We start from the raw sequence: 288,358 nt of genomic DNA on the forward strand, positions 1-288,358 counted from the left end.
TGAATAGTAGGTATTATTTCTGCTACAGTAAACACTTATAACTTCCAGAATACATAAAAGTTCACTTAAAAATAATGTTTCTGTGATTGTATTTTGGACATCTTTGGAATATCTATTTGTATTAACCTGTTCTCGCACCAATATAATTTGGTGCCGTAAATGTTCATATAATTTCGCAATTTATACTTCATCCCTCTGCTCTTGATAAATCTCTATCTCTGTGGAATTTTAGGAAGCACACACCTGACATGGGCTGTTGCTCAGTTGGAATGCATATGTGGCATGGTGGCACAGTGGTTAGCACTGCTGTCTCAGCCCCAGGGACCCAGGTTCGATTCCTGGCTTGGGTCATTCTCTGCTCAGAGTCTGCACGTTCTCCCCATAACTGTGTGGGTTTCCTCCGGGTGCTCTGGTTTCCTCCCACCATGTGAAAGACGTGCTGCTTCGGTGCATTGGTCATGCTAAATTCTTCCTCAGTGTACCTGAACAGGTGCCAGAGTGTGACGATTAGGGGATTTTCACAGTAACTTCATTGCAGTGTTAATGTAAGCCTACTTGTGACGCTATTAACTTTAAATGAGTGCACTGCTCACAATTTTCCAGGATAGTAAGCTGTTGGGAATCTGTTCCTGCTACTGGAGGAGGCAATGGCCTAGTGGTATTATCACTAGACGATTAATCCACAAATTCAACGAATGTTCTGGGGACTGGTGTTTGAATCCTGCCACGGCAGATGCCCCTTTGCCGATCCATGCAAATAATCCAATGTAATTATTCTGTCAGGAATCTTCTGTATTTCATAGGTAAGCAAGCAGCCAGCTCAATATTAGAATGAATGTGTGCTTTTTCAACCTTTTTGATTAGTTAAATGCGTTTACCTCTTTAAGGGTGAAATTAAGCCATTTGGTGTTACCTATGTTAACTATTTGGATTCTTGGACCATTATATTTTGCTTTGTGCAGACCTGTATTTTAATATAACCAAATCATTTAGCATCCATACTTTTTCTCTACTAATACATGATGTCTTTAACCTGTATTGGGTGTAACATTCACTTTATAACTTTGGTACTATTTACAAACTTGAGTATCTTTTTATTTTCTGATTCTGGATTCTCTCTGACAAATTTCTTGTCACATGTGCTCAAGAGCAGCTGAATATAGCATTTGGGGGTGAATGGGATCAAAGATTATGAGGAAAAAGCAGGATTAGGCTGCTGAGTTGGATGATCAACCATGATCATGATGAATAGTAGGGCAGGCTTGAAGGTCCACTTGGCCGCCTCCTATCTTCAATGTTTCTAAGCTTTGCCTTTTTGCATTTTCACTATAGTGCTGGAGATGTCCTGCTAATTCTTATTTGTCAATATAGTATGGAGACAAATGTTTGCTTTCTGCTTATTTCTTTTGTAAACTTTTCCTTCTGGATTCTTCCCAAGATTTTTGGGAAGGCTGGTTTTGGCACTGAGTATTTGAAATTATGAAAGCAGGACAGAAAGCCTTCCTGACAAAATGGACATTGCTGTAATGATAAAGATTCAGGATGGCTATGCTGCACAAAAGGACCACTTTCAACTAAATGTCTGCAAAGTGGCAGTTCATTAAGTTGTCCCTTGTTCAATAAATTAGTCCAATACTTACTGCTTCCGAGTGTTATTTCTAAATGCTGAAAGGATAGGGGGCTGAATTTCATTGGGCAATGGAGGTGGATTTTGGTTTGCAGAATGCCAAACTTAGATGTTTCTTCAGAGGAAATGCAATTTCCCCAGAAAAGAAGGGGACAAAATTACATTAATCCCTACTATTTTCATTGGGGACCAGTGTGTTTAGCAAACTGAATGAATATACCTGTCCTCTGTCAAGTCATGAAGAATTTTGGCTGACTAGGAAGAGGTTGTGGGTAAAATGCAGCAACTTACCTTGATGGTTTTTTTTTGCTACTTCTAAGCCACAAACACCTGTGAGCAAGTTGAGAGTCTGGCAGGGATGGGAAAGTGGAAGGAAGATTTCCTCAGCCATAACTCAGCACATCTGAGCATCAGCGACGCAGAGGCCTGTGCTTCATAATCATCTTCCAGAGCATTGAGAAATCCGGAATCTAGAATGGGAATAGCCCCATCCCGTCTGTGGTATGTAGAAGCACAGGTGAAGCTACTTGAAATGCCTTGCTCACAACGTGCATGGATTCAAGACAGAGGGGCACCACAAAAAGCTGAGTGCTTGTGAGAAGGAGGCAAAGAGTGCTGAGGGAATTAGTCACTTGAGAGCTATAGAGGGACATGGTAATATACCTTGATATGACAGAGGCAATGTTGAAGGCGGATACATCAGTTCTGGTGGTTAGTGGCTGAGCTTTGCAAATTACAAGAAGATCTCAAGCATGGTGAAAGCAGAGATATCATTCCCAGTGGCCTTGAAGGTGACTGTAACCTTTAATTTCATTGCAACCAACTCCAAATCTCTGCATCTGAACTGTGTGGCATCTTGCCCTTTGCCACATAGGTACATCCAGCGGTAACCAATGCCCTTCTCTCTATGGTGGTACACTTCATTCCCTTTGATATAGATGCTGCAGTGGGACAGGATTTGTCTCGGTTTTAGAATTATTCCAAGTGCAGGGTGTAGTCAACCGAACACGTGATAGAGGCACCCATGTGAAAGACACATCAACGGGAAGACTACCACTCCCTGATGTGCAATGCCTCTTCAACCCACAAACGGTGTCTGTGCCTGCTATCTTTTGTGGTTGCAATGATTCATTTGTCCTATGAGTCTGAACTGCCATGAATATTTAGACCCACCCCAGCATGACTGGATACTCTGGGATAAGGGCTATTTTGTAAAAATGTGGCTTCTCACACTCCTGTAAAATCCCCAGACCCAACTGCAGAGAAGGTACAGTGAGATCCATCTTCACCTCAGAACATTCACTGAATGGGCCATCATTCTTCTAAGGATGAGGGTTAGGTGTCTGGACCACTCAGGGCTAGCTACAGTATGCATCTCACAGAGTCTCCAGCATGATTATGGTCTGCTGCATACTCCTCAATATGACGCTGAAAAGAGGAAGCATAGTGCACCTATGAGGTCAAAGGCCAGCAAGAGATGTGAGAAAGGCTGTCCATATACAGGATGCCTTCATCCCCAGAGACCTTCTCATACAACGGTTCTTCATGTGATGGGATCCTGCCATCCAGTTGCAAGATGACCACGAGGTGCTTGACAACCCACGCGAAAGCCTTTGGTAGGATCCTGTGATCTAACCTGATACAAGATTGATGAAGCACGTGGATGTCACTCAGATTGGCTGAAACATATCCAAAAATCTGTAAATATATTTTACATATTTTCCACAAATAAAAGTATTTGTTCTATTTACAGGTCTCTGGTTCCTTACTTAATACAACTATCTAAACAGCACAGTGATCTGATTAATGATCTAATCAACGCAATGTCCTCTGCTTTCCAATACTCCCACGTTGTGCTCTCCTTGTTGCTATATGGCTGTGAACGTCATAGGGATGGACCTCTTTGCTTGGGGACCCATTGGGACTTTACCTCAGGACTGCATAAACTGCGTCTCTGCTGTGATAGGTGCCCTTGAAGCCAGTTAGCAGCTGGATGAGGGACCAAGGAATCAGAGGATGGTGAAATTCTTTCCAAAAGCATGGAAGTCTCGTCATCGTGCTCTGAGACTTTGGTGAGCCGTCGGGCAAGTCTCCTGATGGCTGAATGGGCTGTGGTTCTGGGGCTTCGCTATTTCCTCTAGTAACTACTCTGCCACCCTTGAGGTGGCCCTATTCAGTAACCATGTCTCCTTTCCTCCAATACTGCAATGGAGCAGTTGCCAGTTCAGAGGAGATTTGGCATCCCTCACAGAAGTTCTCGTAGCTCCTATCTATAGTGCACAAGTTAATGCATTTGATTCACCACAAAGTTGGCAGATGCTCTTGTGCATGCTCAACCCCTACCTAGGACATTGTCATATTACACATTTCTCCATTCAGAGTACATGATTTTGCAATGCCTTGGCCACATCAGCGAAATGAGTACTTATCAGCTGCTGCAGGTTCAAGTGGCTCTATCTTACTTGTCTCTGGAGCAACCTTGCCACTGCCCTCCCCACTGCATGAGCTGTGCACAGTTACCCCTGCTTCAGACTCCCCCTCCAGCGCACCAGTTCACTATCTCCCTCCTCTTGAAAGGCAATGATGGAAAGGGTGAGGTGCAATCTGAATAAAGACAGAGTATTTGAAAATGCCTCTGAGGTGTTTACCTGTCTCTCTACCAATTTCCTCTGATCACATGAATATCAGTTGTTTCCCCTGGGTCATGGATATCTGCTGCTGCACTGTGAACCATTATGTGCACTGTGTACACAAGGTCAACGAGGCTGCATGCATTGGAGAAGAATCTTGCCTTATTGTAGCACATAAGGTCACTGTCTCAAGGCACTGACCACCCTGGTGATCTTGACTTAGGCTGTCTTGGTGGAACTGGGAAGCTGCCTGCTCCCTTGGGTGAACCTTCACATGATGCAGAAAGATCTCCAGGTCATGCTCAGGGAACAGTGGAGCAGTTCTTGCTTCAGACTTCTGACTGCTCTGAAAGTCAACCATCCTGGGATAAGAGAAGGCACTTGTCAGTATGTGAGATGCCCTTGTCATGGGCTGTCAAACAGTGCTGCCCTGTGGCTGGTGTGTGAGGAAAAGGTGTGGCTGGCAGAGCTTTGATGTGACAGTTTATTCTCATGAAGCTCATCTCCAAACTCTCTGGCCTGGGCCTCGGCACTTCTCTATGTGACTGGATTCAGACTGCAATCAGTAAGGTTGGGCATTAACACCTCCTCCAAAATCCTCCTCAACACTCGTGCCCCACAAAGCTTCCTATTACACTCCTTATATACCTATGACTGTGTGGCTAAATTTCCCTCTAATTTGATTTTAATGTTTGCTGACGACACCACTGTAGTGGATTGGATCTCATAATGATAAGACAGTGAACTGGTGTGGCAACAATAATCTGTCCCTCAATGTCAACAAAATGAAGGAGATTGTCATTGACTCCAGGAAGCATAAAGGAGAACTTGCCCCTGTGTACATCAACAGGAATGAAGTAGAAAGGGTTGAGAGCTTCAAGATTTTAGGTGTCCAGATCAACAACCTGTCCTGGTCCCCCCATGCTGACACTATAGTTAAGAAAGCCCACGCATGTCTCTACTTTCTCAGAAGACTAAGGAAATTTGGCACATCAGCTACAACTCTCACCAACTTTTACAGATGCACAATAGAAAGCATTTTTTCTGGTTGTATCACAGCTTGGTATGGCTCCAGCTCTGCCCAAGACCACACAGAACTACAAAAGGGTGTGAAAGTAGCCAAATCCAGCCTCCCATCCATTGACTCTGTTTACGCCCTGCTGCCTCGACAAAGCAGCCACGCACCCCAGACATTCTCTCTTCCACCTTTTCCCATCGGGGGAAAAAAATACAAAAGTCTTGAGGTCACATACCAACCAACTCAAGAACAGCTTCTGCCTTGCTGCTGTCAGACTTCTGAATGCATTACATTGATCTTTCTATACACTCAAGCTATGACTGTAACACTACATTCTGCACTCTCATTTCCTTCTCTATGAATGGTATGCTTTGTATAGCATGCAAGAAACAATATTTTTCACTTTATATTAGTACATGTGACAAATCAAATCAAAAAAAGTGAGCAGGGGATAAACTATGTTCCAGGTCACCAATATTGGAAAGGCATGGGGATAGGGAGAGAATTTGGTGGTTTCTGTATGGTGTTTTTTTTAATGGTAGGCTGGGACTGATCAGTTTTCTGCATCCTCCGAGGGTGGAATGTTTTGAGATGGTTTCTATGCGTGTGAGAGGATCAGAATTGGACCCTGAAGGTCATGTGTGCTGCTGTGGCTGCTTGCAGAGCTTTGTGAGCTGCTGCATGTTGCTTGCTCAAAAGCCAGTCACTAATGGATAAGCATTGCAGGGTGCAGCAGGGAAGTGATAAGATAGGGCAGCGAGGCAATATTGGCACAAAATACTGAACACATGAATAACGAGGGGAATTCTGTTAACTGGCCAGAGCAACGAGCCAGCAAGTAAATTCCTAGTACTCACATTCCTGTGGTCACAGATCAGTTTCATCTATGTGCCAGGGCTATAGTTGGGCTTTTCTGTGGTTGCTATGCCATTTCATTCCCTTCTGTGGTCAGAGGATAGGAGGAACCCACATCAGCCTTGCCCCAGCTGACCCTGAACCCAATCATGGCTCATGGTGGCACAGTGTTGCCTCACAGCACCAGGAGCATTCTCCGGAGCATTGAACCTGGTGGCTGTGGCTGTGGTGAGTGACTGATTTAAAGTGAAAACCGCTTTTTTCCTGTACTTCCGGTTCTCGGGGCTTGTTAGAGTGTAGTTTACTTCCGTACCGGAAGTTAGGCCAGGGGATAGTCGTTAAAGGGGAGCGGGGGGTATAAAAAAGGGGTAGCAGTATAGAGCGGGCAGCGTCGGGAGCGGGCAACTGAGTGAGAAGGGCTTTGGCTTGCTGGGCTTAGGCGAGTGCAGGCTTAGAGAAGGCGAGTGACAGATTCCTACCTTGGGCGCCTACAGGAGGTTGGGACATGGCAGGGAATATAGGGAGGAATGTAAGTTGCGTCCGGTGCCACATGTGGGAGTTCCTGGTGGTGTCACGGGTCCCCAAGGTACACATCTGCAGTAAATGTTTAGAACTGCAGCGACTGAGGGCCCAGGTCAGGCAACTCGAGGGGCGACTGGAAGATGCGTTTCTAGTTAGGGAGAATGAGGAGATAATGGCTGGGAAACATGAGCAGGAGGAGGTCTCAAGGGCTGAAGAGAAGGGAGGATGGACGACTGTTAGGAGGGGAAAGAGGAAGAAGAAGAGTAGTCAGGGTCCCCCGGCCTCCCCGGAGGCCCCCCAAGGTTCGTCGGCAGGGGCACAGAAAAATAGGAAGGAAGGGGAGACTGATTTAGAGGGACGGAAAGGGTCTGGTAAGGTGATAGTGGTAGGGGATGGGAGGGTCCGAGGGATTGATAGGAGGTTCTGTGGGCAAGGGCGCGACTCCAGGATGGTGGTCTGCCTCCCTGGAGCAGGGGTAAAAGATATAATGGAAAGGGTAGAGGGAATTTTGAAAGGGGAGGGGACCCAGGCAGAGGTCATAGTACACGTAGGGGAGGGGGATATAGGAAGGAGGAGTAAGGGAGAGGTCCGTAGGCAATTTAGGGAGTTGGGGGCAAAACTAAAGGGCAGGACCTCTAGGGTGGCACTGTCTGGGTTGCTGCCCAGTATGAGCAGGGCTAAGAATGACGAGATCATGCAGTTGAATGCATGGTTGAGGGACTGGTGTAGGGTAGAGGGGTTTACTTATGTAGATCATTGGGAGGTGTTTAGGAGAGAAAGGCAACTGTACAGGAGGGGTGGGGAGGATTTGAACGGGAGGGGGACTAGTGTCTTAGCAGGGAGGTTAGCTGGGGTGTTCAGGAATGATTTAAACTAATAGGGAGGGGGGGTGGGGAGGTGGCTGGGAGAGAGACGGGAGAAAAGAAAATTATAAGGGAGAAGGTGGTTCCGAGGGACAATTGTGGGTTGAACTGTGTCTGTTTCAATGCTAGGAGTGTGGCAGGGAAAACGGATGAGCTTAGGGCCTTGATGTTTGTGAGGCAGTTGGATGTGGTGGCTGTAACGGAGACGTGGTTACGGGAAGGGCAGGACTGGCAGCTGAATGTTCCTGGGTACAGGTGTTTTAGGTGTGACAGAGGAGGGTTGAAGAGAGGTGGAGGGGTGGCACTGTTAGTCAAGGAAAACATCACAGTAGTGCAGAGGGAGGGCGATATGGAAGAGATAAGGATTGAGTCGCTGTGGGTGGAGTTGAGGAATAAAAAGGGAGAGATCACACTGCTAGGGGTGTACTATAGGCCACCCAACAGCCCAAAGTCAGTGGAGGAGGGAATTTGCAGGGGCATTTTGGACAGGTGCAGAAAGAATAGAGTGGTTGTAGTGGGTGATTTTAATTTTCCCGGAGTGAATTGGAGGGGGCCTAGAGCTGGGGGTACGGAGGGAGAGGAGTTTGTGAAATGTGTTATGGAAGGGTCGCTAGAACAGTATGTAACTTGCCCGACTAGGGGAGGGGCTATACTGGATTTAGTGTTGGGAAACGAGCCAGGGCAGGTGGGTGAGGTAGAGGTAGGCGAACATGTGGCGAACAGTGACCACAAGTCCGTCTACTTTAGGATAAAAATGGAAAGGGACGAGTGCCATCCAAGCGGGAGTGTGCTGAACTGGGGAAAGGCGAGCTATGGCAGGATTAGGAGGGAGCTGCAGCAAACTGACTGGGAGGGACTGTTAGCTGGCAAGTCCACGGTTGGCAAGTGGGAGGCTTTTAGGGACAAAATGAAATGGTTGCAGGGGAGGTTTGTTCCGGTTAAGCGAAAGGATGGGAAAGGTAGGATTAGAGAGCCGTGGATTACGGGGGATATTGAAGACTTGGTTAGGAAGAAGAGGGAGGCGTATGATAGGTCAAAACAAATGGGTACGGAGTGTGCGCTGGAGGAATATAGAGAGAGTAGGAGGGAGCTAAAAAGGGGAATTAGAAGGGCGAAGAGAGGGCATGAGATGGCTTTGGCCGGTAGGATTAAGGATAATCCTAAGGCATTTTATTCCTATATTAGAGGCAAGAGAGTAGTTAGAGGGAAAATTGGTCCTCTTAGGGACAAGAGTGGAGAGTTGTGTATTGAGTCGGAGGGAATGGGGGAGCTCCTGAATGAATACTTTGCGTCGGTATTCACAAAGGAGAGGGGTTCGGAATCGTGCGGTCTCTTGGAGGGAGCGGAGGTTCAGTTGCAGGATATAGTTATTACGAGAGAGGAAGTGCTAGGGCTTTTAGGTAGCGTAAGGACGGATAAAGCTCCGGGGCCTGATGGTATTTATCCCAGGCTGCTTAGGGAGGCGAAAGATGAAATTGCTGGGCCTCTGGCGCACATCTTTGTCTCTTCTTTGGACACAGGTGAGGTCCCAGAAGACTGGAGGGTAGCAAATGTGGTCCCGTTGTTCAAAAAAGGTAGTAGGGATAACCCTGGGAATTATAGGCCGGTGAGTTTGACGTCGGTGGTAGGGAAGTTAATGGAAAAAATACTTAGGGGTAGGATGTATGAGCATTTGGAGCGTTGCGATCTGATTAGGGATACGCAACATGGCTTTGTTAGAGGGAGGTCTTGCCTTACGAATCTGGTGGAATTCTTTGAGGAGGTGACAAAAACGGTTGACGATGGGAGAGCCGTTGATGTCATCTATATGGATTTCAGTAAGGCGTTTGACAAAGTCCCTCACGGTAGGCTGGTAGAAAAGGTTAAGGCGCATGGGATACGAGGCCAGGTAGTTAGGTGGATTGAGAACTGGTTGGGAAATAGGAGACAGAGGGTAGTTGTGGAGGGTACCTTGTCGGGCTGGAGGCCAGTGACCAGTGGTGTGCCGCAGGGCTCGGTACTGGGACCTCTCCTCTTTGTAGTCTACATAAATGACTTAGAAGAGGGAGTAGGTGGTGTGATCAGCAAGTTTGCTGATGACACCAAGATGGCAGGGTTGGCGGGTACAGAACTGGATTGTCAGGTGATACAACAGGATATAGATAGGTTGGTGCAGTGGGCAGATAGGTGGCAGATGGCATTTAATCCTGACAAATGCGAGGTGATGCATTTTGGAAGGAATAATGCAGAGAGGAGCTATGTGATAAAAGGTAGGCCGATTAGGAGTATAGACGTACAGAGAGACCTGGGAGTGCAGGTCCACAAATCCATGAAGGTTGTGTCACAAGTGGAGAACGTTGTTAGGAAGGCTTATGGGATGTTAGCCTTTATAGGAAGGGGCTTAGAGTATAAAAGCTGCCGTCTAATGCTTCAGTTATACAGAACGTTGGTTAGACCGCATTTGGAGTACTGCGTCCAGTTCTGGTCACCTTATTACCGGAAGGACGTGGAGTCTCTGGAAAGGGTGCAGAGGAGGTTTACCAGGATGTTGCCTGGCATGGGGGGACTGGGTTACGAGGAGAGACTGAGGAGACTGGGGCTATTCTCCTTGGAAAGAAGGAGATTGAGAGGGGACATGATAGAGGTATATAAGATACTGAAGGGAATAGAGTTAATAGTGAGAGACTGCTCCCTAGACTGGGTACGAACACAAGAGGTCATCACTTAAGGGTGAGGGGGGGGAGGTATAATTTGGAGGTAAGAGGAAGGTTCTTTACACAGAGAATTGTGGGGGTCTGGAATGCGCTACCGAGTAGGGTGGTGGAGGCAGGCACGTTGGACTCGTTTAAGATGCAGTTAGATAGGCACATGAGTGAAACGGGAATGGAGGGATATGGTAGGGGCTATTAAATAGGGTTAAACCTCGGGAGACACCGGAAGGGCAGGCTGTATAACTAATATGTTTTGTCTTTATTCCACAGGTGGAGGTCCACCTCGTGTCAAGCGAGGGGCATGCACACGGCGGGTTGTGCATGGGCTGCTCTTGGAAGTCCAGGAGTGGCCTAGTACTTCGTGTCGGTGTGTGTGCTTGATCCTGGACCGATAGACGGGCTCCACAACAGCTCAGTGACTAGCACTGCTAGCTGTGCAGATACATGGATTTGGGCCTGTGTCTGTGGGAGTTTGCACATTCTCCCTGTGGTTGCGTGGGTTTCCTCCGGGCGCTCCGGTTTCCTCCCACACCCCAAAGATGTGCTCTTAGGCTAATTGGTTTCCACCAAATTGACACTATTTCTTCCCTGAATCTGACTGAGTAGGGTCCCATTCGTAGACATGCAGGGTAGAATAGGTGTAGGGCGATGTGGCGGCGCGGGCTCGTTGGGCCGAAGGGCCTGTTTCCCGTGCTGGGTTGTTCTTTCTTTGTTTGAACCTGGGTTTGCTTCCAGGCTTGGGTCAGTATCTGCGCAGAGTCTGCAAGTTCACCATGTGTCTGTGTGGATTTCCTCCGGCTGCTCTGGTTTCCTTCCATGATCCAAAAGACGTGCTGGTTAGGTGCATTGGCCATGCTAACCCTCCCTCATGCTAAATTCTCCCTCAGTGTACCTGAACAGTTGCCAGAGTGTGGCAACTAAGGGATTTTCACAGTAACTTCAGTGCAGTGTTAACATAAGCCTACTTGTGACAAATAAATAAACAAAAATGTTGGATAAAGTCACAAGGTTGCAAAAATACACAAATTTCTTGACCCAAATTTGAAAATTTAGCTCAGGATATATGTTTTAATGAGGAAAATATATTTGAATGTGGAAAATTCACCCCCAAATGTCACAAAAGTTGTAGTATCGAATAAAAGTCTTCCCAGACTTTGTATAGAAAGCACTCGAATAGAGAATTGTCCATGAGGGAATTAGCTAAATTTGTAACTGCAGAGGGAGAACAAGATTGATGAAATGATCACATTGGAAATATAGTATAGATAAATAAACTGGCCACAAATTGAGAGTAATGATTAAAAATAGTTAGGCGACGGTGCAGAGGGACCTCGGGGTCCTTGTGCATGAGTCGCAAAAACCCAGCTTGCAGGTGCAGCAGGTGGTCAGGAAGGCGAATGGGATGCTGGCCTTCATAGCGAGGGGGATTGAATATAAAAGTAGGGAGGTCTTGCTGCAGCTGTATAGGGCACTGGTGAGGCCGCAGCTGGAGTACTGTGTGCAGTTTTGGGCGCCGCACCTGCGCAAGGATATTTTGGCCCTGGAGGGAGTGCAGAGGAGGTTTACTAGGCTGATACCGGAGTTGAGGGGATTGAGCTATGAGGAGAGGCTGAATAAACTAGGCTTGTACTGGTTAGAGTTTAGAAGAATGAGGGGAGATCTCATTGAGACGTATAAGATGATGAATGGGATGGATAGGATAGAGGTGGAGAGACTCTTCCCGCTCAAAAAAGACAGTAGGACTAGGGGGCACAGCCTCAAGATAAAGGGGAGGCGGTTTAGAACGGAGTTGAGGAGGAACTTCTTCACTCAAAGGGTGGTGAATCTCTGGAATTCTCTGCCCGTTGAAGTGGTGGAGGCTGCCTCGCTAAATATTTTTAAGAAGCGGGTTGATGGGTTCTTGATAAGAGAGGGGATTAAGGGTTATGGGGAGAGGGCGGGAAAGTGGAACTGAGCCACAACAGATCAGCCATGATCTTATTGAATGGCGGGGCAGGCTCGAAGGGCTAGATGGCCTACTCCTGCTCCTATTTCTTATGTTCTTATGTTCAAAGGATATGGTATCGTGTTCCATAATGGTTGCTCCAGATTTCTCTATTGCTTGCTATTTCCATGAACAATTTGGATTTGGGTGCAGACCCAAAATTTGTGGACAACACCAGCTTGTGGGGAGTTAGTAAATACAGAGGAGGGCTGTGACAAAATACAGGAAGATCTTATTCAACAACAACCAACTGTAGAGCACCTTTTTAATTTAGTAAAATACCCCCAAGGTGCTTCACAGGACTATTACAGCTTGGTGTCAAACATTGCTTTATATGTTGGGGCAGATTATCAAAAGCCTGGATAAAGATATAGGTTCTAAGGAGAAAAGCAAAATGAAGAGGTTTAGGAAAGGAATTCTAGAGCTCAGGAATGTGGCAGCTTTAGGTTCAGGAATGAAGGGTAGAGTAATTAAGACTAGGGACGTCTGGCGGAGCACAGATATCATGGAAGCTTGTGTAACTGGGGCAGATTATAGAAATAGGGAGGGGAGAGGTGGGGCCATGGAGGAATTTGAGAACAAGGATGAGAATTTTAAAATTGGGACATTGCTTAGGTTGGGAACCAGTGTAGATCAGTGAACCTGAGGTGATGGGTGAAGGAGAGCTTGGTGAGAGTTGTAACACAGGTGCAGGTTGTTGATTACCTCCCATTTAGTGAATAGAATGTGGGGGACGTACTGGTGAGTTGGAGCAGTGAAATCTCAGGGTAACAAATGTGTGGATAAGAGTTGCAGCTGCAGCAGATGAACTGGGAGCAGGGATGGGGGGGTGCAGATGGAGAATGGTGAGGGGGGGATAGTTGGAAGAGGATGGGGGTAAGGAGTGGAGGTTGGAGGACAGTGGGGGTGGGAGGGAGGAGGGGATTGATGGATGGTGGTGGTGAGGAGGGGAGAGTCAGCTGTGCAGACTAATTGAGGAGCAATAGTTCCCCTTTATCACAGATATTGATATGAGCCATTTCCATGATGTAATTTATTATTGTCACATGTATTATGGTTTCTTGTGCGCTATACAGACAAAACATACCATTCATAGAGAAGGAAGGGAGAGGGTGCAGAATGTAGTGTTATAGTCATAGATAGGATGTAGAGAAATATTAATACAAAGTAGGTTCATTCAAGTCTATCAGTCGTCTGCAGCTCCTGGCTGTAGTGCTGGTAGATGGGCTTGTAGATGTACAGGCCGCCCATCACCCCCAGCACCGTGGCCAGCTGAGGGAAAGTGACCCTGTCAAGGCAGCAGGGAAGAAGCTGTTCTTGCATTGGTTGGTACATGGCCTCAGATTTCTGTATCTTGTTCTTGATGAAAGAAGGCGGAGGAGAGAACGTCCAGGGTGTGTGGGGTCCTTAAGTATGCTGGCTGCTTTGCCAAGGCAGAGTGAATTGTAGTCAGAGTTAATGGATGGGAGGCTGGTTTGCGTGATGGATTGGGCTTCGTTCACAATCCTTTGTAGTTCCTGGTGGTCTTTGGTCAGAGCAGGAGCTATACTAAGCTGTGATACATTCAGGAAGGATGCTTCCTATGTTGATGCTATGGAGATGCCGGTGTTGGACTGGGGTAAACATGGTAAGAAGTCTCACAAAAAAACAGGTTAAAGTCCAACAGGTTTATTTGGTAGCAAACGCCACTAGCTTTCAGGGCTCTGCTCCTTCGTCAGGTGAGTGGGGAGTTCTGATCACAAACAGGGCATATAAAGGCACACACTCAGTTTACAGAATACTGATTAGAATGCGAGTCTTTACAAATCTTAAAGGTGCAGACAAACCCCATGACTTGCCTGGGCTTGCAACACCTCACTTACTTTCCTGTTTGGAGACAATACACATTTCTTTAACCTGTGCTGAAGGCTCTCTCCACTCAGTGTCTGCACCTTTAAGACTTGATTATCTGTAAAGACTCACATTCCAATCAGTATTCCGTAAAGTGAGTGTATGCCTTTATAGGCCCTGTTTGTGATCAGAACTTCCCATTCACCTGACGATGGGGCAAAGCCCCAAAAGCTAGTGGCGTTTGCTACCAAATAAACTTGCAGTTGTGAGACTCTTCACTGTGTTGATGCACCAGGGGAGCTGCTCAGAGTGAACCCGCTTCAGCTGAAGGCTTCCGGATTGGTGGGCGCGCCGGGCCCTGTGATTGGTGGGAGCACCGGGCTCTGTGATTGGTGGGAGGGCCGGCCGGTGCTCTGTGATTGGTGGGAGCGCCGGGCTCTGTGATTGGTGGGAGGGCCGGCCGGTGCTCTGTGATTGGTGGAAGCGCCGGACTCTGTGATTGGCACATATCCACGTAGTGCGGCGGTTGGTGCGCATGCGCTGCTCAGTCAGGCGCCGACTGCCGGCGCGGAGCCGCCTGTTTCTCACAGACAGGGAGCTGATGGCGCTCCGCGGTCTCCCTTTCCCTCAGCTGATGCTGGCCGCGGTGCTGGGGGTGGCGGGCGGCTTGTACGTTTACAAGCCCATCTACCAGCGCTACAGCCAGGAGCTGCGCAAGGCCCGGGAGGCGGCAGCGGGCAGCCCGGCCCCCGAGGCTCGTCGGCCTGAGAGTCCAGCCGAGAGCTGAGGCTGGAGCCCGGGCCGGACAGCAAGAGGAGAGCGGGCAGTGAGTGAGGGTCAAGTGAGTGCCTGTGCAGCCCGCAAAATACTGTTCGGAATTTATATTGAAATCTTTAATGCAGTAACATGCTGTCCTGTCTCTAAATCATTATCGCCTGAGACAGACAGCAGCGGGTTCAAATCCCACTGCAGAGACTTACCGATAGAATCCAGGCTGACAACGCAGTGCAGGGCTGAGGGAGTGCTGCACTGCCGGCTGGGCCGCACTGTCAGGTGTTGCACTGCCAGAGATGCTCTATTTAAGATACAACGTTAAGTTGCAGCGGGACGCCAATCTTGCCCGAAGAAGAGCAGGGGAGTCGTTATTTTGTCTTGGCCAACATTTATCCCTCAACCAACAGCGAAAGCAGATTAAGGCAAAATACTTCAGTTGTTGGAGTTTGAAACCAAACAGGTCTGACAGCATCTGTGGAGAAAGGATAGAGCCAATAAGCCTGGCTGACGTTTGGTCAGATTGTCTGGTCGTTACCATGTTGTGAGCACTGGATCACTCTTCAAAAGTACTTCATTGTCTGTAAAGCACTTTGGGGATCCCGAGGTGGTGAAAAAGCACTAAATGAATTCAGTTCTTTAAAAGGTAGCAACACTGGAAATTGCTAAGTATGGTGCGGGGTTTATCAGAATTGGATATTTTTATAACTGAATCATAAAAGTTATGAGACTTCATTAGGCCTCAGAATTGGTAATGAATGGTTCCATTGAGAACAGTCATGTTGAATTTCAGTCAAGGCGAGGTCTGAATGGACATTGGTTCTCCCTCCCTCAACATCTTGAAAGCCAACTTAAGAAAAAATTCTAGATGGGAAGATGGTGGAGGTGGCATTGGAACAGGTGCCTTCAAAATGATGGACTTGCTATAATTTAACTTCTTCAGTGATGGGTGAACCCTTCAGAAGAAAGTTTAAGGTTCTGCAGAAATTATTAGAGAATTTTGTAACTATTAGGTTTAAAGCTTCTAGTCTCTCAAAGTGTCTGTGGAAAGGGAAATGCAATGCTTACATTATTAAATCACAGCAAGTTGATGTAAAATTACTCAATTGTATTCATTTGATTTCCTGGATGTAATGTAAAGTAAAAGTAAAGTTTATTTATTAGTGTCACAAGTAAGGCTTACATTAACACTGCAATGAAGTTACTGTAAAATTCCCTCAAATACAACTTGCTCTGAAATAAACTATCAATAGTGGTGAATATCTGATTAAATCTATTTGCGGCATTGAGAAATCTGCTTTTAGATAAAATTTGACAAAAAAGCTGCTTAACTGAAAGCAGCTTGGTTAATATTTTGTGTTGTTGGCAATGAAATGCAGAAATTTTCAGTTCCTTGGACTGAGATGAATTGTTTTTTGTGGAATGAGGTCCTAATGTAATTTTTGGTGGTGATTTACTTGTTTCTTTTTGTTGAAAACCTGCTTTGGTTATAAAGAACCCTGGTTAGATCACACACCTGTGTGCAGTTTTGGTCCTTTTACCTTAGGAAATATATTATTACCATAGAGGGAGTGCAATGAAGCTTCACCAGACTTGTTCCCAGGATGGTGAACAGAATACTGAGAGATCTAGATAGACCGAACACAGAGAGGATGTTTCCTCCAGTGAGAGAGACTAGAGGTCAAGGGCACAACCTCAGAGTGAAGGGACGATCCTTTAAAACTGAGTTGAGGAGGAATGTCTTCAGCCAGAGAGTGGTGAATCTGTGGAACTCACGGAGGCCAGGTCATCGAGTGTCTTTAAGTCAGAGATGGATAGATTTTTGATCAATAAGGGGATCAAGTGTTGTGTGGAGAAGGCAGTAGAATTGGGATGAGAATCATATCAGCCATGATTGAATGGTGGAGTAGGCTCTGAGACGAATGGCCTAATTCTGCTCTATATCTTATGGTGAGACTGTCTATGAAGAAATATTGGGGAAACTGCCCCCATATTCTCTAGAATATCAAATGAGAAATAATCCAATTGAAACCTATAAAATACTTGAATAGACAGGGTAGAGGTGGGTAAGATGTCTCCCCTTGTTGGGAAGTCTAGATCCATGGGATACAATTTCAAGATAAGGGTGCAGCCACTTAGGACTGAGATGAGGAGATCTTTTTTCACTGAAGATTGTGAATCTTTGGAATGATTTACCCTCAGGCTGTGAAAGCTCAGTCATTGAGTATGTTTCAAGCAGAGATTGACAGATTTATACATGTGTCCTATGGGGAAATAGGGACAGTATGGGGAAAAAGGCATTGAAGTGGATGATCATACTAATTGAAGGAGCAGGTTCGATGGGCTGAATGCCCTGCCCCTATGTTCCCATGTTAGAAAAGAAATCACTCTGTGGTAGCTTGGAGGAAAATCTGCTGTGTGTTTATGATACTAAACATCCCAAGTTTGATTTGGGCTATGTGTTAATGGTACTAAACATCCCAAGTTTAATTTGGGACATGATAGTTTATTTCAGAGCAAGTTGTATTTGAGGGAATTTCGCAGTAACTTCACTGCAGTGTTAATATAAGCCTTACTTATGGTACTAAACATCCCAAGTTTGATTTGAGGCATGTTAACTTACCTGATTCTACATAGGGAAGAAAACAGCCAGCATTCCATCTCCTAATGGCTATCCAATGAGTCATGTTCCAAAATCCAACTTTTCATTCCTGTTCTTAGCTTTCTAATTGCAGTAAAGAGAAGATATTTTGAGGAGGGGATACTAATGTAACACCCTGCTGAAAAATGCCACTGGTAATGGCTGTAAAATGTGCGTAGGGATTTTCCTTCAACTCTCCATGAGTCATTTAGTTATATTTTCACATGTTGCAGAGCGAACATGAAGTTGATCATGCTAATGGCTCCAAGCTGCGAGGCTGTGGGTTCGAGTTCCACACTAGACCTTTGAGCTCAGAATCTGGGCTGACTCTTTAATACTGAGGGAGTGTTGCACTGTAGGAGGTGCTGTCTTTTAACCAAGGTGTGTGCCCTCTCAGCTGGACACAGTGGATTCCATGGATCCTTGCTGTATGAAAATCAGCTTTTGTGATTCCTGCATTATAACAACATTTTTAAAAATACTCAATTGGTTGTAAAAAGCTAGGGGATATCCTGGGGTTGTAGATGGTGCTATACAATTGCAAGTTCCTCTAACTGTGTATCATTTTAATTTGAGAGAATGTGCAGATAGTAGTAGGTTGGCTGCAAAGATTCATCACTTTTTTTGCTCAGTTCTGCAACTTAATTATACTCAGAGCACTGCTTACCAATTTTTTATTGGTAGCCTTAAAATATATAATTCTTACAGGTATCAATAAAACCATCTCTGGAGAGCAATATTTTCCGAATATTGCATTCTTCAAGCTATGCTTACGGGTTTTACAGTACAATCTTATGCCTAGTGTACAATTAAGAGAACAATGCATAGTTCATCAATTCATTATGCTTTTGAAAATGAAAACAAAACTGGATTGATAGATACTCATAGGGATGCTGTACTTGAGAGAGATCATTTTAAATCTGAAATTGATAGATTTTAGGTAAAGGATATCGAGTCAAAGCAAATATGGGGTGTTGAGATATGAATTGAGAGAAGAATTGGCGAATGTGGACTGGGGGAGCGCGTTGGAGGGAGGGTCTGCTGAGGAGCAGTGGAGGATCTTTAAGGAGATCTTTCTTGGTGCTCAGCGGAAATTTATTCCGATGGTCAAAAAGGACCGTAGGAGGAGAGATAATAAGCCGTGGATAACGAAGGAGGTGAAGGAAAGTGTTAAATTAAAAGCGGAGGAATTTAGAGTAGCTAAGAGTAGTGGGTGAGAAGAGGATTGGGAGAGGTTTAAATGTCAACAAAGATTGACAAAGAAGTTGATAAAGAAGCGTAGGAGAAACTATGAAGCTGGGCTAGCGCTTAATATAAAAATGGATAGCAAGAGTTTTCATAAATATATAAAAAGGAAGAGGCTGGCTAGGGTGAATGTTGGTCCTTTAGAGGATGAGAAAGGGGACCTAGTGGTAGGGGATGGGGATATGGCTAAGGTATTGAATAACTTTTTTGTTTCTGTCTTCACGAAGGAGGACGTGAATAATTTACCGGGTGTTAGTGATGGAAAGGTGGTAGGACTGGAGGGTCTTAATGACATTACTGTTACTAGAGAGGCGGTGCTCAACAGACTGGAGGGGCTGATTGTGGACAAGTCCCCAGGACCGGATGGAATGCATCCGAGGGTTCTGAAAGAAATGGCGGAGGTGATAGTGGATGCCTTGGTGGTTATTTTCCAGACGTCGCTGGATTCCGGGGAAGTGCTGGGAGATTGGAAAACGGCTAATGTTACGCCGTTGTTTAAGAAGGGTGCCAGGCAAAAGGCGGGGAATTATAGGCCGGTTAGTCTAACGTCTGTGGTAGGTAAAATGTTAGAATCCGTAATTAAGGAGGAAATTGTGAGGCATCTTGAAGGGAATTGCTTGATAGAGCAGACGCAGCACGGTTTCATTAAAGGGAAGTCGTGTCTGACAAATTTACTGGAGTTCTATGAGGATGTGTCTAGGGCGGTGGATAGAGGAGAGCCGGTGGATGTGGTCTTTCTGGATTTTCAGAAGGTTTGACAAAGTACCTCACAAGAGGTTATTGCAGAAGGTCGAGGGACATGGAGTTGGGGGTAGGGTGTTAGCGTGGATAGAGGATTGGTTGTCAAATAGGAGACAGAGAGTGGGGGTCAACGGGTGCTATTCGGATGGTGACTAGTAGAGTGCCCCAGGGGTCGGTGCTGGGGCCTCAGCTTTTTACCATTTATATAGATGATCTGGAGGAGGGAACCGAGTGTATGGTGTCGAAATTTGCTGATGACACCAAGATTGGGGGAACGGCAAATTGTGCGGAGGGTGTGGAGAGTCTGCAGAAGGATCTAGATAGGCTGGGCGAATGGGCCAGGAAATGGCAAATGGAATTTAATGTTGGCAAGTGTGAGGTGGTCCACTTTGGTAGGAATAATGGTGGGAAGGACTATTACTTACGTGGCGAAAAACTGCAGCAGGCGACGGTGCAGAGGGACCTCGGGGTCCTTGTGTATGAGTCGCAAAAACCCAGCTTGCAGGTGCAGCAGGTGGCCAGGAAGGCGAATGGGATGTTGGCCTTCATAGCGAGGGCGATTGAATATAAAAGTAGGGAGGTCTTGCTGCAGCTGTATAGGGCATTGGTGAGGCCGCAGCTGGAGTACTGTGTGCAGTGTTGGGCGCCGCACCTGCGCAAAGATATTTTGGCCTTGGAGGGAGTGCAGAGGAGGTTTACTAGGCTGATACCAGAATTGAGGGGGTTGAGCTATGAGGAGAGGCTGAATAAACTAGGCTTGTACTGGTTAGAGTTTAGAAGAATGAGGGGAGATCTCATTGAGACGTATAAAATGATGAATGGGATGGATAGGATAGAGGTGGAGAGACTCTTCCCGCTCAAAAAAAAGACAGTAGGACTAGGGGGCACAGCCTCAAGATAAAAGAGGGGGGAGGTTTAGAACGGAGTTGAGGAGGAACTTCTTCACTCAAAGGGTGGTGAATCTCTGGAATTCTCTGCCCGTTGAAGTGGTGGAGGCTGCCTCGCTAAATATTTTTAAGAAGCGGGTTGATGGGTTCTTGATAAGAGAGGGGATTAAGGGTTATGGGGAGAGGGCGGGAAAGTGGAACTGAGCCACGACAGATCAGCCATGATCTTATTGAATGGCGGGGCAGGCTCGAAGGGCTAGATGGCCTACTCCTGCTCCTATTTCTTATGTTCTTATGTATTAACCTTGAAAAGCAAGAACAGGTCCAAGGGTCTGTGCTCGATGCTATGATCGGGGCATTCAATCAGCATGATTCAAGTGGGAATAATATTTTCTGTTGTTGGAAATCAGTCTGTTCAATTTGCCATGTTTTTAAATGTTTGCTAACTACTTCAGGTTTCTACTGGGTGCTTTCTTCCCCTCTATAGGTTTTTTTTTTGAGCCTTTTTGAAAGAACCTGAAAGATCAGGATCTGCTTGCTTGAATATTGATTTTGTCCCTCAAGTGGCTTTCAACAACTTAAGTAGGAAAGTGATGGCCAAGGATGCTAAATTGCCTCTGGAGAGCAACAAACAAGAGAATTTGTACACAGATTTACAGATTCATAGACTATTTAATCAAGTATTGCGGACGGTGGGAAGTGGCGTGGGGAACACATTCTAAGTTTTGAAAGCTGAAAGTGTAAATGGTAAATTCTTAAAACGACACGTGCTGGTGTAGTTTGCTCTGGAAAATATAACCAGAACAAGACAAATTAAATTGTGTTTTATGTGCCTAATTGTTCACTTAAGCATTCAGATCTTAAGATTTAATTTTTCTTGCAACTGAGCAATCTGTTAATTTCTAACAGTTTAACAGCTCAACTGTTTGAAATATCTCTTGAACTCAATACTATGCAGCTGGCTGAAAGTGCAGGAGGAGAATGCTTGTTTCCAGCAATGGTAGTTTGGATGGAAGCTGATACTACATTATTATAAAGAATCATAGAATCTCTACAATGCAGAAGGAGACCATTTGGCCCATCGAGTCTGCACCGACCATGATCCCACCCAGGCCCTGTTCCCGTAGCCCCAACATGTTTACCCTGCTAATCCACTGACATAAGGGACAATTTATCATGGCCAATCCACCTAACCCGCACTTCTTTCAGACTGTGGGACGAAACTGGAGGAAACCCATGCAGACACGGCGAGAGTGCAAATTCCACAATATTAATTCAAGATAATTCCAAATAAGGATGATCATTCAGCCCTTCTTAATTCACATGACCTGGGAGACTGCAGCATCCAATTGTTTGCTCAGAAATTCCAGCATATCCCACAGATTCCTTCTGAAATTGAATCCCACAAGTTGCTTGAATTTCCTGACCTCGTGTCATTTTGATTTCCCGACGCGTAAACTGACATGCCTGTTATAAAACTAGCTAACAAGGAACAGCAACCCTTTTTCATTATTTGAACCAGTTTCACTCTGCTTTTTGGATTAAATCAAAAAGTTAAAAATATGGTTTTGGCTTATTTTCTGGCTGTTCCTTACAATATCCCTCTGCCAGACATTTATTTTCAAAAATAATCTACTTATCTAAAATTAGAAAGCAGATAAAGGTTGTCAGCTGAATTATGCCTACTGAATACAAGAGATATTTAATCTTTGATTATAACTCGACTTGGTTAGAATTTGTGAGGTAAGCAGTCAGTGGGCAGCACAGTGGCTAGCACTCACAGGGCTAGAGACCTAGGTTCAATTCCAGCCTTAGGTCACTGCCTGTATGGAGTTTGTACGTTATCCCCGTGTCTGCATGGGTTTCCTCCGGGTGCTCCAGTTTCCCCCCTCAGTCCAAAGATGTGCAGGTTAGGTTGATTGACCATGCTAAATTGTCCCTTAGTGTCCCAAGATGTGTCGAGGGGTTTAGAGGGTAAATAGGTGGGATTTTGCAGATAGGACATAGGTAGAATGATCTGCCAGAGAGTTGGTGCAGACTCGATGGGCCTAATGGCTTTTTGCACTGTAGGAATTATATGATTCTAACATAAGGCTTTATTCGGACTTTGCCACAGCCGCTGATCTCATGGGGCTTTTCTGGCAAATCTTCTTCAATATTGGGAGGAATGAAGCAACTCTCTTTAGTCAACACCACAAACTCTGTTCCCTATCTGCCAACTATACCTGTCTCCCTGGCTGCTGCCTGAGGCTGAGCCAGACTCTCTATAACCTTGGTGTCAGATTTGACCTTAAAACAGATTTCAGCTGTAACCTTTCTGTCACAAGACTGCATTCACCTCTTTCAAATCATCCATCTCGACTGCTGCCTCAGTGCATCTGCTGAAGCACTTAGCCATGCCTTTTTATCTGTGGCCTGGACAATTCTGATGCCTTTCTCTCACTTTGCACTCTGTAAACTTGACCTCATTCCGAAATTCTATTGCCGGTATCCTAACTCGCATAGAATCCTGTTTACCCATCGCATTGTGCTCATTGGCACTGGTTCCCAGTTTTGCAAACGCCTCAGACTTAAAATTCCCATCCTTGTGTTTAACCTTCTCCATGGCCTTGCTGCTCCATAGCTCTGTAGCTGCCTCCAGCTCTGCATCCCTCCATATCTCTGTCCTCAAAATCCGATTGTTATTGTTTCACCATTGGTGGCTGTGCCTTTTGCTGCTTCAATCCCTCCCTGAGCCTCTGCCTGTCCACCTTTTTCTTTGCTTTAAGGTAATCCTTTTAATTTTCCTCTTTGACTAAACTTGTGGTCGTCTTTCTAATATCTTAAGCGGCTTGGTGTTAAATTCCTTTTGGTACTGGGATACACAGTGGTTAGCACTGCTGCCTCACAGCGCCAGCGACCAGTGTTCGATTCGTGGCTTAGGTCACTGTGTGGAGTTTGCACCTTCTCCCTGTGTCTGCGTGGATTTCCTCTAGTGCTCCGGTTTCCTCCCACAGTCTAAAGACAGGCTGGTTAGATGCATGGGCCTGCTAAATTCTCACTCAGTATACCCGAACAAATGCTGGAGTGTGGTGACTGGGGGATTTTGACACAGTCCCCCAGTGTGAAACTTACTTGTGACACTAATAAATAAACTTTTCCTGCAAAGAATCTTGGGACACTTACTATGTTTAATGAGATTGTGCTTTTGTTGCATGGCTATCATAATGAGAAACTAATGGCACAAATTGATAGTCATGTCTTTATAATCTGATTTTTAATTTGAAGAGTTACCAAGCTCTCTGCGCTTATTGCGACATTAAGCAGTTTGATCTCCTGTATTCCAACAGGGGCTGAAGAAAATGTGAAATAAGAATGGTTATTGTTGGAGGAAGTGTTGCAGCCCCAGGCTCTTGCTGTAGAAGTTCCTCTGCACACAAGAAGTACAATGGTTCAAGGAGACAGATGACCACTACCACCTTAGCTAGCAATGGAAAATAAATGTCGGTATGACCCACACCACCAGAACAAATAATAAAACTTTCCATTAAAGCGATATCAGGTTTGTATCATTCTTGGTTTCCCAACCTGCATTGTTCAATATTATGACTGGTCATAAAGCTAAGCGTTGTGTTATAGGCTGGGTCGGAAGATTACAAAAACCCTTCTCTCCTTTCCTTTACTGTCCACAATTAGTGTGGTTTATGGAGGGGAAAATGTGTGGATCAACAGCAGCAAGCTTTTGTAGGTTTAAGTCAAGACGATTATTTATTCATGCATTCACTCAACATCTAAATGCTATGTCAGTTATTCAACACAACCAAACACTTGAGAAAAGATACATTTAAAGAAAGTAGTATCATTTTATAAATTGCAAATGAAAAGAATATTTCATATTTCATTGCCCCGCAATTCTCCCAGCCCAACCTGCTAATTTTTTGGTGGGCTGGGCCGGGAGAATTGCACATTCACTGATACATGGGATTCACTCGTGTTTCCGACGTGCATCTCCCAGCAACGGATATCTGGAGTGGTCGGGACTACACTGGAAATGGGCAGGAATGGCACGTAAGCAATTTTAATCTTATTTGAATGTAATTTAAATATGATTATTGGATCTAGAACTGAAATCTCTGGCCTGATAGCATCTCCCCCCCTCTCCGCCAGTACAAATTCACTCCGGTGGGGTTTAGAGTAACTCCATGCTTTTGGGGAGCTAGCGGGAGATCCTTTTGGAGAGAAGTGGGGCAATTGGGACCCTTAGGGGCTGGGCAGTTGGTGCTGCCTGGGCATGGGCACCCTGAAAGGGCCAGCCTATGGCCCTGCCACTGCCAAAGGGACAAAGTGCTCATGCCTGGGGACAGCCCACTGGGCATCGGACAGTGCCAAGGGGGTGGGGCTTGAGGGCGATCAGTGGGGGTGGCAGGTCCCACTGCCACTGTGTATGGAGATTGGTCAGGACTGGAGGGAGATCAATGAATTGGGGGGCTTGCCGAGGATGTGCCTCCTGTGGAGATGGGGCTGTCTGCCTCCTGTGGGGGTGATTGTTACTGCTGGGGAAGGTTGCTGGAAGTCAGGGTTTTCCTGGAAAGGGAGGGGGGGTATCTGAGTTGGCCCAGGAATGCTTGTGGGGGCTGCAATCAGGCCATGGAGGGCTGGAGGGGCAGCCCTGAAGGGGCCCTGGGCTGGCCAGTGATTGAGTTGGGCACAAATGAGAGGCTGACAGATCGGGGCCACTGCGCATGTGCAGAGTTCCAGAACTGTCAGACTCTGACGTAAATAGGCCATGCTCCCCCAAGCTTTTAATGATATTCATGATTGCAACCTCTGCATTGCAGAGTGTGGGAGATTCAAGTCTGATCTTTCACCAAAAAAATCGTGCTTTACACCAGTTTTCCTGCAAATTCAGCACTAGGAACTTTTTTTGGCAGAATCGCCCCCCACATGATTGACTCACTGTAGAAGGACAGTCGTTGTGGATAAAGAGTGGAGTCTTGAATTGTGGTTTTGATGAGTCCCGATAGCTGGAGTTAGACATCAGAGTTATTGCAGAATTCCCTCAAAATTAATGTTGAGTAGGTCCCAGGTTTCCCTACCATGAGTCAATTTCTTCACAGGTGAATTGAGTTTAGGATTCAGACTGGGAGGTTTCCTAATTTTTTGCAGCCTTCTGCTCTGAAAGACAAAGATGACCCTGACCTTAGTACAGCTACTGTGGTTTGAGGTATTTGCTGCAGATTGCCCAGAGCTTCAGAAGATAAAACTCATTATCACAAGCTGGTTTTTGGTCACCTGCCCAATATTGTGCACCTGGGATGGCTTGAGGCTGAAAGCCATCGCTGTACAGAGATAGTGGATGAATGCTTCATGTTTACCCAGGATGACTTGGTTTCTGCACATCTCTCTAACTTGGTTCTAACTTGGAGACATGTGGTGGTGATTCTCCCAGCCTGCTGCACTACTCAAGCAGGAGGCTGGGAGACATCAGTGGAAGCCATTTTGTGGGCTTCCCACTGGGCATCATGGCTTCCGTGGGTCTCCAGGCAACGATTCCAAGGGTAATCAGTTCTGATGCTGGAAATTGGCACTGAGCCAATTACCATATGGAAATGAGGATTTACATTTCATTAGCAGGCTCGGGACTGAAGTCTCCAGTCTGGTTAGCATCTCCCCCTTCCTCCACTGTGTCAGGAGTGGTTCACTCCAGTGGGGTTTACTCCTGCTCCCTACTAACGGGGAACAGGTGGCCAACCCTGCTGGTGGGAACAGAGGCCATTGAGGACCTCCAGGAGATCAGGACTAGGGGGAGATGCCCCTTGGGCAGTGCCAGGCAGACTTCCTGACACTGCCCAAGGGGCAAAGTGGCAAGGTCCACCAGGCACCTTGGCACTGCCCACTGGGCATTGGGTGGTGCCAGAGGGGGATGGGGCCTGTTGCTGTTCAGTGGGTGGAAGGGGCAGTGGGCGGAACTGCTGCCATACTGCACTGGATCGCAGCAGGCATGGGGGGGGGGGGGGGGAGTGTGGGGGGTGGGGTGGTGCAGGGCGAGGAGATTGCGCATGTACTGATCTCAGTGGCTCCCTCAGTATTATGTTGCTGGCCTCTCAGGTGCGAATAGGCCCCACCCCCTGATTTCCAGAGGGAATGCCACTTAGGGCACTTAGTGATTCAGAAAATGTGAGACTTTCATTCTGGAAGTCACGCTTTAAAAATCCAGCAGGATTTACTCCCATTTTCCCACAAATTGGGGACTTGTTTTGGGAGAATCCTGGCCATGGAATCTTGACTTGTGTTTTGGGTAAATCCCTAAACAAAAGCTGGTGTAAATTCCACAATTCGTACACATCTTGGTATGCTCACACGCGGGGGAAGTTGCCACTCCATGGTGATTCAGTCAGGTAAGGATGAGGTCAAGTATTTTTTGCCTCTGGTTGTTTCCTTTGCTACCTGTCGCAGACCCAGTCCAGCAGCAATGTACTTGAGATGTCTGGCCAGGATACTACCGAGCCACCCTTGCTGATGAATGTTGAAGTCCCCCACCCAGAATGCATTCATTATCCTTGCCACCCTGAGCACTTTGAAGTAGAGTTTAACATGGAGGAGTACAGATTCATCAGCTGAGGGGAGACGTGGTAACCAACATCAGGTTTCCTTGACCATGTTTGACCTGGTGCTATGAGACTTCATGGGGTCCAGAGTCGATATTCAGGATTCCCAGGGCAACTCCCTCCCAACTGTGTCCCTACTGTGACATAAACTCTGCTGGGTCTGTCTGGAATGGTGTTGGTGGTGTCTGGGATATTATCTGTTGATATAATTCTGAGTTTAACAATGTCAGGCTTCTGCTCGACTAACTTGTGAGACAGCTTTGCTGATCTTAGCACAGCCCTCAGATGTTGTAGCTTCACCTGATTTTTAGCTATGCCTGATGTTGCCCCAGGCAGGTCCTCCTGCATTCTTCATTGATCCAGGACTGATCCCCTGGCTTGGTTCTTGCAAGGGGAATTTTTCCGGGTAACCCCTTGGCGAGTCTTGTATCCAGCCAGCTGAACACAGCAAACACAGACTTGTGAAAGACAATGTGCAGTAAAAGGCATTTTATTTAAGGATTCTAGCCCCTCTCTGATGTTACATCACATGAGCACAACAGTTACACGTTTCTGGAGATTTGATCTTCCCGCCACACCTGGCATCCAAACTGGATGATTCAGTTGTATTAATACATTTCATTTAGTTTAGCCAATAGCACTCTATCCTTTAGCAGAATTAGGAATTAATTGATCAATTGAACCCATCGATTCTTTCCCCCCGTTGCCTGCTAACTTCACCTATGCAAATCCAGTAGGTCCCAGGGTCGCTCCTAGCACCTGCAATCCTGAGAACAATATTGGAGTCATTGTCCCTGTCTGATCCACTGCCCCGTTATCAGTAAAGACTACATTGCAGCTATTCATTACAGATAGAAGCAGAATCCTTCCATTCATTTCAAAAGCCTTGGTAGTACAGCTGCCTAGCCTCTGATGATAGGATATATACTCTATACTTCTTTATTCCAAAAGAATGTGGTCTGTCTGCTTAAACCTATTTCCCATTATGCCTTGGGATAAGCTGCTTGTTAGCCAAAGCTTACAATAAAATACAAAAATACAGTTTAAATTGATAATACTTGTTCATAAATGATATGTGCTTATACAGACAATATCTTTGCATTATATAAATGAGGCACATTTTGATACCTTCACTATACAGGGCACACTTTGGTCCCTTATTTATTTTGTTTTAATAGCCTTATAAAACAGGGGGTTCCCATTCCCCTGCCACAACCCTCAAAAAGGACGGGTCTGGTTGTGCCTAGGTTGATGCCGGGTGGTCTGTTCAGTTTCACTCCTTTTCATTTTCTTTGTGTGGCTTGCTAGGCCATTCCAGAGGGCATTTAGGAGTTCACCATATTTCTGTGTCTGGAGTCACATGTAGGCCAGACCAGTTGTCTGCAGCATGGTGGAATTGTGGTTAGCATTGCTGCTTCACAATGCCAGAGACTTGGGTTCAAATCTGGCCACGGGTCACTATCTGTGTGGAGTTTGCATGTTCTCCCTGTGTCTGTGTGGGTTTCCTCTGGATGCTCCAGTTTCCTCCCACACTCCAAAGATGTGCTGGTTAGGTTGATTGGCCATGTTAAATTGACTCTAATGTCAGCGGGATTGGCAGGGTATATATGTGGGGTTACAGGTGTAGGGCCTGGGTGGGATTGTGGTTAGTGCAGACTCAATGGACCAAATCATAGAAACCCTACAGTGCAGAAAGAGGCCATTTGGCCCATCGAGTCTGCACTGACCACAATCCTGCCCAGGCCCTACCCCCATATCCCTACATATTTACCCACTAATCCATCTAACCTACGCATTGCAGGACGCTAAGGGGCAATTTTAGCATGGCCAATCAATCTAACCCACACACTTTTGGACTATGGGAGGAAACTGGAGCATCCAGAGGAAGCCCACGCAGACACAAGGAGAATGTTCAGACTCCACACAGACAGTGACCCAAGCCAGGAATGGAACCCAGGTCCATGGAGCTGTGAAGCAGCAGTGCTAACCACTGTTCTGCTCATTTCTGTGCACCTGGAGTCACATGTAGGGTTCTTCTGCACTGTAGGGTTTCTATAATTCAGGTAAGGACAGCAGATCTCCTCAAAAGGGGAAGAAACACCAGATGGGTTTTTACAACAACAGTTTCATGGTTATCATTAGACTTAATTCCAGATATTTTATTGAATGTAAATTCCACCATCTGCTGTGGTGGGATTTGACCCCAGGTGCTCTGAGGTTTTTGGTCCATAAGAACATAAGAAATAGGAGCAGGAGTAGGCCATCTAGCCCTTCAAGCCTGCCCCAGCTAGGTCCAGCAACAATACCACTATGCCACTGCCTCCAAGGTCACACCTAACAGTAGACATTTTGTTTTGAGTTTAGCAAGTGCCGCCTGTACTCTGCATATTGCAAGTAACCAAAGGAACATGATATAGAGCAGCTATAAACTGCAATCTGTGTGGCCTGGTTTGCTTGCTGACATACCTGAGTGGTTTTGATTGGTTATTGTTTTAACAATTTCTGTGCTGCAATCAACCCTTCCCTAAATGCAACTTTTAACAAGGCAGGAGATGAAAACAGAAGATGACTGTACTTCAAATGCATTTAATTGGCTGTAAGCACTTGAGACAGAGATCAAGAAAGGATTTTAACAATGGCAATGAGGAAGCAGATCTGTTTGCAATTCTCAATTTATTTTTAATAAATATATTCCATAAAGAAAAATGGGATAATTTAGTTTCCTCAAAGAGAAAGGGTTGAAATCTAGTGAGGGGTATCTGCAATTGAGAATGTAAAATACTGTTACCCATGATCAAAACTCCCGAATCACAATATTTAAAAGGGTTTCGTAGAATCATAGAATCTCTACAATGCAGAAGGAGGCCACTCAGCCCATTGGAGCACCTGGAGGAAACCCATGCAGACATGGGGAGAACGTGTCCAATTTGCACACAGCAAGTATTGTCTTTTTTTTCAAAATGATAAGTAATAATGCCTGAATTAACTCAAATATAGGCAGGAAAGGAAACAACTTAGTGATGATTTTTAACACCCTGGACCTACATCACAGATCTTCATTGCCAGTTAGATATATATGACGTGTAGTCATTGTTATTAAATAGACATAGAAACATAGAAGATAGGAGCAGAAGGAGGCCATTTGACCCTTTGAACCTGCTCCATCACTCATTATGATCATGGCTGATCATCCAACTCAATAGCCTGATCCTGCTTTCTTACCAAAGCTTTTGATCCCATTTGCTCCAAGTGCTATATCCAGCCACCTCTTGAATACATTCAATGTTTTGGCATCAACTACTTCCTGTGGTAATGAATTCCACAGGCTCACCACTTTTTGGCTGAAGAAATGTCTCCTCACCTCCATCCTAAATGGCCTACCTTGAATCCTCAGACCGTGAGAACATGGCATGTTACAGTCAATCTGTGCACATTGCTAACAGATAAACAAGTAAATGGGATAAATGAGCAGATAATCTTTTCTGATTGTGTTGATTTGATGAATGAAGGAGCCCCAGAAAGCACTGTGGTACCTTTCATGTGTGGGGGCCTCAGTCTAATCCGCATCCAAGAGATGACATTTCTGAAAATGTTCTAATATCTGATCTGACACTGCTGCACGCCCCAGGGTTCACAGGGAGAATGATTCAAGCTCATAACTGAATGATGCAGATGGGAGAACTGCCCCTCAGCTGAAAAACCCATCTGGGTTTGAGGAGGGAGTGTATTTTATGCCTTTTAGTCTTTAAAAAATATTTAGCCCCTTGTCTTTAGCCCCTTATCTTTGAGCTGTGACTCCATACTTTGTAAGAATGACAAAATTCAACACCAGTAACATTTGCATGGAAATCACTGTCATAGCCACATCACCATGATTTGATTTGATTTATTATATATACAGTGAAAAGTATTGTTTCTTGTGCACTATACAGACAAACATACCCTTCACAAAGTACATAGGGGAGAAGGAAAGGAGAGGGTACAGAATGTAGTGTTAAAGTCATAGCTAAGATATAGAGAAAGATCAGCTAGGTCCATTCAAAAGTCTGACAGCAGCAGGAAAGAAGCTGCTCTTAACTCAGTTGGTACGTGACCTCAGACTTTTGTATCTTTTTTCCCAATGGAAGAAGGAAGAGAGAATGTCGGTGGTGTGTGGGGACCTTGATTATGCTGGCTGATTTTCCGAGGCAGTGGGAAATGTAGACAGTCAGGGGATGAGAGGCTGGTTTGTGTAAGGGACTGGGCTACGTTCATGACCCTTTGTGGTTTCTTGCAATCTTGCACAGAGCAGGAGCCATACCAAGCTGTGATACATCCGGATAGGATGCTTTCTGCGGCGCATCTGTAAAAGTTGCATCAAAACTCATGCAAAAAAAATCAATAATGTATTAAAGATGATTAATTGATGACTTGATTATCCATTTGCCTTAGGAGATATAATTATAGGAAACACAGATTAGAAATAGTTTCAGCGTTTGCTTCTATTTTTAGGTTTCATGTCTTTGCACGTTTTGTTTTTCATATGTACTGGTCTGGCTGTGGGTGGAATTTTAGCCTCTGATCATATACTTTGCCATGATGCAGTTTTTGCCACTGTGTGACTTTGTGACAGTAAGAAGTCTCACAACACCAGGTTAGAGTCCAACCAGCTTATTTGATAGTAATTTGAGATTACTATCAAATAAACTGGTTGGACTCTGACCTGGTGTTGTGAGACTTGTTACTGTGTATACCCCAGTCCAACGCCGGCATCTGTACATCATGACTTTGTGACTCCAGTACTGTAATTCAGTGGCTGATTGCTGCCACCATCTGGCACCTTGCAGAACTGGCCCCATTTTCTGCTTCTGCACAGCACATAAGGTGGAAGGGAGGACTTGGAGCCACCCGGTGGAGGGATTGAGCAGTGCACCCATTGCTGCAGGCGAGATTTATTTTCAAGAAAAGGGGAAGTTCACAAGCAGAATGGAAATCAAATATGGCCAAATAAAGGAAACACTGAAGAGCTCTGATAACCACAGGAATTGTTGCCTTTGAGTCTGCACCAACCACAATCCCACCCAGGCCCGATCCCTATAACCCCATGTATTTACCCTCGCTAGTCCCCCTGACACTAAGGGGCGATTTAGCTCGGCCAATCTACCTAACTTGCACATCTTTAAATTTAAAATTAAATGTCCCAAGGCAAATGGATAATCTTCGATTAGTCATCTTTGATACATTATTGATTTCTTTTGCAGTAGTTTTGATGCAATTTTTACAGATGTACCACAGAAAGCATCCTATCCGGATGTATCACAGCGTGGTATGACTCCTGCTCTGACCAAAACCACGAGAAACTACAAAGGGTCATGAACATAGCCCAGTTCCTCTCACAAACCAGCCTCCCATCCATTGAGTCTGTCAACACTTCCTTGGAAAAATAGCCAGCATGGTCGAAGTCCCCACGCACCCCAGACATACTTTCTTCCACCTTCTCCTGTTGGGGATAAAAGATACAAAAGTCTGAGAGTGCGTACCAACCGCCTCTAGAACATGTAAGGATCTGGATGCTATCTTTGAATATCTCTGAACCCACAAAAGTAAACAAGAGTCTGGGCAAGTGACTCATTTTCTGACTATCTGATTGCTTTTGAACTAGTGATAAGAAGCTGTGGAAGATCATTGGCCAATTTCCCCCCCAAGATTTCTGCCCCGCACTCCCTATGAGATCAACTTCTCCAGACAGTGATAATGTAAATCACCTTTATTCCGTTGTCCAAATACTGTCCACGTTCTCTCACATGTTACCTGGTGTCGCCACATTGCAGTATTCCACACTTCTCCATTTTCATTCACATCAACCATTGTTTCATTTTTGTTTTGGGAGGGATTTCTTTCTTCAGATGCCACCAACCCTCCCCATCAAAGCAGGCTGGGGGCTGGCACCGATAAACACTGGCTTGTCCACACCAGCGGCTGGGTTCCTCCCTGGTCAACAAGTCCGGGAATGAAATAATGTGCCCACACTTTGGCCAGGTTATATCACTGGAGGGTATTGTCAAGGGGAGCGGGGACTATCTAGCCTGCCATTTCCCCCTCATTAACCTCATTGCCTCCCTTTTGTTCTAGTTAAGAACCATTGCTCCAGCACCATAATTCTGACACCTTGTCCATTGCTGGTCCCTTTCCTCTACATCTGTACAGTGTTATAGACCACAAGCAACGCTGGTTTGATTTTTACAGTTACGCAGCAACACCTTTACTGTGATTGCTACCCTCCGTTCGTTCATTTTTTCCCCATCTTCTTTCGCAGCAGGATGTGGGTGTCGCTGGCTAGATCAGCATTTATTGTCTATCCCTAATCACCCTTGAGAAAGTGGTGATGAGCTTGCCTTCTTGAACAGCTGCAGCCCATGTGGTGTAGTATACACCCAACATGCTGCTTTGAACTTACTTGATCATATTAGGCAGACCACACAAATAACCTAATCTCGTTCACCTTCAGTATTATTCACAATAAGGTCAATTAATTGTTGATCCATTTTCATTGCGATTTCTTTTACCTATTTCTGCTTTTATTTTTACTCCCCCTTTCAAACTTAACCTGATTTTCCTTCTCCAGTGTTAGCTCAATTCTACCTATTTATTCTATCTATCCACCGATAGAATAAATAAATAGGTAGAATTCTTTGATTGATAAGGGGATGAGGGGCTATGGGGAAAAGGCTGGAGAACGGGGATGAGAAAAATATCCGCCATGATTGAATGGCGGAGCAGACTTGATAGGCCTACTTCTGCTCCTATGTCTAATGGTCTTAGTTACTTGGCATCACTCTCACTCCTGAGACACCAGGTTCTGGGTTCAAGTCTCCCTTCCAGGGCTTGAGCACAAAAATCTAGGCTGACATTCCAGTGCAGTGCTGAGGGAGTGCCGCAGTGCCATTCGGTTAAGCCCTTCAACTAAGGCCCTGCCTGCCTACCCATATAGATGGCACTCTCCTGGAGAAGAAAGGGGAATTTGCGCTGGTTTCCTTGGGCTGATCCTTATCCCTCAATAAGCAATGGTAAAAACAGACCCTCCAGTTTCCTCCTACACTTGGGTTAGGTTGATTAGCCATGCTGAATTGCCCCTTAGTGTCAGGCGGATTAGCAGGGTAAATACATGGGGTTATGGGGATAGGGCCTGGGTGTGATTGTTGTTGGTGCTGGCTAGATAGGCAAAATGGCCTTCTTATCCACCATAGTGTTTTTATGATTCTGAGTGGAGAAAGAGGCCATCCAACCCATCGAGCCTGCACTGATTCTCTGAAAGAACATCCCACCCAAGGCCCTCCACACAGCCCTCTCCCCATAATCCTGTGCATTTACCCTGACTTATCCACCTAACCTACACATTTTTGGACAGTAGGGGGTAATTTAGCACGGCCAATTCACCTAACCTGCACATCTTCATTCTGTACAGGCTTGGTGCCTTAGTAATGAATATTCTTCATTGTGGATCACAAGCAAGATCTCACAGATTGTTTTATTCCTGTGTCAGTGTTGCCTGCAGGGTGACTTTCACTGGGAACTTTAAGCTCCTGCCCTCTTTAGGGGTTTGTGGACGGTGTCGGCTGTTGGGTTTACCAGCCGTGGTCTTTTGTCTAAAGGATTGTTGAGCTGTCTCTGGTGTCTAATTTAAAATGTGGGAATGCCGGCGTTGGACTGGCGTAAACACAGTAAAAAGTCTGACAACACCAGGTTTTAGTCCAACCGATTTATTTGATAATACTCACAAGCTTTCAAGGGGACTGCCTCACCTGACGAAGAGGCAGTCCCCTCGAAAGCTTGTGAGTATTATCAAATAAATCGGTTGGACTAAAACCTGGTGTTGTCAGACTTTTTACTGTGTCTAAGTTAAAACTCAGAGACTGAAATGTCCACATTCCAAATGCAGAACCGAGATCTTTGATCTTGTCCAAGAAGCATGGCTTTGTGTTTTCGGGTTGGCAGCTTTGTCCTTGTGCACGAACTTTGGGACTTCTATGAATTTCTGAGATTTTGTCTTGCATAGTTTGAGATCGTATCCAATTCTGTTGCATTTGATACATTGGACTGAAATTGTAGGGCATTGATCTCAGGCTGTGGGGGGGCTTTACTCTGTAGCTTTAACATGGTTGGTCGGTTTGGGTATCGCTTTCTCTGGTCTTGAGTGCACCTGTATCTTTGTGTTTAACTTATTGAACGGTGGGTTGGCGAGGTTTATTTTCCTCCTTAAAATGGTTGTGTGGAGTTCTGACTGCTTTTTGGATTGCCTATTCCAGGGTTATGATGTGGAGATGCCGGCGTTGGACTGGGGTGGGCACAGCAAAAAGTCTCACAACACCAGGTTAAAGTCCAATAAGTTTACTTGGAGTCATGAGCTTTTGGAACGCTGCTCCAGCTGAAGGGGATGTGACTTAAACTTAAACTTGTGACTTAAAGACAAATGCTGGGGGGAGAAAACTCAGCAGGCAGCCAGTGTCACGCCATTGTAACAGGATTTTCCCATCCCGCTGCAGTGAATGGAGATTGGGCTGATTGCCAAATTCTCCGACTGGCTGTGGTGGGATTGTGGTGTGAACGGCCGGTAAGGTTACGCCCCAAGGGATTTGCAGTTTTGTTGGGCTCCGATACAATGGCTGCCTACAGAGTTCTTTTTCCCCAGCGTTTATGTTTCAAGTCACAAATTTGTTGAATCTTTGCTTCTGTTCCCCTTCAGCTGGATGTAAAAGTGACAGTTGTCCCAGAGCATTCCATTAATTATTTATACGTTTGTTCAAAGTGATCTCGAACACCACGTACACAGGTGCTGACCTGGGGATCATTTCCTTTGGCAACCGATTTTATCAAATTGCATTTTCTGATTTTGAGATGTTTTAATATTGATCAAGACTTGCTACAGTGGAGAATTTTAAAAGATGTAGCTCATCCTTGCTCAGTCTGCTGACTCTGTATTCCGGGATCTGAAGCTGGACTTCCAAAGGTGATACAATGGAGTCTTTATCTGCAATAAGGAATTTTTAGTCTCTGCCTTCAGCTTCCAAGCCTTTCTTTAGAGCTTTATCTTGGTAATTTTTCCCCTGTGGCTTCTGGAACTTATGCTTTGCTGAATTATTTTCTCAGACTTCCAGCGTTTTAGTTTTCTCTACATTTTCTCTGAGCTCTTGGATTTTTCTGCATGTTGCGCAGTGTTGGTTACAATTTGGTAGGTCTGAAGAAGTCTTTGTAATCATGTGTATGTTAACTGTGAGTATTTATCGATTCTGAGAACTATTTACATATACAGTAAAGGGTGCAAGCTAGGGGCTGACTCTGTGCTGGCTAGTACACATGGCTCTGTCCAACATTCGACTGACCCTGGGTGCAAGTCATCTGCTCTCTTACATCAACATGTGGATGTTACTGTACTCAGTCCCCCCTTAACCCTATATATGCCAGGCCCTTACAATAAGGGCAGAATTTTCCTGTCCCACCTGCCTTGGCAATTGTAGCAAGCGGGACACAGACCATGCAAAGGTCCATTGGCCTCGGTCGTGTTTTTCCGATCTTGGGGCAAACGCCCTAAATGTAACAGTAAAATCAGCAGGATTTGTGAAACCTATGAGTGAAATTGCAATATTACATCAAATGGCAAGTGCCCTTGGGCCTCCAGGTTTAAAATGCAGTTTTGCCAGGTTGATTTTATTTGAGTTGATTTCTAGGTCCAGCTGTCCTGATGCAAGAAGCTGAAATGCTAATTTTACCCGATTCCTGCTTAGTCATTAACCTTCCCCCAGTGATGGAATCTTTGCTCACATTTTTCCACTTAAATGTAGACAGTGTGAAGGCAGACTGGAAGGAGACAAATTCCCTCGTGTAATGACACTCTGCCCTGAGGGAGCAAAGTCATTGGATTCTCTGTATAATTGACCAACTTGTCTGGCCTGCTGAAACGACGCGAGTTTCAGTCTTGAGAATGAGAGTGAATGAATGTGTCAGTGAGTTGACCGCACTTTGTGGGAACCACAGTGACAGATTAAGTGACCTCATTGCATCTTTTTGGGATATGTCTCGCAAGTCTGTAACCGAGGGTTCGAACATGGCAAAATGTATTTGTTAAAAATGTTTTCTTACAAACAAACCAGTGGTGATCTCATTGGCCAATAGTCATTCAGTGACCTGCTTTTGTTATTTCTGTTGCAGCAAGTTTATTGGTTGCTGCTGGCCACATGAATTGTTCCTGATAGGCTCCACACCGAGGCTGATACAAGCAGGCCCGAATAATGGGGGCCATTGATTTCTGTTTAGACAGTAATTTGCTCATTGATCCCTGGGAGCCATATGATTGTTTCCATGGTGACTGCAGCCTGAATGGATTTGCCCACGGTGGCTGTTCTGACGGGACTGTAAAATCGGGTCTGTCATCAGGCAGTGCTGGTGACGGAGAGCCCCGGCGAGCCATGGCCTTGCCCCTCCGAAGAAGGAGCACACCAGGGTTTCCTTGAGCCGCACAGAAACATTCCCTTCAGAACGTGCTATATCACAGTGATAGAGTGTGAATGGGAAAGGGCTGATTCATTATTCACTTGTTATAACGTGTTCTTAAATAATGCACTGATAGGCAAGCAATTCAATACAAGGAATATGTGACTGAATGACGATGCTACTGGAATTCCATAGACCATAGAATGTCTACAGTGCAGAAGGAAGCCATTCAGCCCATCGCGTCTGCACCAACTCTCTGACAGAATGTCTTATCCAGGCCCATCCCCTATCCTTTTAACCTTACACATTTCCCATGCCTAATCCATCTAACTTACACATCTTGGGACACTAAGGAACAATTGAGCATGGCCAATCCAGCACATCTTTGGACTGTGGGAGGGAAGTAGAGCATCTAAAGGAAACCCATGCAGACGTGGGGAGAACATGCAGACTCACACAGTCACCCAAGGCTGGGATTGAACCTAGGTCCCTGACACCGAGGCAGCAGTGCGAACCACTGTGCCACCATGCTGCCCAAAACTAATTCTAAAAATTCCAGTGTCCGAGCTTAATTTAGTGTTACAATTAACACTGTAATGAAGTTACTGTGAAAATCTCCTAGTTGTCATACTCCAGTGTTTGGGTATAGTGAGAGAGAATTTAGCATGGCCAATGCACCTAAACAGCACGTCTTTCACACTCTGGGAGGAAACGCACACAAACACAGGAAGGAATGTACAAACTCCACCCAGACAGTGACCCAAGGGGGAATTGAACCTGGGTCCTTGGTGCTGTGAGGCAGCAGTGCTAACCACTGTGACACTAATATGCTTCATAGAATCATGGAACCCTACAGTGCAGAAAGAGGCCCTTCAGCCCATTGAGTCTGCACTGACCACAATCCCACCCAGATCCTACCCCAATATCCCTACATATTTTATCCACTAATCCCTCCAACCTACGCGTCTCAGAACACTCAGGGGGCAATTTTAGCATGGACAATCAACCTAACCCGCGCATCTTTGGACTGTGGGAGGAAACCGGAGCACCCAGAGGAAACCCACGCAGACACGAGAAGGATGTGCAAACTCCACACAGACAGTGACCCGAGCCGGGAATTGAACCCAGGCCCCTGGAGCTGTGAAGCAACAGTGCTAACCACTGTGCTACCGTGCCACCCCATATGTAAGGTTACGGGGTAGGGCTTGGGTGGGATTGTGGTCAATGTATACTCTGAGCCAAATGGCCTCCTTCTGCACTGTAGATATTCTATGATTCTATAAATAAATTCTTCATTTATTCATGGGACACGGGCATTGCTGGATGGCCAGCATTTATTGCCTATCCCTAGTTGCCCTTAGTCAGAGGGCAGCTGAGAGTCAACCACATTGCTGTGGCTCTGGAGTCACCTATAGGCCATACCAGGTAAGGAGGTCAGATTTCCTTCCCTGAAGGACATTAGTGAACCAGATGGGTTTCATGGTCATCAGTAGATCCTTAATTCCGGACTTTTTAAAATTGAGTTCAAATTCCATCATTTGTCATTGCAGGATTCGAACCTGGGTCCCCAGAACACTGTGGAGATACTGGCGTTGGACTGGGTTGAACACAGTAAGAAGTCTCACAACACCAGGTTAAAGTCCAACCAAATTTCGACGAAGGGGCAAATCCCGAAAGCTTGTGGGTTTACTATCAAATAAACTGGTTGGACTTTAACCTGGTGTTGTGAGACTTCTTACCGCGTTTTCCCCAGAACATCAGCAGAGTTTCTGGATTAATAGTCTAGTGATAATACCACTAGGCTATCATCATCTTGTAGCAGAGTTATTATTTCTAGCTGTTTGTTGCAAACACATTGCTTCTTAAGGGAATGTGCCTTGCGGATCAAGGTAAATGAAGAGAACCAATCAGAAAGTTACTCATTTCTCTGCACAGTAAGCGAGCATCCTAATTAGTTTTTTGAAAGTCTTCCTTCGCTCCGTCTCAGCAGTTTTACAGGAAGTGGGCAGCCTCAAGGGTCCAATATTTTTGTCATTTAATATTCAGCCTGTCTCAGGGTGGGTTTGAAAGCTAATGAGGTAGAGAATCCTGCAGCACATTTCGTATTGGACCCAGTCTTTAAATTAATGCCTAGAGTCCACAAACTCTAACTGAGACCGAATTGAGCGATGGTAGTTATAAATGAAGCACATTCACATCAATGAAATGTCACTCAATATTATTCAATCCGGGGGCACACAATAAATCTCCTAATTGGAAAGATCTTGCACCAAGTAAATAAAATTGATTTGCTCCGCGCATTATTACATCGCTGTCGAGGCTGCTCGTACACAATAAATTACTTAGAGAAACGCTTACTTTATTTCCAGAGCGAGGTGCAGCAGTGTTTCTTGTTCTACACAGCAAGATCCCACACTGATCAGACGTCCAAGGCCGGGATTGAACCCAGGGACCCTGGCACAGCAAAATTGTGCACAGCAAGACCCCTACAAGCAGTGATGAGGGTAACAACTGTTGAGCTGCTTTTGTCGTGGTTCTGCTGGCAGAACAACTAATATTAGCCAGGTTAGCAACAGAACTCAAATCAAAAGGAAATACTCCGGGTGCTGGAATCTGAAACTGAAACAAAAAATGCTGGAAACCCTCAGCAGGTCCGACAGCGTCTGTGGACAGAGAATAGAGTCATTTTGAGTCTGGATGACCCTTTGTCAGGGCTGAAAATGAAGAAAATAGGTCGTCTAGCCTCAATGTTGGCTCTACTCTCTCTCTGTAGATGCTATCTGACCTGCTGAGATTTTCCAGCATTTTCTGTTCTTGTTGCAGCGAAGGAACCATTTGCTCTTCTGCACATTGTACCACGGAATGTGTTCTCTGAGTAACCAGATGGCTCATTCACAAGGTTTTAATACCACATCCATAAGGAAAGAAACACTCTATGTAACACTGGCTTTTTGGCCTGGATCTGAATGATGTGTTTTGGGCCTGTTGGAGAATTTCAAACCTCCAACCCTCAGATTTGTAGGTGGAAATGTTACATAGTGAGGCAGAAGACAAAATCTCACACTCAAATGAAAAGAAACTTGTGCCTAAATGGTGATTTATACGTCTGAGGACAGTTACAAAGCACCTCCATGGCAAATGAATTAATTTTGAAATGTAATGATCACTGATGTTTTGTTGGCAACTCATGGGGGGGGGAACGTTGCGCAGTGCAGGGGTAGTTTGCACAGAAGGGTGGATTCACATATTTGCTGCTTTCTACCGTGCTATTTGGTGGCATTCACCTCCCTTGACCCTGTCATCCCTGCCTCCTACTGCAGCCAATGGCACAGAATGAATGGCAGTCCCAGATCTCGCTGGGATCTCGATATTGAGACCCATGAGTTGGGATGAAACTTGCTGCTGCGCAGACAGAAGAACAATGCATCTTTGATGTCCAGTCACTTTACAAATATTATGGTGTCCCTTCAGTCAACCACTTTGGTTGATTTTGAACTCCACCCACCCAAAAAGATCCTCCCCCCACCTGACAGGATCTCGCTAACTGATTAACTATGTAGTTGGGGTCACGTTTCTGCCACCCCCCCCCCCAACCCCCAGAGGTTAATGTGAAGTCAAACTTTCCTCAATGAAATTGTTTCTTTTTATTGCAACCTGGACTGAGGGAAGGGTACATGTAGGAGCTCTGGCCCTGAAGGAGAACTTTAGTTTGGACAAATTAATCCACATCGGGCTGTTGTGGTGACATCAAACCTTGGAGTTCCTTTTTTTTGTTCCCTCTGAGCATTGTCCCAAACAACTGTGCGATTCTGGAATTTCCTGCAGCCTGGATACAACCCCATTATTGGGATAGGTTCCCCTTTGTAGCATTGGTATCACTCTCATCCCCGAAACCCAAGGTTCTGGGTTCAAATCCCACCTCCAGAGCTTGAGCACAAATAATTAAAGGCTGACACTCCGGGAGTACTGCACTGACAGAGGTGCTTACTCTCCTCCAGATGGGATATTAAATTGAGGCCACATGTCTACTTGGTCAGGTGAATGTTTTGATTTGATTTGATTTATTATTGTCACATGTATTAGTATACAGTGAAAAGTATTGTTTCTTGTGCACTACACAGACAAAGCATACCGTTCATAAAGAAGGAAAGGAGAGAGTGCGGAGTGTGGTGTTACCGTCACAGCTAGGCTGTAGAGAAAGATCAACTTAATGAAAGGTAGGTCCATTCAAAAGTCTGACAGTAGCAGGGAAGAAGCTGTTCTTGAGTCAGTTGATATGTGACCTCAGACTTTTGTATCTTTTTCCCGACAGAAGACGGTGGAAGAGAGAATGTAGGTGCTGTTTTGTAGAAAAACAGGGGAGTTATCCCTGGTATCCAGGCTAATATCCCTCAAAATACATCACAGAAATAAAACAGATGGTCTGGTCATTATCATGTTAAGTCTGGGTGGGGTTGCCAACTCTGATTTAATATTACAATGACCTTAAGGAGGCCTATGAGGTTGCCTCTCAGAGTATGAGCTCCCTGATTGAGGTAATGATTGCCAATGCCTTCTGGGCACTGCAAGGACTGGGATGCATTATTGGCCCCTTTAATCACATTTTGATTTGATCTTTTAAGTTTCTTTTCCACTTTGTTTTGGGTAGTTCCCTTCCTTTTGGGAGCTGCTTCCTTTAATTTGTCCCCTTGTTAATTTGATTTGGTTCATTTGGTTGGCCAGAAAGATTGGGTAGGCAATCATTACCAATCAGAGATTCAACTGTATATATTGAGAAGTGTCAGGGCTACTGGTGCTCTGGATTCTAACTTTGTACCTGAAGCACTCTGAGAAGTGGAGTTGAATTTGTGAACAAAGGGAACCTGACCTCTGAGGAGTTATTTCATATGTATTCCTGGAGGTCTCATCTCATGACTTGCCCTCAAGCTCCAGCCATAGTCAGTCAACACATCCATCCTTGGCCTTCTTATGTAATTAGAAATGTGATGTTAGTGTACCTTTAAGAAGTTTTTTTTAAAATCATGATCTCTGCATCTCTCACCCCATGCATCCCGGACATACTCTCTTCCACCTTCTTACGTCAAGAATAAAGATATGAGAAGTCTGAAGTCATGTAAAAACTGACACAAGAACAGCTTCCTCCCTGCTGCTGTCAGACTTTTGAATAGGCTTACCTTGCATTAAGTTGATCTCTCTCTACACCCTAGCTATGACTGTAACACAACAGCCTGCACCCTCTCCTTTCAAAGAACAAAGAAAATTACAGCCCACCAACCCTGCACTCACCATGCTGCCCGACTGAACTAAAACAACCTACCCTTCCAGGGACCATATCCCTCTATTCCCATCCTATTCATGTATTTGTCAAAATGCCCCTTAAAACTCACTGAGATCTGCTTCCACTACTGGGGGAGGTAGTGAGTTTCAGGCACCCACCATCCTTTGCCTCATGCATCTCCTTTAAACCTTGTCCCTCACACCTTAAAACTATGCCCCATAGTAATTGAGTCTTCCACCCTGGGGAAAAAGCTTCTGACTATTCACTGTGTCTGTGCCCCTCATAATCTTGTAGACTTCTATCCTTCTCCTCATGTACCCCCCTGATAAAGGAGCAGCACTCCCAAAGTTTGTGATTCCAAATAAACCTGTTAACCTGGTGTTGTGAGATTTCTTACTGTGCCCATCCCAGTCCAAAGCTGGCATCTCCACCTCATACTCAATGAACAGCAAGCTATGCGAGGAACAATACTTTTCAGCGGACCAATACATGTGACAATAATAATTCAAGTGAATGCAATTTAATGTGACAATAACTCAGTGCTTCTATAGCACTGAGCTGCAATGTATAGAAGAGCTGAGTTACTGTCACATTATACTGTACATTGAGCTGCAATGTAAAGAAGAGCGTGTAAATAGGGCCCACTCCAGTGTGATAGAGTGAGCAGGGAGATGCTATTCTGCTCACTAAAGCTACTGAGTCACCCACAGGCTCATTGGGTGGTTGCTAAGGTACAACAGGGGCCCCTGCAACAGCAGAGGTGGAGCCTTGTTACGGGAAGTGATGTGGTATTGACGGAGAAAACCACTTTACCCCCCACTCCAAAGAGGAAGGATGTAAAAATAATTGAAGTGCATTTAAAGGCAAGTTTTCGGAGCGGTGTTTCCGCGTGTGGCCAGTGAGTGAACTTGAGTGAGTGCAGCAGAGAGGTGGCCAGGAGCAGCAGCAGGGGTAAGAGGCAGCACATCTGGCAACTGCGCGGACTTTCCGGAGCCTTGGATGTTTTCTAAAGGTTTTAATCCAGTTTAATGAAGTTTTTTTTCTTTAAAAAAAATATCGCTGTTGCTGCAAATATCCGATTCTCTGTCTGGCTTCTTCTTAAAACAGAAAGTTCCTTGGCCACATCTGTAATTAACATAAGGGAAAGTCTATCTGACGATCAGGCTAATTTCAAACAGTGACTCGGGATCTCCTGAAATAGACAGGTTTGTACCTGCTAAGAATGACGTGGGCTGCGCCAAATACTTATTGTAACCAGACCTGGCAGGGAGAGAGAGGGGAGTGGGAGAGGGAGGGGAATGGAAGTGTGTTGGGGGGTGGGGAGGGAGGGAGAGTGACTGTGTGTGTGGGGAGGGGGAGAGAGAGAGAGAGAGTGAGGGGAGTGGGGGTGTGTGTGAGGGGGGAGAGAGAGAGTGAGGGGAGTGGGGGTGTGTGTGAGGGGGGAGAGAGAGAGAGAGTGAGGGGAGTGGGGGTGTGTGTGAGGGGAGAGAGAGAGAGTGAGGGGAGTGGGGGTGTGTGTGAGGGGGGAGAGAGAGAGAGAGTGAGGGGAGTGGGGGTGTGTGTGAGGGGGGAGAGAGAGTGAGGGTGAGGGGAGTGTGTGTGTGTGTGAGAGGGGGGAGAGAGAGAGGGTGAGGGGAGTGTGTGTGTGTGTGAGAGGGGGGAGAGAGAGAGAGTGAGGGGAGTGGGGGTGTGTGTGAGGGGGGAGAGAGAGTGAGGGTGAGGGGAGTGTGAGCATGTGGGAGGGAGGAAGAGTGAGGGGAGTGTGCGTGTGTGTGAGGGAGGGAGAGTGAGGGGAGTGTGCGTGTGTGGGAGGGAGGGAGAGTGAGGGGAGTGTGTGTGTGTGGGAGGGAGGGAGAGTGAGGGGAGTGTGCGTGTGTGGGAGGGAGGGAGAGTGAGGGGAGTGTGCGTGTGTGTAAGAGGGAGGGAGGGAGAGTGAGGGGAGTGTGTGTGTGTGGGAGGGAGGGAGAGTGAGGGAAGTGTGCGTGTGTGTGAGAGGGAGAGTGAGGGGAGTGCGTGTGTGTGAGGGAGGGAGAGTGAGGGAAGTGTGCGAGGGAGGGAGGGAGAGTGAGGGGAGTGTGCGTGTGAGGGAGGGAGAGTGAGGGGAGTGAGGGAGGGAGGGAGAGTGAGGGGAGTGTGCGTGTGAGGGAGGGAGGGAGAGTGAGGGGAGTGTGCGTGTGAGGGAGGGAGGGAGAGTGAGGGGAGTGTGCGTGTGAGGGAGGGAGAGTGAGGGGAGTGAGGGAGGGAGGGAGAGTGAGGGGAGTGTGCGTGTGAGGGAGGGAGGGAGAGTGAGGGGAGTGTGCGTGTGAGGGAGGGAGGGAGAGTGAGGGGAGTGTGCGTGTGAGGGAGGGAGAGTGAGGGGAGTGTGCGTGTGTGGTAGGGAGGGAGAGTGAGGGGAGTGTGCGTGTGAGGGAGGGAGGGAGAGTGAGGGGAGTGTGTGTGTGTGGGAGGGAGGGAGAGTGAGGGGAGTGTGTGTGTGTGTGAGGGAGGGAGAGTGAGGGGAGTGTGTGTGAGGGAAGGAGGGAGAGTGAGGGGAGTGTGCGTGTGTGTGAGGGAGGGAGAGTGAGGGGAGTGTGCGTGTGTGTGAGGGAGGGAGAGTGAGGGGAGTGTGCGTGTGAGGGAGGGAGGGAGAGTGAGGGGAGTGTGCGTGTGAGGGAGGGAGGGAGAGTGAGGGGAGTGTGCGTGTGTGTGAGGGAGGGAGAGTGAGGGGAGTGTGCGTGTGTGTGAGGGAGGGAGAGTGAGGGGAGTGTGCGTGTGAGGGAGGGAGGGAGAGTGAGGGGAGTGTGCGTGTGTGTGAGGGAGGGAGAGTGAGGGGAGTGTGCGTGTGTGTGAGGGAGGGAGAGTGAGGGGAGTGTGCGTGTGAGGGAGGGAGGGAGAGTGAGGGGAGTGTGCGTGTGAGGGAGGGAGGGAGAGTGAGGGGAGTGTGCGTGTGTGTGAGGGAGGGAGAGTGAGGGGAGTGTGCGTGTGTGTGAGGGAGGGAGAGTGAGGGGAGTGTGCGTGTGTGTGAGAGGGAGAGTGAGGGGAGTGTGCGTGTGTGAGGGAGGGAGAGTGAGGGGAGTGTGCGAGGGAGGGAGGGAGAGTGAGGGGAGTGTGCGTGTGAGGGAGGGAGAGTGAGGGGAGTGTGCGTGTGAGGGAGGGAGAGTGAGGGGAGTGTGCGAGGGAGGGAGGGAAAGTGAGGGGAGTGTGCGTGTGAGGGAGGGAAAGTGAGGGGAGTGTGCGTGTGAGGGAGGGAGAGTGAGGGGAGTGTGCGTGTGAGGGAGGGAGGGAGAGTGAGGGGAGTGTGCGTGTGTGTGAGGGAGGGAGAGTGAGGGGAGTGTGCGTGTGTGTGAGAGGGAGAGAGGGGAGTGCGTGTGTGTGAGAGGGAGAGAGGGGAGTGCGTGTGTGTGAGGGAGGGAGAGTGAGGGAAGTGTGCGTGTGTGTGAGGGAAGTGTGCGTGTGTGTGAGGGAGGGAGAGTGAGGGGAATGTGTGTGTGGGAGGGAGGGAGAGTGAGGGGAGTGTGTGTGTGTGGGAGGGAGGGAGAGTGAGGGGAGTGTGTGTGTGTGTGAGGGAGGGAGAGTGAGGGAAGTGTGCGTGTGTGTGAGGGAAGTGTGCGTGTGTGTGAGGGAGGGAGAGTGAGGGGAATGTGTGTGTGGGAGGGAGGGAGAGTGAGGGGAGTGTGTGTGTGTGGGAGGGAGGGAGAGTGAGGGGAGTGTGTGTGTGTGGGAGGGAGGGAGAGTGAGGGGAGTGTGTGTGTGTGGGAGGGAGGGAGAGTGAGGGGAGTGTGTGTGTGTGGGAGGGAGGGAGAGTGAGGGGAGTGTGTGTGTGTGTGAGGGAGGGAGAGTGAGGGGAGTGTGTGTGCGTGTGAGGGAGGGAGAGTGAGGGGAGTGTGCGTGTGAGGGAGGGAGGGAGAGTGAGGGGAGTGTGTGAGGGAGGGAGAGTGAGGGGAGTGTGTGAGGGAGGGAGGGAGAGTGAGGGGAGTGTGCGAGGGAGGGAGGGAGAGTGAGGGGAGTGTGCGAGGGAGGGAGGGAGAGTGAGGGGAGTGTGCGAGGGAGGGAGGGAGAGTGAGGGGAGTGTGCGAGGGAGGGAGAGTGAGGGGAGTGTGCGAGGGAGGGAGAGTGAGGGGAGTGTGCGAGGGAGGGAGAGTGAGGGGAGTGTGCGAGGGAGAGTGAGGGGAGTGTGCGAGGGAGAGAGGGAGAGTGAGGGGAGTGTGCGAGGGAGAGAGGGAGAGTGAGGGGAGTGTGCGAGGGAGAGAGGGAGAGTGAGGGGAGTGTGCGAGGGAGAGAGGGAGAGTGAGGGGAGTGTGCGAGGGAGAGAGGGAGAGTGAGGGGAGTGTGCGTGTGAGGGAGGGAGGGAGAGTGAAGGGAGTGTGCGTGTGAGGGAGGGAGAGTGAGGGGAGTGTGCGAGGGAGGGAGGGAGAGTGAGGGGAGTGTGCGAGGGAGGGAGGGGAGAGTGAGGGGAGTGAGGGAGGGAGGGAGAGTGAGGGGAGTGTGTGGGGGTGGGAGGGTGAGTGAGGGGAGTGTGTGGGGGAGGGAGGGGGGGGTGAGTGAGGGGAGTGTGTGTGCGTGTGGGAGGGGGGGTGAGTGAGGGGAGTGTGTGGGGGTGGGAGGGTGAGTGAGGGGAGTGTGTGCGCGTGGGGGTAGGAGGAAGAGGGGAGTGTGTTATTTCACTACAGTGTTCAGTTTGGTCCTCTTGCCCCCCCAGTTGTCAGTCTCTGGGCAGAGCAGTGGCACACACGGTTCACAGCTCATTGCCCTCTGCCCTCACGTTACCTCTGTGTTTTGCTGCAGTTTAGTACCAATATCCTGGGTCATTCTCTCACCCAGCTGAGAGGTGACTGCACAGTGGGTACCTTGATCCTGCTTCTTGTACATTCTGTCTCTGCTTTATATTTTATTTCCCCGCACCAAAATGATGGGGGCGTGTTTCAGTATTTCTCCGTAAGTTGCCACATTGCTAAATCTGTGGCAAGTGGGTGTCAGGTCAACTCCCTGATGACACACTCCCTGATCATTTTGGGATGACTGCACTTGTCCCAAAGATGTGGCATGCTCGAAATGTCTGCAATATTGGGCCAACCATCCATTATTGTGTTTACAGAGGAAGATGTGAATTTGGCTCCTTCTTAATACAAACAGTTCTGTGCTTTGCGCCCCTGTAATAAAGTGATTATCTATGTGGGAGTTTGTAACCTGGTTTGATGTGAACAGTTATTCCCTGATTTTATTTATTATTTTCACGTGTATTGGGATACAGTGTAAAGTATTGTTTCTTGCGCTCTACAGACAGAGCATACCATTCATAGAGTACATAGGGGAGAACGGAAAGGAGAGCGTGCAGAATGTAGTGTTACAGTCATAGAGAAAGATCAGCTTAATGTAAGATAGATCTATTCAAAAGTCTGATGGTAGCAGGGAAGAAGCTGTTCTTGAGTCAGTTGGTACATGAACTCAAACTTTTGTATCTTTTTCCCGATGGATGAAGATGAGAGAGAGAATGTCTGGGGTGTGTGGGGTCCTTGATTATGCTGGCTGCTTTTCCGAGGCAGCAGGACGTGTAGATGGAGTCAGTGGATGGGAGGCTGGTTTGTGTGATGGACTGGGCTACATTCACCAGCCTTTGTAGTTCCTGGCAGTCTTGGTCAGAGCAGGAGCCCATACCAAGCTGTGATACATCCGGAAAGGATGCTTTCTGTGGTGCATCTGAAAAGATTAGTAAGAGTCATGTAGCTGATATGCCAAATTTCCTGTAATGCCTTGGGCTGGGGAACACCATTAAAGATCCCACTGAAGTGATGCCCCTGGCCGCGGCGTCTGGCGCGGTGCGGGCCCCTGGCCGCGGCGGCTAAGGGGTTGGTGACAGCTGGTTTGTAGGAAACATCTTTTTATGATAATCCAACCATGATAACTATTGGCCAGCGTGGTTTATCCACTGGTTCTCAATACACTACAGTGAGCACAGTGGGAACACATTCATTCAGATAGTTATTAAACATACTGTGGATCTCTGGCTGTGGATGAATGAGAACATTTTTGTTCCTGTTGCTGGTTTAGCTGCGACTGTGTCACAACAGGTAAGCAGCCTGTTATTCCTCATTAACAGCCTTGCACCACGCCACGTGATCTGCTTAAATTATTTATTAATAATTGCCCTCCCACATTGACACTAACCAGCCCGACCCATACGTGCCACCGATACCACTCCTGGGGGAAGCTGGAGTACATGTTCCGAATAATTCTGGATTAAAATCCATGTCTACTTATTTTCTCTCCCTTCCAAAGAGCAGTAAGGTTGCATTAAGAGTAGATGGGCACAGATGCTCGGGCACTGACTGATGGAGTTTCCTTTTTAAAGGTTATTGGGCTGTGGGGAAGGCTGCATCAATTGTCTGTCCTGAATTGCCATGAGAAGGTGTTGGTCAGCGGCTGGTAGAGATTTTATTCTGAAAATCGAGTGACACAGGCCGCGCGTTGGCACAGTGCGTTATAGCACTGCTGTCTCACAGCGCCAGGAACCCGAGTTCAATTCTGGCCTCGGGGGTGTGTGTGTGTGTGTGTGTGTGTGTGTGTGTGTGTGTGTGTGTGTGGAGTTTGCACATTCTCCCTGTGTCTGCGTGGGTTTCCTCCGGGTGCTCTGGTTTCCTCCCACACTCCACAGATGTGCAGATTAGGTGGATTGTCCATACTAAGTTGCCCCTTGGTGTCGGAGGGTAAATACATGGGGTTACAAGGATAGGGCCTGGGTGAGATTGTGGTCGGTACAGACTCGATGGGCTGAATGGCCGTCTTCTGCACTATAGGATTCTATGACTTGTGGTGTCACCTCCCGAACTTTGAGACAGCTAACCAGTATGGGAGGGTGGCAACTTTCCTTGGTCGTTTTTGGCTGTCAGCTCACACATGAATGATTTGTTGGATTCCTTTTTGCATGGGAGTGTTATTGGAGCTGGTTAGGGAAAGAAATGCACCTGATCCCCTTACGTGTGAGGCCTCAACAACATTTTTTAGTGTTGAGTTGCTGGTGACTGTCACCCCTCCACGACAACTTGTGTCTTGAAGATGACTAATGTGCCCTGAAGATGGGGAGACGGGCAGGGGCTGCCAGTAAGTGGCGATTGCAATTATTGTTCAGTTATGTTAACACTCATCTCCCAGGCTTCAGGGGATGGTTTCTAATTTTATTTTAATCAATATCTGAAACACAACGGATGTGACGAGGTATAATTTCTATCTTGCTATCGTTGGGCTCTTAGTCAAATTCCACCATGTTACTCTATCCAATATCCAAGTCCACTCTGCCAGTCTGGAGCTGCCTTCCTGTTAACTGGAATGTGATGTTAGTCTTTTCTTACCTTGTGCTTCTTCAGCCCCTAATTGCAATCTTGTCAGCTCCACACCAGAATGCTGCTGCCAGGGTGGCACAGTGGTTAGCCTCTCACAACCAGGGACCCGGGTTTGATTCCCGGCCTGGGTCACTGTCTTTGCGGAGTCTGCACATTCTCCCCATGTCTGCGTGGGTTTCCTCCGGGTGCTCTGGTTTCCCCCCACACTCCAAAGATGTGGAGGTTAGGTGCATTGGCCATGCTAAATTCTCCCGCAGTGTACCTGAACAGGTGCCGGAATGTGACGATTAGGGGATTTTCACAGTAACTTCATTGCGGTGTTAATGTAAGCCTACTTGTGACTAATAAGTAAACTTTTACTTTACTTTATTTCTCGATTTGTGCACTCTCTTGTAGTAGCACAGTGGTTAGCGTTGCGGCTTCACAGCGCCAGGGACCCAGGTTCAATTCTCAACTTGGGTCAATGTCTGTGCAGAGTCTGCACATTTTCCCCATGTCTGCATGGGTTTCCTCCCACAATCTGAAGGATGTGCTGGTTAGGTGCATTGGTCGTGCTAAATTCTCCCCCGGTGTACCCGAACAGGTGCTGGAATGTGGCAAGTAGGGGATTTTCATAGTAACTTCATTGCAATGTTAATGTCAGCCTATTTGTGATGAATAAATAAATAAACATAAACTCTTTCACCCATACGGAAACTGAAGACTGCAACCCTTTCCCTGCTGGAGGATCTCCCATTGGCTGCCAGTTTTGAGAGCCTGTCCTCTGACCCCTCATTCAATGCTGAGCATGCCCGCTGGTCACTAGTTGGTCAGTCCTGAGAGTGGCTGTCTGTCAGGTGATTGTTCCTCCCATGGTGTGGGGGATGGGGATGGTGACCTACATTTGACGCTGGCTTCCTGGCCTCACATGGGAAATCCAGAGTTTACATTTTGCAAATTACTGGGCAACTGTCACCGAAGTTTCGGGTGAGTGATTGGGCCAGCTGAGTTTCACATCCTGAGTGCTCTCTCTGTAGAAGCGCTGGCTTGTTCAAACAGTCTTTAGGTTGTGGGTGCTGCAGGCAGCAATATTCACTTTATTATGGCAGCCACAGCGTATCTGAATATCAGGTGAAGCTGGTGGGAGAATTTTATCCTCTCTCTGGAACAATGAGGCTGTGTCTCTAAATCTTATCTTGCCCAGTGCAGTTTTTTTACACATCCTGGCAAATAGTTGTATTGGTGACCAGGAATATCAGGAAACTAGGGGTTATCTTTTGCTAAATGATGGTGCTGCTGTACAAATATTTTCCCACTGGGGACCCACCTGAACTGCCTTTATTCACCCGCTTATCTTTGGGAGCAAGGAGTGAAATTCATGCTGCTGTTCCGTTCAAGATAGAGAATATCTAGAATATTGACTGACCTTCCTCCAGGCCACCTAATGGTCATTAGGGCGGCACAGCGGTTAGCACTGCTGTCTCTCGGCTCCAGGGACCCAGGTTCGATACTAGCCTCAGGTCTGTGTGGAGTCTGTATGTTCTCCCCTTGTCTGCATGCATTTCTTCCAGGCGCTCCAGTTTCCCCCCCCACAGTCCAAAGACGTGCAGGTTAGGTGGATTGGCCACGGTAATTTTCCCTTCATGCCCCACAATGTGTAGGTTTGGATGGGTTAGCCACGGTAAATGTTTGGGGTTATAGAGAGAGGGCCTGGGTAAAATACTCTGTCAGAGAGTTGGTGCAGACTCAAAGGGTTGAATAGCCTCTTCTGCATTGTTTGCGATTCTCGTCTTTCACAGTTGCTTTACAATAAGAATTGGTGCATGGGTGTGGTATTAACTTAATTCACTTTTATTAGGTTGCGTATGATGTTTTCTTGTCCTGTGAATAACGGGCAGCATGTTGGCTTTGGATGCAAATATCATATTTTCTAATTTTCAGCTGGGGCTGTCTTGGCAGCAGAGTTATCACTGGATCACAAGATTCTGGGTTCAGCTCCCCCTCCGGAGCTTGAGTGTTGAAACCTGCTCTGATGCTGCAGAGTCCTGGTCAATATTCATCCCTCGGTCAATGCTGCATTTACTAAAAGACAGGATTTACCTGGTTACTGTCACGTTGCTGGTTGTGTGAGCTTGCCGTGTGCTAATAGGCTGTGGTGTTTCCGACATTACAATAATGACTACAGTTCAAAAAGTACTTCATTAGCTATAAGACGATTTGAAACACCTGGCATGAAGAAAGCCACTGTATTTGCCAGAATTTAAAGTTTTTTTTATCCATTTGTGGGACCTGGGCATCACCGGCTGGCCAGCCCATCCCTAGTTGCCCTTGTACAGAGGTCAGTTGAGAGTCAGTCACATTGCTGTGGCTCTGGAGTTGCATGTAGGCCAGACCAGGTAAGAATGGCAGATTTCCTTCCCTAAAGGGACATAAGTGAAGCGAATGGGTTTTACTGACAATGGTTTCATGGGCATCAGTAGATTCCAGATACTTTTTATTGAATTCAAATTCCACCATCTGCTGTGGCAGGATTTGAACCCAGGTCCCCAGAATATTAACTGAGTGATTAATAGTCTATTAATCTGGATTAATAATCTAGCAATACTACCACTAGGCTATCACCTCCCCTCCTTCAAAGTAACTTTGAATGGAATATTGAAAATCAATTCTACTTAACCAAGCCATCTCTTTAGGTGAAGCTAAATCTTTTGCTGGATTCCTGACGTTGCTATTCCACCCTGGTTGGCGAAAGCTGTGATGTGGTTGAACTGGGTTGGGGCAGCCCCTGCTTCCTGTAACATGAATCACTGTTTTACAAGTTCCTGACTTGTTCTCCTACCCTAATTAATCCCCTCTGATCATTCTCACACCGTCCTGTCCACCCTGAGCTGTTGGGGTTCTACAAGATGGTGATTTCTGCCCCCCCACTCCCACCCCCACCACTGCTAAAGCTGTCCTGTTGACGCCAGAGTCTCGATAATGACTCACAGCATAACCTCTCAAGTGCATTTTCCATGACAGACCAAGCAAAATCTCTGCTTTGATCATTTGTCTGGATGTTTGGAGACTTCAAGGAAGAAGAAAAAACTCCTCTGTCTCATTCGCCTGAGCAAGGAGACGTGTTTTAGATTCAAGTGGCTGCTGTTTAGTAACAATGAGACCAATTGTGGAGAATCTTGACTGCAGTGAAAAGAAGATTAACTCTAGGAATCAAAGCAGATTTGTCTAGGGATTTATATGTGTGGCACAGTGGTGAGCATTGCTGCCTCATAGCGCCTGGGAACCAGGTTTGATTCCCGGCTTGGGTCACTGTCTGTGCAGACTCTGCACGTTCTTCCCATGTCTGTGTGCTTTTCCTCAGAGTACTCCAGTTTCCCCCCTCGGTTAGGTGGATTGGCCATGCTGAATTCTCCCTCGGTGATTTTCACAGTAACTTCATTGCAGCGTTAATGTAAGTGTACTTGTGACACTAATAAATAAAATAATGTTGCCCCTGTTGTGATTTTGGAGTGCACCAACAGGTGAGGAGCTCCTTTGGATGTGAAGTCACTGCCAGACTTCTGGCAATGTGGCATCCAATTAGCATGCAGCAAACTCCCACAAACACGTCCACCTGCTGATGTTGACCAAAGGATAAACATTGGACAAGATGCCAGCGAAACCCTCATGATCGTCTTCAAAACAATGCCAGAGAAGATGTTCTGCCCACCTGAGAGGGCAGACGTTTAGCATGTTCCCAGAAAGCTGGCACCTCTGACAGTACAACAACTCGTGCTGCATTGGAGTCCCAATCTTGATTTATAAAAGTTTATTTATTATTGTCACAAGTAGGCTTACATTAACACTGCAATGAAGTTACTGTGAAAATCCTCTAGTCACCACATTCCAGCACCTGTTCAGGTACACAGAGGGAATTCAGCATTGCCTCTCTCCAGCACACCTTTCAGACTGTGGGAGGAAACTGGAGCACCAGGAGGAAACCCACGCAGATCCTGGGAGAACGTGCAGACTCCATGCAGACAGTGACCCAAGCCAGGAATCGAACCCAGGTGCTTGGCACTGTCAGGCAGCAGTGTTAGCCACCGTGCCCCTCCAGTTATGCCACCCGATTAATTCCTGTGGAATGGGAATTTAATTAATGTACCCAATCGTCCTCTCCATCCGCACAACACTAATTCCATTAATGAGCAACTCTCTACCTTAAGTGTGTACAGTGCACATAATTTCTCTCCAAAATATTGGCTTGAAAATGCCGCTTCAAGGAAACAAACAGTTGGTTTGATGCCCGCGTTAGCTGCAGCACTTTTCAGTATGGTTTGTACAGACCAGCGTTACAGTCACCATGCGGTCAGTAGCAGGGAATGTAGCAAAGCCATATGCCCTTGAGCGAGCTGAGTTTGATCCTGAAAAGGCCAAATGCCTCCCTCACTTCAACGCGATGATCGGTGACAGTAGCTGCTTCAGGTGTTTGGCACTCATTGATTCAGTGAAATTTCTCCTGCTGATGCCACACCCTTGGTGTGGATCCAAAAATAATATCGAAGAAAATAAGAATTAGGGCAGAGAGAGAAAGGAACAACGTGCATTTATGTGGTGCTTTTAGCATGGATAATGTATGTCTGTGTTCAACAATCACTTTAGCTGTGTTCAGTTACTTTCAAAGTCTAATCTGAAGCTACTTTATTTTTATTCATCTGTGGGACATGGGCATCGCTGGCTGGCAGTATTTATTGCCCATCCCTAGTTGCCCGAGGGCAGTTGAGTCAATAACATTGCTATTGCTCGGGAGTCACAAGTAGGCCAGACCAAGTAAAGATGGCAGATTTCCTTCCCTAAAGGACATTAGCAAACCAGATGGGTTTTTTTTTGACAATGGAAAGGTCCAATCAGTAGATTCTTAATTCCAGATACTGAATTCAAATTCCACCCTCTACCATGGCGGGATTGGAACCCGGGTCTCCAGAACATTAGCTGAGTTTCTGAAGTTACAGTCTAGCGATAATACCACCAGGTCTGTTTCTTTAAACCAGCTTTGATCAGGTTTAGGGTCTTTTCAAAACAGGCCGAGGCTTCTTGTGGAGACTGGGCCACTTTTGCTGTCGTCGTAAATAAACAGAGTTCCAGGAGGAGGGGCCTTGCTTCTAATCATTGCTTCTTGTACAGTTTTTAATGGAAACTATACTGTATGGAGATTTTTTTTCCCCAACTTTGCACACAGGCCTTGGGCTAATGTATTTGTCGTGTCTGAAGGCTGCACCATTATCAGCTGTTTATTTTGCCCGTCAGTTGAACATTTCGAGCTCCACACAATGACTCATGCTATATCCTGTTAGAATGTTTTCTTTCAGAAGAAGCAAGTCCTTGGACTGAATCCACACCTTTTATCTCTCATCTCAACTTTGCGATTCTGTACATTGATTTGGAGATATTGCTTTGCCGTAGCAACCCAGTGTGGAACCTTGGCCTGTATGGTGGACGCAAAATGAACGTTTCTTTTAAAATTAACACCCACTGTCGCCTTTTATTTCTGTGGGAAGACCATCTTCCCATAAAAGGAGATGCAGGAAGCAGTTGGTACTTCAATATCAGAGCCACAATTAATCGCTGGCTTCCTTTGTTTTTGCTTTGGGTTTGCAGGCTGGATGAAAATGGCTCCATAACTTTGGGGATTATTTCACTTTCAGGTTTTTTTTAAAGTGGAAAGGGGAGGGATGAAAAGAAGAGGTTTTCGGGTATTAACTTCACTGTCCTCCTATTTTCGTTCCAGGTCTTTTGTCGCCAAGTCTGGTTATTGTCCAAGAGCCTTCCAGTACTGATCAGGTAATTCTATTCATCCTCAGTTTTCCCTCTGGTATCTGTGAATTGATTTGGTTGTTTTGTTTGCCATAGCAACATGAGTGGAATGGCACTTCTTATAAGAAGTTATTGGGTGACGTGACATTTTGCTTTTAGACAGAAAGACCAAACTCCTGGAAAGCAATTTTGAGCTGATGGATTTTTTTCCTTTGAAATTGTACCCATTTACTCTAAGTTTATTAGTGTCACAAGTAGGCTTACATTAACACTGCAATGAAGTTACTGTGAAAACCCCCTAGCTGCCACGCTCCGGCACCTGTTCAGGTACACAGAGGGAGAATTTAGCATGGCCAATGCACCTAACTGGCACACGTTTCAGACTGTGGAAGGAAATCCATGCAGGCTCGGGGCGACTGTGGTGAATCACAGACAGTGACCCAAGCCGGGAATTGAACCCGGGTTCCTGCCGCTGTGAGGCAGCAGTGCTAACCACTGTGCCACCCAGAACCAGAATCTCTACAGCCTACACTAATTTTTTAAAAAGAGAGGCTTGCGTTTCTAAGGCACTTTTCATAACCACTGGATAATCCTGAAGTTTTTTGCAGCCAATGAAGTATTTTTGGAATGTAATCACTTTTGGAATGCAGGAAATGTGGCAGCTAATTTTGCGAATAGCAAGCTTCCACTAACAGGCAAGTGGTAACGCCTAATTTTTCGGGATTTGGGATGAATATTGGCCAAGACACTGGGGCTAACACCTTTGCATTTATTTCAAATAATACCCTGGGATTCCTTACATTCAGTGAGAAGTCTCTCAACACCAGGTTAAAGTCCAACCAAGTTATTTGATAATAAACTCACAAGCTTTCAGGATTTGCCCCTTCATCACCTATCAAATAAATTGGTTGGACTTTAACTTGATGTTGTGAGACTTCTGACTGTGTTTACCCCAATCCAACACCAGCATCTCCACATCATCTTTTACATTCACCAGTGCAGGCAGATTAGACTTCAACTTTCATGACAGTTGTCATCAAAAAGATGTCCCTTTCAATAGTGCAGCACGCTCTGTACTGCAATGGACCTGGAGCCCTGTGGCTCATGTTGGTGCTCGTCAGATTTCCTCTCATTGGCTTATCACCCAGTTCTTGAAACATACGCACCAATGCTTCCATAAGCTCCAACCATTGACTCAATTTGGGTGTACATATACCATACAATCGTAGAATCTAGTGCAAAAGAAGGCCATTCGGCCCATCGGGTCTGCACTGACCCTCTGACAGAGCATATTATCCAAGACTGCTCCCGATCTGTCCATGTAACCCTAGCGTGGTGACACAGTGGCTCGCACCGCTGCCTGTCAGCGCCAGGACCCAGGTTTGATTCCTGGCCGGGGTCATTGTGTGGAGTTTGCACATTTTCCCGGTGTCTGCCTGGATTTTCTCCAACAGTCCAAAGATGTGAGCGTTAGATGCATTGGCCATGTTAAATTCTCCTTCCGAACAGGTGCTGCAATGTGGCGATTAGGGGATTTTCACAGTAACTTCATTGTGGTGTTAATTTAAGCCTACTTGTGACACTAATAAATAAACTTTAAAAAGTTTATTCCACAAATCCCCTAATCTACACATCTTGGAACACTAAGGGGCAATTTAGCATGGCCAATCCACCTAACCTGCACATCTTTGCACATGTTCCAACAAAGCCTTTGGACCGCATATCTCTAGTTTATTATACAAGTAAAAGCAAAATACTGTAGATGCTGGAATCTGAAAGAAAAACTGAAAATGCTGGAAAATCTTGTCTCAGTGTTGTATCTGTGGAGAGAGAATAGAGCCAACATTCTGAGTCTGGATGACCTTTCGTCAGATACTCAATCGGGAATTCTGGAGAAATCTCTTTACTCTGAGAATGTGAAACTTGCTACCACAAGCAGTGGTTGAAAGAAATAGCATAGGCGCACTTAAGACACAAGCGATAAAAGAAAAGATAAACGTTCATTCAAGAGATTAAGAGGAAGCTCGTGTGGATCATGAATGCTAGCACAGAGCAGATGGGCTGAATGGCCTGCTGTTTAGGTGTAATTTCTGTGTCGCTTAATGGTGACCATGGACTTCCATTGGGGAATGGTTCCACAGGAACCAATTTTTCTCTGGAGCATAGGAGGTTGAGGGGTGACCTTATAGAGGTCTACAAAATAATGAGGGACATAGACAAGGTAGATCGTCAATATCTTTTCCCAAAGGTAAGGGAGCCTAAAACTAGAGGACATAGGATTAAGGTGAGAGGGGAGAGATGCAGAAGTGTCCAGAGGGGCAACTTTTTCACACTGAGGGTGGTGAGTGTCTGGAACAAGCTGCCAGGTAGTAGCAGAGGCAGGTACAATTTTATCTTTTAAAAAACATTTAGATAGTTACATGGGTATGATGGATATAGAGGGATACGAGCCAAATGTGGGCAATTGGGATTAATTTAGGGGTTTTAAAAAAGAAAGGGCAGCATGGACAAGTTGGGCCGAAGGGCCTGTTTCCATTCTGTAAACCTTTCTGGCGATGACACAGATGCTGAGATTTTTCCAGCATTTTCTGTTATTATACAAGTAAATTTGACTTCTGGACTATAGATAAATGTTTCTTCAATATTCACACTCCCTAAGCCCTACCTACAAAGCATGCGTTCTGCATGTCCGTAACGCATGGTTAGGATTTTTTTAAAAAATCCAATGTTTCGTGCAAAGGAACCATCATGAGTTATCTCTTCTGCTCACACTGCAATGTAAGTCAACTCAAAGAGGTTTCTAAAAACAGAGTCCGATCACTCGATTAGCCAGTCTATTCACTGTGAAATGATAACTTGTTGGAGTATTTATAACCTGTTCAATTAGCAATGGCCTGAAACCTTTTGTTCAACCTTTTTTGGAAGGCTTCTCGTGTGTGGGCACTGCGCGCGACACTGCGAGAGTGTTATGGTCGAGTAATTTAGCTGCCCACGAGGTTACGTCACCCCAGTGAAAACATGTGGCAATTAATGGCTAGCAGCAATTGTTACTTTCCAGAATTTATTCAGCACTGCAAATCCTGCATTTTAATTAGATGGGTGCTGCAGGAGGCTCTCCCCAGTCACTCGGTTAAGTGAATGTTCCCATTTTAAAAAAAATTTAAAACTAAAATATAAACATAACTTTAAAGTGAAACTTCTCTTCTAAGATGGTTAATAAAATTTCTTTTACATAATCTGACTACTGGAAATGATGCTGTTTTTGACTTATTTCTACAAATTGGATTATTTTCATTTCTGAAGGAGCTTTTGTGGTTTTTGCTGAGGCTGTGGCAGGTTGCTAAATAATCAATGGATTTGATACCAAGCTGTTTTGTTGCATTCACTGTGTTTTGATAATTGCGTTGTATGAACTGCACGGTGGCACTGTGGTTAGCACTGCTGCCGCACAGCTCCAGGCACCCGAGTTCGACTCCCGGCTAGGATCACCGTCTGTGCAGAGTTTGTATATTCTCCCCTTGTCTGCGTGGGTTTCCTCAGGGTGCTCTGGTTTCCTCCCACAATCCAAAAATTTACGGGTTCAATGAATTGGCCATGCTAAATTCTCCCTCAGTGTACCCGAACAGGCACTGGAGTGTGGCGACTAGAGAGTTTTCACAGTAACTTCATTGCAGTGTTAATGTAACCCTACTTGTGACACTAAATAAATAAATTTTACTTCTGCTCACTCTTGGGCTATTCACAAAATCAAAACTGTTCCTGCTTTTGTTTGCAGGTTTATAGAACCTTAGTTAGGCTGCACTTGGAATATAGTGTTCAATTCTGGTCACCACACTACCAGAAGGATGTGGAGGCTTTTGGAGAGAGTACAGAAAAGGTGTTGCCTGGCATGGAGGGCATTAGCTATGAGGAGAGGTTAGAGAAATTTGGTTTGTTCTCACTGAAACGATGGAAGTTGAGGAGAATCCTGATAGAAGTCTGTAAGATTATGAAGGGCATGGACAGAGTGGGATAGTCAGAAATTTTTTCCCAGGGTGGAAGAGGCAATTACTACGGGGCACAGGTTTAAATGTGAGGGGCAATGTTTAAAGGAGATGTACGAGGCAAGTTTTTTAGGCAGAGGGTGGTGGGTGCCTGGAACTCACTGCTGGGGGAGGTAGTGGAAGCAGATACGATAGTGAGTTTTAAGGAGCATCTGGACAAATACATAAATAGGATGGGAATAGAGGGATATGGTCCCCAGAAGGGTAGGGGGTTTTAGTTCAGTTGGGCAGCGTGGTCGGTGCAGGCTTGGAGGGCCAAAGGGCCTGTTCCTGTGCTGTAATATTCTTCTGTTCTTTGTTTTGTATTTGTTCCTATTGGCTCATTGTGGAGCCCTGCTGTTTGCAAAGGAAGTGATGTTTAAGATGTAGAATGGGAAACAGAGTGAGAAGCAATAGCCATGGAAGAGATCACACACCACAATAAAGAATTTGTTCGTTTTTAACGCAAACACTAAACACACAACAACCTCTCTGTATCTTTTAACGTGTGTCTAAAAGACATGAGCAAGCTGGTTCTGCTACTTTTGGCTGGTACCTGGGCTTAAATCCATAGAATTCCAACAGTGCAGAATCGGTCCAGCAGATTTGCACTGACTCTCCAAAAGAGCATCTTAACCAGGCCCAACCCTGCCCAATCCCCATAAACCTGTGCATTCACCATGGTTAGTCTACCTAACCGATACATCCTTGGACTCTGAGAGGAAACCGGAGCACCCAGAAGAACCCCATGCAGACATGGGGAGAATGTGCAAACTCCACACAGACCCCGGACACACAGTGACCGAAGCTGGGAATTGAATCATACATTGCAGAAGACCATAATCCCACCCAGGCCCCCTGACATGAAGGGGCAATTTAGCATGGCCAATCCACCTAACCCGCACATTGTTGAACTATGGGAGGAAACCCAAGCAGACAGGGTCCACACATGCAGCCTCCACACAGACAGTGACTCAAGCTGGGAATCAAACCCGGGTTCCTGGCGCTGTGAGACAGCAGTGCTAACCACTGTGCCACCCTCCAAGAGAGTAATGATCAATGAATATTTCTCAGGCTGGGGAAAGGTTTGTAGTGATGTCCCCCAGAGGTCATTGTTGGGACCCTTGCTTTCCTTGATGTATATTAATGACATTGATCTTGGTGTTTCAAAGTTCCTTGGTGACACAAAACTTGGAAGAATTGTAAACTGAAGAGGCCAGTGTAGAACATCAAAGGGACATTGACAAGTGGGCAAGTAGATGGCAAATGATGTTCAATGTGGAGAAATGTGACGCAATGCATTTTGGAAGGAAGAAGAGGAGAGGCAATATAAAATAAGTGGTGCAGGAGCAGAGGGACTTGGGTGTGTTTATGCATAGAACATTAAAGGTGGCAGGACAGGTAGAGTGAGCAGTTCATAAGCATATAGCATTCTGGGTTTTATTGATAGGGGCATGGAGTACCAGAACAAGGAGGTGATGCTGAATTTATACAGGAGACTAGTTAGACCTCAGTTGGAATATTGTGTATAGTTCTGGATGCCATGCTGTAGGAAGAATGTGAACACAGAGGAGAAAGTGTAGAAGAGATTTACAAGAATGGTTTGAAGTTTGAGAAACTCAGTCATGAGGACAGATTGAGAGGTTGGGGCAAAGAGGAGATTTGATAGTTGTTTAAAATCATGAAAGGATTGGGTAGAGTAGATGGGCAGAAACTTTTCCCCCTTGTAAAAGGGTCGAGAACAAGGGGGCACAGATTTAAAGTGATTTGTGAAAGAAGCAGGTGTGATGTGAGGAAAACCTATTTCACACAGAGTGGTTTGGGTCTGGAATGCACTGTCTGGAAGTGTGATAGTGGCAGCTTCAATAAGGCATTCAGGAGGGCATTGGCTGCTTCTACTCCATAAATCAATGTGCAGGGCTATGGAGAATGGCACAAAGTCATGATGCTTGTTTGGAGGGCTGGTACAGACACAATGGGTCAATTGGCCTCTTTCAGCGCCGTAACAATTCAGTGATTCATCCGTTCTCTAATTTTGCAAGTTGAAAGGCTTTTACTTTGCTCTCAGGGAGAGATCAAATCTTGTTGGTGTTACTAATATCTGCTGTACGTTGATATAGGTGGTAAAAGGCTTTTCATTCTAGGTTTGACTGCTTGCCTCAGAGTAATGGTGCTGTGAACTGGTTGCAATGTAAGTGTGGCTGCCCCAACACTTAAATTGTTTACTAAATCTAATTTAACACAGGAAGCTGTCTTTTGCAGATTGTTACTTTCTGTATTGCCAATTCAATCAGTGTAGGTGATTTGGGTGTACATACACTCACCCCTGATTTTCCATCCCCACTCAGTACTGCAATCAGCAGTCTGCGAGCTGTATGTTGACACCTCTATAGTCCTGATGTATTGCATCTGTCCACATTGCATTATCCCCTCCATAACTAATATAATATCTGGTACCATTGACTTTGAATCCCTCTATGGTTTTGGCTTAAAGAATGTGTTGCACATAAGTTTCCTGATCAGCGTCTTGTTTCAGTTCTGGTTAACACAACTGAAGGCAGGGAGTGACAAGGTGGCACAGTGGTTAGCATTGCTGCCTCACAGTGCCAGGGACCTGGGTTTGATTCCCAGCTAGGGTCACTGTCTGTGCGGAGTTTGCACGTACTCCCCGTGCCTGCGTGGGTTTCCTCTGGATGTTTCGGTTTCTTCCTACAGTCCAAGAGATGTGCTGCTTAGGTGCATTGGCCATGCTAAATTCTCCCTCAGTGTACTCGAACAGGTGCCGGAGTGTGGCAACTAGGGGATTTTTGCAGTAACTTCATTGCAGTGTTAATATAAGCCTACTTGTGAGACTAATAAGTAAACTTCAAACTTAAACTTTAGAAATATTTGGAGAGCATCTGGTTCTGATGGATTGTCAGTGGCCTGGAAGTAGAAATATTGTTTTCCTCTTCTCAATGACCCCTGGCATTTCCTGGCTTTTATTTCCTTTGGACTTTGTGAAACAGGTTCTTTTGTTGTGTGTTTTAGTAGATGGTGTTATTATCAGGCAGGGGTGGAATGTATTCATGACTCTTCTCATTCCAACCTCACCCACCCCAGTCTGCTGCCTGCCACTCAGCACAGGACCCTCTGACTTTAATATTGTGTGGCTCAGTTTCACATTGGGCAGTGCCCTCAATAATTAAGCCCTTTGGGAAACAGCGGTTGTTCAATGACTCTTTAAAATGCCTCCCTCTTTTAAAAAAATAACAATAATGTCTAGTCCAGATGATGATTTTTTTTTTGACCAACTGACTGCATTGTCTCCAGTTTCCATCATTTTGCATTTTTGATATCACTAAAGCTAGTATCATTATGCCATAAATATACATTTAATGTCCTTGCAGCACTCTCTCCCATGTTGTAAGGTGAGAGGTTCACATCTGCAGGAATTCAGCCTTCCCTCAGTACTCCCGTGTTTGCAATAGGCAATCCCTTTAGCCACTGAAACCTTCATCCTTATTAACAAATGTGCATCGTTGTGCCTGTGCATTTACAAATAATAAATCTCTAACCATTCACTGACACCCAGAAACGTAGAAAATAGAGGCAGAAGTAGGCCATTCGGCCCTTCAAACCTGCTCCGCCATTCGTTTTGATCATGGCTGTTCATCAAATTCAATATCCTGATCCCGTCTTCCCCTCCCATATCCCTAGATTTCTTTAGCCCCAAGAGCTGAAGACGCAAAAGGGTATGCATGACATTTGTTTGCCACCATAGAGAGGGTAAAATATCAGAGCGATGTTTGCAGGTTAAAACTACCAAACAAAATTTATTTACAGATGAGAGAATATACGCAAGTTCCAACCGTCATTGACTTTCTCCTAGAGATTTTTTTAGAAGTGAATGAGTTTTACTTTACCCATGGAGTTTTGTTGTCATCAAGTGAAAACTGCAAGCAGAGATATGAGTATTGAAGATTTCTTGGCGTTGATTCTTTTTTTGAAATAAGCAAGCAGATGTTTCCAGTCGGGGCTTCCCTTTATAAATATTCCTTATTTTACTGGAAAAGGTTGGCACGAACAATTTGGGATTTCCTGTTTTGTGTTCGTATCAAATTTTGAGAAATGTTCAAGGCGAACTTTTCATCGCTGTGGTGTGCGAGATATGAACTGGTAAATGAGCAGATCTGTTTTTCATTCCGTCTCCTGTGTAAAATAACAGTGTGTGGTGAAACTATGCTGCCCTTGGATGGTAGCTGTGTGTGCGTCTGAACTTTGTCCTTCTTGTAACTTGCGGAAATTCCCAGTTGTAAGTTTCCTCCAGGTCTAACATTATTTTTCCCCTTTCTCTGGGCTGTTAAACTGTCACAGCTGTATACTGTCTGAGTCCACCTGCTACTGAAGTTCTTATACTATTAGAGACATGCTCTCTGTAAGTTTAAAGCTGTCCTCTGAAAACCCCTGAAAACTCTTGCGGCACCAGTACTGATTCTAGAGCAAACGGTAGCTGATGTTCTGTGAAATTCCTACCTCGTTCTGAGTTTAATGTTTTAAACTGTTTAACTTTAAAGCCGCACAATGTATAACGGTGTAGAGTTCTTACTAAACATAAACATTCTAGTTTTTTCTGTGTTTCCTTATTGTCAGCAACCAGACCAGAAACTCCAAGGTATATTGTGAAGTTAGCCTAGTCCCCAACTTTCCCTTTTGATTTTGGCATAGACTGAGCATAATGTGTTTCACTCTGGATATGATTCGATTGAGCCATTAAGAAGCTTTTATCAAAACAAACTTTATTTAAGAGCACAGTTAGAATATAACAGAATTAATATAACTTTCACCAGTTAAAATCCTCACATATCACCAAGTGTAATTCTTAACTAGCAATCTATATAGTTCCAATTTAAGCAATATACCCATAGACATGTACCCGTCTTCAGAATTAGTTAGCACAAAAAACATGCTCACGTGGTGCTAGATTTCCAGCTTTTTAACACCTCTGGATAGAGATCCAGATAGCCTCCTGTCTTTTGATTCTGAAAAAGCTGTCTTCAGAGAGATCCACTTCCAATCAGCAGAATCTCAGAGAAAGATTTATTTCCTGGCAGATTCCAGTCTCCGGCTCCAGACAGAGAAAGCGACCTCCTACTGAAGATCCCAACAACAAATTGCACCTGATTTCTTTGTGTAAGCCTAGCTCCACCCAGTCATGTAACCTTACCTGCCTATCACCCTAATCAAGCCCCACCCTGAAATATCCCAGGGGGTTAGTGCTAAAATAATCAGTCCAGATTAAAACAAACATTGTAGCAATTAAAAATCAATTATGCTGCTGTAGTAACAACACAGTGCTGCTATATACGGACAAAATGGCTCTGAGTGCATAAAATTGCTGCATACATCCTGCACAAGAAACATGACACACAATCATTTCTTAAAGGTACATTATGCCAGCAGAATGAGCAACCTTTAATGTACACATGAACATGCAATAATCTTAAACCAACAGAGTGCATAGTTGGAACATTCATATAGGATATGAAAGTTTCTGGGGAAGAATATTGGGACTAAAGATTTAAGGGGAAATGATAAGATGACGAGGTTGATTTATTGTGAAGCACCATGCTTAATTTCTGGGTTTCAACAGCTTTTACTGCAAGTTCTTCCTGAAGCCATGCATTGCAAATTCAAATTGATACAGTCTCCTGGAGCTGAAAGATTTTTGCCTTTTGGGCAGCTTTGGTTAACCAATCCTTCTGCCTGAAAAGCAGCTGAGAGGGAAAGCATTTGGCTTGCCGTCCCGTTGAGATAGGATATGAAAGATCACGAGAGACAAACTGCCACTTACTGAGATTCCCCTTTCTAATCCATTCAGTGTTGAATAACTGGCACAATTGAATCTAGCCCGTATCGATCTAAGTTCGTCTACTTAGTTTTTGATATAACTGTGTAGTAGAAATTGGATTAAAGACGGTATCTGTTCAATTTTGTACTTTTAAAATTATTCTTGGCTGAATGCCACACTGGCAAAACCAGCAGTCATTGTCCAACCCTAATTGCCCTTGAGATGGTGGTGGTGACTTGTCTTCTTGAACTACTGTAGTCCATGTTTGTGGGTGCACACACAATAGGGAGTTCCAGGATTTTGACACAATGCTGGTGAAGGAACAGTGATGTAGTTCCAAGCCAAGATGGTGAGTGGTTTGGGGGGGAACTTGTAGGTGCTGATGTTCCCACGTGTTTGTTGCCTTTGTTGGTTTAGGTTGCAGAGGTTGCAACATTGGAAGCTGTCCTTGAAGGAGCCTTGGTGAGTTGCTGTATGCATCGTGTTACTGGTACACATGGCTGGCACTGTGCACCAGCGGTGGAGGGAATAAATGTTTAAATTGCTGTTTCAGTGCATTGGCCATGCTAAATTCTCCCTCAGTGTACCCCAACAGGCACTGGAATGTGGCCACCGGGGGTTTTTCACAGTAACTTCATTGCAGTGTTAATGTAAGCCTACTTGTAACACCAATAAATAAACTTTAACTGGGGTGCAGATTAAGTGGGTTGCTTTGTCTTGGATGTTATCAAGCTCCTTGACTGTTATTGGAGCTGCATTCCTCCAAGCAAGTGAGGAATATTCCATCAGACTCCTGACTTGTGCATTGTAGATTGTGGACACGCTTTGGGGAGTCAGGAGGTGAGTGACTCACCACAGGATTCCCAGCTGAATGTACCCACAGTATTGATACTGTTTCTGATTGGTAGCCTCCAGGACATTGATAGTGGGGAATTCAGTAACTGTAATGCCATACCTTGTCAAAGGAAGATAGTTCAGTTCTCTCGTTGATGGCATTGCCTGGCAGTTGTGCGGTGTAGATGTTATTTTTCACCTAGCAGCCCAAGCCAGAATGTTGTCCCGACCTTGCTGCTTATGTGTAGGGAGTTGAGAATGGTGCTGAACACTGTGCAGTCATCAGTGAACATGTCCACTCTGATCTTGGGATGGAAGGAAGGTCATTGATAAAGCAGCTGAAGATGCTTGTGCCTCAGACACTCATGAGGAACTCCAGCAGTGACGTCCTGAGATGATTGACCTCCAACCATCTTCCTTATGCAATAGAAACGTGAAATGCTGGAAAATCTCCGGCAGCATCTACGGAGAGAGAAACACAGTTAATGTTTTAAGTCCAATTATATCTCCTCTTCCGACTTTTCCTGGTATAATTCCAGCTAGTGGCGAATTTTGATTCCCATTGAATTTAATTTTGCCAGGACTCCTCAATGTTAACAGCTGTCGTCACATCCGCGTTTTCAGTTCTTTTGTCCAAGCTTAGGCTAAGTCTGCTCTGAAGTCACAAACTGACCCTGGCAGAACCCAAACTGAGTATCAGTGAGCAAGGTGTTGCTGAGTAAGTGCTTGATAACACTGCCAACAACACCTTCCATCGTGTTGTATATTGAAGGTAGACTAATGGGGCAGGAATCAGTTCTAATGGGTTATCCTGCTTTTTGTGGACAGGACGTACGCAGGCAATTTTTAACATTCTTAGTAGATGCCATTGATGTAGTTGTATTGAAACAGCTTGGCTAAGGTTCCATTCCCGGCTTTGGTCACTGTCTGTGCGGAGTTTGCATGCTCTATTCATGTCTGTGTGGGTTTCCTCCCACAGTCTGAAAGACATGCTGACTAGGTGCTAAATTCTCTGTGTACCCAGACAGGTGCCGGGGTGTGGCGACTAGGGGATTTTCGCCGTAACTTCATTGCAGTGTAAATGTAAGTCTACTTGTGACACTAATTAATAAAATGCACACTCCTTACTTTTGCGGTTGGAAGTACTCTTGCCTAATGTGTCATATTGCAACATGACTGTGTGGAAACCTCACCTGATGCAGCACATTTTATTGCCCACCAATTATTGGTTAAGAGTATCTCTTTCCAATACAGTTCTGGAAGTAATAAGCGGAGATGAGCTTCTTTTGTTTTGTTCGGTTTTGTACCAAATATCTCACACTCGAGGGTTGGAATATTTTGTAAAACACAATACATAAATCAGTGAAAAGCTAGTTAATTAATGAATCAGGAACTTTGCCATGTACATTTTATATATAAATCTTTTTTTAATTTGAACAGCACGTTTATCAAATGCCCAATTTTTACAATCAGAAGTATTCTGTGTTCTGGGCAGAGGAGAATATATTTCCCCTTTCCAGTCTTGTTGCTACTTTATTTCCCCCCAATAATTTCCTGTCTCAAAGAAGGAAGGAAAGTGGCGTTGCATAACTAACTGTCACCCGGACAGCGAGTGCTGCAAACTTCCACACGAGATGGACAACTACAAAGAGTTGGGTCCTCTCCTCGGGTTATGGATTATCAGGCCGTTATCTGTGCGGGAATTGGCTGCTGTCTTTCCTATGTTACACTTGATTGTACGCCATACTTAGAAAGTACTTGATTGGGTGTAAATGCTTTGCGAGTTCCTGCAGTAATAAAAATACAAAGTCTCTCGTCATGGCAAAGTGTGTGCAACTGCATTTTGTATAAAACATGAAATATTGAATTCAAATTGAGCAACATCTAATTAAATTTGAGCAATGATTAATAAACATAGGGAAACATAGAACAGTACAGCACAGTACAGGCCCTTCGGCCCTCAGTGTTGTGCCGAGCTATGTCCAAACCCAAGATCAAGCTATCTCACTCCCTATCATTCTGGTGTGCTCCATGTGCCTATCCAATAACCGCTTGAAACTTCCTAAAGTGTCCGACTCCACTATCACACAGTGTATTCCACGGCCCAACCACTCTGAGTGAAGAATCTACCTCAGACATCCCTCCTATATCTCCCACCATGAACCTTATAGTTCTGTCCCTTAGTAACAGCTACATCCACCCGAGGAAATAGTCTCTGCACATCCACTCTATCTATCCCCCTCATCATCTTATAAACCTAAGATTTTTGTTTTCAAATTTTTCAAATGTTTCAAATTTATGTTTAAATTTGAACTATATCAATGTGTCAAAGTCAAAACTATTAGGAGATTGCAAATACAATGAGCTGCTCAACATCTGAAAAAAAACAAACACTCTTCTTTTTGGATGGCATCTTTTTATGCTGGCCAGCTAAGGGAAGGCTGTTTGGTTGACAATGAAGAATCCTTTGCTTTGGTAATCTGGAGCCCAGTTGGGTGGCATAATGGGATTAGAGCTGCTGCCTCACAACTCCAGGGACCCGGGTTCAATTCCCATCTTGGGTCACTGTCTGTGTGGAGTTTGCACGTTCTCCCTGTATCTGCATGGGTTTCCTCTGGTTTCCGCCCACAGTCCGAGAGATGTGCTGGTTAGGTACGTTGGCCATGCAAAATACTCAGTGTGCCCGAAAAGGTGCCAGAATGTGGCAACTAGTGACTTCTTTGCAGTTAATGTAAGCCTACTTGTGACACTAATAAATAAACTTTAATTGCTCTCTGGTTTTTAGAAGGGATTGTGGTTATGTTGATGAATGACGTTGAGGGCAAAATTGTCACGTGATGCCATTTCCAGGAATATGTCCATCAAACTTCGGCAATGTTATGCTGGATCTGTATCTGTTGAAAGCTTTCAAATCCGCATACTAATTGTCTGAGATCACCCTGGTATCTGAAATAAAAACTGGAAATATTAAACCGATCTTGCAGAACCTGTGGAGAGAGGAAGCTGCGATAATGATTCAGGTCTTTGACCATCCATCGAAACTGGGGAAAGTTGGAAATGCAATTGGTTTTTGAGTAAGTGGGGGACTGGCTGAAAGAGAACAAAAGGGAAAATCTGATTGGGTGAAGGGTAGGACAGAATAAATAAATCATTGTTCAAAAGCCTAAAGGAGTAAAGAAACAAAAGCTGAACGTAGGTAAGGCATGAATGGCCGTATAGCATTCAAATACACATGCAAATTGAAGGAACAGAGAAAGAAATGGGGAAAAAATGAATCAGTGAGGGAGAAATACAAAACAAAATGGAGGCTGAGATTTTATCAGCAAAATATTACTGAACTCCATATTGAATCCATGAGGCTGTAGACTGCAGAGTCAAAGATTTGGGGGACTGTTCTGCAAACCTCTTTGGAGCATGGCAGCAGGGAAAGGACAGAGAGATCAGGGAGGGAGAACTGACATAACAAGGGACAAGAAATTTAGGGTTGTGCTTGTAAACTGAGTGGAGGTGTTCTGCAATCGCCAGTTGCTCTGGTATCCATTTATCTTGTCCATTGCTGTGTTTTGTGTCGACAGTTAATGAGCTGTAGTGGCGTGAACACACTAAAGTAATCCTGTATAACTTGAGTGTGGTAAATGGCAATGTTGAATACTGAAGTGTGCCATGTATGTTTAGTTTTAAAGTTTATTTATTAGCGTCACAAGTCGGCTTACGTTAACACTGCAATGAAGTTACTGTGAAAATCCCCTCGACACAACACTCTGGCGCCTGTTCGGGTACACTGAGGGAGAATTTAGTTTGGCCAGTGCACCTAACTGGCATGGCTTTCGCACTGTGGGAGGAAACTGGAGCACCCGGAGGAAACCCACGCAAATGTGGGGAGAACGTGCAGACTCTGCGCAGGCACTGACCCAAGCCAGGAATTGAACGTGGGTCCCTGGTGCTGAGACAGCAGTATGAACTACTGTGTTACGATGTGGTTGAATCTTTGCAAGTTGAAGTTGTTTTTTGGCAATGCTGAACTTGCAGTTTGTAAATCTAATGAGGCCCTGACATTAACTCCCAGTGGGGTAGGTCTAATGTCTCCAGAGACTCCCTCCTGTTCAGCATGCTGTGTGTGTGTGTGTGTGTGTGGTGTGGGGGGGGGGGGGGGGGGGGGGGGGGCGGGCGGAGGAGGAGGCTAGGCCCTCATTCCAGATTTGGGCTGTATTTACACAGGGGTATTGATGTGAAGCTAAAACAGTTCTGTGCCAAATACCATTATTAGAGTGAGCTGTGCATTTACAATGCATATCCTCATTTTGTAATGCACTTTTTTAATGTTGTGGGAAAGGTGAACAGGTTGTTCTTGCTTAATCTGGTGATACAGATGTGTTTTGTTTAGTGTGAGTCTGTAGCACGCAGGAATCAATGCCCTTGTGACCTCCCCCGAAATGATTTAATTAACAAGCCTCCTGCGAGCACCCGTGAGGAGCTGACTCTCACCTTCACAGCTTCTGCCCAGCGGTTGGAAACACCAGCATTTGCAGAGCACTGACTTGGAACTAGGGAATAAAACAAAATACAGCAGCCTGTGTGTAATATCTTCAAAAGCTCCATACACGAACTACAGAAGTGTTTTTTTTAAAGTTCCAGATTCACCAGTCAAGGAAAATGTGCTCCCAGTGTCTGGCAATTAATCCTAATCATTGACTTGTGTTTTGCTGGAATACATAGGACATCATTATCCATATGTGAGATTAAACATGCACTGCTTCGCCGACTGTAATATGCTCTGAGTGGAAATTAAAATTCCTAAAGTTAATGGCAATATTCTTGTGCCTCCAGGACCCACGAATAATATACTTGGAACATTGAAATGTTGAACAGTACCATGATTAAAATGAGGGCAAGTTAAACCAAATGGGGAACAAATGATGCTAATTGAGCAATGACATTTTATCCTGGTGTCTTCACATTAGGTAGATCTTGCTCGTATTGTGGAGAGTGGCTGCTGGAAGCAGAACTGTTGATTGAAGCAGACAGTTCGGCGCCCCGGTTGTCTTGTGTGGACTGTCTGTTTTGGAGAGCTCTGCTAAGTGGCATTTGAGTGAAACAGGAATCTCTGGGCACAATTCGGAATCTGTGGTGTTCACAGAGTAGAATCCGTGTGGTGCAGAAGGAGGCTATTCAAACCCACCCAGGCCATATCCCCCTAATGCCACTGCTAATCCTCCTGACACTAATGGGGCAGTTTAGCGTGGCCAGTCAACCTAATCCGCATATGCTTGGAGTGTGGGAGGAAATCGGAGCACCCGGAGGAAACGTGCACTGACGTGGGGAGAACGCACAAACTCCACACAAGCTGGCGTTGAACCCAGCTCCCTGGCACTGATGTATCAGCACTAACCAGTGCATCACCATGATGGCTGTGCCACTATGCTGCATTCGGGACACCTTGATATCAATTATAGTAAATTGTGATCTTGGACTTGGCAGCAATCAATATCCATTTTCAACAGACATTGAAAGAATCTGTGGGGATGTATTTCCATACTATTTGCTGCCTGTTGGAGAAGGGGAAAGGAGATCGAATTGTGTACACACTCTCTTGTGCACGCTTTCTCTCTTTAATGTCCTCACTGTCTGCAGGTTGCTTATCATGACTTGGGACGTGATAGCGCTGTGTATGGAGTAAGGGGCTGTGGCAGGCCCAGAATGACCTCAGTCGATGTGGGGATTGAACTCACCCTGTTGGCAACAGTCTTTGCCACATTCTAGTCACCTAACCAACTGAGCTAACTGCCCCTGCCTACATTCTCCTTCAATCACTCTATACTTAAGGGCAGGTGATTATTGCTAGACTATTAATCCAGGATTAATGTTCTGGGGACCGGGTTCAAATCCTGCCACGGCAGATGGTGGAACTTGAATTCAGTAAAACAAATCTGGAATTAAGAATCTACTGATGACCTTGAAAAGATTGTCAGAAAAATCCACCTGGTTCACTAATGCCCTTGAGGAAAGGAAATTTGCTGCCCTTATCTGGTCTGGCCTACGTGTGACTCCAGTGATGTGGTTAACTCTTAAATGTCCTCGGGCACCTTGGGATGGGCTGTAAATGCTGGCCAGTCAGTGACTATCTCACTTACTGACCTGTCTGGAGATAAGACACATCTCTTTAACCTTTGCTAATGCTATCTCCACTCACGTTGTCTGCATCTCTAAGACTTGAATAGCAGGTTAGCTGTAAAGACTTGCATTCTAATCAGTATTCTGTAAACTGTGTGTATCTTTATATGCCCTTCTCTGATCAGAACCTTCCACACACCTGACGAAGGAACACCGTTTCTGAAAGCTTGTGGGTTTACTATCAAATAAACTGGTTGGATTTTAACCTGGTGTTGTGAGACTTCTTACAGTCAGTGACTCAATGTCCCATGAATGAATGAAAAAATGAAACTTGAACTTTAAGTTGGTTTATTTCCTCGTTGAATAAATGCACAGAATGAATAGTTTGATTCACTTGTTGCCATCAGTGTAATTTGAGTTTGCACATTAACGTTTAAAATAAAAGGCTGCGATGTTACCGCACTTTGCTGCTGTTCAGGTTGTAATGCTGATTTTCTAACTTCTCTCTCCAAACATCACTCATTCCTCTTGTAAGCTTTTTCGTGTCTGCGTCATTTGACTGGGAGAAGGTTTTCCTGAGTGATTTTTGAAGTAATGTGTGAAGAAGTGAGATAGATGCAGAATATTTTCGCTGTTATTTTTTGCTGGCCTGAGCAATGGCGTCCACTACTTTGCCACCTTGACCTGCTGAAATCGGCTGTGACCTTTCCCAAAATTACACAACGTGGGTGTAGAAATGCAGCATTTGTAAAAATGAAATGGGCCAGCAGCAACAGTTCAATTGTTAGTTGTTAACAAAAAGAAGCTGCTATTTTCTGTTGCAGGAAACTGTGGTGTAGCTGCAGCAACTGGTCACACGGCTGACAAACGTCATGCTTTATCTTTAGTCTCCTAGGCTAATGGGAGAGCCAGTTTTTAACAATGTGGCACGTATCGAGCCAACCCCTGTCAGAATTATTGTTAGATTTCTGATCCAGTGTGTGTTTTCCTTTTGCTAAAGTTCAAAATTGTTTTGTGTTGTGTCATGTGGGCTGATTAACGGAGCATCTGGGAGTTAATAGACTCAGCCAGTCTATCGCATTGAAGTTTTGAGGAAGGTACAGGAATGGCCACAAGGAAAACTGGGTGAATTAGAAGATTCCGGAAGATGAATGAACGGGGCAGGGAAGAAAACGGGGAGAAATTTTAACTACTGAGTACAGTTTATTCCCTGCTGGATTTAGACTCCTACTTTTCAATTCTTCCCTTTTCTGAGCCCACAGTGATTGGCCATATTTTTGTGAGGCTAGTGGCAGACTGGCATAAATTACCCATCAATTTGTGGAGATATTCATAGCGACAGCATGGTTTTGCATGATGGAGGTCACATCATTAATTAGATTCTGTTTTTTGAAGAAGTGACAAAAACAGATTGATGAGGGAAGGCTGTTGTCTACGTGGACTTTAGTAAAGCCATTGACGAGATCCATCATGATTGGTGCAAAAGGTTGAGTCACATGGGATCAAGGGAGAACTAGCTGGATGGATTCTGCATGGTTTGGCCATAGAAGGCAGAGGGTAGCAGTGGAGAGATGTTCTTCTGAATGGACGTCTAACTAGTGGTGTTCAGCAGAGATCAGTGCTGGCACATAATATGTATATGTATGAAAATGACTGGGGGAAAAAGCATAGAAAAATAAACTTACTGCAGATGCTGGAATCTGAAACCAAAAGAGAAAATGCTGGATAATCTTAGCAAGTCTGGCAGCTTCTGTAAGGAGAGAAAAGAGCTGACGTTTCAAGTCTAGATGACCCTTTGTTGAAAAGCTTTGCTCATTTAAGGCACAGGAAGAATTTCTTCTCTTTAGGATAGTGAATTTGTGGAATTTTATTTACATAGAAGGCTGGAGAGACTGGGTCATTAAGTATGTTCAAGGCTGAGACAGATTTTTAATCAGTAAGGAAATTTAGTGTTATGGAGATAAGGTGGAAGAGTGGAGTTCAGGATTATTGCATCAGTCATGATCTCATTGAATGGTGGAGTAGTCTCAGTGGGTCAAATAGTTTGCTTCTGTTCCTATGTCTTGTGGTCTAATAGTGCGTGTGTCAAACCCGTATTACATTCCCATTAAATTCTGGGATATTGTGTATGGATTTGTTATTGACCATTTGAAACTCTTTTGGACATTTTGATTCCCGTATTCGGAGAAGAATTTTAGAATCCCTACAGTGCAGAAGGATGCCATTTGGCCCAGTGACTCTGCACTGACTCTCTGACACAGCATCCCGCCCAGACTTGTAACCCTACGTACTTATCATAACTAATCCCCCTCACCTGCACATCTTGGGATACTAAGGGGCAATTGAGCACGGCCAATCCATCTAACTCGCACATTTTTGGAATGTGGGAGGAAACCCAGGCAGACACAGGGAGAATGTGCAAACTCCACACACAGTCACCCAAGGCTGGCATTGAACCTGGTACCCTGGCACTGAGGCAGCAGTGCAAACCACTGTGCTACCCCAATCATGTGATGATTGAGTTTAGGAACTTGCGCTGTGATTACTGGACTTGCCCCTCACACACCCTGTGATTGTTGTAAAGAGGTGAGATAACAGAATGGACCGGAACCAAACAAGGGAAGAGGCGGCAGAGAGAGTGAAAGCTTTGTAATGTTTAGCAGCCAACTGTAAACAATCAATTGTGCACAAGTGTTTTAAAGAAGCAAATAGAATTGAGACATTTACAACAAGAGTCAAGTTTAACAAGGTTAATAAAAGAACTGTACCGTTTATGAATGTCTAGTGTTCATGTTTAATACAGTCAGTTAATAAATGTTGCAGAACATTTTATTAAAAATACCATGTTGTCTCTGCATTGAACTTCATAAAAATTTAACCTGTTTTACATCTACATGTCAGTCTAAATAGTCCCATAACATAAATAGGAATGTATTTATTGCAGTATTATTATTGATTAAAATGAATCCTGGTAGACTTCGCTGAGATATAAAAGTAAAATTTTGTGTCTAACATTGAATGAAAATCCACATGAGCTGTGTCTTCCTGGAACTAGACCAATGGGGAAGAAGGTTTTCTCGTTTTTTTTCTAGTTACTGATTTACGAATTTTACTATAACATGCTGAAATGTTCAATTACTTCCACAGGTCTTGGTGATGTTTTGGTTAATTAGTTACTTCTGCCAGTGGCAGTTCAGTGGATATCTGTCAGGCCTTCTATATTTGAGTTTTAAGTGAAGCAGCAAAATTTTGAGTTATCTGTGACTATGTATCACTGGATGATAGCCTAATGATGCCTGCTTGGCACATCTGTGGTCATTTAATCTGCCACGCAGGAGGCCTGGGTTCGATTTCCTGCCAGGCCCTTTTCTTTGTGAGCAGCTCGGTGGCATAGTGATTAGCACTGCTGCTTCACAACGCCAAGGATCCAGGTTCAATTCCTGGCTTGAGTGAGTGTCTGTCTGTGCGGACTCTGCACCACCTTCTCCCTGTGTCTTTGTGGGATTCCTCTGGGGGCTCAGGTTCCTTCCCACCATCTGAAAGAAATGCCGGTTAGGTGCATTGGCCATGTTAAATTCTCCCTCAGTGTATCCGAACAGGTGCCGTAATGTGGCCACGAGGGGATTTTCACAGTAACTTCATTGCAGTGTTAATGTAAGCCTACTTGTGACACTAATAAGTAAACTGTTTTCTTGCCAGAAGTGCCTTTTTTATACATTTGAAACAAATCTGTCTTGGCATTTGATCATATGACTAAACAATCTAAATCTTGGATTTTCAGAAGGTCTTGAGCTGGGGCAGGGGGGGTGATGGAATTGGTGAACAAGCAGAAGATAAGTAACCAGTTAACTATAAAACAGAAGTCAAAGTTAAGATTAAAGATATTTACTCAACCAGATGAGGAATTATGTTCCACAGGGTTTGGCAACGTGACTGTTCTTCACTGTTTATGTAGAAATGTTGGCCTCGGAAAGTGTTTAGCACTGCTGCCTCACAGCGCCAGGGATCCGGGTTCAATTCCAACCTCGGGTGACTGTCTGTGTAGAGTTTGCCCATTCTCCCCGTGTCTGAGAGATTCCTCTGGTTTCCTCCCACACTCCAAAAACGCGCAGCTTAGGTGGATTGGTCGTACTAAATTGCCCCTTAATGCCCAAAGATATGTAACTCAGACATTCTCCCCATGTGAGTGTGAGTTTCCTCCAGATGCTTCAGCTTCCTGCCACAGTCCAAAGGTGTGTGGGCTAGGTGAATTGGGCGTGTTAAATTGCCCCTTGGTGTCTCAAGATATGTAGATTGGTGGATTGGCCACGGTGAACGTGTGGGACTGCAGGGATAAAGTGGGGGAGAGGGCTTTGGTAAGATACTGTGGCAGAGAGTCAGTAAAAAGTTTGACAACACCAGGTTTTAGTCCAACCTATTTATTTGATAATATACTCGCAAGCTTTCGGGTTAGCCCCTTCGTCAGGTGAATGGAGAGTTCTGGCCTCAGACAGAGCATATAAAGCACAGACAGTTTAGAGATTACTGATTAGAATGCGAATCCTTACACCTAACCTGCTGTTCAAGACCTGCAGTGGCTGATAATGTGAGTGGAAGGAGCGCTGATCACAGTTTAAAGAGATGTGTATTGTCTCCAGACAGTACAGTAAGTGAGGTTTTGCAAACCCAGGCAAGTCACGGGGGTTACAGATAGGGATCTTGGGTTCATGTCGCACTATCTGTAACCCCCGTGACTTGCCTGGGTTTGCAAAACCTCACTTACTGTACTGTCTGGAGACAATACACATCTCTTTAAACTGTGATCAGTGCTCCTTCCACTCACATTATCAGCCACTTCAGGTCTTGAACAGCAGGTTAGGTGTAAGGATTCGCATTCTAATCAGTAATCTCTAAACTGTCTGTGCTTTATATGCTCTGTCTGAGGCCAGAACTCTCCATTCACCTGACGAAGGGGCTAACCCGAAAGCTTGCGAGTATATTATCAAATAAATAGGTTGGACTAAAACCTGGTGTTGTCAAACTTTTTACTGTGTTTACGCCAGTCCAACGCCGGTATACCCACATCATGACTACTATCGGCAGAGAGTCAGTGCAGACTGGATGGGCCGAATGGCTGCCTCCTGTACTGTCAGGATTCTGAAAAAACTGCCATAAGATACAGACAGAATCAAATTGATTTTGATGCAAGTATGAGATGATACACTTTGGTCGGAGGATTAAGGACCTCTCGTAGTTTGCAATGTGGATAAAGCGACTACTTCCTGATTTGACCAGGCACCAAATGGTCAATATTCTATAGAATCCTAGAATACAGGACCACCTATTGGTAGGCAGCCTATAACTACATTGTGACAGGTAAATGGCTGTCACAAGTAATGTTTATATTGGCAGATTTCATAGTAAATATCGACGGAAGAGGTGTTGTTCTAAATCCTGATGTAAAATGTGTACGTTTGCAGTACCTCGGAGAAATTCATTCAAGTTTGAAAAGTGAAGGCTGGTTAAATGCGATGCAGTGAGGTTCAGGTAGGAGGGGAGGTTTGTCAGCCTCTGCTTGCCGTGTGTGAAATTGAAGAAATGTTGGAGCCTCCCTGGATCAGGCAGAAAGAGATTTGAATTTGTAGAGTTCCTCTTCAGACCAGAAAGGTTCTGAACTCTGAGTCAGCTTTAGCGCTGGAGGAGTTGTGACTTTTGAATTTGCCTGACGTGGTGACGAGGTGAAGAGTGTCACTGAAGGTGTTAAAGCCTCCAAATCCTGGTGAAACCCTCGCCAGAGGAGACATTCCGATGCGAGTCATAGCTTTTTGCTGTGATGCTGTCAAATATCTTCTTTGTTCCCTTCTGTTTCCTACTCTCGGTCATACACTTGAGTGTTGCATTGGGCTGTGATCTCTCTGTCACTTTGTGTTTGTACACTCACTGCTGTTCCATATTGGTGAGAAGTGGAAAGTCAACCTTCCCTCCTATCACTGAGCTGTCTTTGAGTGCTGCCCTTCAGAACAATCATGCTTTGATCACGGATACTCGTAGGAGCTAGCATTTCATCTAAACAGGGTGCTTCCTTCACCTTCCACCAACAGAATCCTAGAATCCCTACAGTGCAGAAGGAGGCCGTTTGGCCCATTGAGTCTGCACTGACCACGGTCCGACCCAGGCCCCATCCCCGTATAATTACCCTGCTAATACCCCCAACACTAGGGTTAATTTATCATGACCAATCCAGCTAACCTGCACATCTTTGGACTGTGGGAGGAAACTGGAGCACTCAGAGGAAACCCACGCAGACACGGAGAGTATGTGCAAACCCTACACAGACAGTGACCCGGAGGCCAAAATTGAACCCGGGTTGCTGGTGCTGAGGCAGCAATGCTAACCACTGTGTCACCATGCTGTTCACGGTGAATATATAGAAGGAACTGAGCAAACTGGCCACCCCGATTTCGGAGATCGTATTGTGATAAATATCTGGTCAAAAAAGCAGCATTAGTCCTATGTATGAGGATCAAATGTTTATATCTAAAGGACAAATTTACCTGACAGAATTAGCAAACCTTGCTTTTATAATTTGGCAGTTTTGAAAAGTCTGGGCTTGAACTGGGGAGGGGGGGGTGTGGTATAAAGCATTAATTTAGAATAGAATCCCTACAGTACAGAAAGAGGCCATTCGGCCCATCGAGTCTGCACTGACCACGATCCCACCCAGCCCCTACCTCCATATCCCTACATATTTACCCACTAATCTACGCATCTCAGGACACTAAGGGCAATTTTAACACGGCCAATCAACTTAACCTGCACATCTTTGGACTATGGGAGGAAACCGGGGTATCCAGAGGAAACCCACGCAGACACAGGGAGAATGTGCAAACTCCACACAGACAGTGACCCAAGCTGGGAATTGAACCCAGGTCCCTGAAGCTGTGAAGCAGCAGTGCTAACCATTGTGCTATCGTGCCACCCCAAATTTATTCTAGGTGTCTGTCTATAGCTTTCACTGCCTTTGATATGCGGTTGGTATGAGTGTCTGTGTATAGATTTCAGATAGGGCTGAGTGTAGGATGGTGTTGCATAATCCCATTCTCTGGAAAAGGCTGTAAAATATCCTAACGTCTGCAGGACGTAAGAGTATCCTTTGCTCATGGGTTAGTGATAAGCCCTTCACTTTGGAATTGCCACAAAATCACTCGAGAATGCATACCGATAAAATTTTTGACTTGTTTGCTCTGAACTAAATTGAATACATTTCATAAGGTGTGGGACTCTCATCTTAAAGTTCTGGAGTCTTGTATCATCTAGTTTAGTCCTGCAAGGTTTCCTGTAAGCTCTTTGGCTCTGTTATCCTGTGAGCTTGGTTGTGTATCTGTGATCTAATTGTGGCTGTATTCTGTAATCCTGCCTCCCTACTGTTGCCACCCAAGTGGATAAACTCTCATTTATCCACATCATACAGTATATACCCACTCACTCAGCTAAAGCATCTCTGCATCCTCCTCACAGCTTACCCTCCCACCCAACTTCCTACCATCTGCAAATTTAGAGATAATATACTTAGTTCACTCATCCAAATCATTAGTAATGTGAACAGTTGGGGTCCTAGCACAGATTCCCTGCAGTAGTCATTGCCTTCCCATCAGAAAACAACATATTTATTCCAACTTCCTGTGTGCTAACCAGCTTTCTTCATCTTGAGACACTGCCCTCAATCCCGTGCGCTGACTTTGCATCCCTTCATCTTTCAAAATATCTCTATTACTTATGGTGGAAGGCTTTTGATGCAATTAATTATCTGAACCAACTATGTTGGTAATTTTTTATACCTCTCTCTTCCTATATGTACTTGTTTGAAAATGATCTTACTATACTGCACCCGTCTTTGAGAGTTTGTTGCATTATTTGTACAAAATGAACAAAAAACTTCAATAAGCTTCATACCTGTCGCCTTCAACCCAACCGTGTCCCCGCTCCCAGATGTAAAAAGTTGCCCTGGGGTTGGGTGAGGAGTGGGGAAGGGGTTAGATTCCCGGGGTTAGGTTTGGAGTGGAGTGGGGAAAGGATTAGATTCCCGGGGTTGGGTTTGGAGTGGAGTGGGGAAAGGATTAGATTCCTGGGGTTGGGTGTGGAGTGAGGAAGGGGTTAGATTCCCGGGGTTGGGTGCGGAGTGAGGAAGGGGTTAGATTCCCGGGGTTGGGTGTGGAGTGAGGAAGGGGTTAGATTCCCGGGGTTGGGTGTGGAGTGAGGAAGGGGTTAGATTCCCAGGGTTGGTGTGGAGTGAGGAAGGGGTTAGATTCCTGGAGTTGGGTGTGGAGTGGGATAGGGGTTAGATTAACATAAGAACATAAGAAATAGGAGCAGGAGTAGGCCATCTAGCCCTTCGAGCCTGCCCCGCCATTCAATAAGATCATGGCTGATCTGTCGCTGCTCAGTTCCACATACCCGCCCTCTCCCCATAACCCTTAATCCCCTCTCTTATCAAAAATCCATCAACCCGCGTCTTAAAAATATTTAGCGAGGCAGCGTCCACCACTTCAACGGGCAGAGAATTCCAGAGATTCACCACCCTTTGAGTGAAGAAGTTCCTCCTCAACTCCGTTCTAAACCGCCCCCCCTTTTATCTTGAGGCTGTGCCCCCTAGTCCTACTGTCTTCTTTGAGCGGGAAGAGTCTCTCCACCTCTATCCTATCCATCCCATTCATCATCTTATACATCTCAATGAGATCTCCCCTCATTCTTCTAAACTCTAACGAGTACAAGCCTAGTTTATTCAGCCTCTCCTCATAGCTCAACCCCCTCAACTCCGGTATCAGCCTAGTAAACCTCCTCTGCACTCCCTCCACAGCCAAAATATCTTTGCGCAAGTGCGGCGCCCAAAACTGCACACAGTACTCCAGCTGCGGCCTCACCAATGCCCTATACAGCTGCAGCAAGACCTCCCTACTTTTATATTCAATCCCCCTCGCTATGAAGGCCAGCATCCCATTCGCCTTCCTGACCACCTGCTGCACCTGCAGGCTGGGTTTTTGCGACTCATGCACAAGGACCCCGAGGTCCCTCTGCACCGTCGCCTGCTGCAGTTTTTCGCCCCGTAAGTAATAGTCCTTCCTATCATTCTTCCTACCAAAGTGGACCACCTCACACTTGCCAACATTAAATTCCATTTGCCATTTCCTGGCCCATTCGCCCAGCCTATCTAGATCCTTCTGCAGACTCTCCACACCCTCCGCACAATTTGCCGTTCCCCCAATCTTGGTGTCATCAGCAAATTTCGACACCCTACGCTCGGTTCCCTCCTCCAGATCATCTATATAAATGGTAAAAAGCTGAGGCCCCAGCACCGACCCCTGGGGCACTCCACTAGTCACCATCCGCCAATCCGAATAGCACCCGTTGACCCCCACTCTCTGCCTCCTATTTGACAACCAATCCTCTATCCACGCTAACACCCTACCCCCAACTCCATGTCCCTCGACCTTCTGCAATAACCTCTTGTGAGGCACTTTGTCAAACGCCTTCTGAAAATCTAGAAAGACCACATCCACCGGCTCTCCTCTATCCACCGCCCTAGACACATCCTCATAGAACTCCAGTAAATTTGTCAGACACGACTTCCCTTTAATGAAACCGTGCTGCGTCTGCTCTATCAAGCAATTCCCTTCAAGATGCCTCGCAGTTTCCTCCTTAATGACAGATTCTAACATTTTACCTACCACAGACGTTAAACTAACCGGCCTATAATTCCCCGCCTTTTGTCTGGCACCCTTCTTAAACAACAGCGTAACATTAGCCGTTTTCCAATCATCCGGCACTTCCCCGGAATCCAGCGACGTCTGGAAAATAACCACCAAGGCATCCACTATCACCTCCGCCATTTCTTTCAGAACCCTCGGATGCATTCCATCCGGTCCTGGGGACTTGTCCACAATCAGCCCCTCCAGTCTGTTGAGCACCGCCTCTCTAGTAACAGTAATGTCATTAAGACCCTCCAGTCCTACCACCTTTCCATCACTAACACCCGGTAAATTATTCACGTCCTCCTTCGTGAAGACAGAAACAAAAAAGTTATTCAATACCTTAGCCATATCCCCATCCCCTACCACTAGGTCCCCTTTCTCATCCTCTAAAGGACCAACATTCACCCTAGCCAGCCTCTTCATTTTTACATATTTATAAAAACTCTTGGTTAGGTGTGGATTGGAGTGGGGAAAGGGTTCGATTCCCGGGGTTGGGTGTGGAGTGGGGAAGGGGTTAGATTCCCGGGGTTGGGTGTGGAGTGGGGAAGGGGTTAGATTCCTGGGGTTGGGTTTGGAGTGGAGTGGGGAAGGGGTTAGATTCCCGGGGTTGGGTGTGGAGTGGGGAAGGGGTTAGATTCCTGGGGTTGGGTTTGGAGTGGAGTGGGGAAGGGGTTAGATTCCCGGGGTTGGGTGTGGAGTGGGGAAGGGGTTAGATTCCTGGGGTTGGATTTGGAGTGGAGTGGGGAAGGGGTTAGATTTCTGGGGTTGGGTTTGGAGTGGAGTGGGGAAGGGGTTAGATTCCCGGGGTTGGGTGTGGAGTGGGGAAGGAGTTAGATTCCCGGGGTTGGGTGTGGATTGGAGTGGAGAAGGGGTTAGATTCCCGGGGTTGGGTTTGGAGTGGGGAAGGGGTTAGATTCCCGGGGTTGGGTGTGGAGTGAGGAAGGGGTTAGATTCCCGGGGTTGGGTGTGGAGTGGGGAAGGGGTTAGATTCCCGGGGTTGGGTGTGGAGTGAGGAAGGGGTTAGATTCCCGGGGTTGGGTGTGGAGTGAGGAAGGGGTTAGATTCCCGGGGTTGGGTGTGGAGTGAGGAAGGGGTTAGATTCCCGGGGTTGGGTGTGGAGTGAGGAAGGGGTTAGATTCCCGGGGTTGGGTGTGGAGTGGGGAAGGGGTTAGATTCCCGAGGTTGGGTTTGGAGTGGGGAAGGGGTTAGATTCCCGAGGTTGGGTTTGGAGTGGGGAAGGGGTTAGATTCCCGAGGTTGGGTTTGGAGTGAGGAAGGGGTTAGACTCCCGGGGTTGGGTGTGGAGTGGGGAAGGGGTTAGATTCCCGAGGTTGGGTTTGGAGTGGGGAAGGGGTTAGATTCCCGGGGTTGGGTTTGGAGTGAGGAAGGGGTTAGACTCCCGGGGTTGGGTGTGGAGTGGGGAAGGGGTTAGACTCCCGAGGTTGGGTTTGGAGTGGGGAAGGGGTTAGATTCCTGGGGTTGGGTGTGGAGTGGGGAAGGGGTTAGACTCCCGGGGTTGGGTGTGGAGTGGGGAAGGGGTTAGACTCCCGGGGTTGGGTGTGGAGTGGGGAAGGGGTTAGATTCCCGGGGTTGGGTTTGGAGTGGGGAAGGGGTTAGACTCCCGGGGTTGGGTGTGGAGTGGGGAAAGGGGTTAGATTCCCGGGGTTGGGTTTGGAGTGAGGAAGGGGTTAGACTCCCGGGGTTGGGTGTGGAGTGGGGAAGGGGTTAGACTCCCGGGGTTGGGTTTGGAGTGGGGAAGGGGTTAGATTCCCGGGGTTGGGTGTGGAGTGGGGAAGGGGTTAGATTCCCGGGGTTGGGTGTGGAGTGGGGAAGGGGATAGACTCCCGGGGTTGGGTTTGGAGTGGGGAAGGGGTTAGATTCCCGGGGTTGGGTTTGGAGTGAGGAAGGGGTTAGACTCCCGGGGTTTGGAGTGGAGTGGGGAAGGGGTTAGATTCCCGGGGTTGGGTTTGGAGTGAGGAAGGGGTTAGACTCCCGGGGTTTGGAGTGGAGTGGGGAAGGGGTTAGATTCCCGGGGTTGGGTTTGGAGTGAGGAAGGGGTTAGACTCCTGGGGTTGGGTTTGGAGTGGAGTGGGGAAGGGGTTAGATTTCTGGAGTTGGGTGTGGAGTGAGGAAGGGGTTAGACTCCCGGGGTTGGGTTTGGAGTGGAGTGGGGAAGGGGGTTAGATTTCTGGGGTTGGGTGTGGAGTGAGGAAGGGGTTAGACTCCCGGGGTTGGGTTTGGAGTGGAGTGGGGAAGGGGTTAGATTTCTGGGGTTGGGTTTGGAATGGAGTGGGGAAGGGGTTAGTTTCCCGGGGTTGGGTTTGGAATGGAGTGGGGAAGGGGGTTAGACTCCTGGGGTTGGGTTTGGAGTGGGGAAGGGGTTAGATTTCTGGGGTTGGATTTGGAGTGGAGTGGGGAAGGGGGTTAGACTCCCGGGGTTGGGTTTGGAGTGGGGAAGGGGTTAGATTTCTGGGGTTGGGTTTGGAATGGAGTGGGGAAGGGGTTAGACTCCCGGGGTTGGGTTTGGAGTGGAGTGGGGAAGGGGGTTAGATTTCTGGGGTTGGGTTTGGAGTGGGGAAGGGATTTGATTTCTGGGGTTGGGTTTGGAATGGAGTGGGGAAGGGGTTAGATTTCTGGGGTTGGGTTTGGAATGGAGTGGGGAAGGGGTTAGACTCCCGGGGTTGGGTTTGGAGTGGAGTGGGGAAGGGGGTTAGATTTCTGGGGTTGGGTTTGGAGTGGAGTGGGGAAGGGGGTTAGACTCCCGGGGTTGGGTTTGGAGTGGAGTGGGGAAGGGGTTAGATTCCTGGGGTTGGGTGTGGTTGGGGTAGGAGTCAGGTTCCTGGGGTTGGGTGGAGTCAGGAGGGCCACCACTCCATGAGGATGGGATTTGAAATTATTTGCATTGAGTGCTGGAGTTAAAAACAAATTGCCTGACTGACTAACTGGATTGCTGTCAAAATTACCTCCTGCATTCAGGTCAGATCCCTAGAGAGTCAATGAAATGTGAGTTTGAGTGCTTATCAAAGGGTCCCGGTGCCAAGACTTCCTTTTAATGTTGCCGAACCAGAATGAAATCCTTCGTTCCAAGCTAACTGAAGGAATGCCTCTCCCTTTCTGTTGAAGGAACAGCTACCCCCTGTTTGTAGATTTTCTTTGCCACTGACACTTTGCTGATTTCTGCTTTGTCTGTTGGACAGTAGCCACAACTAGCAGGAGATTACAGTTCAACAGTGAAGCTGCAGCAGTTGGCTTTCTGAACCCAGATGTAGGCTGCAAGTGGCTGCACTGGGTTATTATAATTGTGTGGGGCAACGTACAGCTGGGCCTTATGACCCCTTTCTGTGTGATAGGCTGTACAGCACTGTATTGGTCTGGACGATAGGACGTGTGTGAACTGAAAGCTGTGGAATTCAAACTTTGGTATAAGAACATAAGAAATAGGAGCAGGAGTAGGAGCTGACTAATCTCCCTGATCACTGAATGTAACGAACAAGAAAGAGGAGTAGGCTATTCAGCCCCTTGAGATTGCTCTGCCGCTTAATAATGTCATGGCTGATCTGATAGTAATCTCAGATCTGCATCCTGCCTATCCCTGATAATCTATCACCCCCTTGTTCACCAAGAATCCACCCACCTCTGCATTAAAAATATTCAAAACTCTGCTTCTGTCACCTTTTTTGGAAGAGTGTTCCAAAGATTTGTGACTTGAGTGAAACCATTTTGCCTCTTATCTGTTTTAAGAGAGTGACCCCCTTATTTTTAAACTGTGCCCACTCCCCCACCCCCTCAGTTTAGCTTGTCCCACAAGAGGAAATACTCTTTATATCCACTTGCCGAGTATCCCTTGGGATCTTGTATGTTTCAGACAAGTCATCTCTTACTCTTATAAACGCAGCAGATACAAGCCTACCCTGTCCTCATAAGACAACACGGTGAGAAGTCTCACAACACCCGGTTAGAGTCCAACCAGTTTGATAGTAATCTTATGATTTTATAAGATTACAAGTAATCTTACATCTCCCTGACGAAGGAACACCGTTTCCGAAAGCTTGTAAAATTACTATCAAATAAACTGGTTGGACTCTAACCTGATGTTGAGACTTCTTACTGTGTTTACCCCAGTCCAACGCCGGCATCCCTACCTCATGAGACAACCCATCAATTCCAAGTATTAGGCTAGAAACTTTTTCTGAAATGTCTCCAGTGTATTTGCATCCTCCTCTAAATAAGGTGACTAATTCAGCACTCCAAATGTGCTTTCTTTAATAGATTACAGGTACCTCCAGGATGTACAACATTCTTCGAACTGCTGTTCTCGCTGCATCCGGAAAGCCACACTCAGTGCCGTGCACCGCCACATGAAGACACTTGACATCTCTCTTCAGCAACACCATCTTACTCTCTCTCAAAGCTGTTCCTGCCCCCAGTTTCACTTCATCCTCCACATCATTTGGTGTCTTAACAAGAAACTTTTCCTGTTTCTTGCAGATGTAAAGGAACGCAAGCTTCAATAACTTATCAACACCACTGTCCATATCTGGCCCTCCACCCGTACCAATTCCTCAAACTCCATCTCTTCTAGCCCCAGCCCTTGCCGTGTCTTCATCATACCCTCTGACCTTCCCCTCTCTCAGGCTGAGCGTGGTGTCCTCAGCAAAGGACTCAGATTTGTACCCTCACACCCCCACCTCAATGGATGATTCCCTAGCCTTTGTCTCTGTGCCCACTTTGGGCAAGAGTCCTCCCCGTCTTCCACAGATCCTTTCACCCGCCTTCAACATTCTGCCTCCAACTGGACACCCCACTGGGACAATTATCTGCCCTCGATTTTTTTTCATTGGGACATTGGCTGCCTTAATTTTTCTGCCCCCCCCCACCCCCCCCAAAACCATTCCAAACTCTCTCCTTCCAAACTTTCTACCCTTCGCTCCCTCAGGCCCAACCCTGACATTGTCATCAAACCTGCCGACAAGGGGGGTGCTGTCGATGTCTGGTGTACTGACCTCTATCTCGCAGATAACTCTCAGATACTTCCTCTTACCTCTCCCTGGACTATGACCACATTACTGAACATCAAGCCATCATCCCCAACACCTTCATCGACCTCATTTCCTCTGGATGCCTTCCGCCCCACAGCTTCTAACCTCACAGTCTCCCAGCCCCGGACAGCCACTTCTACATACTTGCCAGGAGTCACCAAGAAGGACTGTCCTGGTAGGCCCATTGTGTCAGCGGGCTCCTGCCCCACTGAACTTATTTCCTCTCACCCTGACTCCATCCTCCCTCCCCTGGTCCATTCCCTTCCCACCTACATCCAGCATTCCTCTGACACCCTGCATCATACTGACAGCTTCTAGTTCGCAGTCCCTAACCGCCTCCTATTCACCATGGGTGTGCAATCTCTCTACACCTCCATCCCACACCAGGATGGCCTGAGAGCTCTTTGCTTCTTTCTTGAACAATTCCCATCCACCACCGCTCTCCCCCACCTGGCTGAACTCGTTCTATCTCTCAACAACTTCTCCTTTAACTCATCCCACTTTCTCCAAATCAAAGGAGTAGCAATGGATACCCGCATGGGTGCTAGCTACACTTGTCTTTTTAATGGAGCACGTGGAACATTCCTTGTTGCAGGTCCCCTCCCACAACTCCTTCACCAATTTTTAAAAGAGCTATGGCAATGGGTCAGCTGGACTTGAAACGTCAGCTCTTTTCTCTCCTTACAGATGCTGCCAGACCTGCAGAAATTTTCCACCGTTTTCTCTTTTGGTCTCATTGGTGTCCTGTACAAAAGCAGAACTTCCCTACTTTTGTACTCCTTTCCTCTCAAAATAAATGATAACATTCTATTAGCTTTCCTAATTACTTGCTGTACCTGCATACTAGCCTTTGTATAGGACACCCAGATCCCTCTGCACCTCCAGATTGTTTCAATCTCTCTCCATTTGGATTAACGGATTTTTCAAAATATTTTTCCTGCCAAAATGGACCATTTTACATTTTCCCACGCTATATTCCATTTGTCAGGCGTTTGTCCACACGCTTAGAACAAAGATCAGTACAGCACAGAAACAGGCCCTTCGCCCACCAAGTCTGTGCTGACACAAATGCTTCTTTAATCTATTATTTTCCTGCCTCTATGTGGTCCATATCCCTCTATTCCCTGCCTATTCATGTATCTATCCAAATGCTGTTGTTATTGAATCGGCTTCCACCACCACCTTCGGCAGTGCGTTCCAGGCATTCATCACCGTCTATGTGAAAAACTTACCCACTATATCTCTTTTAAACTTCCCCCTCTCTCTCTCAATCTGTGCGCCCGAGTAATTGGTCCTTCGATCCTGGGAAAAAAGACTCTGACTATCCTCTCTATCCAAGCCTGTCATAATCTTGTAAACCTCTATCGGATTCCCCCCTCATCCTCCGACGCAGTCCAAGTTTGTTCAACCTTTCTTCATAGTCCATATCCTCCAAACCAGGCAACATCCCAGTAAATCTCTTCTGCCCCCTTTCCTATGTATTGTAGTGCGGTGACTAGAATTGTACACAATATACCAAATGTGGCCTAATCAAAGTCTTACACAGCTGCAACCTGACTTTCCAATTCCTATAGTCAATGCCCTGACTAATGAAGGCCAGCGTGCAATGTGCCTTCTTGACCACCTTGCCCACTTGAGTTGCCACTTTGGTGAACTATGGATCTGCACACCTAGATCCCTCTGTATGCTAATATTTCTATGGGCTCTATCATTTACTGTATACTTTCCTTCTGCAATAGAGCTTCCAAATTGCATCACTTCATGAATGTCTGAGTTAAATTCCATCTGCCATCTTTCAGCCCAAGTCTCCAGCCGATATATATTCTGCTGTATCCTCTGACAATCCTCCTCACTATCCATTCCTCCCCAATTTTTGTATTACCTGCAAATTCACTAATCAGACCATCTACGTTTTCCTCCAAATCATTTATTTATAGATATTACAAACACCAGAGGCCCCTGCACTGATTCTTGTGGAACATCGCTTGTCACAGACCTCCAGATAGAAAAGTACCCTTCCACTGCTACACTCTGCTTCCTAAGCCCAAGCTAGTTTCATATTCATCTTACCAGCTCACCTTAGATCCCATATGACTTCACTTTCTGTATCAGCCTGCCATGAGGAACCTTCTCGAAGGCTTTACTAAAGTTTGTACAACATCTACTGCCCTGTCCTGGCCAATTTTTCTCGTCACTTCCTCAAAGAACTCGATCAAGTTTGCGAAATACTACCTCCCCTTCACAAAACCATGTTGCCTGTCATTAATAAGCCTGTTCTTTTCCAAATGTGAGTACATTCTGTCCTTAAGAATCTTCTCCAATAATTTCCCCACCGCTGATGTAAGGCTAACAGGCCTGTAATTTCCTGGATTGTCTCTTCTGCCCTTCTTAAACAGAGGAACAATGTTAGCTACACTCCCATGACTAAAGAGGGCCTCAGTGATTTCTTCCCTTGCCTCAGTATTCTGGGATAGACCCTATCTGGCCCTGGGGATTGCCCACCTTAATGCTTTTCAAAATCTCCAGTGCCGCCGCCTCCCTTTTTATCTCAATATGTCCTAGAATGTCAACATCCTCTTTTCTACACTTGTCATCCACCACATCCTTCTCCTTTGTGAACACTGATGCAAAGTACTTGTCAGCGACCTTACCCACTTCATTTGGCTCCATACACAAATTCCCTCCTTAAGTGAACCCACCCTTTCCTTAGCTACCATCTTCCTCCTTATATATGCATAAAAGGCGTGGAATTCTCCTTAATTCTGCCTGCCAAGGACATTTCATGGCCCTTTTGCCCTCCTAAGTATCTGTTTAAGTGTTTTCCTGCTATTTTAATGTTCCTGAGCCTTATCTGTCTTCAATTTCCTAAAACTTATGTATGTCTCCTCTTCCTTTTTCACTAAGCTTGCAATCTCTCTTGTCATCCAGGGTTCCCAAATCTTGCCATCCTTATCCTCCATGTTTATAAAGTATAAAGTTTATTTAGTAGTCACAAGTAAGGCTTACATTAACATTGCAATGAAGTTGCTATGAAATTCCCCTAATCACCACACTCGGCGCCTGTTTGGGTTAATGCACCTATGATGTGGATATGCCGGTGTTGGTCTGGGGTAAACACAGTAAAAAGTCTGACAACACCAGGTTTTAGTCCAACCGATTTATTTGATAGTACACTCACTAGCTTTCGAGGGGAGTCCCATGGAGACATGGGGAGAACATGCAAACTCCACACAGACAGTGATCTATGCTGGGAATCGAACCCAGGTCCCTGATGCTGTGAGGCAGCAGTGCTAACCACTGTGCCACCATGCCATCCCTGGGCCATATTTGTCCTGAATTGTTAACAATTGAACTTATCTATATATTTTTGTAACCACTTTATTTTGTCTTCAGAACTTACTAACCTTTGTGTCATAGGCAAATTTTCCAATTATCCTTTCATCCAAACCATTTATATAAATAGTAAACCAATGAGGCCCCAGCACTGATCCCTCTGGCACACCACTTGTTACATCTTGCCAACCTGAAAATGACCAATTTATGCCTACTGTTTCCTGTTAGTTAGCCAATCTAATTCACTATAACATGAGTTTTTATTTTCTGCAATTTCCTTTGATGTGGCACCCTATCAAATGGCTTCTGAAAATCTAAGTACAGTACATCCACCAGCTCCCCTTTATCTAAAGCACAGGTTATTTCTTCAAATAACTCCCAGTCGGTTAAACGTGATTTCTCTTTCACAAAACCATGTTGACCCTGCCTGATTACCTTGAACATATCCAAGTGCTATAAGATCTTTAATAATGGCTTGTGACAGATGTTAAGCTAACTGGCCTGTAATTTCCTGCTTTCTGACTCTCTCCCTTTTTGAAGAATGGAGTTGCGTTTGCTATTTTTCTATCTGTTATCTTCTCCGAGATAGCGGGCATTACACTTGTAATCAATCACGGGGAGAGTTCTCTATTTTCTATTTGTCCCTGGTCTGTAATTGGTAGGATGTCTTGGTTTTGTTACTGGATCTTGCTGGAGGCAATGATCTTTCCTTCACTAATCTCTCTTTATTCCCATAACTAGCTGTAGACAAGGTTAAGGGACATCAAGTGGGGAGGCACTGGCGTGGTGGCATTACGCTAGACTATTAATCCAAAAACTCAGTTGCTAATGTTCTGGGGACCCAGGTTCAAATCCCACCATGGCAGATGGTGGAATTTGAATTCAGTTTTGAAAAAATCTGGAATTAAGAATCTATTGATGACCATGAAACTATTGTCGATTGTCAGAAAAACCCATCTGGTTCACTAATGCCCTTTAGGGAAGGAAATCTGCCGTCCTTACCCAGTCTGGCCTACATGTGACTCCAGAGCCACAGCAATGTGGTTGGCTGTCAGCTGCCCTCGGGCAGCAAGGGACGGGCAATAAATGCTGTGGCCAGCCAGTGATGCCCACTCATCCTCTTTTGGTGAGAGAAATCAATTGCTCCTTCCCCTCTCTGCGAGGGGTGACCCCCCCCCCCCCCCCCCCCCACTTCCCGCCGCCACCCCTGGACCCTCTCTCTTTCTCTCTCTCTCTCTCTTTCTTTACAAGAGATGTCGCTTCTTCTCTCTCTGCGAGGGGTGCCACTCCTTCCTTCCTTCCCTCCCTCCACCCCTCTGTGAGGGGGGCATTGCTCCTTCTCCCTCTCTCTGCCTCTTGAGGGGAGGCATTGTTCCTTCCCACTTTTTCCCTTTCTGTGATGGGGGGGGGGGGGGAGGTCGGGGGGGGGGGGGGGGGAAACGTCGCTCCTTCCCCCTCTCTCTCTGTGGGGGAGGGGGCTTTGCACCTAACACACATGCTCATGAGTTATCATTAGCATTAACCTGTTACTTTACACCTAGGGTATTAAAATTCAAATGGAGTTTGTGACAAAATGATGAGTGCTTCAATATTTTTGAGTGTATTTGATTTGGTGATGGAGTAACTTAAACGAGGAGAAAATTTTAGACTGCCAACCAGCCAATCAAAAGTTTTTTATTGGTAGGCTGATGTTGCCACTGTGTTGGTTTTGGACCAAGCCAGCTTATGCTGGCTTGAAATATATTTATGAAGCATAACACCTTCGATGAAAAATTGTCGAAGTTACTCCTACAGTTATTTCATCAACTTGGATGCATCATTCTCACATTTTTGAGCACGAAAATAGGGGCTCCGGATACGTTATTTTTGAACTAAACCTTCTGTAAAAACAGGAAAATGACAATCTCAACATGGATTTCTAGTAAGAATCCTGCTCAGCACACAAAGCTTAAGTCTGGAAAATGTGCTGGTTAGATGCGTTAATCCGAAAAAGCACCGGGAGTGTGGTGACGAGGGGAATTTCACAGTAACTTCATTGCAGTGTTAATGTAAGCCTTGTGAGTAATAAATAAACTTTATGTAGAATCGGCTGCCGTCAGTGGTGGTGGAGGCAAATTCATTAGGGTCTTTTAAGGGACTTCTGGATGAGTACATGGGACTGAATAGGATTGGAAGTTATAGGTAAGCCTAGTAGGTAGAGATAAGATTGACGCAACTTGTGCGCCAAAGGGCCTGTTTGTGCTGTAGTTTTTTCTATGATTCTATAAATTGAAAATGATTACTGCTTGAAGTGAACTTTGCAGATTAAATATCTGCTGGTCACAAAATGCTTGATGTGGAGATGCCAGCGTTGGACTGGGGTAAAACGGAAAGAAGTCTCAACACCAGCTTAAACCTGTTGGACTTTAAGCTGGTGTTGTGAGATTTCTTCACTAAATGCTTCCCAGCGGAACTGAACTCACTCCACCACTGGTGCACAGTGGCAGCAGTGTGCACCAGCTGGCATGGTGGTTAGCAATGCTGCCTCACAGTGCCAGGGATCCGGGTTCGAATCAGGCCCGTGGGTTACTGTCTGTGTGGAGTTTGCACGTTCTCCCTGTGTCTGTGAGGGTTTCCTCCGGATGCTCCAGTTTCCTCCCACTCCAAAGATGTGCAGGTTAGGTGGATTGGCCATTCTAACTTGACCCTAGTGTCAGGGAATTGCTAGGGTAAATATGTGGGGTTACGGGAATAGGGCCTGGGTGGGATTTTGGTTAGCGTAGACTCGATGGGCCAAATAGCCTCCCTCTGCACTGTGGGGATGTTATGCTCTATGTGATGTCCCGCAGCAACTCTCCTCGGCTCCTTCAACAGCACCCTCCAAACCCATGACCTCTAAGACCGTAGCAAGATAAGGGCAACAGATGCACGGGAACATTTTAACAGCTGCAGGTTCCTCTCCTGACTTGGAACCGTATCGCCATTCCTTCACTGTTATTTATCAAAATCCTGGACTCCTTCCCTCCCTATCAGCACTGTGGGTGTACCTACACCAGTTTGACTGCAGCGGTTCAAGGAGTCAGCTCGCCACCACCTTTTCGAGGGCATTTCATGATGGGCAGATATTATGTTTCAGAAACATACTTCAAGCCAGCAGTACTCCCAGCCCACGAAAGAGCAAAACAAAAAAAAATCCTTATAAAGATTGCATGCTGAGAAATTTGACAAACTTGCATCATTGCACCCAGGACATATGCAACATCCAGTAGATCATCAAGCAATAGCAGTGGGCTCGAGTTTCTGACTGGTTATGCAACTATTTCTTCACTGGGCCAGTCTTGTGGTATGGTCACTTTGTGGGATGACTAAGCAATGGTTCTGTTTTATATCTCTCTACGCAGTGTGTGCGTTAGTTACCCCTGGCATTTTGTTCCACACATTGACGCAGCAGGAAATAATTTAAGCACGTCCAAAGTCTCCTTGTGGAAGCCGAATTTGGGTAACCCAATCGGACCAATTTCTTGAAGGGCTGACCTGTTCAAAGTTGAGCTCTACTTTGAACAGGTTCAACTTCTTTAAAACAAAAGAGATCCTTGTGCAATATGTAGGTTACAAATATTGGAAATATTAGTTGGGGTGGAAACAGAAATAAATTTGTGAACAAATTGACTGAATTGTTGTATAGTTTGCTCCTTATTAAATTTGATTTATTGTTGTCACGTGTTAGCGTCCAGTGAAAAGTATTGTTTCTTGCTTGCTATACAGACAAAGCATACCATTCATAGAGAAGGAAACAAGAGTGTAGTGTTACAGTCATAGGGTGTAGAGAAAGATGCAAGGTCTGTCCATTCAAAAATCTGATAGCAACAGGGAAGAAGCTGTTCTTGAGTTGGTTGGTACGTGACCTCAGACTTTTGTATCTATTTCCTGAAGGAAGAAGGTGGAAGAGAGAATGTCCAGGGTGCATGTGGTCCTTAATTATGCTAGCTGCTTTTCCAAGGCAGCGGGAAGTGTAGACAGAGTCAATGAGTGGGAGGTTGGTTTGCATGATGGATTGGGCTACATTCATGACCTTTTGTAGTTCCTTGCGGTCTTGGGCAGAACAGGAGCCATATCAAGTCGCGATACAACTGGAAAGAATGCTTTCTATGGTACATCTGTAAAAGTTGGTGAGAGTTGTAGCTGACATGCCAAATTTCCTTGGTCTTCTGCAAAAGTAGAGGTGTTGGTGGGCATTCTTAACTATAATGTCGGCATGGGAGCACCAGGACAGTTGTTGGTGATCTGGATAGTTAAAAATTTGAAGCTCTTGACCCTTTTTACTTTATCCCCATTGAAGTAGACATGTTCTCCTCTATGGTTCCTGAAGTAGATAATAATGGACTTACCTTGAATGGACTTACGTTGCATTAAGTTGATCTTTCTCTACACTCTAGCTATAATGGTAACACTACATTCTACACACACTCTCATTTCCTTCTGTATGAACAGTATATTTTGTCTGTACAGCACGCAAGAACCAATACTGTTCACTGTCTGTTAACAAATGTGACAATCATAAATCAAATCAAAATAATCTGCTTTGTTTTGTTGACATTGAGGGAGAGATTATTGTCGCTGCACCAGTTCACTAGATTCTCTGTCTCGTTCCTGTATTCTGTCTCATTGTTTGAGATCTGTCCTACTATGCTGGTGTGGTCAGCAAACTTGAAAATCGAATTGGAGGGGAAATTGGCTACACCGTCATAGGTGTATAAGGAGTATAGTAGGAGGCTGAGAACACAACCTTGTGGGGCACCGGTGTTGAGGATGATCGTGGAGGAGGTGTTGTGGCCTATCCTTACTGATGGGTTAGGAAGTTCAGGATCCAGTCACAGGGGGAGCTGCTGAGGCCCAGACCATGGAGTTTGGAGATGAGTTCCGTGGGAATGATGGTGTTGAAAGCTGAGCTGTAGTCGATACATATGAGTCTGACATGGGTGTCTTTGCTATCTAGGTGTTCCAGGGTTGAGTGCAGGGCCAGGAAGAAATGTTTACTTGTAGAATCTTGACACGAGTTGCAGAAAATCTGCCCCATGCACAATTTTATTTTTTTATTAAAGTAACTTTTATCTGAAAGGCCCCATGACCCCCTCGGTCAGGAATCAGGTCTTCATTTGCCAATTTAGAATTCTTGTCAAAAGATTAATTTTGCCCAAGAAGGATTGGACTTGCAGGAAAGTGGAAACAAAGACTTTGCGTTGTTCTGATGTGAGTGTTGGTTCTCTCTGGATGGTCTTGGATGGAATGCATGGTTTTTCCCTCACCTGTCACTATTTTTGGTTCTCTTAATTGTTCTTAACCCACTAATCCTCCCTCTCTCATCTCAAACTCAAGCTCCATATGTGTACTCCTATTAAGAGACTCCTGTGGGAGGCAATGAACATTTTTGTTCAGCTCATTAGCCAGCTCAATACCAAGGCGAGAGAGACCTTTTGCGCTGAACTCCCACGTCATCCCATGTTCCTGCTCTCACACAACATGTTGAATCTGAACGCAGGAACAATGCAAAAAAAAACACATGAGAACTTGAAACATGATTTGCAAAATTTGATTTGTTTTTATCTAATGTTGATTTGTTCCTAATGTAGTCTTAGTTAGACTTGAAATACTGTTTCAAATCTTAATTTGTCTCTTACAGTATTTTAAAATTAAAGTAATGAATATTGCATTGTTAGCAGTGTCCCTTGCTAACACTTATCCCCAAATCAAGATCACAAAATGGGGTGGCACAGCGATTAACACCACTGCCTCACAGTGCCGGGACCCGGGTTCAATTCCCGGCTTGGGTCAGTGTGGAGTTTGCACATTCTCCCAGCGTCTGCATGGGTTTCGTCTGGGTGCACTGGTTTCCTCCCACATGCCAAAGATGTGCAGGTTAAGTTGAGTGATTATGCTAAATTGCTTCTTGGTGCCAGGGAGACTAGTGGGGTAAATGCGTGGGGTTGTGGAGATGGGGCCTGGGTGGAATTGTTGTCAGTGCAGACTAGATGGGCCAAATGGCCTCCTGCACGGTAGGCATTCTATGATTGTGTGTGTGTGTGTGTGTGTGTGTGTGTCCCAAGATGTGTAGGTTAGAGGTGTTAGTGGGGTAAATATGTGGGGCTGCGGGGCTGATTAGGATGCTCTCTTGGGGAGTCATTGCAGACTTGATGGGCTGAATGGCCACCTGCACAGTAGGGATTCTGTTCTCTGACTATATGAACAATGGGGTGGGGATGGGAGCTGTTTACATCGTTAATGAGGGAATGGCTTAAAATACTAGTTAAATGGTTTTACTGTTTTGATGCAAAGAAGTTGGTTCTCCCACCTCACGAGTCAGCACTGTTGTTGTAACTATTTCACAGCTGGGTTAATGGTGGCACCAGTCAAATTCAACCTTTTAATTCTTAATGACAACTTCATTCGTGGCCTGATTAGCTTGCAGGTTGCTGGTAGTTTTACTTAAATTTGTTTAGCTTTCATCCTTGGTTGCAGGTATGTTTAGGCCTCGGGGATAGTGGGGTTATAGCAAAGTGGGACGTCCGGTGCTGATGACTGACTTGTTATCAGATCTCAGAACATTGTGCGTGAGGAGGAGGTTGAGTCTTTCCTTTAGCTTCACACCCACCCTTCGGGGAACACTAACGGGAAGTGGCGGAAAGATTTCCGAGCTGATTATCAGCCTGTTGAATGCTCCTTCTCTGGCCAACACGTCCTGGCATTGGACTGGATCCCAGAGCTTCTGGCCCAATGATAAGGGTGCCACCACAGTGCCAGAAGACCTCCGGCAGTTGGGGTATTAATTTACTGCTGGTCTTGAGGCTTGGTTGTTTGATTTGTGACTGTCTCAAAGGACAGTACAGCACAGGGACAGGCCCGTTGGCCCTCCAGGCCTGTGCTGACAGTGATGCCTGCCTAAACTAAAACCATGTGCACTTCTAGACTCTCTATTCTTCCATTCCCATCCTATTCATGCATTTCTCCATTGTGTATCGCTCCGTTTGAGAGCTGACATTATAACAGTTACGCTTTGGGCAACCTCATCCTTTCTGCTGCTCCATCTACCCGTTTTTCTCCCCTAATGCACTGTGCAGCAAAGCGGAACAAGTTGGGAAGTCAGTCAGGACGCTGGCATCTCTTTACTTTGCCTGTTCAGTCATCATGGGCAATGGTTAAAGTTATAGCATCAGCAGTTCAGCAATGTCAAACTGAGACACGCTGGTCTCAAAGCAAATTGAGTTCGAATTTGAAGTCCACCCATTGCTTCTTTGTCCAAAGAAACTTGTGGTTAACTAGTGTGTTTGTATATTGCTGTGTTATCTGGGCAGACTTTACTCCATTACACCTTAGAAATGCACTGGTAATGAAGTGTGCAAGTTATTCAAAATAAATATATTTTGCATTTTTCCTGCAGTCAAGGCAAACTCGGGTGTGTGTTTTTAAATCTGTAAATTTGTTTGAGATGTCCAGTGTCCCGCATTGCCAATGGGGGGCACGGTGGCACAGTGGTTAGCACTGCTGCCAAGGACCTGGGTTCAGTTCCCGGATTGGGTCACTATCTGTGTGGAGTTCTGCGTGTTCTCCCATGTTTGCGTGGTTTTCCTCCAGTTTCCTCCCACAGTCTGAAAAACGTACTCGTTAGGTGCATTGAACCGAACAGGCGCCAGAGTGTGACGACTGGGGGAATTTCACAGTAACTTCATTGCGATGTTAATGTAAGCCTACTTCTGAATAATAAATAAACCCTGAAGCAACATCTGCGGTCCTACACCTTGATTCTAAGCGGGATGTGAGTGCTGCCGTCTTAATCTAATTTGCTGATGGTCTGTTGATTCTTGCGTTTTGATGCCAGCTGTTTCAGATCAAAAGAGAATTAGTTCTGGGTCATTTGACAGCTGCGAACCTGTGAAGGTTGTAAATTCCAGCTTCATAACAAGGATTTGAACATGCAATCTTTGCTGATTGCATCGCCGTGGCTAACACTCACCATTCGAGTAGAAGTGGAGTCTGTGGCTGAAGCTCCATCCTTCTGGATGATGGCCTCTCTCCTAGAATGTGGGCTGCTGGTTGGAATGGGGTTCCTCTTTCTGATGGACCTTTCCAAAAATGCTTTCAAAGTGATGTTAGGCCGTGGACATGCATTGACATAGGCAGAGGGATTGGTGCAGTCCCTCTCTACAAAGGGTTCCCATTCACTAGCTGGCAAGAATTAGAGCACCAATTTGGGTTTTTGGCTACTTTCACAAAGTTTTGACCTGTCTCCGTTTCCAGTGTTATACTCGATGAAATCTTCTGATGCCAAGATGTTACAAAGGAAAGTACAGCACAGGAACAGGCCCTTCGGCCCTCCAAACCCATGCTGATCATGATGCCCTAACTAAACTAAACAAAACCTTCTCCCCTAACTCAGACCCAATCCCTCTCTTCCCTCCCTATTCATGAACCCACCCCGATGCCTCTAAGTGCTTCCACCACCACCTCTGGCATCACATTCCAGGTATCCACCACTCTCTACCTGAAAAACTTACCCCGCATATCTCCCTTAGACTCCCCCGCCCCCCCCCCCCATCTTGAACCTGTGCCCCCTTGTAATTGACATTCCCACCCTGGGGAAAAAAGCTTCAGATTATCCACCCTGTCTATGCCCCTCAGAATTTTATTGAGGTGTCTCCATAGCCTGTATTTCCAGCGAAAACGATCCTAGTTTATTCAACCTCTCCTCGTAGCCAACACCCTCGAGACCAGGCAACATCCTGGTGAACCTTCTTTGCACTCGCTCTCCAAAGTTTCCGTGTCCTTCTGGTAATATGGTGACCAATATCCCAAATCCCTAACCAAGGTTTAAATATCTGCAGCATCTTCATCTGAGTTATTTTTCCATTTGAGACCGTGTCGCACAAGGTTCCTCAGTGTTGTCACTGTGATGTGGGGATTGACAGTTTGAGTAGACTGTTATGAATATGCCACAGCTTCCATTCTGTGCAGCTGGTCACGTCAGGCTTGCCTGTTCCTGGAAGAGGTGCATTCTGTTCCAGAACTCGCCCTGTTAGAGATATTCAAAAGCAGTGAAGGGTCTGAACCGAGTAGTTGAAGGGAAACTGTTCCCATTGGCAGAGAAATCAGAGGACGCCAGTTTAAGATGACTGGCGAAAGAACCAGAGGAAGATGAGGAAAACTGTTTTTCGAATTGGGATCTGAGATGACATCAGGTGTGATGGAGGCAGATTGTGGCTTTTGAAAAGCTTTTGGATAATTATCTAAACAGGAGTCGGGGGTGGGGTGTGGGGGAGAACCTGAGTTACGGACTATAAGTGGGGAAGTGGGGCTAGTTGAATTGCTCTTGCCGGTGAGCTGATGGTTCACATGGTCGCAACCATTCACCGAGAGTGAGATAGAAGCAGGACTAGGCCATTCGGCCCCCTGCGCTGCCATTTATTTTGATCATGGCTGACCATCAAATTCAATATCTTGATTTACCACCCCATTCCTCCACATATCCGTTTAGCACCAAGAGCTAAATCTTTTTTTCTTGAAATCTCACAACGCTTTGGTCTCAACTTTCTATGGGAGTGAATTCCACACATTCAACATCCTCTGGGTGAAGAAATTTCTCCTCACCTCTGCTTACCCCTTATCCTCAAACTAGGGATCCTAGTTCTGGACTCCCCCATCATTGGGAACATTTTTTCTGAATCTACCCTATCTCACCATGGCAGTCCATTTCATTTCCCCCTCTCTTCCCCACAACATGCCTCTGACCTGCAGGTGGAAGCTTTTGAATACCCATGCATTGAATCAGTTTCTTACCTCTCCTTTTTGTTCCCTCTGGGGGAAGCTTGGAATATAGTTCCATGGTTATCTTCTCAGACACAGCTAAGCGACTATTCTTCCTGTGTGAGCCTAAACAGTGTGTTGTTAACCTAGTCAATAAAGCAGACAGTGTAGTTGCACCTGAACCCAGTTCTGCTCCAGTGCTACCCACACATGCAGGAGCTGCCAGTTATCAAGTGGAAACTCGGCATGGACTTCTCTTTGGTGTCACCGTGACTCCATGGGCAGTACTCCCACCTGAGTCAGAAAGTTGGGAATTCAAGTTTAACTCCAAGACTTGAGTACAAAAATCTAGGTTGACAATCTGTGCTGTGGTGATCAGGTATTCGGATGGCATGGTGGCACAGTGGTTAGTGCTGCTGCCTCACAGTGCCAGGGATCTGGGTTCACTTCTAGCTTTGGGTCACAGTCTGTGTGGAATCTGTACGTTCTCCTTGTGTTTACGTGAGTTTCCTCTGGGTGCTCCTGTTTCCTCCCACACTTCAAAGGTGTGTGGGTTAGGTTGATTGGCCATGCTAAATTGATTCTAGTGTCGGGGGAGTAGCAGGGTAAATATGTGGGGTTACGAGAATAGGGTTTGGGTAGGATTGTGGTCAGTGCAGACTCGATGAACTGAATGGCCTCTTTCTGCACTGTAGTGATTGTATGATTCTTGCATGATGTCCATCAGATGAGACATTAAATGTTTGCACTCCCTCAGGTGGACACTATATCAGAGCAAGAGAGTGTTTATCTCAGTTAACAGGACAAAAACACCTTGGGTCATGATCACATTTGCTGTTTGTGGGAGCTTGCTGTGCATAAATTGACAAGTCCCATGTTGCAACAGTGCTGCATGCTTCATTGACTGTTGACCACTTTTTTGGGGGTGTCCTTTGATTGTGACAGGCGCTATATAAATGCGAGGTTTTTTTTTCAAGGTCTGTTGATGTCTTCACTGATTTGGCTGATATTTTGGTTTGAACAATTTCACTTTCCTGGCTTAGTTACGCACTAGCGTGCCAAAGCAGGCACCTTCCTATCAGTTAGCAACAACTAAAGATGTCATCCTGCAGAGTAACACTTTGTGAAAGTGCACTTGTGCCTGACCTGAGGAATGGCGCCAATGAGTGTTTATCTCAGCTAATTTTAATGATTGCCACATGGTCTGTAACTATGACCGCTATTTCCTAAAAGCAGAGCCATTTAAGTCCCTGGCTTGGCTCAGTTTTAAATTGGAAGAGAAGGGCGAGCTGACAGACCCCTCCGGGTTTTGGAGCCCAGGTGCAGGAGAGAATATTGTGGAGGAAGAGTAATTGGAAAGGTTAGATGGGTGAGGGTGGAGTACTAGATTGGGTTGAGGATTGGCTCATGGAGATAGAGCCTGGGTGGGATTGTTGTCGGTGTAGACTCAATGGACTGAATGGCCTCCTTCTGCACTGTAGGGATTCTACGATTATATGACTGACAGAAAGCTGAGGGGCAGGATAAATCGGTCCTGGTGGAATGTAACTAGCGGAGTGCTGCAGGAGGTCAGTCCTCAGACCTCAACTGTTTACAATCTATGTAAATGACCTGCAAACCCGGACAGAGTGTAACGCAGTAAAATTTACAGATGATACTAAAATGGGTGGGAAAGCAGGCAGTGGAGAGGAAATAAAAATTTTACAGATGGACATAGGCTCGGAAAATGGACCAAGATTTGACAGATGACGTTTAATATGGATCGATGTGAGGTTATCCAGTTTGGCTGAAAAATATAGGTAAATTATCTAAATAGAAGGCAGATTGAAAATGTGTCCGGGCAGAGGGATCTGGGTGTTTTTGTTCATGAATCGCAGAAAGTCGGTATGCAGGTACAGCATGTAATTTTTAAAAAAAGGCAAATGAGATGTTGGCATTATTGCAAAAGGATTGGAGTGTAAAAGTAGAGAAGTGTTGTTGCAGTTGTACAAGGTGTTGGTGAGACCACATCTGGAATATTGTGTCCAATTCTGGTCTCCTTTTTTGAGGAAGGATGTGGTGGTGTTGGAGGCAGTTCAGAGCATGTTCGCCAGATTGATTCCGGGGTGAAAGGGTTGATGTATAAGGAGGGATTAAACAGTTAGAACTTATTCTTCTAAACTCCAATGAATATATGAGGGGATCTGATCGAGGTATATAAAATACTAAAATGGATTGGTAGAGTAAGTGTAGACCAAATGTTCCTCCTTGTGGGGCAATTTAGAACAAGAGGCTACAGATATGAGTTGAGGGGTGATGGATTTTAAAATTGAGGAAGAACTACTTCTTGCAGAGGGTGGTGAATTTGTGGAACTTGCTGCCCCAGAGCGTGGTGGAGTCTGATTCATTAGTTGGTTTCAAGAAGGGGATAGACAGATAGATTCCTGATAAAAGTTGGGATAGAGGGATATGGGGAACAGGTGTGGAGGTGGATTTGAGACCAGGAAAAGATCAGCCATAATCGGATTGAATGGCAGAGCAGACTTGAAGGGCCAAATTGCCTACTTGTGCTCCTAATTCCTATGTTACTCTTGTACTAGTGCTAACTTCCATAGAGGTTCAAGTCCTGAAGCAGCTTTTCTTGAGCAGGCAAGAGAGGATAAAATGAAGTAAGACTATAATGTTGGCTTGAATGTCAGCGACCTGGATGTATTTTCAACCAGTGTAGAAGTTGTGTACCTTGCTTGTCGTTTTGTCAAAGTTTTTAATGAAATGTAAATTGCATACTAAAGGTGTAACTCGCATCTAGATATCTTTAAATAAACATTCGCACCTACAGGCTCAAAGTCACCCATGCCATGGCTGTTTGCTTTTCTATCTGGAATTTTAAATAAAATTTACCTCTTCTGCATGATGTGGAATGCTACAGTGCCAGATGCTCAAAGAATCAAGGAAGTTGATTTGCGAAGGATAGCACTGGGATCGATCTTTACTTTGCATAACATTTATTTATGGAATGATGCATTCCAAGCATGTATCTCCTAACTCATCCACACCCTAGTTTCAATGAGTGCTTCTTTGCATCTGCACAAATGAAACTCCAATCAATACCCTCCAATTGTGTCTAATTAGATACCATTGATGTACAATCAACAGATGCAATAATGCCACGAATTGGGGTAGAAAATGCCTCCTCCCTTTCGCAATTTTGTTTTCCAGTGTTTGGTGTTTGTATTTCACACTTAAATAACTATTAAAGTGCTGGATTTATTAGTTTTGTTTTTATTTTAGAAAGAATCTTGTTTGGCCAGTTTACCATTCTGTTACAACTTTTTACATTTTTCTTTATAAATGTGTGGGACTTGGGTATCGCTGGCTGGCCAGCATTTATTCCCCATTCCTTGCTGCCCCTATTCAGAAGGCAGTTGACAGTCAACCACATTGCTGTGCTCTGGAATCACATGTAGGCCAAACCGGGTAAGGACGGCAGATTTCCTTCCCTAAAAGACATTAGTGAACCAGATGGGTTTTTCTGACAATTGACAATGGTTTTGTGGTCATCAGTAGATTCTTAATTCCTGGAAGTTTTTATTGAATTCAAATTCCACCATCTGCCGTGGAGGGATTTGAACCCAGATCCCTAGAGCATTAGCTGAGCTTCTGGATTAATAGTCTAGCGATAATACCAATAGGCCATCGCCTCTCCTAAACTTAATTAGATCTAATTTATTTCTTTTGTAGTCGTCACAATGTCAGCTAAGCGTCTCTATCTGAGATATTTGAACTATAGAACCATCATATCAGAGACTTACAGACCAAGGATGGCAGTTACAATGCAGTGTTACAGAAGTGAGCAGAAACATCTCCACAATCCGTATTGATTAAAAATCACCTTTTATAGTAATTGTGGATCGCTCAGGGTACTGGTCAGGAGCCTGGTGGCATTAGGTGGGAGAATAGAGTGCAGTCCAAAGATCTGCGGATTAGTTTGGCCATGCTAAAAATTGACTCAAGTTTCAGGGGGATTAGCAGGGTACATTTGTGGGGTTAGGACCTGGTGGGGTTATGGTTGGTACAGACTCAGTGGGCTGAATGGTCTCCTGTATGGTAAGGATTCTAGGATTCAAATGAGATAAATGGTGCAGGTTTTTTTAAGTGATAATTGTTAAGGGAAGACGATATTGACGGATGAGAGAAGTGTTGAAAATCCTGTTCTCTGAAGGACATCTGAGGATTCCACCTGAACTGGCAGGTAGGGCCTCAGTTTAGCATCGCATCCACTTGTACTAACTCCAAATTCCCCTAGTTACTGCGGAGTCAGTGAAGATGATGTATTGAAATTGAACCTGAACATTCAACTTTCTGACTGTGCTATTGGTTCTCTGACTATATTTCCACTGTAATACATAATAAAGCTTTATTATTTACTTGTAAGGGAATCTGTACTCCTGAGTTTGTGCTGTCTTCTCTCCGGCTTGAGGGTTACAACCTGTACTGTGCTTGGGGCTTCTGGGCAAGTCCACACGGGCACAAAAACAATCAGTTCAGCGTCTCTGTGCCGGAATCCTGAGCACAGCACCTAAAGGAATAGTGCAAAAATACTCGGTCAAGTCTATAAGTATGTGGTGCAAAAGCCCAACCAAGAAACTGAGGTTCTGGGCACAAAAAGAAACCCCAATAACAGGTTAGTCTGAACTGAGTAGACAGCAGAAGGTTGCTGGCCTCGTGTAGCTGACTTGCTGTCCTTTGCTCCTCGCTGCTGGGGGTCAGGGAAGGCCGGGGGCAGTTTTTGCCCAGTGTTGCGGAGGGTCAGAGAGATCAGGGAGGTATTTCTCACTGCTGCCGGGGAGTTGTGGCTCACGGAAGCTCAGGAGCAGTTTTTCAGCTCCTGTCCTGCAAAGCCAGCGTTTGGGGCAAAGGGAAGTCAGTGAGCAGTGGCTCAGCGCAGCTTGGCAGCTGGGATCACATTGGTGATTGGATACCGGGGGGAGCATGCCTTGTGAATCCAGTGGGGTGCAGTCTCGGGAGAAGAGGTTGAGTAACTGTGAGGTGAGTAGTTGTTGAGGCAGTATGAGTTGGAGCAGCTGTTGAGAAAAATCAGAGGCTTTGCCTTGAAGGAATGGAGACTGAATCCCTCAAGAAGACTTTGAGTCACAAAAAGTCCTAGAAAACTCAGGTAACTGCTGAGAAACTGGCGGGACCTGCCTCGATCATGGCATTCGTTTAACAAACAGATTGTGCTGTTCAACCACAGTTTGCCTATTAGTTCTTGTCTCGTTTTAGATATTAGATTATATGGATAGACTGTACGGTGGCGCAGTGGTTACACTGCTGCCTCACAGTGCTAGAATCCCGGGTTCAATTCCGGCCTTGGGTGACTGTGTGGAGATTGCATGTTCTCCCTGTGTCTTTGTGAATTTCCTTTGGGTGCTACGGTTTCCTCCCACAGCACAGAGATATGCCAGTTCGGTAGATTGGCCATGCTAAATTGACCCTTAGTGTCATGGGGCAAAGCAGGGTAAATATGTACAGTTGCGGGGATAGGGCCTAGATAGATTGGTGCAGGCTTGATGGGCCAAATGGCCTCCATCTGCACTGCAGAGATTCTATGGATAGTAATGACAGTTTGCTTTGCCACTTGTATAGGAAAATTCTTCTTTAGAACTGTGGAATTTGTGGTTTTGTTTTGGTCTGTAACTGAGATTTTGACTATTGTCTACAACATAAGTTACTGGTCCCTCCCTGATCATAACAAAATTGTGGGACTGGCTCGAGAGCATAAAATTGTCCAATAGTTTTGTTTGAGTCATCGGGAGCGGGGAGAAAACTGGTTTTGAGGACAATCAGAAAGATGGGTTTAAGGTCCCAATCGGATAATTATTGAATGCAGAACAAGCTTGAGGGGCTGGTGGCTGCTTCATGCTAATTTTTATCTTTTTACACAGGCTTTGCAAGTGACCATATAATTTTGCTGTCCATTGAAACACTGATCCATCTATCTGGCGCTCTGTCCCTGGTTTTTATCGTTTATCTGTTAGTGTCTCAAGTAGGCGTACACTAAGACTGCATTGAAGTTATTGTGAAAATCCCCTAGTTATCACACTCTGATGCCTGTTTGGGTACACGGAGGGAGAATTCAGCATGGTCAGTTCACCTAACCAGCATGTCTTTTGGACTGTGTGGGGGGGGGAACTGGAGCACCCGGAGGAAACCCATGCAAACACAGGGAGAACGTGCGGACTCTACACAGACAGTGACCCAAGCCGGGAATCGAACCCGGGTTCCTGGTGCTAACTCCTGTACCACCCTGCAAACCCTTGGGCTGTGTTCTGAGACTCAGCTAACTTGTTGAGTCTCTTCAGTCTGGAAACTTCCTTCAGCTTCGAGAATCAGAGTTCCAAAGAGGAATGTTTGGGGAAGATTTCAAAAGACAACCTGAAGCGCATAACTAGAACATAAAACATTACATCTGATGCAAGGTTAATGTTCACTCTGCAGAAGCCCCCAGATCTGCTGAATATTTCCAACATTTCCTGTCTTTGTTTCAGATATCCAGCACCTGCGATATTTTCTACTTTTCATTTAGTCAGACGTTGCCGTACATTTGAGATGGGCAAATGAAGCCTTTGGTCCACAGATGACGAGGCTAACTGAGCTTTTATGATGCTGTTTGCTATTACTGAAGTTTCAGAACATTTGACGATTTGGTTAATATGCTGGAGTCATGGTTTTCGAATTTAATTGGATAGTTTGTTCTGAAGGGAAAGGCCTTGATCAGTCTTCAGGGCCACATGATAAGCAGCTGATCCCGATTAGGAACGGCTGCAGTCTTTGTAGTTGGCGGCTGCTTCTTGTGTCTATTGGATTTGCGGTGTAAGTTTTGTCTCTCTCCTTCTCTGCTCGTAGAGTCAGTTTATATTGTGTGTATCAGACAAGGCCCCAGTTAGACGGTCGGAGTGTTCTGACTTTGTCGAAATTTCTCTCTGTTCTCCCTCTTTATTCCTCCCCCACCTCACCCTCCCCAATCTTAGCGTCCTGGATGAAAGGGATGCTTCGTGACTAGGCCGCAGCAGTGGAGTTTGCTTGCTTGTGGGATTGGACACAACTTTTGGACGCTGGGCTGGATTTTGTTTTGCATCGTACCCAGGTATGAGTTGTTTATGCACTTTTTTTTAAAAACGTGATCAGTATTCCAGCTGATTCTGTTCAGTATCTCGAAGTGTTACGAGGCCTTGAACAACTTTGATCCAATGATTATTGTTTGTTTGCTCATGAGGATAGTTGAGGCCGCCCTGCCTTCACTGACTCTGAATTTAATTGACTGCAATAGATTTTTATTTTGAGATAAAAAGCCACTTCATTTATAACGAGTGAATGTGGAGTTTGCTGAATTCCAGCGCTGCAAATCAAATGAAATCATGAAAGAGATTGTCTGATTGATTGTATCTTGAAATATGATAATTCTGTTTAACGGGGTTTGAAATAACTGGTTTTCTTCTTATCGTCCCAAGTTTGTGCTCTGACCCAAATTCTTACCGCCTTATGCCACTTAAGGATTGTTATCTGTCGCAATCTTACATCGATTCATTCGGTGTAATAAATACCAGGTTGTTTTCAGAATGAAATAGAACGGATCATTTGATGGGTGGCACAGTGGTTAGCACTGCTGCCTCACAGCGCCAGGGACCCGGGTTCAATTCCCAGCTCAGGTTACTGTCTGTGTGGAGTTTGCACATTCTACCCGTGTCTGTGTGGGTTTCCTCCGGGTTCCTCCCACATTCAAAGATGTGCAGGTTAGGTGGATTGGCCATCTTAAAATTGCCCCTTAGTATCAGGGGATTAGCTAGGGTAAATGCATAGGATTGTGGGGGTAGGGCCTGGATGGCATTGTGTTTGGTACAGATGGGCTGAATGGCCTGCTGCACCATAGGGATTCTATAATTGCATGGGATTAGGGGGTAATGGGGATAGGGCCTGGATGAGATTGTGGTCGGCGCAGACTTGATTTACCAAATGGCCTCCTTCTGCACTATTGAATTCTATGTGAAAAAAATCTGCCCTTATTTGAGATGATCTGAAGTGGATTTGTGGCATCTAGCCCTGACTAATTGAAGATTAAATTTGTCTTGCATTCACAGCTGTGGAGTGCCATAGTGTATTGTTGGACTCCAAGTCTCTCCTCCTCTTAATCTTTTCACTCCTCCCAAGTACCTAACTTTGTCTCCTGTCATCTGGTGGAGATGGTGAGCTCCGATGACCTGTTTTTCCCCCCTTCCCAAAGGAAGAATTAATTTGCACGCTTCATGCTGGATTCTGACTCAGAGTATCGGCAGTTGCGTCAGAGCTGGGAATAGATCAGTCTCTCAGATTCACACTGTAGGTTTATTTTCCCCTTAAAAAATGGAGTTGTACAAAAGGCAAATGGTTCACTTTTATTTTGAAAGCTGTAATTGCGTAACTGATCAGCTGCCGAACATTCCCATTTTAGGACTGTCATTCTTTTTCCTCAATTTCTCTCCGATAACTTGCTGTGACTGAGTCTAGACGGCCTGACCAGTAATTGGGCTTTTTCTAATGGTTTGAATTCACCCCTCTCCGGTTTTCAATCCAGTGCTGGATCAATCTGGTCTCTGGCAGTGCAAATGGATGAGTTAAACAGTCTGTGCAGTATCGTCCATCTATCCGCGTCATGTAAGATGCAATTGGATGTGAAAGAAACGTTAAATGCATCAAAAATACATTTTTAAAAAGTGCTACTGACTTCAGTGTAACTAGTGAGGTCATGGCATGTCTTCCTCAGTGGAAAATTACTCCATGAAGCAACAGGCTCAATCCACAAGTTTAACGCCACAGAATATTGTGTAAAAAGCTGTGTCGTAATTGCCCCTGAATTTGTTGAAGAGTGAAAACATTTCTAACCTGTTTTTTGTCCTTTTTAAGATGTCCGAGTGACAACACTCGCTTGGGCAGAGTGAGAATAGTGGCAAGACTTGCACCCTGTCTCCGCCAGATGGGAGGAGAACTTCGGGGAGTGTCTTTTGATGGGCAGTGATGGTTCCATGTTTCTGGCCATTAACCATTGCAATGGAACCTGTGATGCCTTGAGAACTGACATCAATATACAGAGGCTTCCAAAAGCCCCAAGATGGCTCAATACGAAAGCAATCAAATCCCCAAGAAAATCCATTTGCTTGTAAAACCGTACTACTTCGCTCACTTTGGAGCATTCTTTAACGAAACACTTGCTTGTATAATTTAACATTACCAGCCCGCTCCATTGTAAATGCATGTCCGAATGTGAAACTGCTTCTTCCCTTGTGACTGCAGCTCAGTATAGACCTCCCAGTACTATAGCTCCAAAGCATTTATTTTTGTTCATTCACGGGACCTGGCATTGCTGGCCAACATTTATTGCCCATCCCTAGTTGCCCTTGCCCATCCCTAGTTGCCCTTGTTCAATCACATTGCTGTGGCTCTGGAGTCACACGTAGGCCAGACCAGGTAAGGACAGCACATCTCCATCTCTAAAGGACGTTAGTGAACCAACACCTGCACTGAGTTCCTGTGTTCTTTTAGCAATGTTACTATTGCTGCCCAGACTGAATATTATAAGTCTTTGGAGACAACTTACAAGTTGCTTATTTCCCTGTCTGCTTCAGTAGTAAGGATTACTGTTGAAAATGGTTAAATATTGATGTTGTTATTCTGATGAGCCTGGAGACAATTTACCCTCCACTATATTTATATCGATGTTTCAGTGAACTGGTGTTGTGCAATTCAGTACGATTTGTGAAGTGGATTTGGATAAATTGCTGTATGTGCAGTTGCAGTAGCTAAATCATTCCCAGTTGCTGCTCCCCCTGAGTGAATATAAGAACATAAGAACTAGGAACAGGAGTGGGCCATCTGGCCCCTCAAGCCTGCTCCGCCATTCAGTAAGATCATGGTTGATCTTTTTGTGGACTCAGCTCCACTTACCCGTCTGCTCACCATAACCCTTAATTCCTTTACTGTTCAAAAATTTATCTATCCTTGCCTTAAAAACATTTAATTAGGTAGCCTCAACTACTTCACTGGGTAGGGAATTTCACAGATTCATAACCCTTTGTGTGAAGAAATTCCTTCTCAACTCAGTAATAAATCTGATTTTCCTTTGAGGCTAGTTCTAATTTCACCCACCAGTGGAAACAACTTCCCTGCATCTATCTTATCTATTCCCTTCATAATCTTAGGTTTCTATAAGATTTCTCCTCATTCTTCTGAATTCCAATGAGCACAGCCCCAGTCTACTCAGTCTCTCCTCATAAGCCAATCCTCTCAACTCCAGAATCAACCTAGTGAATCTCCTCTGCACCCCCTCCAGTGCCAGTATATCCTTTCTGAAGTAGGGAGACCAAAACTGTACACATTACTCCAGGTGTGGCCTCACCAGCACCTTGTACAGCTGCAACATAACCTTGCTGTTTTTAAACTCCATCCCTCTAGCAATAAAGGACAAAATTCCATTCGCTGCCTTAATTACCTGCTGCATCTGCAAACCAACTCTGAGATTCTTGCACAAGGACACCCAGGTCCCTCTGCACAGCAGCATGCTGCAGGTTTTTTACCATTTAAATAATAGTCCCATTTTGCTGTTGTTCCTACCAAAATGGATGACTTCACATTTACCAACATTGTACTCTGCCAGACTCTTGCCCATTCACTTAGATTATTTATACTTTCAGCGTCCTCTGCACTCTTTGCTCTTCCACCCATTTTAATGTCATCTGCGAATTTTGACCTCTACACTTGGTCTCCAACTCCAAATCGTCTATGTAAATCGTAAACAATTGCAGTCCCAGCACTGATCTCTGAGGCACACCACTAGTCACTGATCGCCAACCAGAAAAACACCCATTTTCCCCTACTCTTTGCTTTGTGTTAGTTAACCAATCCAGTATCCATTCTAATACACTACCCGTAACACTGTGCACCTTTATCTTATGTAGCAGACTTTGGTGCGGCACCTTGTCAAGTGCCTTCTGGAAATCCAGATACACCACATCCACAGGTTCTCCATTGTCCACTGCACATGTAATGTTCATCCGAGCAGTAAGGGTACTTCACTAGCAAGCAATAAGAGAACTAACTTCTGAAAGTAAATCAAAAAGGTTCAATAAAAAAAACTTCATTACTCTTAACACTTGGGGCCACACCCTGAGTCATACCAGCTCCTCATAATTCCCATCTGCTTTTTATTTATATTGGGTCAGCTGACTACCACATCATTTTGCCATTGGTTACATTTGTCTACCGGGTCAGCTGACCCTCACATGTTACCATTGGTCACATTATAACAGCAAGGACAGACATTCTTTTCTTCACTGCGAACTCTACTCTTATCAAAAGGGTTCCTGTTTACTCTAAAGCAACATTTGAATTTAATTTAATTCTGGTTTTTAAAAGCTAGCAGCTTATTTAAGTGCTGATTTTGACTTTCCACTTTGTAAACTCAGTGGGATTTTGTTAAAATTGGACCACTGATACCTATATCTGAATTATAAGATGAGGGATCTGTGGTGTGTGATGGGATCTCTCCAGTTTCTAGTCTGTGTAGATGAAACCAAGTGGACTCGTGAGGAAAGATCCAAGAAATGGTGGCGCAGTGGTTAGCAGTGCTGCCTCAACTCCAGGGACCCAGGTTCGTTCCCAGCTTGGGTCACTGTCTGTGTGGAGTTTGCATGTTTTCCCTGTGTCCGTGTGTGTTTCCACCGAGTGCTCTGGCTTCATTCCACAGATGAGGAGATGCTGGGGTTGGACTGGGGTAAGCACAATAAGAAGTCTCACAACACCAGGTTAAAGTCTCATAGATTCATTTGGCAGCGCAAGCTTTCAGAGCACTGTCCACTCATGAAGGGGCAGTGCTCCAAAAGCTGGCGCTGCCAAATAAACCTGTTGGACTTTAACCTGATGTTGTGAGGTTCCTTCCACAGTCCGAAGATATGCAGGTTAGGTGGATTGGCCATGTTAAATTGCTCTTCTTATCAGGGGGATTAACAAGGTAAATGTGTGGGATTACAGGAGTGGGGCCTGGGTGGGATTGTTGTTGGTGCAGGCTCGATGGGCCAAACCGCCAGCTCCTGCATTGTGGGGTTGCAATGATTCTATGAAATGGGTAAGGTTTACATACGGATTCATCAGTGGCAAAGGAAATTCAAGAGGACATGTGCATGTTTTATAGATGTATATTTGAACTATACATAGAAAAGACTTGTGTGTCCAATCAGTGGGCTAAGAAGTAGAGCCTAAGGGATAATAAAAATAAAAAAGTGTTGGAAAATCTCAGCAGGTCTGGTAGCATCTGTGGAGAGAGAAACCGGGTTAACGCTTTGACTGTTCTTCAGACCTCGAGAGGGAGAAACGAGATGGAGTTTATTTTGTTTAATAGGAGGTTGGACAAAAACAGATAGTCAGGGATAGGTGAGATTTGACAGCAATTTCATGGAACACAAGATAAAGGGAGTGTTAGTGGTAGTGTTTACAACTAAAGAAGATGGTGGGGGTGGAGGAGTGACATTGGGAGAAAAAAATTGTTTTTAAAAGAGGGTTATGATCTAAAATTGTTGAACTCGGTGTCAAATCTAGAAATCTGTAAAGTGGGTGTTGGCTGATGATATCTCCACAGATAGTAAGAAGTCTCACAACACCAGGTTAAAGTCCAACAGGTTTATTCGGTAGCATGAGCCACAAGCTTTCGGAGCGTTGCTCCTTGAAGCAGTGTTAATAACAGTTGCTCCTTGAAGCAACACTCCGAAAGCTTGTGGCTCGTGCTACCAAATAAACCTGTTGGACTTTAACCTGATGTTGTGAGACTTCTTACTGTACTTACCCCAGTCCAACGCCAGCATCTCCAAATCACCTCCAGAGATGATAGGGCAGCGAACAGAGCAAACAAGAAGCTGGGTTATCGTGGATATTATGATCTCTCAAATGAGTTTGTCAAATGGTTTTCTTGTTACTGTGCTGATCACTATCATCTAAAACTTAAGCTAATTCATAAATTTAATGTGAGGGGGGGGTGCTTTCTGGAGCAATGTATTTTCTACAAAACCTTGTTCCACCACTAGAGGTCACTCCTTCAGCCAATACGCTCCTGATATCAGGATTTCCCACATCCCTCTGTTGCTGCTTTCAATGTTCTCTTTAGGAATGATATCCAGAGTTGCTTTTCCTACACAGACTCGTGGAGGTCTTGAATTTGCCTCACCAAAGGTCATCTGTGATCCTTGGATTTTTGTTTATTTAGGAAGGGATGTGGAACTTGCGTGGACAAATGGAGTTGAGATGTGGGTCAGCCATGATCCAATGGAATAGTGGGGCAGGTCCGAAGCGCTAAATAGCCGCCTCCTCTTTCCACAGACATGACTGATTGCAAACACTTTACTGTCTTCACCTTCAACTCATTGGGTGAAATCTTCCGGCTCTTCATACCAGCGGGATCTTCTGGTCCTGCTAATGGCACGTCCCACTGGGTTTGCCGGTGGCGTGGGGTAGTATCAATGGGAAATCCCGTTGATAGGGCGGAACCTGATGATCCCACAGCTGGACAACGGCACGCTGCCTCGCGTCTCCAAGAAACGTGCCGCAGGGAGGCCAGAGAATCTTGCCCATTATCTGTGTGACCATTCCCCCCTCCAACAAAATACTTGAAGATATTTGCTGAGAGCTGTGAAATTAAATAATTTAGCTGGGTTACACAATTGACTTTTTTTTAAAATCTTGCTTTGTAAATTAAAAGAAATTGGTAAGAGCAAAATGTAATCTGTTTGAAGTCCTGGTTTTGCATAAACCCACTTCATTAAGATTATTTTCATTTAAAACAACGAGCTTACTTTTTTAATTGAAGTAAATATTCTGGATTACCTCCCAGTGCTTAATCTCTTGGCAGGGTCCCAGTCGAAAGCACCCCAGGATGCATTGGGTTAGGATGTTCTAGGATCTGTGTTTGAACACAATGCAAAACACCTTAATTTTATTGAAAGCTGTGTGCTTTCACCTCTCGCCTTTTTGCAAAGGAACTTTCGACAACCCTGAGCCCAGTTTGTAATGAGTACGGGCCCAAGCTACATACAGAAACTCCCGCCACCCAATTTAGCTCCAAACTATTCTACTTCATTGTTTCTCCATAAAAACCAGATCACATGGGCCTATCTCCAGGCAGGGGACTAGTATGATGACTATCTCTCGTCAGACCAGCCTATTTCACTTCAGACTAAAGGAGAGATTTTAAAACGCAACTGTCTTGTAAAGTGAAACAAAAACAGAAAATGCTAGAGAAACTCAGCAGGTCTGACAGGATCTGTGGAGAGAGAGTAGAATTAAAGTTTTGAGTCTGGATGACCATCCAGACTTGAATCATTTGAAACATTAGCTAATAGAGCTAATGTTTCAAGTCATGGTCATCCAGACACGAAATGTTAATTCTATTCTCTCTCCATAGATGCTGTCAGACCTGCTGAGTTTCTCCAGCATTTTCTGTTTTTTGTGTTTCAGATTCCAGCATTTGCATATTTTGGCTTTGTCTTGTAAAGTCCCACATTTGTAACACTGCATACGAACAAGATAATCTCCAAGGTCTATTCATTTCAACACCCAGCAAGTAACACACATCTGATTGGAAATGCCTGGTGTAAGTGTGGGACTGGCATTTTCGGCACCCAGTAACCAATTAACTGTTGCTATTTTTTCTTTGCCCATTTTGGAGCTTAAAAGGTGAGATGCAGCAAAAGGATTTACGGCCAAATCGAAAGATGAAGGGGGCATAAAGAGGATTAACCTACAGTTTAAAAATAAAATCTTTCTCTTCCCTCCCCAAGTGAAGCATCAGCTCAAACAAGGTCCTCATCAACTGGAGCCGCCTTTGAGAATGATGCTTTCTTGGAAACCATTAAGTCAAAAATTATGGGGAGACTTTTGTGATCCTGTGCAATGCTCGTTTGAGATATAAATAGTGGCTTGAATGCTGGGGATAACTCCCCTTTCAGTTCAAGATAGTGCATTGAGATCTTTTCTATCCAATTGAGAGGACAGATGGGATCTCTATATAACATGTCAGCTCAAACACTGTGCCTCTGACGATGCAGCACTCCCTTGGTACTGCACTGGAGTGTCAGCCTAGATTTTTGTGCTCCAGTCTTGAAACTAAGGGAGGATTTTCTGAGCCCCTGTGGTGTATTTAAAGTTTATTTATTAGTGTCGCAAGTAGGCTTACATTAACACTGCAATGAAGTTGCTATGAAGATCCCCTAATCGCCACACTTCGGTGCCTGTTCAGGTACACTGAGGGAGAACTAAGCGTGGCCAATGCACCCAACCAGCACGTCCTTCAGACCGTGGGAGGAAACTGAAGCACCCGGAGGAAACCCACGCAGGGAACATGCAAACTCCGCATAGATAGTGACTGGAGCTCGGAATCAAACCTGGGCTCCTGGCCCTGTGAGGCAGCAGTGCTAACCATTGTGCCGTGAGTTAAGAGAAGCTAATTCCTGAGGAATTTTACTCATCAGGCTCTCCAATGTCATATTACTGGCCTCTAGATGCTGCACTTGGAATAATGAACCATTTTTAGCCGGGATCTTTGATCTAATTTCCCTTCCACAAAATCTTTATTGTTGAAATTTGGAATAAATATTGGATCAGAGTTCCAAAATGTTTTTTTTTACACGCACACCAACTTTTAGTTTATGGATTCATTCATTCGTTTTGCTGACTGGTTTAATGTCAGCTTCCACCAGCACCATTTTTAAGAGCTCGGAAACGTTTGCGAGTACTCGGGGCGATGAAGTTACTTCAGAACCTGTCACTCACCTTTTAATTCTCCATCGCGACACTCGAGGCAGCCACGCCTTCACTTCAGGAAGTTCCCAAGCAAATGCAAACACTGACACGTAAGCTAAAATGCTGTGTGCTTTGCAGGTGGAGCTGTTTAAGTGCTGCCACAGGCTGATCCCAGCTACTTTTAACCTGAATCTCTGGAGACTGGTGCAGGTAAGGATGGGTTTGAGATGTTGGATGTAGGATTACTGAGTGCTCTGGGCTGCTTGTGTCTCTTTATGATTAACCGTCAGCTCGCTGACCCTGCCAAACTCACTGCTCAATCTCCCTGAAAGCATTTGAAATATTGCTATCGACTCCATCCACTCTTTACTTCACCAGCGCTTGGAAGTTTTCAAGGATTTTAACTCCTTAAGTACCAGTGTCTGGTTTGCAGATTTTGTTTTCTCTCAGCACAGAATGGTGGCGGGATTAGAACGTGTTAATGTTAGCTGGATGGCGACACGAAATGTATTGTTTCTGTACATTTTATCCCTGATTATTTTAGTTGCTCACCTCCCGACAACTCGCCGTGATGTAGTTTACTGCACGAAACTGTACTTGGCATTTTGAACAAGTTGACAGGCAGTGGGAAAGGAATATGTGGCAATGGCCTTCAGCACTCTGGTTTGGGTAAATGTTGTGGCCAAGCTGATTAATGTGGTCCCATTTGTATGAAGGCCTGAATGTTCCGGCATTCAGAAAGTGAGAACACTAGGGAGGTTAGCTGATGCACAACTACTCAGTGCCACATTCCAGGTTTGCTCTCCAGTTAGAAGCAGCATTTCCTGTTTGAATTTGCTCAGACTTGCTCAAAGGCTTGTGTTTGTCATGGATTTTTTTTTAAAAGAAAAGTTTTCTGTACCTCCTGCGAGTTACTCACGGAAAATGATTCCCCAAACACAAGTAGCCATTTACTACATTCTTCTAACTTACTTTTTAAAACATTTCCTTTGTGGGCTGTGAGCATTGCCAGTAAGATCAACTTCTATTGCCCTCAAGAAGGTGGTAGTAAGTCTCGGGTATTAAACTCGGGTGTAGGTACGCTCATAGTAAAGAAACGCCAATTTATATTTCCCAGTCGCATGGTGACGTTCACGTGCATTTGCTACTCTTATGTGCTTCTAGGTTGTGAAGTTTATTTATTAGTGTTACAAGTAGGCTTACATTAACACTGCAATGAAGTTACAGTTAAAGTCCCCTGGTCGCCACATTTCTGGTACACTGAGGGAGAATTTAACACCTAACCAGCACGTCTTTCAGACTGTGGGAGGAAACCAGAGCACCGGAGGAAACCCACACAGACACAGGGAGATTGTGCAAACTTCACACAGACAGTGACCCAAGGCTGGAATTGAACCTGGGTCCCTGGTGCCGTGAGGCAGCTGTGCTAACCACTGTGCCACTGCGCTATGGTGAAAGTCAGACTGTTTGTTCGTCAAAAAGCCTTGGTGTGTTGCTGCATTGTCTCTTGTAAATGGTACATGCGTGGGCCGCTAGTGGTAGAGGGAGTGAATGTTTAAGGGAGTGGGTGGGGCACCAATGAAGTAAGCTGCATTGTTTGGACGTATCAAGTTTCTTAAGCATTGTTGCAGCTGTACTCATCTGTGAGATGTGGTAAATATTCCTTCAAATTCAAGACTTATGTTGTTGGAAGTCAGGAGATGAGTTACTAGGTGCAGTATGCGTATGCTCTGACCTGCTCTTGTAACTATGATTTGATTTGCTTTATTATTGTCACATGTATTAACATACAGTGAGAAGTATTGTTTCTTGTGCACTATACAACAAAACATACCATTCATAGAGAAGGAAATGAGAAAGTGCAGCATGTAATGTTACGTTCTTAACTAGGGTGTAGAGAACATCAACTTAATGCAAGATAAGTCCATTCAAAAGTCTGATGGCAGCAGGGAAGAAGCTATTCTTGAGTCGGTTGGTACGTGATCTCAGACTTTTGTATCTTTTTCCCGACGGAAGAAGGTGGACGAGAGAATGTCTGGGGTGTGTGACGCCCTTAATGATGCTGGCTGTTTCTCTGAGGCAGCGGGAAGTGTAAACGGAGTCAATGGATGGGAGGCTGGTTTGTGCTATATCTATGTGCCTGTTCTAACTCAAGATGTTGACAGGGGCGGATTCAGTGATGGTAATGCCATTGAATGTCAAAGTGAGGTGGTTAGATTCTTGTTGCAGATGGTCACTGTCTGCCACTTGTGTGAGGACATGAATGTTACTTGCCCACTTATCCACCCAAGTCTGAATGTTGTTCAGTCTTATTGCGTAGAGGCATGGGACAGCTAACAGTATCTGAGTGGATGTGAATGGTACTGAACGCTGTGCGAGCATCAGTGACTATCCTGACTTGACCTTATGGTGAGGGGATGGTCAGTGAAGCAGCTCTTTGAGCCTCGGATACAGTCCTTAGGAACACTGCAGTGATGTCCTGGCGCTGAGCTGATTGGCTTTTTATGGACGGGACATGACTTCAGCTGATAACTGAGGGTGTGGGGTATTGGTAATTTCTGCTGACAGACCTTATCTGATTGGGGGCTTGGACTGGAGTGGGGTGGGGGTTTGGAAGTGTTCGTACTATAGAGTCGCACCATTCATATAAAGTGGACAGAGACAAACATGCTACCCACTGGCCTACTGTACCTATTGGCTGGTGCCCATGATGTCCAACCCAGGATACCCGTTTAGCTGTATCTATCAAGAGAATTGTTGATGAAGTGGATGCTTCTGAGGCTCAAGTGCCCCACCATGAAGTTCAGGAGCAGCTTAGGCGAATTACATACATGTATTTAAGGAGAAACTAAATAAACAAATGAGGTAGAAAGATGATATAGATTCCATATAGGACAGAAGTGGCCATTCAGCCCATCGAACCCCCATCTCCGTAACACCACATCTTTCCCATGACTAACCTCATCTAACGTAAGGGCCAATTTAGCATGGCCAATCCACCCATCCTACATATCTTTGGAGTGTGGGAGGAAACCAGAGCACCTGGAGAAAACTCACGCAGGCGTGGAGAACGTGCAAACTCCACACAGACAATCACCCAAGCCAGGAATTGAACCTGGATCCCTGGCGCTATGAGGCAGCAGTGCTAACCAGTGTGCGACCCCATGTAAGGATATGCTGATGGAAGTAAGAAAAGGCTCGTTTGAGGCACAAAGCAGTTGGGCCAAATGCCCTGTTACTCTGGTTCCAAATTATCGCTGATGTGGGGAGTTTTTGATTTTTGTTCATGAAGCCCTATCCTTAGGACTAGACTTTCCCTATGTTTGCTTTCTGTCATCTGCACAATTTGAGGAAATACAACATTTGTCACCTTGGGCTTTTGTCATGCTAACCTCATCTGGACACACCTTGAATAGGAGAATTTGAATCCTTTGGAGCAGCTCCCACTTTGGTGTTTCTTGTTGAACTTGCTGACCTGGGCCTGCCAGATTCACGAGTGGGAGCTTCCAGAGACTTGGTCTAATCCTCTGGGAATATTGAAACTTCTGTTGTGAGTTATCGTGGGCTGTTCTGAAATTCTGATCGTAGGTAGTCACTGGGAATTGTCTGCAGAACTTAAAATACCCAAATCTGAACCCCCATTGTGTACTTGGCAATGATTTTGAACTTTTTGCAAACTCATTCCTACACCCAGATATTGCTTAAAATATGATTTATTGTTTGGGGCTTGAGAGGATCTTTTTATTCTACGCTACTGGTAATCTAAATGTCTGCCAACATTGGATGTGTAGTCTTCACCCTTATTATACAATGTACACGTCCCCATTTTCTAAATTGCCTGCATAAAATATGCATTACAAATGCACACTGACCATACCTTGATCATATGAACGAGATTCTCCCACATAGCTCAAACTGACTCATGGTCTGAATTGAAAAACTTGTTATGAACAAAGAAGGATTGTTAGTGCAATCTTACAGCAGGTAATAGGATTATTCAAGACTCAAAGTAAATGCCAGGTTGTTTTCAGAATCGAATACAACGGATCATTTGATGGATAGCACAGCGGCACAGTGGTTAGCGCTGCTGCCTCGCAGCACTAGGGATCTGGGTTTGATTCCTGGCTTAGGTCTCTGTCCGTATGGAGTTGCACATTCTCTCCATGTCTGCGTGGGTTTCCTCCGAAACACATGCTGGTTAGGTGCATTGGCCATGCTAAATTCTCCCTCAGTGTACTCGAAACAGGCACCGGAGTGTGGCGACCAGAGGATTTTCACAGTAACTTCATTGCAGTGTTAATGTAAGCCTACACGTGACACTAACAGATAAACTTTGTTTCCTCACCAGAAGTGCCCTTTCTATACATCTGAAGCAAACCTGTCTTGGAATTTGGTTTGATCATGTGACAGTAAATGATCTAAATTTTGGATTTTCAGAAGGTCTTGAGGCTAGGGTAGGCCAGTGAAGAACTTTAAAGCAATTTGTTGAATATTTTGTTGCTCTTGTCCCAGCCTGCCCCAGTCTGGCGCAGTGAGCTGTTAACATAGGATCACTGTGAATGGATTCAGCTCAGCAGAAGAACATGAAGATGGATTGGTTCCTCCACAGGAGTTGCTCTCTGACGCTGTCAGTTGCCAAATTTTGTGCTTGTCAACCTGTTTGATGTTGGCGCTGCCTTGAAGCCCCACTGTTTAGTAGAAACTCCAATGTAAACTGATCATATCCGGTTCCTCCAAGCTGTGCCTTGACTACACAAAAAAGCCCGGGACATTGCAAACTTACTTTCATGCCCACAAATATTGTAGAACTTTATGGGGTGTGCAGGATGGGATGCTGACATTAAAGTTAAGTGGGATTGTTTAAGGATCGGAAAAAATGCCAGGCAGGTTGTTTACAGAATCAAGTAGATAGATGGCACAGTGATTAGCACTGCTGCCTCACAGTGCACAGACCCAGGTTCAATTCCTGACTTAGGTCACTGCCTGCGTGGAGTTTGCATGTTCTCCCCGTGTCTGCATGGGTTCCCTCTGTGCTCTGGTTTCCCCCCCACAGTCCAAAAGACATGCTGGTTAGGTGCATTGGCTATGCTAAATTCTCCCTCAGTGTAGCTGGAGTTTGGCAACTAGGGGATTTTCACAGTAACTTCATTGCAATGTGAATGTAAGCCTACCTGTGACACTAATTAATTTGTTTGTCACACGTAGGCTTTCGTTAACACTGCAATGAAGTTACTGTGAAAATCCCCTAGTTGCCACACTCCGGTGCCTGTTCAGGTACGTTAAGAGAGAATTTAGCATGGCCAATGCACCTAACCAGCACATCTGGAAACCAGAGTAGCCAGAGGAAATCCACACAGATATGGGGAGAACGTGTAGGTTCTGCATAGACAGTGACTCAAGCCAGGAATCGAACCTGGGTCTCGGCGCTATTAGGCAGCAGTGCTAATTACTGTGCAGTTATCGATTGAAGAAATTGGCAGCAAGGATTAATGGACTGATTTTTGGAATTGAGCAGAGGGTGTGTAGATGGCTTTCTATACAATAAAGAGCCTGTCTTTGAGGCTTAGTAAAATGCAGGCACATATCAAAAGGGTACATAGCAGTATACACAAAGTTGGTTCACAGTCGGACAGAAAACCAATAAAATGATTAAAGGCGAATATACTGTGGATGCTGGAATCTGAGCCAAAAAACAGAAAATGCTGGAAAATCTCAGCAGGTCTGACAGCCTGTGTGGAGAGGGAAAAGAGCCAGTGTTCGAGTCTGCGTGATCCTTTGTCAGAGCCCAATAAATTGGTGACGCCTGGAGTGGACATACTGAGGCCATCCGATTTAACTGTCTGTTGAGTAAAGGTGGAAAATGGGTGACTGGGTTTTGGATGTTTGAGCAATGTGCAATATAAGCTTCAGTGCTCGAAGCAAAAAGGGTGTATCACCTTAATAAACCATCTTTCCCAATCTGAATGACTCAAGGCCTCCACTTAGCAATGAAGAAATTGTAGGCAATTTTGCTTTCTTTTCTAGAGGATAAATGAAACACCATCTCCTCCCCAGGAAATGTTCTGGTAAAATCCTAACAAAACAATTACGAGACACACCACAGATGTAAGGATGGAATGTAACGCCACTCTGATAAACACGGTGAACAATATATTAACTCTCTTTCTCTTCTGATAAATGACAACCAGCAAACTGGTTAGCCATAGAATCATAACAGCACAAGACCTACAGAGTCCACTCTGAAAGCCGTTACACTAGTGCCTCGCAACTGTACGGTTACTCTGAGAAACCCAGTCTAACGGATGTTCCCAGATATCTTCAGGAAATTGGATGAATGCTCGATCCATTGTGTAAGCCTGGTAAAAGTGAAATCCAAATTGAAAACCGAAAAGGCCGGGGGCAAACTTGGCCAGTCTCTGCAGGCTACATTGACACTTTGTCATATGTGCCCACAAGTTATGAAGGCAGGATCAATTTGGAACTGGGATCAGATCTACTCCCCACCCTTGCTAGGGTATAAAATAACATTGATTCACATAATCAGAGGTGTTGTCTCTCAGATCCCCTGGTCAATGACTCACTCGCGGTGGAAAGTCTGCAGTAAATATTTGAATAGGGAGGAGGTCAATTAACAAGTATTGCAGCGAGGGAGCCTTGAGATCATCGCACTTTTCAAATCATTTTCAGAATTGAAGGTTTTGCATCATTTTCTTCTGGAATACTCAGTAAATGAAATTGTGAGATTTAACAAAGATGCGTAAGTTTATTTATTAGTGTCACAAGTAGGCTTGCATTAACACTGTGGGGATATGATGGCTTAGTGATATTATCCCTAGACTATTAATCCAGAAACTCAACTAATGATTGGGGTTCAAATCCCTCCATGGCAGATGGTGGAATTTGAATAAAAAATATCTGGAATTAAGAATCTACTGATGACCATGAAACTATTGTTGGAAAAACCCATCTTGTTCACTAATGGCCTTTAGAGAAGGAAATGTGCCATTCTTACCTGGTCTGATCTACATGTGGCTCCAGAGCTACAACAATGTGGTTGATTCTGCCACCAGTCCTGGTCCATTACAATCTCTTTTGCTTCAGCCCAGGAGGTGTCCCACTCCTTGAAGCTTTTCCTTAAATGTAGTTTGCCAGGTGGTTTTAGCCTGGGCCTGTCATCTTTTCCCATCTGGTGATATCCATTCTGCAGCCACTCTGATAGGGTGTTCCTGAGACCCGGGTTCGATTCCCGGCTTGAGTCACTGTCTATGCAGAATCTGAACATTCTCCCCATATCTGTTCCGGATGTGCCCAGCCATTCTGCCATGATATCCTGATGGTGCTTCTACCCAGTTCTCTGCAGGATTTTAGTGATGATGTCTCTATCTGATGGCCAGGATCTTATGCAGGCAACACTGGTGAAAGGGGTCCAACTCACGTTATCTTCCAAGCCTCGCTGGCATAGATTGCAGCTGGTACTGTTATAGGTTTGTAGAGTCACAGCTTCATGCCCGTGTAGGTGTTAGTGTTGGATGTTCAGACCGTGTGGAGCCTTGGAAGACCGATGCTGGTTTGTTAATTCTTGCATGGACATCGATCTCTACATCGCTCATCACAAGAAAGATGTGGAAGCTATTGAAAGGATGCAGAGGAGATTTACAAGGATGTTGCCTGGATTGGGTGGCATGCCCTATGAGGATAGGTTGAGGGAGCTAGGTCTTTTCTCCCTGGAGAGACAAAGGATGAGAGGTGACCTTATAGAGGTTTATAAAATGTTGAGAGGTATAGATTGGGTGGATTTTCAGAGGCTATTTCCCAGGGCTGAAATGATCGCTACGAGAGGACACAGGTTTAAGGTGCTGGGGAGTAGGTACAGAGGAGATGTCAGGGGTAAGTTTTTCACTGAGGGTGGTGAGTGAGTGGAATCGGCTGCCGTCGGTGGTGGTGGAGACGAACTAGTTAGGATCTTTTAAGAGACTTCTGGATGAGTACATGGGATTTAATAGGATTGAGGGTTATAGGTAGGCCTAGTAGGTAGGGATATGATCAGCGCAACTTGTGGGCTGAAGGGCCTGTTTGTACTGAGGTTTTCCATGTCCTGTGTTCTATGCTCACTCTCTCTGGAGATGATCTGAAGTGGCAGAAGTTGAGGACTTAATTTATAAGCAAGTATTTGGGTTCCCCTGATCTGGTGCAAGCCAGTGGGCAGCGTGACTCTGCCAAGGTAGAAATGGTTGGCATCCTCTTCTGTAGTCCAGTGGTGATGGGAAGGACATTGCTGCATTCCAGCCCCTCCTGTCTTGTTCTTTTCGTGAGTACAATGCTGAGGAAAATCGGTGAGATTGCAGCAAAGAACAAAGGTTGGATGCCAGGAGCCAATAAATGGTAATGGGGTGATGATATGAAGCTGAAGTGGGTGGTAATGGATAAGGAAAGATGCCTCCAGAGAACACATATAAGGCATTTGCTGCTTTCTGGCTCTAAGTTTGACGACTTGAAATTAAATAGAGACTTTTGTGTCCCAAAGCACTTATAAACTGATTAAGTACTTTTAGAAGTGTGGTCACTGTTGGACTGTATGAAATGCAGCGGCCAATTTGCCCACAGTAAGTGTCACACTCAGCAATATGATAACGATTGGATAATCTATTCTTGTATTGCTTTGAGGGATAAATATTGGTCAGGCCACTGGGGAAAACTGCCCCACTCTTCTTTGAAATGGTGCCACGCTGCGGTTTATTCATGGGAAGCCAGACCTGGGCCCCATTTACCATCTCGTCCCAAACAAATGGCACCTCCACCAGTGCAGCACTCCCAACAGTATTACACTGTAATGTTCGCATGAGTCCACAACCTTCTGTCTCATAGGCAAGAGTGCTACCAATTGAGCCGAAACTGATGCCTGATCCTCTTCCAGACTCCCATTTCTCTTGGGTAGAATCTCTACAGCGCAGAAGGAGGCTTTTTGGCCCATTGAGTCTGTACCAACCCTCCAACAGTGTGTCTTATCCAGGCCCTATCCTCCTAACTCTATGTATTTATCCTGCTACCTTGGGACACTAGGGGGGCAGTTTACCATGGCCAGTCCATCTAACCTGCACACTTTTGGACTGTGGGAGGAAACCAGAGCACCTGGAGGAAACCCACGAACCCAAGGCTGGAATTGAACCTGAGTCCCTGGCATTGTTACCATGTGTTTGTAGTCCTCCTCGAACCACTTACACCTTTGGCCTTATCTTTATATTTTTCTGGTGGAATGTAGAACATAGAACATTACAGCGCAGTACAGGCCCTTCGGCCCTCAATGTTGCACCGGCCAGTGGAACCAATCTAATGACCCTCTAACCTAAACTATTCCAATGTTATCCAAATGCTTATCCACTGACCATTTGAACGCCCTTAAAGTTGGCGAGTCCACAACTGCTGCAGGCAGGGCATTCCACGCCCTTACTACCCTCTGAGTAAAGAACTTGCCTCCGACATCCGTCCTATAATTATCACCCCTTAATTTAAAGCAATGTTCCCTCGTGTTAGCCGCCACCATCCGAGGAAAAAGGCTCTCGCTATCCACCCTATCTAACCCTCTGATCACCTTGTAGTCACCATTCGCACAGCTGTGAATGGAGATTTGGCTGAGTGTTTGATTCTCTGACCTCACTGCAGCAGGAGCGTGGCATGAACGACCGGTAAGATTGTGTCCTCGTTATTTAATCATTCCCTGGAAGTCTATTCCCCTCTGACTAGTCATTTCAATTCATTGAGATTTGTCCCTGTTTCCGATGGCAGATCATGGTTGACCACTGATTCCCTGTAATTTGAAGCATATTTTGTTCCTCCCAGTTGTTTTCAACACTTGGCCTTGTGCCCCTTTGAATCAGCTGATACCTAGTGCAGCTCGAATGCTGGTCTATTGAAATTATACAGAAAATGGTTTAGCTGGCTCCCGACTCTTGAATCTCGTGTCTTCTATCAGTGCCTTGGGGTATTCTGCTTGTCTGTTGAAATGTTTCCAGGCAGCCGCAGACTGAAGCCCACGCGGGGATTGATGCAGTATCCCGTTCACTGAAAGATCATCTGCAGGGACGTTGAGGTTTGGTCTTTGAATCCTGTCACTGGGCTGGAGGCTGCGCTGGGAATCGGACAGAAATTGGAAGCATTCCAAGAAGGAAGCGCCAAGCAAATGAGTTGGTGTGGAATGCGTGGAGGCTTTGAACTTGGATAGAAGTCAGAAATCTTCTCGAACCTCGAATTAAGTTCCACAGCCCGGATACTGGGAGCGGTTTTGCTCCCCTTTTCTAAGGAAAGATATTCTGGCATTGGGAGGCAGTCCAGAGAAGGTTAATCCAGGGTATGGAGAAGTAACCTTATTGAAAGCTACAGGATTATCAGGGGGCTTGACTGGGTAAACACTGAGAGGTTGTGGTGAGTGTGTGTTGGACCAGAGGGAATCATCTCAGGGTTAGGGTTGTCCATTTAAGATGGAAATGAAGAAAAGTTTTTCACTCGGAGGGTGGTGAATCTGTAGAATTCTTTACCGCAGAGCACTGTGGAGGCTAGGTCACTAAGTACATTCGAGACTGAGATGGAAAGGCTTTAATTGGTAAGGAAATCCCAAATTACGAGGATAAGGTGGGAAATTGGAGTTGACGATTACCACATCCAATCAGTCATGGTCTCATTGCTGCTGTCACTGAATGGCGGGACAGACTAGATGGGCCGAATGGTCTACTTCCATTCCTACGTCTTACAGTCACTTGTTCTGGCAAAGCACGAATGTATAAGAGGGAGCAGCATTAGCAGAACTCATTGGTTAACCTGTTGGCTAGAATGCTGCATCCCACCTGAAAAGAGGTGTTTATTGTCCTTCTGAGAGAAATTGAACATAAAAATAAGGATGATGCTGTACAGGGCATTGGTGAGACCGCATCTCGAATTGTGTGTGTCGTTTTGGTCTCCTTGTTACGGAAGGATGTGTTTAAGGCGGTTCAGAGGAGGTTTACTGGGCTGATACCTGAAATGAGTGGTTTGTCTTATGAGGAAAGGTTGACTGGACCAGGCTTGTTTGCACTGGAGTTTAGCTGAGTGAGAGGGTCACCTGACTGCAGTTTACAAGGGCCTGAATGGTCTTGACAAGGTGGATATGGAAGTGATGTTTCCTTTCCACCCTGGGAACAAGTCTGGTGAACCTTCACTGCACTCCCTCTATGGTAATAATATCCTCCCTCAGGTAAGAGAACAAACAGCACATGGGTCTATTCAAGAATCTAGGCAATTGAAGCAAGACTTTCTACTCCTGTAATCAAATCCTCTTGCGATGGAGGCTCACGTGATGTTTAAGGAAGGACGTAAATGTGATTGAGGTGATTCAGAGAAAGTTTACTAAATTGGTACTGGAATGAATGTGTTACCCTTCCTAATTACTTGCTACATCTGCATAGAATAGTACGGTGCAAAAGAGGCCCTTCGGCCCATTGAGTCTGTAAGGACATGGGAGAAACAGCTGACCTTCCACCTGGTCCCATTTACCAGCGCTAGGCCTTGACTGTTATGATGTGCCAGCTGCTCATCCAGGTACTTTTTAAAGGATGTGAGGCATCCCGTCTCCACCACCCTCCCAGGCAGCGCATTTCAGACCGTCTCCACCCTCTGGGTAAAAAAGTGTTTCCTCGCATTCCCCCTCCCCAAACCTCCTGCCCCTCACCTTGAACCTGTGTCCCCTCGTGACTGACCCTTCAATAAGGGGAAACAGATGCTCCTTATCCACTCTGTCCATGTCTCTCACAATCTTGTACACCTCCATCAGGTCACCTCCTCAGCGCGTGTTAGCTCTCAGTGACTCATTGGTGAGGGTGACCAGCTCCACGTGGGCTGGGCAGGTTGGAAAGAGAGAGCATGCTCACCTGTTCCTGGGTCAGAGCTCGGAGTAAAACCATTTTCTTCCTCCATTGCAGGCCCGTATCCAGCATTCACCATGTCTGATGGAGACTATGATTACCTCATCAAATTCCTAGCACTCGGTGACTCCGGAGTAGGTAAAACCAGCTTCCTCTATCAATACACAGATGCCAAATTCAACTCCAAGTTCATCACAACAGTTGGCATCGACTTCAGAGAAAAAAGAGTGGTAAGTAAGTCAGAAACCGGCACTGTCTTTGCTTGATATTTCTAACTCTCATTTTTTTTTAAAAAAAGAACTATCCTTTTAGCAACTTTAGGCAATATGGGCCGTTGTGGGCTTTGATTTTTTTCCCCTCTGGATCCTTTTTATTACATTTTGTGCCCATATCTGTTACTCAATCTTTAGTTCCCTGTTCAGTACATGCTAATTATTCATTTAATTATGCTCTGGCTTTAAGCTAAATTTTATTTAAATAAAAACATGCACTACAATGATACTAAGTGACAGCTCCTTAATTCTGCATCTTCTTAATTACTGCTTTCTAGTTTTTTTTCTCTTTTCCTGAAGGGATTGCCATGTGGTTGGTGCAGTTACCTTTCCAAAGTGGCCATTCCTGTATGAGCTTCTGCAGAGTGTTTGCCCATTTCCAGTGTGGCTGTGGAGGTGTTACTGCCGGTCCCAAGTTCTGTTCTCAGCGGGCGTGCTGATTGAGGGATAAAGCAGACTTGCTTTATCCCTCGATCAGAGCATCTGCTGTAGTTGCCTCAGTCCACATAGAACCATAGAATCCCTATAGTAAAGAAGGAGGCCATTTGGCCCATTGAGTCAGCGTCAATTCTCCGAACGGGTATCTTACTCAGGTCCGTCCCACGACCCTATCACTGTAACCCTGCACGTTTTTAAAATTTATTAGTGTCACAAATAGACTTACATTCACACTGCAATGAAATTACTGTGAAAACCCCCTAGTAGCCACTATCCTGCACTTGTTCGGGTACACTGCACCTAACCAGCATGACACTTGGACTATGGGAGGAAACAGGAGCACCCGGGGAAAACCCACACAGACAGGGAAGAACATGCAAACTCCACACAGACAGTGACCCAAGCTGGGAATCAAACCCGGGTTCCTGGCGCTGTGAGACAGCGTTGCTAACCACTGGCCACCATGCCACCTGTCACTGGTATAGATAGTCTACTTACATATTTAACATTAACCACCATATCATGACTTAATCTACCTAATCGACGTATCTTTGGACACTAAGTGGCAATTTAAGATGGCTAATCCCCCTAACCTGCATATCTTTGGAATGTGGGAGGAAACTGGAGCATTCAGAGGAAATCCACGCAGACACTGGGCGAGAATTGAACCTGGGGTCCAGAGGCAGCAGTGCTAACCAGTGTGCCACCATGCCGTCCAGCATCATTTGGTGCCATTCTCTTTTGTTGATTCTGTCCTCCTCTAGTCAGATTGTTGATGCTTCCACAGCACAGCTTCTGTGGACATTGCCTGATTGGAGTGTAGAAGCAGATTAGTGCTGTACTGTAGGAATACATTTACTCATTCATGCCTTCAGATACATGTCTCACTGCAGTGTGGGCTCTATATAACATAAGATTTCCACAATGACTTTAATTTGATCCTAATTTTCAACGCTAACTTCAAGAGGAGAATGGGATCTGTGGGCATTTTCAATCCCATCCTCTGCTTTTCATTTCCTCTCAGTTGCAAGTCTCTCGTGACCTTGACAAAGTGTTTCCCCTGATGCCAATCCGCACTTTTAGGATATTCCGTTAATGCTAACTGTCAGATTAAATTCAACAAATCAAGGATTGAGAAAATAACCATAAATCAATTTTAAAAATGAACATACGCGAATACTCCAGAAAGACAGGTGGTGAAATATAGAATTGGAGCCAATCCCTACACGCTTTTATAAACATTTTATTTAGAGAGTTGCACATTGGAAGCGCACACCTCTGCACCCAACAACCACTGTTTGAGTACGCGTTTATCTTATAGGATCATAAGTGAATCCCCTTAATTAACATTCCTGCCTGACCTTCCCCACTCTCTGGTTGACTTTGACGTCATGATGTGGAGATGCCGGTGCTGGACTGGGGTAAACACAGTAAGAAGTCACACAACACCAGGTTAAAGTCCAACCAGTTTATTTGATAATAAACCCATTAGCTTTCAGGGTTTGCCCCTTTGTCAGGTGAGGTCTCCTGGTGTTGAGAGACTTCTTACTGACTTTGGTGTCTCAAGAAATGGCCTAGCAAAGTGAGTATTAAAAACAATTGTTACAACCCAAGACGAACCCTCACCTCGAGGGATGAGGAATGAATGTGACTTGGTGCCAGCCGCACTCCTACAAAGAAATTAAAAAGAGAAAGGCTTCCTTGTTGATCAGGGAAGGGAAAGTTGTTGGTCTACCAGATAATCACTAACTAAAGTAACAAAGCATCCTAGTCGACATTAGTGAGCTCAATCAGACTTTGATCCCAAGATTGTCCTGGTTGATGTAGCTCATTTACTCTTGAATAAACTTGATTCATAGAATCCTTGCAGTGCCGAAGGAGGCTGTTTGGTCTATTTTAGTCTACATTGACTCCCTATCCCTGTAACCCCCACACATTTACCGTGGCTAATTCCGCACCCCCCCCCCCCCCCCCAACCCTACACATCTTTGGACACTAAGGGGCAATGTAGTATGTCTAATTCCCCCTAACCTGCACATCTTTGGACTTGGGGAGGAAACCCATTGCAGATATGAGGTGAACGTGCAAACTCCAGACAGTCCTCCAAGGCAGGAATTGAAAACGGGTCCCTGGAGCTGTGAGATGGCAGTGCTAACCACTGCGCCACCCAGCTCAGTTGATGAGGTAGCACTCGAATGGGGCTGTGTCAGAGGTACACAGCATCCACAATCTGCTGCTGTCTTCCCTGCGTAACATTTGGAACATTTGTATCATTGCCCCGTGTTATGACCAGGTGCGGGAGTGAAGCAACTTCCTTCTATTCTGCCTCCTCAGATGGACACAACAAAAGTTTAAATTTCCTTTTCCACATCAGGATAAATTTGACTATCTCGGCAGTGGAAAATAAGGAACCAATCAAAAAAAATCTTCTTGAGCGAGATCAAATTTATTTACTACTAAACCCAAGGGGAAAAAGTAGCCAAAGTCTCACGTGCATACGTACATACACACACACACCAGAAATAAGAGGAGTTAGGGTCCAAAAAATGCAGTTAAGTATCCTTTGATCTTCCTGAGGTGTAGATTTTAAACATTGTGGCCGATTTAGGTTAGTTGGTTTCTTGGATGTGGTCAGATGTTGCAATTATTATGAGATCTCGGTTTGCTGGTAAGTTTTTGATAAACAAAGACAACTTTGTTTCCAACAGAGAGAGTGCAGCTTCTCAGCCTGTTTCCTGCACTGACACTTCCTGTGTAACTTGCAAACTCTCTGTATTGGCTGGGAGTCTGACCTTGTTATACTTCACTCATTGTTTATTTCCAAGGGGTCAGTATCCCACACTTTGCATTTTAATGTCTCTTCCTTTAGACTGTGACGTGTTTTGATGGGTGTCTGAATTATAGGAAATGTCTCTCTCTTCACACTTCCCCCTGGGAGTGTCTTGTTTAATTTTGCTCATTCCCCTCGGAAGGTGAGCTTTTTAAGTAGTTTGTTCCTTCTCATTTCAAATTGTGAAATTTCCTGTTGGTTGGCTGGAATAAAGGGCCTTAGCCTCTTGACCCCTGGATTGTACGCGAGAGATGCTGACCACGCAATACTGCTTTTCTGCTTTGTCATCTTTCTAATAAGAATCTTTGCCTTTTGAATATTGTATTGGTTTTTTGCCACCCTGGGCCATGTACAAATTTCCAATGGGCACTGAGCTGAAGAGGAACCAGCACTAGTTGCTAAGACTTGAATGAGAGGAACTCTCTGCTGTTGGTTTGACAGAGGGGGCAAGTTCAGATTTGGAACTGACAATGAAGACTTGAGGTTTTTCTTTAACTGCCACTGTTAATATTTCGAGTATTCAGGTGACAACCCTTCAGAGACCCATTCAGCAAGCTTATTGGATTCTTATCAGATTGTCAGCAGAGTTGAAGAACCATGAACTACAAGCTTGCGATTTAATGGATCACTGACAGAGGTGGCACAGTGGTTAGCACAGCGCCAGGCACCTGGGTTTGATTCAGCCTGGGGTGACTGCCTGTGTGGATGTGGATCTATGTGGGTTTCCTCCATGTGCCTTGACCTCCTCCCACAGTCCAAAGATGTGCGGGTTAGATGGATTAGCCATGATAAATGTGCAGAGCTACATGCATGAGGTGGGTGAGATGACCTGGATAAGATACTTTGGTAGAGAGTCAGTACAGACTTAATGGGCTGAACAGCCTCCTGCATTGTAGGGATTCTATTCCAAGCTACATAATGCGTCTTTAAATGATGACGTGCAGTTGAGAATTGATCCTTGGCAACAGGCTTCAGATCTCGGCTCTGCTCCGAGGATGACTTTTCTTTTCTCCCCCTGGACAGTTCTACATGACTCATTCAAAATCGTGTTGCAAATACCAATTTTCTAATGAACAGGAAATTGTTTTGTTTCATCCTCGGGCTGCGTGATCCACATTATTTTTAGGTTGCTGGAGGAGGACATGGGGAATGTGATTTTGTTTCAGTGACCCTTTAACTTAAAGGCAAGAAAGGTTGGGGAGCAAAGTTCCTGCTCTCCATTATCCAGTGACACCTTCTGGAAAGCTGTCAGGTGGGGGAGGATGGAGGTTAGCTGTGGGCACTGAGATCAATTGGCCCTCCAGTATCTCTTTGCATGTCCTGTGTTCAGGAAATATGCTGATTGAATGCACGTGTATTTTTCCCCTTGATCAAAGCCTGAAACAGGGCTGTAAAGGGCAGATGAATGAAGTTGCTACTCAGCCAGTTCTTCAGTTTACCTGCTGTAATGGTGTCTCATGTGGGTCTCCCCTTGCTTGCCAAGCTGGTAATGGATGCTCAACCTTGGGCAGTGAATGCTGGCCTTTCCGGCAATACTCGTATCCCAAGAGTGAACATATTTAAAATAAAAACAAAGAAAAATACAGCACAGGAACAGCCTTTCAAGCCTGCACCGATTATGATGCCTGCCTAAACCAAAATCATATGCACTTAGAGCCTATATCCTTCCATTCTCATCCTATTCATGTATTTGTCTAGTTGCCCCTTAAGTGCCGCTATTGTACCTGTTCCCACCATCTCTCCAGGCAGCGTGTTCCAGACATTCACTGCTGTGTGTAAAAAAAGACTTGCCTCACTCATCTCCTCGAAATTTTTCCCCACCTTAAACCTATGTCCCCTAGCACTTCACTTTTCTACCCTAGGAAAGAGCATCTGACTATCCACTCTGTCCATACCATTCATAATCTTGTAAACCTCTATCAGGTCACCCCTCAACCTCTGTCATTCCAGTGAGAACAACCCAAGCTTATCCAACCTCTCCTCATAACCAATGCCCTCCAGACCAGGTAATCCTCTCTGTACCCTCTCCAAAGCATCCACATCAGAGTTTCCACTCTAACCACTTGAGGTGCAGTTTCATGAAGCTTCCATGAAGTCCTTCAGGTTGAACAGGGTATCGATGCCAAACGGACTGTGAAATTTGTAGTCGAGGTGGTTTGTGGTCTGGCTTCCCGGCATCAGGCCATGGGTGAGTTTGAAGTTGTGCAGTTCCTTTAGGCTCTTCTGGTTTTGGAAAGTTATTCCGGATGTCTCTCTATCTAAATAACCCAACAGGAAAGGATAACGTCCCATCATAGGAGGAAGGCAAGGATCTTGTTTTCAGAAGGTGTCAATTGAAGAAAATGGTCCTTCCCCCAGACTGACTTTTCTTGTCTTTTCTTTGAAGTGTTGGCTCAGACCCATTGAAGAATTCTATTGGTTACTGATCAATGTTACAACTCATTGGCGAAGTTTGTCCAGTTCCTGATGAATTGTGAATCAGTTGGACAATCTCTGCTTTCAATGCTGAGGGGTGGGTGAAGTTCAATGTTGCTCCCTGGAGGGTAGAGCAGTGGCAGGGGCATGGGGGTATAAGGACATCGGAGCAAGAGTAGGCCATTCGCCCTCGGGCCTACTCTGTCATTCTGTACGATTGTGGCTTTCACTCCACTCTCCAGGCTGTCCCCCATAACTCTTAACTCCCTCATCAATCAAAAAGTAGTTGAGCTCAGCCTTGCCTATACTCAATAATCCAGCCTCCACTGCTGTCTGTGGATGAGAATTCCAAACACTAACAAATCTCTGAGAGAAGAAGTTCCTAAGGGGCATGCCTCCTCACTCCACCCCAGTCTAGATCCACCCCCCCCCCCCACAAGTTCTAGATTCCCTCATGAAGAGAATCGACCTGTTAGTGTTTACCCTGTTAAGTCCCCTGCAGAATCTTATATTTCAGTACGATTGCCCCTCGTTCTTCTAAATTCCATTCAGCACAGGCCCGAACAGTTCAATCTTTCCGACTAAGACAAGCCCCTCATCCCAAGAATCAGCCCAGTCAACCTTCTCTGAACTGTTTCCAATGCAATTCTGTGCCTCCTTAAGAAATGTGACCAAAGCAGTAGACAGTAACTCTAGGCGTGATCTTGCCAATGCCCTGTAGAGTTTTGGCCAGACTCCTCCACTGTTATAAGTTTAAAGTTTATTTCATTAGTGTCACAAGTAGGTTTCATTAACCCTGCAGTGAAAATCGCCTAGTTGCCACACCCTGTTGCTTGTTTGGGGACACTGAGGGAGAATTTAGTATGGCCAGTGCACCTAACCAGCACTACTTGCAGACTAGAACATAGGAATGAGGAGCAGAAGTAGGCAAATTCAGCCCTTCAAACCTGCTGCGCCATTCAATCAGATTGTTGGTGATTTCTCCTCGGTCTCAAATCCACCTCCCCACGTATTCCCCAAATCCCCCTCTCCCTCTTTATTGGAAATATGTCTATGTCCATCTTGAAGCCATTTAATGATTCAGACTCCACTGGCAGCGAGTTCCACAAATTTACCATCTTCCGCATCTCAATTTTAAATCCACCGCCTCGTAACCTATATCTGTGACTGGGGAAGGAAACCAGAGCACCTGGAGGAAACCCATGCAGACTCTGCACAGGGAGTGACCCAAGCTGGGAATCTCTAACCTGAGTCCCTGGCACTGTGAGCCAGCAGCTCGAGCCTCTGTGCCTTTACAATAAAGGTCAGCATTCTGATTGTCTTCCAAATTGCTTGCTGTACCTGTAGGTACACGACGTCATGTGATTAAATCTCCACACCAGCAGAAGTAATAACCCAGTTGGAGTCCCAGTCTTCTTGCCCATCTCCACTTACCCTGTGAAGATGGAGGAACTTTGTGTGTCAGATGGTGGCACTTGCCTGGTTTGCTCTGTCAGTGCAGCGAAAGGGACGGGGGAGATGGTGCACGTTACACAAATGCTTTAACCTGTCACTTATTGACCTCTACTCTTGAATTCCTTGCAATGAGATCCTTGCCCTGGCCCAGATCAAAACCTGCCTCAAATTGACGGGCAGCATGAAGGTGAATATATCCAGTAATAATTCACATTGGTTTGCCTTTCGACAGAGGACATCAGCCTCCCCTCTCCTCCTCTTCCATGCCTTCCTATGTCAATTTGATTTAATCTAACCTATCAGTTAACTAGATGCACGTTGTTTGGATAAAGTGCTTGATTGAATGGGTTGAATGCTCGATTCAATTGTAGATCCGAAATGAGGAAATTAAGCTTTCAAATGGCACAAATTTAGAAATTTGGCTTGAAATAAAGAGACTTTTTCAGATGCAGAAAATAAACTTCAGAGGGACATTTTGACTTCTTAAGTTCAAAAAAAGACTTCACTCTTCTCAAAGTACCTTTAACGTGCTTGAGACATCCTAGAATTCTTTGTGCCTAATGGTTACCTTTTTGACAAATGGTCATTGGCTGACAGATTTGTCTATAGACCAATGTGTGCAGAGCAAGGCCTCAAGCAGCAACGTGACTAATGACCAGTTACTTTCCTCCGGTGTTGCTTGAGGGTTAACTGTTGCCTAGAACAGGCGGAATGGTAGCTCAGTGGTTAGCACTGCTGCCTCTCAGCGCCAGGGAACTGGGTTCAATTCCCAGCTTGGGTCACTGTCTGTTTGGAGTCTGCACATTCTCTCCGTGTCTGTGTGGGTTTCCTCAGGTGCTCCAGTTTCCTCCCACAGTCCAGAAGATGTCCTGGTTAGGTGCATTGGCCATGCTAAATTCTCCCTCAGTGTACACGAACAGGCGCCGGAGTGTGGCAACCAGGGGATTTTCACAGTAACTTCATTGCAGTGTTAATGTAAGCCAACTTGTGACACAAATAAATTAACTTAAATTTTAGAAAGCCACTCCCTTTTCTTCGAATAGTGTGTGGGATCTATTATCCAATGAAGCACTGTCTGTTTACCATTTAATTTGAAAGACTGCATCTCTAACAGTATTGCACTGACATGCTTGCTTGGGTTATGTGCTCTGGAGTGGGATTTGAACCCATCTCGAATGTGCTACCACGAAATCAAACTAACGCTTGACAGTGTTGCATTCCTAGTAGTAGTGAAGAAAAGGGTGGTATAGTTTTTTTTCAACAGCTGGCCATTCAGCCTATCAAACTGGTGCTAGCTCTGCAAGAACAATTGAGCTCCCCTCATTCCATCCACCCTTCCCCTGCTGTTTTTCAAATTTTTCCCCTTTCAGTTGTTGCAGTGTCAATAGGGACTGACTTTTGTTTAAAAAGAGGGCCATTTCCCAGTGATCAAAGTGCTGGAGGACAACATTTTGCACTCAAGACTTTTACTGTAACAAACAAACTGTTATTAACACAAAGCACAGAAACAGCTCAAAAGACACTCCCAACTCCACAGCAAATGTTCACTTTTACCTGGAATGCCAGATTGGAAGGTGGTCTTGACTCCCAAGTGTCCTTCGACAATCATTACACTCGGCCCAAGTTTGCCTGAAGACAATTGCCACCAGCAAAATACATCCTATTGACTCTCCGTTTCTTAATTTTTCCGTAGCTCTGTCTGTTTTGTTTCTTTTGGACAGAAACAAAACTCTCACCAAGAATCCTACTTGGTTGTTAGCACAAAAAGCACCCCCTGCTTCACCACAGCTGTAGCTTTTTTGCTTTGATGCCTCTAACAGCGCAGTCAATCTGTGAAATACTGTGAAAAGTTATTAAAACAGGCGTCCCACTCTTCACTTGGGTTCTGTTTAAGTTTATCTTACAATGGTAACTGGATCACATGGGCATGTCTCCAAGCTAAGGCTTTTATCCAGATTTCGCTTGATTTAAATTTAAGTTTATTTATTATTAGTGTCACAAGTAGGCTTACATTAACACTGCAATGAAGTTACTGTGAAAATCCCCGAGTCGCCATGTTTTGGCACCTTTTTGAGTATACTGAGAGAATTTAGCATGGCCAATGCACCTAACCAGGGTGTCTTTCAGACTGTGGGAAGAAACCAGAGCACTCGGAGGAAACTGAGGCAGGATGTCTGCACAGACAGTGACCCAAGCCCGGCATCAAACCTGGGTCCCTGGCGCTGTGAGGCAGCAATTCTAACCACTGTGCCGCCCAAGTTAATTGTCTGTTGTAATAATTCTTGTAAAGTTCAGTGTTGATGATTAGGTGCTTACCCAATTCCCTTTGAATCTGCCTCTGCCGCCCTTTGTGGTTTTACTATTCATGTAGGGAGTTTTTCCTGTTGTTGTATTTTGGTTCTTTTGCCAGTTGGTTTACACCTGGGTCCTCTGGTTCTTGACCATTCTGTCGATGGGAACACTTCCTCCATATCTACTCTGTCCTGACCCCTCAGGATTTTGAACAGACCTACTTCTGACCTCTCTTCTAAGGAGAATGGCCCCAGGGAGATCTAATAATGATGCTCTGTGTCCTTTATGGCTGCTATAACATGAAGGTTGTGAATGTTTGGAATTCTGTACCCAGCAGAGCAGTTTCATTCATGTAGCAAGTTTCTGCCCCTATGCAGCACCATCTGGACAACATTCATGTTTGGGTTCATAAGTGCCAAGTAACACCCACACCATTGCCAGATAATGTCCATCTCCAGCAAGAGAGAACCCAACCATCACTCCTTGACATTCATTGATATTACCATTATTGAATCCCGCACTGTCAGCCCCCGGGGGGGATTTATCATTGACCAGAAATTGAACTGGACTAACCATACAAATATTATGGCTACGTCTTTCAAACTGTGGGAGGAAACCAGAGCACTCGGAGGAAACCCATGCAAACTTTATGCACAGACATTGACCCAAGCCAGGCATCAAATCTGGGTCTGTGGTGCTGTGAGGCAGCAGGTTTAAGGTGAGAGAGGAGAGATACAAAAGGGTCCAGAGGGTCAATTTTTTCATACATAGTAATGTGGACAGTGGCTTGGAACTCTGTGGTGAGTGATTCTCCACCTAATTCCCTATAACCCTGTCCATCATCATCATGACGCAAGTATGGGTTGTGATGGAATACTCTTCACTTGCCTGGATAAGTGCAGCTCCAAGAAGCTGGACACCACCCAGAACAATGCCCACTTGATCAGTGCCCCATCCAGTGGCACCTTAAACATTCACTCCCTCCACCACTGATGCACAGTGGCATTAGTATGTCTCATCTACAAGATGCACTGCAACAACAACTCACCAAGGCTCCTTCAAAAGCACCTTCCAAATCTGCGACCTCTTACCATCTGGAAGGACAGAGGCAACAGATATGAGAACACCAGCACTTGGATGTTCCTCTCCAAGCCACTCACCATTCCTGACTTTGAGATGTATTTCAGTTCCTTCACTGTTGCTGGGTCAAAATCCTGGAACATCTGACGGCACCGTGAATGTTCCTACAGCTCACAGACTGCAACAGCTCAGGAAGGCAGCTCACCAACACTTTCTCAAGGACAGTTAGGGGTGGGCAATAAATGCTGGCCTAGCCAGTGATGCCCATGTCCTGAGAATAAATTACAAAAAAAATCCTCCAGCCCTATAAACTTGCCAACTTCCAAATTTGGCCGTTTGAGCATCCCAAAATTTCTCAAAACTGCGTTCAGCAACCTAGGCCCTAAAATTCTCCCAATCTCTCAGCCTGCCGGCCATCTCTCCCTTTTAAGGGGCTTCTTAAGACTACCTGTCTATTATAAAAAGGATATTATTAAACTAGAAAGAATGCAGAAAAGAATTACTAGAATGTTACTGGGACTTGATGTTTTGAGTCATAAAGAGAGGCTGGATAGACTGGGAGTTTCTTCCCTGCGTAGGAGGCTTATGGATGATCGTATAGAGATTTATAAATTAATAAGGGGCATAGATAAAGTAGTCAACATCTTTTCCCAAAGGTGGGAGAGTCTAAAACTCGAGGGCATAGTACATAAGAAATAGGAGCAGGAGTAGGCCATGTAGCCCCTAGAGCCTGCCCCGCCATTCAATAAGATCATGGCTGATCTGATGGTGGTTCAGTTCCACTTACCTGCCTGCTCCCCCTAACCCTTAATTCCCTTCTTGATCAGAAAGCTATCTACCTGTGATTTAAACACATTTAACGAGGTAGCCTCCACTGCTTCAATGGGCAGAGAACTCCAAAGATTCACTACCCTCTGGGAGAAGAAGTTCCTCCTCAACTCTGTTCTAAATTGATTGCCCCTTATTTTGAGGCTGTGCCCTCTAGTTCTTGTAGAATAGGTTAAGGGGAGAGATACAAAAGGGTCCAGAGGGGCAACTTTTTCACACACAATAGTGAGTGTCTGGAACAAGTTGCCAAAGGTAGTAGCAGAGGTGAGTACAATTTTGTCTTTTAAAAAGCATTTGGACAGTTTCATGGGTAAGATGGGTATAGAGGGATATGGGCCAGATGCAATAGGGACTGGCTTAGTGATTTAAAATTTAAAATTTAAAATGGAGGGATATGGTAGGGGCTATTAAATAGGGTTAAACCTCGGGAGACACCGGAAGGGCAGGCTGTATGATTAATATTTTTTGTCTTTATTCCACAGGTGGAGGTCCACCTCGTGTCAAGCGAGGGGCATGCACACGGCGGGTCGTGCGTGGGCTGCTCTTGGAAGTCCAGGAGTGGCCTAGTACTTCATGTCGGTGCGTGTGCTTGATCCTGGACCGATAGACGGGCTCCACAACAGCTCAGTGACTAGCACTGCTAGCTGTGCAGATACATGGATTTGGGCCTGTGTCTGTGGGAGTTTGCGCATTCTCCCTGTGGTTGCGTGGGTTTCCTCCGGGCACTCCGGTTTCCTCCCACACCCCAAAGATGTGCTCTTAGGCTAATTGGTTTCCACCAAATTGACACTATTTCTTCCCTGAATCTGACTGAGTAGGGTCCCATTCGTAGACATGCAGGGTAGAATAGGTGTAGGGCGATGCGGCGGCGCGGGCTCGTTGGGCCGAAGGGCCTGTTTCCCGTGCTGGGTTGTTCTTTGTTCTTTAAAAACTGGGCAGCATGGACAAGTTGGGCCAAAAGGCCGGTTTCCATGCTGTAAACCTCTATGACTCTATCCCCTTTGACCCCGCCTTTGGTCAATAGCTCTAATATCTCATCATGGGCCTCAGGGGAAATTTTATTTGATAAAACTCCTCTGCTGTGCTTTGGGACATAAAGGGGCTGCATAAATGAAAGTAGTAGACCACAAGATGCCACTTTTGCTGCATAATTAATGGTAGACAGAGTGGGGGTGGGTCTATCCCATGGCTTGGGACCGATTGTAAGTAATGAGTTAGGTTTTCTCCTTCAGTCAATTTAATGAACATTGAACGGTGCTCTGGAGCTCCCTCTGTTGGAATCATTGTGACTGCAGTTCTTCTGGACTGGAATTTTACCCACCTGCCCACCCCAGGAATCGGAGCGGGTGAGAGGTGGACCATAGAGTCATAGAGGTTTACAGCATGGAAACAGGCCCTTCAACCCAACTTGTCCATGCCGCCTTTTTTTTTAAAACCTCTAAGCTAATCCCAGTTGCCCACATTTGGCCCATATCCCTCTATACCCATCTTACCCATGTAACTGTCTAAGTGCTTTTTAAAAGATAAAATTGTACTCGCCCCACTACTACCTCTGGCAGTTTGTTTCAGACACTCAGCACCGTCTGCAAAATAATTGCTCCTCTGGACACTTTTGTATCTCTCCCCTCTCACCTTAAACCTATGCCCTCTAGTTTTACACTCCCCTATCTTTGGGAAAAGATATTGACTATCTAGCTGATCTGTGCCCCTCATTATTTTATAGACCTCTATAAGATCACCCCACAAGCTTCTAAGCTCCAGAGAAAAAAGTCCCAGTCTATCCAGCCTCTCCTTATAACCACCGTCCCAATGGCATTCTAGTAAATCTTTTCTGCACTCTTTCTAGTTTAATAATATCCTTTCTATAATAGGGTGACCAGAACTGTACACATTATTCTAAGTGTGGCCTTACCAATGCCTTGTACAACTTCAACAAGACATCCCAACTTCTGTATTCAATGGAAAGATCTGTTGACCTTGGGTTGGATTTTATGGCTTTGGGATGAGCGAGGCCATAAAATCCCACCTCCCTGTGTCTGATTATTCCCTGCAAATTTGTTTGTGCAGCTTTTATGAGATATCATATCTCACAGGTTAGTGATTGAGGAATAAAGTGGCAGCAATACAGTGAAAAAAGCACTCCTGCTTCCTCCTGGACTTTTAAAATGGTTCCTGGATGGTGAAGTTTCTTTGGTTGTAAAAATTTCTTTTGAGTATAAATGCCTGGCTTGATGGAAAATGTTGCATTTGTGTGTTGCACTGATATTGCCGATTATATTGACTGGGTCATAACTTTTTGTTATGCATTCGTGGGACACAGGCATTTATTGCCCATCCCTTGAACGGAGTTGCCTGTTAGGCCATTTCAGAGGGCAGTTGAGAGTCAACCACATTGCTGGGGCTTTGGAGTCAGATGTAGGCCAGACCAGGTAAGGACGACAGATTTCCTTCCCTAAAGGACATTAGTGAACCAGATGGGTTTTTCCAATAATGGCTTCATGGTCATCAGGAGATTCTTAATTCCAGATTTTTTAAAATTGAATTCAAATTCCACCACATGCCATGGCGGGATTGGAACCCGGGTCCCCAGAGCATTAGCTGAGTTTCTGGATTAATAGCTTAGCGATAATAACACTAGGCCACCGCCTCCCCTGTTACAAGGTATGTTGCTTGTTTTAATCCAGAGTGAATCATAACCACAAACTGATCATGGAAAATATGGCCAAGCCTAGTCAGTTTGCTGTTTGTTATCTTGCAATATCCTGTAAACGCAGTGATGCAAATCTGCTTCCCAAGCTTTGTCTGTGCTGTGCTGTAGCAGGTTTCCAGTGGTGACCTCCTTTCACTCTTATCCTCTTCCTGTGACCGAATCTACTCAGCAATGTGGCTGTGAATGGGACCTCGGCATTGCTCTGAAGGAGCATTCCATTCCACTACATCACTCCTGCAGAATAATTATGTTTTCTCTTTTATAACTTCTATAGACAAAGTATCCTATCTTAATTTGGTGGAACTTAACCTTGCAGATTGTTTTAATTGCAAAATAAAGTTGGCGAGAACATGAAGTTTGGAGGTTGGATGAAGTGTGGAAGAAAGTGGTGCATGATCTAGACTACACATGGACTTCCTGTTGTACACCCATCTCCTGTGATTACTTTAATAAACAACATTTTTAAATTGGTTAATGGATGTTGCCTTCGCTGGCTGGGCCAGCATTTATTGCCCATCCCTGGAACTGAGTGACTTGCTAGAGGGCATTTAAGACTCAACCACATTGCTGTGGCCCGTGAGTCACGAGTTAAGCATGACAGATTTTATTCCCTAAAGGACATTGGTAAACCAGATGGGTTTTTATGACAGTTGACGATGACTTTATGGCCATTATTATACTTTTAATTCAATGTTATTATTGAACTCAAATTTCGCCATCTGCTGTGATGGGACTGGAACGCAGATTCCTCATGTATTAATCTGGATATCTGGATTACTGATCTAGTAACAGTAGCACAATGCCTTACTAATATATTTATAGATATGTAATTGCCTGTTGTACAATGTGTGCTTAATGGGCTGATGTTATAGCCAGGTTTTCTCCCTAGTAATTAAACCCCTGATACTGGCATGTGAGAAATTAAAGTTTTTTAAACGTTTATTTATTGGTCACAAGTAGGCTTACATTAACACTGCAATAAAGTTATTGTGAAAATCCCCTAGTCGCCTCTCTCCAGTGCCTGTTCGGGTACACTGAAGGAGAATTCAGCATGGCCAACGCACCTAACCAGCGCATCTTTTGGACTTTGGAGGAAACCGGAGCACCTGGAGGAAACCCACACAGACATGGGGAGAACGTGCAGACTCTGCCCAGACAGTGACCCAAGCTGGGAAACGAACCTGGGTCCCTGGTGCTGTGAGGCATGATGTGGAGATGCCAGCGTTGGACTGGGGTAAACACAGTCAGAAGTCTCTCAATACCAGGTTAAAGTCCAACAGTTTATTTGATAACAAATGCCACTAGCTTTTGGGGCTCTGCCCGACCACAAACAGATGTCCTGAGGCGTGGTACATTGGGGAGACCATGTAGACGCTATGACAATGGATGAATGAACATGGCTTGACAATCACCAGGCAAGACTGTTCTCTTCCTGTTGGCGAACACTTCAGCGGTCATGGGCATTTGGCGTCTGATCTTTGGGTAAGCGTTCTCCAAGGCAACCTTCATGACACACAACAGCGCAGTGTCGCTGAGCAGAGACTGATAGTCAAGTTCCGCACACATGAGGACGGCCTCAACTGGGATCTTGGGTTCATGTCACATTATCTGTAACCCCTATGACTTGCCTGGGCTTGCAAAATCTCACTAACTCTCCTGTTTGGAGACAATACATATCTCTTTAACCTGTGCTTAATGCTCTCTCCACTCACATTTCTGCACCTTTAAGACTTGATTAGCTGTAAAGCCTCACGTTCTAATCAGTATTCTGTAAACTGAGTGTGTGCCTTTATATGCCCTGTTTGTGATCAGAATTCCCCACTCACCTGACGAAGGGGCAGAGCCCCAAAAGCTACTGGTGTTTGCTACCAAATAAACCTGTTGGACTTTAACCTGGCGTTGTGAGACTTCTTGCTGTGAGGCAGCCAGCCACTGTGCCACCAGGGTGGTTAGTCTGTGGAATTCTCTTCCCCAGAAATCAGTAGGGGCTGGGTGATTGAATTTATTAAAGGCAGAGTTAAGACAGATTTTGACAGATGAGAGAGCTGGGTGTGATTGGGCCAGGTGACCAAGTGGATTAGAGACCACAACCAGATCAGCCAAGATCCTCATTGAGTCTCGATGACCTACTCCTGCTCTGAAGTCCAATGTGCATTTTCTTTCCTTATTCCCATAACACCTCCCCAACTGTCTCAACCCAGTGCCTCAGTAGTGATGAATACTGAGAACCCATGGCTGTGGATTTGAGCTGGGGTTAGGGATGCATTTACAGAAATTCTACTTCAAAAACAGTCCACCTGTGTTAGGAATGGGTTAATAGACCTTCCAATTAAATCCTAATTTGATGTCAGTCCTTTAGTAGAATTCAGTAGAGACTCAAACACACTGGAATTTCGGTTGGAGTCTCTCAGGCTCAACTAGAATTATGCTGCTGAATCTTTCCCTACCTCACTTGAATATTTAGATCTGGGGATTATTTTTGTTAAAAAGGGCTGTGCTTCTGCAGAATTTTATCTCCTCCATCTTGGTGGCAGAACCCAGATGAGGTATCATTTGATAATAGTGAGAATTTGTTTGTTGAATTGACTAATCCAGAGGAGCCATTCAGAAAGATTTGGAACCACAAACTCGATAGGACACGTATTTTCTTTACCTTTCAGTGGGAATGATTTTTAAAAGCTGTCTACTTTATTTTGTGTTGACTCTCACACTGAATTTTTTTTATGCAGCTAAGTCACTGCAAGTGGCTTCAGGGGTGACAGGGTGGTTAGCGCTGCTGCCCCTCAGCACTAAGGATCTGGGTTCAATTCTGGCCTTGGGTCGCTGCCCGTGTGGGAGTTTGCACATTCACCCCGTGGGTTTCCTCTGGGTGCTCTGGTGTCCTCCCACAGTCCAAAGATATGCGGGTTAGGTGGATTGGCCATGCTAAAATGACCTGTAAAGGTGGGATTTTCCAGCTGCGCTTACCCCAAAACTGGAAAATCCTGCCTTTGCATGGTCTGCACCCCCACCCCCCCACCCCTCTTCCCTCCCCCCACCCCCCCACCCCTCTTCCCTCCCCCCACCCCGCTTTCCCCCCCCACCCCTCTTCCTTCAACTCCTGTGGCAGGCAGGACAGAAAAGAAACATTCCCTCCCTTAGTGTCCTAAGATGTGTAGATTAGATGGATTAGTCATGGGAAATTTGTGGGGTTAGGGCAGAGGATACTTTATCAGTGAGTTGGATAAGCCAAGTGGCCTCTTCTGAGCTGTAGGGATTCCATGATATATTCAATATTATTCTTTGATATTCTCAAACAACTCTCTGATCCTGGAAGTCTGCCAAGAGTGAAAGTGGTACTATCAAGCCGCAACCCTTGTTCATCTCGCTATTTATCTCTCTGTGCCCTACCTTGGGATTTGTAGATATTGGATAAATGGTTTTGTAGTGGTTGAGCTTCTGTTTTCCTCAGTCTTGATCAAATTAATGTCTGCTTCATTCTGCAAGTCTCGATCCATAATTCTGTCTTTGTTGTCCAAGCTGCCTATTTACGTTAGCCAAAGAAGTCCAATTTAATTTTGTTTGATTTTGATATTCTGATATTTCTCCCAGTGGATCAGCATCTTTATTTGTTTGTAATTCTATCATCTTTTCTGTTAATGTCATCAATGGCCTTGTTGATAAGATGTTGGCCCCTGCTGCTCTGTCACCACAAGAGCTCTGTGGTCGGTCCATTAAGAGTGAAATTTTGGCTCCGTTAGCTGCTGTTGTGATCTGTACACGAATTGCCTGCCCAGATGGCTCAATGACAAACAGGTTTTCATCTGTGCAAACTTATCATTGTGCAGATTACATTTTGATGAATCCGTCAATTAATGTCAAGCTATTGCCTTGCCAGCTGCAGTCCTGTGGTGACATGAAATCTCCTGTCAAAGAATTTGATTCCCTCATGAGTCAAAGCTCACTTAATGTTGACTCATATACTATGGGGCGGCGCGTTGGCTAGCACTGCTGCTGCACAGTGCCAGGAACCTGGGTTCAATTCCAGCCTTGGGTGACTGTCTGTGTGGAGTTTGCATGTTCTCCCTGTGTCGGTGTGGGTTTCCTCCGGGTGCTCCAGTTTCCTTCCATAGATGTATGGGTTAGGTTGATTGGCCAGGCTATATTGCTGCTTAGTGCGGTGTTACGGGGATAGGGTCTGGATGGGTTGTTGGTGCAGACTCGATGGGTTGAATGGCCTCTTCCTGCACTATAGGATTCTCTAATTCTATTCAATGAATGTAAATGCTTTTGAAAGACTTGTGTTTAACCAGGATGTGTTGGCCTTTTCTTTTTAGCATATCATAGTTTTCACAATTATTGAGTGAATAGAGTTGCTTTAAATGTCATGCTCACATTTCTATGTAACTTCACAACAAGTTCTGTTCACTGGATTGCAGGAAAGATGCTCTGGAGAGGGTGCAGAGGGGGGAAGTTGCTCGCATTGGAGAATTTTAGCTTATGATAAAAGATTGAATTTTTTTCTGTGGAGCACTTGAGGATGAAGGGAGATTTAACTGGGGTGCGTAAAATGATGACGCTAAGATAGGGTGAATAAAAAGGACCCATTTTCTTAAGTAAAGGGGTCAGTGGCCAGGAGGTATAAATTGAAATAATTTGCAGAAGGGTGTAGAGGAGAGCGAGAGGAACAGCTTATAAAGGTGATGGAGACAGAAACCATCATCACACTTTGCATTAAAAAAAAATTTGGACAAAGAGTTGATTATGTGGCTGTGGTCCAAGTTATTCTTTCCGTCAACATAAAAAATTTACAGTGTGGAAGGAAGCTGCTTCTCTCTGCTTCAGTGAGGGGGATGATGGAAAAATAGTGATGGCTGGATTTCTGAAATAAAGTGCCAATGGGTAGAAATCTGCTAAGGTCTGCAGTTTAATTACATACGTTAAAATCATAGAATGCCTACAGTGCAGTAGGAGGCCATTTGGCCCATCAAGTCCATACCAACTCTCTGAAAGAACATCTTACCCAGGCCCTATCTCAGTAACTCCTCGTGTTTACCCACTAAAGGGAGGCTGTGGCCTAGTGGTATTACCGCTAGATTATTAATCCAGAAATTCAGCTGATGTTCTAGGGATCTGCGTTCGATTGTGGCCACTGCAGATGGTGGAATTTGAATTCAATAAAAAATATCTGGAATTAAGAATCTACTGATGACCATGAAACCATTGTCGACTGTCAGAAAAACCCATTTGGTTCACTAATGCCCTTTTAGGGAAGGAAATCTGCTGTCCTAACCTGATCTGGCCTCCACGTGACTCAGAACCAAATCAATGTGGTTGATTCTCAACTAGCCTCCAAGGGCAACTTTTGCTTCAATTGGTGCTCCTGTCCTTCAAACAGGACTACAAATAAAATTAAAACAATCAAGGGACCCACGGTTAAGGAAATGTTATTGGTAGCTGTAGAGCAGAATGCTGTTTTTATTTTCCTGCGCAGCAGGTGGCACGGTAACACAGTGGTTAGCACTGCAGCTTCACAGCTCCAGGGTCCTGGGTTCGATTCCCGGCTCAGGTCACTGTCTGTGTGGAGTTTGCACATGCTCCTCGTGTCTGCGTGGGTTTCCTCCGGGTGCTCCGGTTTCCTCCCACAGTCCAAAGATGTGCGGGTTAGGTTGATTGGCCATGGTGAGAAATTGTCCCTTAGGGATGCGTAGGTTAGAGAGATTAGTGGGTATAATATGTAGGGATATGGGGGTAGGGCCTGGGTGGGATTGTGTTCAGTGTAGACTCAATGGGCTGAAGGGCCTCTTTCTGCACTGTAGGGTTCTATGATTCTATGGTAACACTCCATTAAAAATGAAGGCAGACTGGGCTGGGATGGACAGAGAATGGTTTTAACTAAGTTTTCTTCCCTTCACTCCTGAAGTTGGTACCAGCTGGAGTTTAGGTAGGCTTCCCCTAGCAGCCCTCTGCACTTTATCAAGCTTCTCATTATGTCGTTACGAGAACTGAGACAATGGTGGGCACCATGTTACTGCTCTTTCTAGCTGAAGCGGCACGGTGGCACAGTGGTTAGCATTGCTGACTTACAGTGCAGGGACCAGGGTTCAAATCCCGGCTTGGGTTACTGTCTGTGTGGAGTCTACACGGTGTTCGCATGGGTTTCCTCCCACAGTCCGAAAGATGTGCTGGTTAGATGCATTGCTAAATTCTCCCTAAGTGTACCCAAATAGGCACTGGAGTGTGGCGACTAGGGGATTTTCACAGTAATTTTGTGGCAGTGTTAATGTCAGCCTACTTGTGACATTCATAAATAAACTTTGAAAAACTTTAAGGTTACTGGCATTTCTGGCACATTCCCCTTTGCTCAATGATAGCACAATCTCCAGTGGAGTTCACTGAACCCTTCAAAAAGCTGGGATTGAAGCTAAATCATTTTATTGTTGTCTCGGTGCCCTCAAGTCTACTTAGTCACTGAGGACCGTGGGGAATCCTTCAACACACAGGCAGCTAAGACCTTGAGATTTAATAATAGGCAACATTGCCTTCAGCCTATCTGAAATAATTGATTATATTTTTGACATTTGCCCTATTCCTTTCTATAATGTAAAACATTTGGGCTGCTTTTGTTTTACAGCAAGTGTTGAAAACATCAGACAGACAGATTTAAACATGTTGCCAGCATGTTGGAGTTAAATGCCATCAAAATTAAGTCTCTGATCAGCTCTTGGTTAATGACTCCATCTACTGTTAATTTAACTTTCACACATTTGCTAGCTCATTAACTTCTCTCAGCTAAATGTTCCCTTCTTGTCTCTTTGATAAATGCTGATGATATTTCCTTTCTCCACTCCCAGTGCCCCCACTCCACCCCCAATCGCCAACTTTTTAAAGAAAAGTTTCAGGGGTGTTCAGAAACACGCCTTAATGTATTTTTTAATTATGAGTTCACAAAGCTTTTGTCCTGTCTGATGGGATGATTGAAGACATTCATGTTGGGCGTCTTTGCGTTTGGGGTGGCACGGTGGCACAGTGGTTAGCACTGCTGCCTCTCCGCTCCAGGGACCCGGGTTCGATTTCTGGCTTGGGTCACTGTCTGTGTGGAGTCTGCACATTCTCCCCGTGTCCACGTGGGGTTTTCTCCAGGTGCTACAGTTTTCTCCCATAGTCAGAAAGACGTGCTGGTTAGGTGCATTGGCCTTGCTAAATTCTCCCTCAGTGTACCCGAACAGGCCCCGGAGTTTGGCAACTTGGGGATATTCATAGTGACTTCATTGCAGTGTTAATGTAAGCCAACTTGTAACACTAATAAATGAATAACTATGTGAAGACCACAATAATGAGCTGTAAAGTCATGAAAATCTCATTGGATTTGTAATTGAAAGGTTAGGTTGATGAATGTTCTATTCAGTTTTTTTCTGGATGTTGCTTTAAAGAGAAATAAAATTTTAGATTGTTGATCTACCTCCAGTGGTTTTATTTGTGTGTTTTGAGGTTAAGTTGCACATTCTCTGTCTGTGCTGTATTCCACATCCCTGAATTCAAGGCATGTGTCTTCCAGCTCACCTATTAACTCTTGTGACAATAATGAATCAAATCAAATGGCACATGTATTAGTATACAGTGAAAAGTATTGTTTCTTGCGTGCTGTACAGACAAAGCATACTGTTCATAGAAGGGGAAAGGAGAGAGTGCAGAATGTAGTGTTACAGTTATAGCTAGGGTGTAGAGAAAGATCAACTTAGTTTGAGGTAGATTCTTTCGAAAGTCTGATGGCATCAGGGAAGTAGCTGTTCTTGAGTTGGTTGGTACTTGACCTCAGACTTCTGCACCTTTTTCCCGATGGAAGAAGGTGGAAGAGAGAATGTCTGGAATGCATAGAGTCCTCAATTATGCTGGCTGCATTTCTGAGGCAGCTGGAAGTGTAGACAGAGTCAGTGGTTGGGAGGCTGGTTGGCTTGATGGATTGGGTTACATTACATCCATGACCTTTTGTAGTTCCTTGTGGTCTTGGATGGAGCAGGAGCCATGCCAAGCTGTGATACAATCAGAAAGAATGTTTTCTATTGTGCATCTGTAGAAGTTGGTGAGAGTTGTAGTGGACATGCCGGATTTCCTTGCTTTCTCTGTCTGCTCTGAGAAGCTGATCATGTGAAATTGAGGCTTGAGGGACCACACGGTCCAACCTACTCTCACATTTCTTTAAAACCACTCCTGTTAAAATCCTCACTGCAAATAAAAGTTGCTTTGCCGGAAATGCTGAGGCTGGCTGGGTCCAAATGGAAGAGGCCGATGAAATCGGTACAGACCTTTTATTCAGAGTGAATAGATGTGGAAGTTTGGGTCTATGTTATTTGAAGAGTTGTAGTCAAGCTCTAACCTGTCAAACTCCCAGTCCGCCCCTTAACTGGGAGTGGCCCAGAGTTCCTAAGACTATGTGATTACTCGTGGAGAGAGTGATTGCTGAAAGTAAAATGAAGGTCAAAGACCTTTCATCAATAAATGGTCTCAACAATTCCAATGTATAAAAGAATGCACTTGTATAAAGGGGAGCCAGGCACACACCTCTGGAGAGAGAGAGAGAGAGAGAGAGAGAGATCTGTCTTCTGACCGCCCCAAACAGCAGTCTCCATAGACAAACAGAAAGGCATCTCTTGCTTTCAGGTTCAGATAGAAACTAACTGTTATAAAATAGAAGAGAACTGTATTTTCTCCCTACAAGCTTAGCTCCACCTGTTCACATGACTCTGTCTCTATTAATTAACCTAATTAGAACCCTTCTCTGAAACCCCAGGGGAATAACCAAAATAAACAAAATGCATCAACTCAGATTAAAACAAACACATCCCTAGCTGAAGTCAACATTTCTTTCATTCTCAGCGTGTGAGCTGCCTGGTGCAGACAGGTTGGCACCAAGTAAAACAGAGCTGAATTTTAAACATACCCCTCACAAGAAAGGTGATAAAAATACATTTCTTAAATGCACAGTATCATCTGTCACCTTTCCAATGGCTCTTAAAGGGAATTAAATAAATCTGGGATGGGGTGAAAAATGCTTTTGCTCAAAATTTCCATTAGATGAATCACAGCTCCTGGAACAGGGCAGCAAAGTGGTCAGCACTGACGCCTCACAGTGCCAGGGACACAGGTTTGCTACTGGCCTTGGGTGACTGTGTGGAGTTTGCATGTTCTCTCAGTGCCTGTGTGAGTTTGCTCCAGTTTCCTCCAGAGATGTACAAGTTAGGCGGATTGGCCATACTAAATTGACCCTTAGTTTCTAAAGATGTATAGATTATGTGGGTTAGCCAATGGAGATTTGGGATGGGCCCCGTCCAGATGCTCTTTCAGACAATTGGTGCAGACCTGATGGGCCAAATGGCCTCCTTTTGCACTGTAGGGATCTCTGGATTCTTTGGTACCAATGGGATCATGATCCAACCTATTTCAGGAAGGGATAAATGTTGCTGCGATGTTTGATGAACACGACATGGCATCAAACTTTAAAGAAGGCAATCTTAAACGGGGGCCGAAAGTCCTGGAAACATTAGAGATTTCAACACTTGATTCTAGGAGCCAGGCTCCACTATTTTGTACGGAAGCTGGGCTCCAATGAGTTCATCTAAAGAGATATCAATCTCTGTGGTTTCGAAGACTGAAAGGTGAGGGGGAGGGGATGGAAATAAAGCACTATTCACAGAAAGGAGAATGAATTTTATACATTGTTGTTGGTAATGTGGGTTATGAGCTTCAGGTTTGCAAACCGAGGGGTACTGGATCAATTCTAGTCTCTCTTGAATGTAATTTTGAATAGGAAATCCAACCATCCATTCATGAGCCTAAATTGGGATGGATGCAGAGGAAGCAGAAGCAGGAGTAGGCCATTTGGCCCTTTTGAGCCTGCTCTGCCATTCATTTGGATCATGACTGATCATCAAATTCAGTATCCTGATCTCTTCTGCCCCCCGCTCCCCCCCACCCCCGATATCCCTTGATCCCTTTAGCCCCAAAAGCTATGTCTAATTTCCTCTTGAAATCACACAATGGGATTGCTGCAGTGAACATCGAGAGAGAAACTGGGGTCTGAATTACTGTGTACAGTTCTGGGCACCCTATTATAGAAAGCATGTCCTTAAACTAGAAAGAGTGCAAAAAGGATTTATTAGAATGCTACCGGGACTTGATGGTTTGAGTTTTATGGAGAGGCTGGATAGACTGGGACTTTTTTCTCTGGAGTGTAAAAAGCGGAGGGCCGATCTTACAGAGGCCTATAAAATAATGAGGGGCATAGATAGGATAGGTAGTCGACATCCTTTCCCAAAGGTAGGAGAGTCTAAAACTAGAGGGCATAGGTTTAAGATGAGAGGGGAGAGATACAAAGGGTTCAGAGGGGCAATCACATAGAGGGTGGTGAGTGTCTGGAACAAGCTGCCAGAGGTGGTAGGAGAAGCGGGTACAATTTTGTCTTTCTAAAAAGCAACTAGACAGTTACGTGGGTAGGATGGGTATAGAGGGATATGGGCCAAATGAGGGCAATTAGGATTAGCTTCAGGGTTTAAATAAAAAAGGGTGTCATGGACAAGTTGGGCCAAAGGGCCTGTTTCCATGCTGTAAACATCTATGACTTTAATGGCATCTTGCTCCCATCAGTCAGGTTTGACAAACTTTTATATTGACTGCTTCTGAAGGACATTTTCTTTTGGTCGATGTAACCACATAAGAACATAAGAAATAGGAGCAGGAGTAGGCCATCTAGCCCTTCAAGCCTGCCCCGCCATTCAATAAGATCATGGCTGACCTGAAGTGGATCAGTTCCACTTTCCTGCTTTCTCCCCATAACCCTTAATTCCCTTGTCTATCAGAAACCTATCTACCCGCGTCTTAAATATATTGAGCGAGACAGCCTCCACCACTTCAACGGGCAGAGAATTTCAGAGATTCACCACCCTTTGAGTGAAGAAGTTCCTCCTCAACTCTGATCTAAACTGCCCCCATGAACATCCTGTAACTATTGTGATTAGTGTGAGCAATGGTATGCGATCCAGCTGGTGACTGAAGTGCTCTCTCTCGGTACCTTGGTGCTGTGCATTTTTGAAGTGCCACAATTAACGCGATTGACGTGCTTTTGTGGTTTTAATCGTCGTCTGTCTTGATTTCAGGCAGCTCGTTATTGTCTGATTATTCCGAGAGCTGTTTTTGGGCTGACTTGTAACTGCTCAATTCCCTGCAGTTGGTTCTTATTCTTCTCTTTGCTGAGTCATTTCCATTCTCTCCAGCTTTTTTATTGCAGCCGTTTGCTCTCCTGGCATTTGTTAGGAACTCGGTAACTGGCAGTGCCTCCGGGCCTATGTCTAAGCTTTGATTTTTTTCCTCCTCCGACATGTTTCATTGACTGACAATTGAGTGGGTGGAGCAGCTGCCTGAACCACACTCAGCTGACATTTCATCTTTCGGGTGTCGGATAGTTGATGACATTGACTTCAGCGCGAACATATTGAACTTGAAGGATTTATGGAACCAAGCGCTGCTTATTTTCATCACCTGAGATTTTCCAATTAATTACTGCTGAAACTGAATTCCACATAACCTATCGAGATTTGGAGTGGAGTTAATTGTAAGGCAAGTAGATTTCTCTACTTTGTCTGTCTTCGCACCCCAGCCAGCCTTCTGCCCACTTCATCATCCATTTTCCTTGATGTCTCTTCTCAATCCTGCCTTGGGTCGGCTGCATTCTGGATCCCTTGGACTGGATGTTTGCCCTTCTCTTTTTTAGTTTGCAATCCAGAAGCGCATAACTAATGTTTCCAACAACAAGTCTCCACCAGGAAATCATCACCGGAAGATGTGCGATTTATTTGAAATCTTGATGAGGCTTAATTTTCAACTCTCTACAAATGGAGAGTGGAAACTAAGAGATGAAATAATACCCTGCAACTATGAACACTGCACTTTCCACACTCCTTGAACTCTTGTTTTTCACCCAAGAGCACCATAGGAAGCCTCCTTCCCGGATGTATCACAGCTTGGTATGGCTCCTGCTCCGATTGAGACTGCAAGAAACTACAAAGGGTTGTGAATGTAGCCCAGTCCGTCACGCAAACCAGCCTCCATCTGTCTACACTTCTCTCTGCCTTGGAAAGGGACGTTTATCATCAACTTTGGGACCACATAGGAAGCAGACTTGCAGCAGTAAATGCACTTCCAAAGCCAAAGGGTGGGATTTTCCGGCCTTGCCCACTATCAGGATTTTCCAGTCCTGCCAAAGTCACTTTTGGCTGGCCCGTCAAATCTCCCCCCCCACCTCCGCCGCAGTGGGTGCCACTATAGTGGGCAGCACGGTAGCACAGTGGTTAGCACTGCTGCTTCACAGCTCCAGGGACCTGGGTTCGATTCCCAGCTTGGGTCACTGTCTGTGTGGAGTTTGCACATTCTAGCAATAGAATTTGAGGAATGCGGATTTGCTTCATGAGGGCTGCTACATGTGCACAAATATTGACCTTTGGGGTAACAATTACTTTAAAATCAATATTGTGAGCGCCCTTTATTCTGGCAAGTTGAAGTCAGCTGGTACAGCTATGTTTAACCTCCTTGAACGTTTCCCAGGCATTGGCTAAATTTGCTGCCCTCCCGTAATAATCTAACTTACTCTTTTTAATAGGTTTATAAGCCCAGTGGGCCAGATGGTAACGCAGGAAGGGGACAGAGGATACACCTCCAGCTGTGGGACACAGCTGGTCAGGAGAGGTGGGTGTTTATCATTGCTTTTCAACAAAGTATGAGATGAAATCTGTGAAAGCTTTGCGCTTGAATCCTTTTTTTGTTCAGTAGACAATATTGAAATGCCTCCTTCCTAACCAGCCCCCACCCCCACCAATCTGACCGCCCGCGCGCACATGCACACCTTACCTGTAATTTTTTTGTATTCATTTGGGCATCGCTGGCTGGCCAGCATTTATTGCCCAAGTTGCCCTTGTTCAGAGGACAGTTGAGAGTCAACCACATTGCTGTAGCTCTGGATCACATTTAGACCAGATCAGATAAGGACAGCAGATTTCCTTCCCTAAAGGACATTATTGAACCAGGTGGGTTTTTCTGATAATTGACAATGGTTTCATGGTCATCTGTAGATTCTTAATTCCAGATTTTTTTATTGAATTCAAATTGCAGCATCTGCCACGGCAGGATTCGAACCCAGTTTGTGTATGCCTGCTGTTATTTTGCTGTGTAGTGAGGCGAGGCTTGTCTTGTTGCCATTCCAAGTTAGACTACAGGTTATGACTTGCTTATCTGTTGTTTAACATGTCCTGCTTCTTTAGGCTCTCATCTGTTAATGTCTTGTCTGTTGCATTAAGGCAGTGAAATTGTGGACCTGGCTGGTTTTGTTCCATTTAATGATGCACATTTGATTAGTCTTGAACCCAACATGAAAGGCATCTCTCCAGCAGGCATGCTGTCTGATGGGGCTGGCACAGTGTTTAGCATTGCTGCCTCATAGTGCCAGGGACCTGGGTTCGATTCCCAGCTTGGGTCACTGTCTGAGCGGAGTCTCCCAGTGTCTGCGTGGGTTTCCTCCAGGTGCTCCGATTTCCTCCGAAAGCCATGCTGGTTAGGTGCATTGGCCATGCTAAATTCTCCCTCAGTGTACTCACAGGCGCCGGAGTATGGCAACTAGGGGATTTTCACAGTAACTTGATTGCAGTGTTAATACAAACCTACTTGTGACACTAATAAACTTTCAAAAATTGTTGTTTCCCCAACTCAAGTGTGTTGCGAACTTTACCTTCCTTTGTGACTGACCTTCCTAATCTCCCTGATGCTAGATGTCTTCCCGGCCCATTTCTCTCTGCCCATGTATTTCCACACTCCTGACATGCAAACAATCGGAAAGACTTCAATTGAGGCCATGTTTCACCAGAGCTGGGTAATTGTCCTGCGCTTGACCTTATAGCCACCACCCCTAAAGCTACTTGGATCACGAATGTGCTCCTTGTGAGTGGAGTGGGTCATATTTGACACTGAACAGGAAGTTAAAAAGGGAAACTATGAGGAAAGGAACAGGAGAGATCTTGGAATCCTACAGTGCAGAAGGAGGCCATGCAGCCCATCAAATCTGCAGCGACCACAATCCCACCCAGGCCCTATCCCCATATCCCCATGCATTTTCCCCAACTAGCGCCCCCCGACACTAAGGGGCAATCTAGCATGGCCAGTTCCACTTAACCCGCACGTCTTTGCATTGTGGGAGGAAATCAGTGCACCTAGATGAAACCCACACAGACATGGGGAGAACATGCAGTCTCCACACACAGTGGCCCAAGCCAGGAATTGAACCCGGGTCCCTGGCACTGTGACAACCACGGTGCCACCGTACTGATCGAAGAGAAGGATATCAAGAAGGTTTGTAAACAAATGGAAGAAACGAGAGAGAGAGTTCCAGAGCATAGTTACCATTGAGGATGTCTCTAATTCTGTGGATTTCGATTGACAAAGCTAACTGAAGATGGGAGCTCCACTCACACAATAACAAAATTAAGAAAGTTTGATTTTTCTAACTTCTATATCGCACATGCTGTAATTATTTTCTGTCCTTGACAATTGCTGGTTATATAATTCTGTTTCAAAGCCCTGTGATGGATTATCATTGATTTTTTTTTTCTCATTCAGGTTCCGTAGCTTAACTACTGCCTTCTTTCGAGATGCTATGGGTTTTCTGTTAATATTTGACTTGACAAATGAGCAAAGCTTCCTCAATGTCAGGAACTGGATCAGTAAGTTCAGCTGGGAGAGCCTCTCCCTTTTTTATTGAATAAAATCTTGTTTCTTTTTTTATTTCGTTCGTGAGATGTGAAAGGGACAGCATTTATTGCCCATCCCTAATTGTCCTAAGCTAAGTGATTTGCTAGGCCATTACAGAGGGCAGTTGAGAGTCAACCACATTGCTGTGGCTCTGAAGTCACATGTAGGCCAGGCCAGGTAAGGACAGCAGATTTCGTTCCCTGAAAGAGGAACATTAGGACAATCAACAACATTTTCACGGTCAAATTTCGATTGAAAGCTTTGATCAGATTCCTGTTGAATTCAAATTCTACCATCTGACACGGTGGGATTTGAACCTGGGCCGCCAGAGCATTACCCTGGGTCTCTGGATTACTAGTCCAATCACAATATGCGTACACTGCTGCCTCCCCTACTTGAGGTTGCATTTTTTTTCATTTGTTTTTGCATGGCGAATACACAAAAAGTTAGTGGCAGTGCATTGATGCTTGGGTTTCTCTGGAAAGTGGGAGAACTTCCCTGGTCCATATTGCATATCCTTGTAGCTAAATTCACGATGGCAGTGATGACCCACTGATGCTGATAGTTTTGGGTGTTGCTTAGCACTTTAGCATTGCTGCCTCACAGTGCCAGGGACCTGGTTCGATTCCAAGCTTGCTGTGCGAAGTCTGCACATTCTCCCCGTGTCTGCGTGGGTTTCCTCCCATAGTCCAAAAGACGTGCCGATTAGGTGCATTGGCCATACTAAATTCTCCCTCCAATGTACCTGAAAACTGCTGGAGTGTGGCCACTAGGCGATTTTCCCAGTAACTTCATTGCAGTGTTAATGTGAGCCTACTTGTGCTGCACGGTGGCACAGTACTTAGCACTGCTGCCTCACAGCGTCAGGGACCCAGGTTCAATTCTGGTCTTGGCTTACTGTCTGTGTGGAGTTTGCACGCTCTTTCCATGTCTGTGTGGGTTTCCTCTAGGTGCTCTGGTTCCCTCCCACAGTCTGAAAGACATGCGAGTTAGGTGGATTGGCCATGGTAAATTCTTCCCTAGTGTCGGGGGATTAACAGGGTAAATACATGGGATGAGATCTGGGTGGGATTGTTGTCGGTGCAGGCTCGATGGGCTGAATGGCCTCCTTCTGCACTGTAGGGTCTTGGTGATTGTGACACTAATAAACAAATTTTAATTGCCTTTGAGCCAGTGGTGATGAGATGCCTGGATAACCATTTTGCTTTAAAAAAGTGGCTGGAATTTCAGAATCTTTGTATGCACTAACAGAAGTTATTTTTTGACCTTGTAATTGCTGAACACAAAATGGCCTTGCAACAACTTCAAAATATTTTTTCAGGACTTGCCCACTCTTTGAGGGGGTGACGCAGACAAAATCTGAAGAAGTGCTCATCAAGAGTGCGAAGTTAAATGGACAGGAAAACTCGCACAGAACTTGGAGCATTTACCTGTATCAGCTTCTTTTGTTCTGCTATCTGGTCACATGTCTTTGAATCCCATGGTGCTTTTTCCTCCAATATATACTTTATTCAGCCAAGGAGAATGCACTGTAAGGGAGCCAAAAATGTTCTAGCTTTGGATTTTGACCACAATTTATTAATGATGGAGATGTAGGTTTTTAATGTCTTTGACCTATGTTGTGCAGTACTTCATGCATCATGTTGCTGCTTTTGTCATATATTCCATGTACAGTCATTACTCTTCAGGATTCCAGTATACATTGTTCTTCTCTTGTTCCCAATACTAATGGGATTTCATAAACAGTGTATATACAAAGCAGAAGATTTTCAGAAATCTTCAATACATATTAAAGAAAGGACAGGAATTTTTGGATGACACTCCTCCCCCAACCTGAAAAGTCAGCAGAGAATGTGTCCCACCGATGCCGGCTTTCGCCCCTTTTATGTTCAACGGTGCACTAGTTCGCTCGGGGTGAGACTTTCGCCCCCATTTGGAGAGGAGGTCACATTACAGGGGGCTGCCAGTCAATTGAATGGATGGCAGCTCTGTGGGTTCAGTGGCGCTAGGTTTGAGCAGTGGACGTTTCTGGGAGCATAAACCATCCCTGTGGAATCCAGATGTAGGGGGCGAGTTAAGGGTATCAGTAAGGCCTGGCTGGCAGGCCCTAGTGAGGGGAGTGATGTGGTTGGGGGCCAGATTTAAGAAACTTGTGGTCTTGGTGGGGAAGTGGGGGGAGTGGGTGAAGAGGAGGAAGATGGGGAAGGTAGAAGGTATGATTGTTGAGCGCGTGTAGCCTCCAGTTGGTATAGGGGAACCTCTCAACACCAGCTAAAAAGAGTAATTCCCTATTCCTTATGGGACACTGGAATTATGTTGGGTGTTCTCTGCTCTATACCTCACCTGGGGATTCTTGAGATATTGCGGCGCTTCATGTTTTAACTGCAATGTTATCTCTTTTATAAAATATAGTTGTGTGTGGCTTTTTTACTCTCTGATAAATGTTTCATCCAGGTCAGCTTCAGATGCATGCATACTGTGAAAACCCAGACATTGTATTATGCGGCAATAAATGTGATTTAGAGGATCAGAGAGCCGTAAAAGAAGAAGCAGCCAAGGAGTTGGCAGATAAATATGGGTAAGTGTTCTCCTCCTCAGCCATCAGATGTTTGATGTTGATCTAATGGGGGGTGCTCCTGTGTTTGAGTGAATTTTATTGCGAATTCTCAGCCACACTCTCTGCTAGCATTGTGCTCAATAGGCTTGTCTGGGAGATGTTTATACGTTAAATAGTCTAGTGTAAAATTGCCATGCCCTTCAGTAACAGAGTTGTGCAATTTTCTTATCCTGCCGGTCAGATGTAAATGCCTGAAAGGATTGTGTTCAGTTAAATATTTTGAACAAATTCTTCAGGTGAAGAGAACCTTAAATATGATGGTTTATGCTGGGACATTTAGTCAATTAAGTTGTGAGACTGATCATCTATGAACTCCTCTTTGTTTTTACTCGGTTCCTGATGTCGCTATTTGGTTTATGTTTCAGTCCACAGGTTAATAGAAATTAGATCAGTCATTAGCTCAGTTTTATTTCATAGAATCCTTTTGGCCTATCGATTCCAACTGAGCATCTCACCCCGGCCCTCTCCCCCACTCTCTCTTCACATTCCCCTTAACTTCTACATCTTAGGACACTAAGGGGTAATTTAACATGGCCAATCCACCTACCCTACACATCTTGGAGTGCTAAGGGGCAATTTAGCATGGCCAATTTACCTAACTTGCACATTTTGGGACACTGAGGGGCAATTTTGCGTAGCCAATCCACCTAACTTACAAATCTTGGGGCAGTAAGGGGCAATTTAGCATGGTCAATCCACCTAACTGGCACATCTTGGGACACGAAGGGGCAATTTAGCATGGCCAATCTCGCTATCATAAAATCTCTGCGCTGCAGAAGAGACCATTCGGCCCATCAAGTCTGCACCAACTCTCCAAGCCTTCTACCTAGGCCCAATCCCCCACCTTAACCCTGCAACCTCACACCTGATCATGGCCAATCCACCTAACCCTCACATCTTTGGACTGTGGGAGGACGCCCACACAGCCTTGGGGAGAACGTGCAGACTCCACACAGACAGTGAGCCAAGCCGGGAATTAAACCCGGGTCCCTGGCGCTGTGAGGCAGCAGTGCTAACCACTGTGCCGAGAAAGTTTAAAAGAGGAAGTTTGAAATGATGCTGGTGCTAATCCAAGATCACTGAAAACCAGTGATGCAAACTATTCACATTACACCAGCAGCTTTTGGTGAGGTTTATTGATGGGGCGGCCTGACTTCAGCATCTGACTCGCAATAAAATTTGCTCAGATGTTTTTCCAGCTCTTCAATTCCTATTGGGTGGATGAGTATGTTATATAGTGTATAATTTATGGAGCCGGCTATAGTTGTGGAATGTAAGTGGGGAAGCAGCATGACTTGCACCTTATTAATAATACATGGCCTGCCAGTTTTATAGTGAACGAACAGACCTGTGCTGCTCGCTGATCAATCCCTGCTCCAGAAGTGTTTCTGTTATGATTTATGAAGTGTTTCTTGCCAGCATAGAAGGAAAGTAAAGCAATGTGATTTGTATTTGAAAGGAAGGTGATCTATATCCTGAGCGAGTATTGAATGTGTGATTTCTTCAATAGAATATCTGAAATGTTACTGCAGTGTGAATATTCCGCTGTTTTGACTTTGAAAAATCAATCTCTACTGTCCTGTCCTCTTTCTCGGATGAATTACCTTTTTATTAACTGTTTGAGAATAGCAGAATTGAATTGAATGCTCTGCTTGCATTTTCCTTTAGGGTCTAGAATCTCCCTCTGCATTGTTGACCATGCGTACAATTGCTTTTTAGACCTCTATTTTTAAAAGTAAACTTTCACAGGATGCGGGCATCGTTGGCAAGGCCAGTTTTTGTTGCCCATCCCTTATTGCCCTTGAACTGAATGGCTTGCTAGGCCATTTCAGAGGGCATTTAAGAGTCAGCCACATTGCAGGATGGCACAGTGGTGCAGTGATTAGCAGTGCTGCCTCACAGTGCCAGGAACCCAGGTCCAATTCTTGTCTTGGGTCACTGTCTGTATGGAGTCTGCACCTTCTCCCCGTATCCTCCGGGTGCTCCGGTTTCCTCCCAAACTCCAAAGATGTGCGGCTTAGGTTGATTGGCCGTGCTAAATTGACCCTAGTGTCGGGAGGTTAGCAGGGTAAATGAGGGCTATGGGAATAGGGCCTGGGTGGGGTTGTGGTCAGTGCACACTCGATGGGTCAAAAAGCCTCCTTCAGTACTGTATGGGTTTTATGATATGATCTTCTATGCTGTAGGTCTGAAGTCAAATGTAGGCCAGACCAGGTAAGGATGGCAGATTTCCTTCCCCAACGGTCACTAGTGAGCCAGGTAGGTTTTTACAGCAATCAGTGGTTCCAGATTTCTTCTTTGACTTTTAACTTCCACAGCTGCCTTGGTGGGATTTGAGCCCCTGTCCCCAGAGCATTAGCCTGGGTCTCTGGATATGATGTCTATTCTAACATCTTCCAAAAGAATTCAATTTATCGGATGTCTGCATTCATTGCTAAAATTTTGCAAATGGGCATCTTTTTTCTGTGATTAGTGAAGTCTGTTTTCACCATAATGCATTCAGTTGTGGATGCTGTACTTTGTTCTAGAATCATAGAATCCCCACAGTGCAGAAGAGGCCCATCAAGTCTGCATCAATTCTCTGACAGAATATCTTACACAGGCCTCTCCCCGCCCTATCCCCGTAACCCACACACGTTTCCCATGGCTAATGCACCTAACCTAAACACCTTGGGACACTAAGGGGCAATTTGGCACAGTCAATCCATCTAACCTGCACGTGTCTGGACTGTGGGATGAAACTGGAGCCACCCGGAAGAAACCCATGCAGACGCAGGGAGAATGTGCAGTCTCCACACAGTCACCCAATGCCAGAATCGAACCTGGGTCCCTCGAGGTGAGAGGCAGCAGTGCTAACCGCTGTGCCACCATGCCAAGTAAGAAGTCTCACAACACCGGGATGAAGTCTAACAAGTTTATTTGATAGTAAACCCACAAGCTTTTGGGGTTTGTCCCTTCTCCATGCATCTCCACCATGCCAAACCAGCCAATGGGTTTTTTCTGTACTGACCCTGCATAGTCGTGGGTTGGAGGGGGAGATGAATGATTGTATTGGTTGAAGGATTACCTGAAACCTTTAGCATTACTGCAATAATTATCAAGCAAGTGTATGTTTGAAGTGGGCAGAATGGAGAAGGGGAGATGGTTACGTGAGCGTTGTGGTGCAGTAAGTTGGAGGGAAGCATGGTAGAATGGTGGTGAACTGCACTGAACTGATGAGACATGCTGGGCCATGACAACAAGCAGAGTCTCCACATTCCCACAGAGGGGGATGGAAGGAGGATCACCTTGCTAAAGGCTTCCATTCTCATTATGGCAACAACTGTTGTTGGGAGTTGGTTAAGTTTATTTATTAGTGTCACAAGTACATTTGCTGTGAGGCAGCAAAGCTAACCACTGTGCCACCGTGTCGCCCCTTCATCCTCATCCTTCCTCCATCGTATTATCCGAAGCGGGGATATTAACTGATGATTGCGCAGTACCATTCGCAGTCCTCGGATACTGAAGTAGTCTGTGCCACATGTAGTGAGACTGGGACAGCACGCAGGACTGATGTGTGGCGCAAAAGTCACCAGATGGGTTTTTACGAGACAATCAATTATAGTTTCATGGTCATAATTCTAGAGACTAGCTTTCAATTCTGGATTAATTAATTGAATTTAACTTCCACAGCTGCCATGCTGGCACTTAACTATCGGGCAGTGACCATCTCCAACAAGACAGAGTTTAAGCATTTTTATTCATAGTGCTGTTAAAAACATTTTTTTGAAGTTTTTTGAAGTATTTTCAAGCATTCAGAGTTCTACTGTTGATGGACATGGATTTAGCTACAAGCCCCCAATCAAAAAGAATCTTGTGCACTGGGGCAGTGAACAGTACTCTATTATTAGAATTTTCAGATGGAGACCGGTGACGAGGACCTTTCTTTATTTTCTTTTTACAGTGGCCAGTATTTATTGCCTGTCTCTAATTGCCGTTGAAAGGGCATTTAAGAGTGGACAATTTAGCACGGCCAATCCACCTAACTCTCTCATCTTTGGACTGTGGGAGGAAACCGGAGCACCCGGTGTCACATGTAGGTCAGACCAATTAAGGTCGGCCAATTTTCGTCCCAAAAGGACATCATTAGTGAGCCAGATGGGTTTTTACAACCATCGACAATGGTTTCATGGCCATCATTAGACTTTTAATTCCAGGGTTTTATTCAATTCAATGTTCACCGTCTGCTGTGGTGGATCTACCCTGGGTCTCTGGAATACTAGTCCAGTGACTTGCGCTGTTGCATAAATACAATGGGGTACATTTTCTGATGCTGCTCCCCGCATAAATCATCATGGATGGGATGGAAACATAACAGCATTAAAAGGTTCGTTGGCTGTGGTTGGGAATTTTGGTCTCTGGGCAGACGGAACTGGAAAATTCCACCTAATGAGCGAGGCTTCCAGACTCCTTCCTGCTGACTATTCAACATTTCGGTCACTGGTCACTCATCAAGACATTATTCAGACATACAGTCCCCATGTTTTTGCACAACAATGGATATTTTAAAAATGGCTTTTATATAATGGAGTCTCTACAAGAGGAGTGTTCTTTTCCTTTCCTTCCTTCTCCCATCATATATATTAACACGCGATGGTTAGCATTGCTGCCTCGTAGGGCCAGGGACCCAGGTATGATTCCCAGCTTGGGGTCACTGTCTGTGCAGAGTCTGCAGGTTCTCCCTGTGTCTGCATGGGTTTCTTCCAGGTGCTCCAGTTTCCTCCCACAGACCGAAAGATGAGCTGGTTAGGCGCACTGGCCATGCTAAATTCTCCCTCACTGTACCTGAACAGTCACCAGAGTGTGGTGACTAGGGGATTTTCATAGTGTCTTCATTTCAGTGTTAACATAAGCCTGGATTCAATCTCAGCTTGGGTTTGTGTGGAGTTTGCACATTCTCCTTGTATCTATGTGGGTTTCCGCTGGATGCTCTGGTTTCTTTCCACAGTCCAAAGATGTGCGAGTTAGGTGGATTGGCCATGCTAAATTGTGCATTAGTGTCAGGGGGATTAGTGGGGTAAAAATGTGGGGTTATGGGGATAGGGCCTGGGTGGGATTGTTGTCGGTGCGGGCACGATGAATGGCCTCCTTCTGTACTGGAGGGATTCTGTGATTCTAAACAGCTGATGGTTGTTGGGCAGAGGAGATTCTCTGAGGACTTGCTACAGTTGTTGAAGTGGAAATTTTCCTGCCTCTTGACTGTGGTATAAAGACTCAACAAAGTTCGTTCTGACGAAATAACTTGTCTTTATTTCCGAAAGACTGCATGCAGTATTGGCAAAAACTTGAGTTTGGAGAGCCGTCGTTACAACTTGCTAATTCCTTCTCAAGTCCATGCTTACGTAAAGAATCAGTTCAGTATTTATACATAATCATTATCAGTTTGCGTGACCAGAGCTTATTCAGGAATTCGATCAGTAATAGCGTCATAAGCAATGTCATAAATCATGGTACAACCTGCTGACCTCCTAGAACTCTTTGTCTCATCAGTCATACCTTTATCTTGTCCTTTGATAGAACAGAAGAAGGTCAGTGACTCCTTCATCCCTGACCTTGTCTTTCTTGTACAGCTCTAGGTTATGCGGAGTCAGTCTTATTAAGTCTTACAAGGGTCAGGCATTTAGGAATAGCTTGGTCAGCTTTCCTTATCTGGTACCAAATACTTGACCAATTTTCCCATCATGCCACTACTTCATTCATACAACTTCACACAGTGATATCCTGGGGCAGAGATTATTGGCTAATTGGCCTCCGACAGCCAACTTCCTTTGAACTAGATACGATTCTAAAGCAGAGTAGTTCCCCATCTCCCACCCCGATTCCCATTGTCTTCAATTTTGCTTGAGTTCCATTGGGCCACATTCAAATACATGAATGTGATTTCATATCAAGGACAGTCACACTTCGCTCACCTCTGGAATTCAGCTGTTTGACCAAGGCTATAATGAAATCTAGAGTTAAGTAGCCCTGACAGAACCAAACAAATGATTATAGCGCTGCATGAAAGATAAGACTTGATTCCAGGGATGAAAGGGTTGAGTTACTGTGAAAATCCCCTAGTCACCACACTCCAGTGCCTGTTTGGGTTCACTGAGGGAGAATTGAGCATAGTTAATACACCTAACCAGCACGTCTTTGGAGTGTGGAAGGAAACTGGAGTACCCAGAGGAAACCACACAGACATGGGGAGAACATGCGAACTCCACACAGGCAGTGACCCAAGCCTGGTGCTGTGAGGCAGCAGTGCTTGTCACTGTGCCAACCTAACCAACAAATATGTGTTGGTTATGCCAACTAACAAATTGCACGCGAGGCAACTAACTAAGATGTCAGTCTATCTTAGTATGGCTACTCATTTTGTAAATGTTAGCCAATACCTTTGTATTATCGATCACAAATTAGGTTCTTTCAGGATTTTTGATGCACTGAAATGTATTTTTGCATTCTTCATTGGAATGTTAAATTTGCTTGTGCTAAGTAATAGTACTTATTACTTCAGTGTTTTTGGCACCTTATCAGTGCTCAGATTTTACATGAAAAAAGTCGTGACCTAGTGGTATATGGGTTACTGAACTGGTAGTCCACAAACCTAGATCAATGCTCTGGAATTTCAAATCTCACCGTGGTTGATGGCTGTATTTGAATTTGAAAATAAATCCTTTGTGGAGGCGGTGGAATAGATTCTAAACACCAGCCTCTTTATCTTTGTGATTCCCCATTATATACAATTTTGCATATGAGGATTGATTTCCTTCACCTTTTAGTCAAATGCCCCTATTGTTGCTGGACCAGTAATCTGGGGACCTGGGTTCAAATCCAACCACAGGATTTTTAATTAAGAGCCTGGAATTTGAAGTCTAATAATAGTTTGACCTTCTTACCTTGGTATCACCCCATGGTTTTGCCTGCGCAGTCCTGCATTGTTGTAGAATAGAATCATAGAATCCTTACAGTGCAGGAGGAGGCCATTCAGCCCATCTGACAGCAATCACATCCCCATCCCCATTTACCATGACTAATCCATTTAACCTACACCACTTGGGACATTAAAGAGCAACTGAGCAGAGCCAATCCGTTTAACCTGCACATCTTTGGGCTGTGGGAGGAAACCCATGCAGACGTGTCGTGTGGGCAGCACAGTGACACAAAGGTTAGCTTGCTGCCAGGGACTCGGGTTCGATTCCTGCCTCGGGTCTGCCTGGGTTTCCTCCCAAGCTCCAAAGATGTGCCTGTTAGGTTGATTGGCCATGTTAAATTGCCCCTCACTGTCATGGGCACTCACAAGATAAATAGGAGCTGGGTGGGATTGTTGTCGGTGCAGGCTGGATGGGCTGAATGGACTCCTCCTTCACTGCAGTGATTCTGTGACTCTAACGTACAAACTCCACAGTCACCCAAGGCCGGAATTGAACCCGGGTCCCTGATGCTGTGAGGCAGCAGTGCTAACTGCTGTGCCACCATTGTATTTGCTTTTTAAATAGATTTGCCACATTTACCCAACATAAGATGGTGATAGCAAAACCCCAACCCCAAAGAAAAGTAGGTTGCTGATTTTGATGGGGAATGTTATTGGTCTACAAGAAGCATTGCTACAATGGATAAATTGGAAGGCGATCGGGCTACTATTTTCAAATCCTCCTCTTTCCATTTAATGAGTGCCTATTGAATGCGAGGTTTTGCCTGGCTTCACACATCAATGAGCCAAGGATGTATTTGCAGAATTAGTGTGATATAAATTATTTTGTAGGAGGTGGGACTGATGTGAATTTTAATCAAGAATTGTGGAAGAGTAAATAGAAAGAGGAGAGGAGTGAGATGAACCACAACATAAGGCCTGTGTTCGATTGCACCGTGTTCACCCAAATAATATTACATGTCACAGGATTCAGGAAGAAATTTTTTTTCTTTATTCCAATAAATACAGCAGCCATAATCTCTTAGGAGACGGAGGCGAGGGCTGAATTGGATTGTGTTGTACTATTCAAGTATCCGATTGCATTAGGAATGTATGCTTTTTACAAAATGACAATGTCAGGGCTGTAAAATCTGTAATGAGGGCCTGTTTTTGAAGTCTCGTTTCAAAGGAGACTTCACTTCAGCACGTTTGGAATGAGGAACTTAAAACTGCCGCACATCTGGGGAATGAGTTGGGTTTGTCACTGAGCCAGCAGAAGGGTCTAATGATTCCTTCCTGATTTGAATATCTCGTCCTGATCGCCTTCCATTGGAAATGCGTGATATTGTGAACTACTTTGTGACCCAGAATTGTGCCTTGTGCATGTGTTCTGTAGTTGAATGGTTCAATTTATTTTCATTGCTGGTTTGAGATTACATTTTGTCGATCAGTGGTGATGCATTAATGAAATATAACCGTGCATGCATGAAATGTTTGGCTGTTAAGGAGGCTATTAAGCCCATTGCAAAAGGCTATGTGTTCTAGGGACTGCCAACCATTGCAAGCAGCCTCTGAGTTCCCCAAGCAAGTGCACAAACAGTCAGAAGTAGATTTACAGATTGCAAAATGCAGTCAATTGTAATTATTGAAGTGGTTAAAAGTGAGCTGTCCCTCAGTGCAGTTACTCATATTCACTGTATAAAGGATAGTGTGCACAAGCAGACAACATCTAATATGGGCTGAGCTTTAAGCTGTGACCGAGATAGGCTGCCTCAGGATTCATGATCAACCTTCTTTTTAAGAACACAGTTGGAGTAGGGGTCGTCCAATCGGAACTGACTCCACGATTCCATATGTTCATGGCTGATCATCCGCCTCCACTCCATTTTCCGCTTGTTCCCCACATCCTTTTATTCTCCAAGTGATCAAAAATCTGTCTAACTCTGCCTTGAGAAAAACTCAACAATGAAGCAGTCAGAATTCTAGGACAGCAATCGTGCTTTTGTCACAGTCATTCATGATTTTGAGTCTGAACTAACCTTGCATTATCTTGAGTAGTTAATGAGTTTAATGTCCTTCAGAATGATAGCAGCACAAGGGTGCATTAATGTCCTGATGCAGTTAAACAACATTGAATCTGACAGTGCAGAAGGAGGTCATTCGGCCCATCGAGTCAGCACTGATCACAATCCCACCCAGGCTCTATCCCCTTAACCCCACGCATTTACCCTAGCTAGTCCCTCTAACACTAAGAGGCAATACAGCATGGTCAATCCACCTAACCCACACACCTTTGGACTGTGGGAGGAAACCCACACAGATACAGGGAGAATGTGCAAACTCCACCCAGACAATGACCCAAGCTGGGAATCGAATCTGGGTCCCCGGTGCTGTGAAGCAGCAGGTGTTAACCACTGTGCCACCATAAAGCTGAAATGGGTGAAATGCAACATTAAAGCTGAAAGGCGGAATGTGGCAGCTAGGGGATTTTCACAGCAACTCCATTGCAGTGTTAATGTAAGCCTACTCATGATAAATAAATTTTAAAAACTTTTAACAGCAGTGTGGGTGAATTGATGTGGTTAAGTGCCATAAGTGTTCAGTGTCAGAATATTTGCAATTAGTTACTGCCCTGCATCCATTAATTTAGTATATTGTAGTCTTGTGTCTTTTCATTTATATTTAGTTGCTTTCTCCACAGGCTACCCTATTTTGAAACCAGTGCGGCAACCGCATCCAATGTGAACAAGGCGGTGGAAACTCTGTTGGAGCTCATCATGAAGCGCATGGAACGGTGTGTGGACAAATCTTGGATACCTGAAGGGGTTGTAAGGTCCAATGGCCACAGCTCCACCGAGCACCTAAATGCAGACGACCCAGACAAAAACAAATGTGCTTGCTAGATTGACCTGTGGAGGAAACCTCTTGTTAATAATTGAGCTCAACACTTATTATTTTTCTTAAAGCAAATGCATGCTGCCCTCCCTCCGCCCTGCAAAACTGATATTTTGGTATAATGAGAACAAAATGGAGTAACGACTTATTTGCCAGCCGTCTAGAAAGAAAAATGCAAGAGGTTGCAGATGCCTTGTGTGAACTACTCTCTGTACTCTTCTGTTTTGACAGGAAGTCAGGGTGGACTTGAGTGCTGGCAGTAGTTTTATTATGGGTTGGTGGAGGGTCATGCAAATATGAGTGACAGATAAGCCATTGCACTTCATAAAATGAATGACCACAATATGGAACCCACAGTGGTGAGAATTAACAGTCACAATCTAATCAACTGCCCAATGCACAATCTTTGCTTACACAGCCCACGTTTTACCTGGGTCTTTATGGTACATCATAGGTTTATAGTCTCTCCTTTTCCTTTACCCGCCCCCCCCACCACTTTCCCTGGGGCTTCTTCTGAAAATCAAACCTTCTCACTTGGTGTCGGAGTCATTGTTTCGGCGCTCGTTTCTGGTGCTTGTGATTAGAGCAAAACCTGCGTAGGTCAAAAATAGTGCACTAGGTTTCCTTATCTTTTTTAAAAAATAGTTTAACCTCGTTACAGGTATGTGCCGAAACTACTACCGGTGCATTGCCAAGTTTTTTTTTACACTGGAGAGATGCCAAATTGATTAAAACCTGCCAAATACTTGATTGAAAAATGAGATTCCAGGTGGAGTTTATTGAATGAACTCCTCTTATTTGATGAAAACATTTGTTTCCCTTGTTTTTTTTTAAATTAAAAAAAGGTGAACATTTTATCTGCTGAGGTTTTGGAGTTGATTTGGTACATGTTGAGTTGCTGAAATGAAGGTCAGCGAGCACTTTAGTAAATGGGGCAGAGGAATCTGAATCAGTGTGACCAATCAATGTGTGCTGCAGTTTGGAATTTCACAAATACTAAATTGTTTCCACTGCATTAAAAAGATTCTGGAATGTAGATGTAATTAGATTTGATACAAATTATTGTATTTTTCTCAATGTATCTGTTTACAGAGCTGTTTTAAAGAAAAGTCTTGTTCTGAAAATACTGTCAGAATATCCTTTCTAATAAAATAAAATCCCCTCCATGGTTCTGTCCTGGTTTGTATGTGGCTTGAAATGGTGATATTGACATACAGAAAGGGGGAATACCTGGCTTCACATCGCCTCTCGTGCGGCACAGTGGTTAGCACTGCTGTCCCACAGAATCAGGAATCTGGGTTCGATTCCTGATTTGGCTCACTGTCTGTCTGTGCAGAGTCTCCCCATGTCTGCGTGGGTTTCCACCAGATGCTCCAGTTTCCTCTAAAAGACTGTCAGATACATTGGACATGCTAAATTCTTCCTCAGTGTACCCCAACAGGCATTGGAGTGTGGCGACTAGGGGATTGTTACAGTAACTTCATTGTGGTATTAATGTAAGCCTACATGTGACACTAATAAATAAACTTGTACTACTACAATTGTACGATACAATGACCGCCCCCGGTTGCGAGTGAATTATATATTCACAGGGTGAATAGCTACTCTTATCATGTTTTTCTTCCAGTCATTAGCTGTTCTTGCTCAAACCTTGTATATTGATGTGCTAACTGATGTAGTCGAATCAATTACTACTCCAGCACTAGTTGCACATTTGACAACCTAATGCCCATAATCCTCAATTGCGACTTATGGATAATCGTGTTTGGCCAAGTAGAACTCCACTTTCAGATAATCAGATCAGCAAAGGTCCAGAACAACAACATTTCAATTTAGTCAATTTGTAAATAGATTCAATTAAATTACTGGAAATGTTTGTTTCAAAATGTTTCTGTTGACCGGTTATTTTTGAAACTATTGGGAAATTACTGGAGCGTTTTTCTCTTCTGACATAACTAGCAGCGCGATATTTCAATAGTGTTTTCGTTCCGCCAGCTCACAGCGAGAATTAATTGAAAGATTATACATGCCAGTGTCATTGGTGAATCCTGATGCAATTTATCTGGACAATTTGTCCACTTAATGTGTTCCCTCTCTAACTAATGGAAATAGTTGTCCCGATCATTGTCAGAAGATGCTCATTTCCTGTCACTGGATACTGTCCTGGAATCTCTCAGAGATTTGTAACATTACAACGGCACTTCCCAGGTCAAGCCAGGTTTACGATGCACAGGTCCCACCAAACTTAGGTGGAAGAAACTATGACTTGTAGCGCACCATATTATCCTGAGACTTTTCCCCACTCTTGTTTCTGATCGTGAAGTACTTAATACAGCTCCATTTACTATTCAGATTCATGAATAGATTGACGGCTTTAATTTGGCTCACTCAATATACTTCTGAGACTACAAAATGATGCTGGAGCACCGTGTACAGAAACAGGTGGGGAAAGCAGGCAATGAAGAGGATATAAAGATTTTACAGACAGATGTAAGATAGGTTAGGAGAATGGGGCCAAAATTTGACAGATGGAGTTTAAGACAGATAAGTGTGAGGTTATCCATTTTGGCAGAAAAATTAGAAAGGCAAATTATAATCTAAATGGAAAGCAGATTCAAAATATGTCTGGGCAGAGGGATCTGTGTGATTTTGTTCATGAATTACAGAAAGTTGGTATGCAGGTGCAGCATGTAATAAAATTAAAGGCAAATGGGATGTTGGTGTTATTGCCAAAGGATTGGAGTATAAAAGTAGGGAAATGTTGTTGCAATTGTACAAGGTGTTGATGAGACCATACTTAGAGTATTGTGTCTAGTTTTGGTCTCCTTTGTTTGAGGAAGGATGTAGTGGCATTGGAGGCAGTTCAGAGGAGGTTCACCAGACTGATTCCAGGGATGAAGGGGTTGACATATATGAGAAGACATTAAACAGTTTGGGCTTGTGCTTGGAGTTGCGAAGGGTAAGAGGGGATCTGATTAATGTACACAAAATTTGAAAAGGGATTGATGAAGTAAATGTAGACAATATATTTCCTCTTATGGGGCAAACTAGAACAAGAGATCACAAGTAGAGGTTGAGAGGTGGGGTAGACTTAAAACTGAGATGAGAAGGAGGGGTGGTGAATTTGTGGATCTCACTCCCCCCATAGTGTGGTGGAGTCTGAATCATTGAATAGTTTCAAGAAGGAGACATATTTCTAATATAAAAAAGGATAAAGTGATATGAGGCTATCCCAAGAAGATTGCTTACTGAACATGCTTTGACTTTACAGACAGCAGTAGAAATCAGTATCAATGGTACTGGTTGTTCAATAAGCTTCACAATTTGGTGCAGGAATGAGTTGGGGACAGGCGGGGAGGTGGATTTGAGACAAGGGAGAGATCAGCCATGATTTGATTGAATGGCAGAGCAGGCTCAAAGGGCTGAATTTCCTATTCTGCTCTTCATTCCTATGTTCCTAATTGTAGCAGGAATTTGAAAGAGCCAGTGTTTCTTCCAGGCAATACAGGTGTTATCTGACCTTCCGAGATCAAAGCAGTGCCCAGATCTTCGCACATTTAATGTGAATCTTTATACTGCAATTGGTGGAGGTGCGGTGGGCAGGGAAGGAGATAATTCTTGAAAAGTTGAAAACTGCTTTTTAGGGCGTGTTATATATTAAGCGGTTGTATGATTGCTTGAAGAGCCAGTGGCATGATTAGCTGCCACTCGGTTGTTTTATGGATTCCTGCTTTAATTCCTTTTCTACTCTGTACAGGCAACAATTTCTGTAATAAACTTGCTGTTATTATTTTGAATCTATATTAGCAAGCCACATCTTTTTATGTTTGTTTAAAAACACACAACTTCTAACATAGTTAGGACATTTCAAAAAGAAAATTGGCGACAAGCATCGAGAAAAGATCCTAAGTTTTAAAACAAAACTTCTTGGTTCCTCATATTTTGAATATTAGAAGATGGGGAAACATTAATAGCAGGATTAAAGATTGAGGTACCAGTGAAGGGAAGGCCAAGCAAGAAGAAAAAGGAATAAAACATGTTCCATTTCTTGCCAGGGAAAAATAATCATGTAGACTCCTCTAAGCTGCATGGTCTGTGCATGTGTTGCAGTGTTTAGTGGCAGAGTGGGAGACTTACTACACAGTTACCATAGAATCCCTATAGTGCAGAAGGAGGCCACTGGCCCATTGAGTCTGCACCAACAACAATCCCACCCAGGCCCTATCCCCAAAAACCCTGCTAATCTCTCAAACATACACATCCTAGGACACTAAGGGGCAATTTAGCATAGCCAATCCACCTAACCTGCACATCTTTGTTATGTGGGAGGAAACGAGAGCACCCAGAGGAAACGCACACAGACACAGGGAGAATGTGAAAACTCTACAAGGACAGTGATCCAAGTCTGGAATTGAACCCAGGTCCCTGGAGCTGTGAGGCAACAGTGCTAACCACTGTGCTACCCTGCTGCCCATGGTGGCACAGTGTTTGAAAAAGGATGGAAAATCTGTGTGGCTTTAAAAGAGAGGGTTTTTCTGATCAAAGGAAGATGGTACTCCAGGCAGTATCTGGTATATTTAAAAAGAAGGGATGCTTTGCTACAAGGCTGGGGCCTTTTGAAAAAAAAATTCAAGTCTACATTCTCCAAGGTAAAAACAGGATTACTGGGAAGACAATATGTAAAAAAAATACGAGTTGTGGGAATTTCTCTAGGGGGAATTTCACAGTAACTTCATTGCAGTGTTAATGTAAGCCTTACTTGTGATTAATAAATAAAGTTTGCTTGCTAGTACCTTTAAGAGAAATGATGGGTCCTCTTAATGAAGAAAATAAATCATAGAGTGCCGAGCATTTTCAGTACAAGAAATAAAATTGCAAATGCTCGTGCCAGGTTTACTCAGCACAATTGGAAGTAAATCCTTCAGTTTGCTCCGGAGTTTGGGTCATCTCACAAAGCCAGGAACCAAAACTTGACAAAGATCTTTGAAGAGCATTATTCCCCAAAACCATTGATCATTGTGGAATGGTTCAGGTTCCATGGAAGGAATCAGATAGAAGGCGATAGTTTGTGGCAACTTCATAAAGACTGGCACAACATTGTTAATTTGGTGAGTCTTTTGAAGATACTCTTTGAGATTGTCTGGTCTGTGGTCTCCAAAATGAGGCTATCCAAAGATGATTGCTTACCGAACGTGCCTTGACTTTAAAGGCAGCAGTAGAAATCACAGTGCCAATGGTACTGGCTGTTAAATAGGCTTCACAATTTGGTGTGGGCATGAAGGTCCACAAGTTGGGAACTGCCCATAAGCAGTCAAAATAGCAACAAACACATCACAGATGTGCCAAACCAGGCCATTCAGTGAGTGAATGCTGGAGCAAGGCTGTCAATGCAAAAATTGTCTAAAATGGTTCACATTGCAAAAACTTATTGGGTTAGATTGGCTTTCAAGGAAGAATATTCAGAAGAAGAAGCTGCATTCTACAAAAAATAATTTACAACATGGAAGAAAAGAATGTGAAGAGGAGAATGTCCAGAAAAATGATTAAGAGCTTCAACTGAATGTCTTATCCAAAAGGGTGAATCACACATTCTGGGTGATTCCAAAGTTAAGTGGACAGTCTATTAGGATGGAGGCTGATGCAGGTGCTGCTATATCTTTAATCCTGAGACTACGTATCAACAAAAGCTGAAGCATCTTCCTTTAAAACCAGCTATTGTGATTTTAGGACATACATGAAAGAGATTGCGCATACGTAAAAGGTTACACCATGGTCAACATAAAGTTGAGTGGACAAACAGCAAAGTTCTCTCTCCATGTGGTAATTTTCCAGTTCTATTTGGGAGATCATGGTTGGAGAAGATAAAGCTTAACAGGAATGCTGGCAACAGATTGGTTGATGCCAAAACAGGCCCATAGCACCTTCTGGATAGAGTTCATTTGAAGAGAGACTGGGCTCAAACATAGAAGCATATATAGTAACATAGGAGATAGGAGCAGGAGGAGGTCATTGAGGTGGTACGGTAGCACAGTGGTTAGCACTGCTGCTTCACAGCTCCAGGGACCTGGGTTTGATTCCTGGCTCGGGTCACTGTCTGTGTGGAGTTCGCACATTCTCCCTATGTCTGTGTGGGTTTCCTCCGGATGCTATGCTTTCCTCCCATATCTTTATGTGCGGGTTAGGTTGATTGGCTATTCTAAATTGCCCCTTAGTGTCCTGGGATGCATAGGTTAGAGGGTTGAGTGGGTAAATATGTAGGGAAATGGGGATAGGGCCTGGGTGGGATTGTGGTTGGTGAAGGCCTGATGGGCTGAATGGTCTCTTTCTGCACTGTGGGATTCTATGACTCTATTTGTCCCAAGGTCGAAGAGGGGTTAGTACGACGTGTTAACACATATTTGTTAGATGGTTACAGTGAGTGACTGGGATTAGAATAGGTGCATGATGGCCAGCACAGACTCAATGGGCTGAAGGGCCAGTTTCAGTGATGTAGAACTCTGACTCTATGGTCCTCATTTCTTTCCTCACATTATACAAATGACAAAAAAACAGTCAGCAACCAGCATTCCAAGTTGCTCCTCAGGGATTTTGAATACCCAGCATTTAACATCACCAGTGTTTTAACACTTGACGCAGCTCCGTTATTAACTGCAGTCATAGAACATAAGAACAGGAGTGGGCCTTTTAGCCCCTCCACCCTGTTCTGCCATTGAGGTGAGGTCATGGCTAACTTGTAACCTTTGCTCCCCCCTCAACATGTCTGAATGCCTTAAGTTAACAAATCTAAGTTTTAAATTTAACAATCATCAGTTGTGGAAAAGAGTTCCAAACTTCTGCCACCTCTTGTGGGAAGATTTCATAGAACCCCTACAGTGCAGAAGGAGGCCATTCAGCCCATTGAGGCTGCACCAGCCACAATTCCATCCAAGCCCTATTCCCATAACCCCATATATTTAGACTGCTAATCCCCCTGACACTAGGATCAATTTAGCATGGCCAATTGACTTAACCCACACATCTTTGGATTGTGGGAAGAAACTGGAGCACCCGGAGGAAACCCACGCAGATACAGGGAGAATATGCAAACCTCACACAGATGGTGACCCGAGGCCAGAACTGAACCCAGGTCCCTGGTGCTGGGAGGCAGCAGTGCTAACCACTGTGCTACTGTGCAACCCTAAAGATAAGTGCTGTAATTGGTAAGATTATGCGCAGTAACCCTAGACTCTTTAACAGTGGAAATAGTTTCTCTCTATCTGTTCCTTTTGGCAAATCCTCTTGACCTTCTAAAATCCAGGGACAATAACTCTAGTTTGTGTGATGTGCTCCTTCAGATATAAATACCAGCTTTAGCCTTTTAGATTACAGATTATTTTCTATACTTGGTCCTGACATTTTATGACATTTTAATGAACTATATACATGAATCCTTGAGTCTCTTTAGATCTCCACTATTTCTAGCTTTTCACTATTCAGGAAGTTCCCCAACCTATCCGTTTTATTGCCACCCTTTCACTGAACATTACAAAGTAATATTGATAAATTATACTTCCATCAATGTCACCTATCCTTGATTTGCAGTGGATTAATGCACTCAATTCCCTGATCAAAACTGAAGTTGCTTAAAGATTGTCATTTGCAGTCTAATTTTCGCAAGAATTGGGGTCCCTGGGCTGCATTTTACAGGGGGGAGCTGTGGATCTTTATCCCACTGGAAATTACATAGATTAATATGCAGGGCCCTGTTCTTTGCAGACAAAAAAACATGTCTGTATATTGCGCCTGTTTCAGCTAAACAAAATAAGTGACAATCATATGCTTGTTCCTTTCTTGGGGCAATGTCTTGACCAATCAGTTGAATTTCAAACACTACCCGGTGGTTAACTGTCAATCATCATCAACTGGTGCCTTCTCCATGGCAAAGCTTGTACCAATCAATGTCCAACCAATCAGCCCTCTCTTCTCAGGCAGTATAAGTGTGTTGTTTCTCCTGACATTGGTATTCTTGCAAATTGTCCTGATGAATGCAGGATGAAAAGCTTTGACGAAAATGACTTTTCTTCCCAGCTATACTCAAGATCTACTTGACTTTGCGCCAGATTTAAACTGCCATTGGGAGTGGTGTAAACCATGACTCAGAGATCATTAGACCTTTGTGGGTAGCTTTCTGCACGGTGAGGCCAGTATATTTCTGTTCCCTAGCGATGTTATCTGTTCTTGTATTCTAACACTTTAGTGTCGTAATGTATCCATTTGCTCCAAACCTAAAACCCATTCAGATTTATTCCTGATGCTTTATAGCACTTTTGATTATGGTCATCATACAGTCATGTCAAGTATTTACAAGGTTAATAATGCATCAAGTCAAAGCATTATATGAACACTGGGAGATATAGATATAGACCGATGATGGGGGATACATATGCTAAAGAAATGGAAAATTAATTCATTAAAAATAAATAACTGGCTTAATGAAGTATTCAATTTGAACTGTTGCCCTTTACGACCATTTTTAAACCCTTGTTGGAAATCCTTGTTGGTAAGATAGTAGTAAAATTCCCAACAGTTAAACAGAAAAAAACTCACGGTCCAGTGCTGCACTGAGGGAGTACTGCACTGTCAGAAGTGCAATCCTTTGGATGAGATGGTAAATTCAGGTTCTGCCTACCTTTCAGATGCTGACAAAGAAGGATAAAGGAGTCATCCTCAAGTTTCCCGGTCAATATTTATCCCTCATCTAACATCATTAAAAAAATCAAATTATCTGGTTATTATCAGATCGCTGTTTGTGGGGGTTTATTGTGTCGCAACATATTTTCACTGGGACATCCATACTTAGCAAGGGCGGCCATATATATTGGGCAAGCAGTATTCTCCCATTGCCACTGGAGTCAATTATAAAAGCATAAGCTCATAATCAAGAGGCCAATCGTTGGGAAACCTTAGTGCAATCCCACGTGCATTTCCTGTTTGCTGACAGACTTGTTGGCCCTGTTGTTGCTGTTTTATGTCAACGCACAAACTGATTGGAAATTGCATCCCACAATAAGCTGTAATCAAGGGAGGTGGTGGCATCGTGGTATTGTCACTAGCCTGATAATCCAACATAATCTCTGGGGATCCAGGTTCAAATCCTACCATAGCAGATGGTGAAATGTGAAGTCTAATGATGATCATGAAGCTATTGTCAATTGAACCATCTGGTTCACTAATGCCCTTGAGGGAAAGAAATCTGTGATTCTCAGCCTATAGTGATTGAGTCTTAAATACCCACAGTTCATGATTGATGTAATTAGTAATGGGTATTAAATGTTGGACCAGCAATTCCTATACCCCACGAATAATTATTTTAAACATTCGCAAACCAGTAGATCCTGTAGGGATCAGCAGCGGTGGTTTACTATTCAATGCTTATTGTGGCAAAATCATGTTAACACCAATAGACAGAAGTGTACAGCTGGAGGGATATCTGTTGGGTAAGGGATCCTTTTCTATTAATCTTGTCAATAACAGTTAAATGAATACATTGTGGTGATTTGTCCCTTTAAGGGTAACACTGCAGAGTAAGAGTCATTTGCCCTGAATGACCAATTGGGACACAGAGTGGGGAATCACCCCTGCGGGGGAGGAGTTCTCCCCGGGCAGAGGCATTTTAGAATTAATTGCAAACACGATGCTGTTCAGATCATTGTAAATAAACCCTTTGTTGTTCGCTAGTGAAGCCTCTGATAGTGCATCGTTGCATATACACATAATAACTGGTAAAATGACATCACAGAATCAGGGAGGCACGGTGGCACAGTGGTTAGCACGGCTGCCTCACAGCACCAGCAACCTGGGTTCGATTCCTGGCTCGGGTCACTGTCTGTGTGGAGTTTGCACGTTCGCCCCCATATCGGTGTGGGTTTCCTCCAATAGGGAGAGTGTCTGGGTGGGATTATGGTCGGCGCAGATTTGATGGGCCGAATGGCCTCCTTCTGCACTGTCGGGATTCTGTGATTTCTATGATAGAATTCTATCGTGCAGAAGGAGGCCCATCGAGTGTGCACTGACCACAATCCCCACCCAGGCCCTATCCCATAACCTCATGCATTTACCCTGGCATAAGGGGCGGTTTGACATAGTCAATCTGCCTAACCCGCACATCTTTGGAGTGTGGGAGGAAACCGGAGCACCCGGAGAAAACCCACGCAGACACAGGGAGAACGTGCAAATTCCACACAGACAGTGACCCAAGCGGGAATTGAACCCAGGTCCCAGGCGCTGTGAGGCAGCAGTGCCACTGTGCTGCCCATGGTAAGATTAGAATTGGTGCCAGATAATGAGAGACAGCATCACAACTCTTCAGATTTGAAGTTTGTTCTATGCAGGGATTGACTATTTTTGAAAATGGACTTTTTCAAATGCCTGGATGATGTGACAATCTTTCAGTTGGTCAGGGTTGTGTTTTGGAAGCTTTGGCAGACGTTTTGCATTCTGTAGAAATGGACATGTCCTTGAGTCAATCATAATAACAGCTCCCTTTGTGATTAGAGTGATCAAGTGTAACTTAAATGTGGGTTTAAACGGAAAGACAGTAAGAAGTCTCACAACACCAGGTTAAAGTCAACAGGTTTATTTGGTAGCAAAAGCCACGAGCTTTCAGAGCGCTGCCTCTTCATTGCTCCGAAAGCTAGTGGCTTTTGCTACCAAATAAACCTGTTGGACTTTAACCTGATGTCGTGAGACTTCTTACCATGTTTACCCCAGTCCAACGCCGGCATCTCCACATCATTAAAGGGAAAGACCAGGGCTGTAGCTGCTACGGTCCAGCAGTACAACACCTCAGAGTTCGAATCCAACATGACTCCAAAATAGTGAAGATAATTTTGAGGTTAATTGTTTTGGCTTGCGGAAATTCAGTGGAAAATCCACAAACATTTGGTGACTGTTGCGGCATACAAGAAAACTCTTGTTACAAGAGAAAAACACTCAGCTCTTGGAAGCATGTGATATAAGGACGAGTCCTCTTGTCAGAATCCATTTGAATGTTGATCCGTCAATAATTTCAGTGATCTGTGCTATTTGCTTCACTGTGAAGGATATTTTAATCATGTATTATTGGATTCATCTTCCTGCTTAAGCTAAGATCTCGGAGAAGAAACTAAATAAATCACAGTGCATTACAAGGCCCATTTGTCTATTCAGTTGTTTGTTGAGGTTGGATATGTCTATCTATTCATTGTTGTTTTTACATTATTTGGATTTCACTAACTGACTCCAGATGATCTATCCCCCTGTCTATTTTTTAAACCAATGATCTATTGTGGCATTAATCCTGTGAACAACCAAGACTCCTGTGTATTCCTGCCTTGAGGAAGGTACGGCCAAAGACTACCCTGCAGAGGGGTTTCCCGGGCCCACCCCTGCTCCTGCCCATCAGTAATTGGTTGCTTTCTTTACGTGGCTGAAAGGGCATCTACTTCTTTTGCAGCCAGGTGCTACCTCTGATGCTGGAAGGCATGTGATTGGTCCCCCAGTTTTGTGAGTCCACCCACAGCTCATGACTACATAGGGACCATGTCTCCATGCCAATAGATGACTGGCCAAATGACAATGAATGGCCCTCCCCCCCACCGCCTGCCCCCGCCATCGACGCAGGTTCCTGATCTGAAATGACACCCCTCTCATTCCCCTCTCCCCGCAGTGAAAGTCCAGCCAATGAGTTGACAATTGCAAATTGTTTTATGTTTATTTATTAGTGTCACAAGTAGGCTTACATTAACACTGCAATGAAGTTACTGGGAAAATCCCCTTGTTGCCATACTCTGGCACCTGTTCGGGTACACTGAGGGAGAATTTGGCATGGCCAATGCACCTAAGCGGATCATCTTTCGGACTGTGGGAGGAAACCGAAGCACCTGGAGGAACCCCAGGCAGACCCTGTACAGACCCAAGATGGGAATGGAACCTGGATCTCTGGCACTGTGAGGCAGCAGTGCTAACCACTGTGTCACTGTGCTAGAGTTATGCAAGGAGATGAAGACACCAGGTTAGCTTCTAGCCCTCCCCAGTTTCGGAGCCTGTAAACCTGCCCCGGTTCTCATGTCAAATTGGCTATCCCTCCATCCAAAGCATCAAAACTTACTATTTGGAGGAGTTCTCGAAGGAGTCATCAGTGGCAACATGTTTGGTGTTCTCCGTTTCATCTCTCCCATTTTCTCTGTGGTTATCAGAAGCCATCAATATTTGGGATGTCGAACTGGCAACCGAGTACCCAAAGCCTCTGCTAACTTCACCAGTAACATTCCCTTTCTCACGGCGGAAGAGTTCTAAGGATCTTTTCAATGCTTCCCCAGCATGGCCTGACTGGCACACTCAGTGTGTGAAGAATGGTGAGGAGGTGCTCCACATCTTATTGCTGTGCAGTGCATCATTTTGGGGATCTGGAATAGTCCACAGGCTGAGCAATTCTTTCTGATGGTTTTTGGGCTATGGGCGGCCTTCCAATAGGTTTGATGGACAGTCCACTCGAGGCACCGTGTAAACTGGGGGCCCCTGAGGGAAGCATCTTGAACCCAATGTAATGGATACAATGCATTGTAAATTAGTGTGCTCTACCAGTCATAGATTCACAGAAATATTCAGCATGGCCAGAGGTCCTTTGGCTCAACTTGTTCATGCCAACCAATTTTCCTAAACTGAAAAATCCCATTTGCCTGTGTTTGGCCCATATCCCTCTAAATATTTCCTATCCATGTATCTGTCCAAATGTTTTCTACGTGTTGTAATTGTACCCACCTCTACCACCTCCTCTGGCAGTTCTTTCTATTTATGCACCACCTTTCGTGTGAAAAAGTTGCTCCTCAGATCCCTTTAAATCTTTCCCCCCTCACCTGAAAACCTATGACCTCTAGTTTTGGACTCTCCGACCCTGGGGGAAAATTCCTTGGCTGTTCACCTTATCTATGCCCCTCATGATTTTATAAACCTCAATTGGGTCACCCCGATTCTCCTATGGTCCAGCGAAAAAAGTCTCGGCCTATCCAGCCTCTCCTTATAGTTCAAACCTTCCTGGTAACATAAATCTTTTTTGCGCCCTTTCCAGTTTAATAACATCCTTCCTACACGGGGTGACCTGAATTGTACGCAATGCTCCAAATATGGCTATTCCAATGTCTTGTACAGTTGCAACATAGAAATCATAGAATCATAGAAACCCTACAGCGCAGAAGAAGGCCATTCGGCCAATCAAGCTTGTACCGACAACAATCCCACCCCACCCATTACCCTGCTAATACCCCTGACATTACGGGGCAATTTAGCACGGCCAATCCACCTAACCCGTATGTCTTTGCACAACTCTTACACTCCAGATCCTCAGTTAAACACTTGTGGTGGCTTCAAACAGGCAGATGAGGATGGCCTGCTGGAGTATGAACATCTTGATTGAGTCCTGATTGAGGGCCCAATCAGGGGCTTTATGTTCTATATTTAATCAGGGCTGCCAGTTTCTCTGGCCTGCTGAATGCAGGGAGCACATTCTGATGTTATGGTGTGATCTTGTAAATGAAGGAACTTTTGGTGACAGCACCTTCGCCTTTGTAGACTTATTACAGTACCTTATCCAGAAGTGCCTCCATGCTAATAAATGTGATCCAACTGCTAACTCCGGTTACTGAGAGACACTTTGACAAATGCTTCAATTTATTGTCACAAACAGAAGGAAGGTTGCTGAGAAATTGGCTAATTTGATTCCTGTTTGACAGCAAAAACAAAAGGCAGAATTGCAATTCACCTTTCTACCAGAATGAGAAAAGACTGCTTCCCGCAGCTTTGATCACTGGAGGAGGCAATGCCACTGTTGAAGAAGTGGAGATCCAGGGGCGGATCTTTCTGACCCCTCCTCACCTTTCCCAGGAGCGGCTACAAAGTCCGTCTTTATGCTGCGCGCAAACACAGGAGCTTTGCTTCAATCCTAATGATTCTGTGATTCTAAGTGCTGGCAACTGGGACCAGGTAGGCAGGTTGAGGGCTTTTCATGTGTCGGTGCAAACTCGATGGGCCGAAGGGCCTCTTCTGCACTGTAGTATTCTGTGATTCTGATTCTAATTTGCTCCAATGTCTCTGCCGATGCGCTGTGTGAACCACCGACGCAGAATTTCAAAAGTGTGATTGACAGGAGTTTGTCGGGGGTGATGTGAAAGGGTTTGGAAGGTGGGGGAATGGTGCGGAGGTATGATTTCACTATAATTTGACTGAAAAGGAAAGAAAGGCTTGGATTTAAATAGCACCTTTCAACCACAGGATGTCCAAATTACTTTGCAGCGAATGAGGTGCTTCCAAATCACTATTGTAGGTAAGGAAACAGAGCAGCCAATTTGTACTGAGCAAGTTCCTACAAGCAGCAATGTGATAATGACCAGACACTAGTTAGACCTCAGATGGAATACTGTGTACAGTTCTGGATGCCACACTAGAGGAAGAATGTGAACACACCAGAGGGTGTGCAGAACAGGTTTACAAGAGTGGTTCCAGGGGTAAGAGACTTCAGTTATGAGGATTTGAGCATAATATCATAAGAACTAGGAAAACGAGGAGGCCATTCGGCTCCTCGAGGCTGCTCCACCATTCTATAGGGGCATGGCTCGTCTGACTTTCCTCACATCCACTTTCCAGCCCTTTCCTGTAAAACCCTGCTTCCCTTGCTGATCTAGAATCTATCTATCTCAGCCATATATGTACACAAGGCCAGGATTTTAAGGCCTCGCTCTTAAATCTGAGCTCACGTCTCTCTGTGGCAAGGGGTTGCAAAGACTCTCCATCCTCTGAGAGAAGAAATTCCTTCTCGTTTCGATCTTAAATTGGCACCCCATTAATCTGAAACTGTGCCCTTTGATCTGAGAATCTCCCATGAGGGGAAACATGCTCTCAGCATTTACCCTGTCAAGCCCCTTAAGAATCCGATAAGTTTCAATGAGAACCTCTCTCATTCTTCTAAATTCCAAAGAGTAGATTTGAGAAATTGGGATTGTTCTCCTTGGAGGGAAGAAAGCTAAGAGGAGATTTGGTAGAGATGTTCAGAATCATGGGGCTGGAACATAGCAGATAGGGAGAAACTGTTCCCCCTCTTAACAGCACCAAGAGCATGAGAGCACAAGTTTAAAGTGATTTGCAAAAGAAGTGAATGTGATGTAAACATTTTTATTCACAGACTGAGTGATCTGGGTCTGGAACACACTTCCTGAAAGTGTGGTGCAGGCAGGTTCAATCAAGGCATTCAAAAAGGCATTAGATGATTATTTGAATAGAAGCAAAGTTCAAGGATATGGGGAAAAGGCAGGAAAATGGCACTAAATGCTCCTATCTTCTATGTTTCTACTCCTCGGATGGTAGGATTGTCATATGAGGAGAGATTAAGTTGATTTGTGGATTATATTCTTTGGAGTTCAGAAAAGTGAGAGGGGATCTCAGAAATTTATAAAATTCTAACAGGATCAGACAAGGTAGATTCAGAAAGAATGATCCTGATGGTGGGGAAGTCCAGAATCAGGGATCGTAATTTGAGGATAATAAGAGGTAAAACTTTTAAGGACTGAGGTGAGGAGAAATTTCTTCACTCAGAATGGTGGATATGTGAAATTCACAGTACTTGAGGCCAAAACTTTGTGTGATTTCAAGAAGAAATTAGATATATTTTGGGGCTAAAGGGATCAAGAAATTTAGGGAGAAAGCAGGATCAGTGTATTGAATTTGATGATCAGCCATGATCATAATGAATGGCGGAGCAGGCTCAAAGGGCCAAATGACCTTATAATGCTCATTTGGAGAGCTGATGGGCTGAATGGCCACTTTCTGCACTCTAACAATTCAGTGGTTCTGTGACTCTTATTGATGTTGGCTAAGTGATAAACATTGACCAGGTCACTGGGGCTAACTGCCTGCTCTCCTTTGAAATTATGTTGAGGGATCTTTTATACCCACTTGAAAAGGCAGGCAGATGCTTGGTTTACCACTTCATCCAAAACGGGGCACCTCTGACTCTGTAGCATTCTCTCAGTATGGCATCAGAGCGTTAGTTTTCAGTATGGCATCAGAGTGTTAGTTTTCAGTATGGCATCAGAGCGTTAGTTTTCAGTATGGCATCAGAGCGTTAGTTTTCAGTATGGCATCAGAGCGTTAGTTTTCAGTATGGCATCAGAGCGTTAGTTTTCCAAAATAAAAATTATCGCGTTCATTTTCTTCTGGGATGGGACTTGAACCTGCAACCTCCTTTATTCTATCTTTTTTATTGGTACTTTTGGGTACTTTATTTCCTGTTAAACCCAATCAGGGTCCCCATATGATAGTATGGTGCCACAGTGGTTAGCTCTGCTGTCTCACATTTCAAGGGACCCTGGTTTGATTTCTGATTTGAGTGCGTGGAGTTTGCACATTCTCCCTGTGTCTGTGTGGGTTTCCTCCGGGTGCTCCGGTTTTCTCCCACAGTCCAAAGATGTGCGGGTTAGGTGGATTGGCTGTGCTAAATTGCCTCTTTGTGTCAGGGGGACTGGCTAGAGTAAATGCATAGGGCTATGGGGATAAGGCTTGAGTGGGATTGTGATCAGTGCAGACTCAATGGGCTGAATGGCCTTCTTCTGCACTGTAGGATTCTATGAGGAACAAACAAGATGCAAGCCGAAAAGACAAGACATTGCATCCCTTCCGCGCTTGATATAATGCTTCATCTTAGCCAAAAGGCCGAGATAGCTTTGAAAAATTGCATCAGATAAAGCTTCAGTTTAACTTCATTTGTTACCCAGATCCTTTACCCTGGCCTGGGCAAACCACGATCGCAGGTGTCAGCACACCCCAAGCGCAATGAGCTGACTTCATCCCCTGCCTGACTCAGAGAGTTACCTGCTGAGCCACAGCTGACACCAAAACTCTTATTCCTGTGTTTCATCACCCTCTGTGCTACCTCTTCACACTGGGTGACATTACGCATCTGAAAACTGTGCTGTAAGACCTCAAACTGCCAACTGAAATTGAGATTCAGAGAGGCAGAAATCTGAATCTAACCTTGCAGTGTCCGATGACTTAACCGGGAGGTGTTGTTATCTCATGCATAATGGGTAAAGTCCCCAGCTAATTTGCAAAATGTGTGTCACCCTGACTCCTGACTGACTCCAGGATTGTACTTGTAAGTCAATAGCAAAACACAGTGTCTTTGGGGAGGGGGGGTTGGGGAGAATATTAGCCATTCCCCACTGCTTTTTTTCTTCTCAATTTAATAATCCCTTGAAGGAGGCGGCAAGGCTTTGCAAGGAAGTGCCGAATCTAAACAAACTCTCCTCCGTGAAAGCAATTAGCATCTAATTGCCCTCAGTGTGTGCCCAGTTAGAGCATTGCCCCACAGGCAGTGGTTACACAGCGATCATAAGGGAATAAGCATGTTAAACATAATGGCCATTTAATAACTTAATCAGCATGCTACAGGTAAACTGAGTAATGCCGCAGGAAATAGGTTAGATCGTAAAATAATTAATTCCCGAATAAGAAATGTTAATTTTATTCATGCAATAAGAATGTCTCATCTCCACAGTCATCAGCTGGGGTTAGGACTCTGGAAAAGCCGGAAAAAAGGGTTCATCATCTCGAGGATTTGAACTTTAGCTGATCTAGGAAGGGTCCATTTTATTTACATTTTCTGCAATTTTCACAATTTAACCCCTGTGATCAGGAATGAAGCTGAGTTTCAGCAGGAATGGAAAGTAGGGGAAGGCAGTGCTTGAAATCCTTTTCCATCGACATCAGGGTGTGGGCTCGATGGGCCAAATGGCCTCCTTCTGCACTGTAGGGATTCTACTGGTAAGCAGGAAGACTTGCATTAATGTAGCACCTTTAGTGATTGCACAATGTCCCAAAGCACTTTATAGCTGATGAAGTCCTTTTGAACCGTAGTCACTGCTGTAATGTAGGAAATGTGTGGCAGCCAATTTAGGCACAGCAAGCTCCCACCAGCTGTAATGTGACAATGACCGGATGATCTGTATTATGTGATGTGGACTGAGGAATAAAGAGTGGCTGGGACATCGCTGATAATTTGGGTGGCACGTGGCACAGTGGTTAGCACTGCTGGGGGGGGGGGGGTGCGGGGGACACGTTCCCTGGTTGTGAAGGGTGCGGGGCATGCGAAACCCCATAGACATCGGGGGCACTGGAAGATCCTGCCACTGGCTGATGGTGGGCCAACTCTGCCACTGGAAAATGCACCCTGGGGGAGGGGGAGTGGAACAGGAAATCCCAGCTGGTGGGAATGCTAATAAACCAGCACGGGTAAATTGGACAGCTTTCCAGTCACAACAGTTTGTTAGTCTTGTAATTATTTTTGATATGTTTCCCTTTAATCAGGCCAGTGAAATTGTAGCTTTGATTTAATTTTAATGAGTTAATTTTCACTGACTTACTCGTTTCTTATTGGAAACCAAGTTAAATGACAATTCAAATAACGGCATCATTATTTAGGGATGGCACGGTGGCACAGTGGTTAGCACTGCTGCTCCACATTGCCAGTAACCTGGGTTTGATTCCCGCCTTGGGTCACTGTCTGTGTAGATTTTGCACACTCTCCCTGTGTCTGTGTGGGGGTCCTCCGGTTTCCTCCCACATTCTGAAAGACGTGTCGGTTAGGTGCATTGACCCGAACGGGCGCCGGAGTGCGACGACTGGGGGAATTTCACAGTAACTTCATTGCAGTGTTAGTGTAAGCCTTACTTGTGACTAATAAATAAACTTTAAAACTTCATGTTAGCCACTGACAGCCTTTCTCATCCTAAAGCTTATTCTATCATCTGTTGACTTTGTTGAGCTGACCGTATAAATACTGCTCAGTCTGGGGTATTGTCTGTAAAATGGTTGACAAGTGCCAGTAACTTGATGCTGCCAACATTACAATACTTCCCACTCCACAGCTAATGATGACCGCACGCGCACCCTGCTGCACATTAACCCCAGTAAAGACGGCGGTCGTGCAGAAAACTGAGCATGTGCGGCCTTGGCAGCAAGCCCAGGGTGGCACGGTAGCACAGTGGTTAGCACCACTGCCTCACAGTGCCAGGGACCCAGGATCGATTTCCGGTTAGGGTCACTGCACATTTTCCCCATGCCTGTGTGGGTTTCCTCTGGGTACTCTGGTTTCCTCCCACAGTCTGAAAGACATGAGAATTAGATGCATTGACCCAAACAGGTGCTGGACTGTAGCGACTAGGGGAATTTCACACTAACTTCATTGCAGTGTTAATGTAAGCCTTACTAATAAGTATATTTTACTTTTTCGTTCTGGTTCTAGCCTTTCATTTATTTAATTTTGGTACTTTATTTCTAATCAAAAAAAGCCAATTCAAATTAAGTCCAGTCATGGTCCCCACATGAGGGACAAACAAGATCCAAGCCAACAAGACTTGGCATCCCGTCTTGGACCTGACCAAACAAGATTCAAGCTGATAGGATGAGGCATTGCACCTCCCGGACTTGAGCTGAGCTTCAACTTAGCCACGAGGCCGAGATGGCTTTGGAAAGTTGCATCAGGAAATGCCTCGATTTAACCTCATTGGCTACCCTGATCCTTTACTCTACCCTAGCTTAGACAAACCATGACCACAGGTATCAGTGCACCCCAAGCACAATGAGCTAGCTTCGTTCTGGGAGATAAACCTGTCTGATCGTTGACTCTCTCCTGCCAGGTAAGTATTTTGGTTTTATCTCCAGGTTGCGGCTGACACCAAGTCTCATCGCAAAAGCTCAGGAAAACTTTGCACTAGGACCTTCTCCCATTTCCTGTAGTTTATTTCAATCAGACCATATTGTTTAAGCTAAGACTAGAAGTGACATTTATTCATGAGAATTGGGATTACACAGAAACAAAACAAAACAGAAAGAAACTAGCAAGTCATATATTTCTATAGAAGGATGAGTTTGGATCAATGCTTAAGCATTTGCAACTACCTAACCAGTACATGTTTCTTTCAAGATCTGATCGTGTGAAAAATGTTCAAATATTTTTATATGAATGTTGTTCTTGCCTTTCCTACTTGCCTTGGAGATATGTGAAGTAGAATTGAAGATGTAACAACTGGCTGTCAATACAATTTGTTCATCAGAAGAGAATTGTCAATCAATTCAGACCAAAAACACAGTGATGAGAGATGCTTCCTGAATGTATGTTCTCAAAATTATTTATGCTGTACACCCAACCTCCTGCTTTTGATGACTCTGCTCGTGGAGATAGTAAATGTGTCAGTTTTTATGCATCCAATCTTTCACAGGCAGCAGAGAAATTGCAATTAATGTGTAATGATACCAGACAGCACCTGTGTCTTTCATGTCTCCTCCTGCCACACAGAGACAAGATTCATTGCAGTGGAAGTTAACAACATCCAGTTTTAAATTTGAGATAGTCAGCCCACATAATATTCCTGAAACATTCAAGACGGAGAGTGTTAGATCTTTGGACACTAAGAGAAATGGGTATTGTGCATGTTAATAGCATATCATGATAGAGCTTTATAGCACAGAAAGAGGCCATTCATCCCATCATGTCTAGGCCAACCATCAAGCACCTATCTATTCTAATACCACTTTTGTCCATCGCCTTGTATACTATGACATTTTCAAATGCTCATCCAAATGATTCTTAAATGTTTGTTAGTTGTATTGTCAACATGCACAAGTAGAAGGCTTTGTCTCCACTATGTACACAAAGCACATATAAAGAGAGACTACCTGTGCCTGGCCAAGTTGGTCATTAACAGGTCCAGGCAGCGAGTGGTCAAGGGGTTTGTCCGACGTGACTTGCTCTACCGTGGCTACATTCACGACTCTCTGACAACGCATCTTACCCAGACCTAGTCCAGCCCACCCACATTCTCGTAATCCCACACATTTAGCATGGCCAATCCATCTAACCTCCACATCTTTGGACTGTAGGAGGCAACTGGAGCACCCGGAGGAAACCCATACTGACACGGGGAGAACGTGCAAACTCACACAGACAGTGACCCATGTCTGGGTCCCTGACACCGTGAGGCAGCAGTGCTAACCATGGTGCTGCAATTCTGCTCATATTTCTTATTTTCGATGGGCTGGATGGCCTCCATTGCATTGTGGGGATTCAATGATTCCACATAATCAAAACATATAATGGACAGTATTTTGCAGCTCTGGTCCTGTTAAATCTCTGCTACCTAGAATTTAACCATTTTACGTTTCCTTCTGTCCTCTTGTACCCACCTTGTGCCAGCAGTGAGCTCCATAAGGAGCTGCAGTGAACGTTCTAGATCCAGTGTAGTGTGTCTAAGACGGAATTTTTGTATTTTTTTATTTTGGATTAAGTTTTAGTCCTCCTCAAACTGGGAATTCTAATTACATAGAGTTACAAAGCAAATCCCACACAGAAAGTGGTCATTCTAGGTCCATAACAATGCTCATGTTCCATGTGGCCTTCCATTTGCCCCCCTTTGAGTCATAAAGTTAGAAGATTACAGCATGGAAACAGGCCTTTTGGCCCAAATTGTCCATGCCGCCCTTTTTTTTAACCACTAAGCTAGTCCCAATTGCCCGCATTTGGCCCATATTCCTCTATACCCCATCCCACCCATGTAACTGTCTAAAAGATTTTTAGAAGACAAAATTGTACCAGCCTCTACTACTACACCTGGCAGCTCATTCCAGACACTCACCACCCTCTATGTGAAGGAATTGGCCTTCTGGACCCTTCTGTATCTCTCCACTCTCACCTTAAACCTATGCCCTCTAGTATTAGACTCCCCTTATTTTGGGAAAAGATGTTGACCATCTAGTTGATCTATGCCCTCATTATTTTATAGACCTCTATAAGATCACCCGTCAGTCTCCTGCGCTCCAGGGAAAGAATTCCCAATGTATTCAGCCTCTCCTGAGACTCAAACCACCAAGTCCCGGTAACATCCTAGTAAATCTTTTCTGCACTCTTTTTAGTTTAATAATATCCTTTCTATAGTAGGGTGACCAGAAGTGTACATAGTACAGTCTTCATCTAACCCTATCCACAAATGCATGTATTCCTCTTTCCCTAATGTGCTTATCCAGATAGCTAGATCCACCTTGAATATCTCGGTTCTAATTGCGTCGAGTGTGTCTTGTGGTGGCGAGTTCCACTTTCTAATTGCTCTTTCGGTAAAGGCGTTTCTCTTGGAATCCTTATTGGTTTTGTTATATTTAACCTGTGTTTAACCCTCTCTCCACTCACGTTGTCTGTACCTGTAAGGACTTGATTACCTATAAAGACTTGCATTCCAACCATTACCTTGAAAAATTGAGTCTGTGTCATGGATGCTTTGTTTGCGAACCAAGTCCTCACTCACCTGAAGGAGGAGCTTGAGGCTCTGAAAACTAGTGCTGCCAAATGAACTTGTTGGACTTTAACCTGGTGTGGTGGGGCTTCTTATTGTGTCATATTTAAAAGCAGAAAACTGCTGGCAATCTGAACTAAAAATTGAAAATCCTGGAATAAACTCAGCAGCTTAGGCTGTCGAGAAAGAAATAGAACTCGTGTTTCAGGTCTGTGACCTTTTATCAGATTTGGGAAGTGTTATAAGTGTAATAAAATGTAATAATTCTCCCCAGTTTTCATGAAAGGTCAGAGATCTGAAATGTTAATTCTGTTTTTCCCTCCACGGATCTGTAAATACCACTTAGTCCTGGTCTCTTCCACAATTGGAAACTTCTCTATGTTTACCCTATGGAACCCCTTAATAATCTTGAAGACCTCAATCAGGTCACCCCTCAGTCTTCTCTATGCTGGAGAAAAGAGCCCCGAGTGTATTTGGTTTACCCAGGTACATGTATTGACCTTAGAGTGATCTGGTTCCTCTTGCCTTATATAATCTTTCGGAATATTCCCGAGGAAGTTAAGATGTCAAGTAGGCCCTGATTGATAAAGAAGGAAATGGGCAATATGTGAGCCAGCTTGCAGGACGCCTGAGAGAAAACTGTTCAAAGTCAATTGCCCAGGAATATCCGAGAGTGGATGAAAGTCAGATCGCTGGATGTTCCTCAGGCCCAACCTGCTTCATCATTGACCCTCCTTCTGTCATAAGGTCAGAACTGGGGATGTTTGCTGACAATTGCACAATGTTCAGCACCATCTGCGACTCTGCAGATATAGAAGCAGTCCGTGTCCAAATGCCGCAAGACATGGACAATATCCAGGCTTGGGTACACAAGTAGCAAGTAACATTCATGCCACATAAGTGCCAGGTAATGACCATCTCCAACATGAGATAATCTAGCCATCGCCTCTTGACAATCAGTGGCATTACCATGGCAATACTATGGCATTACCATAAAATCACCCACTATCAACATCCTTGGGGTTACCATTAACCAGACACTGAACTGGACAAACCATATAAATACTGTGGCTACAGGAGCAGGCCAGAGTCTGGGAATTCTGTGGCAAGTAACTCACTTTCTGATCCCCCAAAGCCTGTCCACCATTTACCCAAAGCACAGGAGTGTGTTGGAATACTCTCCACCTGGGTGAGTACAGCAACATTCAGGAGGCTTGGATTCATCCAGGACAAAGCAGTCTGCCTGATTGACACCCCTTCCATAAACATTCACTCTCTCCACCACCAACGAACAGTGGCAGCAGTGTGCGCCATCTACAAGAGGTACTGCAGGAAATCACCAAGGCTACTTAGGCAGCACCTTCTAAACCCATGACCGCTACCATGCTTATATCTGGGATAGGCACCACCTGGAAATTCCACTCCAAGTCACTCACCATGCTGCCTTGGAAATATATTGCTCATTTTGCCATTCAGCCACTGTCGCTGAATCAAAATCTTGGAACTCCCTCCCTAATAGCACTGTGGATGCACCTACACCTGCAATGGCTCAAGAAGGCAGCTCACCACCATTTTCTGAAAGGCAATCAGGGTTGGGCAACAAATGATGGCATAGCCAGTGACACCCACATCCCATAAATGAATTTAAAAAATAACTTAGAATCATAGAGTCCCTACAGTACAGAAGGAGGCCATTCAACTCATTGAATCTATACTGACCACAATCCCACCGAGGCCTATTCCTGTAACTCCCACATATTTACCCTGCTAATCCCCCTGACACTACAGTCAATTTAACATGGCCAGTCAACCTAACCTGCACACCTTTGGACTTGCTATGATTGTGGTCTCATGGGAATGGTTTACACCAAAAAATGAAGTTTATTTATTAGTCACAAGTGAGGCTTACGTTAACATTGCAATGAAATTACTGTGAAATTCCTCTAGTTGCTACAGTCCCAGCACCTGTTCAGATCAATGCACCAAACCAGTGTGTCTTTCAGATTGTGGGAGAAAACCAAAGCACCCGGAAGACACAGGGAGAACATGCAAACTCCACACAGATAGTGACCCATGTCAGGAATCGAACCCGGGTCCCTGGCGCTGTGAAGCAGCAAGTGCTAACCACTATGCCACCCCACTTCAAAAAATCCAACATATCCCATCACTAAAATTTAATTTCGGGCTCATTCTTTTGTTAAGTTTTAGGTTTATTTATGATTGTCACACAAGTTAGCTTACATTAACACTGCAATGAAGCTTCTGTGAAAATCCCCAAGTCGCCACATTCTGGTGCTTGTTCAGGTACACTGAGAATTTACCACGACCAATGCGCCTAACCAGCACATCTTTCGGACATTGTCTGATCCCGAATCTGATTAAAGGAGGTAGGAATGTGGTTGCTGCTGTGTCGAGAGACCATTGAATAGGGGTTTAAGTGATAGGGCTCAGTCCTGACATCATATATGGCAGCAATTAGATTTCACTGGTCACGGGTTAGCCTGAGACATGCAGACAGAGCATCAATTTGCCTTCTGTTGTGGCCCATTTGGTACCAGTGGCTCCGTCTACCTCAGATAATCAATCCGTAACCATGCGTCTGTTGAATTCCACCAATTAAGGACATCTAAAGATGAAGTAGTACAAACTGAGTTTTATAATGACACTCTACAGTCCTTGTATTCAAACTCGAGGGTGCCCTTTCTTTCATTCAATTCTGCGGGAACCTGAAGTGATGCTGAAGATTCTCTTAAAATGATACAAACCCTGAGCACTCAGTACCTGCCCCTTAATTCTTGTGAAACATAAACCATTAAGTGCAACTTTCAATTCAGCTTGTGTGGTGAATTGCTAATTAGACGTAGGACTGTTTTTAAAAACAATTTAGTGCAAAAACTTTATTAGTTATGTAAATACTCATTGTGAAATTACATTTCATTTGTAAACTTGAAACTTGCTATTGAGGCTGATTGAAGAACCTCAAGGGAACCGAGTACCTTCTGATTATAAAGGCAGGACTCCGACATCCCTTTAGCAATTGAGATCATGCGTTCAGGCTCATATCCTCCTGTAGGTAAATATTAGCATAGGTGGAGCTTCAAATGTCATGTTAGTCATGGGTCTTTGCAGCAGGCAAACCTATTTTGGAGAGGGCTTTGACATTCTTCCCAAATATTTGTATAACTATTGTGATTTTCATTACAATTTTTAATTAAATAGTATAAAAATGATTTGTGATCAGTGACAGTAGATCGTGCTATTGGGCGGCATAGTAGCGCAGTGATTAGCACTGCAGTCTCACAGAGATCCGGGTTCAATTCTAGCCTCGGGAAACTGTCTGTTTGGAGTCTGCACAATTTCCATCCCCCACCACCCCCCCCACCCCATCTCTGTGAGTTTCCTCCGGGTGCTGGAGCTTTTGTTCAGAGAATCTGGGCAACGCTTTTTAAAAAAAAGGGGAATGTGAAGGAGAGGGAGAAGTAGAAACTTCCTTGAGGGAAATTGGAAACAAAGTTCTTTCCAGAATGGCCACTGGGGCCTGGAAGTTGATAGTCACCAAAGGTTGGCAGGATGCCATAGAATGAAACCGTGGAGCACTGGGATCAGTCTGGAGGCTGAATGCAGTAAAAGCAAAAACCAAATAGGAGTTGCAAGAGTATTGAGAGTTTGAAGAAATGTACTTGAGCTAATTAACCAAAAAACGCTGGAAAATCTCAATAAGTCTGACAGCATCCGTAAGGAGAGTAAAGAGCTAATGTTTCGAGTCCAGGTGACTCTTTGTCAAAGCTCAAGCCCGTTTTGACAAAGGGTCTTCTGGACTTGAAACATCAGCTCTTTTCTCTCCTTACAGATACTGCCAGACCTGCTGAGGTTTAGGCGTTTTCTCTTTTGGTTTCAGATTCCAGCATCCGCAGTAATTTGCTTTTATACTTGAGCAAATTAAGTTGGGCATCACAGTGACACAGCTGCTGCCTCACAGCTTCAGGGACTTGGGTTCAATTCCAGACTTGGTTCACTCTCTGTGCGGAGTCAGCACGTTCTCCCCCGTCTGTGTGGGTTTTCTCCGGGTGCTCCGATTTCCTTCCACAGTCCAAAGATGTGCGGGTTAGGTACATTGGCCATGCTAAATTGCCCCTTAGTGCCCTGGGATGTATAGGTTAGAGGGATTAGTGGGGTAAACATGTGTAGTTACGGGGATAGAACCTGGGTGGGGCTGTTGTCGGTGCAGACCCGAATGGTCTCCTTCTGTGCTGTCGGGATTCTATGATTCTAGAAAGAAATAACAGTTCAAAAATGCAAAATAAAATAGTGAGGGCAAATGAGCTGTGATTTTGATTTTTAAAAAATTTTTGCCGATACTTGGAGAACATCTTTCCCACAAAATCTGAAAGGGAAACAATTTAGAATTGTGATATCAGCTCGTGGCTCAGAAACCAGTGTGTGAAAGTGAGAAAAAAATGGCCAGGACTAAAGGTTAGCTGGCTGACATCTCATTAGATATTGAGCCAGAATGTGCCACAGCAGGGCACCTCCTGGATAAACCAGCCCCTGCACGCTACAGTTCAGGAAAAATGTTTGCCCAGAAAGTTGCTGAAAATGTGAACTGGTGATGGTGCAGTGAAGGAAGCGGGGCATGTGGAATCTGAGTAAACAAGGCAATGTTATTGTGTATCTCTATGAACCAGGGTGGCACAGTGGTTAGCACTGCTGCCTCACAGTGCCATGGATCTGGGTTCAATTCCAGCTTTGGGTCACTGTCTGTGCGGAGTTTGCACATCCTCCCTGTGTCTGCATGGGTTTTCTCCAGGTGCTCCGGTTTCCTCCCACAGTCCAAAAATGTGCAGATTAAAATTTATTTATTCGTGTCACAAGTAGGCTTACATTAACATTGCAATGAAGTTACCGTGAAAATCCCCTAGTCGCCACATTCTGGTGCCAGTTCGGGTACACTGAGGGAGAATTTAGCATGGACAGTGCACCGAACCAGCATGTCTTTCAGATTAGGTTGATTGGATATGGCCATTGGACAGGGGCACCGTCCTGTGGCCATGCTCAGTTGCTCCTTAGTGTCAGGGGGATTAGCAGGGTAAACATGTGGGATTATGGAGATAGGGTCTGGCTGGGATTGTTGTTGGTGCAGGCTCAATGGGCCTCTTTCTGCAACGTAGGGATACGATGATTCTACTAATTGTCCCTTTCATTAGACCAGTGTCATTTTATACAGTTAAACTGATTCCTGGCCACAATTATCGTCCAGGATGAGACACATTGGGCGAGATTTTATGGCCTCGCTCGTCCTGAAACTGTAAAATCCCACCCGAGATCAATGGACCTTTCCATGCTCTGCCTATCGTCTGCTTTGATTTTTGGGACGGGCGGGGTGATAAAATTCTGGCCATTTTATACATTGAAAAGAGTCAAATGTATACAATTATTTGCTGGTGTGCACCCATCAATCTGCCTATGGTTACTGCCAGAGTTGAGACTGTTTAAAGTTTAGAGTCACAGTTAGTCTTACATTAACACTGCAATGAAGTTGGGTGCAGCACGGTAGCACTATGGTTAGCACTGCTGCCTTACAGCATCAGGGATCTGGGTTCAATTCCCATCTTGGGTCACTGTCTGTGTGGAATTTGTACATTCTCCTTGCATCTGTGTGGGATTCTTCCAGATGCTCCAGTTTCCTCGCACAGTCAAAGATGTGCAGGTTAGGTGTATTGGCCATGCTAAATTGCCCCTTAGTGTCAGGGGACTATCTAGGATCAGTGCATGGGGTTGTAGAGATAGGGGCTGGGTGGGATTGTGGTCGCTGCGGACTCGATGGGCTGAATGGCCTCCTTCTGCATTGTAGGACTCTATGTTATTGTGAAAATCTCCTAATCGCCACACTCCAGCGCCTGTTCAGGTACACTGAGGGAGAATTTAGCATGGTTAATGCACCCTAACCAGCACGCCTTTCAGTCTGTGGGAGGAAACCAGAGCACCTGGAGGAAACTCACGCAGACATGGGGAAAATGTGCAGACTCCGCACTGACAGTGACCCAAGCCAGGAGTTAAACCTGGTTCCCTGGCGCTGTGAGGCAGCAGTGCTAACCATTGTACCACTCTCAGACTATGGTGCTTGGACTAATGCATTTGCTCCGACTCTGTAATGGGGACTCTGGTACAGTCGCTGTGGTGGTTTGGCTCCAACAACACTGGACCAAACCCCACACCTCGCTGAGACACCCTGCTTGCTGCTATTCTTTTACAAACTCGGACAGGGTAACGATGGGTCATTGCATCAAGTCTACTCTTGTCTTTTGTTAATAATAGGAAGTCATTAATTTGCCAACCTTAATTGGGGGGGGAACAGCTTCTTATTCATGAAGCAGAATGTTTACATAGAAACTAGAAACAGGAGTAGGTCATTCGGCCCTTCGAGCCTGTCCCACCATTCATTTTGATCAAATTCAATATCCTGATTTCCCCCCCCCTCCGCCAATCATTTGATCCCTTTCACCCCAAGAGCTGTATTTAATTTCTTCTGGAAATTAAGCCCAGTTTACATTGTAGAAATGTTTCAACTGCTTGCTGAAGGATTGGACAGGTTGTAATTGAGGGGACAGGGCCGCAATGCAGCAACATTCAAACAGGCTGGAGGAGCTGTGGATGAATCGTGAGAGATCAGTTGAAATGCGGTCCTCCGGCTGTGTTGGGGCGCTGTCCTTTGGTCCTCCGGCCGGGTTGGGGCGCTGTCCTTTGGTCCTCCGGCCGGGTTGGGGCGCTGTCCTTTGGTCCTCCGGCCGGGTTGGGGCGCTGTCCTTTGGTCCTCCGGCCGGGTTGGGGCGCTGTCCTTTGGTCCTCCGGCCGGGTTGGGGCGCTGTCCTTTGGTCCTCCGGCCGGGTTGGGGCGCTGTCCTTTGGTCCTGTGGCTGGGTTGGGGCGCTGTCCTTTGGTCCTGTGGCCGGGTTGGGGGCGCTGTTCTTTGGTCCTCCGGCCAGTTAGGGCGCTATCCTTTGGTCTTCCGGGCCGGGTTGGGGGTGCTAACCTTTGGTCCTCCGGCCGGGTTGCGGCGCTATACTTTGGTCCTTCAGGCGGGGTTGGGGCGCTATCCTTTGGTCTTCCGGCCGTGTTGGGGCGCTGTCCTTTGGTCCTCCGGCCGGGTTGGGGCGCTGTCCTTTGATCCTCCGGCCGGGTTGGGGCGCTGTTTTGTGGTCCTCCAGGCCGATTTGAGGCGCTGTCGTCGGCTCCTCCAGGCCGCTTGAAGTGTGGCTCGGCCATTTTGCATCGAGTGCAGGCGGTGAGGAGCCGGTGTTGGGCACCGCGCGGTTAAAGCCCAAACCGGAGCGAAAATGCGAATCGAGAAGTGTTATTTCTGCTCGGCGCCGGTGTATCCGGGACACGGGATGATGTTTGTCCGCAATGACTGTAAGGTGAGGCCGGGGAGGGAGAGTGTCTAGGCCCAGGCTGTCAGTATGGAGCCTGCGGTTCAGGGTGATGTTATTGGGGAGTTGAGGCTCGGGCTTGCCTGCGAAAGCTGCCGAAATGGGCTCAATAATCACGGCTGTCGGCTCCTCGCTGCCTTTGCTCTGACACGTGTAATAGTTAACAAACACTTGCATTTATATAGCGCCTTTCGCCACAACAGCATGTTCGAAGAGGCTTTCCAGTCAGTGAAGTATTCATTGTCATAGAGATATCCAGCACGGGAATAGCCATTCCGTCCAACTGGCCCATGCGACCAGGATTCTTAACTGAGCTATTCCCATTTGCCTGCATCTGGGAATTGAGTGCAAAAGTAGGGAGTGGAGTTTATACTTGCACAGGGCATCCAGGTGAGACTACATCAGGAGAACTGGTGTACGGCATTGGTGTCCTTATTTCAAGAACATTGGAAGCAGTTTAGAAAAGGTTTACTGGACTAATGGAAGGGGAGAGTTGTTTTATGATGAACGTTTGAACTGGCTAGGCTTGGAAGTTAGATGAGTAAGAGGAGACTTGATTGAAACGCAAGATCCTGAAGGGTTTTGACTGGGTGGATGTAAAAGAATGTTTCCTGTTGTGCTTAACCCTTTCTCCACTCACATTATCTGCACCTGTAAATACTAGATTACTGGTTAAGACTTGCATTCCAACCATTATCTTGTAATTTAGTTTGTCTATATATGCCCTGTTTGTGAAACAGATCCTGCACTCACCTGATGAAGGGGCAGTGTTCCTAAAGCTCATGCTACCAAATGAATCTGTTGGACTTTAACCTGGTGTCGTGAGACTATTTACTGTGCCTACCCCATTCCAATGTCGGCAGCTCCACATCGAAGAGCTAGGGGTCACTCTTTAAAAATAACGGGTCAGCTTTTTAAGATAGGAATGAGGAAATATGTTTTCTTTGAAGGTTGTGAATCTTTAGAACTCTCCCTCAGAAGTCAGAAGAGAGAAATTCTTGATAAGCAAGGGGTGAAAGGTATTGGGGTAGACAGCAATGTGGAGTTGAGGTTAAAATCAGATCAGCCATGATCTGTTGAATGGCTGAGCAGGCTCAAAGCTGAGTGGCCGCCTCCTAAATCTTACGTTCGTATATATGGTCTTCAGATTAGAGCAATTGGATCCTTTACATCTGCCTGAAAGAGCTAATGAGGCCTTGGTTTAAAGATTGGGAGATGCAATCCAAAAGATTGCTCCTTCCAACAATGCAGCCCTCTTTCAGTACCACCTTGCGTGTCGGCTTTGATGTGTGTGTCCCAGTCTTGTAACCAGAGTCTTTCAGCTCAGAGGTGGGAGTGTTACCAACTGAGCCAACACTGGCTATTATTGTAGATTATTGATGTACAGTAAGAAATTTGTTTTGCATTTGCTCATGACCTGAAAATGTATGATGCTGACGTTGAGGTCCCTGCACAGCATTGTCAGGATTGTTGTGGATTGGGTGTTGAGCAAGCTGAACTCCTCTCTCTTTCCTCTATTTCTCCCAATGCCCCACCTTTAAATGCCAATGTAGTATGTGTGTATTGCAGTATGTCAGAATAGTGCATTTAGATTATGTCTTGCTGTTGTTGCACGGCAAGGTTTCCCAAAGTTCAGATAGTTGAGGAGGCTGGCTTTTTACTTATTTAAATGTAACGTGGTCTTGTGTGAAATCTGCCTTGGCCTCAGAATGCTCGTTCTATTATCATAGAGTCCCTAAGTGCAGAAGATGACATTCAGCCTATCAAGTTTGCATTGACCCTCTGCAGGAGCATCCTATCTAGGCCCAATCCCCCAGCCTAACCTTGTGCATTGATCATGACCAATCCATCTAACCCGCACATCTTTGGACTGTGGGAGGAAACCTGCGCAGACACGGGGAGAATCTGCAAACTCCACACAGACAGTGGTCCCAGCTGGGAATGGAACCCAGGTTTCTGGCGCTGTGAGGCAGCACTGTGCTACAATTCCGCCCTATATGTCAGGTTATAGATGGTGAGAAAATCCAAATACTCAGTATCAGTTTATCACATAATGTTCCATTGTCATCTGAACGTGGTTTGAAAGGTGAATAAGTTTGTTGGTCATAACTGTTGTAAGCCTCTATTTCCCAGGTATATGTCTAGGGCGGTCGACATGTTGAATCACTGAGTTGTTGAAGAGTTTGGTTTGATATTTTTTTTCCTCTGCTGAACTTAGTCGATTCTTGATCTCAGTCAAGCTATTGTGCTTAGTTTCAGATTAAGGACTCTTCATATGTTGTTTATCTGATTGCCTTGCCTGCCTGACCTAGAAGAAAGATGAGGTGAAGTGACATTCCCAATTACATTGTTATATATTTCTCAACAACATCATGAATTTGTAAGATAAATCATGCACTCCTATGTTGGGGGTTGTCACCATTCTGCCTTTTTGCCAGAAGTTTCCACAATAAAGTTACCTGTCACACAGTCGCGCCTGCACTACGGTGGCTAGTGGTTAGCACTGCTGCCTCACAGCGCCAGGGACTTGGATTTGATTTCCAGCTTGGGTCACTGTGCAGATTTCGCACATTCTCCCTATGTCTGCGTGGGTTTCCTCCAGGTACTCTGGTCACCCCCCACAGTCCGAAAGACGTGCTGTTTAGGTGGTAACTTTTCCCTCAGTGCACCGGAACAAGCGCTGGAGTGTGGCGGTGAGGGTATTTTCACAGTAATTTCATCGCAGTATTAATGTAAGCCTACTTGTGACATCCATAAATAAACTTAAAACACCTGGGCCTGCTTCTACCATTCAGAGATTGCAAGTCCCTGGGCCTCCAGTATCTGCTCCGTCAGGGCAATCTATCCTGACTTTCTGCAAGCAGCACTGCATGAAATCCGGTAATGGTTTTTAAATTTCTTAATCTTCCAGACTTTCAGATTCTGCAGATCAAAGTGTCATAAGGGTTTTAAGAAGAAGCGTAACCCAAGAAGGGTCAGGTGGACAAAAGCCTTCCGGAAGTCATCTGGCAAAGAATTGACTGTGGTGTGTAAAATTCAAATTGCAGTCCAGCTTTCCATCATACTCATTTCTCACTTGATCTTGACATTTAATCTTTTATTTACAGGATAATGTATTTGAATTTGAAAAACGTAGGAATGTGCCAGTCAAGTACCAGAGAGAACTGTGGTCTAAGTCAGGTAAGCATCTCTGGTGGCATTTATGTTCTGAATATATTGGACTTCCGTGGATCACAGCAGAAGTTTCAATGAAGCTGATGAGATGTTGAGCCTAGTTAGAGTGGAATCTCCATTTTGACGTTAGATTAATCTCTAATAAGAATGGTAAGAGTGGTATGCAGAGGGGATAACTGAAATAAACCTTTTAACTAAGTAAATAATTCAGTAATGGAAATGTAATCTGGTATTTCACATCTGTTTGCGTCACTGATGATCTTTAGCTAGTGGATGAGTGCAGAGTGGCTTATTGGAGTTTCTACATATCTGATGTGAGCAGCAGGGCTTTTTGGGGTTGGGATGGGGGGCTCATCACTGCATCAAAGATGTGTGCCTAAGGTGCCAGTGCTTTAATCCAACAAAATTCTAATTATTTCCAGAAACATCATTGATATCACATGCTTATCATGGAAGCTGTTGAGTTTTCTGGATTTTGTCCTGCAAACAGGAAAATAGAGATTTCTCTTAGGCACACATCACTGCCATACTTCTGAATTTGTGTGTGTGGAGGCTGGTGAGGGTTCAGGGAAATGTCCTCTACCTGGATTGATGGTTTTGATTAGCAAATTTCTCCACCCTATCCCATTCTGACTTGACAGAAATCTGCTGGGGCTGATCATGCACTGCTCATCCTCTTGTTGTCACCTCCAAGTGGTCACTGTCCATGTGTTAGTACAGATCTTGTTTCAGCAGGATACCTGGCAGTGGGTGCCTCGCATCTGTCCACACTGAGCGCCTATAGCTGCAGTTTTGGTGGGTGAATTTGAGTATTCATGGGGAGCCTTGGCTCATCTTTCCATTTGCAAACAAAGGGATGTTAAAGTTCACTGGCTTTAGAGAAGTAGATTTCAGAATGTACTTTGACTTTCCCTGTTCCATTCATTTGAGGCCATTGGAAAGAATGAGAGCAAATGCTGAAGGAAGTGGCCCTGGAAATAGTAGATCTGTTGGTGGTTATGTTCCAAATTCTTTGGACTCTGGAATATTATGATTGGAGGGTCAGTAATGGAAGCCTGCTATTCAAAAAGGGCGTTAGAGCGAAAACAGGTAGCTGTTAACCAGTGAGCCTAACGTTGGTACTAGGGAAGTTTCTAGAGTATTATCAAGGATTTTATAACTCAGCATTTGGAATGCAGTGGTATAATCAGGCAAAGCCAGCACAGACTTTCAAAAGGGAAATCATGTTTGGCGAATCGTTTGGAATTTTTTGAGGACGTAACTGATAGAGTTGACCGAGGAGAACCAGTGGATGTGGTTTATTTACACTTTCGGAAGGCCTTTGACAAGGATTCACATAACAGACTAATATGTAATGTTAAAGCACATGGGATCGCAGCTAATGTCTTGCAATGGGTAGAAAGCTGGTTAGCAAATCGGAAGCAAAGAGTTGGCATAAATGGGGGTCTTTCTGATTGGCAGTCAGTGACTAGTGAGGTTCCACAAGGACCTGTGCTGGGACCCCAACTGTTCACATTATATGTTAATGATCTGGAAGAAGGAACTGGATGTATTACCTCCAAATTTGCAGATGAAATTAGATACAGCTCTTGGGGGTACTTCTGCTTCTATGTTTCTATGCTCTTTGTTTTTGTTACATTAATGGCGAAATTGTGTTCAACAGTTGTGGCAATGAAGAGAATTGAGGAAGTCAAACAGAAACGCCAGGCAAGATTTATCATGAACAGGTGAGTGTGAACCTGAGCGTTTTTTTAAAGTGCAAGATTTTTCTTTCAATTTGATCCAATTGTTATTACTTCCTGTCCCGAAATGGTAGTTTTCTGTGTAAATATATTTCTGATGACTGCAAATCAAGAAAGTGCATTTATATTGTATTTCAAGGATGGATACAGTTAAGAAAGAGCAGCCAGAAACACCAACCATTGTGCCTCAGGCAATTTATCATGCCTCAATTCTTCGTGGCCAGTTAATTACTTTGGAAGTAAATTTAAAATTATGTAGACAAATATGGCACCCAGATTGTGTGCAGAAAGTTTGATGAACAGCAAATTAAATAAATGACCAGTTAACTTGCTTAGTGTGTGTTGGGGGATGAATGTAAGCCAGGACATCAGGAAAACTTCCCCTCTTTCAGTCTCACCATAAGATCTTTTTATATTTACCTGACAGATAAGTGGGATTCAAGCTTATCCCCTCATGGAAAATGGCACAGCTAAGTACTCACACCAAAGTGCCAGTTTCTATTGTGTGGTGGGGTGGATCTTGAGCAGTGAAGGTTGAGCTAGACAGATCTTTCATTGACAAAAGAGTTAAAGATTATTGGGAGCTGGCAGGAAAGTGGAGTTAGAACCACAATCAGATCAGCTACAATCTCATTGAATGGCAATGCAGGCTTGAGGGACCAAATGACCTACTGCTGCTCCCATTATGATCTTGTGTGTGCAACTGCTCCTGCTGTAAACGCTTATTTTGATTCTTACTGTCATTTGATTCCTGAATCTTTGTTGCGCAAGATCAGCTGCGGCTGAAACCTTTAGTTTTAGGGGCGACACGATGGCACAGTGGTTAGCACTACTGGCACAGTGCCAGGGACCTGGGTTTGATTCCCGGTTTGGGTCAGTGTCTGTGTGGAGTTTGCACGTTCTCTCTGTGTCTGTGTGGGTTTCCTCTGCGTGCTCCAGTTTCCTCCCACAGTCCAAAGTTGTGCGGGTTAGGTGGATTGGTCATGCCAAATTGCCCATTAGTGTCAGGGGTACTAGCTAGGGTAAATGCATGGGGCTATGGAGTTGGGCCTGGGTGGGTTTGTGGTTATTGTGGATTCGATGGGTTGAATGACCACCTTCTGCACTGTAGGATTGAATGAACACAAGTATTTAATAAAACTAGATTGCTGATGTAATTTTGTCTTATTCAAGGTTGAAAAAGGATAAAGAGTTACAGACAAAGGCAGACATCAAAGAGGTCAAACAGAACATCCATCTCATCAGGGCTCCTCATGCAGGTAATTGACTGGATTGCTTGGATATTCATGGTATATAAAGGAAACTCACAAACCCCAACATATCAAATGTCTAAATAAAAATTTCTTTGGGGTTTAGAAGTTATTCAGAAATAAATCTACTTTAATATGTTCTATTCTGATAATTTGTGGTTCTGTTTTCTTTTAACAGAGAAACCAAGGAAATTGGAAGAGAAGATGGTGCAAAGTTTGCAAGAAGATTTGGAAATGGCAGAAGATTCTTAACTGTTGCTATTTGGTGCCCAAAAAGGAGTATGCAAGATACACAAATACGTAAAAATCACATTGATGAGCCTGTTTCACAAACTTTGGACACGTAACAAGGTGTAGAATTACTCATCAATAACCAGTGCTGCTTTTCAAACGTCTAGATCCCCAAAGTTGAAACAGGACCACCAGCGAGAAATAAATCCAGTTTCCTAGATTTTGTGCATCGGATTAATCAGGTTCATGCTTTTTATTGTGAAGGTCTGTGTGCTGTGGTTTGGGCCCTGATTGGATAACCTGTTATGTGTTGTATCATTAAAGATCCTTTACCTGCCGATTATTTTAAATTGGGATCATCCGAATCATCTCCCTCATAAAATTCCCAAGAAAATGTAGGAATGAAGAAAAGTCGAGTGTGCAGAACAATTGGGTTGAGTCAGTTACTTTGATATGAATAATCTGATGCGATCTTTGTTTTTCTCTCCAATGATAAGGTTTTCTGTTCCAGAAGTGTGACGTACATATTTAAATGAATATTGTTGACTGACCTGCCAGCTTTAAATGTGGATTATCTTAAGCTTGATATTCCAAATTTCAATCAATAAATATATTTCATTTAGAGATCTTGTGGTGGTTGTGGTAATGTCAAATTGTGATGTACATATTGAGTTGTGCAAATTTGAGTTCTTGTTTTTTTGATTGGTTAGTGGAGCTAAAGACATAATTAAGGACTCCACGCACCCCGGACATTCTCTCTTCCATCGGGGAGAAAGGTAGAAAAGTCTGAGGTCACTCAACTTGAGAACAGCTTCTTTCCTGCTGCCATCAGACTTTTGAATGGACTTACCTTACATAAAGTTGATCTTTCTCTATACTCCAGCTATGACTGTAACACCACATTCTGCGCACTCCTCTATGAACGGTATGCTTTGTAAAGTGTGCAATAAGGAATACTTTTCACTGTATACTAATATATGTGATAATTGTATTTGATTTTTCTATTTGCACCACTAAGCTTTACAGAACAGCAGGCCACTCAGCCAGTCTAGTCTGTGCCCGTATTTATGCTCCAAATGAGCCTCCCCTTAACCTATTGAATGAATATTCATCTTTTCTCACTTGTGTTTACTTACTTTCCCGTCTTAAGTGCACTATGCTATTTGTGGTGGTAGCAAATTTCACATTTTTCTTTATGTAAATAAATTTCTTCTGAATTCCCAATTGAATCTTTGATGAAGGGTCATCCAGACTCTCAACATTGGCTCTATTCTCTCTCCACAGATGCTTTAGACCTGCTGAGATTTTCCAGCATTTTCTGTTTGTGTCAGATTCCAGCATCTGCAGCATTTGCTTTTATTCATGTTCTTCTTGTAAAGAAACTTCTGAATTGTCAGTTGAATTTATTGATCATTATCTTATGGCCCTTGGTTTTGGCTTTTAAGAATTTTTTTTAAATGGATGTTCCCTTTTTGATTTCTTTCAATATTGACCATGAGGCCAAACTGTGTGAATTTGAATACCGTTCCCTTATACTATTGTAAATGTTGACTCTATGACCTTTTTCCATACAAACTAATTTTTGATTTCATAGAATCCCTACAGTGCAGAAGGGAGGCCATTTGGCTCATCAGGTCTGCACCGACCACAATCCCACCCAGACAGTATTCGCATAACCCCACACGTTTACCCTGCTAATCCCCCCAGTACACTAGGCTCAATTTAGCATAGCCAATCAACCTAACCCCCACATCTTTGGGCTGTGGGAGGAAACCCATGCAGACATGGGGAGAATGTGACCGGAGGCCAGAATTGAAGCAAGGCCCCTAGTGCTGAGAGGCAACAGTGCTAACCACTGTGCCACCATACTGCCCAACATAGCTCATGAGAGTCATACAGGTACCATCTTGCAGCAGGAGTAGGACATTTTGGCTCCACAAGCCTGCTCTACCATTTGATGAGATGCTAGGTTTTCATTGATCAAAACCCAAAAATTTTAGAACTGCAGTAAAATGCTGGAGATGGTACCAATTCAATTTCATTCTGTATGTATAAATAATGAAAAGAAATTCAATAAGTAAACGCTTAAGTTCAAGTTTTTATTTAATCAAAGAATGAGCGATCAGATTATGAATGAGAATATGAATTTTGAAGTGTTGGGCTAAACCAAAGCACGTACCGCTTAAACATTCTCCATGTAAAAGTCAGCCTGTGATTTATGGCCTAACGAATTGGTCACAATGTGGGCTTTTACATGAGTATATATGGTATTTAAAATTTAAGCAGCATGTCAGTAATCTAATTTCTTCGAACCAGTCATAAGTAGCTGAAATCAGCTCCTGGAAAACTTATTATGAAGTTCAGGAGTGAACATTTCTGATCTGTCTCCGCTTTGATTCCCGACATGTTTCAATCATGTGCTTTACCACAAAAACAGGCAACACTTGCTGATGGCAGTGCCAAGCATTTAATAAGCTTAGAGCTACAGTTGTTCTCTAGATTTCCACATGAATTTATATTCAAATCCCAGAGCTGGCCATAACTTGAATTTCCCTTTGAGTAAATTTTTTTTTCAAATTTTCAGCAAGAAAACATAAAGAAGAACGAAATCTTAACTGACAAGAGACTTGATAAACTATTAACTTATAAAGTTAATTAGTCACAAGTAGGCTTACATTAACATAGCAATGAAGTTACTGTGAAAATCCACTAGTCACCACTCTCCAGCTCTCGTTCGGGTAACTGAGGGAGAATTTAGCACGGCCAATGCACCTAACCACTGCGTCTTTGGGACTGTGGGAGGAAACTGGAGTACTGAGGAATCCCACACAGACCCGAGGAGGAAGTGCAGAGTCCACATAGACGGTGACCCAAGCTGGGAATTGAACCCGGGTCCCTGGAGCTGTGAGGCAGCAGTGCTAACCACTGTGCCCCAATCCTGGTCCAGTTGTAATTCATTCCTCATATGCATCACTCTCCTCTCGTATTGTCGACATGGATTGAAGTCTAAATGGATGTTTTGTCCAGTTCATACAAGGATGTAAGGTGAGGGATTCGATTGTTGCTGACAGGTTAATTGTTGCTTTATTATCAACTTCCTTTTATTTCCAACCAGATATGAAGTGTTAATCCTTCCAAATCATAATATTCTGTCTGCCAACGTCACATCCATATTGCAGCTACAATCATGATTAAAATCTGAATTGTTGCATCTGGTAAATGAACCCGTTTTGAATTATGCATTGTTCTGTCTATCTGCCTGTTCCTGATACAGCTTCTTGTTTTTAGCTGAATATCTGGGATTACATTTCAATTTCATTAGTGTGTAATGTGTCCCTGTATTAAATGAATATGGAATGATTCACAGATGGTGATGAGAATACTCATGGATTGCAGCACAATTTAGGGGACTAATCTCTCATTATCTGTATGGTTGGTGAATTGAAAGGGATTTCCGTCCCATGGTGATTTTCAGTCTTGTGATTCACGGAAGCATCTTTCAACCCATCTTTGATAAAGCTGCTCAATTAGCCTTGCGAAAATCTCCTCAGGTACTTATGCTGCCACTGTGAAGAGGTAAAAGGGTATTGGCATCTTTCCAAATATATTGCCAGAAGTTTAAGGAATGGGGAGCTCACTAAAATCAAAAGTGTCTTGATCAAAAGTTTGGACCTATGGACCATGATCTATGACTTCCTCGAACGACTGGTTAAGGAGTCTTGGGTGAGCAAATAACATTCTGGCCGGTTACATTGGCGGAATTCCTGGTCCCGCGGCAGTGAACGGGGATTTGGCTGAGTGCCAAAGTCTCCTTCCTCGCTTAGTGTCGGTGGGACGCGAATGGCCAGAATGTTTCAGCCCATATTTCCATTGGTGTTAAAGAGCTTTGGAATGTGGTGGTAAAGTGTAATTGGAAAAAGAAATCTGCACTGTAGCTATAATTGTCTATCAAGTAGATTGGTATCAGCCTAACGGGTGTCCTATGGGTGGCAAGTGGTTAGCACTGCTGCTTTACAGCTCCAGGGACCTGGGTTCGATTCCTGGCTTGGCTCACTGCCTGTGTGGAGTTTGCACATTTTCCCCGTGTCTGCATGGGTTTCCTCCGGGTGCTCCAATTTTCTCCCACCATCCAAAGATGTGAGGGTTAGATGCATTAGCCATGCTAAATTGCCCCTTAGCGTCTCAAGATGTGTAGGTTAGAGGCATTGGCAGGGTAAATATATGGGATTACAGGTTAGGGCCAGGGTGGGATTGTTGGGGTGCAGACTCAATGGACAGAATGGCCTCCTTCTGCACTGTACAGTTTCTATGATTCTAAAGGCTGGACAATAACACAACTGTAACTGTGGATAACGTGCTACACATCAGATGGGGTGTACCAATGTGTTCATTCCTTTGACTTGCAAGTGTGTTTTCTGTTTGATTGGCAGAACATTACGGACTTCCTTCCCTATAAGGCATCTTTGAAAGAGAACTATTGATGTCGTCTGCACAACATAAAAGGTTTGCTTAATTCCTTTAAAATCATTTTCTTCGATTGTTTTTCCTAATTGCATTTTATACTCTTAATGTACACGACTAGAAAGGATTAATTTGGTTGTTATGTTAATGACCTGGAATTCGCTGTTTGTGAGGGTTTTGGAAGTGGAGATTAATCATTTCAGAATGGAATTGGATGGGTAGTTGGGCAGGGAAATGGGATGGACTGGGTTGGGTTGAATAGCCACCTTCTGCGACAACATGGATTGGAAAGTTGTCTCAACGATTACATTAGTCCTCATTAATGTTTAACTTGTTTGCTGTTGCTTGAGTTGAATTGTGTCTGCTCCAGCAAGGTTCACTTGGGTGACCAAGTGACCGAATATTCTGAGTTTTCCCTTAAAGCCTTCAGTATGAACACAGATTTGCAAATGAATCTTTGAGGCTTAGTGACCCTTCAAATAGCTAATCAGCTTGTCCTCCCCGTGTCAGTGTAGGTTTCCTCTGGGTGCTCCAGTCTCCTCCCACAGTCTGAAGGATGTGCTGGTTAGGTGCATTAGCCATGCTAAATTCTCCCTCAGCGTACCTGAACAGTTGCTGGAGTGTGTCGACTAGGGGATTTTAACAGTAACATCATTGCAATGTTAATGTAAGCTTACCTGTGACACTAATAAATAAACTTAAAACTTAAACTTATTTCATACTTGCTTTCTTTACAGCAATCCAAACATTCCTCTGCTCTAACCCCATTTATTTTCCCTTAAGTTCCCAACCAATTTCCTTCTCAAATCATCATCTCTGCTTCTACCAGCCTCATAGGCAGCGAGTTCAGGGTCATTTACCAAATGGACCAGAAAAATTTGCCCTTTCCAGTCCTATACATTCTTGACGAATACACAATGGGGGAAGACGGTGGTGTTGTGGTATTGTCAGTGTTGCTGAAATAATAAATGTTTTTTATTTATTAATGGGATGCAGATATCGTTGGCTGGGCCAGCAGTTACTGTCCATCCTTAAGGGCCCTTGAATGATTTTCTAGGCCATTTAAGGGTCAACCACAATGCTGTAGCTCTGGAATCACAGGTAGGCCAGACCAGTTGAGGACAGTAGATTTCCTTCCCTAAAGGACATTAGTGAACCTGATGACCAACAATGACCAGGACAGATTGTTGGTGATCTAGACATCTAAAAACTTGAAGCTCTCAAGCATTTCCATTGATGCAGACAATAGAATAATAGAATGTTAATAGAATAATGTAAGATTGGAAGAATGCAATGGTTCACAATGGGAAAAATCTTGCTTCCAGATATGTTTATAACTTGTACATAATTTAGGAAATCCTTTTTATTTCACTTCTTTGTGTGTTTTTCCCGTACATAATGGCACCATTGTTGCAAAGGAAAAATAAATCCTAGCTATTGCGGTTAGCACAATAGCACACTGCTGCCTCACAATACCAGGGACACAGGTTCAATTCCGGCCTCCAGTGACTGTCTGTCTGGAGTTAGCATGTTCTCCCCATGTCTGCGTGGGTTTCCCCCTGGTGCTCTGGTTTCCTCCCGCAGCCCAAAGATGTGCAGGTTGGGTTGATTGGCCATGCTACATTGTTCCTTAGAGTCAGGGGATCAGCAAAGTCAATACATGGGGTTACAGGGATAGGGCCAGGGCGGGATTGTTGTCGCTGCTGGCACAGTGGGCTGAATGGCCTCTTTCTGCACTGTAGGGATTCTATGATCGAAGTTTCTGTGGAAATGAAGGAAATACGTACTGTCATATTTTTGATTTTGAAGAAGCCCTGGTTCTATTAATAGAACATCTGACAGCAAGAGAGTCATAAGCTGACTTGTTTTACACTCCACTGGTGTTAATGAGAAACACCAAAATGCAATTAAACAAGTGAAAATACAATTGATATTCAGATAGGACTATTGGTGGGGGGCATTCTTTCCTGATGCCTAAAGTAAGGCCTGCTTGAGTTTGGAACTGAAATTTGGATTATGATGAGAAATTCTCCCTTGATTATTCCTGCTGTAAACTATAGATAAGTGGAGATTTGTTTTGGTTTAATTCCAAAAATCTTGATGAAAAGATACCCAGTGGAGAATGAGCAAATTATGTTATCAGCAGCAGTTTATTATGAGGTGTTTATACCATAACAGCCCTTTCTTTTAACTGAGTGTTTACTAAAGGCCACTGTAGGGCCAGCCAGACCAATGTCACATTTCGGCCAGACAACAGGTTCCTTTGCCTGAAAGGCATTAGTGAAACAGTCGGATTATTAATTTTTCTTCAGACAGTCCATGAATTGCCAGTGTTATTGAATTCTGTTTCATAATGTGCTATGGTGACAGTTGAATGCTTTGGGTTACTGGTCTAGACTCATAACTAGTATTCGTGCACAAGCTTGAAAATGACCTAGAGTTGAACCATCCGTTGTGGACTAAATGACCAAGGCCTATTGAAATCAAATTAAGATCTTGTTAAGAAGGCATGGGACTGAATTTTAACCCTGATGGGTGAAAAACCAAGATAGTTTCTCCACGTGTATTTGTGAAAAGAAAATTGTTAAAATTGTTGACTCCTGAGAGGGAATGATAGTGAGTTAAAGACAAATAGCAGCTAGCGGGGATATTTAACAAGTACTTTGTTTTAGTGTGATTGTTCTTGTGAGTGTCTTGGGATGTTTTACTATACTCGGACTTACAAGCCTTGCTGTGCCTTGTGGCGCACGAGGCAGACGATGTGATTGTCTGTTTTCATGGTTCTGGAACAATTTGCTAGCCTGTCACCAGAGACTCTCCCTGTCAGAGTGTATTCAAAGTGTATTATAAGTTGCTATCTGACCTGTTTGGCCATGTTGCGAACATCGCTTCCTCAGCTATCAAGCCCTGGATTGGACTCAACCCCAGAGCTTCAGACTCAGGCAGCAATGTTACACCTTACTGTGCCACAAGGTTTTTTGATTTGCTTTATTATTGGGATACTGTGGAAAGTATTATTTCTTGCACACCATTCAGAGTACATAAGGGAGAAGGAAAGGAGAGGATGCAGATTATAGTATTACAGTCATAGCTAGGGTGCAGAGAAAGATCAGCTTAATTTGAGGTATGTCCATTCAAAAGTCTGATGGCAGCAGGGAAGAAGCTGTTCTTGAGTCTGTTGGTACGTGACCTCAGACTTTTGTATCTTTTTCCCAAGGAAAGAAGGTGGAAGAGAGAATGTCTGGGGTGTTAGTCTTCCAGAAGGAACTCTTCAGTTCTAGGCAATATAATAAAACATAACTTATTCCAACTTATAAATCAAAGAAAAAGGTTTAATAAAGAAACTTCATTACTCCAACACTTGAGGCCTCATCCTGGGCCATACCAAACTCCCACAAACCCTAGCAGCTTCTTATTTATACTGAGATAGCTGGTCAGCTGATCACCGCATTATTTTGTCATTGGTTACATGGTTTACTGCGTCAACTGACCCTGCAGCATGTTACCATTCGTCACACTACAACAGATTCAATGTTATCATTGGTTACACTCTAACACGGGCTGTGCGGGGTCCTTGATTATGCTGGCTACGTTTCTGAGGCAGCGGGAAGTGTAGTCAGAATTTGTGTGATGGATTGGGCCATGTTTTTTGTGATCTTGGTCAAAAAATGTTGATGTAAGACCTTCTGAAGGTGATATATCAATGCAAGCTGTTTTGAAAAGAGAAGGATGTTGGGCTGGAAGTAAATTCAGAATTAGCTTGAAAACAAAATGTGAGATTAAGTTAAAGTTAAAGAAAGTTACTTCTCTTTGTGTAGCTTAACTTGGTTTTCAATGTGCCATACATACAAGCAGCCTGAGAAAAATAACGGTTCAAACAACAGCTGGCCCATGAAATTATATTTCAATGTTATATTGAAGACAGTTGTGTGGAGGAGAATTGGCCAATGTAATGCCCATTTTCAGAAAAGTGTGACAACTATCTGGGTAATTACAGCAGTTTGTTTAACACCTGCAGGGGGGAAATATTTTGAAATTGCAATTCAAGGAATTAATTTAAATCAGTCAGTACAGATTTCAGACAGAAAAATGCTGATCATGTGCCAGCAGTGTCTGGTATTTTGGGGGAAATGCATTGACAAGGTAACATACAAGATGCTATTGAAGATCAAACTATATGGAGATGGTTAGCAAATAGATTGAACGCTGGTCAAAAGGGAAGAAATATTGGGAGTTGAGGGCCATTTCTAGAGTGGTTGGAAGTGGATAATTGTGTTTCTCAGGATTCAGATCTTTAACCATTTATATACGCCAACGATTTGAATATCGGACTTAAGGGAGTGATGCCCACACTTGAAGATAAGATAGGAAGTATAGTCGATTCACCAAAGATCTTTTGGCAGCATCTTCCAAACTCATGATCACTTCCATTTAAAAGGATAAGGGCAGTTATTACATGGTAATATCACTGCCTGCAAGTTCCCCTCCAAACCACTCACCGTGCTGACTTGGAAACATATCGCATAAAAGCAAATTACTGCTGATGCCAGAATCTAAATTACTGCAGACCCTTTAGCAAAGGGTCGCCTGGACTTGAAACATCAGCTCTTTTCTCTCCTCACAGATACTGTCAGACCTGCTGAGATTTTCCAGCATTTTCTCTTTTGGCTTTGGAAATATATCACCGTTCCTTCACAGTCGCTGGGTCAAAATCCTGGGATTCCCTCCCTAATGGCATAGTGGATCAACCCACAGCACCTCGACTGTAGCAAATCAAGAAGGCAATAAATGCTGGTCCAGTCAGTGGTGAATGAATACGAAGAGGATAGTTCTGAGGGATGTTAGTGAAAATGGTGTAAAGACAACAGGGCTGGCAGATGGAATTCACTGTTGGTAAATTAGGAGAGTAGAATTGTTAAAAGAGAATAACTGCTGTCTGAATTGAGACCTGGCACTGTGGAAAGCAAAGGAATTTGCGCGACTCATGTTCACCAGATCTAAATTAAACAACACCTAAATGGATAAGACCATAAAATCCTCTTAATGCGTGTTTTTATGATGCTTTTGTTTGAGGAATAGCAACATATGGGCTTATCAATTAGAATTAAAGCTGTGGATTGTTGTGACTAATGACCCATTTCTCTACCAGCAACAGCCCTACAGCGACAGGCTAGAGTTAATGTCCATCACTGTTTAAATACGTGACCTTCAAAACACAAGTCTATGGTTCAAAGGAACGTAAATGCTATTGAAATGGATGGCAGATGCGAACTGCAAAGTTGTTTAATATTACAGTCTGCCGTAGTGTCCCTTGAGTGGTTTCTTGTACATGCAAAAGCTTTATTCAGTGAGACATGAATTGAAGTAATATTTGTTGAAGAATGTGAATGTTAAAAGCCTGGGGCTATGATTAGGCCAACTATGGTCGATAGTTAAGCATCGACAAGGGCTCTTCTAAATGTTACAAAGGTTGTGTAAAGACTCCGACTACTCAGAATTGGAGAGTTAGACTTGTGGCGATAGTTGATTTTGTGCACTGGACAAAGAGAAAATATAAGAAAAGATATGTAAGGAATTCCAACATTGTGACAGAGACACTAGCCTCCTTGGAACTGAGGCATTCTAATCACCACTTGGAAAACAGTCTGCATGGAGGTAGGTTGAGCAATGTGAGTAGGCAAAGATCACCAACTCAGCAATTCAGTGAATGATAGAATCCTGACACTGCAGGAGGGGGCCATTCAGCCCATCGAGTCTGTACTGACTCTCTGACAGAGTATCTTGCTCAGGCCTTATCCCTGTAACCCCACCCATTTACCATGGCTAATTCATCCAACCTAGACAGTGAGACACTAAGCGGCAATTTAGCATGGCCAATCCACCTAACCTGTGCATCTTTGGATGATGGGAGGAAACCGGAGATCCTGGAGGAAATTCATGCAGACGTGGGGACAACATGCAGCCTCCACACATACAGACACCCTAGGTCAGAATCGAACCCAGGTCCCTGGTGCTGTGAGGCAGCAGTGCTAATCACTGTGCCACCCACAATTTAAAGGCACAGGATGACTTAAAGTAAAGTTTATTTATTAGTCACAAGTAGGCTTACATTAACACTGCAATGAATATACTGTGAAAATCTCCTCATTGCCACATTCTGGTGTCTGTTTAGGTACGCTGAGGGAGAATTTAGCATGGCCAATGCATCTAACTAGCAAGGCTTTCAGACTGCGAGAGGAAACAAGAGCACCTGGAGGAAACCCACGCAGACAAGGAGAACATGCAGACTCTGCACAGAGAGTGGCCCAAACCAGGAATCGAACCCAGGGTGTCTGGCACTGTGAGGCAGCAATGCTAACAACTGTGCCTCCGTGCCGCCCCGACTTCACAGAGCAGACATAATTCTGGAGCACAGAATAAAGAGAAGTGACATGGGAGTTAAGGTAAAATGTAGGGGGAGTAATATGTAAAGTTCCAGAAAAAAATGGAGGCCAAAAGAAATGCGTTAAGAAATAAATAAACCCACAGGACATGAGTTATTTTCCACTTCCTGACTCCAATCATGGCTTGCTATCAATATGCAATATCTTGAAACTTGAATCTCTACATTGTTAAATTAATAACTTTGAGGCTGAATTGTCATTAGAAATGTCCCTGGAGACATGGGGTTTCACTTGAGCATGTCAATAATTTTAGTATCCTCTCTTCAGTTTTATGGGCTTTCATACTTGTATTTTCTGCCAACTGAACATCATGACTCCACTTTGGCTTTGCAGTGTGAGCTCTTGGGGCCTGACCTTCAGTGATTTATCTTGTCTGCAGAATCTAATGGTTGGAGATTTAATATGGAAATGCAGGCGTTGGACTGGGGTAAACACAGTAAGAAGTCTCACAACACCAGGTTAAAGTCCAACAGGTTTATTTGGTAGCACAAGTCACTAGCTTTCAGAGCGCTGCCCCTTCATCAGGTGAGTGGGAATTCTATTCACAAACAGGGCATATAAAGACTCAAACTCAATTTACAAAATAATGCTTGGAATGCAAGTCTTGCATGGTTATATAATAACGGTTGGAAGACTCACATTCCAACCATTATTTTGTAAATTGAGTTTGTGTCTTTATATGCCCTGTTTGTGAATAGAATTCCCACTCATCTAATGAAGGGGCAGCACTCTGAAAGCTAGTGGCTTATGCTACCAAATAAATCTGTTGGACTTTAACCTGGTGTTGTGAGACTTCTTACGGAGATTTAACACAGGGGATGTCAGAAATGATACGTTTGTTTTGCATCTGTAGATTCCTGAGGGTTAATTTTCAAAAGTTTGGATCTTGATGCTGTATTAGGTGGATTAGCACTGTGAGGCAGCAGTGCTAACCACTGTGCCACCGTGCCACCCTTTCTTTGACAGGTCTATACATTATGTGAGAGTTCTGCATGAAACGCATTTCCACTGACTAAAATCCCTATTTCTTAATGATTTTCTTGTAATTAGTACCATAGGTCAAGTCTTTTCATTCCAAACCAAGAACTCAAGTGGAACGGGATACCATCCGTTCCCAGTTAAGATTTTGCTTGTAAAATTAGTTAACTGGCTGCTGACATTGTAATATAAGCTTAAATTGGAATCATTCCATCAAAGAATAAACATTAACATTCCTGCAAAGTACTCAAACATTTCTAACCAACAAAAATCAAAGTATATTTAATCTCATTGACGCAGTTCAAGATTGTGTAGCAGGCAGTTTGGAAGCGAAGTAACAAGGCATTGCAACAATATGGGTCAGCAACATATTGAGACTATAGCATGTGCATACTGTTACTTCAGTATATCACCAATTAATCAAGACGCGAAACTGAATTTTTAACATTTCAAAAAGTCATTAATATTGTTCCAGAAGCTATCACAGCTCAGGTAAGTGAAACTCAGTAATTTCAAGGTGCCTGCTCCACATGCAGATTATTCAATGACCCCAATTATAAAGGCTATCTCTCTCACTGAAGCTGCAACAATCTCGATAGAGAAATGAAGCCACCCGCACCCATCTAATCACAAGGTTACCCATTTTACACTTTGGATTTTCCCTGAACGCATTCTCTGGGTGTGGGTAATGCTGCCAGGACCAGCACTTATTGTCAATCCCCAGTGGCTCAGGACAAGGTGGTGTTGGGCCACTTCTTGACTGACAGTGGTCCCTGTCATGCTGAGGAGTCCTAGGATTTTGGCTGAGCGGCAATGATGGAATACTGATATAGGTCCAAGTTTGCACATGTTGTGACTTGGAGATAAGCTTGGATGTGATGGTGCTCCCCCCCACACATCTAGTTTGGGAGGTGCTGTTGAAGAAATCTCGGCAAGTTACTGCAGTGCGTCCTATAGATATTTCACATTGCAGCCTCTGATTGTGGATGGAGTGAAGGTTTTAAGACAGTAGATGGGGTGTTATCAACATAAGATGTCAACCCTCAATCCAAACCCTTCAGCAATATTAACACCAGTGCAACTCCTTGCTATGCCCGTCTCATCTAATGCTACATCTCGATAGCATCTTTAGTAAAGCTAGCTGTCAGTGACAACAAATTGCATTTGGAGACGCGATGGCCAAGTGCTACTGTCACTAGGTTATTAATCCAGAAACTTAGCTAAAGTTCTGGGGATCTGGGTTTGAATCCCAGTACAGCAGATGGTGGAATTTAAATTCAATAAAAAATACCTGGAATTAAGAATCTACTGATGACCATGAAACCACTGACCATGGAAATTCTTATTGGACAGCAGCGGATTAGTGTCAGGTGGATTTGGAGGCTAAGTATGTGGGGTTACAGGGATAGGGCTTGGGTGAGATTGTTGTCAGCGCAGGCTCGATGGGCCGAATGGCCTTCTTTCTGCACTGTAGGGATTCTATGATTCTGTGAAAGCATTGGGCCATTAGAGGATGTTCAAAGGACTCGATAGATGTGGCAGAAATATTTGAATACTTTACATCAGTCTTCATTCCTGAGGCTGATGCTTGACTATTAGAACTGAATGCTAATAACTTGAATGATCAGAATAACCATCATCGAATAAAATAGCTTTCATGTGCCCCTATTTCAGCATCAAGCTTGCATGGTGAGCAAATGGCTCAGGCCCTATGCACCAGTGTGCCGGTAAAATGAGCCTTAGTGTGGAACTGTACAAATCCCAGTGGGTATATTGAGAAGTGAAGGTGAGTTTGCGGTCGATAGTTGTGGAGAATCCAGGAGTGGATTTCTCAACTAGCATAGCGAGAAAAAGGAAGCTTGTTCGAGTGTTCCGTTTTAAAGGTGAATTTGCATATTTCTGATACATCGGGGATAAATTTGAATCTGAAGCTGCATGTAAGAATTTCCTTAAATGCATTAGTGGACTCCATCCTGCGCTCAAATTCACTTTTGAAATGGAACAGTCTGATGAGCTGTCTTTCTTCTATGTGCTCGTTGAGAAATTGTCTAATGGATTCTCTACTTCAGATCCACGTCTACCCACACTGGTTAATATATGTGTTCTGACAGTTCCACACGCTGTAATATATAGGACCTGAGCCATTTTCCCTTGGTGCAGGCTTGTTGCTGAAATAGACCACATTGAAGCTATCCTGCAGCATAGTGACTATCCTGGTCAGATCATTGCTGGCTCTATATCATGCAAACTCATCATTGGGACTAAGGCCATCACGTTGAACCCTGAAAAATGCCCAGTCTACCTCAGATTACCCTAGCAGGATAAGGAGTCCCAAAAGATTGAGCAACAGGTGAAGCTAGCTGTTTCACTCTGTTACTATGCAGAAACAACACAAGTCATATTCACCACTAACAGGGTGCTGCCATTGAGCCAAAAAGACATTCAATATGTCACATAAATGAGTAATATTGTGTAGCCTGAAATAATGATGTGGAGATGCCGGTGTTGGACTGAGGTAAAACACAAAGAAATCCCACAAATAAACTTTTCTGGACTTTAAACTGGTGTTGTGGGATTTCTTTGTGTTTTAGCCTGAAATAACCAGTGCGGCTTATCTCCATTAGCAACTCCATGAAATCAACAGCAAAGTAACCACCAGGAATTATTTGATTTATTATTGTCACATGTATTGGTACACAGTGAAAAGTATTGTTCCTTTTGCACTATACAGCCAAAGCATACCGTTCATAGAGAAAGAAAGGAGAAAATGCGGAATGTAGTGTCACAGTCATAGTTAGGGTGCAGAGAAAGATCAACTTAATGTGAGGTAGGTCCATTCAAAAGCCTGATGGCAGCAGGGGAGAAGCCGTTTTTGAGTGGGTTGGTACATGATCTCAGACTTTTGTACCTTTTTCCTGACTGAAGAAGGTGGAAGAGAGAATGTCAGGGGTACGTAAGATTCTTGATTATGCTGGCTGTTTTTCCAAGGCAGCGGGAAGTATACATGACTGGAAAAAACTACAAAGGGTCATGAATGAAGTCCAGTCCATCACTGAAACCAGCCTCCCACCTATTGATGGGTGAAGCTATACTTGTACAGAGCAGGAGCCATGCCATGCTATGATACAACCAGAAAGAATGCTTTCTATGGTGCGTCTGTAAAAGTTGGTAAGAGCTGTAGCAGACATGCCAAATTCCCTTAGACTTCTGAGAAAGTAGGTGGGTTTTATTAACTATAGCATCTGCATGGAGGGACCAGGACATGATGTTGGTGATCTGGACATCTAAAAACTTGAAGCTCTCGACCATTTCTACTTCATCCCCGTTAATGTAGAGAGGGGTATGCCCTCCACAGAAGTTTTGAATGTGCGAATTGTCACTGAATATAAAATGAGCGTTAATTTTCTGATTCAAGGAAAGTACCGGTTTATTTTGATCAGATATGTGTTCGATATTTTAGTTTCTCCCTATTTTAGTGTGGTATTGACTTAAAGTTTGCTGTCCATTAGGGTTGCAGAAGCAGCAACAATGAATGATTTCAAATGGAAATTGGATGGGCACTTGCTGGGCTACGAATGGAGGAATGGGACTGATTGGAGGCCTGGATCTGATGGGCCAAATGGCCTCCTCCTGTGCTGTAATGACTATAACCATGATTATGAATTTCTTGAATACAAAGTGTCACACCTACAATGTGTAGGTGTGATGCCAGGGGTATAAACCATATGTCCCGATGACTGGTGGATCCTATCAAACAGCATTTCCCTATTGCTGTTCACAAAGGCAAAGTACTGACTGTACTCAACCAGCTTGTGATTGTAAAACCCAGACATAGTGTCCAACATCAGGCGGAATTCGATGATTGGACATGTTACGAAGAGGATACTGATCTCTCTGAGAACTAACATTCACCTACTCAAAGAGAAGTACCTCCCTTCATAATCTGTTAAAAAGTGTGTGAATAGCTGGATGATCCTCAGAATGTGGGATATACTGTCCATAATCCTAGCCCTTATTTTTAATAGCCTGCTGTATACTGGGATGGTTCTTTTAGATATTGAGGAGTTTCCATCTTTCAAAAGGTGACAAGATACACTTGTGCAATTATAGGCCTTTGAATTTGACCTCTATAATTTGGGCTTGATAGAATCATTAAGGATACAGTGTATGATTGTTTGCTAGAAAGGGGTATATTAGCAACATTCATAACACCACAACTTTGGACACTAAGGGACAATTTAGCATGGTTGATCCACCTAACCTACACATCTTTGGAGTGTGGGAGGAAGCCTGAGCACCCAGAGGAAACCCACGCAGACACTGGGAGAATGTGCAAACACCACACAGACAATGATCCGATGCCAGAATTCAACTCAGGCCCCTGGTGTTGTGAGGCAGCAATGCTAACAACTGTGCCACCGTGCTATCCTCGGGTGATGTACAGACAATGGTAGGAAGAAGGAATTATCGGCTGTCTTCCTGCAAACCCGTCATCCCAAGGCCTCATATCTGAAGACAGCCCTTCGGTGTTTCAGAATTGACATGTCTATGGCCTACACCTTTCCTCCAGTTTCAAGACCCTGCACTAATCCAGTGCCCAGCATCTTCACTCAAGGTGAGACCACGACTTAGGCTGAATGATAATCCTGCCTAAATGGGAAGTCTGTATAATTAAAATGGACCCTCAATGAACATGTTCAGTCAACCCATACAACATTTTCATTCCATCAATATCTGAATGTACAAATTTGTTCTTAAGTCAATATAGTAAAACAAGGTGTCTTGGAAGGAAAAATCTCAAACAATTTCCCATTTTCTTCCATTGATTTCAGATTATTTCAGGTGATTTATTCTGAATAGGAAGGTAGGGGTAGGAGAAGGTCAGTTGAGCCTGTTCTGCCATTCAAGGAGTTCATGGTTGATCCATATGTTAGCTCCATCCATCTGCCTTGGTTTTATATCCTATTGACTTTAATTTTAAAATTATGAATCGAGTTGTCAACTGCTACTATCATGGGAGAGAGTTCCTCACTTTTGCAATCCTTTGCATGAAGGACTGTTTCCTGTCTTCTCCCCTGAATGTCTCTGATTTGATTACGTTCTCCTGTCCCCACACCAGCGGGAAATATTCCTCTCCGTCCATCCTATCAATTGGTTTTAAAATCCCTATGGACGTCAGTCAAATCATCTTTCTATAATGGAGGGCATTAGCTATGAGGAGAGGTTGGAGAAACTTGGTTTGTTCTCACAGGAACGACAGAGGTTGAGGGGCCTGATAGAAGTCTACAAGATTATGAGAGGCATGGATAGAGTGGATAGTCAGAAGCTTTTTCCCAGAGTGGAAGAGTCTATTATTCCAGGGCATATATTTAAGGTGTGAGGGGCAAGGTTTAAAGGAGAAGGACGAGGCAAGCATTTTACACAGAGGGTGGTGCGTGCCTGGAACTTGCAGCCAGGGGAGGAAGTGGAAGCAGTGACTTTTAGGAGGCATCTGGACAAATACATGAATAGGATGGGAATGGAAGGATATAGTCCGCGGAAGGATAGGGGGGTTTTAATTCAGTTGGGCGATGTGGTTGGTGCAGTGCTGGAAGGCCTAAGGGCCTGTTCCTGTGCTGTAATTTACTTCGTTCTTTGTAATCCAAAAATTGACATGACCGTAACCACTCCTCATAATTTAACCCTTTGTGTCTGCTCATTATAGGCACAGCGGTCACTCTGCGGGAATCTCAGCCCCCAGATTAGTTTCAATTGAAGCATTATTGAAGCATCGCTAAAATAAAACATGCTGGGGAGCACTTGCTTTCCACACTAATTGTATGCCAGTTGATATAACTCATTTGCTTCTGCACAAATCTTTCAGTTGCTAACATGCACTGTACATTCTGAAAAGAATTTATCTGAGTAATAAGCAACGCAATGCCCAAGTTCCCTGAATATTGGCATTTACATCAGTTTGCAAAATTGGGTATCAAAATAACGATGATGCTTCATGTTAACTTATTAAATTGAATGAATTAAAGCTGTTTCAATCAATCAAAGCTATCAGTTGATTATCTTAGAAATCCTACAGTGCAAAAGGAGGCCATTTGGCCAATCGAGTCTGCACTGACCACAATCCCACCTAGACTCTACCCCCATATCCCTACGTATTTACCCACTAATCCCTCTAACCTACCCATCTCATGACCTAAGCGGCAATTTTTAACATGGTCAATCAACCTAACCCGCACATCTTTGGACTGTGGGAGGAAACCAGAGCACCCGGAGGAAACCCACGCAAACACGAGGAGAATGTGCAAACTCCACACAGACAGTGACCCAAGGCGGGAATTGAACCCTGGAGCTGTGAAGCAGCAGTGCTAACCACTATGCTACCGTACCAATTATATAAAATAAATATATTGGCACAATATTTGCTTCATGTGCAGGCATCACGATGCTTGACTGATTCAAAGGAAAAGTGAACAGCTTCAAACATAATGGCCGGAATTTTCCAGCCATTCACACCTCTCGGACATGACAAGCAAGGATGGAAGACTTAGGTGCTCAGCCCAAGTCTCTCTTCACTGCAGTGGGACTGAAGAATCCCATTGGCTGGAAAATTTTGGTCAACATTAAACAGTTATAAACTGTATCATACAGTAGACAATGTGCCAAATGAATGTGGAAAGAGCGGGGTAATTAACTTCCAAACAATAACCAGAAGACTTTGAGAACAATGATTTAACATTGAAAAAGAGACAACTAATTGAAATCAATCAAAATATTTGCTTGTCCCCTTCTTGGTTCATCAGTTGAGCTGTCCTGTTACTACAGGGAACAGGATTTGTATTGTAGTATGTACCAGGGAACCATAGAATGGTTATAGTAGAGAAGGAAGATATTAAGATCACTATTTCCATGACACCTCTCTACAAGAGCAACTCAACTTGTCCCATTCCTCTGCTCTTTTCCAGTAGCCCTGGGTTACTTTTCTCTTTAGGTGTTTATCCAATTCCCTTTCCAAAGCCAAGACTGAATCTTCCTCCACCACACTCTCCAGCAGTGCATTTAAAAAAGTTTCTCCTCATGTTGCTGTTGGTTCTTTTACCAACTACCTTATGTTGGTGCCTTCTGGTTCTTGATCCTTCCGCCAATGGGAGCACTTTCTCCCTAGCCACTCAGCCTGGATCCTCAATTGGCGGCACAGTGGTTAGCACTGCTTTCTCACAGCGCCAGCGACCCAGGTTCACTTCCAGCCATTCCAGACCTTCTGTGTGGAGTTTGTACATTCTCTGCCTGAGTTTCATCTGATTTCCTCCGATTGTCAAAGGATGTGCAGGATAGGTGGATTGACCATGTGAAATTGCCCTTTAGTGTCCCAAGATGTGTAGGTTGGGGGGATTAGCAGAATAAATGTGTGGGGTTACGGGAATAGGGCAGGGGGATAAGATGCTCTGTTGGAGAGTCAGTGCAGACTCAATGGGCCGAATGACGTCTTTCTGCACTGTAGCGATTCTATGATTCGATGATCAGCTGGTGCAGTCTCCATGGCAACATCTCTGTCAGAGTCCACTTGTCAACCAATCAATTTATTATACAAGTTGTTCGTTTCCTCTCATACTGGTATTCTTGTGAAGTGTCCTGATGAGTGCAAGATAAAAAGCTTCCACATGCCTCTATTTTCAGCAATATTCAAGTTCTGAACAACCAAACGACTAATCCTGATTGTGCTAATAATTACATTGAAATCCAATTTAAGACTGTCGGTTAGGCTCTCTTAAATATGCTTCAAGCCACATATATTCACATACAGGGCCCTGCCCTTGGCAGATAGAAGATTGCCCTTTTTCCAACCAAGCCAAACCATGGAGGATAGCCATTCCCTGGTTCATTCCTCATGACAATGCCTTGACCAAACACAGTCGTCTTGCTGGGCTTGAATTTAGAGAAAAGCTCGGCAGTTAACTATCCTCTATTGCATGGCAACACTTCTATCAAAGTCCACTTGCCAACCAAACAGGACTCTCTTCTCATGTAGGATAATTTTTTTTTCCTTTTACTGTTGCAAGCTGTACTGATGAGTGCACGATGAAAATCTTTGATTGCATGTCTCTTTTTTTCAGCAATACTCAAGTTAGCCTTTGTAACCCTGAAAGATCATCTTAACCACCGTTCCACTGCAGCATAATAATACGCTTGTCTGAATTTTACATGGGGGCATGGACTTGTTCCCTGTCCAATAAGTCAGGGGTGAGTTTACCTCTGCTTAGCAGGGCCATTTGCGGACATTTTCTGGCACTTGAGCTCAGGATGAGACTTCTGACCCAATTGTGAGGATGTCCCACCTCCAAACATTACTGGCCAAACGAATGATTGCACTGGCGCAAACACCTCCCACGGCTGGTAGAATTCCCATGGTGGTGAGTGGGAAGTCAGCCATCCCACTTATCCCAGCCAAAAGTGGGATGGCTGATGCGTCTCCTGCCATTGGCTACCTGCCTGCACTGGAATGTTGCCAATGTGCCACCACCATGCCACACTACCTTGGCATGGTGGCACAGTGGTTAGAACTGCTGTCTCACAGCTCCAGGAACCTCCGTTCAATTCCTGTCTTGGGTCACTGTCTGGGTGGAGTCTGTCCATCCTCCCCGTGTCTGCGTGGGTTCCTCTTGGTGTTCCGTTTTCCTCCCACAGTCCAAAAATTTGCGGGTTAGGTGGATTGGCCATGCTCAATTGCCCTTAGTGTCAGAGGGTCTAGCTAGGGTAAATGCATGGGGTTATGGGGTAGGGCCTGGATGGGATTGTGGTCAGTGCAGACTTGATGGGCTGAATGACCTTCTTCTGCACTGTAAGATTTGATGATTCTACCTCTACTTTTCAAACTGCCCCAGGTTGAGGTGTCATATACAATAGCGACCATTGTGTATTACAGACTATAAACCCTCCCTACATTTTAAAATTATACCAACTGACTTGTAACTAAGAACATGAAAAATAATTCTTACTAATATCCTATTACCAAATTACACAAGACTCCCTGTGGGATTTCATCTTACAGGATATGCAATACTGTGTTATACAAATGATTACTAGCCTGAAACAAAAACAAAAAATGCTGGGAAATCTCAGCTGGTCTGACAGCATCTGTGGAGAGAGACTAAAAGGAATGTTTTGAGTCTGGACGACCCTTCGTCAGAGCTGAAGACAAAGAAAATAGAACGAGATTTATCTCCACAGATGCTGCCAGACCTGCTGAGATTTTCCGACATTTAGTGTTTTTGTTTCAGATTGCAGCGTCCGCAGTATTTTGCCTTCATCTTAATCATTAGCCTGCATCATTTTAATATATAGTAAGAAGTCTCACAGCACCAGGTTAAAGTCCAACAGGTTTATTTGGAATACCAAGCTTTTGGAGCACTGCTACTTCTTCAGGTGAGTGGAGGTAGGTTCACAAACACGGCAGATATAGGCAAAGACACAATAGCAAGATAATTACAGATTAGAATGTGAAGAGTGGTTGGAATGCGAGTCTTAACAGGCAATCGAGTCTTTGCAGGTACAGAAAGTGTGAGTGGAGAGAGGGTTAAGAGGTGTGAATTGTCTTGAGCCAGGACAGGTAGTGAGATTTTGCAAGCCCAGGCCAAATGGTGGGGGTTACATGTTGTGTGACATGAACCCAAGATTCTGGTTGAGGCCGTCCTCATGTGTGTGGAACTTGGCTATCATTTTAATATATCTTCAGTATATTTAAAATCACAGCTCTTCTTCCATAGGATGTCACTCTGAAAAGCTGGAAAAATGCTGCAGATCTGGCAGATTACTGTCTCCTGCCTTGAACTGTAACACCGGTTATGTTTAAAATGAATGAATTCCGATCAATGTGTATGATACACCAGGCTACATTGCTCAGTGCTGAGTAGGGACTGTGCACTTTATGCTTCTCTAACCCAGTGTTGCCAGAGTGTATCAGCCTAATGGAAAACAAATGGACTATACGGGGCAGGAATATAAAATGCTGAGATTGAAGGAGATGTCAGTGGGAAAATACTCGTGTGTAAAAGTATGAACTCTACACGGATATGTCCTCGCTTTCATGGCTGCTCAGACTCACATCATGGGGTCTCATAAGCTGCATAACATTTATATATATCTCAAGCTGTGAATGCAACTGCACTTGTGATTCTAAACTCAGACTCATCAATAGGGAGGTCCTTTTCAAGTCTCCTAAGTTTAAACAGGATAGAACAATGAATGAAAAAACGGATTGACTTGCCCGAGCTTCATTGGCCAGAATTGTTCTTAGAATTCCTACAGTGCTGAAGGAGGCCATTCGGCCCATCAAGTAAGCACAGATTGGGGGAGGCGATAGCTATTATCACTAGACTATTAATCCAGAAACTCAGCTAATGTTCTGGGCGCCCAGGTCCAAATCCCACCATGCAGGTGGTGGAATTTGAATTGAATAAAAAAAATCTGGAATCAACAATCTACAGATAGCCATGAAACCATTGTCAACTGTGGGAAAAACCCATTTGATTCATTAATGTCCATTAGGGAAGGAAATCTGCCACTCTTACCTGGTCTGGCCTACGTGTGACTCTAGAGCTACAACAATGTGGTTAATTCTCAACTGCCCTCAGGTGATGAGGGAGGGTCAATAAATGCTGGCCAGCCAGTGATGCCATGATTCAACAAAAAAAAGGATTGGCTTGCCCAAGCTTCATTGGCTAGAATCATTCATAGAATCGCTATAGTAGGCCATTTAGCCTATCGAGTCTGCACCGACCACAATCCCACCCTTATTCCCGTAACCCCACACATTTACCCTGTTAATCCTCCTGACACTAGGGTCAATTCAGCATGGCCAATCAACATATGATGCAGAGATGCTGGCGTTGGATTGGCGTAAACACAGTAAGAAGTCTCTCAACACCAGGTTAAAGTCTAACAGGTTTATTTGGGAGCACAAGCCACTGGCTTTTGGAGCACTACTCCTTTATCAGTTGAGTGGTATTTCAGTTCACAAACAGGGCATATAAAGACACAAACTCTAATCAACCTAACCAGCACATCTTTGGAGTGTGTGAGGAAACTGGAGGAAATCCAAGCAAACACAGAGAGAATGTGCAAACTCCACAAAGACAGTGACCCAAGTCGGGAATCGAACCTGGGTCCCTCGCGTTGTGAGGCAGCAGTGCTAACCACTGTGCCACCATGCTGCCCCTTTGGGTATGCCTGCATTTGTTTAGTTGCTAGAAATTCAAACACTTCAGTCTTGAGCAGACTGTCATCAGACTCCATTTACTTCAATTGGCTATACTTTTAACAGGACTTTTGGATGAAGTGTTACAAAGTAGTGATTGGCTCTCTCTCAATGAAAGAGTTAGTAACATACTAGGAGAGAGAAGATTGAAGACAGATTCATAAAGGTTTACGACATGGGAGCAGGCCCTTTGGCCCAACTTATCCATGTCGCCCAGTTTTTACCATTAAGCAAGTCCCAATTGCCCGCTTTTTGTCCCTATCCCTCTACACCCATCTTACCCATGTAACTGTCTAAATGCTTTTTAAAAGACAAAATTGTACCTGCCTCAACTACTACTCCTGGCATCTCGTTCCAGATACTCACCTCCTTCTGTGTGAAAAAATTGCCCCTCTGGACTATTTAGTATCTCTCCCCTCTCACCTTATACCTATGCCCTCTAGTTTTAGTCTTCCCTACCTTTGGGAAAAAATGTTGATTAACTTGCTGATCTATGCCCCTTATTATTTTATAGACTTCTAAAAGATCACGCCTAAGCCTCCTACGCTCCAGGGAACAAAGTCCCAATCTATCCTACCTCTCCTAATAACTCAAATCATCAAGTCCCGGTAGCTTCCAAGTAAAGTTTATTAGATCATTTCTTTAATAGTGTGACCAGAACTGTACACAATATTTCAAGTGTGGCCTTACCAATGTCTTGTTCAACTTCAATAAGACGTCCCAACTCCTGTATTCAATGTTCTGACCAATGAAACCAAGCACGCTGGATGCCTCCTTTACCACTCTGTATACCTGTTACTCCACTTTCAAGGAGCTATGAATCTGTACCTGTAGATCTTTTTGTTCTATAACTCTCCCCAACATCCTATCATTAACTGAGCAAGTCCTGCCCTGGTTCGATCACTCAAAATGCATCACTCCACATTTATCTAAATTAAACTCCATCTGCCATTCGTCAGCCCACTGACCCAATTAATCAAGATTCCGTTGTAATCCTAGATAACCTTCTTCACTGTCCACTATGCCATCAATCTTGGTGCCATTTGCAAACTTACTAAGAATGGCTCCTAAATCCTCATCCAAATCATTAATATTAATGACAAATAACAGTGAACCCAATACTGATCCCTGAGGCATACCGCTGGTCACAGGCCTCCAGTTTGAAAAAACAACCCTCTACAATCACCCCCTGCCTCCTGTCATCAAGCCAATTTTGTATCCGTATAGCTACCTCACTCTGGATCCCATGAGATTTAATTTATGCAACAAGGTTACAACAAACACAACCAATACACCAATACTTCACTCAGGCTGTTACTGAAAGTTATCCACTGGTCTAATAAGGCTATTTTTCCCTTGAAATTAATATTAAATTATAGATTAGCTTTTTTCATTAAGTTAGTTATACTGAAACAATGATCGCTTTTTTTATTAACGCAATCTGTGTAATGTAACTCTATGTTCAGTCACCCAAATTCACGGGGTGACCTTAGTCTTGGATTCCTATTGGTTGCAGCCACTGGCACAGTGATTAGCACTGCTGCATCACAGCACCAGGGACCTGGGTTCAATTCCGGCCTTGGGTCACTCCTTGTGCAAAGTTTGCATGTTCTCCCAGTGTCTGCATGGGTTTCCTCCTACATTCCAGTGATATGTGGGTTAGGTAGTTTGGCTGTGCTAAATTGCCCCTTAGTGCCTGGGTGGGATTGTCATCAGTGTGGGGCCAAATGGCCTCTTTTTGACATTGTAGGGATTCTATGAGTGTGAAGTGAAGCTTAAGATGTTGCCAGCTGATATAGGGATCATTTGGGAACATCTTCATTCTTAATCTTTTCAAAATTATTTTCCCCTTGGCTCTTCATAATGTTGAAATCAATTGGCATTTTGTGTTAGTGAGTGAATCCCTCCTTTTCAACCTGCTTGCTTTGTCTGGCTTGTGGTCAGCAGTGTAATTCTATCCTCTCAGCTCCGCACCTCAGCACACACTGCAAAGCCAGTTCCTGCTCTAGAACTGTGAACTGTGTAGGAACTTATGAGACAGAACTGGAGTACTGTTTTTTCGGCTTAAATAATTATTCGATTAACTATTCCTCAGAGTGTTAAGCTAAACTGTTTGGAATTAGCACTAGCTAGATTCTCATCAGACACTGCCTCCTAATGGGTATCATTTCAGGAGATAGGCTTTAACGATTATTATATTGCCCACTTATTGTGGGTATCTTTGAGTAGCCTTTGGCACTTTCCCTCTGTAGACAGCACAGCCTCTCTTTTTAAGTTAGCTATTTGTATTCAGCATGTTTTACTGACATGATTTATCAGTTTAGATATTTCCTGTGGGTCATTACTTTGTACAGTTTAGTGCTGCGACCCTTTTTCTTAATTAGAACTCAAAGTGCCTGTTTGATTTCCTCTCCCATTATCGAAGCATAACTTCAAGTACACTAATAGCACCTGGTGATTAGCTTGGAATTCTTTTGTTAAAGAGGCATTTCATCTTTGCAATAAATCTGGAATAAAAAAGACACAGTGCTCAAAATTCTGCACTCACCAATATAATATTGGCAAAAATAACAAGGAGTGTAATGATGGACAGTTATGTTAGTGCTTAGAGCAGCTCCCAAGTTACCAGAAACAACATAACATTTCAGAAAAAGTTCTAAAAATGTTATTTACCTACAATTGGGGTGCCTTGCCCTTTAACCAATTTGTATTGATCTATTATTGATAAATGTATTGGGATACAGTGAAAAGTCTTGTTCCTTGTGCGCTATATAGACAAAGCGTATCATTCTTGTAATGGGACAATATGGTTGAGAAACTTATCAGCCATGATTGAATGGTGGAGCAGACTCGATAAGCAGAATGTCCTCATTCTGCTCTTATATCTTATGGTCTTATGGAGTACATAAGGGAGAAGGAAAGGAGAGGCTGCAGAATATAATGTTGCAGTTACAGATGGGATGTATAGAAAGATCAGCTTAATCAGATGTAGGTCCATTCAACAGTCTGGTGACATCTGGGAAGAAGCTGTTCTTGAGTTGGTTGGTGTCCTCAGACTTTTGTATCTTTCCTGACGGAAGAAGGTGGGAGAGAGCATGTCCAAGATGTGTGGGGTCCTTGATTATGCTGGCTGCTTTTCCGAGGCAGCGGGAAGTGTAGACGGAGTCAATAGATGGGAGGCCGGTTTGCGTGATGGATTGGGCTACGTTCACAACCCTTGCTGTCTTGGTCTTGTGACTGCAGGCTTTTTTTAATTAATGAGCGGACAATTTTTTTTTAATGAGTGGACAATTGCAGGCTTTACCAGAACTTGCATTGTTCAAATTTGTAATCACATCTGTGCGGTCTGAGGAGAGCACTAAGTTAATGTGTTCCGCCCCTGCTGTGGTTGCACCCACATGTCGTTGTATCCTTGGGGAATATTTCACATGGGTAATGGCTGGAGGCACAGACTGGCTGCAGGCTTTGTGTATAAATTTGGCGTCTGTGGTATTTAATGCATTTTGTATGATGTATTCATTTGATTTTGATTTGATTTATTATTGTCACATGTATTAGCACACAGTGAAATGTATTGTTTGTTGCACACTATACAGACAACGCATACCGTACATAGAGAAGGAAAGGAGAGAGTGCAGGATGTAGTGTTACAGTTATAGCTAGGATATGGAGAAAGAACAATTTAATGCAAGGTAGGTTCTTTCAAAAGTCTGATAGCAGCAGGGGAGAAGCTGTTCTTGAGTCGGTTGGTACGTGACCTCAGACTTTTGTATTTTTTTCCTGACGGGAGAAGGTGGAAAAGAGAATATCTGGGGTGCGTGGGGTCCTTAATTAGGCTAGCTGCTTTGCCGAGGCAGCGGGAGGTGTAAACAGAGTCAATGGATGGGAGACTGGTTTGCGTGATGGCTATTGTCCCTGAAGAACAAGATTCTGGAGAAAACAGGTTAGTATTTACCTTTACACAAGTTGAGTTATGGGTAACACCATGGCACAATGGTTAGCACTGCTGCCTTGCAACACCAGGGACCTGTGCTCGATCCCCAGCTTGGGTCACTGTGTGGAGTTTGCACATTCTCCCCATGTCTGTGTTTGTTTTCTCCGGGTGCTCGTTAGCTGCATTGGCCATGCTAAATTCTTCCTCAGTGCACCTGAACAGGAGTGTGGTGACTAGGGGATTTTCACAGTGACTTCATTGCAGTGTTAATGTAAGCCTACTTGTGAGTAATAAATAAACTTTAACTTTAACTTGATCCAAATGAGGGAGGGATAGGATAGCTGTCTTGGATGTCCCATTGCATCTGCTGCAACTTTCAATTAACTCAACGGTGCCTTAATGTCCAAGGAGGACGGTGAATGCTCGATAAAATTCTGAGTTACAAATTTATTTATTTATTTTCGTTGGTGCCATAAAGTTTAAGGTTTTAAAGTTTATTTATTAGCTTATAAGCTTGCGTTAACACCGCAATGAATTACTGTGAAAATCCTCTAGTTGCCACACTCCGGTGCCTGTTCGGGTACACTGAGGGAGAATTTAGCATGGCCAGTGCACCTAACCAGAAAGTCTATTGGACTGTGGGAGGAAACCAGAGCACCCGGAGGAAACCCACGCAGACATGAGGAGAATGTGCAGACTCCACACAGACAGTGAACCAAGCTGGGAATCAAACCCAGTCTCTGGTGCTGTGAGGCAGCAGAGCTAACCACTGTGCCACCATGCCGCCAAGTAGGCTTACTTTAACACTGCAATGAAGTTACTGTGAAAGTCCTCTAGTTGCCACACTCCAGTGCCTGTTCGGGTACATTAAGGGAGAATTTAGCATGGCCAATGCACCTAACCAGCATGTCTTTTGGACTGTGGGAGGAAAATGGAGTACCGGGAGGAAACCCACGGAGACATGGGGAGAACATGCAGACTCCACACAGACAGTGACCCAAGATGGGAATCAAACCTGGGTCCCTGGCATTGTGAGGCAGCAGAGCTAACCGCTGTGCCACTATGCTGCCAAGTAGGCTTACTTTGAGACTGCAATGAAGTTACTGTGAAAATCTCCGTGTCACCACACTCTGGTGCCTGTTTGGGTATACTGAGAGAGAATTTAGCATGGCCAATGCAGCTAACCAGCACATCTTTCGGACTGTGGGAGGAAACCGGAGCACCTGGAGGAAAACCACGTGGACACGAGGAGAATGTGCAAACCCTGCATGGATGGACCTAAGGTGGGAATCAAACCTGAGTCCCTGACGCCATGAGGCAGTAGTGCTAACCACTGTGCCACTGTGCTGGCAATTAGGCTTACTTTAAGACCACAATGAAGTAACCGTGAGAATCTCCTAATCGCCACACTTTGGCGCCTGTTCGGGTACGCTGAGCTTTCGGGGTTCAGCTAAATCTGAACATCTTTTTGTTCTGATCAGGGAGAGATTCAGAAATATTCAATAAAGACAAATCAGCATAATCAACCCATACCCTGTAATTCTAAAAAGAGAAACACAACTTTAATATCGAAAGATGTAATTTTCTTATCATAATTTAATTGTAGGGTCCGGTCGAGAAAAATAAAATGTGTTATTTGTTTAATACTCTCAGGGATTGTTATGCGTTTGCAAACTATTAGCTGTAAATGTGATTTATCGTTTGTTTTTTTTCTGCAGACAGTTTAATCTCTAATTCCTACAACTTTAGATTTCCATTATAAAAAGGATGCATGCTATGATTCATTAGTTTGTAGCAGAGTGTAGTGTTTGTGTCAAAGATGTTTCTTAATGAGAACATTTCTTTCATACTGAATTCTTTTGCAATTAGTCTTCCCACACTGTCATGGCCACATTTAAAATATATCAGCCCCCTCCCTCCCTCTGTCCCTCGGGGAAGTTCAGTCCAACATCTGTTGAGCCTCTTGGGGTCCTTTGAGGAAGAGTCATGTCAAAATGAGAAGAGCAAAATAATTTTCTTGATGCAGCGTCTGTACATGTCCACGAGACTGCTAATGGCCATCCTATTGCTCATTGACTTAACAGAATCTGTTGGGCAAGCGCCGCAAATTCTAAAGCTAACATGATTTAAAAAATCAGATGAGATTAGCAGGCTGAGTGCTGAGCTAATTGCAGAAAGAAACAAGCTCCACGAAACACAAAATTGGCTGCACTTCGCCCGATGCTTTGGTTCCATGCAGAAAACAATGGAATAATGAGACCATTGCAACAATTCATGTTAAACTAATCAAATCCAAAATCTGAGGGCTCGTTTTGTACCCATAAGACTGAATTTGGAGGATCATAGAGTCCGTACAGTGCAGAAGGAGATCATTCGGCCCATTGAGTCTATACTGACAACAATCCCACCCAAGCCCTATCCTCGTGTATTTATCCCATTAATCCCTCTAAACTACGCATCCCGGGACACTAAGGGGCAATTTAGCACGGCCAATCAACCTAACCCAGACATCTTTGGACTGTGGGAGGAAACCAGAGCGCCTGGAGGAAAACCACTCAGACACGGGGAGAATGTGCAAACTTAAGACAGACTGTGACCCATGCTGGGAATTGAACCCAGGTCCCATGGAGTTGTGAGGCAGCAGTGCTAACCACTCTGCCACCATGCAGGAATGAAGGGAGATAGATTTGTTTCTCTTTGAACGCTCGGATTAGGAGCTATTAGTAGGCCATTCGGCCCCTCAAACTTGCTCCACCATTCATTAAGATTGTGGCGGATATGATTGTAACGTCAACTCCATATTCCGCCTATTCACCTCGATAGCTTTTGGAGGATTATTTGATCATGTTATAAGAGCTTTGTAATAATCTTTAATACCATGAAATGAATGAGACAGTTTTATCTGCAATTAAGCCAGCAAGCATAATATCCATGTTTGAACAATTCTAATTCAATGCCATTCCCTCGCTGAATTCCCACTATCAATGCTCTGGAGGGTTACCATTGACCAAAAGCTGAACTGGTCCAGCCAGTGGCAACAAGAGCAGGTCAGAGGCTACGAATCCTGTGGTGAGTAACTCACCTCCTGACTCCCCAAACCTGTCCACCATCTACAAGGAACAAGTCAGGGATGTGATGGAATACTCTTCCCACTTGCCTGCTCCAACATCACTCAAGAAGATTGGCACCTTCAAGGACAAAGCAGCCCGCTTGATTGGCAACTCTTCTACAAACATTCACTCCCTCCACCACCGATGCACAGTGGCAGCCGTGTGTACCATCTACCAGATGCACTGCAGCAACTCACCAAGGCTCCTTAGGCAGCACTGCCCAACCCCATGAATATTGCCACCTAACCATCCTGATTTGGAAATATATCGCTGTTCCTTAACTGTCGCCCCATTAAAATTCTGGAACTCCCTCCCTAACAGCCATGTGAGTGTACCTACGCCACACAGAATGCAGCAGTTCAAGAAGTTAGCTCAGCACCACCTTCAGGGTGGCACAGTGGTTAGCACTGCTGCCTCACAGTGCCAAGGACCCAGGTTCGATTCCTGGTTTGAGTCAGTGTCTATGTGGAGTTTGCACATTCTCCTCGTGTCTGCGTGGGTTTCCTCCGGGTTCTCCGGTTTCCTCCCACATTCCAGAGACGTGCGAGTTTGGTTGATTGGCCATGCTAAATTGCCCCTTAATGTTAGTAGGGTAAATAAGTGAGGTTATGAGGATAGGCCCTGGGTGGGATTGTGGTACGAACTTGATGGGCCAAATGGCCTCTTTCTGCACTGTAGGGATTCTATGATTCTCAAGGACAATTCAGGATGCTGGTCTTGTCAGCAATGCCCTCATTCAGTGTATGATTAAAAGTAACATTAGATTGTGACAGGCTCAGTATAATTGGTATATAAATATTTAAGAATCCGACAGTGCAGAAGGTGGCCATTCGGCCCATTGAATCTGCACCAACCACAATCCCACTCAGGCCCTTTTCCCCATGCATTTGCCCTAGCTAGTCCCCCTGACACTAAGGATTAATTTATCATAGCCAATCCACCTACCCCGCTCATCTTTGGACTGTGGGAGAAAACCGGAGCACCTGCAGACACAGGAAGAATGTGTAAACTCCACACAGACAGTGACCCAAGCTGGTAGTTGAACCCGGGACCCTGGCACCATGAGGCAGCAGTGCTAAGCACTGTGCCACACTGCCACCCTACAGACTTACTTGTGTTTTGAAGATACATAGAGATATATACTATATAAGTTTCCAATCGTTTAAAATGGTCCTTAAAAATATTTCAGTGTATCTGTGAAAATGAGATATTTCTTCACAAGAGAGAATCTCGTTTATCTCTGTCAATTCTTAACAAGAACACTCTTGGGTTCCAAAAATACTTACTATTGGGTTCATAGTACAAAAGATATAAATAGAGATCTCTAAACAGATGGAAACAAGATGTTAAACCATCTTCAGGCTAACATAAAATACATGAGGTGCTGAGAAACAAGAAAAGCTCATTAGATCCACCCAGGACATCCCATAATCTCCACTTTCCCTGTGGTCTGCTGCAAAGCCTCAGTCACTCATCTCTGCGGTGTTGGGAAGGTGCCCAATTCCTGTGTGAGTATTTTGACAGCTAGCAGTAGGACCCTCTGCTGTCACCAGCCTCCTGATCCAGTTTAATATAAAGATGGGTTATGTTTGGAATAGGAATGAGCAAAATTGGCATCTATGTGAGATTGTACATTGTCAGTGTGGAGCTGAAATGTTTCTTTTAGAGAGTATGAGATCCAGGGTGTAGCAGGTTTAGCAAGGAGCTGAGTCTCTGATTTATGCATTCTTGATGTCCAGAATGAGCCACATATCTGCTTTCAAAATGATTATAAGAAGTCTGACAACACCAGGTTAACGTCCAACAAGTTTATTTGATAGTAAACCCACAAGCTTTCGGGGTTTGTCTCATTGTCAGGTGAATGGAGAGTTCTGGTCTCAAATAGAGCATATAAACAAACTGTGTGTGTGCCTTTTATATGCTCTGTTTGAGACCAGAACTCTCCACTCACCTGACGAAGGGGCAAACCCCAAAAGCTTGTGGATTTACTATCAAATAATCTCCACATCATGTCCACTTCAAAATGATTGTCAGCAGGGTAATGCTGAAGTGTTGCTGCCTAGTTCATGCTCTATGGTCAGACCAGACCTTGGCCTTGGAGGGAGTGCAGAGGAGGTTTACTAGGCTGATACCGGAGTTGAGGGGGTTGAACTATGAGGAGAGGCTGAATAAACTAGGCTTTAGTTTAGAAGAATGAGGGGAGAGCTCATTGAGACATATAAGATGATGAATGGGATGGATAGGATGGAGGTGGAGAGGCTCTTCCCGCTCAGAAAGGACAGTAGGACTAGGGGGCACAGCCTCAAGATAAAGGGGGGGCAGTTTAGAACAGAGTTGAGGAGGAACTTCTTCACTCAAAGGGTGGTGAATCTCTGGAATTCTCTGCCCGTTGAGGTGGTGGAGGCTGCCTTGCTAAATATTTTTAAGACGCGGGTTGATGGGTTTTTGATAAGCGAGGGGATTAAGGGTTATGGGGAGAGGGCGGGAATGTGGAACTGAGCCACGACAGATCAGTCATGATCTTATTGAATGGCGGGGCAGGCTCGAAGGGCTAGATGGCCTACTCCTGCTCCTATTTCTTATGTTCTTATAGACCTAAACATAACTGATCTGATGTTTGTCGGCATGGTGGTGCAGTGGTTAGCAATGCTGCCTCAAAGCACCAGGGGCTTGGGTTCATATTCCCGGTTTGGGTGACTGTTTGTGTGGAGTTTGCATGTTCTCCTCATGTCTGCGTGGGTTTGCACCAGTTTTGTCCCACAGTCAAACGATGTGTGGGTTAGGTAGATTGGCTATGCTAAATTGCTCATTAATATCATGGGAACTAGCTAGGGTAAATGCATGGGGATAGGGCCTGGGGGATTGGGATTGTAGTTGGGCTGAATGGCCTCCTTCTTCACGGTAGGGATTCTATGAAAATTGACAACAGGAACCCACATTTGGTTTTAATATCCCAAGACTGGAGCTATATTGGCAAACAGTCTGAGTACTTCACAGTCGTGGAATTGTACAGCCCAGAAGGAGGCCATTCTAGCCATTGTGCTTCTGCTAGCTCTCTGGTAGAACTATCCAATGAATCCTCTCCACCCTCCATCATTTTGTTTCCTGTGCGCTCCAGATCACAAGTCAGAGTGTGATCAAGGGTGGAATTTTATCGGTACGTCCCCCCCCGCCCAAGATTCGTACGAACCCACCCGAGGCCAACGGAGAATGCCATTCTCCGAGCCTTGCCTGCTCCTGGAAACGGGGTGGGCGTGCCGGTAAAACTCCGGCCCAAATATTTCCTCGCACAACTACTAACTCCTTTTTTGAAATTCATTCATGGGATATGGGCATCACTGGCTTGGCTGTGTTTATTGCCTGTCCCTAATTGCCCTTGAACTGAATGGTTTGCTAGGCCATTACAGAGCTAATTTAAGAATCAGGTAGGTCAGAGATGGCAGATTTACTTCCCTAATTAATTTGGGCATTTAATGAACCAGATGAATTTTTATGATAGTTGACAATGGTCATCTTTAGACTTCCTTAATTCTCGATTTTTTTGAATTCAAATTCCACCATCTGCCATGGTGGGATTCGAATGTGGGTCTCTGGATTATTAATCCAGTGATAATACCACTGTGCCACCACCTCACCTTAAATCTGTGCCCTTTGGTTTCTGACCCTCTGCCATTGGAAGCGGTTTCTCCTCTTTCACTCTCACAAAATTATTTTGAACATCAATATCAAATCTTCTTCTTCCCCTTCTCAGCTGTAAGGAGAAGAAAATCAGCTTTTCCAATCTCTCATATAAGTAAATTCACCCACCCCTGGTATTACTCCAGTCAATCCAATGGTTAGCACAGCTGCCTCACAGCGCCAGGGATCCGGGTTCAATTCCGGCCTAGGGTCACTGTCTGTGTGGAGTTTGCACATTCTCCCTGTGTCTGCATGGGTTTCCCCCCACACTCCAAAGATGTGCAGGTTAGGTTGATTGACCATGCTAAATTGCCTGTAGTATCAGGGGTGTAGCAGTTTAAATCTAAAGGGTTATGGGGATACGGCCTGTGTGGGATTGGTGTTGGTGCAGATTTGATGGGCTGAATGGCCTCCTTCTGCACTGTAAGAATTCTATGAATCTTTTCTGTAGATATAATTTTCCTTTCCCATGTTTGAGCTTTGACCACGGTCATCGCCTGTCCCCAAGTTATCTAAAAGTTTAAGAAGTTGTTATCAAAACAATCTTCAGTAAATGATGACTTCCTAGCTTGTATTCTTAACCTGGGAGTTTTCTTCTTGTGGTCTGTACCTTGTGATAGTCACTTGTATGATTGCTTTCTACATTTCTAAAAGTGGGATTGAGTCATCTTTCAGTTTTATTTTCCAATGAGTAGAGTTTAAATCACTGGCTTCCTCTCTAAACTCAACGGACACAATTTGCAACCTTGTTTCTGAACTAATAGTTGACATTCCGTGTGAGATTCCCCAAGTCACAGCCCAAATGTGAGCCCAAAAGGTGTCTCTTAAACAGCCAGTCAGTCCTGGGTAGGAATGTAATAACTCAGTGGTTGCTAAAGTTTTCTTTAGTATTTATGGTTAAATGTTGTGTTGATATGGCGTGAAGTGACATCACTGAGAAATGGAATACATTTCCATCTTTAGCACACACCTTCCTAGCTGAAGAATCTTACTCTGCACAACTGGAAACATAGTGAAGCTCCTTCTATAGTGCCCTGTCTATCTTACCCCCATCATTGAAACAAAAACCCCCTCTACTTTTACATAATCTGGTCTCAGAGCAAGATGATGACAAACTAATGCTTTCATCTGGTGAGTTTGTACCAAAGTATAACAAGTCTGAACCTAGAATCATAGAATCCCTGCAGTGCAGAAGAGACCATTCAGCCCATCGAGTCTGCACCAACTATCTGACAGATCATCTTCCCAGACCCTTTCCCTTGCCCCATCTTCATAATCCACACATCCAACATGGCTAATCCCCCTAACCTATGGCACACCAGTCTATCACAGCATTCTGGCTGGGAACCACTGCACCAGGCTGATTACAATATCTTACTTTGAAAGTCTGCTATCTGGTAAAAGTTGAGGGAGCCTTTTTTTCAAAGATGGGAGTGAGATAGACAAATAGGGCTCCATAGAAGGAGCCCCATTCTGCTTCCAGTTGTGCAGAGTAAGATTTTTCGGCTAATACTACTTGAAAGTGCATACTAAAGATCCTTGGACATTAAGGGTCAAATTAGCACAGCCAATCCACCTAACCAGCACTTCTTTGGAGGAAACCCACGCAGACACGGGGAGAATGTGCAAACTCCGCACAGACCCAAGAACCTGCTCAGAATCATAGCACATCCTCTGCAGAAATTAGTGAGGGGCAGCAGGAGAGAAAGAGAGAGCAAGAGAGAGAGAGGAGATTTTCAACTCTTCATTCTGGGATAGATTCCAACACAGATTCATACACTATTAAAGCATTGGAGAGTAAAACTCTTCCAGTGATTGAATGGCACAGAAGCAAATTACTGTGGATGCTGGAGCTTTGACAAAGGGTCATCTGGATTCCAAATGTCAGCTCTTTCTCTACCTTACTGATGCTGCCAGACTTGCTGAGATTTTCCAGCATTTTCTCTCTTGGTTATTAAATTGTACTACCTGGTCGCAGCTTCTGACTTTTATTATTTGTCGCAGATTGTCCTATCGGACATTTTCCTTTGTTCCAAAGTAAATAGTATAGACAATGTGGCTGGATGAATGTCAGTTTGTCACATGGTGTGAGCTGGAAAATTTCCTCCAGGTGGCAAACTTTCAAAGATATAAAAATCAGCCTGGTGCAGTAGTTCCCAACTAATGTGCTGTGACAGACTGGTGTGCTGTAAAGACTCTCCAAGTGAGCTGCGAGAAAAGATTCAAGATTCCTGTAATTAACCTAAAATTAACCCTTGTCTTCAATTCTGTAGTTAGCATCTCCAACGAATCTTGGGCCCCCCGTGCTTGCCCCGCTGGGAAAACTGCACAGTTTCGATGTTTTATGTTGATCCAGCCCGTGCGTGTGACCAACAGGACTTGGAGTTAGAGACAAAAGTCCCCCACTGAGCCCACACAAAAAGCAAAAATCCCAAAAAGGATGCAAATACCCGAGGAGAAGTGAGAGAAACAGGAAGAAGGTCAAGATGAAGTTTCCAGTAAGAGAAGAAGTCGGAGAAAATAGGAAGCGTGCTTCAAAATGGTTTTATTGGATAGAGATGAGGAGGAATTTCTTCAGCCAAAGGATGGCGAAACTGTGGAATTCATTGCCATAAAAGGCTGTGGAGGCCAGGCCATTGACTATATTTAAGACAGAGATAAATAGGTCCTTGATTGGTAAGGGGGTCAAAGGTTATGGGGAAAAGATGGGAGAATGGGTTTGAAGAATTCATTAGCCATGATTGAATGGCAGAGCAGAGTCAATGGGCTGAGTGGTCTCATTCTGTTCCTATATCTTATGCTCTTATACATATAACAGATTGGGAACCACTGACCTCTCGTCTAAAAATTGAAAACAAAGCTTGGACCAGGCAGGACATTTCTGATTGGGTCTAATTTGAGAGATGGACATTATGGGGAGGCAATATCCTACTGGTATTATCGCTAGACTATTAATCCAGAACGTTCTGGGGACCTGAGTTCAAATCCCAACAGGGTGGAATTTGAATTCAATAAAAAAAAACTTGAATTAAGAATCTACTGCTGACCATTGTCAACTGTGGGAAAAATCTGTCTGGTTCACTACTGTCCTTTAGGGAAGGAAATCTGCTGTTCTTACTTGGTCTGGTCTACATGTGACTCCAGAGCCACAGCATTGTGGTTGACTCTCAACTGCTCTCGGGCAACTAAGGATGAGCAATAAATGTTGGCCAGTCAGTGATGCCCCTGTCCCACGAATGAATAAAAGACGGTATGACTGTTTGCTGCTGTACTTGCATTGTACCAGTGTAGAGTTCCAGACACAATTTGGCACAGTGGTTAGCACTGCTGCCTCTCAGCGCCAGGAACCCAGGCTCAATTTCTGGCTTGGGTCACGTCTGTGTGGAGTCTGCACATTCTCCCCGTGTCTGCATGGGTTTCCTTTGGGTGCTTTGGTTTCCTCCCACAGTCCGATGGTTAGGTGCATTGGCCATGCTAAATTCTCCCTCCGTGTACCCGAACAGGCACCGGGGCATGGTGACTAGGGGATTTTCACAGTAACATCATTGCAGTGCTAATACAAGCCTTACTTGTGACACTAATGAATAAATTTTAAACTTAACTGACCATCTCTTGGCTGCTTCATTTCCAGTCAGAAAGAAACGGCTCTGTGTTGGGAATGAACAAACCTGACGAGCATTAAAATGCAATGAAACTCTTCCAACCATAGCCACTCAGCCAAGTTCAATGAAGCAACACTGGCCAAACACAGAGCCTGGTATTTTTTTGAGAAAATCTCAGTTAGCAGCACTGTGGAGCCAAGTGAAATCATCGGGAAAAATGGAAAATTTCACTTCATCCCCTAAAGTGTTGAGCTTACATCCGACAGGAAGCATTATTATACCACAAAACCGACGTAGGCGGACTGGCATTCAAACCCCAAGACTGATGGCAGAAGGCGTCCCAAACACAATGTGCAAATGAAAGCTTTGTAGAAGTGTGACCAGCTATCTAGTCCAAATTACACATACAATATGGGTGGCACAGTGGTTGGCACTGCTGTCTCACGTCACCAGGGACCCGGGTTCAATTCCATCCTTGGGTGGCTGTCTGTTTGCACATTCTCCTCGTGTCTGCAATGGTTTCCTCCACATGCTCCGGATTCCTCCCTTAATGGGTTTAATCCCAGTAAGTGGATTGGCCATGTTAAATTGCCTGTTAGTGTCAGACGATTAGCAGTGTAAATATGTGGGGTTAGGGGGATGGGGGCATGGGTAGGATTGTAGTTGGTGCAGTCTCGATGGGCTGAATGGCCTCCTTCTGTACTGTAGGGACCCAATTTTACCATTGCATTGCGCCTATTTTCGGGTGCAAAAACTTGGTAAAGTCGGGCGTGAATAGTGTGATCTGTGCCTGCGTCTGTACTGATTCCTCCTTTACCAAGGCCCGAAAATGAACGCAATTGGGACTGTGCGCAAAACAGGCGCAACGTCAATTTAAATGCATTTAACTTGACTTAATGTAGGCCCAAACTTACCAGCACTTCCCCCTTTACCATTTGCTTGTCCGGATTTGGTGCGGAAGAGACATACTCTGCAAAAGTCTGGTTCGGATGCTCCAGCTTCTGAAGAGGAAAGTTCAGAGCTTCCGGCAGCTCTCTGACTCAGATCGGTGTTGGGGTGGGGGAGGTGGAGGGAGGCGGGCTCGATGTATCGCTGGTGTGGGGGGAGAGGAGGGAGGCCAGGTTGTTCTCTGGTGGGAGGAGTGGGGGAGGAGGAGGGCCAGATGGATCTCTGGTGGGGGGGGGGGATGTGGGGGAGGGCAGGAGGAGGGCCAGATGGATCTCTGGTTGGGGGAGGGGTGTGGGGGGGGATAGCAGGGGCAGGGGAGGTCCGCTGCCACTCTGCGGGCGATCAGTGGGGGGTAGGAGGGGGGTCCGCTGCCTCTCTGCGTGTGATCTGGGGCATGGGGGTCACGATCGGTTTGGGTAGCGGGGAGGGGGGGGTGGGTGGATAAGGGGGACAGTTATATTGTGGGGGTGAAGCAATGTCTTTGGGGGCCATTGCTCCTGGGCTGCTTTATGCGGCATGGGAGCGATGTGGCAGGGGACCGTTTTTCAAATTTTTGTTTAACTGTGCATGCGCAGTTGAAGGCTCCAATTGGAGCAGCAGTGTTTCGGGCGTGATAAACCCCACCCCCAGCGCGATTCAGATTTGTGGTTTTTTTTACCTGGGCTGAGTGCGTACGGGGACGCCTGAGAACAGGTTTCCAAGTCGGATCTGAATTGCGCCCAGAATCATCACTTAGAATGAACATGGTACAATAGGGCCCTAGGGATTCTATGAATATATCAAGCTGACAAATGCTGTCTTTAAGTGTTTGAACATTTTAATTTCACCTTGCACAATACACTCTGCAATAAGGTAGAATCAGAAAAGCTGCCTGATGGGTACAGATGCCAGTTCATGTTTTTAATGCAGTGTCTTTGCACAATTTTGACAAGAGCTTAGAAACGATTTATCGAGTCATGGATTATTCCACTCGCAGTCAATGAGCATCATTCACCTTCACTCGCCTCTGGCCCAGAATTGCGATTTGATTTTCGCCCCATGTTTTGTCAGTGCGGAAGTGAATTTTCCCACTGGTCAGGTGACTGCAATTCTGGACTCTCTGTCCAGATTATTAGATTCAGCCAGGGCAGGATTCGGGGAGAGTTCCTCATATAAGAGTCAAGGAAACAATTTGTTAGCTTAATTTTCATTGCCTGTGGGACTTGTAAAGCTACAGGGCTGGCATTTTGGATTGTGCTGCATGCAAAAAATCCAGGAATCCCAGAGATTTTCTGCAGAAGGTCTTTTGCCACGAGATATCATTATTAACCAACATTTCAATGAATATTTTTCTCTTTCTCTTGGAAGAAGTCTATTTTGGCTTAAGAATTTTAAGACATATTCTAAGAAGGATGTTTCTTTGGTTAACATTTCGTTGATGAGGGTACATTTGGTGTACTGTGTACAATTCTGGTCACCCTGCTACAGAAAGGATATTATTAAACTGGAAAGGGTGCAGAAAAGATTTAGGAGGATGTTACTGGGACTGGAAGCTTTGAATTGTAAGGAGATGCTGGATAGGCCGGAACTTTTCCCTCTGGAGTGTAGGAGGATCAGGGGTGACCTGATTGAGGTTTATAAGATCCGGAGGGGCATAGATAAGATGTATAGCCTTTTCCCCAGGTTAGTGGTGCCCAAACCTGGAGACATAGGTTGAAAGTGAGAAGGGAAAGACTTAAAAGAGACCTGAGGGGCAACATCTTCATACCTGAGGGTGGGGCATACGTGGAATGAGCTGCCAGAGTAGAGATGGTACAGTTACAACATTTGGACAGGTGCATGGATGGAAAAGGTATAGAGGAATATGGGCCAAATGCAGGCAAATGGGGCTAGTTCAGTTTATGAAACCTGACTAGCATGGACAAGTTGGGCTGAAGGGCCTGTTTCCATACTGTGTATCTCTATGACTCTATGACTGACTAAGTAATCACTACGGATTTTGTATTTGTGGACAGTTAGTATCTGAAACTGCTTAGCAATCCAGTAGCGGGCACAGGAACAACCACAGTCGATACCAACTTCTGGACTGGCATCAATGAGTTCCTGTCTCCTAAGCAATCACTATTTATTGTCTCCGCTGTTTTACAAGCTGAAGGAGAGAGATTGAGAGCCTCACAAGACACGGGTTTCATTCTCATCGTGTTGCAAGTATGTGATGAACATGCTCTTTTGGGGTTCATTTCATGACTCATTTAAGCATTTTAACTCACCCTCCAGCCTACTGGGGTCCTTGTGAATATGGTTTGGAGGCTTTGCTGTGCTGATATCTGGTCATAATCACAGTGATACTGGTCCAGCCATCAGGAACCTCATAGGAGCTAATGGGCAAACCTGGTGGAGGGGAATTGTCATGGGAAACACACAGGGGATGGATGCTGTAATCCACCAGCAGAATAGAGATGACATTGACATTGTTAGCACTGGAGTGTGCCATTACCGCTGCTTTGAGTGCAGTATGGGTGGGGTGGGGGGAGGGGGTGGTGGTTGGTGACACTCACCCCATCCCAGTCTCATTAATGATTTTGATCTCTTTAGGCAGTGCAGCACAGTTCCTGCTGTCGGACCATGCTTAACATTGACGGCTAAAATGTATTGCCCTGTGATTATTACTCCACAAGCTACTATCTCATGATGTGCTGTTGCACTATAGAAGACAATCCTCTCCATTCTCCAGCTTTCGACCATCAGTGTAATCACTTAATTCTGTCACTAGGTGGGGACATTTCAGTAATTTAAGGGTGCGGTTCTGGAGAATATTTTCAGGGATAAAAGCGAGAATGTCTTTTTTTCATGTGTCATTAATGCAGCAATACCTGCAATTTCTTTTCATTTTGGAGTTCTCTTCCTAAACCTGCATGGTTGGGCCTGAGGTGATTAAAATAAAAAGGGTGCCTTTGCTACATTAAATTCCTCTCATTTAGAAACCTCAACCGTCTCACACACCACTACCTGTTCCAGTCCAATAAATAGTTCATGCTGATATTTTAAACCCCCTAATGACAGTGCAGTTAAAAAAAAGGACTGATAAAGTTAAATGAACCTTGCCAACCCGCGCAAGGGGACCATAAACTCCAGGCACAAGGATAGCCTTAAACGCCCACATTTGCATGTTTCTGCAGCTTCCATCTTGCTTTCAATGTCAGCTGGGTTTTATTTTGTTGCAATCGCACAAAAAAAGCATTTGTTTGGCTCTGTCTGCCACCCCCACCATTAACTGTCTGAGGTTATGTCAATCAGAGCGTGTAGATGGGAATGTGTCAATGCCATAGTCATTGTTATTCAATCACCCTGGGATTTATCAAGCAAATTGGACAGTTAATATAAAGACAAAATCTCTAAATTGAATCCTTAAACTACGCCAAACGCCCAGAGCTCGTAACGGCCCAGTAAATCTTGCCTCTCGCCTGTAAAATCATGTTGGCGCAACTTGAAAAACTCACGCAGTTGACAGCAGAAACATTTGGGACATTGCAGCTGGTTCCAGGCATCTCTTCCAGCACAGTCTTTGCATTTGCACGGTAGCACAGTGGTTAGCACTGCTGCCTCACAGCGCCAGGATCCCGGGTTCGATTCTGGCCTCGGGTCACTGTCTGTGTGGAGTTTGCAGATTCTCCCTAGATCTGCGTAGGGTTCCTGCGGGTGCTCTGGTTTCCTCTCACACTCCAAAGATATGCAGGTTGACTGGATCGACTAAATTGCACCTTATAGTGTCCCAAAATGTGTAAATTAGGGAGGTTAGCAGTGTAAATATCTGGGGTAACAGGGATAGGGCGGAGCGGGGGAGGGTGGATTGGGTAAAATGCTCTGTAGGGGAGATGGTGCAGATTTGATAGGCTGAATGACCTCATTCTACACTATATGGATTCTCTGATTCAATGGCCTTCTCCCCAAAACCACACAGAGATCGAAACAGTGAAAAATAAGAGGCAATCTCTTTGAAACATTCAAGATTCTGACGTGGGTTTAACGAGATAGAGACTGAGAGATCTTTCCTGCTGGTCAGGGAATCTAAAATTCAGGGAGGGAGGGAAACTCAGGACACGAGGAGCAAATTGTTTAGGGCTGAGGTGAGGAGAAATCGCGGGTTGTGAATCTTTGGAATTCTCTGACCCAGAGGGTTGTGGATGCTCCATGCCGGATCTGTTTGAGATTGTGATAATTGGCAGATTTTTAGTCACTCGGGGAATCGAAGGAGTGGGTAAGAAGCTGATGGAGCTGACTCCACAGGCCCAATGGGCCTGCCCTCTGCCTATTTCTTGTGCACTTGTGAGGTCAATAGATACTTGCTCAGTAAGGTTGTCAAAGGATATGGAGAAAAGATGGACACATGAAGTCGTGGTATAGATCAACTGACTGACGGCCTTCTCCTGCTCCTATGGTTGCAGCTCATCACAAAATCAAATTCACACAATTGCGGTCTCCCTCCCTGCCAATAGCAACAATGGATTGTGCTGCACTAGGAATGGGGTGTGGGAGCATGGTGGTCACGTGAATGGATTAAACATCCAGAGGCCTAGACTCACAATGCCGGGGACGTGAGTTCAAATCCCACCATGGCAACTGACGAAGTTAAACTTAATTAATTAAAGAAGTCTGGAATTCAGAGAAAGATTGTAACAGTGAGTACGAAGCTACCAGATTGGAGATAAGCATATTCCTGCTGTTATCTTGAAAATGTTCCCCCGGGAGCTTCCACAGCTACTTCTAACCTCTCAGGTTTATGACCAGGCCCAAAGTATTAGAATTGTTGAAAGCAGCCTGAGAGTAACTCGATGCAAGCAAATAATACAGCACCTTCCCGAACACTGCTATATTATTGTGAAGTATCTACCTCCTTAATATGGTGTCCCAGGAGAGTAGTTTTAATAAAATGAACCTTCCAAACCTGGCATGTGTCTTTGGAGTGAGTCTGACCTGGACTATAAAGAGACCCTGTAACACTGTACGGCCTCCCACCAATAAACCTATTAATGAGCTATATTTCTTTTATTCATTCATGGGATATGTGTCTCATTGGTCGGCCAGCATTTATTGACCATTCCTAGTTGCCCTTGGAGGGCAGTTGAGAGTCAACCACAATGTCCTTTAGGGAAGGAAATCTGCCAGTCTGTATGTGACTCCAGACCCACTGCACTGTGGTTGGCTCTTAACTGCTCTCTGAAATAGGCCCCTCCACGATATGTAAGCAGGCACCTTTCGGGATGGGTAACCAATGAAGGACCCACCAGTGACACCCGTATCCTGTGAGTGAATGAAACGGAGAGTTTAGAAGCACTTCTACAAAATGAATTGTGTGCAATCTTATTCGAACCACCAAATATATTCATAGCAAGCAATCTGTCCATCCTGTTTCTGGCATGCCGTCACATTCTGCTTTGATAGAATCATAGAATCCCTACAGTGCAGAAGGAGGCCATTCTGTCATCGAGCTTGCACTAACCACAATCCCACCCAGGCCCTATTTCTGTACCCCCACATATTTACCCTGTTAACCCCCCTGACACCAAAGGGGATTAACATTGGCTAAAATCCACCTAATCTGCACATCTTCAGAATGTAGGAGGAAACTGGAACACCCAGAGGAAACCCATGCAGACACAGTCTGAAGTTTATTTATTAGTGTCACAAGTAGGCATACATTAACACTGCAATGAAGTTACTGTGAAAATCCCCTAATTGCCACACTCTGGCGCCTGTTCGGGTACACTAAGGGAGAATTTAGCATGGCCAATGCACTTAACCACTTTCAAACTGTGGGAGGAAACCAGAGCACCCAGAGAAAACCCACGAAGACATGGGGAGAAAGAGCAGACTCTGCACAGACAGTGACCCAAGCCGGGAATCGAACTCAGGTCCCTGCCTCTTTGATGCAGCAGTGCTAACAACTCGGCCCCTGTGCTGTCCCTGGGAGAACACAGGGACAATGTGCAAACTCCATACAGATGGCGACCTGAGGCCGGAATTGAATTTGGATTCCTGGCGCTGTGAGGCAGCAGTGTGAACCACTGTGTAGGATACTCTCTCATTAGATAAGCTGGCACAAGTGGGAATGCTAGTGATTGCAACCTCTGACTGAGAATGATTCCTTCTGCTGTGGCTTTTCAGGAGCCGTGGCAACTTTGCTTCACTTACATCCATTCTGACTGAGCTCAGGTACCTCAGCTCCTCAGTATAACAGTTGATGTCATGTGTTGCCCTTTAGAGAGAGGCTTGATGTAAATTCTTCACTAGCAGGCGCGCGAGTGACTGATCGAGCACTGTGCTCTTATTGACAGGTTTGTTCTCGCAGTGGTATTTGTATAGTGCTTAAGCTCACTTGAGTTGCTTTTTTAAGTGTCTTCACCAGACACTTGTAGTGCTGACGTCTCCTCTGAGGTTTATAGATTCCAGTTCCGAGGGAGTCTGACCATCCAATCTGTCTGTCCAAAGTGCTTGTGAGCCTCATAGTTCAGCTAGTTGATCATCGCTCTGTGTATCAACCAGAGAAAACTCACCACAATGAAAATAAAATATTGTGGACGCCGGAAATCCGAAATAAACGCAGAAAGTGCTGGAAAAACTCAGCCGGTCTGTGGAGAGAGAGAGACAGAGTTAATGTTCTGAGTTCAGTATGATTCTTCCTCAGAACTTATTGTAGGAGAAAAATTCAAGCAGTTCTCACTTAATTCCCTGTGTGAATTTGGATAAACATAAGGAATAGAGCAGGAGAAGATGATGGCCTGGTGATATTACCATGAGACCCATGAATACATGGCTCAAAGACTGGTGTGGGAGAAGTGGGTTTTAGTTTGTGCGACACTGGCATTAATACTGGGAAGTTGGTGGCTGCACCATTGGGATGGCTTATATCTGAACCATGCTGGAACCAGTGTTCTTGTGGACCAGGTAGCCAGGGAAGTAGAGAGAGATTTATCACGTACATATTGTACCAGCAGCAAAGCAATTCGAAAAATACATTTTACAGCACAACGAAGAATTCTTTCAAAAAACAAAGTCCACGGAGTTGCTCAACTAGCAAAGGGTGCAGCAGAAAGAGTCTAAACTTTTAAAAAAGTTAATTTAGCACGTGGGAGGTACCTGAAAATGTAACAAAAAATGATGCTCCTTGAATGTAGACAAAGGATAAAATGGCTTTGTGAGGACATCATCACACTTCTTGCACACTTTAAAACGGAGAATACTGCACTTTAAATGGAACCCGCACATCAAAAATGAAGTCCTTGAAAATAAAACCACTTTAAAAGGGGACACTTAAAATGGGCATTTATTGCACAGAATCCTTGATTCATCTGTTGAGGGATCCTGTGTCTGGTTTGCTTCATCTATGCATAGACTTCATTTTAAGCTTTTTCTGCCTATGTAACTAACTCTTTTAGGCTTAAACAATTAACTAACACTTTACCACATTTTAGTGGTAAGGTGGCTAACCCAGCCTTGCCAGAAGCCAGGCGGGGTTAGCTAGAAATTGACTGTATTTTTGAAGGTTACAGTGCAAGCAAAACAGGCTTTTCATAAACCAAACAACTTGTTCATAAACAGCATTTGCAAGGCCTGTTTCTTCAAGCTGGAGACAGCATGTGCAAAACAATTTCAATAACAAGATAAGGAATGACATACATTGTAGTTTTAGCTCTGCGTTTGCAATCCAGCTTTGTTTCTGAATTCAGTGTGTTCACGATCAGTGCAGGGGGCTGGCAGTGAAAAAACCCAGTCTCTCTCCAGCTTTTCTCACTCTTTTCACTTCTGCAATGATTTAATTTTCTTTAAACTCTGTAAAATGAAGAAATTCATTTCAACATTGTACCAGTGCAGTCCTCGTCTATTCAGAGGAATGAATGGGCATTTATTGCACAGAATTCTTGGCTCATCAAATCGTTGATGATGTTCAGGAATGTGGGCCAGAATTCTCCAGCGGTCCTGCCGGCAGTGCGCTTCACTGCCAGCGTGGGGTGTCATAAATAGGAATTCCCATGGACAGCGGCGGGACTGGAAAATCCCACTGCTAGGAAACAACGCGACACCTCCCGCTGCCGGAATCACAATGCAGGAGAATCGTGCCCGTGATGTTTGAAAACCCAAACTGTTTTGGAGTCTGTATTTGACGTCAAATTCAATAACAGGCTCAGGAAAGTTCTAGAAAGCGCTCTTGACTGAACAACACACCCAAGGCCAGTTATAAAAAGGGAAGACTTCCATTCATGACATTTGTAAATGTAGGATACAAGAAAGCAAGCTTGCCCCTTGTAGGGAACACTTCTGAGCTTCATATGGCAATGGTGGGATATTAAAAAGCCCATCACACACCTTATTGAGAAGTCTCACAACACCACGTTAAAGTCCAATGGCTTTATTGGGTAGCACGAGCTTTCGGAGCGCTGCTCCTTCGTAGGCGAGTGGAGAATTGGGTTCACAAACAGGGCACATATCTAGGAGAACCCAATTCTCCACTCACCTGATGAAGGGGCAGTCCTCCGAAAGCTTGAGCCACCAAATAAACCTGTTGGACTTTAACCTGGTGTTGTGAGACTTCTTACTGTGCCCACCCCAGTCCAATGCCGGCATCTCCATGTCACGGCTAACACCTTAATGAAGTAGCTTTTCTGTTCACGGTCATTATCCCCCTCGGAAAAGTTTGCGATCAAGTCCTGTTTAAAGTTTCACAGCTTGGTAAAACCAGATCTGTGGAATGTTTTGAAGCATTTTAATCTAGAACAAAAGCTGTTGATATTTTAATCTGATGAGATTGGATAGATGGATGGCAAGATGGAGCACTTTTGTCATCCTAAGTAAATCGCTAGTGAGACCAGTCCCAGTTACTGCCAGGAAGAACATTTCTCCCGATTAGGTATATCTTTCAGCAACATTGAACTGAAAAAAAAATTGTGACTGAGAGGAACTAAACTGATGGTGAGGACCAGAAATATACTCAGTAATTACTGGAGCTGTCGTGCTTAGTAATTACAATAACTGACTTACTCGAGTTTGTGTTAAATAAGCATTACGTTTTACAAATGCTTACTTCAGCGGCAAATGCTGTGGCGTTGAACATCTGGAAAAGTTTGCTGAATTAATTGCTCCAGTAAGCACCGCAGTCTGGTCAACGGATATAAGGAAGTCTTTAAAAAAATAAGAAAAAGAATAAGCCACAAATCTAATCCCAGCTACATTGATCCGAGTTAGAAATAAGCCAGAGTACTCGGAGAACAGGGAGAAAGAACAGTTTTCAAAATCAACACTGGTTTATTACATTTTCTTTCCATCAATTTGTCCCAACATTTTCAATTGGATTGTTTGTTATTTTCCAACTACTTCAAGCATGTTCAGTGTGATACTGTTAGCTTTAATCAAGAGTTTACCTTTCCCTCTCCCAGATTTTGATCTTCCTTTCTGAACAGTGAGGATATGAGGTTGTGTATGTCCCATATCCCAGCATCTTCATTCTGCTTCAAGTCTTAGAATCATAGAATCCCTATAGTGCAGAAGGAGGCCATTCAGCCCATTGAGCCTGCACCAGCAACAATCCCACCCAGGCCCTATCCTCATATTATAGAACACTACAGCACAAACAGGCCCTTCGGCCCACAAGTTGCACCGATCACATCTATACCTACCAAGCCATAGAACTATCTGTAACTCCCAATGCCATTAGATCCCATATACTCATCCAGAAGTCTTTTAAAAGACCCCAGCGAGTTTGCCTCCACCACCACCGACGGCAGCCGATTCACCACCTCACTCACCATCCTCTGAGTGAAAAACTTACCCCTAACATCTCCTCTGTCCTTGCTTCCCAGCACCTTAAACCTGTGTCCTCTCGTAGCAACCATTTCAGCCCTGGGAAATAGCCTCCAAGAATCCACCCTATCTATTCCTCTCAACATTTTATAAACCTCTATCAGGTCGCCTCTCAACCTTTGTCTCTCCAGGGAGAAGAGACATAGCTCCCTCAACCTATTTCAACCATATTTACCACATATATTTACCCTTCTAATCTATCTGACACTAAGGAGCAATTTATCATGGCCAATCAACCTAACCTGCACATCTTTCGGATTGTGGGAGGAAACCGGAGCACACGGAGGAAATCTACGCAGACACGGGGAGAACATGCAAACTCCACACAGCCAGTGACCCGAGACCGGACTTGGTCCCTGACACTGTGAGGCGGCAGCGCTAACCACTGTGCCACTGTACCACTCACCACTGTGCTACAAAGAAGTTATTAGGTGGATAGGTAAAGGTAGCCCTATAGACATGGTGAAGGATGGATTAATTCATGCCCACTGTACTTGCCAGGAGAGGGTGGCCCAAGGAGCACTTGAAATTGGTTTATGAAGTATCAGGTGAGATGCTGATGCCTTTATTTTGATTTTTTCATGGGATGTGGGCATTGCTGGCTAAGCCAGCATTTGTTGCTTATCCCTATTGCCCTTGAGAAGGTGGTGGTGAGCTGCCTTCTTGAACTGTTGTTGGCCATGTGATGTATGGACACCCACAGTGCTGTTGGGAAGGGACTTCCAGGATTTTGACCCAGCCACAGTAAAGGAACAGCCAATGCAGAGTATATGCAAACCATGCTGGGTTTTAACCCACTGTTTTTTGATGGGGATAGAGACCATGGTTTTAAGGTGCTTGAGTTTCTATGACAATCAGTCCTTCTGTTTTTCTGCAGGAAAAGAATGTCTACAGCAAGCGGGAGAGGTCCCGGGTCTGAGGTGGAATTCCGGACATTACAGCGATCACCCCATTCAAAGGGCATGTTGCCGAGATAGCCCGGGGAGGGGAGCAGGATCGTAGCTGTGCTAAAGGTGAGACAGGATCCCCCTGGAAAGCCAGTGAGGAGGCCTCAAGTCTGCACCCATATAGTAACACATTGCTTTAATTAAAGAGGTCAGCCATTACATCTCCCTTTCCCAGGTACCAGCAAGAAAAGGAGAGCACTAAGATAGACCAGTCACAGAGCCAGCCCCCAGCCTGAGGAGGATGAGTCAGAGAGTGCACCATCACGGTGTTTACCTGCACTCCTGCCCGGTGTGGATACACTCACCTCGGTGGGTGCACATTCTAGTCTCGGTGTCACAATCTGGTGAGCGTGTCACCAACACACGGCTTCACAGCTCACAAAAGAAATGACAACTGAGGCCTCTGACCCTGGGAGGATGTCGGAGACCAGGCCCCTGCTCAGGCCCAACAGGATAGTGATCCTCTGGACTCGGACATCGGGGAGCTGATGGACAGGCAGAGGAACATCAGACAGGGTTGCCAGAGGCCACGTACAGACTGGACTGAAGGCTGGAGGAGTCTGTTCACATTCTGTCTGCTGTCATGGCTCCAGCGAGCGAGTGCTTGGCCATCCCCATTGGAAGGGTGGCGGCTGCCTTGGAGAGCAGAACACACAGAGGCCGCCAGGTACACAATCAGACCCTGCACCCCACTGCTCCATGGATGCAGCAGAGGCAGAGCATGGGTACCTTGGCCTACTTCCTGGCACCCCTTCTTTTCAAGGAGTCAGGGAAGGGCCATTGGACACCCACAGGGCAGAGGAGCTAATCTGGGCACCTTGGTGGCATCAGCCTGGGACTCTCCAAGGTTGCCCTGGTACTCCACCTCCTCTGCCAGTGACCCTACTGCCTCCATCAAGTCAGTTCGAGGAAGGTGCATCTGCACCTGAACAGGAGATTCTTAGCAGGTTGCGGTCCTCCAGGCATCGGGCACCAGGCAATGCCCACCAATGTCCTGACAGTCAACCAGGCACAGCTGTTAGTCAGCTGCTTCCAACTCAGATGTTGGGGTTGTACCTGGATGTGATGCCAGGCAAAGAAAGATTAAGAAGTTTGAAGGCACACAGATGGCATGCGTGTCCAATCATTGGATAAACCTTGGCGTTTGTAAATACATGTTCACTTTCCCTGTGTGGAAGTTTCCTGGATTCCATCTTACTACCAATTGCTTCAATGTTCAGGGGCATTTAAGTGTGGAACCTGGGTCCCCATCAAACTCTGATAACGATCTCATATAGATTCACTTCTCTCACATTATCAACACAGCGATTACTCAATTAATGGCCTTCCTTTGTGATCAGTCATTTTGTGCCAAGATGTTTTTGATTCAGAATTGGCCATCATTTGTGAATGCGCGATCTGGGCCATCCATCACGTCAGCCATTACTTGTAGCCCACCATGTTCTGACCTCCAAAAATGTGTTCAGCTAGGTGCTTATACCTCCTGCTGTTGGCCTGATGTGATATGTGGGTGGATGTCCCAAGTACTCGAGGGGAGTTGAACCTGTAGAGTGAGTGGTTAGGAACACTGTGGGCTTTCAGGCTCAGAGAGTGAGACTCGACACACGGCAGAAATCCTGAAGCTGCCCGATGTACCTGGAGGAAACTGTGGTGGACTCCTCCAATCAATAGTGGACATCCTTGGTGATTTGTCATTTTGAGCAGGTTAAAGGGACAAGTAAGGAGACGACAAACAGGTTAACAAGGAGGATTTGAGTGTAGGATTTAAGAGGCGTGTGCAGTTGTCAGGCCTGCTAATCTCCTTAGCGAGGCAGTAAACCTCATGTAAACCAAAGTGTATCTGACATCGCTGGAGAATCGGGATTTTACTGCATGAGGTGAGACAGAGCAGAATGGGCCTGTATGTGAGGCCATTCATGTGAAGCATCAGTTACTCAAACAGGCCTCAGCAGGGTGCATACAGGGAAGATGTTGGCCTTGGCTAGTGATGGAACACAGTCTCACACTAACACTAAGGCCATCTAGGACTCAGACTTGTTGGAGTCTCTGCCACATGAGGGCCTGGAGTGGTTGCTACTCAACAATTGATAGCACTGGTGAGGTGATAAAGACGGCAAGATTACTATGGGCAACTGGAGTTTGGGGGTGAGAGTAGGAACTTCCCTGATCAATCTGCAAAGAGGAGAAATCTCAAGGAGCTAAATGGTGTTCTCAAGCTGCTCTTTCCTGTGGACCCATCGATCTGGTTCTGTCTGAAGGAACTCCCCGTGAGGTCCACCCCCCCCATTGAGAGCAGAGGGTGCCTTGAGCGCATCCCTGCTGAGTTTCAATCTGATATCTCTTCCACGTTGCCATGCATACAGACTTTGCGAGGGCATGAGAAACATTCCAGTTCCACCCACAGGTGCCCGAGGTCATGGGAAGATGCTGCGCAGGTTCTAATTCCTCATTAGCACCAGGGCAACATGTTAATATAGTTCAGCACATGCAGAAGATTAAACACCCAACAGAGCAGATAGTAACGACTGCAATTTAATTCAGCTTTCATAAATCAAGATACATTAAAACAAATGTATAATGTCGATAATCAAAAAGGAGCTCCAGCAGAGGGTAAAAAAACAGAAAGGGAATGTGTCGGCAGCTCACTCTGTCTGGAATCTGGGAGCTATCTCATTAATTTAAATCTATCTGCCTTGCCACAGTCTCTGCTTCTGTCACTGTGACTCAGTGATATTGTACCCTCAGCAAATCCATCTCCTTCACCGTGCTCATTGTTGGAGGTGACATCTCAGTCCTCCATGCCTTCCTCATCCAAGATATGCCCCCTTTGTAGTGTGGGATTGTGCAGAGCATGGCAGCTAACAATGATCCCGGGCACTCCCTGTTCTGGGTATTGGAGACCCCCACGTGAGGGTTTCACCATTGAGAGGAGAACATAACTGAGCTTTGTTGCCCTCCAGTTGCCTCATGTGGGTGGTCCCTTTAGTTGGCCAATTGTGGTGACCTTGAACTCCACCCACCTAAAAGGACCCTCCTTCCACTTTATGGGGGATCACAGTTTAACATTGACTGCGTTGCATTGTTGAGAATCAAATGTGTGTGTTAAATCTGAGATTTGCTCTACTCTCCCCTGTTACTCACTAAATTCCCCCATCTCCTTTGACCCACCCAATGTAACCACTCCTTCCCCCTCTGTCACCCTTGAACTCTCCCATTACCCTTGTAATTACGACAATTTACCTTCACATACCTCCCCCGCCTCTGAGCATACATTCATTACCTCTCCCATGCCCACTGTCCCCCCATTATCTGGGCTATCCATTTCGTCCGCTTCCACGAATCCCTCCATGCCACCCGACTATCCCCCGGACTTATCCTACTGCAGCCTGTGGTATAAGAGTCTGGCACATATAGGATACAGAACCATCCATACCGTGATGCAAGAGATCATCTGACCTACACCCAGGGTTAGTCGAGTGTTGGACAGAGCAGTGTGTACCAGCCAGCATGGAGACAGCTCCTAGTTTGTACCCTTTACTGTATACTTGTGAATAGTTCCAGCAGTCAGTAAGTGTTACAGTTACCCATGTATGATGATGAAGACTCTTTCAGATTTACTGAATAATGACCACCATTCTACAACATTTCCTACTCCCCCCTCACTGTGCCTGTTCCTGTCACAAGGTACATTCTTTATGTGGTGGTGGCTTATTGATTAGATCTTGAGGCTTGTGTGTTTGAAAAGATGAATACCTTTGTTGGTAGGCCTGAACTATTTGCAGTTATTAGTATGATTACTCCTGATGTTGCTCCCACCATGCAGGCTAGCTGTTTCCAGAGCATTCTTCTGGACTGCCCTCTGAGCATGTGACTACATACATCATGCTGTGGGTGGTACCGCCTTCCAGTCCCACATTAACCCTTGCTCTGCCAAGCAGCTTAACATTATAATGCACGCAGGAACATTTAATCACAGTTCCCTCCGCTGCCCAGTATCCGCGGCTCAACCTCTAAGACCCACTGTCAAAGCACCTATCCCACCCTCTTCCAGTCCAGCCTTTGTCTCCCACAAAGTGGAAGGAGGTCATTTTAGGTGGATGGATTTCGAGGTCACCAATATTGGCCATGGTTGGACATGGAAGGCAAGTGAAGGGGAGAAGAGATGGAGGTTGTCCAGGGGAGGAAGAGAATGTCTGGTCTGAATGTTTGGAAGATCCTGACCTGCACTGTCCGGTTGCCCGTTAAATATGGCACCCAGATCTTTAACCCATAAGGTAATGGCTGGAACAGATACTTCCTGCTTGGCCCTGCCACAAGGTTTACTATACTCTGCACGGGCGCATGGATAATAAGCTGTCCCACCCCTTCTAGTGAAAATCACTCAGACTTCCACTCCCGTCACTGAACTTAGACTCCAGAATGGAGATTACAGCCAATAAGTGTAGATTGCTTTGAGGGGCAGGTGACTTTGGATGAAGCCCCCACCCGCCCCACACGCCCCCAGCTCCCCCCACCCCACCCCCCCTGCCTTACACACTTCACCCGATCTCATCGGCACTCAAAGTGAGTCAAGTTGTGAGTGGTCCCCAAGAAGGCCAAAGCAACATATACTAACCCCAAAGTCATAAAAGTGAATGTTCTAATTTCTGGGTGGCGGGGAACTTTATTTGGTAGGAAATGGGCGTCACGGTGATTAGCACTGGTGTCTCACAGTGCCAGGAACTCGGGTTAGGTTCCTGACTTGGGTGACTGTCAGTATGGAGTTTGCACATTTTCCCTGTGTTGGCGTGAGTTTCCCTCTCACATTCCGAAGGACATGCTGGTTAGGTTCACTGGCCATGCTAAATTCTCCCTCAGTGTACCTGAACAAGCTCAGGTACACTGAAGGAAGCGGCGGGGGGGGGGGGGGGGGGTGGGGAGGGTGCGGTGCACGTTGGTGGTGGGTGCTGAGTGGTGGACTAGCTAGGGAAAATGCATGGAGTTATGGGGATGGGGCCTGCGTGGGATTGTGGTCGGTACAGACTCGATGGGCCAAATGGCCTCCTTCTGCACTGTAGGGATTCTATGAAAACTGATCTCTGGCGATATGCCAAGCTATGTTGCCCCACTTGCCATGCTGTCTGTTGTTGGCAGCACTCGAAATTTCACCCATGTCTCAAATCACTCATACACTGTATCCCAACATCTTGCTCGTGCAAGATTGGCTCAAACGCATTAACTGCAATGCATGATTTGGGGACATTATAAAAAAAATAGATCAGGAGTTTAAACTGTCACTGGGCCATTGAGTAAGTGAGCGGCTGGAAGTCCACCAGCGATCAGATAATTAGAGCAAGAATCCTTCTTGAGTGTTTCTTACATTACATTTGGATGCTGCAAATCAGGTGAGATCAGCAGATGTTGAAGCCGCTGGCTAAACATCTTTCAGGTCCCAACCTCCTCTTCATTTGTGGTCGTTCAATTAGTGCATGAGACAACCTGAGAGTTTTCAATTTGTTGACACAATAGGAAACAAAAAGCTACTCGTAACATCAGCAATAAATCATCACTAGATTGGGGCCAAAATCCATATTAACCAGAACATCAGGCCTGGGTTGATAGGAGGTGTTCAGGCAAAGGGTTGTTGCTATCGAAATTCAGGCAATTTGCCATCATTCCAGGCAGCCAAGAATCAACACATTGGAATATAACCAAGATGGACTTTTTGAACTGAAGACCTGCTGTTCTTTGAAGAGTCAAAGACTCATGAGACTTTGCACAATGGTCAATAAGTCTCACCTATTTTATTTGAAGGTGAGGTGTTCTCGCTTTCTGTCTCCATGATGCTACCTGACCTCAATCCCTGTTCCAGGGTTAAATGAATTCACAAAACAAATGTGGGCACACAATGTCGCTATTTTCCTGTACTACTCGGGTCCCCATCTTGTTGACACGGGTAGGAGCTATTTTACAGCTACGCCTTATTTCAGAGTCAGGGCATTACTGCACTGGTTGAAGATGTAGTAAGGCTGAGATTTCAAGATTTATACATGTCTGATGACAATCAAGATTAAAGGCTCCACAATGATCATATTTCCTTTGTTACAAACTCCAATAATTTCTTGTTTAATGCTCAGCTCAACCATATAATTATTGTTGTGGAACTTATAAACCAATCCCATCATGGCTTTCTGACTCTTGCTTCTTCTAATTTCCACCCTTACTGATTTTACTTCATGATTGACTACCGATCCTTTCTCACTAATGAATAGTTTGGAATGACTGTTTGATTCACATCCTGCTGGATTTTGTTCTTCAAGGTGTAAAGGTAGTGGCTGACCCACCAACTCTGTTAGGATTCCATTGTTCAAAGAAAAATGGGCTAGAGAGCGGGTGGAACTGGGTTATTTCCCAGATTGTCCCATGCCTGCCCCAATAGAATCATAGAGGTTTACAGCAACTTGTCCATGCCCCCCAGTTTTTACCACTAAACTAGTCCCAATTGCCCGCACTTGGCCCATATCCCTCTATACCCATCTAACCCATGTAACTGTCTAAATGCTTTTTAAAAGACAAAATTGTACCCGCCTCTACTACTGGTTCTGGCAGCTTGTTCCAAACACTCATCATCCTCTAAGTGAAAAAATTGCCCCTCTGGACCATTTTATGTCTTTCCACTCTCACCTTAAACCTATGTCCTCTAGCTGTAGACTCCCCTATCTTTGGGAAAAGACGTTGACTACCTATCTTATCTATGCCCTTCTTTATAGATCTCTATAAGATCAACCCTAAGCCTTCAGGGAAAATAAAGTCCCAGTCTATTCAGACTCTCCTTATAACTCTAACCATTAAGTCCTGGTAGCATCCTAGTAAATTTTTTTGAACTCTTTCTAGTTTAATAATATCCTTTCTATAATAGGGTGACCAGAACTGTACACAGTATTCCAAGTGTAACCTTGCTAATATCTTGTACAACTTCAACAAGATGTCCCAACTCCTGTATTCAGTAACTCAGAAGAGTTCCAGAACTATAGGTTAGTGTATAAGTGATTTCTTTTCCCCCTGAATAATACCAAATGACATGCCATACCTCCTGTTAGTAACTCTACTCATACAGTTAACTCTTGGTAGGCTTTGCTAGCTTCAAAGAGTATTGTCACTGTGTTTTTGTTGACAATGGAACCCTCAGCCAAGAAGCCATTGGAACGATGTGGAAAATGCTGAAAAGGTGGTAAGGGAAGTGTGACCACGCCTGATCCATGTAAGAGTGAACAGTGTGAAATGCTGGGACACACCATGATTTAAACCCATGGTCACTTTCATCGAGAAAGATAAGGGCAGCAGATAGATGAGGACGTCATCACCTGCAAGTTCCCCTCCAAGCTACTCGCCATCCTGACTTGGAAATATATCACTGTTCCTTCACAGTTGCTGGGTCAAAATCCTGGAATTTCCTCCCTAATGGCATTGTGGGTCAACCCACAGCAAGTGGTCTGCAGCGATTCAAGAAGGCAGCTCACCACCACCAAGGGCAACTAGGGATGGGCGATAAATGCTGGCCACTTAGTGAGGCCCATATTACACAAATGAATTAAAAACAAAATCAAACTCACCATGATTTCATGAACTTCTAGTCATTGCTAAAGTAGATTTTTCTAGCTCACACTGTGGGAAGTTTAGAAGGTTTTCATGGCTTTTCTCATCTAGGGAAGAGACACAATGCAACAAGTGACCTAATCAATAATCCCTGCTTACAACATCCTAAGTGAGTCAGATAGTTATTTTTCCACCAATTTTAATCTACTAGCTGTTTGGGCACCATTACAGTTAAAGAACTAGTGTTGTACAGGATGGGTCTAATTAAATATTAACCATCAGGATTAATTCAAGTTCTTAATTAAAATGTAAAGTTCATCCGTTCAGAGAGAGCTTAATGAAATCAATAAAAAATCAATTCTTCAGCAACAGCCAGATTAAATATGGTGATTAAGTTATGATCTGTCGTGCTAACTTGAACAAATACCCGTGGTCTCTCTATTCCGTCACCTGATTACAACCTGTGATATGATATGGGGTAAACTCTAGAAAGGCGAATAGTTTCACCTTGCAGGAAATCTAACAAGCCATGACTTCTTGTTTGAATCCTGAGAAACCTCTTCAAATTTACTTCAAATTAATTTCAATCTTCTGCTTAACCTTGAGATAAGATTCTACTGTTCAAAAAAAAATGCTGCCTGACAAGTGTCACAAGTAAGCCTATATTAACACTGCAATGAAGTTACTGTGAAAATCCCCTAGTCGCCACACTCCGGTAACCTGTTCAGGTACACTGAGGGAGAATTTAACATGGCCAATGCACCAAACCTGCGCATCTTTTGGATTGTTGGGGAAAACTGCAGCACCCGAAGGGAACTCACACAAACACGGGGAGAACTTCTGTGCAGACTCTGGAGAGACAGTGACCCAAGGCCAGGGATCAAACCTGGGTCCCTAGTGCTGTGAGGCAGCAGTGCTAACCACTGTGCTGCCTTAAGATTAGAATTGGTTTCAGCAACAGAGGGATAAATGTTTTGTATTGCAGTTGATTTGCTGTGATAAAACAAAACTTTTATTTACTTCAATATTTTGTTTTCCAGGGATTGTATTCTTGAAAAGATACCAGTGGTACTTTGACAAAAACAACACATTATTAAAAAAGATTTGTGTCTCGAACATAATACAGAAACAGCAGAAGATAGCAAACTGTCAATAAGGTGATTAACCTTCTAGTCAATCCTAATAAAGATATGTTATTGACAAAGCAAAACACAGTTGGATCAAACTTCTTGTACTTTGAAATGATATACCAGGACTTTTCTCTGCATGAATAGATGTCATAAGCAGCGCAGTCATGTTTATTTTCTCTCTCTGTGGTATTATTCAGGTAGACTTTACAGTTGTGATTTTCTATGGCTCTTCACGTTTCCATTTGATTTGATTTATTATTGTCACATGTATTGGGATACAGTGAAAAGCATTGTTTCCTGCACAATATACAGGCAAAACTTAACTGTTCATAGAGTATACAGGGGAAAAGGAAAGGAGAGGGTGCAGAATATAGTACCCAAAGAGAAAACGCTGGAAAATCTCAGCAGGTCTAGCAGCATCTGTAAGGAGAGAAAAGAGCTGATGTTTCGAGTCCAGCTGATCCTTTGTTAAAGCTTTGACAAAAAGGTCAGCTCTTTTTTCTCTCCTTACAAATGCTGCCAGACCTGTTGAGATTTTCCAGCATTTTCTCTTTTGATTTCAGATTCCAGCATCCACAGTAATTTGCTTTTATTAATTTGTGCAGAATATGGAGTCTTGCAGTTACAGGTAGGGTGAAGTGAAAGATCAAGTTAATATAAGGTGGGAACATTCAAATGATTGATGACAGCAGGGAAGAAGCTGTTCTTGAGTCAGTTGGTACGTGTTTTCAAACTTTTGTATCTTTTGCTCGATGGAAGAAGATAGAAGACAATATGTCCAGGGTGAGTGGGGTTCCTGAGGCAGCAGCAATTGTTCACTGAGTCAATGGAGAGAATCTAACCATCTTCCCTTGGCACGCAAAGGCATTATGATCAGATCACTGAATCTTCCACCACCAATAACCATTGACCAGAAACTTAACTGGACTAATCATATCAACTCTGTGGTTTATATACAGTGGTTACAAGAGCAGGTTGGAAGGTGAGAGTTCTGCAGCGAGTATCTCACTCTGTGACATCCTAAAGCCAGTCTACCATTAACAAGGCGTAAGTCGGGAGTGTGACGGAATGCTCCCTACTTGCTTGGATGAATGCAGCTCCAAAGAACACCCAAGAAACTCAACAATGATCAGAACTCCCTGTATCACTGATGCACAGGGGCTGCAGTGGGTGATACCTACAAGATGCACCATGGCAATTCCCCAAGGCTGCTTTGGCAACACCTTCCAAACCCTCAACCTCCACCATCTAGAAGGACAAGGGCAGGGGACGCATAGGAACACCATCACTTGCAAGTTCCCCTCCAAGCCGCACCATCCTGACTGGGAATGTGTTCCTTCACCATCACAAGGCCAAAAACCAAAACTCCCTCCCTAACAGCACTGTTCCTACACTACATGGACTGTAGCCGTTCAAGAAGGAGGCTCACCACCAACTTATCAAGGGCAATTAGAGATGAACAATAAATGTTGTGTAATGCTAGTGTGCCTTTAAGAAACTTTTTTTAAAATCATGTTCTCTGCAGATTGTAAGCAGTTTTTTTTCATTGTGGCACTGGCTACCAGTTTAGAAGTCCTTTTATTTCTGCTTCAATGGTTTAAATGGGGTTCTGTTTATTTTTACTCTGGGCCTCATGCACTTTTGCAGAATTTTTATGACCCTGCATTGTTGAAGGAAGAATGATTGAGAGGTCAGGTGACAAGAATTCTTACTTTCAGTTTTGGGTTGCTGGCTGCTGTTTTAGTTAGATGCTGTCCTGGTTTTCAAGCTATAGGTAGGATTTCTCTCTCTCCGACTCTCACTGGTAATATAGATTCTGCTGACTAGCTGGAAGCAGGTCTTTTTGCATTCCTGGAGTGAGAATTCTGTCTCATGCAGTGGTTCACTGGCTAAAAGCTAGAGGGTGGCAGTGACATTATTGCTACCTCGAGGGCTGCTGGAAGTTACAAGGCTGGGAAGTCAGAGTTTCAATTCTCCAACCAATGGACTAAGTTCTAGCATCATGTGACCATCCTTGTTTTCTGTGTTAAATCTGTGGCAGGTGTATGTTTATAGGGAAGTATGCTTGATTTAAATCTTGCATTTAGTTGTTAAGGTTTATATAATATCATGTTTTGTTTTCTTGTTTGTAATTGGTGAAAGTTACTGCTGTATGTAAATTATATTCTTAAATAAATTTTGTTTCATAAAAGCTCCCTAGTAGGTCATTTGAATCGTATCTGAAGTGAAACATCTCATGCTCACCCTAGCCAAATTCAAATTGCAAAACTTATGACTCAGGCGGGTTTCATAAAACACTTTGGAGTTTCTGACCTGAATTCTAACAGTTGACCTTGCCAAAATGCCCACATTCTAAGAATGAATAATAAAACAGGGCCTGGTGATTTACATTTTCCAGTGAGGTGCATACTGTGAGGAGTACTGCCATCTCTGGTTGCACATACTCCGAGATGGTTTTATCACAATATTATGCCTTACTTTGCCTTTCCAACCTGTATGGAGATGTGATATATCAAAGGTATCTGAATGAGATAGGACATACCCTTCTCAATAGATGCTTATGGACTCCACTGAAGAGGGAGATTTGACCAATTATTTTTGGGAGTTTGACTTTAACAGTGATGGCATTGAGGGGTGGGATCCCTAAGCAAACTGTCCCCTGAATTTCCACTAACAGAATTCTAGGATTCCTACATTGCAGATGGAGGCCAGTTGGCCCATCAAGTCTGCACAAACTCTCTGACAGAGCAGCCCACCCTATTCCCATCACCTGACATATTTACCTCACTAATTCCCCTAACCTATACATCTAAGGGTCAATTTAGCATGGTCAATCCGCCTAACCCACACATCTTTGGAGTGTGGGAAGAAACTGGAGCACCCGGAAGAAACTCGCACAGACACATGCAAACTCTACACAGACAGTGACCTGAGACCGCTGTGAGGCAGCAGTGCTAACCACCCACCGTGCTGCCCACTGTACCTGAACTGCAAAAAATTAGCACCCCATGTGTCATCACCTCTTCCCACCATTCCTGTGCAAATGAAATGGTCTAGTAGATATCAATGTTGGTGAGCTCACTTCTTGTGAGGTGACAATGATGCCAAATTCGATGGCCTACAAGGAACCGCTGCTAAGTATTTTTTTATTCATTCGTAGGACATGGGTGTCGCTGGCTGGCCAGCGTTTACTGCCCAACCCTAGTTTCCTGAGGGCAGCTGAGAGTCAGCCACATTGCTGTGGCTCTGGAGTCACATATAGGCCAGATAGGGATAGGACTGCAGATTTCCTTCCCTAAAGGACATTTGTGAACTAAGTGGGTTTTTCTGACAATCGACAATGGTTTCATGGTCATCAGTAGATTCTTAATTTCAAATATTTTTTATTGAATTCAAATCCCACCATTTGCCGTGGCGGGATTTGAATCCGGGTCCCCAGGACATTAAGTGAATTTCTGGATTAACAGTCTAGTAATAATACCACAATAATGCCTCCCCAGAATGCATCACTGAAGCTAAAGTGGACATTAGTCAGAGATGGACAAAGAGAAAGGGTCATTTGTTTCTGTAAAGTATAGCAGAATCTTTTAGCAGTTTCACCAAATGTCTGTGCAGCTTTGGAAACTGCCAGAAATGTGAACAGAAGAACTTCATGGGAAGATCCCTGAGCCTCTGCCAAATAAACTAAGCTGATATCTCCAAGTAAACCCAGCTGAAATCTAACAATCTGGATTTCAATAAAAGCACAATGAGGATCATTGCGTTTGTGAGTAAGCTTTGGAATCAGTTTGAGCTTTGGACATTTTGACCAGTGAAGCAAAATTATTGTTCATGATTATTTACTTCTCTCAAAAACTTCTAGGTAGCATGAAACTCATTCAACCCAGACTTCACCTCAACATCATGTGACTACTGTTATGTACATTGGGGCATAGTCCCTTTAAGGGAATGGGTCAGGTGACCTGGGGTGAGCTGGTTGGGAACCGCCCAGAGGGAGCAGTCAACATTTGGAGTGTGGAGTGAGTGGATTGAACAAAGACCTGTGTTACCTGATGCCTGGTTGTGGAGTAGTTCTTGAGGAGCTACCTCAGTGTTCAGAGATTTAACAACTATCAATGAAAGTATATTGTTCACTGGTGAGGTTATTTTCAAAGTATTCACACGGTGCATGGCTTCAGTGCAGAAGCTACAATTGAAAGGAGGTGTGGGGAAAAGGCTGAAAGGTTCCTTATTGATGTGCTACACTTGCAGCGAGCACGGATGCCCACTGGGACTGTGGAATGATTCTGATTTTGTGAAACTTTGGGCAATCCATTTTCAAAAGGCATGAATAGAATAGAAGAGAATCACAGAATTGTTACAGTGCAGATTCGGACCATCGTATCTTCACTTGTTCTCCAAAGTAACAGTTAACTTAGTGCCATTCTCCTGCCCATTCCTCCTTTCCAGATAACAGTCTAATTTTCTTTTGAACCCTTCAATTGAACCTGTCTTAACCATAATCTCAAGCAGTGCATTCCAGACCTTCACTATTCGCTGTGTGAAAAGTTTCTTTTCTCATATCACTTTTTTGCTTCTTTTGATAATTACTTTAAGTCTGTGCTCTGTTGTTCTTGATCCATTTATGACTGGAACAATTTCTCCCTGTCTACTTTTTCATAGAGGTTTACAGCATAGAAACAGGCCCTTAAGCCCAACTTGTCCATGCTGCGCTCATTTTAACCACTAAGCTAATCCCAATTGCCCATGTTTGGCCCATATCCCTCTATACCCATCTTACTCATGATAGAAGACATTGTTTCTGCCTGGCTTTGAATCAGGGACCTTTTGCATGTTAAATGAATGTGATACACTACAGAAACATTCTGTCCAGGCACCTCAGTTTTAAATACCTCTATCGATTCTCTTCTCAGCCATCTAAGATGCGCAGGTTAGATGGAATGGCCATGCTAAATTGCCGCTTAGTGTTTCAAGGATATCATATCGCAGCTTTATAAAATTTTGATTAGACCTCACTTAGAGTACTGTGCTCAATTCTGGTTGCCATGTTACAGCAAAGATGTGGAGACTTTGGAGAGGCTGCAGAAAAAGTTTACCAGATGCTGCCTCAATTAGAGGGTATGAGCTATCAGGAGAGGCTGGACAAACTAGGGTTGTTTTCTCTGGAACTGTGAGGGCTGAGGGGAGACCTGATTGAAGTCTATAAAACGATGAGAAGCTTAGATAGTCAGAATCTTTTCACAGAATTGAAATGTCTAATACTCGGGGGCACATACTTAAGATGAGAGAGGGAAAGTTCAAAGAAGATTGGGGCAGCACAGTACCACAGTGGTTAGCACTGCTGCTTCACAGCTCCAGAGTCCTGGGTTTGATTTCTGGCTTGGGTCACTGTCTGTGTGGAGTTTGCACATTCTCCTTATGTCTGTGTGGGTTTCCTCCGGGTACTCCGGTTCCCTCCCACTGTCCAAAGATGTGCGGGTTAGATTGATTGGCCTTGCTAAGAAATTGCCCCTTAGTGTCTAGGGATGCGTTGGCTAGAGGGATTAGTGGATATGGTATGGGGATAGGGCCTGGGTGGGATTGTGTTCAGTGCAGACTCGATGGGCTGAAGGGCCTCTTTCTGCACTGTAGGGTTCTATGATTCTATAAGATGAGTGGTAGGTGTCTGGAACATCCTATCAGAGGTGGAGGTGGATAGGCTAGGGCATTTAAGGGGCTTTATGATAAGCATATGAATATGCAAAAAATATGACCAAGGGTAGGCAGAAGGGATTAGTTCAATTTGGCATCATGTTTGGCACAACATCATGGGCCAAAGGGCCTATTTCTATGCTGGATGTTCTATGCCCTAAGATGCATAGGGGAGTAGGGGAATTAGCAGGGTAAATACGTGGGGTTATGGGGATAGGGTATGGGGTAGCCTTGGTTCTCAGAGTTGGTGCAGACTCGATGGTTTCCTTCTGCACTGTAAGGGTTCTATGATTCTTATGAATATTCTCTGCACTCTATCTGAGGTCTTTGCATCCTTCCTCTGTGGTGTCCAGAACCACAGGTAAGGCAAATTTCTCAGTTGGCTTTCCAGTGTAGGTTTGATTGGAGACTGCTGGAAGGATTATCCTCCCTCCCAGGGAAACAGCAGAGAGCTGACACACTTTCTGTAGATAGTGGTGACCTTGCGAATTTCAGATAAGAGAGTTACTGTAACACCAGGTGGAATAAGTCAACAGATAAAATAGCAAAAATACCCGGGAACTGGGGTTGAGGACAGGTTTGTTTGAGACGGTTAAAGACTCCAACGTGTCTTGGTGGAACGGCGGGAGAGCGTAGCTATTTCTGGAGCAAAGCGGCTCATGTTGATATGTGGTTAGTGGATGGAAGAGATTCTTTTTGAATGCCTGCGTTTGAAATCAATTGATTTTGGATTATTACTTAAGTCTTGTGACATTCTTACTCAAAGATCGTTGTAGTGTGGATCGTTACTCATCTGGTCAGACAAGCTGCTCGATTGTACTATAGGAATGTTAGTGTACCAATACTTCATGTAGCTGTGTGTAGTCCCTTTGTGCGTTATGTTAATGGAGATGAATCTCATTAGCAGAGTGAGCCAAAGAATTCACATGAATGTATTATAACTTCAGAGAGGTAAAGTGAGTGAGTGGGGTTTGCCAAGAAGAAGAAAAAATGTCATATTTTTTGTACCCCTCGGAGGGGTATCCTTATTCATATTGTTCTGGGTTATGCTTTGCCTGATGCAGCAAAGAATCCCATGCAAAATTCTGTGTCACAAGTCAATAAATTAGGGGCAGCATAATGGCACAGTGATTAACACTGCTGCCACACAGTGTCATGGACCTGTGTTCAATTACAGCCTTGAGTGAGTATCAAGTTCTCCCCGTGTCTGCGTGGATTTCCTCTGGGTGCTCTGGTTTCCTCCCACAATCTGAAAGACGTGCTGGTTAGGTGCATTGACCCGAACAGGTGCCGGAGTGTGGCAACGAGGGGACTTTCACAGTAACTTCATTGCAGTGTTAACATAAGTCTTACTTGTGACTAATAAAAAGACTCACTGTCAGACTTGCTGAGACTTTCCAGCATTTTCTGTTTTTGTTTCAGATTCCAGCATCTGCAATGTTTTGCCTTGTTCCTTTTCGACAGCTCCAATCTTATTTTGCAAATGCCTCTTGCTGAAATTATGATGGTGCTAAATTAAATTCAATCTTTTGTAAATAAAGGTAGACAGTCCATTTGAAATGTTTCAGGTACAATTAGGGATCATCACAACCCCACGTAACTGCAGGCTGGTTTTGGATTAGTGCTTAGCAACAGGGACCTGGCTTCGATCCCGTGTGAAGCCTGTTATTGATTTGCCTTCGGAATAAAGCAACAGATATCAAAGTGCGTTTAGTAAAAAATGAGGGACATAAGTGCAATATATGGATTATTTAACAGTTATGCAGGAAAGGCAGGATTGTTTGAATACTGAGGCTGGAAGCAGTGCTTCCTCCAAACCAGAATGACACCTGCTTAGCACTGTTTCACCTCAGCATCTTATTGATTGCCCTGTGTCACTTTAAGCGCACCGTTTGTATTTTTATGTTCTATGTTTTAATCAGACGACTTGAATTGCTTACCACTCTCGTCTGTCTGCTGAGAAAGCACAGTTTGGGCTGGGCTGTACTGTGCTGTCTATTGATGGCTGAAGCTGGATGTGATTTAATTCATGTTAATGGTGTAATTTTACAGTGAACGCAGTCCTGTCCTGTCAATTTGCTCATTGCTTTAAAGCTGGTCATTGTACTCACATCCCTCCAGCAGCCATCACTTGATGTAGTGGAAAAGGAGAGAATGGGCTCATCGCCAGTTAATTTCCACGTTCGTGAGAAACCTATAGTTCGGTGGAAGTAAACCAGGTTGTTTCTCATGTTACAACAAGCAGGTGGGTGGCACAGTGGCGCAGTGGTTTGCACTGCTGCTGCATAGCGTCAGGGACCTGGGTTTGATTCCCAGCTTGGGTGACTGTACAGACTCCACACAGACATTCTCCCTGTGTCTGCGTGGGTTTCCTCTGGGTGCTCTGGTTTCTCCCAAGTCCGAAAGATGTGCAGGTTAGGTGGATTGGCCATGCTAACTTGCCCCTTAGTGTCCTGGGATACATAAGTTAGAGGGATTAGCAGGGTAAATGTGTGGGGTCACGGGAGTAGGGCCTGGGTGGGATTGTTGTCATGATGGGCCGAATGGCCTCCTTCTGCACTGTAGGGATTCTATGAACACTGGACGGCGTGGTGGCATAGTGGTTAGCACTGCAGTCCCTCAAACCAGGGACCCAAGTTCAATTCCTGCCTTGGGTCACTGCCTGTGTAGAGTTGCATGTTCTCCTCCGTGTCTGCATTGGTTTCCTCCGGGTGCTCCAGTTTCCTTCCACACTCCAAACGTGCAGGTTAGGTGGAGTGATCATGGTCAATTGCCCCTCAAAGTCAGGGGGACTAGATAGGGTAAATGCATGTGGTTATGGAGTTAGGGCCTAGGTGGGATTGTTACTGGTGCAGACTCGATGGGCAAACTGGCCTCTTTCTGTGCTGTAGTCACTCTATGATTGAACTTTAAAAGGGGAGGCAATGGCTTAGTGATATTGTCGCTAAGCTATTAATCCAGAAACTCAGCTAATGCCCTGGGGATCTGGGTTTGAGTCCCACCATGGTGGATGGTGGAATTTGAATTCAATAAAGGAAATCTGGAATTAACAATCTACTGATGACCATGAAACCATTTCAATTGTCAGAAAAATCCATCTGGTTCACTAATGTCCTTTAGAGAAGGGAATCTGCTGTCCTTACCCAGTCTGGCCTACATGTGACTCCAGAGCCACAGCAATGTGGTTGACTCTCAACTGTCCAAGGACAACTAGGGATGGGCAATAAAAGCTGGCCAGCCAGCGATGCCCATGTCCTACATATGAAGAAAAAACAAATAATAATTGTTTGTAAATTTGCTTTGGGATATCCTGAGATCATGTAAGGTACTTTTTAATTTTTTTTCCATCCTTTCTACCTGGAGTGATGTTGGTCAAATTGAATGCTCGATGCTTCTTTGAGTGGTGAATGGCCAAGGTGCATTACACACAAATCTGGCACAGTGGCAGGGGATGGCATCGTGGCACTGCTGCCTCAATGCTGGGGACCCAGGTTCGATTCCTGGCTTGAGTCACTGTCTGTGTGGACTCTGCATGTTCTCCATGTGTCTATGTGGGTTCCCTCCAGGTGCTCCGCTTTCCTTCCACTGTCCCAAAAATGTGTAGGTTAGATTGATTGGCTATGATAAATTGCCCCTTAGTGTCAGGGGGAGTAGCTAGGGTAAATGCATAGAGTTATGAGGTTAGGGCCTAGTTGGGACTGTGGTCAGTTCAGACTCGATGGGCCGAATTGCTTCCTTCTTCATTGTAGGATTCTACGATTTTATGAAATCCAATTGACTCCGTGCATCGGGGATACATGCTTTCCAAATTGATCAGTAATCCCTCTGGTGCAGTTGCCTGAGGGATATATAGTAAAGGTGTGCTGCATATGTTTAACAGCAATCATTTCTATACATCTTCAACATGGGTATGTTATTGGACCCTGAGCAATTGGGTGGGATTCTCCGATGTTGTCCATTCCCATCCCGCTGCCAGTGAAAAACATTCTTTTCAGTGCCGCCGCACCAGATAATTCCAGTCATGGATGACACGGAGATTTTCAGCGCAAGTAACAAGTGCTTAGGGATGTCTGTGTATGTTGGATGAATCCAGGCACTTTCGGAGAGTGATTGCTACTGTAGCCCAATTACATCCTCATGTTTCCACATTTAAAAAAAATCTGTGCTCCATGTTGGCACACAACATGGAATCCAAAATAGAATAAGCAAGAGAGTAGGTGAAGGTTTGGCTAGCATCTTCAAAGTTACATGAATACAAAACTGTGAACAATAGTTCGGTGGCCAGTTTGCTCAAGCGGTTAAATGGTTAACATCTGGCTCTGAATAATCCCAACAGTGTGGATTCAATTCCTGTTCCAGATTCAGGAACTCCCTCATGCCCTCCCTGAATGTGGAAGGCAAGAAAATGGCTTTTTTAAAAAAGCTTATTTATTGGTGTCATAACTAAGCTTACATTAACACTGCAATGAAATTACTGTGAAAGTCCCCTAGTCGCCACACTCCAGCACCTGTTCGGGTACACTAAGGGAGAACTTAGCATGGCCAGTGCACCTAACCAGCATGTCTTTTGGACTGCGGGAAGAAACTGGAGCACCCAGAGGAAACCCATGCAGACATGGGGAGAAGGTGCAAATTCCACACAGACAGTGACCCAAGCTGGGAATCAAATCTGGGTCCCTGGTGCTGTGAGGCAGCAGTGCTAACCATTGTGCCACCGTGCTGTCCTTTTGGTAGCCGATTTGTTCCATTGGTAACATGGCGAACATAGGACTCATATAACTAATTCCAGCAATGTGGATTCAATTCCTGTTCCAGGTGAGGTGGACTTGGGAACTGCCTCTTTGTCCTGCCTCTGAATGCGGAGGGCAAGAAAATGGCTTAGGATGAAGTGTAAGTGGACAATGGGCCAAGGATTTGCCTTCTGGAAGAAGTAACATAATGATGATAATGGAATGATGGTTTGCTATTTGATGTAACGTTTACTTAGGAGAGGGTGAAATTACACTCTGTGACATTCTCGCATTTGAAGACATTGCCTTGGCTGCCAGAGGCAATAATACAGTTGAAATAAACAGGTCAATGTCTATATTAAAATACAGAACAAAAATAATTTATTGTGCATATGCCTTTGAGTGCGATCACACCCTTTCCGCAGCTTGTCACAACATAGACTCACTGTAATTTTTAAAAAAAAAAATCTTTGTACGATAGAGTAAAACCATTGAAGTCAATTGGAATATAAATTGGGTGAAGTGTAAAATGGGCTGCCTCTTCACTATCACCCATTTCACATTATCACACAAGGTCAGAATCATTTTCTTTGAGTGAATCTAGAATCGATTTCACACGGCAAGTTTTAATCGTCTGCTTACTCAGATTGGGAAGGTGGGCAGGAAGAAATGTAAAGGTCAAGGCAGAAAGAAGGAAACATTTTTCAACATATTTCACACCCTCAGGATGTGACAAAGAGCTTCAGATCCAACAAATTATTTTTAAACAAAAACAGAAAATGCTGTAAGTTCTCAGTGGGTCTGACAGCATCTCTGGAGAGAGAATAGAGCCAACGTTTTGAGTCTGGATGACCCGTTGTCAGAGCTGGGTCCCTGGTACTTCGTCTTTTAAAAAGTACAAGAGGGGCAAATCAGTGGAGGCAGTAGTGAAGTGTAGAAAATGCAGGGTGGAGTTTAAGAAAGCAATTAGGAATGGAAAGAGGAGATATGAGAAAGCTCTGGTTGGTTAAAGTAGGGAAAATCCCAGGATAAGTACATCAACGGGAAGAAGATAACCAGGGAAAGAGCATTAGGGACCATGGGGGCAATCTGTGGGTGGAGCCAGAGGATGTTGGTAGAATGTTGAATGAATATTTCACATCCGTCTTCACCCAAGAGAATAAGGACAATGGTATGGAATTCAGGGAGAGAGGCTGTGAGGTTCTTGAACAAATTGATGTAGGGAAGGACAAGGTATTGGAGGAGTTGGCAGCCTTAAAAGTGGATAAATCGCCAGCTCCAAATGAATTGTGCCCTCGGCTGCTGTGGGAAGCAGGAGCTCTGGCCCAAATTTTCCAATTCCTCCCTGGCCACAGGGGAGGTGCCAGTACAGCTAATGTGGTTCTGCTATTTAAGGAGGCTTGTAGAAATAAAACAAGAAGTTATAAATCAGTGAGTCTCATGTCAATGGTAGGGAAAATCTCCTGAAGGAGAGCATCTATCTCCATCTGGAGAGGCAAAGCTTGATCAGGGATAGTCAGCATGTCTTTGTCAGAGGAAGGTCATGCCTAATAAATTTGAATTTTTTGAGGAGTGACCAGGTGTGTAGACGATGGCAGTGCAGTTAATGTAATTTATATGGATTTCAGCAAAGCCTATTACAAGGTCACTCATGGGAGCCTTGTAAAGAAGGTAAATTCACATGGGATACAGGGTAATTTGATAAAATGGATTCAAAATTGGCTCAATTGTAGGTGACAGAAGATGATGAAGAAGGCTGCTTTAGTGACTGGAACCCAGTGTCCAGTGGCATACCACAGGGATCTGTGCTGGGCCCCCTATTCAACATTTATGTAAATGACAGTGATTATGTAGTAAATTTGTGGATGACACGAAGATTGGATGGGTTGTTAACAGTGAGGTGGGGTGTCTTAGGCTTCAAGAAGATGTAGATGGAATGGTCAAATGGGCAGATAAGTGACAGATGAAAAGTGTGAGGTGATACACTTTGGAAGGAGTAATTTGACAATGAATGGCAGGACACGAGGATGTTCTATGGAGTAAAGGGGCATTGGCTTGTTTGTCTGTATATCTCTGAAGGGCATGTTAGTAGGATGGTGAAAAAGGCATATGGGACACTTGCCTTCATCAATCAAGATATTGATTACAAAAGCAGGGAAGTCATGTTGGAGTTTTATAGAATTTTGGTGAGGCCACAGCTGGAATACTGTGCAGTTCTGGTCACCACATTATTGGAAGGATCTGTTTGCACCAGAGGGGGTGCAGAAGCGATTTAGCAAGATGCTGCCTGGGATGAAACATTTAAGTTATGATGGGTTGCGGAGTCTTGGGTTATTTTTGTTGGAGCAGAGAAGACTGAGGGGCAACCTGATTGAGCTGTACAAGATTATGAGAGACATGGATGGAGTGGGTAAGGAGTAGCTGTTCCCCTTAGTTGAATGGTCAGTAACAAGGGGACATGGGTTCATGGTGAGAGCAGGAGGTTTAGGGGGGATGTGAAGAGAAACATTTTTACCCAGACGGTTTGGAATGTGCTGTATGGGAGGGTGGTGGCGGTGGGTTGCCTCACATCCTTTCAAAACTATCTGGATGAGTGTTTGGTACATTCAGGGGTATAGGGTAAGATGGGATTAGGTGGAATCAGGTGTTTCTAATGTGTTAGTGTGTACTCAATGGGCCAAATGGCCTCTTCTGTGCTGTATGATTCTAAGTTACAGTGAAAATCCCACAGTTGCCACACTCTGGCACCTGTTCGGGTACACTGAGGGTGAATTTAGCATGACCAATGCACCTAAGCAGCACGCCTTACAGGCTGTGGGAGGAAACCAGAGCACCCATAATGCAATGTGTGATCTACTGCAAATAGCTCACGTTAAGAAAGAATTGATTTAAACATCATGACAGGAGGTGGATAATCTTCTCATGCAATAATAATGTCCTTTTTTTTCCCCAGAAAGTGCTGTTAATTTTCTTGGTATGCTTTACATTGCAAGGTAACACGAAAGGGGGAAAGCACTAAATCATTGTGACATTCGCTGCTCCAGGGAAGCTGAGGTCGTGTAACATCACAGCAGCTGCTCCCAGGTGGAAAACAAACAACTGCAAACAAGCCATTCGCCCGTGGACCACCTACGTAGGATAATTAAGGACTATGTAACAAGATGTAGGCATGTGAAATATCAACAAGAATTTCCTGGCTGTTTGCCAACATTTTAACTGCCAGTAAAAATAGTTTTAAAGAGAAATAGCTTGAAATTCAATGTAAAGAAGAAATAACCTGTATTTGTATAGTGCCTTTCATTTAGTCATGATGTCCCAAAACACATGACAGTCTGTATGATGTGGAAATACTGGTGTTGGACTGGGGTAAAACACAATAAGAAGTCTCAACACCAGGTTAAAGTCCAACAGGTTTATTTGGTAGCAAAAACCACTAGCTTTTGGAGCGCTGCCCCTTCGTCAGGTGAATGGGAGTTCTGAAATGGGATCTTTCATGATGAGGTTATGAGTCTCTATGTTTGAATGAAAAGAAGCCACTCTCATGTAACTAAACACAACAGCCCATTTATATACAATAATATCCTTTTTGGGAATGTTAGTTGAAGGTTGAATGCCGAGTTCCTTTCCTCGTCTTAAACTGGAATTTTCTTACACTAGCTGCACAGTGGGAGCTTCAGTATAACATCTCATCTGATATACAACACCCCGATATAACTGCTTCACTACTATACTCTAGAGTTAGCCTCAGTGTTATGCATGACAAAGAACAAACAAAGTACAGCACAGGAGCAGACTGCTTGGTGCTCCAAGCCTGCACAGATCATGATGCTTGCCTAAACTAAAACTTACGGAGCCTGTATCCTTCCATTTCCATCCTAGTTATGTATCTGTCTAGTTGTCCCTTAAATGCCGCAATCATGCTTGCTCCCACCACTTCCCCGGGCAGCGTGTTCCAGATACTCTCTGTAAAAAAAAACTTGCTCTGCACATCTCCAATAAATTTTTCCCCTTGCACCTTGTCCTCCAATACTTGACTTTTCTACTCTAGGAAAGAGCATCTGATTATCCAGTCTGCCCATGCCACTCAGAACCTTGTAAACATCTATCAGGTCACTCCTCAGCCTCTGTCATTCCAGTGAGAACAAACCAAGTTTATCCAACCTCTCCTTGTAACTAATACCTTCCAGATCAAGCAACATCCTGGTAAACTTCTTCTGTACTCTCTCTGAAGCATCCACATCCTTCTGATAGTGTGCCGACCAAAATTGTACACAGTATTCTAAGTGAGGCTTAACTAAAGTTCTGTACAGCTGCAGCATGACCTGCCAATTTTTATACTCAATGCCTTGCCTGATGAAGGCAAGCATGCCATATGCCTTCTTTACTACCTTATCCACCTGCATTGCCACTTTCAGTGATCGGTGGACATGTACGCCCAGATCTGTCAGCCTGTCAATACTCCTAAGATTCTACCATTTACTTAAAATTCCTACTGGCATTGGAACCTTCCAAAATGCATTACCTCACACTTGTCTGGATTAAACTCCATCTGCCATTTCTTCGCCCAAGTCTCAAACCGGTCTATATCTTGCTATATCCTCTGACAATCCCTTCCCTATTTGCAACTCCACCAATTTTTGTGGTCATCTGCAAACTTATTAATCAGACCAGCTACATTTTCCTCAATCATATAGAACGAACAACAAAGATCTCAGAACTGATCCCTGTGGAGCACCGCTAGTTACATTCTTCCATTCAGAAAAGCACACCTCTACTGCTACCCTCTGTCTTCTATGGCCAAGTCAGTTCTGTATTCATCTGCCAACTCTCCTCTGATCCCATGCGATTTAAAGCTGCCTTTTACCCACAACTTTCTGATGCGAAGGCAAAGGGGTTACCAATAAGTCAAGTTGATGTTAATGAACTTTGTATGGTTTGAAGCCAAGCAAACTGTCATAAATAAAGTCCATATTTCTTAATATGGATAAGTCTGAACAGACTTGTGATCATTTTTTGTTGCAAGAAAGAGAATATTGGAACTGATGCCTTCAGACTGCACAGTGATAGAGTATTTGTTTATCAGGATGAATATGAAGAGAAACCCCATATGTTCATATGGATTTAATCTTTGGCAAACTAATGAAGTTCGTCACTGTTTACGGCTTGAATAATGTTGGTGCGTCTGCCTGAAATGAATCAGCCTCCCTGGAATATCTTGTTTCAACAATTTAACACTTTGCCAGTCAGTTAGTATTATCTTCATGAACGCAATTGGTTTCCAAGCCTATCCATAGCTTTAAAAAGTGATGCAAATCCAATGAATCAATGTTGATTCGTGGATGGCACAGTGGTTAGCACTGCTGCCTCACAGTGCCAGGGTCCCAGGTTTGATTCTCAGCTTGGGTCACTGTCAGCGTGCAGTTTGCAAGTTCTCCCCATGTCTGCGTAGCTTTGCTCTGAGTGCTCCTGTTTCCTCCCGTGGTCTAAAGACGTGCTGGTTAGGTGCATTGATCAGAACAGGTGCTGGAGTGTGGAATTTCACAGTAACTTCATTGCAGTGTTAATGCAAGCCTTACTTGTGACTAATAAATAAATTTTTTTTGAATTTTCAAATGGAATCACCATAGTTCGTCCAATCAATGTTGTGATCAGTTAGATAAGAATTGGCTGACTAAGTGTTACTGGATAAATTTCACAAACGTTTGAGTGCCATTTTTTCACCCCAGTGCACTTCCCGCAACTCTACCACCTCGCCCGCCACAGAATTGGTGCGGGCGAGAGTCCGACAACGGGAATTTCTGGCTGGAGTTTCCGGTCTTGCCCGAGCGAGGCTGTGAAATAATTGTGTATTTTTGTTCAGTGTCTTGAGGACAGCACACTTTAGATTGCAGAGTCTCAGGCAATCTCTTCGACAAGTAATAGGGCCGGTACTGAACCATCATTGCTGTTTGCAATTTCCACTGTCTACAGAAGCTGGGACAGCTGGAGGAAATCTAAGATAAAAACCGACAAATTATTTCACACTGAAGAAGCTATTTTGCAAATTTAACCAAAAGAAAGACAAGCAGCAACAGTGCCACACTTATTCAGTCGCACCATCACTCACAGGGAATTTCCTTTTGTCAAAGCTAGCCTTTAAAACAGTAGATGGTAACACTGGGAGACAACCGCTTTAAGTGCTTAATCAGAAATAATGTAAGTGGCAAGATAGACAATTTGCAGGTTTAGGCAGCGCTGCACAGCCAGTGCTTAAACGGGCAGGGGGCTATCTTGTCCGCAGAACTCTGAGCATTAATGGACCACTCAGATGCTGCCAACCCGCATTATTCAAAATGTAAAATATTGTGTAGCAACTCGGTTATACATTTAGTTTTGTCAGTTTGATTTAGAAATAAATATTAGAGACGAGAGAAATGGAACTGCTCTCTCATTCATAGGCAGCTGTCCAGGGTGCTGAACTATGAATGTTTGACTAGCTGAAATGAAATCAGAGAATCATAGCAGCCCTACAAGCCATTTGGCCCTTCAAGCCTGCGCTGACAATACTCCCATCCAGACCCTATCCCCATTTATTTACCCTCCTAATCTCTGACACACACTAAGGGGCAATTTAGCTTGGCCAATCAAACTAACCAGCACATCTTTGGGCTGTGGGAGGAACACAGTAAAAAGTCTGACAACACCAGGTTTTAGTCCAACCTATTTATTTGATAATATACTCACAAGCTTTCGGGGTTAGTCCCTTCGTCAGGTGAATGGAGAGTTCTGGCCTCAGACAGAGCATATAAAGCACAGACAGTTTAGAGATTACTGATTAGAATGCGAATCCTTACACCTAACCTGCTGTTCAAGACCTGAAGTGGCTGATAACCAGATCATCTGGAGGAAACCCACGCAGACGTGGGGAGAATGTGCAAACTCCACACAGACTGACCCGAGGCCAGAATTGAACCCGAATCCCTGGCACTGTCAGGCAGCAGTGCTCACCACTGTGCCACCCAAAATAGAATAAGCCAGACTCTCTTCTCTATCCATTGCCCATAAGGTTAACGAATCACGCATTTTGGTTGTTGCTTTCTGACTAATGGAGGGAGAAAACAATCTCTCTGCAAGGCCTATAGAGAATGCAATGGGCACAGCTGCCAAATACGCATATTATAAATGTAAATATATACATGTTGGCAACTCTTAGCGTGAAGCTGGTGAGTGAGTTGAGTGAGTGTGGGGTGTTCATCCATCCCATTAACTATTGTTTCTTCCTGCTGGTTAGACAGGGAAGATATGGCAGGTTTGTGATAGGAATGCACAACTGGCATTTTACTGTCCTGCCGGCTACAGGAGTTGGAGCAGGCGAAGGGTGGACCATTGGAAAGGTCTGTTGACCTCGGATGGGATTTTATGGTTTTGGGACAAGCGAGGCTGTAAAACCACAATCTGTGACAATCATCCACTTCATGAGTGTGATCATGGTTATTGATTTTGAGAATTCTTGGAAAGATAGTGGTGTCTGAATAAACTTGAACAGCTGGAGCAAAGGCTTGTCTGATGGAACGGTACACACCCACTCCGGTATTAACCGTTTATATTTCGAGGCTAGGGCCAGCTCTGTCGAGGATTGTCATAGATGTGTTGTTCCTGAAAGATCCAGTCATCAACAAATTGGGATTGGATGCAATGGAAGTCTGAATCTGAACCCTGAAAAGATCACTGTCTCAATCTTGACTTCTTGATTGGATGATTGGAAAACGGCTAATGTTACGCCGTTGTTTAAGAAGGGTGCCAGGCAAAAGGCGGGGAATTATAGGCCGGTTAGTTTAACGTCTGTGGTAGGTAAAATGTTAGAATCTGTCATTAAGGAGGAAATTGCGAGGCATCTTGAAGGGAATTGCTTGATAGAGCAGACGCAGCACGGTTTCGTTAAAGGGAAGTCGTGTCTGACAAATTTACTGGAGTTCTATGAGGATGTGTCTAGGGCGGTGGATAGAGGAGAGCCGGTGGATGTGGTCTTTCTAGATTTTCAGAAGGCGTTTGACAAAGTGCCTCACAAGAGGTTATTGCAGAAGGTCGAGGGACATGGAGTTGGGGGTAGGGTGTTAGCGTGGATAGAGGATTGGTTGTCAAATAGGAGGCAGAGAGTGGGGGTCAACGGGTGCTATTCGGATTGGCAGATGGTGACTAGTGGAGTGCCCCAGGGGTCGGTGCTGGGGCCTCAGCTTTTTACCATTTATATAGATGATCTGGAGGAGGGAACCGAGTGTAGAGTGTCGAAATTTGCTGATGACACCAAGATTGGGGGAAAGGCAAATTGTGCGGAGGGTGTGGAGAGTCTGCAGAAGGATCTAGATAGGCTGGGCAAATGGGCCAGGAAATGGCAAATGGAATTTAATGTTGGCAAGTGTGAGGTGGTCCACTTTGGTAGGAAGAATGGTAGGAACGACTATTACTTACGTGGCGAAAAACTGCAGCAGGCGACGGTGCAGAGGGACCTCGGGGTCCTTGTGCATGAGTCGCAAAAACCCAGCTTGCAGGTGCAGCAGGTGGTCAGGAAGGCGAATGGGATGCTGGCCTTCATAGCGAGGGGGATTGAATATAAAAGTAGGGAGGTCTTGCTGCAGCTGTATAGGGCATTGGTGAGGCCACAGCTGGAGTACTGTGTGCAGTTTTGGGCGCCGCACCTGCGCAAAGATATTTTGGCCTTGGAGGGAGTGCAGAGGAGGTTTACTAGGCTGATACCGGAATTGAGGGGGTTGAGCTATGAGGAGAGGCTGAATAAACTAGGCTTGTACTCGTTAGAGTTTAGAAGAATGAGGGGAGATCTCATTGAGACGTATAAGATGATAAATGGGATGGATAGGATAGAGGTGGAGAGACTCTTCCCGCTCAAAAAAGACAGTAGGACTAGCCTCAAGATAAAAGGGGGGCGGTTTAGAACGGAGTTGAGGAGGAACTTCTTCACTCAAAGGGTGGTGAATCTCTGGAATTCTCTGCCCGTTGAAGTGGTCGAGGCTGCCTCGCTAAATATTTTTAAGACGCGGGTTGATGGGTTTTTGATAAGAGAGGGGATTAAGGGTTATGGGGAGAGGGCGGGAAAGTGGAACTGAGCAGCGACAGATCAGCCATGATCTTATTGAATGGCGGGGCAGGCTCGAAGGGCTGGATGGCCTACTCCTGCTCCTATTTCTTATGTTCTTATGTTCTTGAAGGTCTCCATTAGTGCCATAAATATGTAGAAAATACAAGATATCCGATTTCCAACCAAACAGAAAATGCCAGGTGCTTTGGTATGGACTCGATGGGCCGAATGGCCTCTTCTACATTGTAGTATTTTGTGATTCTATCCTCAGCAGACCTGCCAACATCTGTAAAGAGAGAATCAGAGTTCAGTTGTGAGTTTTTATTTGGAAAGGGCAAGTTAGAAAGTTAAATGTTTTGCTGATGTGCAGGTGAAATGTGGAAAGAGATCAAAATGGAAGAACTGTGAAAGGATGAAAAACCTGAATTAAATAGGACAGTGCCAAAGGGCATGGTAATGTGCCAAGCAGAGAAACAAAATATGGGTCCAGAGGTGGTGTGAATGACAGAATAATAATTAGTTGGCTTCAACAGCAAAATGAGAAAAACAAAGGTCGAGATATTTGAAAAAAAGAAAATAAAATGGGGGAGCGGCGATTACAGTCTGCAATTTTTGAATTCAGTTTTGAGTCCTGAAGACTTGTACTGAATTTCATTGGAAAACTGAATGAAGGGTGAAGAGGACAGGCATGAGAGAAAGGCAGGGAATTCAAATGGCAAGCCATTGGAAACTCAAGGACATCCTTGTGACCTGAGCAGAGGTATTCTGCAATGTGTTCTGCCAATTTGTGCTTTTGATTTGATTTGATTTTTGATTTGATTCAGTTTATTAGTCATATGTACTAACATACAATGAAAAGTATTATTTCTTGCGCGCTACACAGACAAAACAGACTGTTCATAGAGAAGGAAAGGAGAAAGTGCAGAGTGTATTGTTACAGTCATAGCTAGGGTGTAGAGAAAGATCAACTTAATGCAAGGTAAGTCCATTCAAAAGTCTGATGGCAGCAGGGAAGAAGCTGTTCTTGAGTCGGTTGGTACATGACCTCAGACTTTTGTACCATTTTCCCAACGGAAGAAGTTGGAAGAGAGAATGTCTGGGGTGTGTGGGATCCTTAATTATGCTGGCTGCTTTGCCGAGGCAGTGGGAAATGTAGACAGAGTCAATGGATGGGAGGCTGGTTTGCGTGATGGATTGGGCTACTTTCACAATCTTTTGTATTTCCTTGCAGTCTTGGGATTTGTCTCTCTGCTGTGAAGGAGACCACATTGTGGAAGTGCAGGAGAAAAATGAAAGAAGTACTTGCAAGTTTCTGCTTCACCAGGAAGGGAAGTTTGGGACCTTGGATGGTGAGCAGAGGGGAGGTAAAAGAACAAATGTTATTTGTCCTAGGCTTGCCTGGAGATGTGCTGTAGGAAAGGGACATGATGTTGAGGTTAATTGAGGAGTGGAGCAAGTATCAGAGAGGAAGCAATCCCTTTGGAACACTGACAGGCAATGGGAGGGATAACACGCTGGAAGTGGTGGAATTTGCAGTATTGATCATTTGAATATGGAGTCTGGTGGGTGAAAGGTGAAGACAAAGGGAATCCTATTATGGGATGGAAAGGGGTGAGAGTATTGTGGGAAATGTGAGGACTTGGCCACAGGCCCTATTAATCATGGTAAGCTGGAATCCTAAGAAAAGGAAAGACATATCCAAAACTCTAGCACAAAAGTTGCAGCAGAACAGATACATTGGAGACGGAGAAACTGAAAGAATGGAATGGAATCCCTACAGGAAGCAGGGTATGAGGAAGTGTAGTTAGCTGTGGACTTCAGTGAGCTTATATTGAATATTTGCCTACCCCAGAAAGTGAGACACAGAAGTCGAGGAAGGGAAAGGAAGAGAAGTTAGAGGTGGACTTTATGAAAATGAGAAAAGGGTGGAAATTAGCAGCAGAAGTGGATGAAAGTTTTCAGTTCAGGACGAAAGCTGGAAGTGGCTGAGTGTGCTGGGAAAAGGGTTGAGAGAGAGAGGGCCTGAGTACAATGGGACCAAGGAATGTTCCACGTACCCTGCAAAACAACAGGCACTGCTAGGATTCACATGGATAGTAATCGCAAAGCCATAGAAATAAAGCAACAAATAACCAGCCCTGTGGTAATGAGCGTCAGTGCATTGTGTAGGAGTTTCGAGTCATTGTGCTGCGCATGGTTCATGGCTTCCATGATTTCCTCTACAGAAAGAGACAGACACACACACACTGATTTATCCCAGTCTTTATATATTCCTGGAAGGTACAAATTTGTCTGGACCTTACTTGCAGGATATTTCTTGATGAGCTGATACTCATCTACTATCATGCCCATTGTCTCCATCAGAGATGGCAATTAGTTTCTGCATGCCACTGAAGTATCTTTGTCTGGAAACAGACTCTAGTTCCATTTCTCTCAGCCTATTACCCAGCAGAATTTGAGCCAGTGATTGTACATCTACGTCACCTTTGGCTTGTCTGTCCACCTTAAAAAGCCTTGTGGCAGTGGTGGCACCCCTACTGTTGGGCCAGAAGCTCAGGGTTCGGTCCAACATCAGGACTTGTTGGCCACTGAAGGAACATTCAATACAGTTCAACAGGTTGATAATCAGCTCAGTAATCCTCTATCACTTCCCTTACTACTCCCCAGATGGTTAGAAAAAGCTGTATGGATGTGAAGGTAAATGAGAGAGAGAGAGAGATATCCATCTTAAAAAACTGTAGGATTTATTTAAAGTTAAATATTTCTGGTCATCATTTGCTGCTTTTCTTTCATTATTATGATATCGTTCAGTTTGCTCATGCAGTAGCACAGCACCTTCCAAGCAAAACCTAACAGGGGGAATGAATGAGAGAGGGAGAGAGCTGTGGCTGGGAATTAAACCTGTCCTGATTACAGGGCGGACGTGTACCATGTTTAAATTGGTGTGCAGATCTGAGATTAGTGACCCTTAATAAAATACTTTTCCGAGATTACGTTTACTGTGGGCTGGATTCTTCAGTCCCGCACAGCCCCTGCACAGACCACACTGAGGCAGGAGAATCACTGGGGGGGCTAGTGCATTCAGCACCAGCAATAGTCCCCTTTGGGATTCTTCCCAGCATCTCCCTCATCTGGACATAATCTAGTTTGCACCGATTATGGAGTCAGATTATCATGTCTAAACTCCACTTAAATATGCTTTGTCAATTTCCAGCAGGATTCTCCTTGCTCCTGAGTGTTCTTGGCTCTCAGGGACAGTGGGAACCCAGTGTAAATCATTTCTGGTGTCTACAAATGGAGACCAGGCGTGACGGTCGTGCCAGAGGTCAGGGAAATGGCTGGGTACTGCCCTAGCACAGTCCCCTGGCACTCTGGTGGGCTTTGGTGCTGTTAATCACTAGTGTGGACCTGGTGTGCTGGACCCTGAGGGTCCGGGGGAGCACCACCAACCCCTCAGCAAAGAGGGGTGTCCTCCCCCAAACCACTCAGATAATGGGCCATACCCATCCCCCAGGCATAGCACTGAGGAGGAGCGTTACCGCTCTCCCTCCTAAGTCCGTCGCTTAGGCCCTGCTTCTCCCTTAGATGTTCACTCTTACTTCTCCCTCCCCCCACCAGATCCTCACTCAGGCCTCTCCCTCCCTACTCAGGTCCACCTTCAGGCCATGCGCTTTGGCAAATCTCTGAACCTCCGTTTTGACTGGTGGGTATCCAGGGATGGTATCATATACATAAGTTTGTATGTTTAAAGTTATAAGTTTATTTATTAGTGTCACAAGTCAGTTTACATTGACACTACAATGAAGTTACTCTGAAAGCCCCCAGTTGCCACGCTCCGGCACCCGTTCAGGTACATTGGCCATGCTAAATTCTCCCTCAATGCACCAAACCAACACGTCTTTCAGGCTGTAGGAGGAAACCGGACGCTCAAAGGAAATCCATGCAGACATGGGGAGAACATGCAAACTTTGCACAGACAGCGGCCCAAGCTGGGAACCGAACCTGGGTCCCTGGCGCTGTGAGGCGACAGTGCTAACCAGTGTGCCACTGTGCTGCCCAACTATGCCACTGTACCATCCAGGTGGGATTCCAGATGGAGAAATTCTACTTGACAGACACTGCCAAAGCCAGTGGGAAACTGGCTAGTGTGGGCCCTTAGCCTGAAAATGGAAGAATTCTGCTCTGTTGAGTGTGGTTGGATTGTGAACTGAAACACTGACCTTCCCAGCATGAATCTCACTGGTTTTCCCACTGTGGTCAATACTGAGAAATGCTTTGGGAGAATTTCACTCTGTATTGATCACCAGTACATAGATGTGTCATGGAATGATTCTACAGTAATTACCGTCACAGATTCCAAACTCCAGTCTCACTATTTACAGTTAATGAAAAAACAAGGACAATTGTGTGACCTCTTCACTGTTGAACATCCTTGACTTAGAAAAATAGGCCACCCGTCATCCGTTAACTATTTTCTTCACACCGTGTGGCTGCATAATTTATACTTGTCGTATTAATATATAGCCCCACACTTTCTCAGCTAATTGTAATTGACACGCAACTGACAATGTTCAGTACATGTCTCTCACACACAGACAAGCCCCCTCTCACACCCTGCTATGCAAATTAGAGATAGCACAACTTAGCAGTTACATTAAAAAAAGACTGGCAGGTGTCAAATGCGTGCCGTTTAGCACTTAACAATTTCTATATTTAGATGCTAACAGTCAAAACCTAGATATGCTTTACAAAAGAGAGAGAGTGAGGATTCTATCCAGACATGCAAGATACTGATAATTACAAACCTGCCAATGAAACCAGGTGTACAAAACACTCTCTGATGTACATTTATTTTGTTATGGAGCATCGATTCATATGATGCAAGATGAAGGTAATCGAATCCAGCGCGAAAGCTTTCCATTCTGAAATATCCTGGGATCAGTCAATAAATTATCAATGCCTCTGTCTGCGCTCCATTCAGTGCAGAATGAGGCCATTTGGCCCATCGAGTCTGCACCGACTATAATCCCACCCAGACGCTATCCCCATTTACCCTAGCTAGTCCCCCTGACACTAAGGGGCACTGCAGCATAGCCAATCCATCTAACCAGCACATCTTTTGGAGGATGAAATTACAGGATGTACTCGCAATCCACAAGCTGATTCTGAATCATTGCGCTAACGTCACA

General features: G+C 44.7%; 2 protein-coding genes and 1 long non-coding RNA gene across 10 annotated transcripts; all 3 read left to right on the plus strand.

The window, feature by feature from the left end:
• The first annotated feature begins 14,821 nt into the window (after positions 1-14,821).
• LOC145359620 (uncharacterized) lies at positions 14,822-23,839 on the plus strand. The gene is made up of 2 exons (XR_013889606.1): positions 14,822-15,436; positions 23,634-23,839. It is a non-coding gene; the product is annotated as an uncharacterized LOC145359620 (long non-coding RNA).
• Positions 23,840-43,451: 19,612 nt separating this feature from the next.
• rab27a (RAB27A, member RAS oncogene family) lies at positions 43,452-170,781 on the plus strand. 8 transcript variants are annotated; one of them, XM_080214027.1, is made up of 8 exons: positions 43,452-43,587; positions 55,699-55,751; positions 107,405-107,520; positions 128,138-128,310; positions 155,032-155,117; positions 157,038-157,141; positions 159,624-159,747; positions 169,422-170,781. In XM_080214027.1, the coding sequence occupies exons 4-8, from the start codon at positions 128,158-128,160 to the stop codon at positions 169,621-169,623; spliced, it is 669 nt and encodes a 222-aa protein (XP_080070153.1). In that variant the 5' UTR covers positions 43,452-43,587; positions 55,699-55,751; positions 107,405-107,520; positions 128,138-128,157; the 3' UTR covers positions 169,624-170,781. The 8 variants fall into 8 exon arrangements, with proteins under 8 accessions (XP_080070153.1, XP_080070154.1, XP_080070156.1 ...); XM_080214030.1 differs by having other exon boundaries at positions 43,478-43,499; XM_080214029.1 differs by lacking the exon at positions 43,452-43,587 and adding an exon at positions 43,756-43,841.
• A 28,418-nt stretch (positions 170,782-199,199) lies between these two features.
• Positions 199,200-206,413, plus strand: rsl24d1 (ribosomal L24 domain containing 1). The gene is made up of 6 exons (XM_080214277.1): positions 199,200-199,378; positions 202,302-202,415; positions 202,498-202,570; positions 204,228-204,291; positions 205,480-205,565; positions 205,735-206,413. The coding sequence occupies exons 1-6, from the start codon at positions 199,298-199,300 to the stop codon at positions 205,806-205,808; spliced, it is 492 nt and encodes a 163-aa protein (XP_080070403.1). The 5' UTR covers positions 199,200-199,297; the 3' UTR covers positions 205,809-206,413.
• The last annotated feature ends 81,945 nt before the right edge of the window (positions 206,414-288,358 follow it).

Source organism: Carcharhinus amblyrhynchos, chromosome 28 (genome assembly GCF_965287045.1).
Source record: "Carcharhinus amblyrhynchos chromosome 28, sCarAmb.v2.hapA, whole genome shotgun sequence".
NCBI lineage: Eukaryota > Metazoa > Chordata > Chondrichthyes > Carcharhiniformes > Carcharhinidae > Carcharhinus > Carcharhinus amblyrhynchos.

Bases quoted from the DNA above. Each gene is read 5' to 3' on its own strand.
- rab27a (XM_080214027.1), top strand. From the start codon at position 128,158: ATGTCTGATGGAGACTATGATTACCTCATCAAATTCCTAGCACTCGGT. The intron at 128,311-155,031 runs GTAAGTAAGTCA...TCTTTTTAATAG, and splicing joins ACTTCAGAGAAAAAAGAGTG to GTTTATAAGCCCAGTGGGCC. The intron at 157,142-159,623 runs GTAAGTTCAGCT...TGTTTCATCCAG, and splicing joins CAATGTCAGGAACTGGATCA to GTCAGCTTCAGATGCATGCA.
- rsl24d1 (XM_080214277.1), top strand. From the start codon at position 199,298: ATGCGAATCGAGAAGTGTTATTTCTGCTCGGCGCCGGTGTATCCGGGA. The intron at 199,379-202,301 runs GTGAGGCCGGGG...TTAATCTTCCAG, and splicing joins TTGTCCGCAATGACTGTAAG to ACTTTCAGATTCTGCAGATC. The intron at 204,292-205,479 runs GTGAGTGTGAAC...GTCTTATTCAAG, and splicing joins GCAAGATTTATCATGAACAG to GTTGAAAAAGGATAAAGAGT.